Source organism: Equus asinus, chromosome 22 (assembly GCF_041296235.1).
Source record: "Equus asinus isolate D_3611 breed Donkey chromosome 22, EquAss-T2T_v2, whole genome shotgun sequence".
In the NCBI taxonomy this organism is placed as follows: domain Eukaryota; kingdom Metazoa; phylum Chordata; class Mammalia; order Perissodactyla; family Equidae; genus Equus; species Equus asinus.
The window spans coordinates 59,381,588-59,661,604 of NC_091811.1; the positions used below are offsets into that span (position 1 = coordinate 59,381,588).

Sequence of the window (280,017 nt, forward strand, 5' to 3'; positions counted from 1 at the left end):
GGGGTTGGGTTCCCGTCCATCCTGTCTCTCGTCTCTCCTTCCCTTTCTATGCAGTCTCTCTATGCGCAGAAGCTGTCCAGTCAGCCCTCAGTTCTTCAGGAGGAAGGGCTCTATCTGTAGCTGTAGATTGGGTGTGTCCCTGGGAGGAGGTGAGTTTGGAGTCGGCCTACGCCGCCATTTTGGACCTTCTCTAGATGTTTAATTTTCTGTTTCCAGGTGTATAGGAATGTGATGGATTTTTGTATACTGATTTTGTGTTTAGCAGCCTCTTTAAAGTCTTCTTTAATTTATTATGAAATAAAATATAAATACAAAAAACTCCACAAATGTGTAGCTTCCAGAGTTACTGGTAAACACCAAGCAAGTAAAGAAATGGAACTTTACCAGCCATTCCATAATTCCATCCACGTGCCCTGTTGCAATCTGAGCCGTTATTCTCCCCTAAGAGTAACCATTATTCTGACTTTTATACTAATCACCTCCTTACATCTCTCTACGGTGTAAATTTCCAAATATGACTCCCTAGACCCTATAGACTTGCCTGAGACCTAGTCTTAGCCTTCCTCTTTTATTTCACTTTTAAATAGGCAAAAAATTTTAAATAGTTATATCGAGATATAATTTATATGTCATAAAATTCATCCATGATATGTATACAATTTTATGATTTTTATTTGGGTTTATAGTTGTGAACCATTGCAACAATCCAATTTTAGAACATTTCTATCATCCCAAAAAGTTCTCTCATAGCTATTTTCAGTCAGCCCGCACTCTCACCCTCAGCCGGTACCACCATCTACTTTCTTTCTCTATAGATTTGGGTTCTTTTTGGCATTTCTCATATAAATGGAATAATAAAATATGCAGTCTTTCACGTCTGACTTCTTTCATTTCACATAATGTTTTTGAGATTTACCCAAGTTGTAGCGTGTATCAGTAGCTCTTCCCTTTTTAGTGCTGAATAATATTCCATTGTATGGATATACCACATTTTGTTTATCCATTCATCAGTTGATGGACATTTGAATCCTTTCCAGTTTTGGGTTCTTATGAGTAATGCTGCTATGAACTTTCACTTTCAAATCTTTGTGTGGACTTATGTTTTCATTTTTACTGGCTAAATACCTAAGAGGGGAATTATTGGTTTGTATGGTAAGTTTATGTGTAATTTTAAAAGAAATTGTCACTTTCTGAAGTGGTTGTACCATTTTACATTCTCACCAGAAAAGTATGAGGGTTCCAGTTTCTCAATTTCACTGCCAACATTAACTGTTGTATCTTTTTCGTTATAGTGATTCAGGTGGGTATGCAGTGGTGTCTCATTATGGTTTGAATTTGCATTTTCTTAATGACTCAGGATGTTGAGCATCATTTTATGTGTTTATTATCCATTTGTTTATCTTCTTTGGTGAAACATCTATTCAAATTTTTTGACCATTTTAAAATCGAGCTATCTTCTTATAATTGAGTTAGAAGAGTTTTTATATGGTTTGTGTTACAAGTCAACATGCTCTCTCAGGCTTTCTTTTCATTTTCTTAATAGTGACTTTTGAAAGGCAAAAGTTTTCAACTTTTACATAGTCTAATTTGCTAACTTTTTATTGTAGGCATCATGCTTTGGTGTCATATCTAAGAATTCTTTACCTATCCCAAGGCCATGAAGAATTTTTCCTATGCTTTGTCCTAGAAATTTTATATTTCAGCTTTTTCATTTAGATATGTGATCCATTTTGAGTTAATTTTTGAGTGTGGCAAAGATCTAAATTAATCTGCTTGCTATGGATGTTCAGTTGTCCCAACACCATTTGTTGATAAGACTGCCATTTCCTCCATTGAATTGCCTTGGCACCTGTGTCAAAAATCAATGGGCTAAAAATGTAAGGATTTATTTCTGAACTTGGAAATCTGTTTCATTGGTTTATATGCTTAGCTTTACCCTAGTACTATACTCTTTTGATTATTGTGGCTCTATACTAAGTTTTGAAATGAATCGAAGTGAGTCTTCTGGCTTCTTCTTTTCCGAAATTATTTTGGCTATTATGGGCCCTTTGCATTACCATATAAATTTTAGGGTAAGCTTATCAATTTCTACAAAAAATCTTGCTGCGGTTTTGATATGGATTGCATCTAGTAAGAACTGTCTTCTTAAAAATACCGAGTCTTTCAAGAGGGTACAAAGACAAGCCAGAGACTGGAACAAACATTTGCAAAAGACATATCTGATAAAGGACTGTTATCTAAAATATACAAAGAACTCAAAACTCAACAATAAGAAAACAAAACCTGATTAAAAATTGGGGAAAGGCCTGAATAGATACCTCACCTAAGAAGATATACAGATGGCAAATAAGCACATGAAAAGATGCTCCTCATTATATGTTATTAGGGAATTGCAAATTAAAATAACAAGGAAATAACACCACACACCTATTAGAATGGCCCAAATCCAGAACACTAACACCACCAAATGCTGGCAAGGATGTGGAACAATAGGAACTCTTGATACCGAACCTGAAGTGAGTTCGCTCACCTGTTGCGCAGCAAGCCAATCTCTGACAATCTCTGGTGGAACAAGGTAGGAATTTTATTTTTGCACAGCACTGAGCAAGGAGAGAGGGCAGCTAACGCTGAAATCCCAAACTCCCCGAAAATAAAGGAAGGGTTTTTATTTGGGGTTTTAGCTAGGGGAGGGGAAGCATATGGCCTTGCTGGTCAGAGCTTTCCCACCAGCCTGTCTTTGGTCTTGAGACTACTTGCAGAGAGGAGGGAGCCCATGACCTTGCTGGTCAGCAACTTTCCCACCAGCCTGTATCTCTTTGTGGGGAGGAGATAATCCAGGTGCTTGTCCTTGGCGGTGTCTGTCTCCATGGAGGATAGTGGATTCTGGAGCCAGGAAGCCAGAGAGTAAGCAGGGAATGAGTGTTTTGGTTTTAACCCCATATATGCTGGGTTTAATGTGGGGAAACTGATATCAGGGTCGATATCACTCTCATTCATGGCTGGTGGGATGCAAAATGATACAACCACTTTGGAAGACAGTTTGACAGTTTCTTACCTTACACACAGTAATCGTTAAAGCAAGTCAGAGTCAGCTCAATATTTCAAAACTCTGCTTCTTGATGGAACTAATTATGAAATATTTTGGCCATGTTTTTCAATCTACCACACTGAGACTGTAAATTTCCTGTTGGAAAGAATTTTGATTATAGATTCAAATCCTTTAATGGTTATAGGACTATTAAGGTTTTTTTTAATACCTTCTTGAGTCTGTTTTGATAGTTTTCTAGGAACTTCTTTATATCATATGTAGGTATAAATTTATTTCTTAAAGTTGTTCACGGTATTTTTTTAAACCACTTTACGGAGGTATGATGGATGTTTAAAAAACTGTACATTTTTAATGTATACAACTTGATGAGTTTCACAACATCTTTTTAACGTTGGCAGCATCTTTAAGCATGTCCCATTTTTCAGCCCTGTTGTCCCCATTTTTATTAGAATTTGGATTTAATTAGCTCTGACTTATTGATCCTCTCTGTTGAATGTTTATTTTACACTTCACTCTACTCTTTATTCTATCTCTTTGGCTTTCTTTTTGCTGTCTGTTTTCAAACTGGAGATGGATGTTGAGCACATTCATTTTCAACATTTTTTAAAATTAATACATCATTTAAGGCTATGAATATCTTTCTGCATATTATTTTGCTTTCATCACACAGGTTTTTATGCAGTATTATCAGTATTATTCAGTATTATTCAGTTAAAATATTTCCCAATGTCCATTATGATTTCTACTTTGACCCATTAATTATTTAGGAATTACAAAATTTCCAGGCATATAAAGTTTTCTAATTATCTCAACAATGCCAACATAATTACTCATTCGCTTTCCCATATAACACACACATAAAAATCTCAGGATGAAAATACAATATTACCTCTAATCCTATGATTCCTGAAAAGAGTTTAAAGTTTTATTCACAATTCTTAGGATATATCCATCCCACTACAAACATACAGATAAATTATTGTGTTTTAAAGACAGAGTTGTTTCTTCTGTGTGGTTATGCTGACACATGGATAGTTAGGCTAATTTGTTTATAATTTTGGGGGTCAATATCTTGTGGAGGGGGAGGAATTAGTTTTATTTTTATGCAAAATATTTACATAGCCCAAAAACTTATCTATGAAATAAGGAACTAGGCTGTGATAGGCAGAATGATGTCCCTATGCCCACACCCTAATCCCTAGGGCCTGAGAATATGTTGTGTTACTTGGCAAAAGGGACTTTGCAGCAATTAAGGTTACAGACTTTCAAATAGAGAGACTGTGTAGGTGGGCCCAATCTAATCATATCAGCTCTCAAAAGCAGAGAACTTTTTCCAGCTTGGGGCAGAAAAGATGCAGCAGAAAAGAAAATGAGAGAGATTTTTCTGTATCTATTGAAGTGATCATACGGGTTTTCATTTTTTGGGGAATTTTTTTTTTTAAAGATTTTATTTTTTCCTTTTTCTCCCCAAAGCCCCCAGGTACATAGTTGTATATTCTTCGTTGTGGGTCCTTCTAGTTGTGGCATGTGGGACGCTGCCCCAGCGTGGTTTGATGAGCAGTGCCATGTCCGCGCCCAGGATTCGAACCAACGAAACACTGGGCCGCCTGCAGCGGAGCGCACGAACTTAACCACTAGGCACGGGGCCAGCCCCTTTTGGGGAATTTTTAATTTAATTGAATTATTTTACTTTTTCAATTTTTTTATTTTTTCAATTTTTAATTGAATTAAATTTTTTTAAGTGTACAGTTTGTAGTGTTCAGCATATTTACATTGTTGTGCAATGGATCTCCAGAACTTTTTCATCTTGCAAAACTAAAACTGTATAACCATTAACTCCACGTTTCTCCCTTTCCTGATGTTTAATTTTTTTAATATGGTAAATAAAGTTAATTCATTTTCTCAGGTTTTTTCTCTTTGCATTTCTGTGATAATCTATGGTCATAAAGTATTTTTTAATACATTCCTATATTCAGTATCCTAATATTTTAATTTATTTTTACAGCTATTTTCATACTTGAAATTGGTGCATAATTTTTGTTTTTTGTACTGTCCTTTTCTTGTCTTGGTATTAAATTATTTTAGCTTCATAAGAATGCCTCGAGGAGCCTGCCTCTTTTTCTGTTTTCTGAAACAGTTTGCTAAGATAGGGGTAATCTGTTCTTTACAGATTTGGTGGAATTCTAAAACTGCCTGGATCTCAAGTATTGTGGGGATGGCTTCTACTACGGATTTAATTTATTTAATAGTTATACTACTTTTTAGATTTACTATGTCATGAAGTTTCAATAAATTATAATTTTGTAGGCCACTGTTCAGTTGTCAAAGTTTTCAAATGTATTAGCATAAAGTTATTTATGGTATTTTCTTACTTTTAAATACTATTTTTAAATATTGTCCATTTTTAAGTCTGTCTATTTTTGTAGATATATCCCCTTTTTTATTCTGTATATTGACTTTTATCTTTTTTCTTTTTGTTGGTCTGTCTTACCAGAGGTTTGTCTGTTTTATTAGTTTGAGAACCGCCTTTGGTTTTGTCTATTTTCTCTATTGTCTGTTTACTATTTCATTAACATCTTCATTATTTATTATTTCTTTCATTTTCCTTCCTTTATGTTTTTCCATTCTTTTTCTTTCCAAATTTGTATTTAATGTTTTGAATGGCGTTAGATTTATATAGGTCGTATATAGAAATGTTTAAGAAGATGTACAGAGAAAAGTCTGCTTGAAACACCCTGTCCGTCATCAGCCTGTTCCCATCCAGAGACGACAGATAGCCCTTGTTAGCTTCTTCTACATTGTTGCAGAGATTTTTTTAGTGCATATAGAAGCAATATCTGTGAGCTCTTTCCAAATCATTGTATAAAGAGCTTCCTCATTTTTTTTTAAATTGAGGTGAAATTCACATAACGTAAAATTAGCCATTTACAGATGTGCAATTCAGTGGCAGTTAGTACATTCACAATGTTGTGCAACTACCACCTCTGTCAAGTTCTAAACCATTTTCATCACCTGAAAAGGAAACCCCAGACCCATTAAGTAGTCACTTATCATTCTCTCCTTCCCCTAGCCCCTGGCAACCACCTGTGCACTTTCTGTCTCTATAGATTTACCTCTTCTGAATATTTCAAATAAAATGAATCATATGATATGTAATATTTTGTGTCTGTTTTTTTCCTCCACTTAGCATAGTGTTTTCTGGGTTCATCCTTGTTTTAGCATTTATCAGTACTTCATTCTTTTTATGGCTGAATAATATTATACCATATTTTGTTTATCCATTCATCCATTGGTGGACACTTGAGTTGTTTTTACCTTTTGGCTATTGTGCATAGTGGTACTATGAACCTTTGGTTACAAGTATTTTTTTCTTTTTTCTTTTTTGGGTGAGGAAGATTGGCCCCGAGCTAACATCTGTTGCAAATCTTCCTCTTTTTTGCTTGAGGAAGATTGTCGTTGAGCTAACTTCTGTGCCAATCTTCATCTATTTTATGTGGGATGCTGCCACAGTGTGGCATGATGAGCGGTGCTATGTCCATGCCCAGGATCCGAGCCTACGAACCCTGGGTCACTGAAGCTGAGTGTGTGAACTTACCCACTATGCAACCCCACCAGCCCCACAAGTATTTTTTTGAGTATCTATTTTCAATTCATTGGATATATTCCCAGGAGTAGAATTGCTGGGTTATACAGTAATTCTATTTTTAACTTTTTGAAGAACTGCCAAATTATTTCCCATAGTGACTGCAATGTTTTACATTCCTACCAGCAATATATGAGGGTTTCAGTTTCTCCACATTCTTGCCAACACTTATTTTCCACCCTCAGAATGAGTTTTTTTTAAATTGAAGTATAATTGACTGTAACATTGTATAAATTTAAGGTGTACGATGTGTTGATTTGATACATTTATATATTGGAATATGATCACCACCTCTCTCATGTCACATAATTATCATTTCTTTTGTGATGAGAACAATTAGGATCTGGTCTCTTAGCAACTTTGAAGTTTATAGTACAATGTTGTTAACTATATGTTTTTTTATTGCGGTATAATTGACATGCAACATTATATTAGTTCCAGGTGTACAATATAATGATTCGATATTTGTATATGTTGTGAAATGATCACCCCAATAAGTCAAGTTATCACCTGTCACCACACATAGTTACAGAATTTTTTTCATGTGATGAGAACTTTTAAGATTTACTCTCTTAGCAACTTTCAACTATGTAATACAGTATTATTAACTAGAGTCACCATGCGGGACATTACATCCCCCTGACTTATTTATTTTATAACTGGGAGTTTGTGTCTTTTGACTCCCTTCATCCATTTTGCCCACCTCCCACACCCCACCTCTGGCAACTACCAATCTGTTCTCTGTGTCTGTGAGCTTGCTTTTTTGTTTAGATTCCATATGTGAACAGTACAGTATTTGTCTTTCTCTGTCTGACTTATTCCACTTAGCATAATGCCCTCAAGTCCACCCATGTTGTCGCAAATGGCAATATTTTCTTCTTTTTTATGCCTGAATAATATTCCATTATTCATTCCAGTATATATATATATATATATTTTGTATCCATTCACCCATTGATGGACACAGGTTGTTTCCATATCTCGGCTATTGTAGATAATGCTGCAGTGAACATGGGGGTGCATATGTTTTTTTGAGTTCGTGCTTTAATTTTCTTGGGATAAATACCCAGAAGTGGGATTGCTGGATCATATGGTAGTTTTACTTTTAAGTTTTTGAGGAACCTCCACGTTGTTTTCCATAGTGGCCACACCAGTTTACATTCCCACCAACAGTGCACAAGGGTTCCCTTTTGTCCACATCCCGCCAACACTTGTTATTTCTTGCCCTTTTGATAATAGCGATTCTAACAGGTGTGAGGGGATATCTCATTGTGGTTTTGATTTTTCATTTCCTTGACTGTTAGCGATGTTGAACACCTTTTCATGTGCCTGTTGGCCTTCTGTATGTCTTCTTTGGAAAAATATCTATTCAGATCCTCTGCCCACCTTTTTAATTGGATTGTTCGATTTTTGCTGTTGAGTTGTATGAGTTCTTTATATATTTGGGATATTAACCCATTATCAGATATATAGTTTTCAAATATTTTCTCCCATTCAGTAGGTTGCCTTTTCACTTTGTTAATGATTTCCTTTGCCGTGTAGAAGCTTTTTCATTTCATGTAGTCCCACGTGTTTGTTTTTGCTTTTGGCGTCAAATCCAAAAAATCATCACCAAGACTGATGTTAAGAAGCTTACCATCTATGTTTTCTAGTTTGTTGATTTTTTAAAGGACTCTTGTATATATGCTCCTGAGAGATATTGACCTGTAGTTTTTTTTTTTCCAGTACTGTTTCTGTCCTTATTGTGTTTTGGTAGCAAGGTTATGCTAGCCTCAAAAAAATAAGTTCAAAAATATTCTCACTTTTTGTATATTCTGAAGAGTATGTAAGATTGCAATTTTATATTCCTTGAATGTTTGCTAGAATTCACTTGTAAAATTATCTTGGCCTAAGTTTTCTTTGTAGGAAGATTTTAAACTCTGATCCATTTTCTTTAGTAGTTTTAGGAATATTGAAAGTTTTCTATTTCTACTAGGGTCAGTATTAGTAAGTTATATTTTTTAAGGAATTTTTATATTTCATCTGATTTTCAGATTTATTGTCGTAAGGTTGTTCATGATGTCCTTCTATTATCTTTTTAATCTCTGTAGCGTGTGTAATTAGTTTCCTGTTTTCATTCCTCATGGGTTTTTTTTTTTTTTTAAGATTGGCACCTGGGCTAACAACTGTTGCCAATCTTTTTTTTTTTTTCTGCTTTATCTCGCCAAACCGCCCCCGTACACAGTTGTATATCTTAGTTGCAGGTCCTTCTAGTTGTGGGATGTGGGACGCCGCCTCAACGTGGCCTCACGAGCGGTGCCATGTCCACGCCCAGGATCCGAACCCTGGGCCGCCGCAGCGGAGCGCGCGATCTTAACCATTCAGCCACGGAGCCGGCCCCTCCTCATGGGTTATTTTTGCCTCATTCTTTTATTGTTGGTCAGTCTCAAAAGAGGTTGGTTGGCTTTATTAGTCCTTTCAGAGAACCAACTTTTGGCTCTGTTGAGCTTCTGTATTGCATTTGTTTTCTATTTTATTAATTCCCACTCTAATCTTTATTTTCCTTCCTTCTACTTTTTTTTGGGGGGGGGTTAATTTGCTGTTCTTTTTCAGCTTTTTAAAAATTGAGATATAATTGACATATAACATTATATTAGTCTCAAGTGTACAACATAATGATTGATATTCATGTATATTGAGAAATGATCACAATAAGTCTAGTTAACATCCATCACCATACACAGTTACAAATTTTCTTTCCTTGTGATAAGAATATTTAGATCTATTCTCTTAGCAACTTTCAAATGTGCAATACAGTATTATTAACTATATTTACCATACTATACATTACATCCCCAGGACTTATTTATTTTATAACTGTAATCAACTTCTTGAAATGAATGCTTAGCTCATTCATTTTCTTTTTTATAATACATCTCATAAATTTCTCACCAAGTAGTACTTTAGAGATCTCTCACAAGTTTTATGGCTTTTAAAAATTCCTTATATAATTTTTAATTGGATAATACTTTCCTATGACTCAAAACCCAGAAAGTACAAAAAGGTGTACAATGAAAATTCTCCCTCCCGAGCTTATCTCCCATCTGCTCCATTCCCTTCATGCTCTCCCCTCCCCCACCCCACAGGTAACCTCGCTCTTTCTTTTTCGTATGTCCTTCCAGCCTTTTGTTGTGTGTTTACAAGCAGTTAGGACTACAGATTCTTATTTCCCATTCCCTTTATTCACACCCAAATATAGGATATTAAATGTACTGTTCTGCGTCTTGTTGTTATGACCCTTGGAGACTTTTCAACGGCAATGCATAGAGTGCTTCCTCCTTTGTTTTTGTGGTTGCATATTATTTCATTTAGGAATGTTCCATCATTTTGTCACCATGACTGTTCCAATTAAAATTGTTTCCCCCCATGTTTTGTTATTACAATAGATTATTACATTATATGTATATACCTGAGTAAATATATCCACAAAAATACAATTGCTGGGGAAAAGGTATGTTTGTTTAAAGATTGTGTTTTTTTAAAAGTTTTATTATGGAAAATTCGAACCTATATAAAATTTGAAATACTCTAATGACTCCTGTGTATCAGCCAGCTTCAACAATTATGGCCAGACCCATTTCGTTTATCCCCTGCTCACCTCCCTGCACTACCACCAACGCTCACAGACTGTTGTGAAGCAAACCCCAGACGCCACGTCATCTTATCCACATGCTGACTGAAGTAAAGAGTTAGGTAAAGGCTAAATGAAGCAGTTCATTTGATAAAGTGAGGAACTCGAGTCCCAGGAAACAGTCCAACAGAGTATTCTGAGGGACTGCTCTGAGGTCTGCAGATCTGAAGGCAGTTTATATATATATATATACACACACACACACACACACACATATATATATATACATACATACATATATATACATACATACATATATATATATATTTTTTTAAGATTGGCACCTGAGCTAACATCCGTTGCCAATCTTCTTTTATTTTCTTTCTCCCTAAAGCCCCCCAGTACATAGTTGTATATTCTAGTTGCAGGTCCTTCTAGTTGTGCTATATGGGACGCCGCCTCAGCATGGCTTGATGAGCGGTGCCATGTCTGTGCCCAGGATCCGAACCAGTGAAACCCCAGGCCACCAAAGTAGAGATCGTGAACTTAACCACTCAGCCACGGGGCCGGCCCCTAGTTTAAGTATTTTTTAACAAAGCAGTGTCCATGCAGCAAATGGCTTACACATCTAGTAGTCGTATACTTTGAAGAGAACATGAACAAGAGCTTTTTGGTCATACATCAAACAAGGCTTGGAGTGTTGGTGTTATCTATGTGTGAGGAGAGGCGAGGCACAGGGTTGTCACTTTTCCCCTTGATCTCTAAGAAATGTGGCTGGGAAATGTGAAAGCAAGATGCCCTCTATCTTTTCCTGTGGGGGAATCTGTCCAGCTGGCATCTTCGGTCATGAGGTGTGGGGTTGCAAGGTCGTCCTAACACAGGCTAAAGTTGGCCTGCACGGCTGCTCCACAGGACAGCTTGGATTTCTGTCCTGACTTCAGGCCTATGCAGCTCCCTTGCTAGATTCACTTGTTAGACCAGGGAGAGGGGTCCCAAAAGTTTGTTCACACACACATGACATATATTTCCATGTTTATCTCTGAAAGATAACGCTTCTTTTAAAAACATAACCCCGTACCATATCACACTAAAACATTAACAATAATTATTTAGTGTAATCAAATATTCAGCATTTTCAAATTTTCCCGATTATCTTGTAATTTTTTAATGAGAAAATAATGGCTGGCTTGTTTGAATCACAATCCAAATAAGGTCCCTAGATTCCATGAGATTGCCATGGCTCTTGAAACCTCCTTTAATCTGTGGATAGTCCCACCATCATTTTTTTATTTCCTTACAGTTTATTTGTTGAAAAAACTCAACGTTTGCCCCGTTGTTTTCCACAGGCTGCTTTTGCTGGTTGCATCCCCAGGGTGTCTTTTAATGTGTGCCTCAGTCTCCCTGTGTTTTCTGTAAAGTAGTAGTTAGATCTTATCAGATTCGTATTTCTTTTCTTTTGTTGATCCCGCAGATTTTGATATAACAATATTTTTACTATCAACCAATTATAACTGTTTTCTAATTACATTATGATTTCTATTTTGAACCATGGGGTTCACAAACAAATGACAAGAGAGAACATGGATGATCACACAGGATATTTATAGGATCAGGCCTGAGGGCTGTGTCCATCACTTCTCCCGCACGTGGACAAAGTTTAGTCACACAGTCCCATCTAACCCCAGCAGACACCAGGAATGTAGTTTAGCTGTATAATTGGGAGGAGAATGAGATGAGTTTGGTGAACACATGATATGGCCTCTACCAGTGTCTACCCTTTTAGTCACCAAATATACATTTTATTTTTACTTACACATGTATAACACACTCTAGTCTTTACGTCAAGTTGAAAGCAAAATCTCAGAGTGATTTGAAGTCCTCATCCTCAGGTCCAGATGTGGCTCCTCTCTGCCTCCCACTCCCCTCACATCCAATACATGGTGGAGCGGTGCAGAATTGCTGCAGTGACCACTCAAACTCAGAGACGGAAAGAATGGCAGACCTACTGCAGTCAATGGTTGTTAGTGATACTGGCATCCTGCAGGACAGACATAGTGAAGTTTCCTTCTGTGCCGTAGAGGAGTTCTCTGATTAGACCTGGTTCTGTTATTTTAATAAACATTGTTGTCTATTTTCTCCATGGCCCATGGATCCACCTTAGGCATGGGTGGGGGCTTACTGATTTCCTGTCCTCCATGATCACATCTCAAGCGGGCTTTGGAGAATATTCCTTCCTTGGTGCTGTACAAGTTTCGGATCCCACTTCCTATATGTAGAAATTTGGAAGCCTTATGGTGGTTTTACATTTCAGTTGTCGAATACAGTTTGTGGCTTCTTTGCAATACAATGCTTCAAAAACTTAGAGGAGATTTTTGGGAGTGATGGATGTGTTTATAACCTTGATTGTGGTGATGGTTAAATAGGCATATACACATGTTAAAATTCAAATGGCAAACGTTAGATATGTGCAGTTTGTTGTGAGTCAATTATACCTACAAAAGATTGTAAAAACATGCATGCACGCACGCACATGCACACAGACACACACAACAAAGCAAACCTAGCTTCTGGCCTATATACTTTGAGTCAGTTCTATTTTACTGCTACTAACCATATTCAGAGTTCTTTCCTAATAATAGTTCTTGAGTCTCTTCTATTTCTCTGTTTCCCCATTCTCATGCTGCTGTCTCAATTTAAGAGAAGACGTTCTTAGCCTGTTTTTTGCCACAAGGCTGAATATTAGTGAGCCTTTTTGGTCAAGGCCTTCTCAATTTTATTTCCCACTATTTTGAGTCTTGAAGCAATAGAGTTTTTGTGTTTTTTGTTGAGGAAGATTAGCCATGAGCTAACATCTGCCACCAATCCTCCTCTTTTTGCTGAAGAAAACTGGCCCTGAGTTAACATCTGTGCCCATCTTCCTCTACTTTATATGTGAGACGCCTGACACAGCATGCCTTGACAAGTGGTGTGTAGGTCTGCACCCGGGATCCAAACTGGCGAACCCTGGGCCACCGGAGCAGAACATGCAAACTTAACCACTGTGCCACTGGGCCGGCCCCACAATAGCGTTTTCTAACACTTCCAGGCCTTCTGTTTCTGGACATGTGATTCTATTTTATATTTGCTTGCAAAAAAGAAGCCAATTCTCCCTTGAACCTATCTCCTTTTTGTGATGCAGCCACAATTTGCCAGTGCATGCTGCCCAGTTGATCCTTTCCAACCCCTTCCTATAGAACTCAATAGCATACAGTGTGATTTCCAATTATTACAGACATCATTTTACCAAGTCTTTTGTCAGTGCACAACATGATTCCTCACAGAGGCTTTGGTCTCTCAGCTTCACACTTACCCTTTTGGAACATGTTCTCAAATGTCAAGTAGGAATCCTTTCATTACATTTCTCAGACTTCCTAACCATCTGGTCTCCTGTTAGGTTTTGACAACGGTGGAGGGAGCTGCAGTGGGGACAGGGGTAATGGTGGGATCCTGAGTTCCTGTTCAGGCAGCTCGGTTTCAGCAGCAGCAGCAATAACAGCAGTGGCCCAGCGATGGTGGACTCTCAGTAACACCACTTCCCCTTTTACTCCACTGGCCCTAGAGTTAGTAACTTCCTGCATTTACTAATCTTTGAGTAACCTTTTCTTCCATTTCGTGCCACTCCATCCTTTGTGATACTTTTGTAAATGATTATCTGTACCAAACTTCCTTTACTTGAAATACCCAGAATTGTTTCTGTCTTCTTAACAGAACAATGTTTACTGTCTTGTTTACTATTAGAATCCCCCAAAATGAAATACTTAGGCATAAATCTAGCAAAATGTGTCTAATATGTTTGTGAGGAGAACTACAAAACTCTGATGAAAGAAATCAATGAAAAATTAAATAAATGGAGAGATCTTCCATGTTCATGGATAAGAAGACTCGATATTATCAAGATGTCAGTTCTTCCCAACTTTATCTATAGATTCAACACAATCTCAATCAAAATCCCAGCAAGTGATTTTTGTGGATATTGACAAAGTGATTCTAAAGTTTATATGGATAGGCAAAGGATCCAGAATAGCCAACACAATAGTAGAGGAGAACAAAGTTGAAGGATTGACACTACTCAACTTAAAGACTTCCTATAAAGCTACGGTAATCAAAAGTGGTGGTATTGGTGAAAGAATAGACAAAAAGATCAATGGGACAGAATCGAAAGCCCAGAAATAGACTCACACACAAATGTAGTCAGCTGATCTTTGACAAAGGAGCAAAGGCAGTACAGTGGATAAAATATAATCTTATATTTTTTGCCCTCATTATTGAAAGGTATTTTCAATGGCCATAAAATTCCCATTGGAAGTTATTTTATTTCATCACACTGAAGATATCATTTACTGTCTTCTGGCTTCCATTGCTGCCACTGAGCAGTCACTTCTCAGTCTAACTGCTGTTCATTTGAAGGTAATCTGTTTCTCTGGCTGCTTTTAATTTAATTTAATTTTACTGTGGTAAAATTTACATGCAGTGAAATGCACAGGCCTTGTATGTTGCAGATCAATGAGTTTTGACAAATGCATTCACCATGTGACCCATACTCTGGATGCTTTTAAGATCTGCTGTTTTTCTGTAGTGACTCAGTTTCACTGATATGTCTATGTGTAGACTTCTTTTCATCTATTCTGCTTGAAAATTGTTGGGCCTCTTGAATCTGTGGATTTATACCTTTCACTAGTTCTGGAAAACATTCAACCATTATGTTTGCTTCATTCTCTCTTTCTCCTTCCAGAACTCCAATTAGTTAGATTTCTTACTTTGCTCTCCATATGACTTATTTTGTCTTTCATATTCCTCTCTTTGTTGCTGTGTTTCATTCTGGATAATTTCTTCTAATCTATTTTCTAGTTCCTCAATCCTATCTTCAACCAAATCTAAACTTTTTTTGAGATTTTCGAAAGAAAATTGAAATGGAAATTTTCAAATACAGTCAAAAATAGAGTAAAGTAAAATGAATCTCCATGTATTTATCATCTTGCTTCCACTATTATAAAATATGGTCAATTTTGTTTCATCTATACCCCACCACTTCTCCCAGACTCCCACAGAATTATTTAAATGCAGATGCCAGACATTATACTGTTTCATTGGTAAGTACACCAGTATGTATCTCTAAGACATAAGAACTACTTTTTTTAACATAACCATAATTTCATTATTACATCCAGCAAAATTAATAATGCTATCTTAATATCATATAATATCCAGTCAGTGTCCAAATTGCCCTAATTGACTCGTAAAAGTCATTTTATATATAGTTTGATTCAGGATCCAAGCAAGATCTATACATTGCATTCGGCTGATATGTTTCTTAGATCTCTTTTAATCAATAACAGTTCTCCTCCCCCTTTTTTTCTTGCAATATATTTGTTGAAGAAAATGGAGCATTGATCCTGTTTTATTTTTGATTACATTTTGATGGTATTGTTTAACATATTCTCCTCTTTCCTGTATTTCCTGTGAACTGGGCGTTATATTTAGAGTCTGGTTTTTTGGGCAAGAATCTCTCATTGAAAGTACTCTGTACTTCTTATTGTATCCCATCAAGAAGCACATAATGTCTGGTTGTTTCTCTTTTCATAATGTTAAGTTTGATCAGTATATGCACATAGTGTCAGCCTGATTCACCTATAAACTTCTTACCTAATGTATCTGACAGCCACTGATGACTGTTACCTAGATCAATTATTTCATTAGGATTGTAAAATGATGATAGTATGTCATTACTTCTGCACTTATTAGCTGGAATTCTTCTATGAAGGATAATTGCTCCTTAAACTATTTAGTTATTTTACCCCTTCAGTTTTTAATTTAAAACTTTATACTTTTCATTTCTAGAACCTCTATTTTGAATACATTAGATCATCTTTATTGAGTCCTATTTTCTAATATATTTTCAAGTTTCCTTGTTATTTCTTTAAATATGGTAAGCACAATTACTTTGTAACCTATGTCAGATAATTACAATATTTGAAGTCTTTTGGGCTCAGTTTCTGTGTTGTTTCTTCTGGTTTGTATTCATGGTGTCTTATCTCCTTTGTATTTAGTTATTTTTCATTAGGAGCTTCTAACGTTACTTCGAAAATGACTTGTAGGAGCTCTTTGGTGCCTAGGAGGAAGGGACATTTTTCCAGAGTGCATTTGCATTTGTTTCTGCCAAGTGCCTGGGGCATTATACTCCTCAGAACCACTTAAATCTAAATTTACAGCTTGAATTTAAACTACCCAAATGTTGTGAAGTTGGATTGCACATTTCTTTAAGAGCCTACTTGTGATCCCAAATTCCCCTGCTCTGTCTGGCACGGCGACACCCTTCCTTGCAGGTCCCTGGAGCTGGGGAGTTGGGGGCAGGTTCAGTACAGGGAAGATCTTCTCTCAGACTCTCCACCTCAAGTGGGCCTTCTGTCCCTGCCTCTGGGAAAAAAAAAAAAAAAAAGACAACAACAAAGTAAAATTCTGCTAGTTTGGCAAATCCCCTCCAAGGAAATGTGACTGCAGTGTTTTGAATGCCTTTCTAGGTTTCTGACTTCATTTAGATTTTGTCCTGTTAATTCTTGACTGTCTTGTTGGCTTTTAAGAAAGAAGATATTTACATTTTACCCAGCATTTTTAGTTGTTTTTAGTGTGGGAATAATTAACCATATTGAAGAAAAGAGAAGTTTGTTTCTCTTCTCCCACGAAGTGTGATTTTCATTAGAATTAATCTCTTTTTCCCCCTTAACTTTCTACGTACTTATCATTAATATATCCCTAAGCTCTCCTCTGGTTATACAAATCTCTTCTCAATAAGTTCAAATGTATCAGGTATTCTGTCAGTCTTACTTCTTGAAGAAATCACTCCCGAATCCTCTGAACTGCTCTAATCGTGATGAATTGATCTCTAGTCCTGCCCAACCACTCGGAATCTCCCTTCACCATTGCCCTGGGAATTGCTTTTGTTTCTCTTTTGTGCTGGGTCCCTTGTTTCTTGGATTCTACCTTTCTCTTTTTTGACTTACTGATTTGTCTCAGTGTAATAAATCCTTTCCTATCTTTTTGAAAAACAATGCATGGAGTATCAATATTTTGAGACCTTACCTATCAGAAATTGTCTTTATACTGGACTTATAATTGAGTCAGTTTGGCTGAGTGTAGAATTCTAGGTTGGAAATAATTTCCTCTTGAAGTTTGAAGGCATTTCTTTATTGTCTTCTACTTTACAGTGTTGATGAATTGATTAACCTAATGCTGTTCTGATTTTTATCTTTGTATGCGACTTGTTCTTTCTCTCTGGAAGCTTTTGGAATCGTTTCTCTGTGTCCAGTGTTCCGATATTCTATAAAGACGTGTCTTGGTGTGGGCCTGATTTGTTCTGCTGGATACTTAGTGTGCCCTTTCAATTCAGAGACTCAGTTCTACATTTCAGGGGAATACTTTTAAATAACTTCTTTTTTTATTTTTCTTTTTGGCTGGGAAAGATTCCCCTTGAGCTAACATCTGTTGCCAATTTCCCTCTCTTTTTTTTTTTCCTCCCCAAAGCCCCAGTGCATGGTTGTATATCCTACTTGTAGGTCCTTCTAGTTCTTCTCTGTGAGCTGCCGCCACAGCATGGCAACCGGCAGATGGGTGGTGTGGTTCTGTGACCAGGAACTGAACCTGGGCCACCGAAGCAGTGAGAGTGCTGAACTTTTAACCACTGGGCCATCAGGGCTGGCTCTTAAATAATTTCTTTGATTATTTCTTCCTTTCTGATTCTCTGTTCTCTTTCTGGAACTCTCATTATCCAGATGTTTGACCTTCTGGACTGATTCTCTAATTTTTACTAATTTTCACTAATTTTCTCCTAAAGTAGAGCAAATTTGATCAACTTTATCCTTCAGTCTTTTTTTTTTTCAAAGATTGGCACCTGAGCTAACAACTGTTGCCAATCTTTTTCTTTTCTGCTTTTTCTCCCCAAACACCCCTGCCGCACTCCCCCGCCCCCTGCCACAGTATATAGTTGTATATTTTAGTTGTGGGTCCTTCTGGTTGTGGCATGTGGGATGCCTCAGCATGGCCTGATGAGCTGTGCCATGTGTGTGCCCAGGATCTGAACCAGGGAAACCTTGGGCCGCTGAAGCGGAGCACGAGAACTTAATCACTCCACCATGGAGCCAGCCCCCCTTCAGTCTTTCTATTGAGTTTTTATTCCTGCTATCATGGTTTTGATTTCCAAGAGCTCTTTTTGCTTATCTGAATAGTAGTTAGTTTTTAAATAGCTTCCTGTTGCTATTTTATGGATATAATTTATTATCTCTCTGAGGTTATTAATGATAGATTTTTTTGTTGTTTTATTTTTTTTTCTTTCTTGCAATTTCTGTTTCTTCTAAATTGTGTTTTTTTTCTTCTTGCTTGTTTAGTTTCTTTCTTGTGTACTAAAGACTTTCCTTAAATGTCTAATGATCCTTGGCTGTCTGCTTATGTTTAAGAGCGAGGACATTAAAAAGCTGATGGGAAAAACCCTGTGAGGGTTGGGGCATGTAGGCCAAGGGCTTAAGTGTAGGATTCTTTCATCTGTTTCATTAAGAAAACCCTCATGAGAGTATCTTTGGGATTCCTCTTTTGGGCTGATCAGATTCCCCAGAGAAGTTTTTCCAAAGGTGTAATCATGCTCTTGTTTATCTTTGTTTAGGAATCAACTTTTCAGGCTTGCTAAATGAGTCACCGGTCCTCCACTTGCTTTCTAACTTCTCAAACGTTGCTACGGTTGTCTCCTTTCCCTTTCTCTTTGTTCTCTTTACGTGCATCCGCTCCCCACCCCCCAGTCTTTAACAAGAAGCCCTCATTATTTCTCCAGAATAATTTTGTTGGAGGACAACTGCAGGATCCTGTAGAAGGGTTTTGACACAAACTGTCAGATTGCCGTAAAGTTGTATATGTGAAAAGAGGTAATGCTTTTACATAATAATAGTTTGCTTTGCAACAGGTTTTAAGTAACTTTCAGGGGTACTGCATGCACCCCCTATCAGCCTCAATCCTCTGCTTGGTCGGGGCCGGATACAATGCAAGAAACGACTAAAAAAGTGACAGGAGATGCGCATGACAGCTGGACGAAGACAGAGCAAAACCACTGAAAAGGGCCGGGCACGTAGACCGAGCCTCGCTGGGACCTGGAGCGGGTGGGAGGGCGTCTGATCTCGTTGGTGATTGGTTCCTCTCTGGCCAATCACGCGCAGGGAGTGATTTTGCTAATCGTCGTGCTCCACCTCTCCGTGGGCTCTGGAGCCACGTTTACAAATGGGACTAGGGTACGTGAGAGGGACAGGACGTCTAGCCAATGAGACCTTGGGGCGTTGATGGGCGGGGTGAGGCCTCTGCCAGGTTTAGGGCGGAAGGAGTGGTTCTGGATAAGAAGGGGAACGAAAGATGGCGGCGGAAGCGCTGCTGTCCAGTGTGTTGGGGCTGCTGCTCCTGGGGCTCCTGTTACCCGCGAGTCTGACGGGCGGTGTGGGGAGCCTGAACCTGGAGGAGCTGAGCGAGATGCGTTATGGGATCGAGATTCTGCCGTTGCCTGTCATGGGAGGGCAGGTGAGGAGGGTAGAGGGGCCGAGGGTCTGGGACAGAAGGGGAAGGGGAAAAGGCAGAGGACGAAAGGCAGCTGTGGAGGCTGTGGCGGGAGCCCTAGGAGAATCGGGAAGTGTAGGTGGGGGTTTTACGACTACTCCTGAGGATCGCAGACTGAGACCCATTCCCTTGGGGCCAGGGACTGGGAGGGGTGGGGCTTACCTCTGTCAGCTTCAGGTCCCAGTTCCTGATCGGAGCACCCAGACTCCGCCCCCGTGGAGAAGTGGGAGTGCCCTGTCCCTTCACCCGCCAAACACAGCTGGAGGACCTGTGGCTCATTCTGTCTTGACCGGGCTCTTCCCCAGGATCTGAAGAGGGATCTCGTTGTTCTCCCTGATCCCAGCCTCTCTTTGCCTCCCTGCTCCCCGACCCTCCCTTCTTTCCCAGAGCCAAGCTTCGGACGTGGTGATTGTCTCCTCTAAGTACAAACAGCGCTATGAATGTCGCCTGCCAGCTGGAGCGATTCATTTCCAGCGGGAAAGGGAGGAGGAGACACCTGCTTACCAAGGGCCTGGGATCCCGGAGTTGCTGAGTCCCATGAAAGATGCTCCCTGCCTGCTGAAGGTGAAAGGGACCGGGATGGATGGAATGAGGGCTTGGGAGCTAGCTCTCTTTCTGAGAACCAAGGTGCCTGCGAATGAGGAGGGATCCGGAGGACCTGCAGGAGTTAAGAAGGCCATTGGAGGAGTAGACATTGTACAGACAGGAAAGAAGCAAAGAATCCTGCAACCACTGATGACACTTTCCTGAATGCAGAGGAGGGTTAGGATAAAGGATCTCAGAATGAGGGTTAAGCCAAGTTTGAGATGCCTAAAGAGGGTCAGTGTGGGATAGAAGGGGCACTCCCCTAGAGAAACCTTCCTGGTAAAGTCACCGCCTGCCCCTATCACTCTCTGCTCAGCATCCTATTTTATTTTCATGATGGCACTTTTCTTTTCTTTTTTTTTTTTAAGATTGGCACCTGAGCTGTAACATCTGTTGCCAATCTTTTTTTTCCCCTTCTTTTCCCCAAAGCCCCCCAGTACATAGTTGTGTATTCTAGTTGTGAGTGCCTCTGGTTGTGCTATATGGGACACCGCCTCAGCATGGCCTGATGAGCCGTGCCATGTCCATGCCCAGGATCCAAACTGGCAAAACCCTGGGCTGCCAAAGCAGAGTGCACGAACTTAACCACTTGGCCATGGGCCTGGCCCCTATGATGGCACTTTTCATGATCTAAAATCATCTTATTAACTGAATCATGAATTTATTTATTTTTTATTTTAAAGATTTTATTTTTTTCCTTTTTCTCCCCAAAGGCCCCCCTGGTACATGGTTGTATATTCTTCATTGTGGGTCCTTCTAGTTGTGGCATGTGGGATGCTGCCTCAGCGTGGTTTGATGAGCAGTGCCATGTCCGCACCCAGGATTCGAACCAACTAAACACTGGGCCGCCTGCAACAGAGCGCGCAAACTTAACCACTCGGCCACGGGGCCAGCCCCGAATTTATTTATTTTTGATCTGAGTCCCAGCACTGTGTCCACGAGCTCAGAGAATTTATCTTGTTCACAGTCGTATCCCCAGTGACTAGAACAGCACAAGGAACGTTGTAGAAGTTCAATTAATATTTGCATATTCTATGTTTCCCTGGTTTGAGTGCTTCAAGGACACCATGATTTCTTATCTTTATGGAGGGCAAAGAAGGATTTTTAAAAAAAACTTTAAAAAGGGAGGAATGGAAAGACCACAGGTGGAACAGAGTTAGACTGTGGAGGTATCTCTCTGAGTCACAGAAGGAAAACAGTCCTTGCTCCTCACTGAGAATCTGGAGAATTGAATGTGGAAGCAGCGGGAGATGAGAAGTAGATGAGAGGTTCATGTCCTGGAGCCAGGAGAGATTCTGGTTCCAGGAGAGACACCTGCACTCCATCCCTCACTGTCCCTTTTCTGTTGTCAGACCAAGGACTGGTGGACGTATGAATTCTGCTATGGACGCCACATCCAGCAGTACCACATGGAAGGTGACTCGCGCCCACATTTTCCCTAAGCCCTCAGCAATATGTCTTGGAAGGTGACCTGCCTCCCCAGTCCCCTTCCCTCCTGGTCCTCTTCGAAGGGAGTAACTGTCCTTCGCTGTGGTTTCTCTTGCAGATTCAGAGATCAAAGGTGAAGTCCTCTATCTCGGCTACTACCATTCAGCCTTCGACTGGGATGATGAAACAGCTAAGGTGGCCGGAGTGGGGGATTGGGAGAGAAAGGGGTGCTGGCTGCAGTCCAAGAGCCCTGACAAGAATGGGAGGGTCAGGATTAGGTGACATGTTTTGGGGGGGCTCCATGGCCATTTGGATAAAGTGCATTCTCCCTCCTTGCTGTCTTCCTCACGCCCCCTCCCTCCTGCTTGATGTCCTCTCCAGGCCTCCAAGCAGCATCGCCTGAAACGCTACCACAGCCAGACCTATGGCAACGGGTCCAAGTGCGACCTCAATGGGAGGCCCCGGGAGGCCGAGGTTCGGGTGAGTCTTGAGAGAGGGACGTTGACACTCCCTCAGTGACAATTCAGATTCTAAGGGAAGTGGGAGGTTGCATCTTATAGTCAAGCGCGTCTCTCTCAGACCCAACCCCTAAATTTAAGACATATTTCTAGCTGCCAGCTGGACATCACTGCCTGGATATTCAGAAGCACTTCCAGTCAACATTTCCCAAATCCTCCCCTCCAAACCCTCAACCACGTGTACTCTTTTCTCCGTGTTTCTCCTTTCTATCAGCTAAGCTAGAAACCTGTGTGTCATTATTCACTCTTCACTTTGTCCTCCTTTCTTCGTTTAATGACTCTTCAGTGAGGTGGTGCTGGTGTAGGTAGTGGGCTCCACTGTGGGGATACAGTGGTGGGCAGACATGCAGCCGCTGCCCTCATGGAATGCACGGTCTAGAGAGGAAGACAGACGTTAACAAAAGAATCACAGAGATGAGTCTGCGGTTACAGACTGAGGGGTGATGTCAAGGAAAGGAATCTAGTTCTGTTAGAGTAAATAACAGCCCAAACATTCTACTTCTAGATTTCTTTCATGGTTTTCCTCTTCTTTCCTATGCTTGGTACCTTCGTTTCTCCCCTGCATCACTGCCAGCAGCCTCTTAACAATGTTCCTGATCAAGTGGTCCTTAACTGAGTTCAAGCAGGCAGACGCATGGTGGGAAAAGTTCCTCCGCTGATTCTGACTTATATTCACAAACATACACACCTGCAGAGAACCACATGACACAAGAGTTATCTTCCTGTAATACAGATTTGCACATGCAGTTGTGTACTGATAAATGTTGAACACCCAGATCACCAGGGTAGGTCAGAGGGTGGAGAGGGGAGCCCTGGTTTGTACGATTTGCCAATATCCATTCTATAAATACCCGACCATGGCCAAATTCATGCCATTACCATGATTTCAACTGTCTTGCAACATTCCTGAAACTTTCCCAGTTGGTTCTTGTGAACTGGTGAGCTGGCTCTAACACACCACTCTAAGCACTTGTCACTTCTCTGCCCAGTCCTAGAAAACCTTTGATTCTGCCTTGCATAAAGGATAAGATCCAAATACTTCAACTCAGACTAGGGTGGTAGCAGAGGAGGTGGTGGGAAGCACTTAGATTCTGGATATATTTTGAAGGTAGAGCCAATAAGATTTGTTGATGGATTGGAGGTGGGGTGGAGTCAAGTATGACTCCAAGGTTTTTGACTTGAGCAACTGGGAGAATGGAATTGTCATTTACTGAAGTGGGAAGGAATGGGTTTGGAGGAGGAAACTATGTTGGTGGTGGACATATGAAGGCCTGGGTGCCTATGAGACCTCCCAGTGGGAGCTGGCTCTGTGATTCTGGAGTTAAGGGACGAGGTCTGGGCTGGAGTTATCAGTACTCACTGTGTTTCCACCCCATTGGCCTTTATGTCCTTGGAACCAGTGCCTCTCATTGTTCCTTCCACCTAAAGCTGACTTCCCACAGATCTTTGAATGTCTGGCTCTGTCCCCTCACTCTGGTTATACATCCCCGTGACACGTCCATGGGGAGGCCCACCACAGGCACACACACATGTGCACGCACCTTTCTGCCCCGATCCTGCTAAATACCTACCGTGTGTTGTGTTCTTGAAAGCATGTATCATTTCCTGAAATTATCTTATTTTTAGAGTTTATCTCCCTCTGCCTCACCTACTATAAAAGCTCCAGGAAGGCAGGGACAGTGTCTGTCTTATTTTCTGCTGTATTTTCAGTGCCTGGAACAGTGTCTGGCACCAAGTAGCTGCCCAGAAATTATTCATTGAATGAGTGGAATGAATGAGAAGCCAGTTCGAATGTCACTTATTTTACGTGAACTTTCTCGGCTAACCCAGAAAGTTAGTTGCGCTCCTTCAGCATTTCATATGCTTACATCCCTGTCCACATATATCTGTCTCTTAGTCCATTTGGGATGCTATAGCAGAAAACCACAGACTGGGCAGCTGATAAATGACAGGAATTTTTTTCTTACAGTTCTGGAAGCTGGAAGTTGGAGCTCAGGGTACCAGCATGGTTGAGTGAGGGCCCTCTTCCAGGTCACAGACTTCTTGTTGTGTCCTCACATGATGGAAGGGGCAAGGGGGCTCTGTGGGGTCTCTTTTATAAGAGCACTAATCCCATTCATGAGGGCTCTATCCTCATCACATAAACGCCTCCCAGGGGCCCCACCTCCTAATACCATCACCTTGCACATTAGGATTTCAACATATGGATTTTAGGGCGACACAACCATTCAGGCCATAGCAACTCACAAGCACCCACACACATATATTAGAGCACTTACTTCGTCATATTTGAATCATTTCTTTACTTGTTTGTACCGTCAGTAGGCCAAGAACTGAGGGCAAAGACTGCATTTTCCTCGTATCTATTGACGAATGCCCTGTGCCGAGCACTATAATAGAAACCGGGGGTAAAATGGTGAGTGGGAGACCCAGTCCTGCTCTCAGGAGAGAGCTGTTAAATAAACGGCCCCAAGAAGCAGGACAAATACTCTGATGGGTAAAGTACAAGTTACAGGGGAGCACACGATAAATGAACTAACCAGGTCTAGGTAAAGGAGCCCTGTGGGGAAAGTGACCTTTGAACTGACCATTGAAGGAGGAGGAGTTAGCCGGGCAGCTATAGAGGAGTGGGAGAGGCAGGAGGAGGGCACCCCGGGTGGAAGGTACAGTAAGTATAAAAGTCCTGGACGCAGAGACAATGGCCAACCCCAGGAATTGGTGGCTATTCACAGTGACTGGACAGAATTGTGGGAAGGGAGTGGGAGGCGAGGCTGGGCAGTTGTTAGGGGACGAGTCACAGGTCATGAAGCTCTGTCGCTATGTTGAGGAGTGTGGACAATCTGAGAAACTAGGGGGAACCAATGAAATATCTAAGCAGAATGATGACATATTCAATTTTGGTCTTGAAGCCTCACTCTGGCTCAAGTATAGCAAACGATTGGGAGACCAATTAGAATGTGGTTGCAGTAATCCAGGGGAGAAACAAGGTGGTCCAGGGATGAAGAAATGTGAATTTCTGGAGAGATTTAGGTGGCAAAATCAATAGAGTAAGCTTCCCAGGTTTTTGGCTTGAGCAACCAGATAGATGGTGGTTCCTGTTACTGAGAAAGGTATAGTGGGAAGAGGAGTGGGTTTGGTGAAGGAAATGATGATTTGGGGTTTTAAATTTGATGATTTTAGTGGCTGCAGACATCCAAGTAGAGATATCTGAGGAGACTGTTGGATGTGTGGGTCTGGAGCTTCCGAGAGGTCTGAATTGAACCCAGAGTGCTGGGAGTGATAACTGAAGCCACGGTATGAATGAAATCCCCCCAAAGAAACATTATTTAATGAGAAAAGTGGGACAGAACTTTGAGGAAGCATCACTGAAAGCATGGACAGAAGGGGGCTTTGCCAGAAAGAAGGGGCCAGAAAGGAGACTAGGGTGACGTGGAACCCAGGAAGGATATGTCTCAAGAGGGACCGGTCCCTGGTATTGGCTGCATCTGAACCTTCAGGGAAGAGGAGAATTAAAAACTACTTGTGGGTGATCATGGGAATTATTATTTTAATCAAAGCAAAGCAAAGCATGGAAATAAAAATTCAGACGGTAGGCAGGGGAACCAGAGGAACATTTGTTAAAGTCCTGTACTGCCCGTCACCCCTGGCCAGTCCTTTGGTCGGACTTAATGACAGAGGCCATTGGCGATCTTTGCTAGAGCAGTTTCAGGAGGTGGTGAGGAACGTGGTGGAGAGGCAGAAGTCTGGAGATGAAGGGGAGGGAAAAGGCCAGCACTGGAGACAGGGGCTGTGGGGTTGGGAGGATGGTACCTTGGTGGTGTTTTGTGTTTTAAAGTGGGAGGGTGTTTAAATGCTGTTGGGTGGGCCTAGGGGAAAGAAGGAGAGGTTGAGGGCGGGGGAAAGAACGAGAAGAGAATGTGGGCAGGGCTGGGAGACAGAACCTGGGGAGGGCGGTTGTCCCGAGGAGCAGGGCTTTTGGGGGATAACTAGAATGAAAGGGGGGTGTATTCGCTAGGGAGTCTGGAGGTGTTAGTGACAGAAAGTTGAGGGCATACTTGTCTAGCTGCTTCTCATTTTTATATCCTGACGGACCACTCAAGTTCATTGTCTGTGTGACTGAGGAAATCCTGCTCCAGGGCGGGCATGGCGCATTTCCCTCTGCCCGATGCCTCCTTGTAGGAGCAGCGTCCACAGTGTTTGATAAGAGTGTGGTTTTCGTGGGTTTGGGAACAATTGATTAGCCATCTGGAGTTAAATGAATTTGTATCCTTATCTCAATTCTTATGTTAATTAGGATTTCAAAGAGATCTAAGATTTTTTCCTTTAAAATGTATAATTGTGAAACATTTCAGACATACAGAAAATAATGTCATGGAGATGCAGAAATCCACCGCCAAGTTAAACAGATGTTAACATTTTGCCATATTTGCTTCAGATCTGTTTTTTTATAAAAGGAATAAAATGCTAATGATATACTTAAAGCCCACTCTCTCATTTCTTCCCTTCCCCTCCTCTCCGGAAATAATCACAACCATCTCCATGCTTGCTTTGTACTTTTATTACTGACACATATATCATAGACAATATATATATATATTTTTTGCATTTTAAAAGTATACATCAGTGGTATTAACTTGCTTCTTCACTAGTCAATGTTTTTGCCCTTCTGTGGCATGACACAGAGACCTAGGTCAATGATTTTAGTGGCTGCATTGTGTTTCATTGTTTACTTACCTGTTCCTCTATTGAGAAGCAGTAGGGTTTCAACTCTAATGCTCTTTTTTTAACTGAGGTATAATTGACATATAACATTATGTGTGTTTCAGGTGTACAACCTAATCATTCAATATTTATATATATTGTGAAATGATCACAATAAGTCTAGGTAACATCCATCACCATACATAGTTACAAACATTTTTTCTTCTAATGAGAATTTTTAAGATCTGCTCTCTTGGCAACTTTCAATAGCCAATGCAGTGTAATTAACGGTCGTCGCCATGCTGTCCTCTGAACTCTGATGCTCTTACACACAATGCTGCAGTGAGGGCTCGCTGGGAATGTGTGCGAGTTTCTCCAGGGAAATACTTAGATGTGGAATCACTGGATTACCAGGAATGTATGTTTTATGGGTGAATTTGGTGTATTGCCCATTTTTTCAATGTCTTTTTTTCAACGTATAGGAATTCTTCATTTATTTTTATTATTTTTAAGTTCTGGTAAAATATACATAACATAAAAGTTACAATTTTTAAGTGTACAGTTCAGGCATTAAGCACCTTAACAATGTTCTATAACCATTACCACTATCTAGTTCCAGAACTTTTTCATCATCCCAAACAGAAACTCTGTACCCATTAAGCAATAACTCCCCATTTCCCCCCTCCTCCCGGCCTCTGTTGTACTTTGTGTCTCTGTGAATTTGACTATTCTAGGCACCTCATATAAGTGGAATCATACAATATCTGTCCTTCTGTGTCTGGCTTATTTCACTTAGCATAATGTTTTCAAAGTTGATCCATGTTGTAGCATGTGTCAGAATTTTATTCCTTTTTATGGCCTGTTCCTTTTATGGAATATTTAATAATCTTCCATTTATGCATATACCACATTTTGTTGATCTGTTCATCTGCTGATGGATGGACACTCTGGTGTTTCCCCCTTTTGGCTGTGGTGAATAACGCTTCAGGGAACATTGGTGTACAAGGATCTGTTTGAGGCCCTCTTTTGGATTCTTTTGGGTATATACCTAGGAGTGGAATATACCTTATGGTAATTCTCTGTGTAGCTTTCTGAGGAACTGCCGAACTGTTTTCCACAGCAGCTGCACTGTTCCATTCCCACCAGCAATGCACAAGGATTCCAGTTTCTCCACACACTCTGCAAGACTTGTGATTTTCCTTTTTTTTTTTTTTTTTAATAATAACCATCCTAGTGGGTGTGAAGTGGTATCTCATTGTGGTTTTGATTTGTATTTCCCTAATCACTGATGATGTGGAGCACCTTTTCCTTTGCTTATTGGCCATTTGTATGTCTTTTTTTGGAAAAATGTCTATTCAAATCCTGTGCCAATTTTCGAATTGGGTCATTTGTTTTCTGTTATTGTTGAGTCATAGGAGTCCTTTATATCTTCTGGATAGTATTCACTTATCAGATGTATGATTTGCAAGTATTTTCTCCCATTCCGTGGTTTACTTCTTCACTCTCTTAGTAGTGTTCTTTGATGCACAAAAATTTTTAATTCTGATGAAGTCTTATTTATCTACTTTTTTCTTTTATTGCCTGTGCTTTTGGTGTCATACTTAAGAAATCATTGCCTATTCCAAGGTTGTGAAGATTTTCACCTATGTTTTCCTCTAAGAGTTTTATATTTTTAGCTCTTAAATTTAGGTCTTTGATCCAATTTGAATTGATTTTGTTTATGATGTATGCTAACTTCATTCTTTTGTATGTAAATATCCAGTTTTCTAGCACCACTTGTTGAAAATACTATCTTTTCCCCTTTCAATGGTCTTGGTACCCTTATTGAAAATCAGCTGACCAAATATGCGAGCGTTTATTTTTGAGCTCTCTATTCTATTCCATTGTATATATGTCTATCTTTATGCCAGTACCACTTAGTTTTGATTACTGTAGCTTTGTGGTAAATGTTGAAATTAGGAAGTGTGAGTTCTCCAACTTTGTTCTTTTTTTGATTGTTCTAGCTATTTGAGGTCCCTTGAGATTGCATATGAATTTTAAGGTGGGTTTTTCTATAGCTGTAAAATATGCCATTGGGATTTTAATAGGGATTGCGGTGAATACGTAGATCACTTTGCATAGTAGTGCCGTCTTAACAACATGAGGGATGCCTTTCCATTGATTTATTTCTCCTATAATTTCTTCCAGTGTACAATTTCTTTCTTGTAGTTTTCAGTGTACAAGTCTTTCACCTCCTTGGATAAATTTATCCTAAGTATTTACTTTTTGATGCCATTGTAAATGAAGTTTTAAAAATATTTCCTTTTTGGATTGTTCATTGCAAGTGTATAGAAATACAACTGATATTTGCATGTTGCTTGTATATCTTGCAACTTTGCTGAATTAATTATTAGCTCTAACAGTTTTTTTGTGTGGGTTCCTTTGATTTTCTGTGTGTAATAGCACATCACCTGTGAACAGAGATAATTGTACTTCTTCATTTCCAACTTGGATACCCTTTATTTCTTTTTCTTGCCTAATTGCTCGGATTAGAACTTCCAGTACTGTGTTAAATAGAAGTAACAAAAGTGGGCATCCTTATCTCGTTCCTAATATTAGGGGAAAAGCTTTCAGTCTTTCACCATTGAGTATGAAATTAACTCTGGGGTTTTCATATATGGCCTTTATCCCGTTGTGGACATTTTCTCCTATTCCTACTTCATCAAGTGATTTTATCATGAAAGGGTATTGAAATTTGTCAAATGCTTTTTCTGCATCAATTGAGATGATCATGTGGCTTTTTTTCTTCATTCCATTAATGTGGTATATTACATTGATTGATTTTTTTTTTTTATGTTGAGCCATCCTTGTATTCCAGGAATAAATCTTACATAAATCATTATGTGCTTTTAATCTTTTAATATGCTGCTGAATTTGGTTTGCTTGTATTTTGTTGAGAATTTTGCATCTGTATTCACAAGGGATGTTGGTCTGTAATTTTCTTTTCTTGTAATATCTTTGTCTGGCTTTGGTTTCAGGGTAATGCTTGCCTTATAGAGTGAGTTAGGAAGGCATTCTTTATATGTTCCTGAGTTAATTCCTTAGTCACCTATGTTCTCTCTGTTAGCCGTTTTCTTTTGTTTATAGTGTCTCAAATGTACTTTTAATTAAAAAAAATTTTCAATTCCAATATGATTAAAATTTTCAATCTTTTTCTTTTTTTTAAAAAAAAGATTGGCACCTGAGCTAACAACTGTTGCCATCTTCTTTTCCTTTTTTTTTTTCTTCTTCTTCCCGAAGCCCACCAGTACATAGCTGTATATTGTAGTTGTAGGTCCTTCTTGTTGTGCTACATGGGACCCCGCCTCAGCATGGCCTGATGAGCAGTGCCATGTCCACACCCAGGATTGGAACGGGTGAAACCTTGGGCCGCTGAAGGGAAGCGCGCGAACTTAACCACTCTGCCTCGGGGCAGCCCCAATCTTTTTCTTTATAGTTTGTACTTTTTGTATCTTTCATTAAATCATTTCTTATTCACCTATGTTTTAGAAGTTTTCTTCTCATATTTCAGGCTTTGATTCAATGAAAACTTAGTTTAATGTATGGTGTAAGCTTGAAACCTAAATATGCCTATTCTCCATCTGGATTACCAGTTGTCCCCACATCATTTATTGTGTAGTCCGTACTTTCCTCCCTAATTTGTAGTGCCACCTTGGTCATTGATCAACTTCCCTAATCTATGTGCATTTCTTCTTGGCTTCTCTTCTTTCAACAATATGTCTATTCCTGTGCCAACACCACATTGTTTTAATTGCTATAGCTTTTTAGTAAGTCTTGGGATCTGATAGGATGCATTTTCCTTTGTTCTTCAAAACTGGGCTATCGGACAAATTCTGTGAAAAACTCTTTTGGAGATTTTAATCGGAATTATGTTGAATTTTAGATTAACTTGTAAAGAATTGATATTTTATGATATTGAGTCTTTATCCACTATGAATGTATTTACTTATGTTTACTTATTATCTTGTACTTTAGTAGGATTTTAGTTTTCTGACTGAAGCACTTGTACAGCTCACATGATATTGGTCCAGGACACTTTGTAGTTTTTGTTTGTGTCTTGTGTGAGTATGCAAACGTTTCAAGCATGAAGGTACCTTATAGTTTTTGATGCTATTGTAAATGGCATCTTTTAAAAGTTACATTTTCTGATTGATTGTTGCTGGCATATGGTCACCTTATTGATTTTGTATATTGATCTCGTATCCAGCAACTTTGCTGAACTCTCTCAATGTGTAATAGTTTGCAGATTCTCACAGATTTTCTATGTGAATAATCTTATCTGCAAAAGGGACAATTTTGGTTTCTTCCTTGCTAATCCTTATACGTTTCATTTTTCTTATACCTCCAGTGCAATAGAAGTGGTGATGGTGGGCATCCTTGACTTGTTCCTGACTTTAGAGGGAGTGCTCCTGAAGTTACACTGTTAACATGATGGTTTCCTGTGGGCACTTTGTAGACACCTTTTATCAGGTGAATAAAGATCCATTCTGCTCCTAGTTTGCTGAATATTTTCATCACGGTTAGGCATGGAATTTTAACACATGCTTTTTCTGTGTTGATTGAGATGGTCGTATGGTTTTTCATCTTTGTTTTTTAATATAGTAAATTAAATTAATCCATTTTGTAAGGCTTTTTACCCTTGCATGTCTGGGATAATCCATGGTCATGAAGTATCCCTTTTTTTTTTTTCCCTGCTTTTTCTCCCCAAATCCCCCCAGGACATAGTTGTATATTTTAGTTGTGGGTCCTTCTAGTTGTGGCACGTGGGACGCCACCTCAGCGTGGCTTGATGAGTGGTGCCGTGTCCTCGCCCAGGATCCGAACCAGCGAAGCCCTGGGCCGCCGCAGCAGAGCACGTGAACTTAACCACTTGGCCCTGGGGACAGCCCCTGAAGTATTCTTAATATATTGATATATTCAGTCTCCTAATATTTTGATTTTTACAGCTATTTTCTTAAGTGTATTGGTCCATAACTTTCTTTTCTTGTTTTATCGCTATCTTGTTTTGGTATCAAGTTATATTAGCTTCATAAAACGCCTTGAGAAGCTTCTCTCTTTTTCTGTTCTCTGGAACTGTTTGCTAAGGTAGGAACTAATCTGTTCTTTAAAGGTTTGGAAGAACTCTGTAAAACTGCCTCATCCCCACAATACTATTACCATCCCCACTATTATAGTGTATTGTGGGGATGATTTTTACTACTGATTTAATTTATTTAACTATTATAAGATTTTTTTAGGCTTACTGTGTCATGAAGCATTAATAAATTATAATTTCATAGGCCATTATTTAGTCGTCTAAATTATTCAAATGTATTAGCATGAAATTATGGTGTTTTCTTACTTTTTCATAATCTCTTTTTGTAGATATATCCTCTTTCTAATTCCTAATACTGACTTTGACTTTTCTCTTTCTGCTGATCTGTCTTGCCAGAGATTTGTCTTTTTTGTTAGTTCAAGAGCCACCCTTTGACTTTGTTTATCCTCTCTATTGTCTGTTTACTCTTTCATTAACCTCTTGATTATCTTATCTTTATTATTTCCTTCCTTCTCCTTTCTTTGTATTTATTTTGTTCTCTTTCTAACTTCTTGGATTTTTTTTACACTTAAAAAATTCTATATTTAATTTTTTGAATAGGTATTACCTTCTCATAGCTGAAATATAAAAATTCTTAAAAAAGTATACAGAGAAAAGTCTTAACACAGCTTTCCCCTCATCAACGTGTTCCCATCCCCATAAGTAAGGTAATCATTGTTAGGTTCTTTTTATACACTCACAGATCTTTTTTAATGCAGAGATTTTTTTAATGCAGATACAAGCATATATCTTTGAGCTCTTCTAAAATCAATATATAAAAAGCTTTCTCATTCTTTTTTATAGTTGCTGTTATTTTCTTATACACCTGTACCAAATAGTTCCCTCTTGATGGACATTTAGGTTGTTTTAACTCTTCTTTTAACACAAAAGTGCAGCATGAGTAATCTTGTACCTGCACAGTATATATAGATTAAACTCCTGGAAGTCGACTTGTGTAGTTTTTATATGTCCTGCCAGATTACCCTGCTTAGGTAAATTACTCTCCTTCCAGCAATGTCTGAGCATGCCGCGTTCCCTACAGCTGTGCCAGCCTGGTGTATTTTTACATTTTTGGATTTTGGCCAATTATCAGATGGGCGTCAGGTAAAGAATGATTTCTCAATATGCTTTTAACTTACATTTCTCTTAGGAAAAGATATGTAATCTTACTCATAATTAAGAGCCTTTTGTCTCCCTTTTCTCATTTTCTCTTTTCTTTCAGTCATCCAAATTCTTTGCTCATTTTCCTAATGGGTTGTTGATCTTTTTCTTTTCAATTTATAAGAGCTCTTCATATATTAGAGAGACTATCCCTCTGTCTGTGATAGGAGTTGTAACTATTCTTCTAACTTCCTGTGTGGGGTGCTTCCCTCACTGTCTCCTTCCTGATCCATGTCACCCCTGAGGACCATGTTGATTGCATCCCTCAAGTTTCCATGAGATGTTTCCATTTTCATTGTGATTTGGGCTTTGATTCAGAACTTACTTAGAATTACGCTTATTATATTTTTAAGCAAATGTGTTTTATTTTTATTGTTTTTATATGACTGCTATTGATTTCTGATTTTATGCCATTGTGTCAATGGTTCTTTTGGTGATTGTTGAGACTTTCTTTGTAGTGAACTTTAAAAAATGGTCTGTATCTGCTTGAAAACGTATGTTTTCTCTAATTATTCATTTCAAGACTCTAATCGTGTTGGTCAAATTTTCTACTAACTTTTTGTCCAGGTGGCCAACCAGTTATTGAAAGGGGTGTGTTAAACTTTTCACTGTGATGGTTGATTTGGCAAGTTTGTTAATTTTTCCTTCATATATTTTGAGGCTGTTAGGTACATATAAATTCAGAATTGTGATATCTTTATGGTAAATTATTCCTCTTATGCCTTAATATTGAGACCATTTCTTCCTAATCACACTTAAAAAATTTTTGTGACACACATCACAATACATGAAACTGTATAAAACATATGTGTATTGTGTAAGGACTAAAAAGGAAATACAGTCTAATGACCTCAGGTTCTGGATGGACACTGACAGTACCTTGAAAGCCCCTCCGTGCCCCTGTACACCACGTGCTTCTCTGTCCCTTCACCACAGAGGTGACTACTCTCCTGACTTTAGGAGGATAAGTCCTGAGCTTTTCTTTAGAGTTTTACCATCTGTGTATGCATCTCATTTAATTTAGCCTTTTTCTGAACTTGATACAAATGGCATCGTATTGGATGAAAGCATCCTGAGTATGTATACGGAAGTCTCCTGGGACTTGTTTCTCTTGGTCAGTGTTATGTTTGTGAGATTCATCCGTGTCGCTGGCTGTAGCTGCAGTGCTCTCACTTACCTGCGTCCATAGCTCGTTATCCTTTGTATAGTTCAGCATCCTCTATCCATCTAAATTACTTTTCAAGGACATTTGGATCGTTTCTATTTTTCTATTACCGAAAACTGCTGCTATGAACACCATTCTTGTATGTACCTCCTAATATGATGTGCAAGAATTTCTTTAGGGAGAATTCCACCCAGGAGTACCATTGCTGGGTCATAGCATATGAAGGCGAACCCATGTCCACTTTATTTGGCAATGCAGAATATTTCCCAAAGTTTTTGTTGCCATTTACATTCTTATTGTAATGTATGAGTTCCCAATATTTGATATTATCAATTTTTACTAGCTTATTGGGTGTGTAATGGTATCTCATGATGAATTTAATGTGCATTTCACTGATTCCTAATGATTGATCTTTTCAAGTATTCATGGATTACTATGAAATGGATTTAAACTAATGTCCTTAATTGATATGCTAATATTAAGCCAAACTTTCATTTGAAAATGAAATGATTTATTGATTTTCTAATGTTAAGCCAAGTTTGCATTCCTGAGAGGAACCCAGTTTGGTCATATGTATTATCCTTGACTCTCCCTCTTTTATAGCTTGCTGGATTCAGTTTGCTACTTTTTTTTGTTAAGATTTTATTTTTTCCTTTTTCTCCCCAAAGCCCCCTGGTACATAGTTGTATATTCTTAGTTGTGGGTCCTTCTAGTTGTGGCATGTGGGACGCTGCCTCAGCGTGGTTTTGATGAGCAGTGCCATGTCCACGCCCAGGATTCGAACCGACGAAACACTGGGCCGCCTGCAGCGGACTGTGCGAACTTAACGACTCAGCCACGGGGCCAGCCCCTAGTTTGCTACTTTTTAAAAGGACTCTTTTTTTTTTCTTGCTTTTTCTCCCCCAATCCCCCCAGTACATAGTTGTACATTTTAGTTGTGGGTCCTTCTAGTTGTGGCATGTGGGACGCCGCCTCAGCATGGCCTGATGAGCAGCGCCATGTCCACGCCCAGGAACTGAACCAGTGAAACCCCGGGGCCGCCGAAGCGGAGCACGAGAACTTAACCACTCAGCCACGAGGCAGTCCCCTAAAAGGACTCTTGTATATGTCTCCTGAGAGATATTGACCTATAATTTTTCCTTCTGGTACTGTCCTTATCATGTTTTGGTAACAAGGTTATGCTAACCCCCAAAAGTAAGTTCAAAAATGTTCTCACTTTTTCTATACTCTGATGAATGTATAAAATTGCAGTTTTTTATTCCTTGAGTGTTTGCTAGAATTTACCTGTAAAATCGTCTTAGTCTGTTTTCTTTGTGGGAAGATTTTAAACTACTGATTCATTTTCTTTAGTAATTTTAGGAACATTCACAGTTTTCTGTTTCTAGTTGGGTCAGTTTTAGTAAGTTATTTTTTTAAGAATTTGTCTAGGTCATGTGATTTTTCAGATCATAAAGTTGTTCATGATACCCTTCTATTATCTTTTTAATCTCTGTAGCATCTGTAATTAGGTTCCTGTTTTCATTCCTCATGGGTTATTTTTGCCTCACTCTTTTCTTGTTGGCCAATCTCACGAGAGGTTGGTTGATGTTATTAGTCTTTTCAAAGGACCCACTTTTGGCTCTGTTGAGCTTCTCTATTCTATTTGTTTTCTGTTTTATTAATTTGAACTGTAATCTTTATTTTCCTTCCTTCTCCTTTTTTTGGGTTTATTTTGCTGTTCTTTCTTCAACTTCTTGAAATGAATGCATGACTCATTCTTTTTTAGCTTTTCTTCTTTTATAATCCATCTCTTGTAAAGTTCTCTCCAAGTACTACTTTAGATATTTCTCACAAGTTTTTTATGGCTACTCTAAATTTTTTTATCTAATTTTAAATGGATAATACTTTCCCATGATTCAAAACCCAGAAAGTATAGAAAGGTGTACAATGAAAATTCTCCCTCCCACACTTATCTGCCATCTGCTCAGTGCCTGTGGTGCCGTCCCCTCCCCCATCCCGTAGGTAACCTTGCTCTGAGATTTTCGTGTGTCTTTCCAGCCTTTCTTTGTGCGTTTACAAGCAATTAGGACTGGAGATGCTTATTTCCTGTTCTCTTTTTTTACATACCATATACAGTATATTAGACATATGTTCTGCACCTCGTTTTTATAGTTTTCAACAGTAATTCTTAGAGATCTTTTGATGGCGCTACATCTAGAGCTTTATTCTTTGCTTTTACATCTGCAGAATATTCCATCGTATGAATGTTCCGTCATTTTGTCACCATTACTGTACTGATTAAAATAGTTTTATCCCCGAATTTTTTGTTATTACAGAAGATTATCACATTATACATATGTACATGTGTAAATCTATCTTAAAAGTATAATTCCTGGACTCAAGTTCTGTATATTGAAGGACCATCTTTTTAAAAGTTTTATTATGGAAAATTTAAAACCTATGATATCAGAGATAATTGTCCTATAACCCCTTTTGTTTCATCTGTCTTCAACAGATGTGGCCAGTCCCATGTCATCTGTCCCCTGCCCACCTTCTTGCACTGCACCCTCCACTCCCAGATTATTTGGAAGCAAATTACAGACATCATATCATTTCGTCCATAAATATTTCTATATTTATTTATCCCTAAAACATTAGAGCTCTTTTTAAAACATAACCACAATAGCATGTCACACTAAAAAATTAACAGTAATTCCTAATATCATCAAATATTCAATATTTTCAAGTTGCCCTGATTGTCTTTTATATCTCATAATTATACAGGTTGTTTTATGGTTGTGCCATTTAATTTGAGTCCTTTTCAATTTGTTGAGACTTGTTTATGGCCCAGCATATGTCGGTTTCTGTGAATGTTTCTTTGTGCTTGAAAATAACGTACACTCTATGGTTAGGGACAGTGGTTCTGTATGTCTTTTAGGTCGTGATTGTTAATTGTGCTGCTTAAATTTTTTGTGTCCTTACTGATTTGTCTCCTGCTATAATTATGGATTTGTCTCTTATTCCTTATTATTCTTTCAATTTATTCATTATTATTCTCTCAGTTGTTGCTTTATATATCTTGGGGCTATGTATTAATTTATTCAACAAATGTTTAATAAGTGCGTCTATGTGCCAGGCACTGTCCTAGTTGCTGGGGATATTTCAGTGAACAAAACAGACAAAAATTCCTACTCCACTTGGGAGAGACAGACAATAAGGAAGATAAAGAATGACATACAATTTAAATCGTTATCTTCCTCATCAATTGAACGTTTTAACATTATGAATTGACCTTTATCTTAGTAGTTTTTTTACTTAAAGTTTCATTGAGTTGTTTACTGTATTTTGCCATTCTTTTGCTTTTATCCTTTCTATATTCTTATGTTTTAAGTGTGTTCTTCAAACAGCATATAGTTATATTTTTAAAAATTTTAACCTTTTATTCTATACGTACATGTTTGGATTTTACGTACATGTTTGGATTTATGTCTAACATTTTATTTTATGCTTTCTTGTGTTCCACCTGTTCTGTTTCCTTTCTCTCCTTTCTTGCTTTTATTTTGTTCCATTTTGCATTAATCACACCACCTTTTCTCTCATCTGAGTAGAAAGTTAGGCATTCTGTTTCTTTCTTTTACTTGTTTAAAATAACAGCTTTATCAAGATATAATTCACATGCCATGCAATTCAGGGTGCAATTCAGTGGTTTTGGTATATTCACAGAGTTGTGCAGCCATCACCACGATTAATTTTAGGACCCTGTCATCACCGTGGAAGTCCCTGCCCTTTAGCAGTTACTCCATCCCACCCCCCTCGACCCCGCCCTCCACTCTAGACAACCTCTCATCTTTCTGTCCCTATAGAGCTGCCTATTCTAGACATTTCCTGGAAATGGAATCATACAGTGTGTGACCTTTTGTGTCTGGCTTCCTTCACTTACCGTGTTTTCAAGGACCATCCGTGTGTAGCATGTACCACTACTTCGTTACATTTTATTGCCAAACAGTATTCCACGTTCCACTCATCTGTTCATCAGTTGGTGAACATTTGCGTTGTTTGCACTTTTTGGCTGTTATGAACAATGCTGCTTTTAACATTTGTGAACAAGTTTTTGTGTGGACATGTCTTCATTTCTCTTGATATGTACCAAGGAGTAGAATTGCTGGATCATATGGTAATTCCATGTTTAACCTTTTGAGGAACTGCCAGACTTTTACCAACGGAGTAGCACCACCTTACACTCCTACCAGTAGTATATGAAAATTTCAATTTCTCCACATCCTCATCAATGCTTGTTTTTATCTTTTTGACTATAGCCTTCCTGGTAAATGTGAAGTGGCATCTAGTTGTGGTTTTGATTTGCATTTCCCTCAAGATTAATGATGTGCAGCATCTTTTCATGTGCCTATTAGCAATTTGTCTATCTTCTTTGGAGAAATGAGTATTCAGATCTTTTGCCCATTTAAAAATTGTGTTATTTGTCTTTTTATTTATTTATTTTTTTTAAAGATTTTATTTTTTCCTTTTTCTCTCCAAAGCCCCCCGGTACGTAGTTGTATATTCTTCGTTGTGGGTCCTTCTAGTTGTGGCATGTGGGACGCTGCCTCAGCGTGGTCTGATGAGCAGTGCCATGTCTGCGCCCAGGATTCAAACCAACGAAACACTGGGCCGCCGGCAGCGGAGTGCGCGAACTTAACCACTCGGCCACAGGGCCAGCCCCCTCTTTTTATTATTGAGTTGTAAAATTTCTTTATGTATTCTGGACATAAGTCCCTTATCAGATATATGATTTGCAAATATCTTCTCTCATTCTATGGGTTGTCGTTTCACATTCTTGATGGTATCCTTTGCAGCACAAAAGCTTTGAATTTTGATGAATTCCAATTTATTTTTTTTCTTTTGTTACTCGTGCTTTTGATGTCATATCTAATACACTGTTGCCTCATCTAAGGCCATGAAGACTTACCCCTATGTTTCCTTCTAAGAGTTTTATAGTTTTACATTTAGGTCTTTGATCCATTTGGAGTTAATTTTTGTATATGGTAGGAGGTAGGAGTCTAGCTTCATTCTTTTGCATGTAGATATCCACTTGACCCAGCATCATTTGTTGAAAAGACTATTCCCATTGAATTATCTTGATAACCTTGTTGAAAATCAAGTGATGATAAAAATGAAGATTAATTTCTGGGCTCTCAATACTATTTCATTGGTCTATATATCTATCCTTATGTCGGTATCAAACTGTCTTGATTATTGTAGCTTTGGTAGCAAGTTTTGAAATCTGAAAGTGTAAATCCTCCAATTTTGTTCTTTTTCTTTTGAGGAATATTAGCCCTGAGCTAACATCTGCTGCCAATCCTCCTCTTTTTGCTGAGGAAGACTGGCCTTGAGCTAACAACAGTGCCCATCTTCCTCCACTTTGTATGTGGGACACCTACCACAGCATGGCTTGCCGAGTGGTGCCATGTCCGCACCCGGGATCTGAACCGGCGAACCCCAGGCCGCCGAAGCAGTTAACCACTTAACCACTGTGCCATTGGGCTGGCCCCTGTTATTCTTTTTCAGTGTTGTTTGTCTATTTGGAGTCCCTTAAATTTTCATATGAATTTTAGGATCAGTTTGTTAATTTCTGCAAAGAAGGCAGCTGGAATTCTGATGGGGATTGCATTGAATCTAAAGATCAATTTGGGGAGTATTGCTATCTTAACAATATTAAGTCCTGTAATCTATGAACTTGGATGTCTTTCCGTTTATTTAAGTCTTTAATTTCTTTCAGCACTGTTTTGTAGTTTCCAGAGTATGTTTTATACTTATTTTGCTACATTTATTCCCAATTATTTTATTCTTTTTGATGCTATTGCGAATTGAATTATTTTCTTAATTTTATTTTTGGATTGCTCATTGCAAGTGGACAGAAATACAATTGATTCTTGTATCCTGCAATCTTATTGAACTCATTATTAGTTCTAATAGTTTTTTTTTTTTTTAGTGGATTCCTCAGGATTTTCTATATATAAGATCAGGTCATCTTGTAAACAAAGATAGTTTTACTTTTTCTAATATAGATGCCTTTTATTTCATTTTCTTGCCTAATTACCCTTGTCAGAACCTCCAGTAATATGTTGAAAAGAAGTGGCATGAGCAGACCTCCTTGTCTTTTTTCTGATCTTAGGGGGAAACCATTAAATTTTTCACCATTAGGTATAATGTTAACTGTGGATTTTTCATAAATGCCTTTTATTAGGTTGATGAAGTTCCCCTCTATTTTGATCATGAAGAGTTGCTGAATTTTGTCAAACGCTTTTTCTGCATCCATTGACATGATCATTTGTCTTTTGTCCTTTATTCTATTGATAGGATGTATTAGCTATATGAATTGATTTTTTTATGTTAACCCAACCTTCTACTCCTGGAATAAATCCCACTTGGTCATGGTGCGTAATCCTTTTTATATGTTGCTGAATTCACTTAACTAGCAGTATTTGGGGATTTGGGGCTCCATATTCATGAGAGATTTTGGCTTGTGGTTTCCTTTTCTTGTGATATCTTTGTCTGGATTTGGTATAAGGGTAATACTGGCCTCATAAAATTAGTTGAAAGTGTTCCTTCCTCTTGTATTTTTTGGAAGAGTTTGAGAAGGATTGGTATTTATTATTTTTTAAATGTTTGGTAGAATTCACCAGTAGACCTGTCTGGCCCAGGCTTTTCTATGTAGGTAGTTTTTTTTATTATAATTCAATCACTTTCCTTGTTATAAGTCTATTCAGATTGTCTATTTCTTCTTGAGTCACTTTTGGTAGTTTGTGTCTTTCTAGAAATTTGTCCATTTCATCTAAGTTATCTGATTTGTTGGAATTTAGGTGTTCATAGTATTCCTTTATGATCCTTTCTATTTCTGTAAGGTTGGTAGTAATGTCCCCTCTTTCATTCCCAATTGTACTAATTTGAGTCTTCTCTTTTTCTCTTGGTCAGTCAGCTAAAGTTTTGCCATTTTTATTGATCTTTTAAAAAATCAACTTTTAGTTACATTGGTTTTCTCTATTGCTTTTCTATTCTCTATATGATTGATTTTTGTTCTAATCTATATTATTTACTTCCCTTTGCTTGCTTTGGGTTTAGTTTGCTTTTATTTTTCTAGTTTCTTAAAGGGGAAGGTTAGGTTATTGATTTGAGATCTTTCTTCTTTTTTAATATTGTCTTTCACAGGTAAAAATTTTCCTCTAAGCACTATTTTAGCTGCATCCCATAAGTTTTGATATGTTGTGTCTTTATTGTCATTCATTTCAAAGTATTTTCTAATTTTCTTGTGATTTCTTCTTTGGTTACTTAGGAATGTTTTGTTTAATTTCCACATATTTGTGAATTTCCCAAATGTTTTTATATTATTGAACCCTAATGTCATTCAGTTATGGTCAGAGAACATACTTTGTATGATTTAAATTGTTAGTTCTTTGAACACATTTGTAATGATTAAAGTGTTTTTCTATGAAATCTGACATCTCTGCCCTCTTACAGGCATTTTCTGTTGCCTGCTTTTTTTCCTGTGTATGGATCACACTTAACTGTTTCTTTGCATATCTCATGATATTTTTTTTTAAACTGGACATTTTAGGTAATATATGGTAGCAATTCTGGATACTAACTCCTGCTCTCCACCACAAAGCTTGTTTTTGTTGTTTCCCTGTTTATCTCTTGAGTGACTTGTCTGGCCTATTTTAGTGAAGTCTATTTCCCCTGCATTGTGAAGCCTCAGATGTCACTCCTCTGAGGATGCTGTCTTGGGCATGCACACACTCACCCTCCATGGCAGTGTTTTCAGCAGGGCTCTCTTGGACTGTCTCTTTTCCTGATCACTTAAGCTATTTGCCTCTGCTGGTATCACACCCAGCTGTTAGGCTCAACTAATTGCCAGCTGATTGCTCTATGGTTTTTGACATGTGGGGCATAAGTTGCTCCATAGTTAAATCTAATTAAATTTGGGCCCCTTTATAGGTTTTGGTTTTTTTTCCTTTTCTGCTTTTTCTCCCCAAATCCCCCCAGTACATAGTTGTATATCTTAGTTGTGGGTCCTTCTAGTTGTGGCATGTGGGACACCACCTCAACATGGCCTGACAAGCAGTGCAATGTCCATGCCCAGGATCCGAACCAGCAAAACCCCGGGCTGCTGAAGCGGAGCGCACAAACTTAACCACTCGGCCACGGGGCCGGCCCCATCTTCTTTTTTTTTTTTCTTTAGGGGTTGTTTTTGATGCAAATATTTTAGGTTTGTTCTGCCCTCAGGAGAGCTCTTAAATGCTGTCTCTTTCCTTGGTTCTTTCTGTTAAACTGGCTGGCCTGTGGTTTAGGTTGTTGTTCTAATGGAGCTACCAGCCTCTTTTCTAGCTTAATCTCCATTTTTTTTAGAGTTCTCTTAGGCTTGAACTTCCCATACTCTGTTTCACATAAAGTCTGTTCTTTTGGAGCGAGCTTTGGAGCTCTCCGTTCTTATGGACTGCCTCTCCCCCTGGGCAGAATCCCTAAGCCCCTGCTCTGGAGCTGGTGTCAGGGACAGTGATCTGGGTCTCTCAGAGTGACACTCTTGTTTAAGGAGCAGGGAGCTGGGCAGGGCTGATAGGCTCTGGTCCTCTCAGTTTGCATCTCTGTTCTGAAGCCCCCACCCTGTTAGTAATGTGGGGTGAGGGCGATCAGGGCTCCAATATTCTTATCCTGCTGTACCTGAGGTATAGCCTCTGCCCTGTGAGAGGGGCTGGGTGGAGGAAGGGAGTCCTCAGTCTCCTGACCACATTCACTAAGAATTTAGTCTCTGCAGCTTGGAACTGGGGAGCGCTGAGAAATATTGGTGGCCTGCCCCTCCTGGTGAAATACCGTGTATCTTGACTGGATGCTGAAGGCATAGGAAACCCCACTTTTTCTTTAGCCACACTCACTTGGAGTGGAGCATCTGTCTAAGTGAGCTGTGGGGTGGTAGTTGGGGGCATAAACTTTCACTGTTCAAGATTTAGTAGATTTTCTTGAATAGATGTTTCTTAATTTGCTGTATGTCCTTAGGAAAATTTCCAGAAATTTTAAATGTTTGTGTTTTAAAAAAACTTTCCCTATGGAATTTCACAGGGAGCGGGTCTGCAGAACTCCTCATGCCGCCATTCCAGAAGTGGGACCTCTCTCTCTTTTACTTTTAATAATTACTTCAGAAATTGCAGGGGTGCATACTTATTTATCAAAGGCTAACATTAATTGATGTCTTCACTCTCTCTCTGAATAATACAAGGACCTTAGATCTACTTGAAATTTTTTTATTGTATGCACACACAAAGAAAAAAATATATATATTTCAAGTAAGATAAGTGTGTGTGTGTATATATATATATATATATATCTCAAATATGTCTTAGTCTATACCTCCTGTATTTATGTAAAGCAAGAATGTGAAACAGAAATGGACTGGTTACCTACAGTTAAGCTGCCTGGGCTCAATTCCTGTTTTTACCACTTACCAGCTGGTTACCCTGAACGAGCCCCTTAATTGCATGAAACCTGAGTTTCTGGAGCCACAGAGTTGAGATACTAATACCTCCTTCACTGGCTGTTCGTGATAATTAAATGAGCTACTGTATGTCAAGTGCCATATGCACAATGTATGCACAGTGTCTGACACACGATGAGTGCTTAGCAGAAGGCAGCTGCTCCCAAGAACTAAAGGTAATCATTGGTGGTAATTACCATTTATTTGTCCTCTCTGTCCTGGCAGTTCCTCTGTGACGAGGGTGCTGGTATTTCTGGGGACTACATTGATCGTGTGGATGAGCCCTTGTCCTGCTCTTATGTGTTGACCATTCGGACTCCTCGGCTCTGCCCCCACCCTCTCCTGCGGCCCCCACCCAGCGCTGCTCCCCAGGCCATTCTCTGTCACCCAGCCCTGCAGCCTGAGGAGTACATGGCCTACATTCAGAGGCAAGCTGGTGAGTAATTAAAAGAGCAAGGGGAGGAAGGAGAGACGTGGGGAGGGACAGCAGAAGGCAGAGCGTGAAGAGCCCGGAGGGATGTGCCCCTCTCCTGCCTGCACACTGTTTTTCAGTAGACTCAAAGCAGTATGGAGAGAAAATCATGGAGGAGCTGCCAGACCCGGACCCACAAATGTGGAGGGAGACCAAGCCGGGGATGGTGCCCCCAAAGAGAGCAGGTAGGAGCTTGTTTTACCTGTTCCATGAAACTTGTCTCCATTTCTTCCCTTCCCCAGCCTGTTGTCCTGTACCAACTGTCGGGGGTGGTGTGAAAAAGTACTATGGGCCCAAACCCCTTAGTAAGAGAGGAGGCGCAGGTACCCCATTCTGTTTGCTCCCTTCTGTTTCTCCCCTCCTTTCAGATTCCTCCCTGTTCTCTGTATCCCAGGTGCAGGCCCAACCAAGGATGACAGTAAGGAATCAGATTTCTGGAAGATCCTTCACGAGCCAGAGGACCAGGCCCCGGGAGGGGAGGAGGCACAGGCTGAGGTGAGAGCCAGCTTCCTAGCCGTTTCTCTGATGAGGCTGAACCTGGGCTTTGGGATAGAGGGCCACTCGAGCTGAGGTCATTGTGAGAGGACCTACATCTATCTAGGGCTGCAAGGAGACACCCAGAACCATTGCCTTAAGAGTATGGGAGGGGCGCCGGCCCTGTGGCCAAATGGTTAAGTTTGTGCACTCCGCTTTGGCAGCCTAGGGTTTCGCCGGTTCAGATCCTGGGCACGGACATGGCACCACTCATTAAGCCATGCTGAGGCGGCATCCCACGTACCACAACTAGAAGGACCCACAACTAGAATATACAACTATGCACTGGGGGGCTTTGGGGAGAAGAAGAAGAAGAAAAAAAAAGAAGATTGGCAACAGATGTTAGCTCAGGTGCCAATCTTTAAAAAAACAAGCATATGGGAGGCATAAACAAGCTTGCATCCTTGACTCTGCCCTTTTCTCCTCCTCAGGAGCAGGAACCAAGCCTTGAGGCAGCAGACCCAGCTCCAGGCTCTCCTGATGGTGAGTGAACTCCCCACGGCTCCTTTACTGATGGCATGTATTTTCAGGTTGGCACGGTGGGGGCTGGGGGGCTGGGGTTGACCTGAACACTGGGAGGGAGGGAGGTTGGGCAGCCAGTCCAGCAGTGAACTCACTTCTACAGGAATTGGTACTCTTTGTAGACAACAGTTCTATTTTGGGGTGGCAGCAGAACACAGTGGTTCCACCACTTGCTGACTCGGTCATCTTGGACGATTTCACTTGCCCTCAGTTTCCTCGCCTGTAACATGTGGGTAATGACCCCTACCTTGGAGGGCTGTTGTGAGATTAAGTGAGAAGGAATCTGGAGTTCACAGCAGAATGCCTGGAACTGAGTAGAGATCACAAGTGGTTTCTATTTGTGGAAGCGGGAGGACAGGATCCAGGGAAGAGGGGCCCTTGGCCCCAGAATCTCCTCTGTGGTCCTGAAAATGGGAGTGATCGCCAGAAGGGCTCGGCAGCGCCTGAAAGAGCAGGGCACGCAGCAGTGCGTTAGCATCCTCCTCTCTCTCACCTGGGAGTGCGCCTTAGCACAGTGCTCCCTGGGGGGGCATGTTGGCCCCAATTGTTCTTGCCAGACAGGTAGCTCCCGGGGGCAGGGACCATGTCCTTCCCTGGTCTCCTCGACCTCTCTCCTTAGGAAGTCAAAGTAGAATTTAGGAGACAATGGCTCCATTCCTATTCTTTCACCTCAGATTTTCAGAACAATGTGCAGGTCAAAGTCATTCGGAGTCCTGCGGACCTGATTCGATTGATAGAGGAGCTGAAAGGTGGAACAAAAAAGGTATGGGTCCTACTCCAGGGAGGGCTGGAACCACCATGTGGAGAGCCACCCTGAGCCGGGCCCAGCAGAGCCGGTGCCCTTCCTTTACTTCTCCTGAGTCTCTCCCACATCCAGCCGCTGTTTGTCTGCCCCCAGCCACGTGTCTCTGCTGACACCCCCACTATCTACCTCTTTCTCTTGGCCCCCATCCACCCAGGGGAAGCCAAACGCAGGCCAGGAGCAGCCTGCAGATGATGCTGCAGAAGTCCCTCAGAGGGAACCGGAGGTGAAGGAAAAGGGTGACAGAGAACATCAGAATGAGGTGGAAGAAGAGGAAGAGGATGACGAGGATGAAGACGAAGATGAGGATGAACGGCAGTTACTGGGAGAATTTGAGAAGGAACTGGAAGGGATCCTGCTCCCGTCAGACCGAGAGCGGCTCCGTTCCGAGGTGAAGGCTGGCATGGAGCGGGAGCTGGAGAACATCATCCAGGAGGTGAGCACAGCTCTCAGCCCTCAGGCTTCTGCAGCGGCCTGCTCCTGCGGGGCAAGACAGGCCGAGGGGCTGCGAGAGGGCAAAGGGCAACACCTAGCACAGCTGGGGCACAGGATGGGGCACTCTGAAGTGGCAGCTGTTGACTGAGTTAAAAGGGGGGACGGTGGGGAAGGGGGATCAGAGAGAGGGGTGACACTTAGATACAACTCTCCTGTAAGCGTGGACCACTGGCCTTCCCTCCCCAGACCCCTGACTGTCCACCCCCCCTTGGGCATTCCAGACGGAGAAGGAGCTGGACCCAGACGGGCTGAAGAAGGAGTCAGAGCGTGATCGGGCAATGCTGGCCCTGACGTCCACTCTCAACAAACTCATCAAAAGACTGGAGGAAAAACAGAGCCCGGAGCTGGTGAAGAGGCACAGGAAAAGGAGGGTTGTCCCCAGAAAGCCTCCCCCCACACCCCAACCAGCAGGTGAGAGTGTCAGACGGGAGGGAGTGGCCCAGGCCTTTGTCTCCAGCCCTCAGCTGGCGGATCCTGTTCTTTCCCTTCCGAGAGAGCGCTCACTCTCTTCCTTCTTTCCGGAACACTGTTCTCTCTCCTGCCTTCTTCCGGCTGCCTCCATCCCTTTGCCTGGTTACCTCCTATTCATCCTTTTGGGAAGCAGCTTTTAAAGGATGTCTGTCTTGCTCCTGGATGCCCAGCACATAGGGGGTGGTCAGTAGATAGTAACTGAGTGACTGTGAGCCTGTGTGCTGAAGACCACATGTCTGTGGAGGATGCAGCCTGTCAACAGTTAGGACTCGCACCGGGCGAGGACCCGGCTGGCCAAGTGTGCATAGGCAGCCCAGTGGCTCCTAAGCCAATTGCGGGGACAGATGAAGTTATCCCTTCTTCTTGCACCTCCCCGTGTCCCCGTTCCACAGGGTCCTGTGGGAGTGGAGATCAGACATTCCAAATGGAATGTGCCAATTTCAAACCTTCTATCCCACTATCTCGATACACATTGAAATGTCTCTCGAGTACCAACGTGTGGAGTGCCAAACCACAGTTTTCCAACCTGCTTCTTAAAATGAACTTCTCTGTAGGCCCAGGTGGCCTGATCTTTGCTTCAGAGAACACAGTCATTTTCCTGTAGGTGCTGGGCAGAATTGTTGGGTCGAGAGGGAACAAGGGAGGCTGCAGTTGGTGGAGGGAGCTTTACAGGCTGGAATTGGGAGGGGGCGCTAATTTATTTTGAGCCCTGGTTCAGATACGAGTTTGAGGTGGAATAACTGCCCGTTATTCCAGTTGATGGCTTAGGGAGAGGTGACCATCACAGCCCCTAACCCTGGAGTCACGGCTCCACTTTGTGTCTCCCTGTGTGTCTCCCCCTCTAAGAGGAGGATCCTGAGCACAGAGTCCGGGTCCGGGTCACCAAGCTCCGTCACGGAGGCCCCAATCAGGATCTGACTGTCCTCGAGATGAAACGGGAAAACCCGCAGCTGAAACAAATCGAGGGGCTGGTGAAAGAGCTGCTGGAGAGGGAGGGACTCACGGCGGAAGGTGGGCCCTGGAGGGCGGGGCTGGCTTAAGAGCTGTTGGAAGGGCTTGCTTCCTGAAGTGGAGGGGCTGGGGACCTGGGGGGCAGAGGACCTGCACTGAGGCGCCCACCCTGCCTTTCCTCTCACTGCCCATCCCACTCCTTTCCAGGGAAAATTGAGATCAAAATTGTCCGACCAGGGAATGAAGGGTCTGAGGACGATGCACGCTGGCTGACTGATGAGGACACGAAAAACCTCAAGGAGATTTTCTTCAATATCTTGGTGAGAGGTGCCCTACCCCCAAATCCTCCACCTCCAGCCCCCCACTCCCACTGCAACACACTGTGCTGTTGAGAGGGGGGTTTAGAGTCACCCAGGCACGTGCCAGCCTGGCCACTTTCGGAGCTTCAGTTTCCTCATCTGTGAGATGAGGCTGGTGGTCCTGGCCGCCGGGTGACCGGCACCAGCAGGAGCCCGGGAAGAAGCGTGAAGTGTGTGTTGTGCCGGGCCCGCCCTCCCCACGGCAGTGCTGGATCCTCGCGCGCTCACCCCGCCCACCCTCTCCACCCCCAGGTGCAGGGAGCCGAAGAGGCGCAGAAGGAGCGGCAGCGGCAGAAAGAGCTGGAGAGCAATTACCGCCGGGTGTGGGGCTCTCCGGGTGGGGAGGGCACCGGGGACCTGGACGAGTTTGACTTCTGAGACCACCACACCCTCCGCTGGCCAAGGAGTCCAGAGTCTTCCTTGACTGGCCCTGCCTCCTCCCTACCCCGCCACCCCAGCCCCGTCTTGAAGGCAAAACAGCAGAGTAGAGCCAGCTGTGGACTTTGGGGCCCCACCTCAGGGTGTGAGGGGCCTGGGGTGGGGGCCCCACCTCGGGGTGTGAGGGGCTGGGGTGCGTGCTGCCCTCGTGCCCCCTCCCTTCCCTCCACCTGTCACAGCCCCTGCCCCCCTCCCCCCCCTTTTGCTGTCCGGGCTTCTCCCCCACCTCTCTCTCCTTTCCTCCCTGGCTTCCCTTGTTACCGGCCCCTAACTTGCTGGTTCCTCTCCCCTCCCCCCCCCCGGAGAGTTGGTGATATCTTTTGACTGGAGGAAAGCAGAGAGAGCAAGGAGAGGGGCAGGCCAGCAGGCCCCCACACCTGCCCTACTGCTGCCCCTAGTCACCTTACCCCTCCCTTGGTCTGGCCTGGGGTTCCCTGCTCCTCTCCCTTCCCACACTGTTCCCTGCAGTCTGCCTCCGAGTGGAGGCACCTTCCCCTCTGTTGCTGAGGAAGTGGGAGAAAGTTGCCCACCACCTCTGACACAATCCCAGTGGCCAGGGTGGCCTGCAGACCCACCCACCAGGTTTTTGAACAATCAGGTTTCTAAATAAAGAACTGGACCATCAATCTTTTTTTTTCTTTTAGAGGGTAGGTGAGGTGGCTGCTGAAGTAGGGCTGAGGCTTGAGGTTCTCATCTGGGTGGAGGGCACACTGATGTGTTCTGTGCTCCCACCTCCCAGGTGGTCTCATGGGGGTGGGTGTACAGGAAGAGCCAAGGACAGAGGAACAAGCCCACTGGCCTGGCCAGGACGGAGACACTTGCAGAACTGTGGTCCCTCCTTTTCCTCCTCTGTCCATTTATCTTCCTTCTCTTCTTGCCTTTTACATCCTGAAAGCTGATGTGCACACCATGGAATTACCCCACCTGGGGGTCCTCCTTCTGCTGACCTCTGGCCTCTCTCCCTACAGCCTGTGGCCCACACCCCCTCCCCACCTGGACATCCCACTTCACCATTGCCTAGAAAAGCCCTCTACCCGTGGCCAGGCCCGCACGCCAGCTTCCTAGTATGCCAAGGGTAGGTGCGCCTGGGTGGGTGTCGCCATCTCTTCGTCATGCCTAATGCAGACATGGGTCCTTCCCCTCCCCTCTTCCTTCTCTTGCTCCCCATCTCTGTGGTGTACAGCTTTTCTGTGGAAGACTTTCCACTGTCTCGTGGATAGATGGAGGGCAACTCCCACGTCTCCAAGAGTGGAGAGTGAGGCATTCCATTGAGGAAGGAAGCTGTGTGAGATGACCTTCTCCTTGCCGAGTGCAGACCAGTGCCTACTGTGCATGTTCTGCTTAGATTGTCTGATTTAGAAACGTAAATGGGTAGCCTTGTAAAACCCTGCTTCCCCAGATCATCAGTGTATCTTAAGGGGAGGGAGGCTTCACCTGTGCAAGGTCTGAGACACTGCCTCAAGTGCAGCTGTAGCCAGAACGCTGGGTTCAAATCCTCGCCCTCCATTGACTATCAGTAGGGCCGAAAATAACTTTTCACATGCTGTGTCCTCATAGGTAAATTGTGGATAATTGTGCTGGCCTCGTAGCGTGGGTATGAGGATTGAAGGAGATAGTGTGTGTCATGCTCTTAGCACAGTCCCTGGCCCACAGTAAGTGCTCAGTGACTTATAATAAACCAGCTCCTGAGTTCTGAAGAAACTAGATGGTACCTGGAGGCAAGAGTCTTGGAAGGAATCCCCAGAGCTGCTCAGAAGCTACAGTAGAATCTGTTAGGATGCGAGGGTGGGGAGGGAAGCTGGGGCAGGAGGGTTACCTTTGATTTGATGGGAGTGGAGTCTTATCATCAGAAAACTGAGTTCTGGAAATCTCGCTAGATTTAATCATTTTGTACTTTCAATAGTAAAGTCCTTTTCATTTTCCTTTGGCTTTTGGTAAAACTCCAAAGGAGAAGGTTGGTCTGCCCAGCTGTGCTGAGGCAAACAGGAGGAGGAGAGCAGGGTGTGTGGCAGATGGCAACCAGGAGAGGGTGGGGAGGGGGATGGCGGAGGGCAGCAGGAATCCAGGTGAGATAATCCAGGCGAGCTGTGAAGGTGGCATGGACAGGAAGGGGCAGCAGCACCCCTTCCGCACCCCAGGGAGTCCCCTTCCAGAGTCCTATTCTGCCGCAACCTGGAGGGCTTGCTTGATGTTGTGTCACCCCATCTCCCACAGGGCCAAAGACGCAGCCCATGAAACGAAGAATCTAGTGGGTTACTCAGGGTGGGGAGTTGCTGTGGGGTTGTGACCCCTTGACCACCTCTCACTGGCTGGCGGTTCCCTGTAGTCAGGTCATCCTCTCCAGAGTCCTTGCTTCCTCCTCGTACTCTCTCACGCTCGAGCTTCCGGGAAAGGGACTGAGCTTTTGCCACCAAGAAGGAAAGTGGAGATGGAGTGGGGAGTCCAGGGTCTGGGAGCTGAAAGGGGGAATGGCCAGGGCTTCCAGTTGAGTCTCTGCAACTTCCCCGCTTCCTCTCGCTTTGCCTCCCCAGACCACACACCTGCATCTGCACCTCGCACTTCCCCTGCACCCCTGAATCCACCTTTCCTGGGTCCTGCTACTGTGCTGCATGGTCGCCCAGCCTAGGACCCTGCAGAACCAGGGCCTCCATGTGAATGGGACCTGGGGCCATTGCTGCATCCACACCTTGTTAGCTTGGTGGCATATCTGCAGCTGAACATCTGTTGTGAGGCTGAGAACTAGAAACAACTCTACCGGAAGATGCTGGGCCAGTGACTGGTTCGTCAAAGTGGCTGACAACATGTGGATGGCTGTGCCCAGCCTGCATTGGCTGCTGGCCCAACAGCACCCCACCTGGCCCCTCTACCAGGTCACACGAGGACTGGCAGGACTGGCTACACGCTGAGCCACAAGGTGCTGCAGCTCTTGGAGGTGGCGCTGGCCTCAGCGGCCCTGTAGATGACAGGGCAGTGGACAATGTCTGCATTAGCTGGGCATAGAGTTCATGAGCACCAGGGACCTCTGTGGCCAAGAGATCTTCCACCTCTTCCCTCCCTGCCAGGAGAGGGGCCCCTCCTATAAGCTCTACTTCTGGTACCAGGTGCTCTAGGTGAGCAGGCTGGCCTGGGGCAGTCCTCCACAGCCGCGGCTGGAGCCCTTTCTAGGTGCCCTGTGAACAGACATCGTTCAGATTACAAATAAACAGATGCCACGGAGGTAACCTGCCCAAGGCCACTTAGCTATGAAGTGGAGCGCCGGGTTTTAAAATGAGATCTGATTCCAAAATTCCTGCTCTTAACCAAAGCTACCCCATCTTCTCCTCCCTGCAAGTGGCCCCCTCCCCTGTCCTCTCCTCTAAGTTCCATACCCCAACTCCTTCCCAGAACAGGAGGCATCATGGGAGTCAGTGACCTCTGCTCCCTGGGTCCCCATTGTTGCTCTGACACCTGCCTGTCTCCTTCCACTGCATGAACCCGGAACTGTTGCACAGCATGGAGTACCTGACCTACCACCTCCATGCCCTTGGACACCGCCCTGCTACCAGCCCCACCAGCAGGAGGAACCCCTTCTGGCCCTCTCCCACCTCCAGTTCCCCACCCTGACCAAGGCCTTTCCCTGACCCGCCTCTTGAAGAACAGACCAGCAGCTCACCCCCTAGACAAAATCACTTCCTCTTTAATTGCTGCTGAAGATTCACATGACCTGCCTCGGAGGAGAAGAGGGGGGCATTCTCCCCTGCCTCCGCCCCTCTCCCCTCCCCAATTACCTGGTCCTTTGCAAAATATTTTAGCTGGAAAAAAAAAAAAAAAAAGACCGGAAACCACTGACACTGATGGCCCAAGGGCTGGATTGATTGAGGGGAGCAGGGCTGGGCCAGGTAAGTCCACCCCACCCCACCCCCCCTTCCGGGGATGGAGCAGGGGGCCTGGAAACCCTCCCAGCCACCTCACGTCCTCTTAGCCCTGGCTGGGAGGGATGGTGGGGTTGAGGGATGGCGCTGGAGCTGCTCCAGGGGGAGGGAGGGGCTGGACAGGAAGAATAGTGAGGAGGGGTCCCGTTGTAGGGGTGCCCCTACCCCAGATCACCATGGGCGCTGCACAGTCACAGGTACGCAGTCACGGTCACAGACACTCACAACCCGAGAGCACCCCCACCCCACCCCACCCTCCGCCCACCCTTGGCTTCCCTTCCCCTGAAACGCCCTCCCCAAGCCCTGCCCGCCCCTGTCCCCTTGGTGGGGAACAAAGCAATAAATTACAAGGCCCCTCCCCAGTCCCCTTAGCCCGCTCCTGTTCCATCCCTTCTCCCTCCCAAGATAGTAGTGAGGAGGGACTCAGGTTCTTGGCTCCCCCGGCCCTTTAGCTTCCATCCATGGGTGGGTGTGGGGGGACGTCCTGATTTCCACTCCTCATGGTCCCTTTCACGGAAAGGGTTGGGGAACCCCCTACCCCCTTGGGCAGCAGGGGTCCTGCCCCTCGCTGCCCTTCCCGCTTCACTGGGCAGTGAGATTAGCTTGGAAGGGGTGGGGTCCCCCGTATTGGCCCCAAGTCACAGGGCTAGCCCTCCCACGTATTAACCCCTCCCTCTGGCGTGGCGTCGCCCCAGGAGCCAGCCTGGGTATGTGCTCTGGCCGTGGGATTGTCAAGCACAGGCAGGACTGGGTCTTTCCCCCGCCCCTAGGGGGCGCAAGCGGGCACATCCAAGCGCCCAGGAGCAAGTGCCGCCGCGGGGCGTCCCGTTAGCAAACAGCAAACACCGAGCGAGCGGGTAGACCCAGAGCAATCCGAGTGTGGAAACAGTGGAGAGGGGGCGTGTTGAGCTGGGGTCTCCATGCCTCGTTGGGGAGAGGGAGGTGAGTTTGTGTCTTCCGGGAGGCGTGGGGGCTGTGCCCTCGTGGGGGGACGAAGTGCTCCCGTGGGGCGGGGTGCAGATGGAGAGGTGAGTGGGTGCATCTGTCCAGCGGTCCACCCGGTGTGCCGTGCCCGGCCCGTATGGGAGTGGGGGTGTCTCTCCCGCTGGGCAACTATACCAGCGCGACGGGGGCATCGGCGCGGCCCACGCTGGCGGCGCTGCTCCGGCGGCGGGGGCTGGGCGTGGCGGTGATGCTGGGGGTGGTGGCCGCGCTGGGGGTCGTGGCCGTGCTGCCGCCCTCACCCGGGCAGCCGTGCTGGAGGAGGATGTCGGCGCACAGCTGGCTTCCAGCCTGGCGGGCGTAGAAGAGCGCGGTGCGTCCCTGCGCGTCGCGGGCGGACACGTCGGCGCCGTACTGGAGTGTGGAAACGCCGCGTTACCGCGCGCCCAGGTGCCGGCCGGCCCCCCGATGTCCAGGCCCACCGCCAGGGGCCCTTTGGGGATGTCTGGCTCCCCCGCGCCTGGCCAATTCCGAGACAGAGCCCTCCAAGACGCCTTTACCATCCCCACTCACGTACCCACAACAGCAGTTGCGTGATGACAACGTGGGCGAGCTCGGCCGCCAGGTGGAGAGGGGAGCGAAGCTGCGGGTCCTCCACGCTGGCGTCAAGCGGCCCGTGCTGCGCATGGGCCAGAAGCAGGAGAACGGCAGACACATCCTGGGCCTGCACCGCGGCCCACAGCTGGCGGCCCAGCGGCTCCTCGGGAGCGCCCAGAGGCGCCAGGAACAGCAGCTGCTCGTACTTGGCGCGGATCCAGGACTCACGCTCCTCTCTGCAAGACCACGGATCAACGGGAAGGGCTCCAGGGAACCCCCACCCAAGACCTTTGCCCCCTACCCAGGGGACCCCTCGAGAGCTGCACACCCTAAGTCCCCCCTCTTCCCTACACGTACCGCGAGGAGTCCCGCGTGGGTTTGGCGCGGCCCCGCGTGTCGCTCTCCCACACGCGGTTGGCCATGTCGTTGCCAATGGCCGTCAGCACCAGGGTCAGCTCCCGCGGCCAGTCGTCCAAGTCCAGCGAGCGAACGCGGGACAGGTGTGTGCCCAGGTTCCGGTGAATGCCAGAACACTCGATGCAGATGAGTGCGCCTAGGTTCAAGCTGGCCCACGTGGGGTCTGGGGACGGAGTGCAGAGGTCGGCTCCTGACCGAGCAGTACCCCAGCATTCGCCAACTCTAGCGAACCACGCTCCCTCCCAGGCCCCTCCACTGCCCCCTTGCGCTCACTGGGGGCCCCGCAGTCCACGCAGATAGAGTTCCCCTTGGCATTCCGGATCGCCTGGATGGCCACGGCTTCGCTTTGGCTGTCTGTGCGTAGCTGCAAAAAGGGTTGGGGTTAGCATTGGCTCTCCCTGGGAGCGCTTCTCCAGACCCCTCGAACATCCATTTCTGCTCTCCCCACAACTCTCTGATCCATTACCTTGACCTTGCTGCTTTCACAGCATTGCAGACTGGCTAGGATCTGACTCTCGATGGCCTGGACCCAGGCGTCTCGCTCCTCAAAGCTGGCTGCCTCAAAGTGCCACGTCTGACCCGTGCTGGACACGATCAGGAACTCGAAGTTTTCCTCTGGGTGGGGGATGGGATGGGATGGGGTCATGAGGGACAGAGTTCAAACAGGGGCCACCTTCCCCAAACCCTTCCTCCCTGATATCCATCGCGAGCCCCTGGGAGTGGGGCAGAGGGGTTGGGGAAGCAGAGGGTAGGGGAGAGCAGGAAGCCCGAGCACATGCAGGGGAAGGCAGGGGCACCCCCACCCTTCTGCACCCCAGCTGAGCGCCCCTCCCGGCTCCCCGCTTGTTACCTGCTTTATAAATATTTCTTAAACTACCAAAGGATTTTAGTTTCCACATTTTGCGCTTGGCTGGTTTCCCGAAGCGAAGGAGATAGAGATAGAATGGAAAGCAGAACAGAGAAAGAGACCAAGAAAGGAGGAGAAAAAGAGAGGCAGATGGAGAGATGCAGAGAGATAGTGACAGAGAATGCCAGAGACAAAGCAGGACAGACAGATGGGGAGAGAAAGCAGAACTAAAGTCAGTGGCCCCGGAGCAGAGTAGAGCGGAAGCCAAGAGCCATGAGAGTAGGCAGATCCGGAACCTGGGTCTGAACACCCGGCAGAGAGCAGGGGCAGTGGGGACAGGTTGTCATGACCAGTGAGGAGTCGGGTCTCTGGGAGGGGAAGGGATGGTCAGGATTGGAGTGAACATGGAGAAAGGGTCAGGAGATGGGTAACAGGCCTGGGAGGAGGGGGCCCTGGGGTTCAGGAGGAGTCTCGGGGGCCTGGAGGGGCCACTGGTGGCAGGAATGGGGGTCTCTGTGGTCAAGGGCTGTGGGGAAGCTTGGCAGTCACAGGAAGTTCTTGGGAACAGGGGCTGAGTGGTCACAGAGTCCAAGAGCTGAGGAGTCAATGGGGGGCACTAAGGTCAGGGGCTGAGTCACTGGGGGTCATGGGGGCTTCTGGGTGCAGGGGCTGGGATGATAAGAGGAGTTGAAGGCAGGAACAGGAAGCTACAGACTTATGGGGGTCATTGAGAACGGGGGCTGATGGCCACTGGGGTAAAAGGCATCAGCTGGGGAACAGGAGGAAGGATGGGGCCGAGGGGTCTCCATCTGCTCTTCTCTAGGTTATGTGCAAAGTAGTAATGACAGTCCAGGACTCAGCCAGGCGCTCTCCCTCCTCCTGCAGGAGCTAGGCCAGGGCTCTGAGTGGGGGTGAGGGTCCAGGGTGGGAGTGGAACTGCCCACTGGGGCCTCACCTTCAGCCTGCCCAGCTGAGCCTTCGGTCTTGGATGGTGTTGTCAATTTTTTCCTCCTCTGCTTCTTCACCATGGGAGAAGGAGGGGGTTCCCGACTCAGGGGGCTCAGGTCTCCAGATGGGGTACAGTCTGAGGGAGGGGGACACAGCTGCCTCAGCTGCCCCCTCTGCAGATTTCCTGACTTCTCCATAGCCTGTCCCCTCCCCTGAACTAGGTTTAGCATTTTAGGGTCCCCCTCCTCAGCTGTCGCTCTCCGGGAGGTCCCCCTTGGTCATTCCTGGGGAGGAGGGCAGATGAGTGGTTTAGAGTCAGACCTGCACTTAGATCCTGACTCTGCCACTTACTGGCCTTGAGAACTTGAGCAAGTCACTTAATCTTCTGAGCCTCAGTTTCTTCATCCCTACAATGGGGATAATAATCTTGACCTCACAAGGTTGTTGTGAGGATCTCTTGTTACAATGTTACTTGCTATTTTTAAAATGTATATATATTTCCAAACATTCCAAACCCTGATGGCTGACTACGTGCTGGACAATGCTGCTCTCAGTTTGTCTAAGCCTCAAAGCAACCCTGTAAGGTAGAAACTACTATCTCTACTCTGCAGCTGAAGAGACTGAAGCATGGAGAGGTTAAGTACCTTGCTCAAGTGGCAAGCCAGGATTCAAGTTCAGGCAGTGTAGCTCTAGAACCCACTTGTCTTAACCATTATGATAAACACAGTATGACAGAGCTTGGTGTCTGCCCCCCCGTAGGTGCTCACTGTGTCCACTCATACATTGATTCCAGCCTCCAAGCTTCCACGCCAATTTTATTTCCCACCCGCATCCCATTTGGTTCTGGAACACAGTGGGTGGAGGGTGGGTCCCCACTGACCAGTGCTGAGGGCTCGGGCCAAATTCCGGTCTGGCTTCAGCAGGTGCTTGGATGTCTGGTCTGGTGGTGGCTGCAGGGAACTAGGGCTGGGACTCGGGCTTGGGGTGGGAGTGGTGGCTTCTGTCGGAAGGGGAAGAAGATAAAACCTCAGTGAGCCACTCAGTCTCTGGGCCCCATTCCTTATGTGGTCCCTCTTCATCACCCCCCTTCCTGCTTGTCCTGTCCCAGACCCAACTTCCCTATTACCCCTCCTCTACCCCCAGTCCTGGTCCCCCTCCTGCCCTTTTGTCATGAGCCCCACTCACCAGGGCCTTCACCCATCTGGACAGTGCTCATGTCCTTGACCAGCCCGTTGATGCTGGCTGAGGGGCCAAAAGCAGAGATGGCCCGCGGGGGCCGCTTGCCAGGGACTTTGACTGTTGTTCGTAGCAAGTCCATCTCCTTGCCATGGGTACTGTGGATGTAATCCTGGAGGGGTATAGGGATTGAGGGTGTAGGGAAGGTTGGAGTCCTCGGTGGTGCTGGGAAGGAGCCAATAGTATGGGCTAGAGGGGGACAGGTGGGGGGACTCTGGGAGCTGACTGGATGGGAGGAGCTTCTAGGGATGAGCCTGGCAGACCTGGCCCCACATTGTCTCCTCCGGAAAGCACTCCCTGAATGGCAGGCCAGGTGGAGGTCCTTCCTCCACACTTTTCCACTAGCCTGCAAGTTCCTGGGGAACTATATTTACCTTTCCATCCCGGGCTTGGGCACATGGGAGCTGCCTAACACATGCTTGCTAAACTTAAGAGGGAAGGACTGGGGCTTCCCAGAAACAATGTTGGTGTCTCACAGAGACACGGACTGATACAGCTGGAAGGGCATCCAAGGCCGGCCAGTGTGACCAGCCAGTCTCTGTCACTCACGTTAATGCTGGGGTGGTAGAGTAGGAAGCCATTACTGGACAGGGTCACATATTTCTTCTTCCATTCTTTGTTCAAGGAGTTGCCGCTTCGCTTTAGTAGGAAGCTCTGGAGTATGGAAGGAGACATTTGGGAGAAAGGCCAGTTAAGACCAGCTACCCCCAGCTGCCCCCAGCCCCTGAATCACCCACCTGTTTGATGGGGATGGCTCGCCCACTCCCTGTTGTCTCTCCCCGACTGTCCAAGCTCCGCTTCTCAGAGTCACTGCCCCGACGATTCTGGAGTGGTTATTGGCATCAGTAAGAGGATGGTTAGAGGGATACAGTGATGAAGGACAGGGAAGACAGATGAAGAAGGGCACAAGAGGGGTCTAGGGACCAGGGAAGGTAGGCAGGCAACAGGGGACAGGGGGACGGGGGAGGGGGTCAGCGTGTCCAGTACCGCAAACAGGCTGGTCCTGCGCTTGGCTGCCCGGTGCAGGGAGCCTGGGGTGCTCAATCCAGCCACTGTGGCCGCCTCAGCTCGGAGCTCCCGGTGACCAACATTGGGTGAGGACGGGAGGGAAGAAGAGTAGTCGCTGGTGTGGCCCCCGTTACTAGCCTGGAGGTGGATGCAGGAGTCAGCAGAACAGCCAAGATGCCCCAACCCACCAAACTAGAGTTACAGCTAGTTCTGAGGAGTTCCAGACGTTCCTTGACCGCATCACCATTTATTTGTATTGTCATTAATAATAAAACCCCTCACTAGCATCGTCATAGTGCTTTAGATTTTGCAAAGGTTGACTTCACAGGTAGGATGCCATACAATTCTCCTGACAACCTCAGGAGGTTTAGGTGAACTTGCTCAAGGACACTGCAAATGATGTTTCAAACCGGCTGATTTCCAGTCCAATGCACTTTCTACAAATGGTGTCACTGCCTTTTCCATCTACAGCCCCCTGCCCCCCAACCTCCTTGGGTACCCTGTTCCTGTCCTTGGACCACCAGCCCCTCTTCTGATTCTTACCAGCCCCTCTGTGCACCCTGAAACCCCAACTCACCTGCCCAGCTACGGGAGTGGAAGCAGCTGAGTGGCTCGGGGAGCTGGGCAGGGACTTGCAGGCAGCCAGAAGCTGTTGCTGTTTGCGCAAGGTCACCACCTTCTGGGCCACTGAGGCGAGGGGAGCAGAAGGGGGCATGAGCCAGGCAGATACCCAAGACCAACTTTCAGTGCCCAGCTTTGAGAAATCCCCAGGAGATAACGTAGGCCCCAACTTCCTTGTCACTGTGGCCGTCGTGCCACCTGTAGCCTTGCCAGCTCCTCCTGCCCAGAAAGACCTCGTGGCTCTGAAGAAACCTTCTCTGACCTCCCTGATCCCTCCTCCCTCCCACACAGGCTGATTTCCTGTCACTCACAGAGAGAGACCTGGCTGTGCGACCTCTACGAATATCCTAGGTCTCTAGCTCCCTGTTTCGCATATTTGCCAGGGGGCACCACACTCACCCTCCTGGAAGACCCGGTCCACGTTGAGCCCATAGGTGGCACAAGTCTCGTAGTAGCTGCAGCGCTTCATGTCGGCGCACAGAGCTCTGGCTCGAGCATCGCCCACGACCCGAGGAGAGGACGCACTGATCCTGTCTGAGGGGACAGGGAGAGGCAGGACTGCACGAAGGCCCTTCCTCACTTTCCTGCTTTCCTTTCCCTTGGGCTCCAGTCCCAGTCCCTGTTCCCACTAGGGACAGGGTGTGAGAGAACATCCCTCCTGTGACCAGGGAGTGGGAGTGGATCAGCCTTATTTGAGTACTGGGCCCAGTTCACAGGCCCAGCTGCAGTACGAGTAGGCAGGGTGAGCTCTGTATCTGTGTCTTCAACGAATACTCCAGAGGGGAGTGGAGCTTCCTGACAAGGTCTGAAACGGCTGAGACTCACGAGGGACAGTCGCCCTGCCATCCAAATTGGATGAACCCTGAACTGAGTGGGAGGACACATGGCATTTGAACTAGGAAAAGGTTTCGTGTCCTCGGGTCACAGGTGGACTGCTCTCTCTGCAAGGAGGAATGTGGAGGCAAGTGACAGGTGGAAGCAGGCCAGACGGAAAGGCCTGCCAGCCCAAACCATGCGGGCCTGTAGAAGCTTCCCCCAGCCCTGCTGGAGAGTCTGAGAGCCTTTGACCACTGCTTGGAGAACTAAAAGGTTTTCTGCCCTCTGGTCTCTCCATCATCCCCTTCGTGTCTTCTCTTTGGCTTTAGATAAGTTCCTTTAAAAGGCATCAGCCTGACCCAGCTGTAGCAAGGGGAAGATGGAAAAGGCTTTCTCTCCACACTAGGACCTGAGATTTTCTGCCTGTCCCACAGTGGTGACATCGGGAAATGGCGGTGTGAGAACACAAGGTAGGTGACGTCTCGGGAGAGGAACGGAGACTGCTACTATAGCTGTCCCTTCCTCCCTAGAGAATCCCCTTTCTCTGCTCAGGTCTTGGGAAGTTTGTTTTTGGTTTAAAGAGTTCCTTATTTGGAGACCAGGCTTCTTCCAGAGGGTTCCTGGAATCCAAGTGGCCATTTCCACACCTCACCAAGCTCTCCCCTTTGTTGGGAGATACCCCAACGGCCATCTCAGGGACTCCCTAAAAGCAGTGCTTGCCCAGCCCCTCCTTACCTTGTGTCCCCACCAGTGCCAGCGCCAGGCCTCCTCGTCCCTCCCCCCGGAGGGAGCTCAGCTGCCCGTGGAGACGGCTCACGGCCTGGAAACTGTTCTCATCCTCCAGGCTGAAGACCAAGATCACAGCATCTGCCCAGCCTGAGAACTTGCGGGGGGTGAGGGAGAGAGGGGAGGGTCAGACAAGTCCACTTCTCTGGATGTCATCCAGGGAGACCTGGGAAACCGGAGCGCTCTCCCTCAGCCAGCGCTGACCCCAGCCAGCCTGCCCGCCCCATCACCTCACCCCTCACCTTGGCATCAGGTGCCCCAGCTTCTTCTCGGATCAACACCAGATGAGTCTGTCCATCCACCAACATCTCTTTCTTGTGCTGCTCACCTGTCCAGAAGAGTTCAAGTGGGAGGTCAGAAGTCACACGTCACCAAACCTCCCCATGCTCCTTATACTTTAGCTATCATGGCCTCATCCTTCCCTCTGGTCTCCGCACCTGCCTAGTCATTGATCACATTGTCTAGTCATTGAGCTTCCATCCCTGCCCCAATCCTTAGCTTACTATGGCTCCTAAGACTCACTCTCTGTCTTCTCCAGCACCTGGTATGAACCGGTCAGGAATCGGTGTATAAGCGATGACTTCCCACTCCTGGCATCACCCAGCACACCCTGAGGACAAGGTTATGAGGCAGAGATTGTGAGAGTTACGAGGAGGCAGGATGCTTGGGTCTGGACACTCCAGAGAACTCAAAGGTACTAGCAGTGTTAAATCATTCAGTGACAGTCCTACAGGGCCAGGATGACAGTCGGTCAGGAGAGAGCATTTGGGAGGATCAGGCCATGAGTGTGATCCTCCATAAGAAATGATCCTGAGCTCAAAATGTCTGTAAGAAATGATCCCAAGCTCAAAGTGGACCACAAGCTGAAGAATGTCAGCAACTCAGTACCAGTTTTTCTTTGTCTAGGAAAGAAAAACTTTGGGAAAGAAAAACAAAACTTTCTTTGTTTTTAGTTGTTTAGGAAACATACTAGATATGTGTGGGGGGTGGTGGGGGGGAATGTCACAGCCACTAGTTGGAGAATTTTACCCACTTTTATGCAATAGAACATGAGGGCTAAAGAGGAAATGCCATAATGAGGAGAAGCCTGGAAGAGGACTATGGACAAACAGGAAAAAGGAGACTAGAGAAGAAAAAGTTGTGAGGACGTATCAAGCTCCAGGTCAGTGCTATGAAGGTAGAATCTCAGGAGAACTGGAAAACAATTCCCCATTCTCACAGAGAGAGGGAAAGGAAGAGGGGATGGGGAGAGACTTGAGAGTACAGTGGGTGGGAAGTCAGCCTTGGTACAGGCAAGGGGACTGGTTTACCTACCAGGCGCAGTTCAGGAATGGAGCGGCTCAAAGTCCATTCCTGGCTATTGATCACAGCCTCTGTAACAGGAGAGGAATGGTAAGAGGGGACACTCCAGGCCCAGGAGGACTCCCAACCCTGGGCTACCCCTCCATCTTTTGCAGCTTCTCTTAAGCCCCAGGACCCTGGGCTGGAGAGCTGTGCGCAAAGGCACAGGTTTGAGAGTGGTCCCCAATCCTCCCATCCTAGTCCTTTCCCCACAGCTGTTGCTGCCGCTCAGTGGTTGCTTAGCAACAGAGCCAGCAAGACAAAAATACTTCAGTTGGCATCTCCCTTAAAGCACATCCCCAAACGTAGGTTCCTTCCCCAAACCTGGGGACCAGGGCTCTGACTGTGGCAGGTTCTTCCCTCTGGAAGAGAATAGAAGAGGGTGTCCTCCCCATTCACCCAACTGATTCCCAGGGCAGACCTCCAGAGAAGGGGCTGGGACATAGAAGAGAGTGGGTCTTCCTCAGTCTCCATTTCACAGGAGAGAATCAGAGGTGAGGGATACCTCTCCCCTTTTTCAAGGTCAGCAGCATGGTGGCCCTGACCCTTCCCCACAGCCCAAGGAAAGGAGCTTGGATTTTCCTCTGCCTCCCTCTCTCATCCCCTGCCCACAAGCACCCCCCCAAAAGAACTGTGGGGAAGGGCTCCATTCCCTAGCCGAGAGAAGCCACAGGCCTGGGGTGGGGTGGGGTAGGGAGACGGATGCTCCTTCCGCCCAGCCCGCCGGTCCAGCCCCCGCGCCTGACAGTGGCCGGACGTTCCCGGGGCGCCGCAGCTGCGGCGGGAACTCCGGGATCCGGAGCCATCTGCTCCCACCCGCTCCAGAGCCAAACCCCGGGGGCCGCCCCCGCTCCCAGACCCGCCTCCCCTCCGGGGAGTGTGAACCGAACCCAGGGTCCCTCGCCTCTCTCTTTCAGAAACGAATAAATAAATAAAGACACCCCCGGAACAAACCACTACCTTCTCCGTACTCCCTCTCAAGTCTCGGGGGTAAGAATTGCCTTTGCGGCACTTCCACTCCCCTGAATCACTCCTCGTCAGCCCCCCGGGAGTTTCAACGCTGCTCTGGGGCCAGGGTAGGCAGTGGGGGAAGCGAGGCTTCCTACCGCCCCCTTTCACTTCACATTCAGGTATCCAGCACGTTCCAGCCCCCGCGCACTCCAGTACTGCCCCATCCGCCGTCACTGCGTGGAGAGGAACAGAGTCCCTCCCTGCTGCCCCGCTAGCCTGCGTTCAGCCCAGAGGAAGACCCATCCCTGGCAAGGAGCTGCCTGCAAGGTCACTCTCGCCCATCTGCCCCCAGTGCTCAGGAGAAACTGAGGCTTCCTCACCCCCTTCACTTTCAGTGTCCCTCCGGGCAAGGCGAAGCCCTATTTCCACTCTCCCAGAGTCCAGCTGAGGCTGGAAGTGGGGTCTGGGGCTTCTTTGAGAGCAATTTCCTACAGTCACTCTGGCCAAGGGCATGAGTTTCCCAGAAAGCTCTGAGGCTTTCTGAGTCCCTCTGAAATCGAGTCATCACTCATGTCGCACAGCATAGCCACTCAGCCCCCTTCAGGACCTCTTATTCTTTGCCCCAGTCCATGGCAGAGGAGTGAGCCCGGTTCATTGGTCCACCCAGGACAGCGGCTTTCCCAGTTCAATCCTGCTGCCCGCTCCCCCACCCCTCGTCGGGCGACTGTTCCAGGTGCCCGCCCCTCCCTGTTCTCAGGCTCTGGTCCTACTCACTAGGGGAGGCGCGGAGCTCTGCGCCCAGCAGCTCCCTGGACCCGCTGCCAGAAGACAGGCCCGGGGGTCCGGGAGGGGGCCCGGAGCCAGGAGGCCCCCCTGTGCTCTTGGTGAAGATGCCGCTGATAAACTTGAGCATCTTGCGATCTCGAGTGGATGCTCGGCCCCCCTCCCGGCCCCGTTTCAGCCCCGGAGCTGGAGGCTCCAGAGTGATTGGAGGTGCAGGCCCAGTGGGCTGCGCGGAGGCGGCGGTGACAGCAGCGGCTGGAGCCGGGGTTGCTGGGACGGTTAGCGGAGGAGGAGAGCCGGCAGGCGGTCCCGGGTGCAAGTCACTGTTGTCCAAGGTCTTACTCTTGCCTTTCCGAGGGGACAGCTTCCCTCGGGCTCCGGGCCCAGCCCCGACCCCACCAGAGGTCGTGGCTGCCGCTCCTCCTCCTCCTCCTCCTCCTCCTCCGGCGGCGGCGGCGGCGGCAGAAGCTCCAGTCCCAGCGCTGCTCTTTGACCCCTTGACCCTGGGCTTGCCCTCGCTTTCGGGCCATGACAGGCGGCTCCCCGCGCCCTTGCCCCCGCCGGCTTTGGCGCCGCTCGTGGTCACGGTCTTGCAAGGCTTGGGAGCCGGCGGAGGAGGCGCCACCTTGAGCCTCCGGCTGCCGGTGCCAGGGTGCGGGGAGGACGAGCCGGGGACGCCGCCGCCCGCCCGGCCTTCGGGTTCCGGGCCCCCCCAACTCGGGCTGCTGAGCAGGGGGCGCCGGGAGGAGGGGGGGCCGACCCCGGGTTTGGGGTCGGGGCTCAGTCCCCCGGAGAGCGGAGGCCCAGGAGGGGCGGCCCAGAGGGAGAGGCGGCGGCCGGGAGCGGGGGAGACGGGGCGGGCCGGACTGGCCGGAGCGGGGGCCAGGGCGGGGGGCTCGGCGCCCCCGGCGCCCGCGCTGCTCGTGCTGATCCACAGCGCATCCTGCCGGTGGAAGAGACGCTCGTGCCGCTTCTTGCCTGGCTCCTCCGCGCCTCGGGGGCTGCCAGGATCCCCGGTCTCGGCACCTCTGGTCCCCGGGGCGCCGGCTGCGGCCGCAGAAGGAGAAGGCGGCGGCGGAGGCACCGACTCGAGCTTGACCAGGGTCAGCGAGATGAGGTAGGTCGTTGTCCGGCGCTGAAGCGCGCCCGCGCCCCGGCTCATGGGGCCCCGAGACCCCCGAGCTGGGGAGGGGAGGGGACTCCCCCGGACTGCCTCAGGGGGGCCCGGCCATGGGGCCGCCCTGCTCGCTGCCCCCAGCCCCCGGACCCCGCTGAGCCCCCGGCCCGGCTCCGCTGTCGCCGCCGCCTCCGCCGCCGCCGCTTGCGCCCCCCTCCCATCACACGGGGCGCCCCCTCCCCATGCTCCCCGCCCTGCGCCCCCACCCCGCTGGAGCCCCGGGACCTTGGTGCTGCTCCAGGGAGGCGCGCCGGACCGTGCACCCCGGCCTGGGTGGGGGTGTTGAGATGGGCAGGGGAGGGCGGGGAGGACAGTAGTGGGGGCAAATAGGGGAGAGGGAGGAAAAGGGGGCAGAAAAGAGGGACCAGAGGCTGGGGAGAAGAAGAACCGGTGCGGGGGAGGCAGGGGCGGGGAATAGGGACTCCAGGGACAGGGACCGCGGACGGGGGTAGGAGAGGGGGTCTTTAGGAGGCTGGGAAGCTAATGGGGCTGGTCGTGCGGGGGATTCTCAGGGGCGCGGGGAGGATGCTGGGGATGGAGATACAGGCGCCGGCGGGGGAGGAAGGAGCGAAGCCAGAGAGGGTGGGAACCCACGGGTCTGGGGTCTGGGATCTGGGAAGGGAGGGGCGTGAGATCCGGGCGCAGGGTCCGGGGGGCTCGCCGGGGCTCGGCTGGGTCCGGATGCGCGCTGTGTCCGGGCGCTCCCCTCACATTGAGGAGGAGGCGGCCCCCGTCCCCCCACCCTATCTCCCCCCCACCTTCTCTTCACCAGCAAGGCTGTCTGCGAAGGCGGCGCAAAATCCAGGACTGGATTTCCCTCCCAAATCCTGGGCTGGATTTCTTGGAACTTGGACTCACCTACTCCACCAATCTAGCCCCCTCCCGTAGCAAATCACAGTTAGGGAGCGCGACTATTGGGTGTGGCATTTAGGGACAAGGGTAAAAAGAAGTCTATAGGTGGGCAGTCCGCGGCTAAAAGGAAGCAAATTCGGGGTCACTGCCAATTCTGGGGAAGTTGAACTGGGAAAGTGGGGAGCCCTGAGATCCCGGTGCCAGGACCCCTTGTCTCTCCCAGGTACTTGCACGCGTTCCTTTCCCCATGATCCATCCTCCTCGCCCACCTCCACCCCCACACGCAATACACTGATGGGGCTGCGACTTGAACCCAACTGTCCCAAAGTGAACTTGCAAAGTGTTCCCTGGGGATGCGGACAAACGCGGAACTTAGCAGGGTACAAGGAGGGGGGTGCCTCTGGTGCGGAGAGATCTGGAAGCTCAAGGAACCCAGGCCGAAAAGTGAGTCCAAAGCTCCAGCTCGAGGTGGAAGGAGAAGGAATATGTCTACAGATTGACACCCCCCCAACCAAAATGCATCCGGTCTCCATAGCAACCGTAGCTCCAAGTGTGCCTCAGAAACAGCGGGGAGAAGCAGAGAGGAGGGATCGGTGTGTATGGTGGGTGGGGGACCCGCCAGGGGATTTTGCGTTAATGGAAGCACCACCCTCGCACCTGGTTACCCACATGTGGGGTATTTAGCGCCCCAGAATATAAGGAGCCCCTCAGCTGAGGCAGCGGGATCCGGCCTCTTTTGGGTTCCCATTCAGTCTCCTGAGGTTTTCGGGGTGGGGCTCTTTTAGAAGGTTAAAGAGGAGACAGAGAGAATGGAAAACCTCTGCTCTGTATCCGCCCCCCTTCCCCCCCTAGGGACCCTGGAGTTCAAGGCTCACTGTCCTCCAGCTCGCGGGGATGGAAGGGTTAGGCCGATGGGGAACAGAGGCTGAGACCCAGCGAGGGTTGGCGGGGGGTGGGGGTGGGGTTGGGGGAGGCCTCCCCGCAGCCTTGGAGACCCTCCCCGGGACTCGGGGAGTCTCAGCGTTCCCCTAATTTGGCGTCCCACCCTCCTGACGCAGCCGAGACTATAATAAGTGCTGTCGTGGGCGGCTCTTGGAGGCAGGAACTGGCGGCGTGCTCGGCCTGGTAGTGGGGGGGGGGCGGGGGGGGGGGCGGTAGCAGGATGCTGAGTGCCCTTTATTCTCCCTGAGACCTGTACCCAATCCCTCCGCTGTGCCTTCCCGAGGTCCGCAGCTTCTCCCTCCCTCGCCCCCTCCTTGCAGAGCCAGGATGACTCCATCTCCAGGACAGCAGACCCTTCTGTTGTCTTTTCTGAAAGAGGGTGAAGGAGATTTGCTGATTCTGGCTTAATTTTCCTTCCCACCTTTGGTGGCCTCAGTTTTCCTTTATGTTCAATGGGGACAGAATCCTGACTCTTAGGGAAGGAGTGGAACAAATCACTAATGCAGAGTGGAGTCTTCTCAGAGGTTTCAGCCTCCACCCCTCGTTCCCTTCTTCTCCAGAGCCAGCAGAGCTCCTCTACCTGGCCGGAACCTCTTTCCTCCCCACCCACAGTTTTTCTTCCTACGGGGGCGGAGCTTGGAGTTCCTCCCCGAGGAGGCCCCATGGGGCCACTCCCCCTAGGTCTGCCTTTCCAACCAAGGCTGCAGGGAAGGTGTCAGCTGTAATTCTTGGCAAAGGAGGTGAGAGGGGCACTAGCCTCAGAAGGGCAGTGGGGAGGGAATCAGACTGTCCCCTTAGGAACCTGAACCTAACTGTTCCTTCCCGACGTTCTGCTCTGGTGGCCTCTGCCATCAGGAAGGTCTGGCAGGAGGTATCCTTGATGGAAAGAATGGTCTCTTGACCTCCCCCCACCCCAGGTAGGCAGTTAAGGATGGAGAGGCTGGCAGAGACCAGGATATATGGTGGAGGATGTGCTTCTCCCAGACACCTTTCGTGAGCAAAGTAGCCCACCTTTCTTAGCTCCCTGCCACCTCAGAGGTGAATGAGATGAGAGCGGGCCGGAGAGGACCTCCAGTTCCACCAGTTCCTTAGCGGTGGGGCCTTGTGAAGGGAGAGAAGCTGTTTCTGCCAGGGCCCCACCACAGGACTGAAGGCAGGGGTGGGCAGGAGGATGTGGCGGATGGTGTTGCCATGGCAGCACTTCCTCCCTGTGTTGTCATCACTTGCTCTAATGGCACTGAGGAGGTAAAGCGGAAGGTGTGTGTGGGGGAAGACAGGAACAGGAGCACGGGGAAGAGAGGGGACCAAGAAGAATCCTGGGGACTTCTCTGCACTTCGGCTGTGCAGAGCGTGCTGTGTGAGGGTTAGTGTGTGCCTGGGGGCCTGAGAGTCTCCACGTGGTATAGTTCACTGTGTGTGTGTTTCTCTACAGCTGGAGAACAAGAGGTCACTGATCCTTTGTGGGTCCTGGGAATGAACACATTATCCCGTCCCAGAACCTCCTGTCCCAGACTGCTTCCTGTCAAGGACTCCCCAGGCAGGGTCCAAGACGACCATGGGTCTGTCACGGCCTGTCTTCCCCACGCTCACCCACTTCTCCATTGCCAAGAAGGTCACCTCAGCAGTGACCTGTATTTTGATCCCCTGGGAGGATGAGAATTGGGGAAAGAGGAAGAATGACACCTCCTATGTCTTTTTCCATCCTTTCCAAATGTATTCTTCCCCCTGAGTCCCAGCTCCATCTTGGGGACTAGGAAGTGGCTGATTGGGAAGTGATGTATGACCCAGCAAACCCATCTATACCCCTGCTGGTCCCCGATACACCCAAGTTGGGAGCTAACCCTTCTCTTACCTCGTACACTGTCCAATGAGGCTTGGATGCTATCCCGAAGTTCAGGGTCGCCCACCCTCTCTGCCAGCTTCCTGAGGCGGCTAAAAGCCTGCTTGGCCACCTCGTGTCGTCTGACTTCTGCTCTCACTGCAGCTACAGCCAACTGCCTCTGGGCATGCATGTTGCCCAGACCTGTCTTGCCAGGCTAATAGCACCCTCTGGCCCCAAAGCCCATGGCCTTGCAGCCCCCAAGCCCCAGAAGGCCCCCTCTGCTGAGCCCCAGGACTCTCCGCCCCTGCCCGCCCTTCCGTCTGTCGGCCTCACTTCCTGACTGGTGAGTTTCAAACCCACAGCCTGGGACAGCACTGCCTCTGCAGCTCCCACCCCCTCTAGTGTTGGCCCGTCAGCTCTGCCAGCCAGCCCCTGCATGGTTCCACAGCCAGGTGGATGGAGAGACCTTAACAAGCACCCTAGGGCTTCCTGTTGGAAGTGGCTAATTAAGATGGGTGTTGGTGCAGGGAGAACGTGGCAAGCCAGGTCCCAGGTGTCATCCCAAATTCCTGGTAACCTACAGGTTTGTGTTCAGTCTCAAACTCTCACAGGGGTCTGTACACACTTGGTCTGTCACTCTTATGGCCCTGCTGGATTCCAGTTCACAGTTGTACTCAGCACCCACTCTATACATCCGAAGAGCTTGCGTGCTTACATCTTACAATGTAACCCTCCTCAGCCAGCTACCCCACCGCAGCCCTCTCCTGTTTCAAAGGTCCCAGTGGTTATGGAGAGAACAAGCGATGGAGGAGGACAGTAACCCTAACCAGACAAAACCGCCGTGCCATGTTCAGTTATTTTCACAAAATAATTAACTTGTTTATAACACTTTTAATAGTTTACAACATACTTTCATATATATCATCTTCATGACAGGCCCGAGGGATAGGATTATTACCTCTATTCTGCAGAAAAGGAAACTGAAGCTCAGAGAGGCCAGTAAGAGGGGACAGGAAGATAAGGATCTAGGTCTTCTGATTACAGTTCAGATGCTCTTTCACCACATCACCCAACCATGATGCCTGCAACCAGTTAGTCTTACCCCTAATACCATTGTCTTGCCCTTGATGCAGGACCTGAAAGAGAAGAGGGTGGATGAGGCATTGAGGGCAGAATGAAGACTCAGGGGGCTGAGGGGGGCAAGGTGGACAGTTTGATCTAAAGGCTTTGTTTCAGGACTCAGTCCTTCCTGGCCCTGCCAAATGTCTCTGCTCCTGCATATCTTCTTGGTGTTAATTTATGAAGGATGGGGATTATAATGATGTGAATATTTGTGTAGTTGGAGATAAGCGAATAGGGGTTGGGATTACCCCCTGGAAGCTGTAAAGTAGCCTGAACAATAATAACCAGCATGGAGTGTTTACTGTGTGCCAGGTACTGTTTCAAAAATTCTACAATATTTACTCATTCAATTCTCACAACGACCCACAGGCAGGTGTATGGTTATTTACCTCCATTTCACAGATGAGGAGACAGGCACAGAGAGCTTAAGTAACTGGCCAAAGGACAAACAGTACGTGAGCAGGAAAGTTGGAGCCCATGCAGTCTGACTCCAACAGTAAGACCACACTGCTCACGCAGTCGTAGGATCTAAGCAGACACGACTTTAAATCATTCGGTGGAGTCGAAGGGGGTTTTTCATTTGTGTTCCTACTGGACTGCTTCTTTCTCTTGGGGGAAGGAGGGATTATGCCTTTTCCCATCCCCACGAAAAGGGCGGTGTGTCAAAGCACGGATGCAATAATAAACATATATAGATCCACCACTACGACCGCCCTCAGAGTGAAAACGTGGAGACTCCTCCTCCCCTCATATTTATTCATATCCCAGATCCCTCCCTTTGTCATTTTTTTCAAGCCCTGGATCAGGCACGTGCTCTGAAGACGCCGAGCACACCCATGTCTGCACCTGTGGCTTCCTCACACACAGGAATGCGGCAGCCCGAGGCTGCTTTTTTCTTTAAATTTCTAGCATATTCACACACCCTTAGGAGGCAATATAGCAGAGAACATGAGCACAAGTGGATACACTTGCAAACGTGAGGATTTGCTAGGTGTTGCTGTGCCCAACCCAGGGCCTCTGTGGTCTGGCTAAATGGCTCAATATTTTGTTCTTCTGGGTGTTCTCGAGCGTGACGCAATAACAACAAACAATGGCATCATCGTGAGGTCACTGCAGGACAAGGGGAAGGGGCGGGGAAGGGCGCTCCCTCAAGGGGAGGAGTCCTTTCGCCCTGCGCTCGAAGCAGCACCTTCTCGCTCTTCACCGGAGTTTCCGCAGAGCCTCCGCCCGCGGACCAGCCCTCTTCCAGCTCCGCTTTCAATCCGGGGTTTTGAAGTTTAGGCAGTGGTCCCTATGAGAATTTCTGGAAGCCCTGCCCCCAGTTTTAAGTTTCATCCAATAGAGAACTTAAAGGAGGGACCGGCAGGCGGGTCAGTGACGCCATGCAGATTGATTGGCACTCAGGCCCTCGACGTCCTGGATTAGCCCCGAGTTTCGCCAATCCAGAGGCAGGGGTGGGACGGTGCAGGCGCAGAGGACTGGGTTTGGCTGGACTCGATTTAAAGAGACAGAAGCCGTCCGGGTCTAAGAAGACGGTCCCTAAGACCCTCCCCCCAAGTCCTTGGGACCACTTGGGTCCCGAAAGCTGGGGAGATGGTTTGCGGTGGCTTTGCCTGTTCCAAGAATGCGCTGTGCGCGCTCAACGTGGTCTACATGGTGAGGTTTTGGAGGTGGGGGAAGCTCAGAGCGGAAAGGCCAGCGGGAAGAATCTCTAGGGGACTTCCGGTGGGGAGAAGGGTGTTCTGGGGGTTCCGGGAAGATTCCCGGGAACTTCCGGCGAAGAGGGAATTCTTGGGGACTTCCGTGGGAAGAGGGGAGACTTCCGGTGATCAGAGGATTTGTCTGGGGGTGGGGAGGATGAACTGATGGCCGAGGGCATAAAGGCCCGTCCCTCCCTCCTGTGAACATCAGTTTCTCCCCAAATAGAGGGATGTGCTGGTAGAAGCTAAAAGTTCCATTTTTATATTCATAGAGTCTACTATCCCTGCTACCCCTCACCCCCATCCCAGCCACTCTGACCTACATGGCAGGAGTGCCCAGGGGTGCTTCTGGTCCAGATAGGACCTCCTCTTGCTCATTCACACACAGCTCAGTTCTCCTGTTTTGTCGAAGCCCCCCTGTATGGTCTTTGGCCGTGCTGCACCCTGGAATTCTTTGAGACGTATCCTGCTCTGTTTCCTGTAGCTGGTAGGCTTGTTGCTCATTGGAGTGGCTGCTTGGGGTAAGGGCCTGGGTCTGGTATCCAGCATCCACATCATCGGAGGAGTCATTGCTGTGGGAGTCTTCCTTCTCCTCATCGCGGTGGCTGGACTGGTGGGTGCTGTCAACCACCACCAAGTACTCCTGTTCTTTGTATCCTGACCTGAAGGGAGGGGGGCACCAGGGCTCTTGGGAGGGCCGAGGCCACTAGGAAGAAGCTAGGAGGGTAACAGACCTCGGGGATCTTGGGGCCATGGCTCCTTGCCCTGCCCTCTACCATGCTCTATGAAACAAGAATGATGATTTTGTTTTCACCTGGCATGGTTGTATAAGTTCTATGAATAGGTTAGATCAGATGGTTATAGGTAGAACATAAAGGAATCTAGGACTTTTTCCCCATAACTCTTCCTCTCAGTACATGATCATCCTTGGTCTGGTGTTCGTCTTCCAGTTTGGAATCTCTTGCTCATGTCTGGCTATTAACCGAAGCAAACAGGTAAGGGGATGTTTTCAAGTATTTGCGTTGTTTTGTTTCTCTTTAATCTCTAACTCCCTCTCCATCTGGGCCCAAAGATTATTCTTAGGTCCACTACTTCCAGACTCAAGCCATTTGCTTCCTCTGGGATGTCTGCCTCATTTTCCATGAGGATGATGTAGAACCTTAAGTAAATATTATTGTATCTGTGTAACTGTGATACACCTTGCTTCTCAGGGACTTGCCCCTTTTGCTGAAATAGGGAAATGAAGGCACTTGGACTGAGATCAGGCTGTAGAGGGATTCTTAAGGCTGGCAGCGTCAAATAATTTCCCTCTGCCTATATCCTCCAGACAGATGTCATCAATGCTTCCTGGTGGGTCATGAGCAACAAGACTCGGGATGAACTGGAAAGAAGTTTTGATTGTTGTGGCTTGTTCAACCTTACAACCCTGTATCAACAAGATTATGCTTTCTGCACTGCAGTGAGTTGGCGAGGGCGTGGGGAGAACTGGGAAAGGATAATGCCCAAATGGCTGATTTAAGAGTCTGAATGTCACTGCTTCTCTCTAGCAGTGCTCTTGTACTGGGGCTGTGTGCTGGCGGGGGCAGTGGGAGCGGGGGGTTGTGCAGAGTTGCGGGGATGGATACAGAGGCTAAAGGATTAGCCACGTGGGACTTGTTTGTAGGATACTGACCAGGAACTAGTAAATAATTTCTAGAGCTATTCGCCATGGTATTGGGATGGAGCAGCCTACCAATTCTGCAACCTCCAAACACACACGTCTGTTTCACCCTCAGATCTGCAAGAGCCGGAGCCCCACATGCCAGATGTGTGGAGAAAAGTTTCTTAAGCATTCAGATGAGGCCCTGAAAATCCTGGGGGGTGTTGGACTCTTCTTTAGCTTTACAGAGGTAACATTCTCCAGTTCCCTCATTTACACCCTTCTCTACATCTGTAAGTCTTAGCCCCAGAGATTCAGAATTGGTGCTTCCCTCTTACCATTTGTTTCTACAGATCCTTGGTGTTTGGCTAGCGATGAGATTTCGGAATCAGAAGGATCCTCGAGCCAACCCCAGTGCCTTTCTATGAGACTTTGGAGCCTTCTGACTTCTCTCCTGCTCTCTGCTCTCCCTAAGCTTTTTCTTCCTCCCTTACGGAAGACCTAGGGTCTGTAGCCCTTTTTGTTTGAGAAAAAGGCAAGGCCCTTTGCCATGTCCCCTCAAGATGACTGAATAGCTAGGCTTTGTGCCATGACATGTTTTAGTGAGAGCAAGATTATAAAGAACAAAGAGAAACTTCCTCCCTCTGTCCCTCAGGGGACATGGGAAGCTCCCGGGAAGTACATGAGATGCATGGGGGTTGGAGTCATTCCTGGCTCTGTCTCCCCTCTTCTCCCTTTCACATCCTGGCTCCAAAGGTAAATTGGGGACAGAGCCCAGGAGAAAGTCACCAAGAACTCTTCCTTGTAATAAGCAGGACCCAGTTTGGGGGAGTTCAGTGAATATAAAAATAAAAGCCATTTAAACTCCATATTCAAAGAAGCAACTTAAGTGCCTTTTCTTCTCTGTTGCCAGTCAAGGGGCTCCCCTGACCATGGAGGCCCTGGGACCTGAGGAGAAGCTTTAAAATTCTGCAAGGAAGTTCCACTTCCAAATGGTTTTTCCAAATCCCCAAACGGCAAAGCCAATCAGAGAAAGAAACATTTAAAAAAAAAAAAAGGAGCATATTTCTTTGTTTTGTTTGTTTTTCCTGTATAAAAAAGGATCCCAATATCAAGGTAGGGAAGGGGAGAACGAGGGACAGACCCCTCGGAGTAAGGAGATGGGGGCAGGAGGAGGGTAAGCCTCAAAGGAGGGTGGGAGGGGAATGTCATTAAGGCAGCAAAATATTGTGTGTAAAAAGTCGGGAGGAGTCTCCACAGAGATGAAGGCAGGAGGGCCTTCTGCGGAGGGCTCTCCACTCAAGTGTTCCAAGAAGGGTACTGACAGCTTCTCTTGTCTTGGCTCTGTTGCAGCCACTCCATTGCTCACTCTGGGTTACCTTCCGGCTTTTGTAGATAAGAGTGCTGCAGGGCTCGGAAGGCAGAGATTCGCTTGTGTGGGTTAAAAGTCAGCATCTCCTGAAAGGAGAGGCAAAGGTCAGAAAACCCATGAAGGCCAGACTGCTGCTCACCCCCAAGAGTCCCCAGGCTGTGTTCTACATCCCTCTTTGTGGATGGCCACTCACAGCAACAATGAAAACTAACCCATCCACCAACCAAGTCTCAGTAACCACAGTGGTTTGGGTCCCTTTTATTCTGCTCCGTTTTGCCCCCAATCTCATCTGGTGCCCTTGCCCAAGCCCAGTACCAGAAGCAGCTGTGCTCCAGACTCCTCCATCTCAGGCACCACCGACTGCACGGGGCGGGGCCCTCTGGGGGGAAAGGCTCCTCGGGGTAGAGACACATCTCGCGGCCAGTCTTCCTCTGGGGGTAGCCCGATCAGGCTATGGAGAAACAGGAGAACTCTGGTCAGAGGCGTCCTTCTCCAGTCCCCATCTCCAGGCGCACCGCCAGTTGCCATCCGGGGCTCAGCAAAAAGAGAAGGACTCAGAATGGAAAACTCCTTTCCCCCTTGCCGGTCACTTACTCAAAGATTTTGCCTAACTGGTCAGCTTCAGAGTTTCCACAGAAGAGAGGCCTGAGGTGGAGAAGAGAAAACAAGGTAGCACTCATTTTCAAAGACATAGTGGTAGACTGATTACTGCTTAATGGCTCAAAACAAAGGCCGTGGAGAATAAAAGGATCTGAAACTCCTAATTCTAGGACATTCAGAGCTTCTGGTTATGGTCAAGGGGGTCAGTAGTACTTAAGTGAAGGAACGGGCAGAGTATGGATATGGTTTATGAATAAGAGATCTGGGAAATTCAAGATAGTTCAGGATACTCAGGTCCCATACTTTCGACGAAACATCTCTGCGAAAATACAGCCCACACTCCACATGTCCACAGGTGTTGCATACGTAGATTGCAGGAGAACTTCCGGAGCACGGTACCAGAGTGTAACAACCTAATGGGAATAAGAAGAGCAGGGGAGGGCCCTACGGGTTACACAAAGCACATGCCCTCTCAACCGCTATGGGCAATCGCGCTCCTGCCCCCAACCACAACCCCTTTTGGCTACCATCCTTCTACTGACCACAGGTGTAAGTGCCATCTGGTAGCTGTAGATTCTGGCCAGGCCAAAGTCAGCCAGCTTGACTGTCCCACCACTTGTCACCAGAATGTTCTCTGGCTTCAGGTCTCGGTGAACGATGCAGTTGGCATGAAGGAAATCTAGGCCTCTTAGGAACTGGCGCATCAGATCCTGGTTTGGAAGGGGGAGGTACAGAGGAACTGGAAACTAGCACCAAACCTGAAATCACAACAGGTTCTGCTACAAAGGTCCCAATCCACCTCTGAGTGTCTGCCCACCCCTCTCACCTTGATGGTCTCCACTGGCAAGCCAGGCGGGGGTGCCTTGTCCAGATACGTCCTTAGGTCTTGGTCCACATGCTCAAATACCAGGGTCACTTTGGTCTCCCGGTCAGTTCGGGCAGTGGCACAGACGTCCATCAGCCTGACCAGAAGAAATGGTCACTCACTGATCACTCCTCTTTGAGCCAACATGGCCTCCCCTATTGCCTCAGGGTTCCCACTTCTCCCCTGACCACCACTCCTCATCTGCGGGCTGTCTTTCTCCTTTTCCACCCCCTCCCAACCCTCTGCCGTCTTTCTCACCGGACAACATTGGGATGCTCAAAAGCCTCCAGCCGCCTCAGCAAGGCCACCTCACGAACTGTGCTGATGGGAAGGCCCCCTCCAGCGCCTCCTCCATTGGGGACTCTCACGCTCTTAAGGGCCACAAAGTGGCCACTGTGGGGATCACGGGCCTTGTACACCGTCCCATAGGCGCCGACACCAATCTCAGCCACTGGCTCATACCGAGGGGTAGCCATTCTCAGATCAGAGGAGACCCTAGAATCACAGAGACTGCTACCACCGAAATTCCCTTCCAGAGTTCGGATGGAACGAGCCTGCAGCAACAAAGTGACTCACACAAAAGACATCACAAAGACAACACCGCCAGCATCTCGTCCCTTCCCGAATCTTCCCTGCGGCCGGCCCCTCAGGTAACACAATGACTCTAACCCCAACTCCTCCAGCCACGTGAGGCCCTAGAAGAAAAAATGCCTTTTCCTTTGGGACCATCGCGCCCCGAACAGGGGAGACCCTACACGACACACCCACTGCATCGAAGATCCTACACCCCAGTACCGAAAATTACACCTCCCTACGACCACAAAGGACCCCATTGCCCCTGCCCCACTTCCCGCCCTCGAGCGACCCTCCCCGTACCCAGCCCGCGCGGGCAGCCGTGGACGGCGAGAAGGCTCCATTCCCGCGAAGGGGCTGCACTCACCTCCCCCGTGCAGGAGCGGCGGGGTCGGCCCGTTATCGGGGCCCCGGAGCCGGTTCCCGCGGCGCCATACACTCGGGATCGGTCCGGGCAGCTGGGCGCTCCGGGCCCGACCACAGACGCAGGCCGCGGGCTAGAGCGGCCCCCCGGCCCCCACCCTCACCATGTGACCAGCTGCCAAAGAGGCGCGCGGAAACTGGGGGGGCGGGGCGGCCGCCGGACGTTCAGGGCACGTGACCAGCCGCTCATGCGCAGAGGGGCCGCCAGGAGCGGCTTTGACCGGGAAGGGGGCGGGGCGAGGAAGGGGGCGGAGGGGCGAGGGCAGCCACGTGACCTGTTGCTATCCCACGTGACCGCTTGACATTGCTCTGAGGAGCAGAGGTGTGGTTACGCGGCACAGCACGTGACTGGCTGCCTTAACCCCGGCTGGGAGTAGAGGGAAGACGAGAGAGGGTGGAGTCCAAGGCGGTGCCATGGCAACCCGGGCCACCCAGATCCCAGCTCTGGGCTGCGGGCCGAGTCGGAGCGCATCTCCAGCCTCGCTGCGCGTCTCTCAGTCTTGCTATATGGCGGGGTGGGCGCGGTCGGGGGACGGGAGGTGGTGCTGTCGCCTTTCTGCTCCACCGCCGTCGGAAAACATATTCTTGTTTGTGTCTTTGTTTCACTCATTCATTCAACAGATTTTTACTGAGTGTTGCTTCCTGTGTGTGGGGGGGCGTTTTTGTTTGGGTTTTTTTTTGGTGTTTCAGTCACTAGCCCTGTAAAGTAGTGATAAGGCTATCTGTAAAGATGTAGCCAACATCATATAAAATAGGAAATAGACAATGCCCATCTGAGGGCAAAACTAGAATTCAAGGATTGATGGGAGGCAGGTTTAATACAGTAATCCGACAGGAAGAGTGGCAATGCCTTCCCCTCTTCCCTTCTCCCACCCTTCGCTGGGAGTGTTAAGGCAGAGACCACTTGCCTTCTGGTAGAGGAGTTATGGAGAGGAGGAGATAGGAATACTGGACCTTTAAGGTTCTTTCCATCACTAAGCTGTGTGTGTGTGTGTGCGTGTGGATGTTATTATATACATCACATGTAGACGGCTAGATACAGGAGTAAGCATGTGCAAGGAAGTTACCACCACTACCACTCCAGACCACTGTATTGAATGAGAATGACTTGTGCCCTTCTGCAAACCTTGTGACCCCTTATTTGGGGTCATCGTGCTTCCCTTTTTCCCCCCAGTGTAAGCTCTCTTAGCCCTTGTCCCTGGACAGAACACAGACTTTTCGCAAATGACCTCTGCTCAGACACCCAAGTAGACAACAGACAGGTTTCTCTGGCTTCTCTTGTCTTGCTCCAACTTCATCTCCCAGCCATTTCGAGGGAAGGGAGGAAGGGAGGGAAGGGATCAGTGTCTGATTTGTGAGAAACTGTCTAAGACGTCAAACCATTTTATCACTCTGCCACTCCTTCCACCCTGACTTCTATTCTCTGTAAGCATGTGGCCTAGGAGGTAAGAGTTCAGGCCTGAGACTAATACAAACCATGCTCCAGGGCAAAATGGAAGACAGGTTAGTGCAAATTCCCCCTCTTTGCATTCTGATAGTTGTAGCTGTGGGCCCTTGCTGGCAAAGGGCAGCTGGGACACTAGTAAGAGAAGCCTTCAGGTCTGAACTGGCTAAGGAGTTTGTGAGGGGAATGTTTCATTGTCTCTCTTGCTAGGACTGGTTGCTTTGTAAACGTTCTGGAAGGATGTGTCTCTGAGTGTGTCAAACTTCCTTCCTGCACCAGCAGGGTCCACTTCAGCCTCACTTTCCACATAAGCCCACTACAACTCACTGTCTTTGGAATAGGAATCGTCCTTTATGTTGCCTTGGGTTCCAGCCCCTTTTTCTGATTCATTCATTCATCCATCTAAAACATTTGAATGCTTCACAAGAGCATTACTCACCTTATTCACTTTGTATTGAGGAATCTTAGTTTGGGAGTCTGTCCCTAGTCCTATACCCTCCCTTCTCCTGTTAATTACTCTTTTACTAATTAATTTTTTCCCAATGTGTTTAACCCAATGGGCTCCCCTGGAATCCCTTTTCCCTCTGCGTTGGAAAGGAGAGGACAGGAAGGATGTAAGAGTAAGGCAGAAATAATGTGATGAGGCGGTAGAACTGATCTCAGGGTCAAGGCCCCCATAAAAGCAAAGAGCTAAGCATGTGTGTGTGTGTGTTGTTCACTTCAGCAGAGCGGTGGTGGGGCAGGAGAGTATCAAGAAAGACACTCTCACCCCTTTAGCCCTCCTGTCTCCCTTGCTCACTCACCTTCTTCACACATTACAATTACTTCTGTTCTCATACAATCCAATTCCATCCCTTACACACTCATCTCTTTTCCACAGTCCCTCACCGTGCACACTTTTCAGTCTTTTGTGTAAAAGTGTTTATTGTTGAGTCCACCTCTGGCTCACCTCCCTCACACCTCCGACCCTTGCATAGCTCTTTCTTTGCACACTCCCGTTTTGCACAAGCCTCTCCCTCCTTGGTGCACCTGCGTCTTTGACCACTCACCTTCCATCTTCACCCGCTCACCGCCCCCCCCCCCCCCCATTCACACACCTATTCTCCTACCCGTGTGCACACTCCCCTTTCCTGGCCACTCCCCTCCCTCTGCCCTCCCCCGGGCTGGCACACTTGCCCCCGCCTCTGGGGACACCTGCTCGTGCGGGGCAGGGCGGGGATGCGCAGCCGCGGCCACTTCTCCTCCTCTCCCCCTCCCCGCCCCGCCCCTCCCTCCATCCCTCACCGGCTCCCCGGCTCCCGCCCCGCCCGCCCCGCCCGCCCGCCGCTCCGGGGGGGTCTCCGCCGCCGCCGCCGCCGGAAGGAGCCGCCATTTGCCACCGCCGAGCACACGGGCCGAGCCGAGCCGAGCCGGAGCCGGGAGCCGGAGCGGGGCTGGGGCCGGGCGGACGGCGATGGGGGGCGGCCCCGCCGCAGGAGGACCCGGGCGCGTAACCTCCGGGGCACGGCCCGCTCCGGACCCGGACCCGCGGGGCGCGGCACCCTGAGCCCCCCTCCCCGCCCCCTGCCCTGGCCATGGCTGCCCGCCCCGCCGCCCCCGGGCCGCCAGCCCTCGCGGCCCCGCAAGCCCCCGAGCCCCGGCGGCGGCAGCAGTGAACGCGCTCGCAGGCCCGGAAGACCCCGGCCGGGCTCGGCTCTCGGCGCGCGCCCCCTTCCCGGCCTTGTCCTCTCCCTTCCCCCCGCCGCCCGACAGCCCCCCTTGCACGCCGCCCCCCGCCCCCCGGCGCCCGGACGATGCTCAAGTCCCGGCTCCGCATGTTCCTGAACGAGCTGAAGCTGCTGGTGCTGACGGGCGGGGGGCGGCCCCGGGCCGAGCCGCAGCCCCGGGGGGGCGGGGGAGGCGGCTGCGGCTGGGCGCCCTTCGCCGGCTGCTCGACCTGGGACGGCGACGGCGACGAAGAGGAGTACTACGGCTCGGAGCCGCGGACCCGGGGCCTGGCCGGAGACAAGGAGCCGCGGGCCGGACCCCCGCCACCACCCGCGCCGCCGCCGCCGCCGCCCCCGGGCGCGCTGGACGCCCTGTCGCTCAGCAGCAGCCTGGACAGCGGGCTCCGAACCCCCCAGTGCCGAATCTGCTTCCAGGGCCCGGAGCAGGTCAGGCCCTGGCCCCCGGCCGGGCGGGAGGGATGGGAGCGCGCACCTGGGGCGCCCGGGGAGACCGCGGGCAGGGGGCGGGGCCTGAGGAGGCTGGGCGGCACCCAGGACCCGGAGTGGGACTAGGGTGAGGTTGGAGGGCTGGCTGGAGACTCCCGGAGCGCATGTTTGGGGCGGAGGAGGGTCAGGGGTCCTCAGAAGGGGTAGGGCTTTCTCCTTGGAGGGCTCAGAACCCCTCTCACCCAGTAACGGGGACATCCTTTCTCCCCCACGTCTCCAACCCCAGGGTCTCCGTCGGCTGAGGGGCCTATTGTCTCGGAGGTGGGCCGAGAGGAGAGTGCTTCTGTTCCCACCTTGAAGGGCGGGGCCCAGCCGGCGCCCTTGCCTCTCAGTGTTTCTCTCCGTGGGGCACTTTTCTTCCCTGCCCATTCCGCAACTTTCCATCTCATTCCAAAGAGTATTCTTTGTTTAAATGTTATGGACGAAGTTGTGCCGGGGTAGTGCCGGGGGTGTCTCTATGTCCTGAGAAATTATTCCTTGATTAAAGGGGAACACCCTCCACTCCCACCCCCACGATTTCTCCCTCTTTTTGATATTTGGAAACTAAGGCTGGTAACCCACCCCAGTCTGCACCTCATCTGTGAAGTACTTTACAGTGATGGGGTGGGGGAGGCATGGCTCCCAGCCCTCCAGATCCTAAGGGGTAGGCTTCCATTTGGGAAGCCTTAAAGAGCACCCTCCCGAAATTCTAGGAAAACAGAAGACCCCGTCCCGCATCCCTTTCCATCCTCCTCTATTTGGTCAGGGAAGTTTACTTGAGCTCCAACTTTTATCCTATTTGCAGCAGCCTTAGCCTCTTGCCTTGTTTTGGGTGAAAGGCCTGAGTTTTTTTTTAAGGTGGGAGAATGACTTCCCTGGAGAGGAGGTTTCCCTCTCCGGCAGCGGAGAGGAGTGGGGTCCGGTGGTGATAGCTGACAGGGACTCCCCGCACTCTTCCTCCAGGGGGAGCTCCTGAGCCCCTGCCGCTGCGACGGCTCCGTGCGCTGCACGCACCAGCCCTGCCTCATCCGCTGGATCAGCGAGAGGGGCTCCTGGAGCTGTGAGCTCTGTTACTTCAAGTACCAGGTCCTGGCGATCAGCACCAAGAACCCACTGCAGGTGAGGTGCAAGGAGAGGACTCTCCGACCGGGGCAAGGGCCTTTCAGCAATCAGAATCAGGGACCCTCCAGGGAGGCTATTGTTCATCCATTTCGTTTTTCCTCAAAGTCACCCCTCCCCACCATTACCACAATGGCCTGTCTATAAATCCTCCCTTCCTTCATTTATTCACAAAGACATTTATTGGATGCCACCTGTATTCCAGGCACTGTTCTAGGCACTGGGACGACGAAAAAGGAAAAGATGATGATGATGATGGCAAACGTGTTTTCTGTATGTCAGGCTCTTAGTGTGTATTAACTCTTTCAATCGTCACAATAATCCTATTAGTTATGTACCATTATTAGTCCCATTTTAAAGATGAGGACATTGGTGCACAAAGAGATTTAAAAACTTGCCCAAGGTTACTCAGCCAGTAAGTGACAGAGTTAGGATTTGGAATTCAAACCCAGGTGGTCTGGCTTCAGAGCACTTGCCTGGCTTTGCCTTTCTAAAATAAGACAGACAAATGGTCTCAAGCAACGTGAGAAGTGCCACATACTAACTTTGATCAGGGCACAGAGGAGACAGATGTTAACCCTGCCTGAAAGGTTTCAAGAAGGCTCCTGGAGCTTCTTCCTCTTCAGGGCCACCCATCACCTCACCCTCCATCTCTTTCTGTGACTTTGTGGAGCCCTTTCTCCCACACAGTGGCAGGCCATCTCCCTGACGGTCATCGAGAAGGTGCAGATTGCTGCCATAGTGCTAGGCTCTCTCTTCCTCGTCGCCAGCATCTCCTGGCTCATCTGGTCCTCACTCAGTCCTTCAGCCAAGTGGCAACGGCAGGATCTGCTCTTTCAGATCTGCTACGGCATGTACGGCTTCATGGATGTCGTCTGCATAGGTGAGGGCACCTCTCTCCCCCTTACCTTTTCAGCATCAACTCACATGCTTAACTTTCCCTGCCCATTCCCTTAGCTTCATGGCCACATTTTGTACCATTGGGAGCCTTAAGGACTATCTTGGTCCCTCTCCCATGCCTGCTTCTCCAGGCCCTTTGCAACTCTATCTCCTCACTCTGGAGAAATGCTTGCTTAAGTACCTCTGGCCTGGGTCTGGGCAGCAGTTGACCCTGGATTTCTCATTCCTCTTGCTCAGGCCTCATCGTCCACGAAGGCTCCTCTGTCTACCGTATCTTCAAGCGCTGGCAGGCAGTGAACCAGCAGTGGAAGGTCCTGAATTATGACAAGACCAAGGACATAGGAGGAGATGCAGGGGGAGGGTCGGCAGGGAAGCCGGGCCCCAGGACCTCACGGACGGGCCCCCCCTCTGGGGCCACCAGCCGCCCCCCGGCTGCCCAGCGCATGCGGACGCTCTTGCCCCAGCGCTGTGGTTATACAATCCTGCACCTCCTTGGACAGCTGCGGCCGCCAGATGCCCGTTCCAGTTCCCAGTCTGGCCGTGAGGTTGTCATGAGGGTCACCACGGTCTGAACTGGACTCCAGGAGTGGGGATCTTGAGTCAATGCATCGGCCAGAGATGAGCTATCGTGGCTGCTGGAGGTACCACCTGGACAAGGTTGTTTGGGGCACACTGCCCTCATCACTGAGGATCTCTGTGGGCAGCCTCAAGCTGGAGACATTGTTTGGCCTCTACTCCCCACTGGGTAGAGACACCTGGATGACATTCCAGTCCCCACTGACAGCTCCTCACACTCATCCTGGGGCAGCCAGTGGGCAGGTGGGGAGAGCAGCTCTTCTTCCCTAGAGAACCGTCCTTACCTCAGCTCCTAGGGCCTCCAGCCCCCCAGCTCCACCACGGTGACTTGGTGAAGGGGGACCAATGCCAGAAGAAAGGGGCTGTAGACCCCACATTCCCCACCCCCATGGCCACAGGGCAGCTGGCAATAAGACTAGTATACATTGACCTCCCGTTCCCTGCATGAGGGCGGGGGACCTTCCCCCTGCTCCACCCCCCATTGCATGGGGGGAGGGCATAAAGAATCATTTATATGCACGTGGAGACTCCTTTCTCATCTGGGGCTTTTCTGGAGGGTTGGGAGGTGTGGGGAGGTTTCTCTGCAGAAGTTGCAAATCCCAAATGCAGCAGTGGGTTCTGAGTTGGAGGTGTAACTCCCACTCGCTGGTGAATAATTCACATCGGCTGCTAGGTGGCAGTGCTCAGAGGTATCTAAGGGGTGGACCTGCCACCTGCGAGTTGTGTGATTTTTAAAAAACCTCTCTGCCCTGGTTTTCCTGTCTACCTCATAGGGTTGGAATAAGGATAAATGAGGGACAGGTTGAATGCCATTGCAAAGAAAATCAGTGATGGCATAAAAAGATTTCTAGATTAGTTGATGGTCCATTTATTTCAAATAGTAGCTGGTTAACAAATTCTAAAATGTGTTTTTCATCTGGAGTTGCACAGAGCCTTGGAAATTTTTGTGTTGAGTGTCATAATAGATATGGAAATTTGGGGAGAAATAGACATTGCAGATGTGAAGGATGGTGGTTATCTGCAAGAATGAGAGCTCTTCCAACCCCCGAACACTGGGGGCTAGGGGAATGCTGGAGCTATCCTTCTTGCTTTGGGGATTGTGTGGGTGCTCTTGGTCCTTCCTAGGTAATGTGCTCACCTAGAGAAATGGTGTGAAGTGAATTTGGACTCATTTAGAGTGAAATGAACAGAATCCGCCAATGTTATGAGTCTCCAACCCCAGTGTAAACCACTTCTATGGCAGTTCAGGGTCACAGGTCTGATCCTGGTGTGCCCCAGCTAGTGGCCTTAACTGGAAGGTATTGTGCTTAAGGCAGCAGCATAGTTATTTACAGAGAAAAGGTTTGGGAAGGACTGGTTAAAATGTGGGTCAGCCTGAAGCCTGGTCCCTTTCTCCTGAGGCCTTGGGGCTGTGTATTATATGAATGATGGTGTCTTTTAAGTGAACTATTCATCAGCAATTAAAATAATTACTTCATACATTGCTAAAGTCAGATCCAGAGGGCTTTCCTATTATTGGTCCTTCTCTCAGGGAAGGTTCTGCTCTGCCTTCTCGCTGGAGATGCTTTGGGGAAAATGCTGCTCTACTAAAAGTCGTGTATCCTTGGCCCAGGAAATGGTCATCCCCTACTCTCTCAAAAAGGGGTCTTGGCTGCTGTCCATGGTGCTGGCATCCAGATGCCTGGGAGAGTAGGACCCAAAGCTGGATTCAGGTTTGAGTCACCTGGAAGTATTGAAGTGTATCACTCCCAACCTCTGAGGGGATCAAAGTGGAGAGGGGATGGAGGCTGAGGCACCCCCCCCCCCATTTTTCTAATTGCTTGGGAAAGCCCCCTAGTTGTTTCCCCAGAGAGATAACCCTTTACATTCCCCACCTGAAAAGACAGAAGGGCTAGACTTACTGATTTGCTATTCACAGAATAGCTGGTGGGGACCAGAAGGGAGGCAGCAAATCAGAGTAACTACTACTACCTATTCTGTCAGATAGTGTTCAGGTAGGTATGACACAGGTGAGGTTTCCTGTGCCAAGCCTGGGCTGTCCCCCATGATGGCCCCACATGGAAGCTTAGACATACCCAAGAATGTAGACACACTCGCACACAAACACACTGTCTCCATTTCTACTCTGGGTCCTAAAACCAGGCCAAGTGAGACAGTACCTTCCCTTCCCTTTCAGCACCAGTGGAGGTCTTGGTATGGGGCTTGGGGCCAGCAATCAGTATGGTCCCTTCTCCTTCCCTTTTACCAACTTAAAGAGATTCTTGCCCAGGAAAGGGGTCTTTGGAACTGCTGCCCTCCTCAGTCCTACTTGCCCATTGAGGAGTGTGGGTGTGCAGAATCCTCATCACTGATTCCAGGGGAAAGGGTCTGAAAGGAAGCTGGGTTTTATTCTTCCTCGAAGCTCAGATCTACAAAAAGTCAGGTCACAGGTTCAAGCTGAGCCTGGTGACAAGGAAGTGGGGGTGGAGACTGAGAATACAGCAGAGAAGGAGTGAGAGACCACACAAATCTTGGTCTCTGCACAGGGCCTCAGGTATACCCTGCCCCTCTAGATCTGTCATAAATAGATCCCCCCAGAAGGCTGGTGGCTAACGGAGTTTCTGTGCTTGGGGAGCCACGTCTAGGGCAGAGGGCTGAGGTGGTGGGGTGGAGGAGGAAGTGTGAAGTGAAATCTCCATCTACATCCAGCTCATTGGGATGGAGGGGTGCAGTTCCTGAGGCAGGGGGGCAAGTCTGGACATGGGAGGGTAATCTAGGCTACAGAGAGAGCTGCGGGGAGTGTGCTGAGAGATTTATTTGTATGGAAGATGAGTTAATCTGTATACATCACAAGGGGAGAACTGAGGCCAGCCTCTGGGGGGCCAGAGAGTGCTGACTCAGGGAAACTGGGGCTCCCTCTGCCCACCCTCCTCCTGCATTGGTGCCCCAGGGCTCTGGCCACCCCCACACTTGGCTTGCAGCCTGTCTGTCAAACTTCACTTCTCTGCCTATATCCCTGTCTTTCTCTGAAGGAAATTACCTTCGAGCAACTTTTTCAGAGATGGCAGAGTGGCCATTCTAGGATGCCCTGCCGTCCTGGCAGTCCAGGTTCCCAAAGCACTTCTTTTTTTTTTTTTTTTTAAAGATTTTATTTTTCTCCCCAAAGCCCCCCGGTACATAGTTGTATATTTCGTTGTGGGTCCTTCTAGTTGTGGCATGTGGGATGCTGCCTCAGCGTGGTCTGATGAGCAGTGCCATGTCCGCGCCCAGGATTCGAACCAACGAAACACTGGGCCGCCTGCAGCGGAGCGCGCGAACTTAACCACTCGGCCACGGGGCCAGCCCCCCCAAAGCACTTCTACCAAGGAGTCAGCCACTTCTGGCCATCTCTGCAAATCCCTAGCTCCCGACCCATTTTTACAGCCTCGCTCTTGCAGTTACTTTTCACCACCACCCCCTTAATCTCTTCCAGGGAGCCAGACTTGGCTGTTCCCACTACAGACAGAAACATGTCTGGGTTTGTGATGCAAACTGCTCTCTCAGGTGTCTAGACCTCCCATTGTTACGGGTGTCACTCCCAGGACTTGAGAAACCAAGGTGTGGGTTTTGAGTGAGGGTCTTGCCTCTAGGACTTGTAGGAAGGGGGAGGGGGAGATAAGTAAGTCATAAGTCAAGGATGGAACATTTGATTCTTTTACTTCAAAACTATGAACATTAAAAAATTTCAATATATAAAAGGAAGGTTTGGACAGGAACAGGCCCAAATATGTCTCTGCCTGGGAACTAAGTGGTGGGGCAAGCCACCCCAATAGTGACCAGAGAGCCAAAGAGAGTTTAAAAAACTCTTAAACCAGGCAAAGGCAGACTCACCTTCCTAGTGGCAAGAGGAGGAAGGAGAGGGACAGACAGAGCCTGGTAAGCTGCTCATCCCTTCTGCCACCTGGTCCAGATTCAATCTGAGAATCTGTATGGTGTCAGTTAGTCAGGGATAGGCTCTGGTGGGGGATATAAAGGCCGAATAAAAGAGCTCTCAAAGAGCTCACATGCAAGGAGAGACGACCAACCAGGTACAGACCAGATGCTCAATTACTTAGCTCATGCCATGACAAATGCTTAGCCAGCAGCATCAGGGAATACTGTGGAACCCCCAAAAGGGCAGTGGCTGAATTCTTCCTCAGGCCACCCAGCATTATTAGGCAAAATCTGAGTTGGCCCTTGAAGGATGCATATGATATGAAACGAAAAGAGCTGAGCGGGCAGAGGGCCCATGGTTTTCTGGGGGCCTGGTGTGTCAGGACAAGTGCATACTTCGCCCCTTGGTCAGGGCTGCCTCAAGTACCTTGCTATGGTCATTTGAACCAGTTTGGTCAGATAGACAGGCCTCAGGGGGAATACGCATCTCTTGGTCTTGTGCCTAATAAACACCTATGATGAGAGGAAGGGTGATGATGACAGCCTCCTTCCATGGGACTATCTGTCCACAAACTGTAGGTTGATGCTCCTCTCGGGTACCAGGACAGTCCGGGTCATGGGTCTGATTGGAGTAGCACCTGGCTCAGGCTGCACCTCAAAGTGGATCAAGATCTGGAAAGGGAGAAAGAAGGTTCTCACTATGGGAGGGGTCTGCAATGGTAGGCTTGATTGGTAAAGGGCATTCTGAGTGTTAGGAGAGCCAAGGTTGGAATCCACCTGTGGCCTGTAGAGGACTTCTGGCTAATGAGGGGGAGAGATTATGGTGGGGAAAAAGATAGTCCAAATACCCTTGCTCACCCTCCAGGCCTGTAATGGGATTGCCATATTCCAGAGGATTAGGTCTACCAAGTCTTCCAAGTCACACACCTTCCCATGCTGTCCCAAGACCTCATGGCTTTACAGGGTTAGGGTCTCTCCCATCTGGGGAAGGTATGTCTAGATCACTTACCTGGGCCAAAGCCATTTGCAGCTCAAGCTCTGCCAGGCGTCTCCCCATACAGCTGCGCTTGCCAAAGCCAAAAGGGAGAGATGCAAACGCATGGGGCGCTGGACCCTCCCCCAACCAGCGAGCTGGACGAAAAGAATTTGGCTCTGGAAACTGAGCAGGGTCCCTTGATGTGGCATAATGACACAGTGTGACCAGCGTCTGATGGAGGAGGAACACAAACTTGTCAGTTTGGGTCCACAGATGCAGGGAGGGACACAGAGAAGAGGATATATGGACTGGGGCAAAGGCAGGCTCTGGTTGGTGATGGGTAAGTTTTCTGGGGCTACTTTTGGAATGAGTCCCCCACTGCCCCATTGCATCCTTGAGAGAGGCATTCACGCCAAAGGGAGGGTTTGAAGGGCTTATGGGGAGTGTTTGAGAACAGGACCAGGCCCAAGATAGTAAGGGATGGCTTAGAAAAAGGGGCCCATAGGCTCTACTCACATTTTTTGGGATAATATAGTCACCCACATGAATGTCTCTGTCTGGGACACGGGAATTTCCAGGTACCACGGGGTACAGTCTGGGTTGCAGGGCACAAGAGGGAAACAGCAAGGTGAGGCTGGGGCCTGTAGCCTCTCTCTCATCCCCTCCTCCACCACTTCCAAACCCATTCTTGGCCAGGAGGAGAATGGCATTTTCTTCTACTCCCTCTCCCTGCTCCCTTCCACTATAGGCTTCCCCAGTCCTTCCCTGGCATTTTCCCCAGCTCCTCCTCTCCTGCTGCCTCACCTCAGCACTTCCTTGACCACGGCCTTAAGCAGGGGCAGCCGGGACAGAGCAGTGGCTGAATGGTGGCCATTGGAGCCAGGGCCCAGGGCAGCTGTGATCTCGGAGTGCAGGGCCGTCTGGACTTCAGGGTGCCGAGAGAGTTCATACAGAGCCCAAGAGAGCGTGTTGGACACCTGAGGGGACAGGTGAGAACATCGGAGGTGTTGAGAGTGAGGACCCGGTATAGGGGGCAGAATATGAGGCAGTCTGGAGCCCAGCAGGCGCTAAGCCAAGCTAGTGGAGAGGGCCATAGTGGATCCCCTGCAGCAGCAAAATGGCCCTTAAGACCGGGGAGGCTAAGGTCTAGAAGCGGGGCTCGCAACTTAAAGGGAGAACCTCACCGTGTCCACTCCAGCCAGTAGCAGCTCCGTCACATTCCCCAGGATGGACGAGGCTGACAACTCTTCCCGGAACAGGAAGTAGGTAAGGTGCGCCCCAGATCCCATGTCCTCCTCAGGCTTTCCCGGGCTCCTCCCGGCGACCTCGGCCTCGCGCCGCTCCACGTGCTGCTGGGCTGCACCCGGAGAAGGTAGAGGGATGCCTCACTACTCCCGAACAGCTTTACGTTCTCCATCTCCATTTCGTTTCTGTGCCTTACCAAATGCGAACATCTGGTCCCAGTCTCGGCAGAGGCGGCCCCAGGGTCCGGGCACGAGGCGATGCAGCCAGTTGGGCATCGCCATGGTCAGCAGCGTGGACACAAACACGGAACCCACCGCGCGGATGAAGGTCTCAGTGTCTGGGGGCACTTCGGCCTCCAGGCAGCCCAGGCGCGAACCCAGCAGCACAGCGGCTATGCCTGGCCGGGAGGGGGCGCTGTCAGGGCACCGGGAGACCCCGGCCGGGTGCCTCCTACGCCTGCCCCTAACCGTGTGGGGACTCACCTTCTAGTCCAAACTTGTAAAACTCCCCTGCCACGTCCCGAACCAGAGCAGGCGGCCCAGCGCCCCGTCCCCGCTGGCGCCGCAGTCGTCTCACGAGGTCACGGACCACGTCGTCCAGGGTCCCGGCGTAGCGGGCGGCCGCTTGAGGCCGGAGGAGGAGCGGGGCCAGCAGGCTGCGGAGCCTCTGCCATTCTTCGCCTTCCCTGCGGAGTTGCGGAGACGGGGCGCATCAGGGCGGATGGGCGTGCGTGGCGGCGGCCGGACTCGGCTGCCAGCCTTGGAGAAGGGTTGTGTTTGGCTGGGGTGGCCAGGAGAGGGATTGAGTTTGCTTCCCTGGGGTACAGAAACATGCTCCTGTCCGCGCCCGCTTTCCATTCCCCTTCCTCCTTACTCATTTCCTGCCCCGGAGGGGCCTGGGTTCCTGGGTAACCTGAATCACAGAATCTAGATCCTGGTACCTTAAGCCGCTTCCACCGGTTCCCAGAATTCTGGCCTCAAAAGGGAAGGAGATGGGCGGGGGGCGAGGGTGGGGCTCTACCTGAACTTGAGCGAAACAGACTAGAATGGGAACCTCGATTTGCCAGAAGGTTGGGGGAAACGGCCAACCTCCCTCCACACCCCCAGACAGACTCCCCGGACCAGCCGGACCCCTGGGCTTTGGAGCCAGAGAGGACTCACGCGGTGAGTAGTCCACAAGCCCGCTGGCTGCAGCGACGGTGCTCAGCCCAGGAGGAGAAGCTGCAGCGCTCGGGCCGGGGACCCTCCTGTCGTAGGAGCTGCTCGATGAGCGTAGGGGCCGCCAGGTACACCGTGCGCACCGTCCCGAAGCTGGCCAACCACACTGGCCCGAAGCGCGCGGCTCCCTGCACCTGGAAGAACGGGCGCAGCGGTCACTTGGAGACCCGGACCAGGGACCCCTAGCTTGGCCCGTGCCAACACCAAGGGCTTTAGCTGGGTTTTGGAAGGAGGAGCTTCTGCTCCTTCGCGCGCTCCCAAGCTAGTGTATGACCTGCTGCTGCAAATCCCTCCTCCTTCTCTTTCCCTTGCTCCCCATCCCTAGAAAGTTTGAATGTGATGGGCAAAACGGAGGAACTTTGCGCAAAGCAGACATTCAGGACCTCTTTTTGGTCACCTGAGCCGAGCCGAGGTGGAGAAATCCCTAAAGGTTCCTCACGTGGTCTGTGCATCTCAGGGCCAACACCCACCAAAGGAACAGGAGCGCGTGTAGCTTTAAGCCGAACGCGCGAGGAAGGTACTGTGCGTTTCCACCTCCCTCGCACTTGTCCTGGACCTACCCGGCCTCCAGACTTCTGCACAGCGAGAAGGCGCCTTTTGAGCGCACTCCTCTGCTGGGTGTCGGGATGGACTCCGCGCCAGTAGAGCCACCGACCCCGGTCCCAACTTATTGTTTCCATAATTCATGGGCATCCGTTCTCATTGGCCCTCCCTCCTACGTTCTCTACTAGCCTGTCCTTTCTGGCGTTTTCAAAGCCAGTTTCCCCAGCAAGCAGTCCCGGGAACAGTGTCCCCCTCTACCTGCAGCTCGTGTAGCCGCGACAGCCCCCCCTTGCAGAAAAGTTCGGCAAGGAAGCCGGGTGTGGAGGGGCCTGGGATGTCCGCCAAGCTCCGGGGCGCTGAGTCGGAGCCTCTGGAACCCAGTGAGGTGCCCAGCTCGGGAGCACAGCGGAGGCGATGGAACACTCTGGAGGCGAGCTTGAGGGTCTGGGTCATGGTCTGGTTCAGAGAACCCGCGAAAGAGAGCGCTTCTCCCGAGCATCTTGCCTGCTTGCTCGAGCCCCTATTTAACCCTTGGGCGAGATAGTGGCGACGCCCCCTCTCCAAGCTCCTCAGCCAATCCCCTCTCCTGAGTGGTCCGTGCAGGGGATTAGCACCCAGGAACCGTAGGCGGGGCTGGGGCTGCCTCGTGGCTCCCTTGGGTCTCATGATGCAATGACCCTCTTGGGAGGGGAGGCTTGAAGCAGTTCCTCCTCCTGGGCTGGTGCCCTAGTCCGGCAGCCTAACAGCCTCATCCTGGGAAAGGCTATTTAGTGAGGCCTAGGTGACCAAGATGCAGCCAGTCCCTGGTATTCTCACCACTTCCCCAGGGATCCAGGCCCCCTGGGCCCATCCTCAGGAATTCCCCATCTCAGCTCCTACGGGAAGAGGCGCAAATGTAGCTGTCCCCAGATTCTTGGCTGCACCTTCTCTGTATGTGAGCATGATGTTCCTTCACCGCCACATCTCCCCTCCCCCTGGACCTGGCAGACGGTGGTGGGTTACTTGGTTAAAAAGGCTCCAGAAGCCTTCTTCTTTGTTCCGTGGGGGGGTGGGGTGGGGGTCTTTCAGGTCAACAAGCCCTGTCCTTCCAGCCAGGGAATTCTGGGCTTGAGGAGTAGAGAAAGAACCTTTTGCAAACTGGAAAAGCTCAGAGATTTCTCTGGGCTCCTGGACAGAGCAAGGGCTGAGTGAGTGTTCTGAATCTCCAGCTGACCCAGTCCCCTTCGGTGGGCTTTCTAGTTAGCAGCCCCTTTCTACTTTTAGCTTCAGAATCCTCCACAGTTTAGCTCTCTGCTCCTCACTCCCCCACTCCCCACCCCACCCCCATCAGGCTCTGTGCCAGTCAGTCAGCTCTGAAGTTCTGGAACCGAAGGTCAACATGAAAAAGGAGAGGGTCTCCGCCCCCACACGCTCCCAGGGACTCTCCAGAGACAGCAACAAAAAAAAAAAAGGAGCAGATTCCCCAGGTCAAGTCTCAGCAGGGAGAGGATGGGAGGATGGGAGAAGGCACGTGATACACACCCTAGCCTTTCCTGAGAAAACAGCACGAGCACGTGCATACGTACGCACACATGCCGTCCCCAGGACTGCAAAGGGAACACACGCGGACAGGTGATTTGAGCCTAGCAGGCAGTTTAGAGAGATCGTGGAGAATTGCATTCCTCACTCCAGCTGAGGACAGATCCCAGGAGAAGGGAGTGCTAGGGAAGAGCAAGACCCTGTACCCTTCCAAACATCCCTTCTGGTCCAAGGCCTTTTGACCTTCCCAACCAGCTTCTTTTGCTTTCTGCTGGCAGCGGGGGCAAGAAGGTGAGAGGAGTCAGGGGTAGTTGTGAACACCAGAATTCTGCCCTGGGCAGCTCCCCAACTTCTTGGAGAGATGCTGCCTCTCAGCTCCAGCCATCTCAGCTGGGAAAGTCCAGAGGGCCTGATCTTCTTTCCAGTCCCTGGAAGATGCGGTCCAGCTAAGGCATGGTATGCAGTTGGGGACCAGGACGGGTGAGACTGGGGGTCACTGCTTGGAGGGTGAGATCCTGTATTCTTCGGAAGATGGCTGGGAAATTCTTTCCTCCATTGCGTAGCACTTTCTTTCCTTCTTCGGTTGAGGTGCCCAGATGTCCCACAATGGGGTCTTCACTCTGGGAAAAGGAATGGTCCAATAAGTCCTTGCCTACCTTTCAGACTGCCCCTGGCCCCGAGACTCCCATCCCATCCACCTGGCACTGAACTGGATTCTAAGAATACAGAACCACTCTGGAAAGGGCCTGAATCTTCCCTATTTCCCTCAGACCCCCAACTTACCAGCTCCTCCAGAGGCACACGCTCAAACAGGGGATGTCCTTCAAAATGGGTACACATCCAGTTGTGCAGCTCCAGCACATCTGTTATGGTGTACACCAGCCCCTGCACAGGCAAAATCACACGAGACAGGGGGCTGCATGGAACTGAGCCACGAGATGATGGGAGTGATGGTGTGAGCCCTAAATGCACCCCTACTAAATTCTTAGTGGAAGGTCCCTGAATAGGCCACTCACCCCATTGTCCCTCCCACTCCCGACTCACCCCAACTCTCAGCACGTAGGCATATTCTGCAAGCAGTGTCGGACTGATGATTCGCCACTTGTGCTTCGTCCGCTTGAAATGTGGGTCAGGGAAGAGGAAGAACATCTTTGTCAGCTGTGAGACAGACATGCACCGACAGGGTTGTGAGAGCCTGGCCTCCACGCCCCACCTGCCTACCAGTTTGACCCACTAGGTCCCCTCCCAACCTGGCCCTTGCGGAAGAAGTTAGGAAGGTGTTTCATGGCATTGCTACGGAGACAGGCGATGTTCTGGAAGCCACCTCCAGGAGCTGCTCGTAGGGCCCGAATCCGGTCTTGTACGTAGTCTGAGACTTTCACTCGGATCTCCAGACCCAGAATCAGCGTGTCTGGGAACAGCGGTGACAGTTCCACTGGACACAGAAATAGGAATGGAATCACGAACTTCATATTTGCAGGAAGCGCAAAGGGCTCAACACAGGAAAGGAAGCCCCAGCCTGCAACTACCACAATCAGGAATGGCAAGTGTGGGCAGAGAGACCCCGATGGATGGTTCCGTCCTGGAGAAGAGGGCTTGGGGAGATCCGAAAACTGTTACCAAGACTGGAAGTGGGAGGGCCTGAGAATACATGTGTATTTGCAAGTGCTTTAAAGTTTTCACACATTGTCTCATTTAATCCTCATAACACTCAGTGTAAATTGTGAAGATGAGGAAACCGAGGGTCAGAAATACCCAAGGTCATAGAACTAAGAAGAGGTAGAACTCCAACTTGAACCAAGGTTTTCTGCCACCAAGTACCATGCTCTTCCTCTCTGTCATGCTGTTACCTCCATGGGAAGATGTAGAAATAGAGAAGTGGGCCGGCATGCTAGGCCAGGACAGTACAGACAATACAAGAGGGACTCCCAAACAGAGAGTGGAGCAATGAGTTATGGAGAGGAAGGGGGGAGGGGTGTGGTGGAATCCTGAGAAAGACAGTTCAGGATCACTAGCCACAGTGACTAATCTCTGTTGCTTGTGCTGACCAGCTCACTGACCCAGCACCTCGCAGGTGAAATGGCTCATGTCGGGACTGGGGCCAGGGGTGGGGCCTGACAGGACAACCCAAGTTCCAAGAGGCATTTGAGGCAGCCCCTCCCTACTCTAGGGCAAAGGCCACAGACGGAGAGTAGACGGAGGGTGGGGACTCTTCACACCGATGTCATAGCACCAGTGTCTGGTCCAAAGGGGAAAGGCCAACTATGGTCCCCACTAAACCTGCTGAGATCGCAAAAACTAGGTGTTACCTCTCCTTGCCCCAGAGAGAGAGCGGGAGTGTTACCTAACAGGCCACCATAGCCACAGCCTATGTCTGCAAACTCCACTTGGGCCTGAACTCTCTTTTCGTTCTCATCCTTTGGGTCATCGTGGCTCTGATTCTGAGTCGGTGGGGTGAAGAACTCTGGGTATAGCTCAGACCAGTCCATCTCCTCTGGCTTCACAGGGCTAGGGAGAGAAGACATGAGAAGGTTGGTCATACCATTGCAAAAGTGGTACTGCGTGTGTGGGGGTGGATGAGTATGGGTGGGAGGTAGTTGGGAGGAGGGTTTCTCGAAAATTCGGTTAACAGTGGGCCCTGTGGCCTCTCGGAGACACAATGGAAACCACCGTTAACCCCCAGTGTGAATCATAGGCCCATCGTGAGGCCCATGATTGCTGACCTGCCCATCTCCATTTCTAGGAGTTAATGTGACTCTGGCCAGGCAGCTTTCCTTTCTGGGGCACAAGTTCCCCTTTCCTCAGAGACTGGCTGCCTAAGGCACGGGGACCTTACTTTGTCTATGTTCTCTGTGGGAAGGGGATGGAATAAGGTGTGGACGGGATTGTGCATACGTTTCTCTTTTTGTTAAATCCAACTAACGAAACCAAAAGATGGAAACGACATTCTGCCTCCATCCCTCTAGTCTTAGTAACAATTTCTTTCTTTTCCCAGACTTGCACAGCCACCCAGACTTCAGCGGGACAGCCACACCCACGCCCAACCCGCCAACTCCGCCCTCCACCAAAACTCCTCGATCCACCCCTAAGCTGACGTCACCCTGCTGATCCTCCCGGGTCTATCTCAAACCCTCCCAACCGGACCAGCGCAATCGCTCTCCCGGGCCGCTCCGGGCTGTTCTAACTCCGCCCTTCTACCCCTTCCAAGGCTCCCCTCCCCTGCCCCGCTCACTTACTAGCGCAACGTATGATCCGCCATGGGGTTGGAGTGAGCGCGTTGCCGATAGTAGCGCTTCTGGGGCTGCGGGGCCTCGACTCCCGCCATGATCCCCAGCGCGGGGTTTCTCCACCGAGCCCACGTGGAGACCTAGGCCCGGGCGCACGACAATGACGCATCAGACACGTTGCGAGCAGACCCCACCCCTTAAAGAGCCAAGAGTGAATTGGGCCGGGCTGGGCTGGGAGGATGGGGAGGAACCGAGGGGGCCAGCGCAGGGGGACGCCTCCACCCAGCTCGTCTTTAACCGGGCCGGCAAGGCCAGACTCGGCGCCCAGCCTCTTTCGTTAGCTTGCTTCTGCCTTGTCTGGGTTACCTTCCTGGCTGCAGGCACCTGTGCACCTTGCAGGTGAGAGGGGTCTGGGACCCCGCTTCCTAATTCTACAAGTAATCCTCGCTCCTCTCCCCTCTGCCCGATCTCCGACCGGTCCGCCGGGTCTGACCCGCGTGGTCTGGGGTGAGTCCCGTCGGGTGTGTGCTGGGCACCGGAGCGGGAGGGGGAGCTCCTCATTCCACCTCCAGGAAGTCAAACTGGAGGAAGGAGGGCAAACTCGGGGAGGCGGGGCTCGGTGCCACTGGAAAGCTGAGACGGCCGCGGCCCCCAACCCCCACCCGGCTACAGATCCCGATCCCAGCGCTGGCCACGGTGTCCAGATGGCGGACCCCCGCCCAGATCCTGAATCAGAGCCCGAATCCGTGTTCCCGCGGGAGGTCGGGCTCTTCGCCGACTCTTACTCGGAGAAGAGCCGGTTCTGTTTCTGTGGACACGTCCTGAGCATCACGCAGAACTTCGGGTCCCGCCTGGGGGTGGCAGCGCGCGTGTGGGACGCGGTGAGGAGTGGGTGGCTCTGGCCCAGGGGCCGCGGGACGTCCAGACCCCGGACTCTCCCTCTCCCATATGGAGCCATCCCCGCGACAGTCTTTTTTTCTCTTTTTTCTCCCATAGGCTCTGAGCTTGTGTAACTATTTCGAAAGTCAAAATGTGGATTTCCGAGGCAAGAAAGTGATCGAACTGGGCGCGGGGACGGGCATCGTGGGGATCTTGGCGGCGCTGCAGGGTGCGTGAGCTTTGCGGCGGGAGGGGCCGGGGGGTATGAAGACGTGGAGAAATTGTCACTTTCTGGATTCTTGGGAGAGAGGAATGGTTAGGCACCAGCCCAATCCCTTCTTTTTAAACATTCTTTGTGTGCGTGTCTGCCTGCTTCTGTGTGCCAGACAGCGCTGATTGGCTGTCAGACCGCCCAAAGTGGTAGATTTGGGGGCAAGAAATAAAAATTGGGCAGGCCTTAGTAGGAATTTGTTTTCTACTTTTTTGCTCTTTGTGATTTCATGGCCAGCACTGTCATTTAAAATCTCCTTTGCTTTGGACGTGGTCTTCTGTCAAAGTGCATGCATAGGGCCACCCTGTAGGGGGAGCAGCCTGCGGGTATGAAACCTCTTCAGTGCTTTATAACTGTATTTCGAATATATTTTAGATTTTTAAGATTTTGGTTGCGTGGGGAAAACAACTGTATGAGTTTCTGAGGGTTGGGTGTGTTTTGTGGGAAGTAGGGTAGGAATTAGGCCCCGCAGACTTGGGGAAGGAAAGGTAAGGAAAATTTTGCTGCATTTTTGTCGAGAACCAGAAACTACAAAAGAAACATTTCTTAATTTATTGGGCAGGCAAAACCTCACACCGAAAACACTCATTTAAAAACACTTATGATGTCATCTCCTTAGAAATGAACAGGTCCTCCTTCATAGGGACACAACCAGGTCACACTCAGGGAAGTCTTATGTTCATTCAACCTACACGTATTTGGAGTCCCCAGTGTGCCAAGAATCATGCCAGGTCCTGGGATACGACCATGATTGAGACAGATGTCCTCTCCCCGGGGAGCTTACGGTCTAGTGGGGAAGAGAAGGAGGCGGGTCCAGCACGAGAACTGTCTCGAGGTCCGCGCAGAGCCGGTGCATGTGCTCTAGCCATGTCTCCCTTGCTTCCCGGGAACCCATCGAGGAGAGGCTCCGCTAGGCGAGAAGGAGGTGAACAGGGGGGACACAGCAGGCTCCGAAAGGAGGAGGGAGTGTCAACAGCAGTTTCCCATGAAGGATGGATGAGAGGCGGGCAGTTATGTTAAAATGAGAGAAAAGGGGTGTAATATGGCCGGGAACACCTGCTTTCACTGGCTTCCAGATTGGCTCCTCCTCCTTCGCCCCGTATTCAGCTGCCAAGCCAGAAATCTGGGTGTCATCTTGTCCCTTGCCCTCTCCCCTCACAATCAGCCAGTCCTGTGGGTCATAGGCCCTTAATGCATACCCAATTGTCTCTTCCTCTTCCCGCCATCTTAGTTGAGGCCACTGCCATCTCCTCCCTGGATTTTCACAAGCATCTTCAAGCTTTCCCATGGGTAAGTTTGGCGTGCCCAAACTAGATCTTTTGATCCCCCACCAAACCTTTATTCCCTCAGGTTTCCCCATCTCAGTGAATCAAACCACCATCCCTTTGGTGGGAAACCTCGATATCACCTTTGACCTGTCCCTTTTTCTCACCCCTATGTCCGTGATTCCAGTCCTATTGATTTTATCTCCTAAAAATCTTTTGAATCTTCTCCCGTTTTTCCATCGACACTGACGACTTCCCAGTCCATGCACCACTGTCACTTGCCTGGACTACTACATTTGGTCAAACTGGTCTTCCTCTTTGACTCCCTGCCTGCCTGGGCCTCTGCCTCCTCCACCCAGCCGGCAGAGGGATCCTCTCAAAGTGCCGCTGTAATCCTCCCACGCCCATCTTTCAGTGGCTTCTTGTTACTTTCAGGATAGAACCAACCCCTTTGGCATGGCCTCCAAGTCCTGCCTCCCTCTCTAGCCTCCCTCTGTGCCCCCCCTCCTCCCCCTGCACTCTTTGTGCTACCTATTGCCCTTCTGTCTGTTCCTTAAGCCTATCTTGATGTTCCTTTCCTTGGAGCCTTCACACAGGCTGTACTCTCATGTCTGAAATCCTTGTGCCCTCTGGTTGGTGCATATGCATCCTTGAGTGCTTAGCCCCAACATCACTTACCCGGGAAGGCCTCCTTGACACTCCTACCCCCAGGCTAGCTTAGGCCCTCCTGGTATATACACAACTGTGCTAACTGATTTCATTTTAACTTTGTGTCACTACCTCAGGTGTGTCCTTATGTGCTGCCCAGCTAGCCTATTTCCATCCCCTCCTCCACTCATTCTTCACTCTCCTAAACATCTGTGTCTTACCTTCTTGCCCTTCAAACCTCCAAATGCTGCCTCCCCTATCTTCACCCTCAGCCGAAGACTTTGTTTCCTGTCTCTTGTGACTGTGTCTGTTTTCTCATAGAAAACATCCACATGTTCCCGTCACAATGTCTACTCACCTAACTATGCCTTCTCTCCTGTTACCATGGACATGCCATGACCTAGCTAAGGTCACGCCCTCCATTTGTCGTGAGACCTCCACCCTTCTCACCTACTCAGAGACATTGTTCGAGGAACACCCCCACACCAAATCTCTCTTGCATTATTACTTTTTTCTTCTCTCTGGATTATTCCACATATATATATATATATATATATATATATATATATATAGTGTATATATAATAAATGTGTAAATATAAATATGCCGTAATTTCTCCTATCTCAGAAGAAACTCTTGATCTACATATTCCCCTGGTTACCACCCCATTTCTCTGCTCTGCTTTACGAGAAAACTCCTCAAGAGTTAATACTCACTGTCTGTAGGTCCTCTTTGCTATTCTTTCCTCAGCCCATTCCGGACTCCCCCCACCCGCCATGGCCCCTCCACTCCATTGCTCTAGTCAAGGTTGTGGGCTTCATCTACAGCTCCATGTTGTTGAGTTCAGGCATCAGTCATGAGCCCACCTTACTTGACTCTGCAGCCTGTGACACTCCCTCCTCCTGGACACACTTCCATTGGTTTCCAGGGCACCACCCTTCTGGTTTCTGCCCAGCTCACTGGCGCTCTGTTCCGTGTTCCTTTGTTGGTTCCTTTTCATCTTCACAGCTGAACATTTGAGGGCCCCAGGGCTCAGGGGCAGGCCTTTCACCTCTCCTCTTTTCTGTCTGTACTCACTCCTAAGCAATCTCATCACTTCTCAGCTTTGAATACGCTTTCTATGCTGGGAAACCTGGAACTCTCCCATTTCTACCTCCTCACTTGTCTGTCTGGCCTCCTGCCTACTCCATATCTTCATGTGGTTGTCTGATGGACAGCTCACACTTAATGTGTCCAGAAACAAACTCATGAGCTTCCTGTCCAATCCTGGTCCTCCTGCAACCTTCTGGTTTTTTTTGGTGAGGAAGATTGGCCCTGAGCTAACATCTGTTGCCAATCTTCTCTTTTTGCTTGAGGAAGATTGTCACTGAGCTAACATCTGTGCCAACCTTCTTCTATTTATATGTGGGACGCCTCCACAGCGTGGCTTGACAAGCAGTGTGTAGGTCTGTGCCTGGGATCTGAACCTGTGAACCCTGGGCTGCCGAAGCGGAGCATGTGAACTTAACCACTACACCACTGGGCCAGCCCCCTGCAGCCTTCTTCATCTAAATGAATGGCAATGCAGTGTTCTAGTTGGTCAGGCCAAACAGCTTGGAGCCATCCTCAACTTCTCTCTTTCTCTAATAGTTCATATCCCATCTGTCAGCAAAACCTATTGACTCTACTTTCAAAATTATTCAGGATCTGACCACTTCTTAGACATTGCTACTGCCCTGGTTCAAACCACCATCATCTGTCACCTGGGTCACTGCAGCCGCCTCCTAACTGGTCTCCTTGCTTCTGACCTTGCCTCTCTGCAGTCTTTTCTCATCACAGCGGCCAGAGTGATCCTTTTAAAGCATAAGTCAGTTTATGCCATTCTTCCACTTAAAATTCTCTAATGGCTTCCCTTCTCAGACTGAAAGCCAAATTTCTCCAGTCTCCTTACAAGGCCCTTACAAGGTGAGGATCTGGCCCCTACTAATCCCCCTCACTTCCTCTGCTCCAGCCACTGGCCTTCCTGCTGTTCCTCAGACCTGCCAGGCACACTCCTGCCTCAGGATCTTTGCACCTGCTAGTCCCTCATTTGGTACATTTTAGCCTGAGAGATCCATGTGGTTTGCTCTCTCACTTCCTTCAGGTCTTTGTCCAAACACCATCTGCTCAGTGAAATTTTCCCTAACCACCCAGTTTATGTTTTATTTATTTATTTTCTTGCCAAGGAAGATTTGCACTGAGCTAACCTCTGTGCCCATCTTCCTCTATTTTGTTTGTGGGACGTCGTCACAGCATGGCTGACGAGGGGTGTAGGTCCACGCCTGGGATCCGAACCCACGAATCTAGGCTGCCAAAGTGGAGCACGCCAAACTTAACCACTAGGCCACGGGGCTGGCCCAACACCCAGTTTAAAATTACATTGCCTGCCCCGTCCCTCGAGCAGTTCTTATCCTCCTTGCCTGCTTAATGCCTCACCACAGCACTTAGTACCATCTGATGTACTGTGAATTTTGTTTATTTTCTTTTGTGCTTCATTGTCTGTTTCCTGCCACTAGACTGTCAGCTCCATGAGCAGAGAGGTTCTTGTCTGACTGGCCCACTGCTGTATTCCCAGCACCTGGCATGTAGGCACATAATAAATATGAATGAATGAATGAATTCTTAGTACTTCCTGTGTCTATGATGGTCATTGTGATTATGATTAAATCGTTTTGCAGTACCTAGTGTGTCTCTACCTCTATAATAAACCTCAAGGAGGGCCGAGGTTTTGTCTTGCTCACCACTATGCTCCCAGAACTTGGTAGGTACTCAGTACATGTGTTTATTGCATGAATGAAGCTTTCTGAAGTGCTAATCTGATCATCTTCACCATCTGCTTCTACCCTGAAAACCCATTGCTCCCACGATCAAGCCTGGATCTCCTTAGCATGTCATAACCGTCTTCCTCTTTACTCTCATGTCTTTACACTTTTCTACTCCCTTCAATCCTTCCACATCCTCTAAGATCCAGCTTTCCTGAATATACCATGCTCTCACCTCCAGGCCTTTGTACTCTGTTCTCTACTTGGAAAGCTCCACCTGACTAACTCCTACTTGTCCTTTAAGGCTGAGCTGAGGTCATGTCTCCTGGGAACCTTTCCAGACCCGTGAAGGCTGGTTTGTGTCAGTAGGGGATAGGGGCACAGCCCGCCTCCAGCTTAGTCCTGCCCAGGCTTCTGCTGACATGTGATTGTTGTGTGTTGGGCAGAGGGGTTGAAGATTAGCTCAGAGAGAATGTTGATGTTGTAAAATGTAGAGTAAGGAGAACAGTGGTGGGTGACATGGAGGTTAGAGCAACCAAAAGCCAAAGTGTGGACTTTGGGCTGTCAAGACATTGTCCTCTAGGCCCTGAGGTCTCTGGAGCTGAGACTCCTTGGTTGGTCCCTCTGACTTGCATTTCTCCTCCTTCCTCTCTCTCAGGGGGGGATGTTACCATCACTGACCTGCCCCTGGCCCTAGAGCAGATCCAGGCCAACGTCCAGGCCAATGTGCCGGCTGGAGGCCGGGCCCAGGTCCGCGCCTTGTCCTGGGGGATTGACCAGCATGTCTTCCCTGGAGACTATGACCTGGTGCTGGGGGCTGATATCGTGTACCTGGAGCCCACCTTCCCACTGCTGCTGGGCACCCTCCAACACCTGTGCGGGCCCCATGGCACCATCTATCTGGCCTCCAAGATGAGAGAGGAGCACGGGACAGAGAGCTTCTTTCAGCACCTCCTGCCCCAGCATTTCCAACTGGAGCTGGCCCAGCGGGATGAGGATGTGAATGTCAACATCTATAGGGCCAGACACAGGGGACCGAGACCTGCTTGACGTCACCCTTCTGCTCCTCTGAGCCCCTTGTCCTAATGAAGGAACTGCCATATCTTCCAAGCCATAAACAGGATCAAAAGTGTGGATTTCCCTTGCCTCCTACCCTCTCTGTTCCCCCAGATATTCACAGGGAGATGCCTGCTTGCCAGGAATCCTGGAGCCCTGACAGCACTGGGGTAGAGTGCAAAGGAAGTTCGCAGCTCCTGTTCTCAGAGGAGGAAGACAGGAGGGTATCCAGGATCTTTAGGGGGAGGGGAGGTAAAGGGATGTGAGAGCAGTGGCTGCTCACTGTCGCTGATCCCTTCCAGTCCTGCGGTTGTCTTTTTATACAGAATGGATTTTTTTTTTCTTTGCCAGATTCTAATGGAATTTTTTTTAAGGGAAAGAAATAAGCATTAAAAATCTCTTCTGCATCCGAAGAACCCAGGCTTTTGCCGGGGGGCTGGGAAGAAGCAGTCTCAGACCACCCATTCTTGCTTCTAGACATAGAGTCCGGTGGGCCCATGGCTTTAACTGGGTGCAGTCTTCCTAGCCCTGAAGTGGGCGCTGGCAGCAGAGCGGTCCTTTGGACTGTGGCTTCTCCACCCTCTTCAGAGCTGGAGCCCTGATCACCAAGTACTAGGTTCTCCTCCTCTTTGTTTTTCTTTAGGTTTCCAACCCCTGTCAGTCTTTCCTTCCTAGTGTGTTTTGCCCTCTCCTCTTTTCCCTTCCCACTGTGGTTCCTGTGGTCGGGGCTCTCTTTACTTACTCCTTGGGCCACATATCACCTCCTCTGGCCTCCTGGCCTCCATTCTCTCCCTTCAAACCACTTTGCAAACTCTTGTGGTCTTCCAAAATCAGCTCTGATTAGCTTCTGCTGTGTACAGAAGCAAGCAGCAGATCCTCTGCTTGGTCTCAGTCTCTCCCATGTGACCCAAATTACCCTCTATTTCATTGCTGGTGTCCTACATGCATTGCAACCTCTGGCCAAATTACAGAAGGTCTGCCCTCTGCTCCCTAAATCCACACCAAGATCCCCTGATGACTTCTTTCTTTTTCATGCTTCCCTGCCTGGAAGGGCTATTTCTCCCTGTCAAAATCTTCATTACTCTCAGCCTCTTTTCCTGAAAAAAGCTTTTCCTGAGCCTTCCTCCCCTGAGATGCTTTAACTGTTTGTTCATCTTATGGGACTTACCCCTTCTTGTGTGTCATTTGTCGACTCCCTATTTTCTCACCATTAGATTACCCTGGAGGGTATGGCTGTGGTTCACTCCTCTCTCAGGCCCTGAAGCCTAGCAGTTCCTGGCACACAGTGGATGGTCAACAGATGTTTTGCTCATTCAACAAATATTTACTGGGTTTGTTGAAGGGACTCCACTCCTACCTCCCCAGCCGTCCTTGGCCAAATTTCTGAACCCGCCCACCTACCTACAAGTTTGTCATGAGTCATAAATGGATAATAAATATGAAAGCCCATTGGAAATAAAGAAACATAAAGTGTTATCATGTGTCTTGTACTGTTATTTTGTGACATCTTCATCGCATGGTTGGCGTTATTTTACCTGTGGGGCTAATTCCTTGTGAAACAGTCTCAATAAGCCAAGTGGCGGAGGCGAGTGTGCCCTTCCGGCCAGCAGATGGCGCCACCCTGGTCTGGTGCCTTCCGGGGGAGAGGTTTGGCCCCGCCGCCACGCCGTCGGCCTTTGACGTCACCGGGGCGCCGCCCGGACGGCGGGAGTGTACGGCGGCCACTGGCATGTCGCTGCTGCGAGCTCTTCGCCTCTGCCTGGTCGCGCGGCCCCGGCGCTGCCCGCGGAGGGGGCTTGGCCCCGGCAGCGACCTGCCTTTCTCGCAGGTCTCTCAGGCGTCTGTGATGCACCTTCCCCTTCCTCCAACCCCCATTCGACTCCATCCCTCCCCTCCCCCGCCCTCATTGCCTCTGCGAGGTCCAGCCCTGGTGCGCAGCCTTTCCCCCACCCCCGGGGCCCCCGAGTCTCCTAATGTTGCCCACCTGCGCACGTGCTCTCTACCCGCCCCCCGGCCCGGCTGCTCGCTGCTGCCCGCTTCTCACCCTGTTTTTCCTGTCTCCTCCAGGCGGGGCCTCTTTTGCTTCAGTCGCCCGAGCCATGGCATTCATTTCATGCCGGGCGCTGGCTGTCTTCCTCGGCCTCCAGCAAGGAGCTCCTCATGAAGCTGCGGCGAAAAACGGGCTACGCCTTTGTAAACTGCAAGAAAGCTCTGGAGGCTTGTGGCGGGGATCTCAAAAAGGTGTGAGGGAGGAGGAGGGACAGGGTGGGTCCTAGGGTCTGATCTCAGTCTCTTAGGGAGGTCGCGCTGCGGAGCATAGGAGTCAGACCTGCTGCCCAGTGACCCATAACGGCAGAGCCCTGGATAGGACTGTGACTTAACTGACAATCTCTCCCTTTGAGTCTGTCTTATTTGGAAGCAATTGACTCAGGATCCCAGGGATAACAAACCCTATTCCGTGCAAGACTGCTTTGCTGTTTCCTGCTGCTTGGAGCTGAAAGGGCTTGTGTGAGCTTTGAGTCAGATCGACCAGGACTCAAATCATGATGTCTTCACACTAACCCTATGACCTTGGATATCTGACTTAATCTTTCAGAATTGCGTTGTTCTTGTGTATATAATGAAAATACTACTATCTGCCCCCTAGGGTTGTTGTGAAGATTAGACTTACCCAGAGCACCAGGCACAATGCTTGGTGTTTGGCATTAGGTGGTAGGCCGTCTGTAAATGATAGATTACTTTAGTTCTGTTATAGGATTGAGGGGAAGCAGAAAGAATTAGGGAACTTGAACATATTTTAGAGCCCCATTCAGTTCTAAATTCTGTGGCTTTGTCATCTGCCTTTTTTCTTTTCAATTTGTAGGCAGAGAGCTGGCTCCATAAGCAGGCCCAGAAGGAGGGCTGGAGCAAAGCCGCCAAGCTCCATGGGAGAAAGACTAAAGAAGGGCTGATTGGGCTGCTGCAGGAAGGAAACACGACAGTGCTAGTAGAGGTGAGTTGTCTGAATTCCAGATACCAGAAGTAGCTGTCCCTTGGGTGTAAGGCTTTGTGGTAGAGCCTTTGCACTTCTCTCTCTCTCTCTCTCTCTTTTTTTTTTCCCTTGAGGAAGATTAGCTCTGAGCTAACTACTGCCAATCCTTCTCTTTTTTTTTGCTGAGGAAGACTGGCCCTGAGCTAACATCCATGCCTGTCTTCCTCTACTTTATACGTGGGATGCCTACCACCGCATGGTTTGCCAAGTGGTGCCATGTCTGCACCCAGGGTCTGAACCGATGAACCATGGGCCGCTGAGAAGTGGAACGTGCAAACTTAACCACTGCGCCACCGGGCTGGCCCAGGCTTTGCACTCTTAAAGAAGAGGCATTTGGGGCCAGCCCAGTGGTGTAGAGGGTAAGTTCATGCGAGGGCCTGGGATTTGCGGTTAGATCCTGGGTGGTGAGGACCTATACAGCGCTCATCAGGCCATGCTGTGGTAGGTGTACCACTTAAAGAATAGAGGAAGATGGTCATGGATGTTAGCTCAGGGCCAGTCTTCCTCAGTAAAAAGAAGAAGATTGATGGCGGATGTTAGCTCAGGCCTGACCTTCCTCAAAAAAAAAAAAGAGGAAGTGGTGTTTGAAAACCACAGGAGGCAGTTGGAATTAAACCCATGAGACCAGTGATTAGCTGTGGATTCATTTAAGTATACAAATGGACAGATGTGTTGGTGAGAAAAGGCCGAGCAGTCTAGAATATTACTCCTGAATATGAGTCTAGTGTAGCCTTACACCTTGTCACTGATAGTTCCCTGGAACAGTCAAATTTTAAAGCCAGGAATTATATTAATTAGTTGATAGATAGCTAGCAGGTATTTTAGAAGTGGTTTAGGGGCCACAACTGGTAAAGAATTGGATGTGGATTCGGTTAGAGTGAGAGGAGATAAACAGGCTGACAGCAGAAGTGGTTTGGAGTTGGAGGAGGCTGGAGGATGAGGTGATTCTGACATGCAGCCACAGGCGAGTGGTGAACTGGCAGTGAGTTCTTTGGAGACATCGTGGAACCATCTTCTGAATGCGCAGGTCATTGCCAACTCACTGGCAGAACACGAATCGCTTCATTCAGTTTCTGGCCTCAGGCGAGGAGAAGAACCGCGGCTTTAAAATTCTAGAGTCATTTATTTCTGTTTTGTTGAGTCTGCAACTTGTTCTGTCCACGCCTTGGTTTATTCTCTAACTTTCAGGCACTTTTGGAAACTATCAGTAAACAGCTTATACAGCAACATCAATTTGTTCCCACAGGTAAACTGTGAGACAGATTTTGTTTCCAGAAATTTGAAATTTCAGCAGTTGGTCCAGCAAGTAGCCCTTGGAACCATGTTGCATTGTCAGAGCCTAAGGGATCAACTCTCCTCGTACAGTAAAGTGAGTTTTGGGGTTGTCTCCAACAGGCTGGCTTGGGACCCCCCGCCCATCTTTGCTGTTCCCTTTTTCAGAGATTCCCATGTCTCTTTCCCTTACTTCATCTCTCTACTTAAATGGTATCTCTTTGCAGAGGGGGGCCCTTCCTCCTGTTGCTCTGTCCTCTTACTTTGTTTCATTTAAAAGTGTTTGTTATAATCCTTATGTATTACGTTTTTCTGTGTTTATGTATGGTCTGTCTTGCCTGATAGAATGTAAGCTTCATGAGGCAGGGACTTGGTCTTTTCACTGCTGTGTCTCTGCTGGAAGAGGAGTGGGCCTAGCATTGTGTTGGGACTCCTTAAGTCTGTGTTGAATGAATGGATGCCAGTGGGGTAGAGGCTGTCCAGTCAGGGGAAGCTTTATATTCAGTAATCTAGAATGGCCCGAGAAAAGGACTTTTAAATAAACATTCTGGAGAAGACCCAATTTAGGAGAATAAGCATGTTCTTGTCCATAGCAGGATCAAGGACAGAATTGTCAGTCTGCCTTTGATTCATTCTTATTGTGCGGACGGAAGTACTACTCACAACAATTTTTTGTGTTTTTCTCCTCCTATTTATCCTTCTCTTGAGATCTCATGGTAAATGTCAATTATCACTAGCATTGAATACTCATATTATATGGAAAACCGTGTTGAGATTATCTTTTAGAATTGTGTTCAGTAGATGAGTCCCTTGAACTAGAAATTCTAATCTTGATGTTGCCCGTAACTCTGAGCTATTACTTTGCTGTGCCTCTGTTGCATTATCTGTAACAAGGGACTTTGGTCCCTTTTAGCTTTATTTTTTTTCCTCTTTGGTCTTTAGTTTAATGTTTTAACTTTCATTTTGAAAAAAATTCAATCTCATAGGGAAGTTGCCAGTATTCTATAGTAAACTATAGTGTATTTTATCTAGATTCACCATTTGTTAATGTTTTGCCCCATTTGCTTCACCACTTTTTGTGTGTCTATTATCATCATCACTGTTGGTTTTATCCTTTTGCAAGTATGTTGCAGGCATCAGGACCCTGTCTCCCTCCAGCCTGTATCTCCTAAAGACAAAGACATCCTCTGCAGTCACAGGATGGTGATCACATTCAGGAGTTGTAACATTGATACAGTATTTTTATTTGTGTAATATACAAGATAGGTTCATATTTTGCCAAGTAGGAGGGAGTTTTTCTTCCAGAATCCAGATCCAGAATCCAATCCGGTATCATGTGTTGCAGTTTGTTGTCTTGTCTGTTTAGTCTCCTTTCTTTGTTCCTCAGCCTTTCTTTGTTTTTCATTTGTTTGGCATTTTTGGAGAGTACAGGACAGTTTTGCAGAATGTCCTTCAATTTGACTTTGTCTGATTTTTCTTCATAATTAAACTCAAATATGTATTTTTCTAGGAATATTAAATAATCATCCTGTATTTTTCTCAGAACATCACATCAGACAGCACATGATGACTATTGGTCCCATTATTATTATTATTTTTTAAGGTTTTTTTGTTTTTCCTTTTTCTCCCGGAACACCCTGGTACATAGTTGTGTATTTTTAGTTGTGGGTCCTTCTAGTTGTGGCATGTGGGATGCCGCGTCAGCATGGCTTGACGAGTGGTGCCGTGTCTGCACCCAGGATCTGAACTGGTGAAACCCTGGGCCGCTGAAGCAGAGTGTGCGAACTTAACCACTTGGCCCCGGGACCGGCCCCGGTCCCGTTATTTTTTATTTATTAATTTTTTCTTCAGGATTGGCCCTGAGCTGACATCTGTTGCCAATCTTTTTTTTCCATTTCTTCTCCCCAAAACTCCCTAGTACGTAGTTGTATATTCTAGTTGTAGGTCCTTGTCGTTCTGCTGTGCGGGACACCACCTCAGCATGGCTTGATGAGCAGTGCTAGGTCCGCACCCAGGATCCAAACCAGTGAAACCCCGGGCCGCTGAAGCAGAGTGCATGAACTTAACTACTCAGCCGTAGGGCTGACCCCTGTTAGTCCCATTATTGATGATGTTAATTTTGCTCTCTTGGTTAAGGTAGTCTCTTCCAGGTTTCTCCACCATAAGGTTACCATATTCCTCTTTGTAATTAACAAGTAATCTGTATGGGAGATACTTAGAGACTGTGTAAACATCCATTCCCCAAAAAACTTTTGCCTAAAAGTTTTAGCATCCATTCATGTTCTAGTCAGAATCAGGTATTACTATGATAGTTGCATAATAGTTATTTTTCTAACTCCTGTAATTGCTTTTACATGTATTGGTTTTGTTAGTTGGCATTCTACTGTAAGAAAGACACTTCTCTTCTTCTCCCTTTATTTAGTGATTTACTTAGTACCAACATTGACCCATGGATTCTTATTTTATACAGTAGGTTACAATTCGTTATATAATCCGTTATTCATTTTGAGGCTCAAATTAGCCCCGGATTTGGCCACTGCAAGCTGAGCCAGTGCAGGCTGGCTCCATTGTCCTTTTGATATATCAACATTATTTTCTGAATATTTCCTTACTGTTTGGTGTAACAAGATATTCTGGGCTTATATCATACTTCCCTTGCCCCAGCCATGGAATTGGCCACTTCTCTGATGAGTCCTGACCCTTTTTAGTGGGGGAATGGTTTTCAGAAACCAAGATCCGGGCATTAGGTATGCTTATTTCTACTGAGATGTCATAGCTGCTCTGCTCTTTCGGCAGACAGAGCAGGGAAGAGAGTGTGTGTGTGTGTGTGTGTGTGTGAGTGAGTGAGTGTGAGTGTTCTAAGCCTGCACCTCAGGGTTCTTCCTTTTGTTCCTCCATTCTGTGTTTGTATCTTCCTGCTGTCGTGGTGGGTACACTGGCTCCTAGCAACTTCAGTATGTTTACTTATTTACTCAGTGTTACAATGCACACTAAATTGTGTCAGTCACTGTACCCAACCGCTGGAAATAACAGATCCACTGAAGAGTTCAAGATTTCTTTGATGTTCTTTTTGTCTTTACATTACAGTTACGTGGTCAAAGGACTGTATTGAGAGTTACTTGGATTAGTTTTTATCCCCGTCTGTGAGGTTTTGTTATTCATTGGAAATACAGTCAGAGTCTTATGTTTCTGTTTAGTCAGTTTCTGATTTCACCCCAAATCCTTGTTAATGTATTTTTGATACGTAAAACATGAACAAGGTTCTGAAAGTTAAACTATAAGACACACACACACACACTCGGAGAAGTCTTGCTCCCTCTTCTCTCTTCTGCCCCATTCTTGTCCACTCCTGTAGATAACCAACTTCATTGGTTTCTGGTTATCCTTTATGTCTTTTTGCAAAAATAAGCGTATTTATACAAATACTTTTTTCTTACACAAATGGTTGTATAATATGTATATACTGTTTTAATTTGCTTTTATTCACTTAATAATATATCCTGGAAATACTCCATAGCAGCTCTTACAGATCTTTTTTCTTTTTTTCCAGCTGTGCGGGATTCCCTTGTGTGGCTGTGCCACGGTCTCCTCCTATGTTTGGGCGTTTAGGCTGTTTGTATTTTACAGTTAGAAATAATTCTTTAGTCAATAACTTTGTGCATGTGTACTTTCATATTGTTGCAAGTGTATTGTCAGGGTAAATTCCTAGAATTAGGATCACAGGGTCAAAGGATAAAAGTAAATGTAGTTTTGTTAGCTGTTGTCCAATTCTCCTCCGTTGGATTTGTACCGTTTTGCATTCCTGCCAACAATCTGCAAACCTGTTAGCTTTAACATTTTATGATTGTTTGAAAATATTAGTCCTCATTTTTAGGAAACTGCATTCTGAGGAGTGAGGCCAGAGGATGGGATTGGGATGGAATTGGGGGTGGTGTGGTGGTAGGATAAAATATTTATAAAAATGGAACTGTTATCAATTTTTAACATTCTTGGCTTAATGAAAACATCATCTATTTATACTTAGTTGTCTTAAATCATTTTCTGAGAAATAGGCTGTTTTTGCCGAGTCGCTTGATAATTTGAGTAGTACAGAACTGATGCATGATTGTTTTCTTTGTGCACTTAGGGTTTCTTGAATTCCTCTGAGCTCTCTGAACTTCCAGCTGGCCCTGAGACGGAAGGCTTTCTCAAGGATCAGCTGGCCTTAGCAATCGGTGAGTATTTGTAAGCATTCTGGAAACTGGAAATTAGGAACTGGATCTCCTTGTATCTCTGATGTTCCTCAAATCTAGATCAAGAATTGCCAGCCCATGTGCCTGCAAGGGTCAGATAAGATGAATGTGAGAAGTGAGTTATGTGTTAGATCTTGGTGAGCAGCAGGCACCCTGAAAAGCTCACAGTCTGCTGAAGGTAAACCATTACCAAGCTCTAGCCAGTTGTTACCTTGGGGGAAATGGGGTCCCAGTGTCATCAGAATTTTTAAATTCCTGTAAAATAATTTAGATTTGTATGCAAAAATCTCCGTTTTTAGCTGTTTGCACTAATTAAAATTATTTTCAACACTCTGCAGGCATCACTAACAAACAAAGCACATCTTTAGGCAAAGATGGCCTTTTGACTTCCAGTTGATTGCATCACTATACACCATGGGGGAGATAGTACATTACGTTCTTTATAAAGGGATCCAGGGATATTTTGGGGCATCTTGTTTAGGAAACTGAACTCTCTTTTAAAAAACTCTGATCCTGAATTTGTGAAGGTACGTTCTTTGCGAGCCCACTGGTTCCAGGAACCCTATCTGGATTACTGCGCCAGGACTAGTGGGGATTTTGCCTTCTTCCTGCGTGTCCTTGATGGAGGGAGGGAAGTAGGGCTGGGGTTGGACTTGCTGGGAACTTAATGCTCATCTGACGTTTCCAGTCAAAGCATCAATTCTGTTTTTATCAGATCATCTTGAAGTATGTATTGTGTCTCAGTGAGTCATGACTGAGAAACCAGGCAGACAGCTGTATTTGGGACTTATTAAGAAATTCTGGAAGAACTGGGTGTTTGAGCCTTGTCACTTTCTGGGAACTAACTATTGGGTAGATGCTTGGAGCTGTTAAACCCTTTGGTTTTTGGAGACCCCCTTTTATGATTAGCTGGCACTGTGGCTGATGCAGGAGTATTTACCCAGATTCCTTTGTTTATTTTCCCACCCCTCCTACCTTTTGGCTTATTTGGACGTTTCTTAGAGGGGATAGCATCCTGAGAGAAAGGGAAAACTGGAATCCGTTTTTGCTTCTTATAAACAACTCTGAAAATGTTAACTTTTTATTTTTGATGAAAGGAAGTTGAAACTGTCAGATGACAGGGGGTTTTGGGTTTTCTGGGGCTTTTAGTTGTGGACTTTTTCCTCATACAATGGATGATCAGGAGTTGTCTGTGTCAGTTTTGGTGGAATTTGAGAGGGATGGTAATTTGGGGGGAAAAGAAAATAATTGCTTTAGAGTCAGATTTGAGGGTGTTTTTTGTTGTTGTTGTTGGTTTTTTTTGAGGAAGATTAGCCCTGAGCTAACTGCTGCCAATCCTCCTCTTTTTGCTGAGGAAGACTGGCCCTGAGCTAACATCTGTGCCCATCTTCCTCTACTTTATATATGGCACGCCTACCACAGCCTGGCTTTTGCCAAGTGTTGCCATGTCCACACCTGGGTTCCGAACCAGCAAACCCCGGGCCACCGAAGTGGAACGTGCGAACGTAACTGCTGCCCTACCGGGCCAGCCCCAGATTTGAGTTTTAATTCCAGCTCTGCCATGTATTAGCTCTGTAACCTTGGGCGGGTTCCTTAGCTCTCTAAGCCTCAGCTCAGTGCAGTGATGAGAGCCAGCATTTGAGTGCTCACAACATGCCAGATACTATAAGTGCTTTTACGTGTATCTTGTTTTTTTCTCCCAATCACTCTGCTTTCAGGTTAAGTGGTATCATCTCCATTTTACAGGTGAGGAAACCAAGGCTTTGATAAATTAGTCAATGGGGTTATGTCATTAAGTCACTTGCCTGAGGTCGTGTAACCAGTAAGAGGCAGAACGGAGACCTGAGTCCAGTGTGACAGCATAGCCTGTGTTGTTAAATACCAGCTGTGGCACACTGTTGGTGCTCCATAAAGGTATTCTCCATCCCTCACCCCCACACCTTGTCCTCTTTAAACTGAAAGTAGTCTCTCCATCTTACAGCAGATCCACGGTGTCGGTGCAGAGGACTGGCTCTCACACTTGGCCACCTCTGTGCATATTTTGGTACTACCACAGGCATCATATTCTGGAAGCATGTTTTCTGTTTTTGTTTTTTTATAGGGAAACTGGGAGAAAACATGAGTCTTAAACGAGCTGCATGGGTGAAGGTGCCAGCTGGGTTCTTTGTTGGCTCTTATGTCCATGGAGCGATGCACAGTCCCTCACTCCACAACCTGGTGCTGGGGAAGTACGGGGCGCTGGTCGTCTGCGAGACGTCGGAGCAGAGGGCAGACCTGGAGGACCTTGGCCGCCGCCTTGGGCAGCATGTGGTGGGCATGGCCCCGCTCTCTGTTGGCTCCCTGGATGATGAGCCTGGGGGAGAGGCGGAAACCAAGATGCTGTCCCAGCCATATTTGCTGGATCCTTCCATCACATTGGGACAGTATGTGGAGCCCCACGGGGTGTCTGTGGTAGACTTTGTGCGGTTTGAATGTGGAGAAGGCGAAGAGGCAGCAGAAGCTGAATAGGTTCCAGAGACTTTTGTCCCATCAGGAAATGTTTATTCTTAGTTCTGCACACTAATTCAAAAAGGAGTTATTTCCTAAGCCTCTTAAAACCCAGAATTTGTTTTTCATTTGAGTTTATAATGAAATTTTAAACTTAAAGGGTAAAATTATTAAATAAATGTTATATAATAAAGAGAGCTGAATCTTTTCCTTGTTTGTGTAATGCTGGGTTTAGCTTTTTTGTGTCTTGCTTGTGACAAGTTTTAGAAAACAACTGGTGGGCCTAACTGAGGTGACTGACAGTGTCCAGGAGAACAGGTGCCAGCAGCGTGCTGCTTTGCTATTGAGCGTGCGTTTGTCACAGTGACCATCAGATGTCTGTCTCATTCCGTCTTACTCCTTCTCTGACACAGAATTCTCCTGTTCTGCTTCCGCTTTGCGATGCTTTGGACTACAGCTGCTATCCTGGAACTTCCCCAGTTACATTACTTGTGCCACATGGATTCCTTTGGAATTATTGACTCAACCTTAGAGTTGTCTGGAAAATGTGGTTCATTTGTTGATGTCTAGCGTGCTTTGAAGGCCCTCTGCAGTGCAGTATGCACTAGTTCTGGCCTCATTACTGAAATTAATAACAGATGGCCCTATTTCTCTTTTGGATAATGGGGTGTGGATGGTTGGGGACTGAGGTTTCCTGGACAGCCGTAAGGCAGATTTTGGCATTCTTGTGCCAGAAACAGGAATTACAGTGTCCAGTTATGCAGAGAGCTCACTGCACAGCGCCTCTTTACTTCCCCAGTGCTGACACATTCCTCCCAACATAACACAAAATAATTACCATAACGGAAGCCCAAAGCACTGAAACGAACTCCTCTCGTTTGCTCATACAGGTATCTGTATTTGAAAAGTTAAAAACCTCTGGCACATACAGATGTGGGCATTTGGATTTTGACTTTAGGGTACATATATGAATAACTTCAATGATGTGTGAGTTAAATAGGTTTTGGGAATACCGATCTTAAAATCTAAAACAACTTAGGTCTTTGCCCCAATATTAAACACTTTAAACTTTTTTTTGTTCTCTTAGTTTTGACTTCTCAAGATTCATGCAGTTTTAGTGTTTTTTGCTGAGGCTTTAGCCAGAAGGCCTCAAAGATCAAGAAGTAGGTGGTTAACATTTTAGGTGTATAACAACTAAGGAAGGCAGGGATGAGAAAATGGAGAACATGCTGTGGTTTGCAGACCATACTGTATCTAAATTAAGTAGCTAGATGTTAGGCAAAAACTGGTAGATAAATTCTTTCCTTATATTGGCACTATCTGCTCTCGTCTGTGGTCTTTCAATAGGCATATGCTTTCTTATCTTAGAAAAGCCCCTTTTCTTTCTTCATTTGGAGCTGTTTCCAGCCAGGCAGAGCAGCAAATTGCCCTCTTGTGATGCCAAACACAGAAACAAAGTCCTGTTCAGAGAGGTAGTTCTAGGAGAGAAAACAAAGTTTCTAGTTAGAAGGAAGCCATGGCACCCGTCAATGCCAACAGTGGTGGGAAGAGTGGAGCCAAGAGAGAGTTCTAGGTGGGTCCTAGAATGGGGAAGTAGGGTGAGTTTTTCAGAAAGTAAAGTAGACTTAAATTATTCATTGTAGGGTTCTTCAGGTTGTGGAGTCCCATCTTGGCCTGTGGAAGGACTGACGAGATTCACTTTTCTCACGGTCCCACCTGGCACCAGTTTCTTGCCAGAAGGACAAGAAATGAGTTATATATTGTGAATGAATTCTAGACATTAGCTTTTGGCTGAATGGAGAACTGAATCAAGTGACGGTCTTCCTTGCTTTAAGCCCTTATCTGCTGTTTTTATCCAGGCATGTTCAAATGCAAGATCAGGTGGATCTTGTTGAGAGCATAAAATTCTAACATTTAATTGTTGATGCTTAATGAATATTTTCTATCCAAGTGAAATTATTATGATATGGCCTCTGTTTTCAAGAAAGTTGTAGTCCAGAAACTTAAGAGTTGGTTAGATAAAACACTGTGGAGAATCCAGAGATCCTTCCCAAATCAAATCCTTCAAGGGGAAAACTCATTCATTCATTCAATATGAATATGTTAATTCATTCAGCCAAAACTTAAGGAGTGCCTACTATCTGCCAGGCACTGTTTAAGGTGCTGAAAAGCTGAGAATATCGTGGTGAACAAGACAAGACAGACAAGGTCCTTGCTCTTAAGGATATCACTAGAGGGGGAGATAGGCAATGAACAGCATAAAGGGCCTGGAGGGGCTGAGGGAGACAGTGTCAGGTATGGTGGTCAAGGGAGGCCTTCCTTGGGAGGTGACATTGAAGCTGAGACCTCAGTAATGAGAAGGAGCTGGCTCTGATGATCTAGAAGGAGAGTGATTTTTCAGGCAGGAGCAATAGCAAGTGTAAGGCTCAAAGGCTGTAGTGAGCGTATTTGAGGACAGAAGAGCAGCCACTGGCTACAGGGTGGTGAGTGAAGAGGATAGTGGTAGGTGAGATGGAATCAGAGAGGTGGGCAGGGCAGATTGTGGAGGGCCTTGGAGCCCTGGGAAGGACTTTGGACTGCTTTCTACGTGCAGTGGAAAGCCAGTCGAGGGGTTTTAGATGGAACAGTGTCCTTTGTTTTAAAAGCCCGTTGGCTGTTATGTGGGGAACAGACTGTAGGGACAGGGGTATAGTCCATGATGGCTGGACCAGACTGGCAGCAGAGAGATGGAGAGGAGTGGACAGAGACTAGCAGATGGATTGATGTGGGAGGTGAGAAAAAAGAATCAAGAGGGAGCCCTAGGTTTTTGACTTGAGCTACCGGGTGGCTCAAATGTCTGTGGACTGCTTGCAATGAGCCAGAACTGTCCTAGGCTATCTACGGAGACGATGCTTTACTCAAGGAGAGCTCCACTGATGTCAGACACAGTTCCTTCAGCCACTCACCTCCTTTTTGGCAGGGTTCACATCCTCAGGCAGCTCCTGATTCTGATTTTTCAACAGAACTTCTATAGGGTAATATTTTGGCTCAGAATTCAGGGAGAAGGTTGCGTTCCTCATGTCCTAGGTAAGATAAGGTAAGAATGTAGACGCAGGGTAAAGGCCTGCAATCTGCACATTTGAAGTTCTCTGTGTATGATATTTAACATTTTGGTTTATACCACTTCACCCTTTGTAATCATCTTTTAGGACAGTGGTCCACAAACCTGGCTGCATGTCCGAATCATCTGGGAATCTAAAATATTCATATTCTGGGGTCTTTCTTGGGAAAGCTGATTCAGCTATATGGTAAATCCCATATAGCTAGTTTGGCATAAATGCTGTGCTTAAATCTCCTTTAAATCTTGTGAGCACATCTCTTCTCTGGGCACTTTTACTTAGGATCTACATTTCCAGCCTTTAAATGACTTCAAATTGAAGTCCTATTTTTGTTAAATACATTTTAGAGATGCTACATCGCCATTTGCTTTGGAATCCTGAGTTTGCAGAGCACGAAGGCAAGGCTGCCGCGTGGTTGGACACCCGGTGCCATGCACGTGTCCTTACGTTAAAGAGCTGTTGGACGCTCTCAGCCGCTAAAATCATGGTAACGGCCTGAGTCTCTGTGGATCCACTGTCAGAAACTGATAAACGGATCATTTGGGTTGTTATTTCTGAAAAATACTGCCAGTCAATTTAGTCTGCCCTGAATGACAGAGTTGAATAATAAAACTAGTTTTTGTTATTATTTTTTAAACAGCAAGTCTCTTCTAAATTCTGGAAGGCAGTAAAATAAGGAACTTGGCTCTAAAACCTGCTTTTCTATTGATTAGAGCAATCTTTATATCAAAGTAGACCCCTAGAGTGATCTGAGAAGGACGTGAGGGGTTTCGCCCATGTGGCGCCTGTAACATTTGCTGTTTCCCTCTGACTCTGGCTGCCCATGTGACCTGCTTCTCCAAGAGCAAAGCGAGCTCACAGCAGTGATTCTCGTGATGGCAGCGGCGTCTCCCAGCTCTTCCTTTAACTGTTCATATGATTTCCCTGCCTGGAGAGAAGAGATGGAAGACACAGGATGAGGTGCTGCTCATAGGGGAGGGGCATCTCAAGCAGTGTCTGTACTTTTGGGAAAAGCAAAAAAGCCAGAGAAGACATTTCATGGATAAACAAAAATGAAAGTTCCCCCCTTCAGGGTCCATGCAGGGTTGGAAGGTACTACAACATGACCTGCATTCGTTGCTGGCGTCCCCTCAATCCTCCATATGAGATATAAGACAGAGCAGTTGATAGGAGTCAGAAGACCTGGCTTCTTCATACTGGTTAATTGTGGCTTTAGACAAATAACTTCTCCTCTAAGCTTCCTCATCTATAACACGGGACACAGTGTCTGCCCTAGCTGTCAGGATGGTTGTACAGCTCAAAAAGATCGTATGTGTGGGTATACTTCATACACTGTTTATTACTTCCACACACTGCCTATTCCTGGGACAAGCTGTGAGTTCTCTAACTGGACTCAGTGCTGTCGTGGGTGGGAAAGAAAGAAAAGTAAACAGCAGGAGAGGGAGTCAGATACAGATTTACTCGGCCCGAGGGTACCCCACCTTCCCACCATGCTGTTAATGCTGAGCCCCCTGGCAGGACAAATGTCTTCCCATTCTCCCTGTTCTTACCCTCCAAATGTGAGAGTCCCAGGCCAAGAACCAGCCTGTGAAGATGGGAGGCTCGAAGCCCTGTTTAATGATCAGGATTGGCGTGTCGGCGTCTCGGCCGCTGGGGTGAGTGCTCAGGTACTCCTGGGCTGTGGCAAGGGCTCTCTCCTTCTCTGTGGCGTTGGCCTCAGCCCCAATCCACAAGAACACCTGTTGGGGTAGGGATTGCATATGTGTTAACGTGCCCATACCAAGGACTAAGTGCCAGATCTTATGCGCTGCCCTCAGCAATTCACAGCCTCAGCAGAGAAAGGATTTCCCAGAATCAGCTTGATTTGTGATTTTAATTGCCACATCTATGTCCCAAATCTCCATCTCGAGTCCTGAGCTCTCCCTCTGAACTTCAGCTTCCTGAATCCAGCTTCTCGCAAAACACCCGCTCTTGGTTGTCTCCAAACACCTCAAATAGAACACCCCCAAAAGTAGCTCTTCCTCTCTAAACTTGTATCTGTGTCTCCATTATTGGCGAGTGGCACCCACCCAGTCACCTAGGGCAGTAACCTGGGAGTCATCCTAGACATCCCCATGTCTACTGGGTCACAAGGCTGGCCACCTTACCTCCTATGCATCTGTCAAATCTGACACCAGCGCTTCACCCCTCCTCCACTGCTCCTGTGCGGACCCGCAGCAGCTCTCGCTATGACAATAGTCTCCTGACTGCCCTCCCAGTGTACACTTTTCATTTTTCTCACGCCCATCCCTCCATCCCTCCTCTCCTACAGTTGCTGGAGTGATCTGTCTAAAGCGCAGTCTGATCATGTCACTCACCTGCCTAAATTTCAGTAGTTTTCAAGGATAAATTTCAAACCTCTTGACATGGTAGGTCAGGCGCATGCCTACTTCTTCAACTTCATCTCTAGCTCCTTGGCTCTCCTTACGCAATAATGCTATGTCTTGCAGTGCCCCGTGTCCTATAATATTTCATGCCTCACTTTCACATTAGTGCTGTCTCCTTTGCCCGGAGTGCCCCCTTTACCTGAGTAATGCCTACCCCTCCTTTGAGATTCAGCCTGGGAACCATCTCCTCCAGGAGGTCTTCTCTGAGCCCCTAAACTGTGTTGAGTGCCCCTAATTTGTGCTCCCATGGCACCTTGTATATACCTCCATCATGATAAAATGATGTTTCTATGTCCAGTGCCTACGTCGGCCTGTAAACTCTGACTGCAGGCCCTTCACCTTGGTGACAACACACCTAGCAGTGACTAGCATGGAGGAGGAGGAGGTGCCGAGTGTATATGCTGAGCCAAACTGAAGAAAATGGGGTGTGGAGGAGGTTGCCTTGAAGATAGCCCTTCCACACCCCTTTGTTCCCTATCAGGCCCATGTCTCTGGGTGTGGAGCCTGCTGCTATCCATCCTGAGAGAAAGAGGTGTATGGTGAGAGGAGGGCCTGGTTTTCCCAAAGCAAGGTGGGAAAATTCCCAGGATGGTGCGTTTTAAACAACATTATTTTCTCTCCAACCCTAGTGAAAAGCAGGCTCTTCCTTTGGTCACAACTGACGAACACCTGATTGACTAGAGATGGTCCAGAGCTACCCCGGCGTTATTCTGGGGTGGAGGTACTACACAAAAAATAGCCTAGACTATGGGGATCTTTGTCATTTGTTCCAAGCTCCCTGGCTATGTCTTACCTGGTCCCAGGTATCCAGGAGCATCACATCACCGGGGTTCAGGTCATCCTGGGTGAAGTCTGTGATCTCAGTGACAATGAACTGGCCAGTCTTATTGGAGCATTCAAAGAGACGGGACTGGACATCTAGGATTTCCTGCTGTAGTCTGCAATAGAGTTCATTTAGAGGAACTGAGCTGCTTAGAAATCCTGTGCAGTTCACAGGCGTGGGAGGCAGGGGGCGCCCGGAGGAGGGGATGCTGTGATCCCGTACCTTTTGTCATTGGCATAGGGAGTTTTCCCTCCCAGCAGGTCCCAGAACTCAGCAGGCTCCTGGCCCTCGGCCACAGTGTTCTCAGTGCCGTCACAGAGAAGCCCAGCCAGCTCCTTCGCCACCGCCCGCTCGTCCCCACTCGACCCCTGAGAGTGGGTGAGGAGAGCACAGATGTTAGTCACACACGGGCACAGTGATGTGGGAAAGAAAGCTTCTGAGACTAATAGCTCAGTGTAGCCGGGATCAGCTACCAAGCCACAGTACCTCAGGACGAGCAGATGCATAAGTTTGTTCTAGTGCTGGGAAGTGGGGGAGACACGGTGTGGTGGCAAAGGACAGGACTAGACTCTGAAACCCACAGCGGATGCTGACAAGAGTCACCTTTGTTTTGGCTTCAGTTGGAATTTTAGCACCTACTGTTGATTTTTTTTTTAAGAAGAAAAACTTAAATTCATTTTTAAAATTACGTAAAGGATAATTCATTCTTTTTGTCACACAGTTCTATGAGTCTTGACAAATGCATGGAATCATGTCACCACCACCACAACAAAGATATAGAATAGTTGCCTCAACCCACCGACAGATTCCCCTGGGCTGCCCCTTTGTGGTTAAGCCCTCCCGAGTCCCTAACCTTTGGCAACCACTGGTCTGTTCTCCATCACGATAGTTTTGCCTTTTCCAGAATGTCATAAGTGGCATCATACACTCTGTAGCCTTTGAGTCTGCCTTCTGTCACATAGCATAATGCATTTGAGATTCACCCTTGTTGTTGTGAGTGTCTGTTCCTTTGTGTTGCTGAGTAGTATTCCACTGTATGGATGTACCACTGTTTCTCCTTTCTCCAGTTGAGTTGCTTCCAGCTTTTGGAGATTGTGAATAAAGGTGCTATAAACATTCGTGTACAGGTTTTTGTGTGAAGATAGTTTTTTATTTCACTTGAGTAAATACCCAGGGGTGGGACTGCTGGATCATATGGTAAGTGTATGTTTTATAAGAAACTGTCAAATTGTTTTCCAAAGGTCATATTTGCATTCCCACCAGCAATGTGTGAAAGTTCCTGTTGCTCTGCATCCTTGTCTACACTTGATATTATCAATTTTTTTTAAGCCATTCTAATAGGTGTGTAGTGGTACCTCATTGTGGTTTTCATTTGCATTTCCCTAATGATTAATGATGTTGAGCATCTTTTCCTGTTCCATTCTCTTTTGTAAAACAATTTTAGTTTTAGTGCTTTTTAATGCAGATGCAATCTGAATTGACAAAGATCACATTTTTAGTGTTTTTGTTCAGATATGATTTACAATCTGCCAAACTGGTGTGGAAAGATCAGCTTATCCTGCCTCTGTCCATGCAGAAGCATATAGAGTGTCTCCTGGGTTTGAGCGGTGCTGTCGGTGAATTTCTAATTGGAGGCCTAATTGTGGGGAATGCTGGCAGTCCTTTTGTAGAGCCTTTGGAGGAAGGCTCCTCTTTTTGAGGACTGCTCCAGCCTGCTCTCCAGTTCCTTTGCCTTTGCTGAGGGGGGCAGGCACAGGGCTGGCTCCCCGGGGCTGGTGTGACCACTGGGCCCAGACATCCTACCTTGCCAAACCACAGGTAGTGCTCTGCCTGGGTCCGCAGCAGAAAGACATCATTGGAGTTTAGGGAGGAGGTGAAGGCTGGAACCTCCACTGCTTTGGCGTTAGATTTGTCATTTCCTTGAATCTGGAAGAGCCTCACTGGAGGATCAGGTTCGGCATTTCCCTTCCTGGAAGTCCCGCCCTAGAGGGAAGGAGGAAAGCAGAGTGTGGTTCTAAGGAGCACCATGTGAGCAGAGACTGGGCTAGCCCTCGTGGAGAACGTGGATGTATTTGATACCATCTTTGCCCCTGAAGAGCTTCTAGGCTAGCTGGGAGAGGTTGGGGTGAGCTGGGGTTACAGTACCAATAATATTCTCTTTCATTCTGAGACCTTTATTATATGCCACGCTCTATTACCTACATCATTTCATTGATCCTCTTTTTTTAAATTTTAAAAACTTTTCCTTTTTCTCCCAAAGCCCCCTGATACACAGTTGTATATTTTTAGTTGTGGGTCCTTCTAGTTGTGGCATCTGGGACGCCGCCTCAACATGGCTTGATGAGCAATGCCATGTCCGTGCCCAGGATCCGAACCGGTGAAACCCTGGGCAGCCAAAGCAGAACACGCAAACTTAACCACTTGGCCATGGGCCGGCCCCCTCACTGATCCTCTTGATAACTCTGTGAAGCAGGTGTTATCATCCCACGGTACAGATGGGGAGACTGAGGCTTAGAAACCTGGCTCATAAGTGATAAGACTAGGACTTAACCACAGGCTTGTGTGCTATCAAGCATGCGACATTACACATTCCTGGCAGTGCTTCAGCCAGGGCTTCATGGAAGATGTGGGACTTGAATTTGAAGGGGCACACTTGGGGGGGAGGGTGGATGGGGCCTGTTAAGGCACACGTGAGGTCTAGTGAGGAGACCCACCTGACTGAGTGGCGTGTGTAGGTTACGGAGCCCAGAGTAACTAACGCACCTGCACAGGTAACGTGGGTCAGCTTAGGAAAGACCTTGAACATTATTCAGGCAGTGGGGTTCACTTGAGTGTCTTAAAGAGACTGACCACCTTCTTGTCTATGTCTACCCTGAGCCCTGCTCCCTGCCCCTCCTCTCCTCTCCCGTAGCCCCCCGCGCACTTGTTGGTTCTGAGCGTTCCTGCTCATGGTGTGACTTTATCTGAGGGTTCTCACCTCAAAGATAACCAGCTTCCCTTTGAAGATGGCCATGAAGTGGCGGGGCTCCTTCCCCATGGCAACCCGGACCTGCACAGGGGCCCCATCAAACTGCTGGTCCAGCTCCACCGCCTGGTATGCCGAGGCTGCCAGCTCATCCTGTGAGGCGTGGCGGCCCTGCGGTGGTGAGAGGGGAGAGATAGGCCCCTGCTGCCCCCAACCCCACTCAGTGGCCAGAGGAGGCATCAAGCCCCAAAGCTGAGAGCCTACCCCAGGCCTACCTGCCAGATGTACAAGATGTAGTGTGGCTTCCCGCTCACCTCATACGTATAGAGAACCAGGTAGCAGTCTCCCCCATAAAAGAAGCCATACCACTGATGCTCCACGGGGACCAGCTCCAGGTTTTCAATTCTCCAGACCTGGCCATAGAAGGAGACACGATAACCCAGGGATGGGGGTCGTGTTTGAAGAGACAACTACCTGAAGGGAACCGGGCCGTGCTTAACAGTAAATCCAGACGGATAAGGCACTACTATCTACTCAAAGTGCCCCTCCCCCGCCGGCTCTTCCTTCCGGATGGTGAGGGCTTGGCACATTTGCATGATTTGAATCCCGAGAACTGGATCGTCCCTGGTCAGGTGCATCCCCATCACAGCCCAGACATGATTTGAATGTATCTGCCAGGCGAGTTGTTGATAGCACACGGAGTATCTGCCTTTCACTTCCCTGAGGAATTGTGGGAAACCTCTGCAGACTCGACACCTCATAGAGAATACTCCCGAGGTGCCGGAGGTGAAAAGGAAAGCAAAGCAGACAGAGAACCACCCGCCGCCTCCTCTCCAGCAGAGCAGCCAGGAGGGCGAGTGCTGCCTGCCCACCTGCCCTGGGGTGCAGTCATTGGGCTTACCTCAACTTTGCCGTTGCCATCGTCCACCATTCTTTCCTGGGCAGCGACCTCTGGTTTGGCGTGCAGCAAAGTCACATCAAATTTATCCTGGAAAACTTTAGCTGCAGAGAAGGGGTTGGGAGAAACCCCGTGAGTGAAGAGCGTCCATGCCTGCCCTTCTAGAGAGTCCCAGCAGTGAGAAGACTATCTGGGGTCAATCTTACCGATTTTACCAACGCTGAACGTTTTCCCCAGGCCAACGGTCTGTTCCTTCACTGACCACTTCTGGAACAGCTGCTTGAACATGGCTGACTCGGCGCCATCGTTGACGGTCTCCACATTGGTGCTGCTGGGATAGCCCTTCATCTTGATGAAGTTCTGCAGACACCCCCACCCCCGAAAGGCAGGTCAGTCGGAGTGCGCTGGGTTCTTTGCTTGGCTGGTGGATTCACCCCTTTGAAGCCAGTTGGTAGGATTGCTCCCTTCTGGGATTGAGTCAAATTCTAACTCACTTCTGTCTAGGGACCAGGTTACCTGCCTCAAGGAAAGGACTGAGTGGGATATTTTGGCATCTTTTCATTGGCCTGTTAGGATTGTTACTAATTGTTTTTGCAAGATCATCTAGACGGTTCTTTCAGCGCTCACGTACTCTACTGACTGTCTCATGTTCTTTCGCCCGTTGACTGCTCTGTAAGTGCATCCTGCTTGGTTCATCTGCATGTGTCTGCACGAAACCATAAGCTCCCTGAGGACAGGGCCATTAACCTTGATATGTGATGTCCCCTGCAATAGGAACAGCCACCTTTTATTGAGCAGGTGCGTGTGCCAGGTACTGTTCTGAGTGCTTTACAAATACTATTTAATCCTCACAACAACCCCAGGAGATGGTATTAAGCCTGGATTCGAATCCCAGCTTGTTTGTCTGACTTTGACGTCCATGTGTGTAACTGCGGTGTTAGATGCTCAAGTGCCTACTGTGGCTCTCTGAGCACATCAGAAGTGGTACAGAACTTTCTGGACAATACTGCACAGGTGTAGCTCCTACCAGGGCTTTAGACATGGCCGTCTGTTTCTCAACCTTTGTGGCTCCTCTTCCTTTCCACACGTAGATCTTGGTTCCACTTTGGTCCAGGATGTAGCAGTCCTGCCGCAGTCGGGGTAAAAGTGGTTACTGCTGCTCGAGGCCAGAAGGAGGCCTTTCCCCAGGGTCCGCCTCTCAAGTCTGGCCCCCAACCCCAAGCCAGGCCCACTCAAGCTCTACTTACATCATGGTTCAGTAAGTCCTGGACCAGAGGCCTCGTGGCTACCTCTGTGACTGCCAGCTGCCCAGCTGAGTCTGAGACACTGGAGAAGGGGAGAGGTGGGCCTGAGCATTCTCTTCTACAAAGCATGCTGTGGCTGATTTGAAATGTTCCTGGCTTTGTTTTAGTGTGGAGGCTCTGGGTGGAGTTGACCTTCTTAGGACAGGTGTGGCTTGCACGCAGATGGGAATGTGAGGGACTCTGCTCTCTAGATGAGACTTTTGTGCGTCTCTCCCAGACATTATCCCGCCCACATCCCTGGGCAGGTATAGACCCGAGTAAAGGCAGAGACTTCCCAAGAGACCGGGAAGAGTGGCCCCAAGAAAAGACAGTAGCTGCTTCCTTGAGTGGGGAGCACCAAGCTCCTTCTACAAAGACTAAAAAGACTTAAAAAAGACTAAAAGAAAGCTGGATGCCTGCACCCCAAATGAGGAGCCAAGCAGAAGTGCTTGGTTTTCTAGGGGACACCCTCTCCCTTCCAACCAGCAGCCAGATTTAGCTACTTACTGATACAACATGATATTTGATTTCTGCTGCTGATCTATGATCTCATCGGGGACCGCAGGCTTGATAACGGAGCGTCGGCCGAGGGTGTCCTGAAGGACCTGCATCAGCTCCGGGCTTGCCGCCTCCTTGTCTCCCTCGATCACTCCTATTTCAGCACGGCCCCCTCGCTCCCTGTCCCGAATATCCTTTGCCAGGAGCATAGCCTGTCAAAGAAGCCCAAGGAAGCTTTTAGCTCATCTGGGCCCCTGTTCCGCCTGACGGCTTCGGGAGGAGCAGCCTGGATCCCAGACATAGGAGTTATTCTGATGCTCAGGAGCCAGGGCAGAGTCTCAGACTGACACACTTGGCCGGTCTCTAAAACAGATTCTACTCAAAAGCAGGGGTCCGGCTTGAATCTCAGAGAAGAGTCAGCGAGGAAGGAAGAAGGGAAATGCCCCTGAGAGAGTGCACATCCCTGACCAGGCCTGAGGGAGAGGCGGGAGCACCAGGACTGGAAAGAGCCACACCTTCAGGCGCTCCCCACTGTTGCTCTCGGGGCCGTTCCACTGGATGATGACCTTCCCAAGGTCCAGCAAGAAGACATCACCTCGGTTAAAACTGTCCCAGCTCATTTCCACCTGCCGATGAGAGAGGCAGACATTGTTCAGGAGGAATTCTTAGGCGCCAGCTGGAGAGGGCCTGGCCCAGGACAGACTGGGCAGGACTTACCTCGGTGGCCCTAATGTGCCTCTTCCCCTTCACGTGTAGCAGCCGCTTCACGTCGTAGGTGTTGGTCTCCACGTGCTTCATCCCAGAGGCCACACCCCCCTTCTTGTAGCTAAGGGAACAGCCACTCAGTTATTTATTGAACACCTGCTGTGTGCTAGAATCTGGGGGGACAGCTGTGAATTACACAGAACCAGCCTCAGCCTAGGTGGGTGATGACAGTAAATAAGCCACCTGAATATAGATGGTATCTAACTGCTGCCACAGAAGCAGACTTGGTGACAGACTTTCTGACAGAACGTCAGGGCAGTCTTAAGATATGAAGAGGAATAGGAACCGACAACCAGAGGACTGGCGCTCTAGACAGAGGGGATGGGCAGGACAAGTCCCCACAGCACGGAAGAGCCGCTTGTGTTCTAGGAGCTGTCTGGATGTCAGTGCGTGACGGGGAGAGGGGCACAGTCGGGCAGCAGCAGAAGCCTTAACGACCCCAGGGCCTTAAGACCAACCGACTCCAGGAATCAGCTCTCCTGCACACCGTCCCCCCCCCCCCACCCGCCACGCTCACCCCAACCCAGCCTCCATCCCAGGCGTCCCGCAGACAGGCGCCCTGGAGCAGAGGCAGCGGCTTTGTCTTCGGGTTCACTGGTACTCAGTGTGGTGCCTTGTGCCCAGCAGGTCCTCAGTCAGTGGGGACTGCTGACCTGCAAGAAGCTGGCCTTGGACCAGCCTCAGAATTCTCGAGCTCATGGGAATTCCTCTTTTTGTTTTCAATCTCAAGTTCACAGTTTTGAGGTAATTTAGTTCCTTCGTTCATGGAACATTATCCCCATTGGCCGTTACAAGACCCCTTTCTTGTTTTAAGTGATTATGTATTCCCTGTTGTCTGCACACCCTACTGCCATTCTTCTCCCTAGTAGGCATCCATTCTAACAGTTTAACATCGATCTTTTTATTTCCATTCCAAAGTGTCCTATCATTTTGTGTGCATGTGTTTTTTTAAAACAGAATTGGCATTCTGGGGCCGGCCCCGTGGCCCAGTGGTTAAGTTCGCGTGCTCCGCTGCGGTGGCCCAGGGTTTCGCCGGTTCGAGTCCTGGGCACAGTCATGGCACCGCTCATCAAGCCGTGCCGAGGCGGCGTCCCAGATGCCACAACTAGAAGGACCCACAACTAAGAATGCACAACAATGTACAGGGGGCTTTGGGGAGAAAAAGGAAAAATAAAATCTTTAAAAAAAAAAGAATTGGCATTCTGTTATGTATTTCAAGTCTGTTTCTTACTGTGTTCACTAAGCACCGTGTTTGAAGATCTGTCCACATGTTAGGTGTGCATCTAACCTGTCGCCTCCAGCTGTGGCATAGTACTCCTTGGAGTTGGAGTATTTTTCCTGTCCAGTCTCCCAGTCATGGTCACTGTACATCGCCTGCAGCTTCCCACCCCCACTAACGATATTGCTGTGAATGTTCTGGTTCACGTGCCCTCATAGACCTGGGTACGTAAGAAGTCCTCTGAGTTATACACCCAGGAGTGGGATTTCCCTCAGTGGCCACTGACTTCTTCCTGCCATGCCAGTCCTCCCTGCCACCCGCAGGACACAGGGCTCCTGTTCCCCATAGCCTCGACAACACCTGGCACCACTTGCTCTCGAATCTGTGCCATTCTAATAGGCAAAGTGGGAGCTCTGCTTTGATTTGCATTTCTCTTATTACTTTCTTCACATACTTCTGGCCCTTTGGGTTTCCTCTTTAGTAAACTGCCACCGTTTATGTCCTTGCCCGGTGCATAACTACTCACATGATGCCCTGCTTGAAGTAGCCACGGAAGGTGTCGGACTCATGGTACTGGACCTCTCGGTGCTGCACGGGGCCGCCCCCCAGGTAGTCATCCAGCTGTGTAGTATAGATGGCCGCGCAGCTCTGCTCATCCTGGGAGGAGTCCTTCCCGATCCAGAAGTGGATGTCCTGGGAGAGGAGACTGCCCACTCTCCGGGTCTGGGAGGCAGCCGGAGAGATCCTGTCAGGGGCCAGCTCACCCCTCTTTGCTGCTGGCCCCTCTGGCACGGGAAGGAGGCAGCATAAAGTGGCTTGTGTCCTGTCCTTGGCAGACTCAGGGCCTCCCTCCCTCCCTGCGGTGGCCCATGTACACACCTGCTATGTGGTTCAAGCTCTGGCAGCCCAAATTCCTCCCTAGATCTGGGGCAAGTTGGCAACTTATTGTTCTCAAAATGACTGGGGACTGGTGGGGATCTGCCCACATTGGTCCGCAGCCTCACCCTGCCGCTGCTCTGCTGGCCTCACACAGCTGGCACAGTACCGGTCTGTCCATCTGCACCGCTCCTAGGATACTGTTTCCTCAACGAGAACAAGCACTTGGAGGCCAGAGACGGCCTTGTATTTATCTGGCCCTCCCTGACACCACGTCAGTCCGGGTGAATCTGGGGTCTGGGCCCAGGAGAGAGAGTGCTGCCTGTGGGCTGCTCGCTGCCGCAGAGGTTCAGCCTGAGGGCCCCACCCCCACCCTCTGATGCAAAATGAAAAACCCTGGCCTAAGAACGGCCTTTGCTAGTCAAACTGGAGGCCTGTTCTCTCTGACATTAAGGAATAATCAAGGCGGTACCAGGGCCTGATGAGCATCATCATCAGACCTCTCAGTGGAGCTCAAGAGCTGATTCCCAGGGGAGAAGCTTGTGGGAAAGGGGTGGCGGGGGGGCTGGCGCTCACCGAGAGGATGACGTAGCAGTCCCCCTCATAGAAGTTGCCATGGGCATTCAGGGGCACCAGCGCCAGCTCCATTTTCTGGAAGAACAAGGGGTGTGTAGAGGCTGCATTCCCTCCTCCCCTCCCCACCAGCCCCGCCCTCCTCCAACAAGCCTCCTTCTCCTCTCCATCATTTGGCACAGGCACCCGGGGAGATGTCCCCACCCATCTCACAGGGTGTGGCAGCCAGCCACAGGATTAGCGTGGCCACCCCTCTGGCCTCTGCAGAGCTCCACCGGCATGGCCCCGGGTCTGAATCTGGGTTCCTGTCTTCACCCCATCCTCCTCCCCACGGCCTCTTGGCTTGTCTTGCTGCACCACCTCCAGCCCTTCGCAGGGACGCTATCAAGTAAAACCCTGCCGCTGAACAGCTGCATCCGTGCCCCCAACACCAATGCCCCTGCTGACCACCCAGTACTGGCCCAGGTCTGAAAGCAGAACGCTGGGATTCTGTGGGGCTGTGGGGGGGTAAGAGCCGGTGGTGTACAAGGCTCCGTGACGAGTGTCCTGTATTTGGAGTCTGGGCCAGGGCCCTGATCTGTCACCTGTATGTATGCCTTGTCCTAGCAGAGACATTCATATGGCCTCAGATATGAAGTTTCATCACTATCTCCAAGTGAGCAAAACTGGCTGTCATACTTGCATGTATTCTATGTAAAATGTGTGTTAAATATACCACGATTTTTGAAACTCTTTTAGTACCTATTACTTTTGAAATTGACTGGGAAAGGGCTCTGGGTGCTCACAGCAGGGAGGTGGGGTGAGGAGAGGGGTCTCACACTGGCAGGCGGAGCTCCCAGGCCTGGGCAGTTCCCAGCTGCAGATTGCTGAAGCTGGGAGTCAGGCAGAGGGGCTCCAGCCCCAGCAGAGGGAATGAGCTGTGCCCAAATCTGCACAGTATCCACCCAAACCTCCCCTACCGCTTTGCAGGAGCCAGAGCCCTGAGGAAGACAAATTCCATTCTTCCGACAGAAGCAGCCAGGAGGCTCGGGGCTCCTGGGTGGGCCTGGGCGCTGCCCATCTCTCCAGGGCACTTAGTGGAAGTGCAGACTCACTGAGCAGATGGCTGGATAAAGGACAAGCTTATTTTTGCTTAGAGCCCTGCACTCCAGGGCTAGGAGCATTTCCTCCACCTGCCACCCACCTGCTTTGAACCCCCAGGAGGGGTCAAGGATAGGAACACATGCACTTTGATGTTGCCTCTCACTGTTCCGGAACCCCAGGCAGCAGACTAGGCTGGCAGGAGGGCTGTCACCCCAGCCGACTGGGCAACAGACTCCGCCCCCCAGATCCAGTGGTGAGGAGGGTGTGCCTCCAGCCCAGCTCACCTCTATTCTCCAGGTGATGATCCCAGGGTCGTTGCCCACAGCCCTGAAGGCGCTGCTCAGAGACATGGTGCTTGTCTTCCAGGAACTGAAACATCACAGAGCCAGCTAGGGTGATGCCTCTCGGAGCAGGCATCCGTCCAGCTTTTCTCCTAAGTCACTTCCCAATCTCTTGTCAGCCATCCTGCCACGTCCTTGTGGTGCATCCCTGCACTATTTCAGCAATGGGGGAAATGACTTGTTCAAGTTCACATCATAAGCCTGGATGGCCCAGGGATCTCCAGGGAAGTTCTGCTTCCCACTTGCCACTTGCCTTGTTAAGAGCTCTGGTAACAGCCACGGTTATCTACTGAAGGGGTGGTAAACATGTTAGGTCCTCCATTGATCCACTTTCTCAGTTAATTCTCATAAGCTGAGTATATTTTGTTTATCAGATGTCATAGGAAAATTGAGGTTCAGAGAGGTTAAATAATTTGCCCAAGGTCACGCACTAGAATGAAATCCATACCTGATCCTAAAGCCTGGGCTTTTAGTCACTTTGATGTGCCACTACCCTTCCTAAACTCATTTAAATTCAGCGACAAATGGAGAGCAAAGCTTATGTGGGAATAAATATTTCCAAATGGGGTTGGAAACTTCTCCCACTCGCTTTCCCTTTGACTCTTCCCAGATCCCCTGCGCGCCAGGTCCGCTCCACAGGCAACTCTTGGACTTTCTCTTTGGGCTTTTACTTTCCAGATTTTTTAAAGTAAACTATCCTAAAACTCAAGTTATCAGTCCTGCTTTTGTCACATGACTAATATATTCCCTATGCCTCACAGAAGAAAAGGGAAAGTACACGGCAGGGCCAGGCTGGGTACCGGTAGGGGAAGGTGGCATGGCCTGGTCTGCCTGTGGGCAGATGCCCTCCTCGCCCCCCCCAACTCCCACAGACCCCAAGAAGCCAGCTGAGCCGTGGCGCCCACAAGGCAGGGTGGGGAGAGGGAGGGAAGAAGCGGTGAAGAGAAGTCCATGCGGGTTTCTATTCAAGGCGTGTCTAGGGTTATCAAGCACCTACACCCGTCCATGGTCACCCAGGGGCTTTATAGAACTGCAATGCCTGCTTGGTTCTTGCTCTCAAGGAGCTTGCAATCTGACGATCATACGCCTAACTGATGGAAGCTCCTAAGAGGCAAAGGAAAAAGGAAGGGCTTGACGGATTTACATATGATAAAAACCCACCCAGAAAGGACTGGACGGAGAGTTGCTATTTGGAAGCATGTTGCACTCATTCAGAGGAGCCTGTCTGTCACTTTTTCCTTGAGCCTCCCTGGAAGAAGCCAGGGTCGGCAAATATGGGCCATTATCTAGTACGGCCTTTGGCAAAAACACAAGAAACAAGCTGCCTTTGTCTCCTGCTGTCGCAGGACTACAGCAGAGCGATGGCGCGGAGCAGCCGATGTTTGGGGATTTCATTGGATAACTTGCGCGGCCTCACCCTGTGCTGCTAAGAACTGCCGGGAAATATTTATTCAGGTTTTCTTCAGACCCTAGATTTCAGTCACTAAAGGCAAATGCCGTGACCCAACTAAGGGAAGGGGACAAGGGCCAATAAATTCCTTTCTTGGACACAGAGCAGTGTCCACCCAGTAAAAGCCACGCCGACTGGCAGTCTCAGGGCGAAAGCAGGCCCGTTTCCCAGCAGGACCTCTCCAGGCAGGAAAAGGCTCCCTGGGCCAGGCTTCCCCAAATGCAGGAGAGGACATGCTCAAAGAAGGGACTTCCTGCCATACCGGAACCCCCAGAAAATGTGCTTCCATCCATGACATCAAAGTCCCCAAGCTCAGTCTCTCCCCCTCTCCTCCCCAAGTCCTACTATTAATTCAGCACCCTTTGAGGTGACTGCAGAAACTCCTGGGGAATCCCCAGGTTCAAAGCCAGTGTTCCCTAATTCTTACCGAGATACCCTTAGGAAGAGACCCCCAAGCAGAGGAAGCTGGTTTTAACTTCTGTCTTGTCCCACACCGTCTTTCTGAGATAGGTGAAAGGGGTCTTCTCCATCTTTCCCAGCTTTTGAAGATGTGCCCTTTTCTGTTCAGTGGTCTCTAAAAACGCCCTTGACTTCTCAGCAGCAAGTTGGCAAAACTAGTCACAACTCTTAGTTCAACCCTTTAAAAGCTTCATCTAAGACGACAAAACTGGGAAATTTCAACCTCCTCTCCCTTCCCTTTCTTTCTTGTTTGGCAGAGTAGCACTCAAAAACCAAACCAGCCTTACCTTGTCTCCTCTCCCACTGGTCTTCCCACTGCGCTGGTGAGGAAGCAGCGGTGGGATGGAAGAGCCACCCCAAAGTGGGAGGCTCCAGGTCCTGCAGCCTCGGCTTAGCAATGGCTGCACAGACACTGTCTTATATTTGCTTGTGTTTGCATCTTAACCACATTTTCCTTGTCCTGGCCAATCACAGCCAACCCAGCCCTGGGCTTCACTTATTCAAATCAGAGGGAAAGCTTTATCTGTTCCTATTCAAAACAGCATAAACAAGAGGTGCAGACTTTTAAAGGCTTCTTTTAACTCCAGCTCCACGCCCCGATCTAATTGATTTTTGAAAAGTGTACAGCCCATCAATAATGCAGGAAAGAGAATGGGAGGATATGAAATTTGTCATATTGTAGAGATGAATGCATTTATGCTGATGACAGGAGGCAGGGGCTGGAGCCACCCACTGAGTGCCTGGTACATCCAGGCTGGCGAGCCCTTCCTGAGAAGCTTCTGGGCACTTTTTAGAGGGAGGGAAGTCTAAGAGAGAGGCCAGCAGTGTGTTACTAGACCAGTTTTGCTCCCTGGGGTCATACGTCAGTGCAGTCAGTATCTGAGTGCCTACTATGTGCCAAGAACCACGCTGGGCTCTGTGCTCTGGGCTCCTGGTTTGGGAGAATCAGGACAGGCACAGAGAATAAACACTCCAAGGCCCTTGGGGTTTCAGGTTCATCCCCAAATGTCAATAGGACAACAAGCATATGCTTATTAAGCACCTGGATGGCAATGGAGTTGGGTCCAAACAGAAGCCAGGGAAGAGTTAACATAGCCAGACTTCTGTGACCTTGTGCAGAAGCCCGGTGCTGAGTCCACAGCCGGCCTCCCAGCCGGAGGCTCCGGCCTGCCCAGCCTGGGTGCTCCAGCCTCATCACGACAGATGGGTTGCGCAGGACGAAGGGTGTGCCCAGTAAGGGCCCAAATGAACAGCAGGGCCAGGAGGCAGTTCCCATTCCTGGAATGGGGTTTTTTAAACCCATTTTTATTAATTAATTGTAAGTAATACAAATATTCCAAAAATATAACAGACACTTAATGGCGTCCTACATTTCAAGTTTTTGAATACAACAAATTTATCAAACCATGAATCTGTAAGCAAGGTAGTCAGAACCCCACAGCCCAGTCACAGTGGGAAGCAGATCCCGCCCTCCAAATGGCATCATGAAGGGAAAGTGGCACGACTTGAACTGTCCCCCGGGGTAACTACCAGCAAAGCAGCTCTTGGCCCAGAGGGGCAGGCCTGCGGGCCAGGCCTCTGCAGTCCCTTCTCTGCTTAACGCAAAGATTTACTGGTGTTTAAAAAAAGAAAAAGACAACAAAACGAAACCCCCATGTTACAAAAAGCCACTGAGGGAAGTGGTAAGTAAGCCCCTGAAGACCTGAAAGGGACAGGCCTTCCACAGACACGTGGCCTGGCTGGGACGTGGGAGGGGGACAGCCTTGCAGGGGGCGGCCCTACCGAGAGGCCTCAGGACAAGGTGGGGCAGCAGAATAAAATGGGATTCATTTCCCAGGGAATGACTGCTTTTGGACTTCCCATGCTTTTAGCACAAAGAAGCTTCTGGGCCACTGCTAACAGAGATGAGTTTCTACACTCACAAAATGGTCAAAATCTTTGGGAGGCAGGAGGGAACTCAACAGAAGGTCCCAGGTTAACTGAAGGCAAATTGACTCAACTTCTCTACAGTAAGGGACCCGTGGGCCTAGCGAGCGTCCCCTCTACAATGTGCAGAGTGGAAAACTCTTACCCGACCCTCTCCAAACTGGTCCTGTGTCCAAAGCTCCCCCTATGAGAGGGACACGAACATCAGGCTTTTGATTTAGAAGCCCAATCAGAGAGACACACTGTGTCTCTGAAGAGGCACCTTAAAGAACTGAACCTGGCAGGCGGGCAGATTCCTGGCATGGCTTGAACTGGGGCTGAGCAGGCCCGGGGGTCTACTGCCTCTGGAAGACCAGCCTCAACTGGGAAGGGCTGGTGGGACGCCCTAGGACAGATCCTGGGATGAACTGGCTCCCACCCCACCCTGCCTCCCTCCACAACGAGTCTGGCTGATCCCTCCAGAGAGCAAGTTTCGCAATCATCCCTTGCTCCTAACACACTGAAACTGGAAACCACGAGCAAACCATGACTTCAGCTGGCTCTGGTCCACATGGACGGACTCTGTGTTTAGATTTATTTGGCTGACTGGCTTCTCCGGGGAAAGGAGGAGAGGGGAAGTGGGAATATGGCATTTCTGTTGAGGAACTGCAGGTGGGCAGGGCAGGCTTCATGCAGACACAGCAGGGCCACTCGCACCCGAGCTATCCTGGGCTCTGGTCCCAAGTGGCTTGGAGCATTTGGACAAGCCTAACAGGAAAGGGGGTGGCACAGGCTCCTCCTTCACCTGGAAAAACATGACCCAAAGGAGCACAGGAAGGGTCCTGGGCCTGGATCACCTGTGAGCCTTATTGCTTATTTAGTCAGAAAAGCTTGGCCGGGCCTAGATGGCAGATTTGGCACAGGGGCTAACCCTCAGAGCCGGGCTTAGGGAGAGGCCCCTCCTGCAGTATCAGGATAGAAGCCTAGGCCAGCTCCCATTTTCCTTCAGGACATGTTGTTCCTGGCAGGCACTGAGCCCTCTTCCCCCACCTGCAGCAGGACCCTGCGGGCACCAGGAAATGATGCTGTGGGAAAAGACGACGTGGGCCCTGGGGAATCTGTTCCACTTCTGTGACACCAAAGGGAAAGACCAGGCCTTACAACCTTGGGACAAGGAGTGGAGGCGGCATCACAACGCCAGAGAAAGGTGCTCGTCAGCCAGCTACCACTCAGAACACCAAGCTGCTGCTCCACCCCCTGGTTTTCTCAAAACTGTGGAAACGGGAAAGGATAATATGGACGAGTCCTGAGTGGGAGGTGTCCTCACACCTGAAGCAATTTCCAAATGCTTTGTGACACCTGCCTCTAGAGAAAACGGAGACAGGCATTGGGAAGTCCCTCCTAGCCCAGAGGAAGGAGGCCAGAGAAGAGAGAACCCCAGCCAGCCCCGGGGAGGCCATGGTTAAGGCAGTGATGCTGAGGTGGGGCTCCCTTTTGGGGGGCCCTTGTGCTCCCAATGACAGCAGCACTTCCTCTTTTGTTTTCCATCCTGGGGAAACTTCGTTTTGTGACTATTTTTTAAAGTATTACTACTGAGAAACTTCGAAAGAGCCGCGCAAAGCACAGGTGGGGGGAGGTCCACCTGCGACCCGAGCCAGGAGGCTGGCCAACTAATGGTGAGAACACCCCTCCCCTCAGCCCAGGAAAAGCAGGGGTGCCTCTGAGGCCCTGGAGAGAAAAAGCGACAGGCGGGAAGGACGGGGACTGGAGCAGATACTGCTCGGCACAGGCCAGGCCCTGGGGGAGGACACAAAGGAGAGAGCCCTGCCCAAGAACACCAGGGCAGGCCCCAGTGCCCCTCCCAGACTCTGGAACAGAAGTCCTTGCACCAGCACCAGCACCAGCACCAGCAGAGAATCCCTGAAGAGCAGACTTACGGACACAGTCCGAGCGCAGCTCATCTGCAAGCCAAGGCGACACACGCATTTGGGGTTTTCCTCGTCCCTGTACCCCGAGAACCTCCCACATTCACCTCAGGCCCAGGACTGCAGCTTTGTCAGAAACAAAACAGGCCCAACACTCCACGTTTAGAAAGAGAATTTTAAAACAGTCAAAAGAACGGAAATCAGTTATCTGTCCTCTCCCAGGCCAGGGAGAAGACGTCCTTCCCCGCAGGCTCGACTACGACTGGTGCTGAGGAGGCAGGCCCAGCGCCCAGGCCTCAGGGAGACCCGGAGAGGGCTCAGCCAGGCACGCTGCTGGAGGCAAGCGCAGCCCTTGGGCCACAGGACTTAATGGCCTCTGGGGCTACTGGTTCTGGCAACAAGCTTTCATCTTCCAGAAATGTCGTCTGTCTGCAGCAGGTGGCTGGAGAAAGGTTTCAGAAAAGTGTGTGCCTGGGGCACCCGAAGGCAGCCTCTGACCCTGCCTCTCCCCCTGGTATAGGCCGGACAACACTGAAGAAAGGCCGTGGGTTTGACAATGGAGCCTTCAATGGTCTTCATTCCACAGAGCTCGGGTGCTCTCAGGATGACTGGACAGGAGATGAACCAACTCGGGGAGAGTCTCGATCTTTCGGGTTCTCCCTTATCCTGAAACACTTACATCCCGGGGCCCCAGTTCAAGGCAAGACAAACACACACACACACACACACACACACACACACACACACACACACATAATCTTGGGAACCCAACTCAGGGCTGCTCTGGGTACGGCTGGCCTGGTGTTTGCCCACTTGGCATCTAACCTGTCCTAAGGCTCTCTCCAATCACTTCTATTTCCAGGCCCCACTGGGTGAGATGCTCCAGCTTCCGCTCTGTCTGTCAGGCTGATCATAAAGGCACGGTGTAGGAAAGTCCCCTACTGGGATGGCCGTGGCTTGGAAGCAGGGGAGGCTAAGGGGCCCGCAGCTGCCCGAGGCTGGTGTAGACATCCTCTGCTCCGCTCAACTCCTCAAAGATTGGGATCAGGTTTAGCAGCTCAGTGTCTGCCATGTCATCAAACCAAGACTGCACGGGCACCTGGGGCAGAGAGAAGGTGGCATCAATCTCCCGACCATCAATTCTTCCCTCCCTTGCCCCAGAGCCCCTGGAAGCTGGCTGGGTCCACCTGGGGGGTGTGCTCCTCTGGTAAAGCCCTCGGTTCCACCACCCACTCCCTCTCCCACGCGGGGCAGGGACTCCCCAGCCCTGCAGCGCGGGCGTGTCTGGACCACTCACTGCATTCTCTGGGTGGAAGATGTAAGAAGCTGGCGAGTTGTCCAGAATGAGGGTTTTCCTCAGGTCCCTTCCCAGGCGGCTGAGGTCCTTGACGTAGCAGCCCTGGTGGAACACACAGGACTCACGGAACAGGCGGGCCCGGAACACCCCACACCTGTCCAGCAGATCGGTCACAGGGTCGGCATACTGGGAGAAGAGAAGGGGTTTTTGTTTGGAAGCAGTGCTGGTTCCCCGTGGCATCCTGCGGACCAGCAAGGAGTCGCTGGACCACCCCTGTGGCTGCCAAACCTGCTCCCAGTTCTTTGCTCCCCTTCCCGCCAGGTACCTTGGCCAGGCTGGCAGTGAAGAGAACACATTCAAAGAGTTCCCCCATTCGTCTCAGGAACTCATCCACGTAAGGCCTCTTGAGCACGTACACCTGAGGGAAAGCACAGGCTGGTTGGAGGCATCCCTGGGCGGGGGAGTGTGGCGGCGCTGGTCACGGTCACCACACACACAAAGAGCAGCAAGTATGTTCAGACCTCACTCTGTCCAGATGCCCGCACCCCAGCCTCTGGGACCATCTGGCTGGAGGCCTCCCCACAGACCAGGGCACTAGCATCACCTCCTCACTAGGCTTCTGTGGGCTTAGTGATCCCAACGTTGACCCAGCTCAGGAAGAAACGTATACACCCATGTCTCAGGAGCCATCTGCTTCCGGCGGCGAACCATCAGCTGCCTCCAGAAACAAGTAATCAAGAATAGGCCTCACAGATGGAAACAGCCTATCCTGGATTACTTGAATCCAGCCACAGCCTCTATGGGGGCTTCCTGTCCTTGGCTCTGGCAGGACAGTCTGTCCAGGTCACCAGCAGGCAAGGTTGCCGACACTTCCTAAAACCTCATGCCCTCACACAGCTTCTGAAATGCACCAGGAGGAGCAACTTTTCCCTCAATGACTGAGCCCAGACACCCTGCAGTGTCTTGCTCTAGTGCCCCCCACCCATTCTGTGCTTGTTCCTGCCAGCCGGCCCTAACACTCCTGTCCACCTTTCGCAGTCTCGCACAATTGGGCCTAAGAGGTTTGTCGGCTGCATGTCCCTCACGGGTCTGCAGCCTGTCACTCCCCTGCCTCCAGGCCCTCCCGCTCATCCAGCCCACACAGGTGCTAACAGAACCACTCCTTCAGGGCTCTTTTTACGTCACTCCCTGCTCAGCGAGCCTGTGCCTGCTTGACTCTCCCTCTAGGGAGTGGCCTGAACTGGCCACCAGTCACCAGACCCCCTGGCTCTGCAGCAGGGACCCTCTGCCCTAGGCAGCCACAACTTGGCTCCCTTTCAATTTGCCAGTTCTTCAACCAGCTCCTCCCTCTTGCTGGCTATTCACCAAGCTTGGCATCTCCTCGCTACTGTGCTGAACACTCGCCTTCCACAGGCAGCCCCCACCTGAGTCTCATCCCTTTTTCATCATTCACGCCTCTTCTCATTAACCAGGAGTTCACACCTCCTATTCGTCTGTTTGGAAGTATGCCTTCGTCTTTTCCCTGTGGGTTTTGCAGATCCCTATACCTCAGCCAGACGGGAGAGGGCTGCTGGGCAGAGGCCGGGCAGTCCGAGGGCCAAGCCTGGCTCTGAGCAGGGGCTGGCGCTGGGCCTGGTGGGGCCCTCAGTTGGGGGTGGTGCTGGTAAGACAGCTTCTACGGACACGGGAGAGTGAGAACACTGGTGGAAGCCTCGAAGCTCTTCCCTGCAGGGAGCTCCTGTCTGACCAGGCCATGCAGTCAAGCATCAGGGCCACCAGGGCACTGCTCCCGATGGTCCTAGAGTCTCGGGCCTGCTGGCAGCCTTCTGGGCAAGTGTTCTGAGTAAATGGAGTTTCATGAGCCACACCACGTGACCCTGAACCCTGGACGGAGCAGGCTATGCAGGGCCAGAGCCTGACCCTACTGAGATTCAAGTGCCCTTTGACAGGTACGGACCGAGCATTTCCCGGGGCAGAATCCAGTGGAGGGGCCCAAGCGGAAGAGGGTCGGGAAAGCTTCCCAAAGGAGATGCCTGGGCTGAAGAGGAAGAATTTCACCAGCTAGACAGAGTAGGGGCACAGGGATGAGAAAAAACAGCTAGTACCGGCTTCCTTGCCTACAACAGGGAGAGACACCAACTATTCAGGATTAGAGAAAGTGTAATAAACCACGTAACAGTGCATGCCACACGGCGGGGTGATCAGTCAGTGATAGCTGTTATCATTATTAAATAACACTATTTAATTTAAATAGCTTGGCTGCAGAGAGAAAAAAGGTGACAGCTAAAGGGAGATAAGGGCCAATTTTTTTTTAAGATGAGAAAGCCTTGAGTGTGAAAGGTCACAATAAAAAAGGAGAGACTGGGGGCCGGCCCAGTGGTGTAGTGATTAAGTTTGTGCACTCGGCTTTGGTTGCCTGGGGTTCGAGGGGGCACGGACCTACACACCGCTCATCAAGCCACGCTCTGGCAGCCTCCCAAATACAAAATAGAGGAAGACTGCGCAGATGTTAGCTCAGCGACAATCTTCCTCACCAAAAAAACCCTGAAGGTACAGGAAAGGGATCACTGGTGGAACACCAGCCCTGAGGAGGGCGCAGGAGCCGGGCGGCCAGGCAGGTAGCTCACCTGGTGGGTGGTCCCCTCAATCTCGACAGGCACTATGAAGTCTGCATTGTTGATTGGCTGGAAGGCAGGAAAGTTAATGAGGTTAGCACAGCTGGAAGGAGACAAGCACCCTGCCTGCCCGCCGCACCCCAGTCCCTGCCACAGCCACTGCAAAGGCCCCTGGGAGGCAAGGCGGGAACAGGTCTGAGTGACTCCAGGAAGCTCCTCCTACCATCCACCCCGCAAAGCGGTTCTGGTTGCACTACAGAGAGTGATGCCCCTCCTGGCTTTCCCTACTTACCACCAACCCCAAATTCTACCTGAGCTGAGAGTTTCAGGGCCTTCAGAGTTAACAAACATCCTGACACAGTGGAGAGGCACAGAGTCCAAGGCTCAACCCCGTGAGGTGTGCCCAGTACACAGCCCTGGTGGCTCCCCGTGCTGTATGCCTGGGGCGGCTGATGCAGCCTGTGGGCAGTGACTGGGGGGAGTGGGGGGTTCCTACTCAACATTCTTCAGTGTGGCCTCCGGATATGTGGTGCCAGCATGGCCCAAATGCCAGAAGCCCAGCCCTCCTCCTTCTGATCGCTTTTCTATCGTCAACTTTAGGTCACCTCACAGCACCTGTCACCAGGCTCACAAGACAGCCCACGACAGGTGTGGGAAGGGCTCCAGACGTCCAGTTACCTTAAAGGAGCTATGCACAAGGGTCTCATCCAGGTCAATGACCACGCAGATCCTTCCTTGATCTTCCTCTGTCACCTCTGGGAGCAGGCAGGTCCCCGGGATCTAAAACCAGAGGCAGGCTGCTGAGATCTGCCACCAAGAAAGCCCCAACAATCCCCCAGCGGAACTCTGGGAAGACCTGGGCTTGTCGAGGAGACGAGAGCTCAGGCTGCAACCCAGAGAGGCTCCGCTTGAAGGCCAAGAGGTCGAGAAAGAAGAGACTGTGCTGGCTCCTCGGCCTCGCCTCCCTTGGGGCCTATGAAGTGCTCTGGACATGGAGATGGAAGCCAGTGCTGCTGTGGGATGGACACGGGCTGTCCCCCAAAATCTGATGCCCTGCACAGAATGGGCCCTTGCAAATATCTGGAACAAATGGCTTCTGAGGGCAGGGAGGTGGCCAGCCAGGCCCCGAGAAGGGTGGGCATCACCCCACAGGGTTAGCAGGGATCACAGGGTATAGGCCTCTGAGCACGCACTCCATCAGTCACATACCTGATAAAACTGGTATTGGAGACACTGGAGCAGATCCGACTGTGGGAGAGAAGGAGGCGGTGAGCGCCACGTGGCCAGCACCTTCCCTGACCTGTCTAAAGCCCACTGCTTCTGCCTCAGGCTTGGAGGGTAATTTTCTCCCTGAGACCCCTGCCCCCTGGAAGGTCCTGACATGACAAAAGTGGCTTAAGGGCCAGGTAGGAAAGGGGAAAGGCCAAAGCTTCCTGTCCACATTAGGCCTGAGGAAGGACGGAGAAGACAGGGTCCCCGTTCTTGCTGCCACCACCTCTCAGCTGGACGAGATGCAGGGCCGCAGAGGCAGAACCAAAATCTACTCCTCCCTGCGGTGGCTGAACCTCTCAGTCCTGGACCTCGGGCTGCTCCTTGAGAATGGGTGCTCTCTTTGCCCTCTTTAGGGGGAGAGATGCGGGCCCTGAGCCCGTACCAAACATCAGGTAAGCCAGTATGAACCCACTTTCGGGTCCCGAAATGTGAGGCCAGGTGGAACGCAGAGATCGGAAAGGCTTCCCCCGCCTTTTGCTAATAATAAAAACGTTGTTATGGTTGTAAAAAGCAGTAAGCGTTCTTATGGAAGCCCTGAAGAAAAATTAATATCCTAGCACTTACAAAAAAAAAAAAAATGTTTTCGGGGCTGGCCCTGTGGTATAGTGGTTAAGTTTGCGCACTCTGCTTCGGTGATCTGGGCTTCACAGGTTCGATGCCTGGAGTGGACCTAGCACCACGGTCAAGCCATGCTGTGTTGGCTCCCACATAACCTAGAGGAAGACTGGCAACAGATGTTAGCTCAGCAACAATCTTCCTCACAAAAAAAAGAACAAAGAAAAAAATGTTGTTTTTGCATTTTTAAATAAAAAAAATGCATTTTAGTTTATTTCCTTCAAGTTTGTTTTAGTAGTCTTTTTTTGCATTATATATAATTTCACATTCTGCTTTTTGACTTAATGTTGCAACTCAATACTTTTCCATGTTGTTGTGAACTCTTTGTAAAAATGAATCGCTCAGTAATGCTGTCATGTTGTACTTTATTCCCCTATTGGATGCTGAAGTGATTTTTGATTGATGGACATGTCTTTAGCCTGGTTTTCAGAGAGAGGAAGGATAGCCAGACCCTGGTATTTCAGAAAGTACCAACGGCATTGGGGGCAGTAGGATTTTTGGTTTGGGCTGTCCCCACCCTTGAAACGCCAGACATATCTTCTGGTCATTGTGAGGATCAAAGACACCCATGCGTTTCCAAATGTCTCCCACAGGCACAGGTAAGAGCTGGAAGAGGCTGTCAGGAGTGTGGTAGAATTTCAATCCCTCGGTTCCCTGAAAGTCAAGGAGCCCGGAAGGTAGCTTTGCATAGTAAGCAACAACGACAAACACAGGCCTTCCAGCCGGAGAGCTCTGAGTGGGAACTCCGACACTACCCATTATTAACCATGAACTCTTCGGGGCCAGGTAACCTTTCTGGGTCTCAGTTTCCAGGTCTAACTGGGCATCCTGGCAATCTCCTTGCAGGGCTGCTACATGGATCACAGGAGACAATATATGCAAAGTGCCTTGCACACTTCCCGGAACCTGGAAGGATCAGGACTGCAGGGGTCCCCAGAAACCACAGGGACATGCAGATGGCCCACCGTGCAAATGGGAAGCAAAGGAAAGAAAATGGCCCACCACGGGAAGGGCAAAGGAAGGGGCTCCTCTGAGCCAGAGGCCTCTGAGAGCTCAGGCAAGGCGTCCCGCCACCTGCCGTGGCTACGGGGCCCTCACTCGTGCCCTCCTGGCAGACATCACACCACCCGACCCAGCTACCTTGGCAATGGTGTTGGCTTCCTCCTTGTACGTGGAGAGCTCAGTGGAGGGGCTTGACTGGCCAACATGCTGGGCGCGAAAACAGCAGAAAAGGGCCTTGAAGATGTTACGTCCACGAGGCTTCTTAGGAGAGGACTTGGAGACCAGGCCTAGAGTGGAGGGATTGATGAGGCATTAGCCACAGGGTGTCTCTGTTCACAGGTACCCCGTACCCATATCCCTCTAGTCTGTAAGCTCCACCAGGGCACCCAGCACGAGCTTGGCGAACCACCAAATACAGTCAACAGGGAAGCGTACATGTTTATTCCAACACCTTCTCTCTAAAGCAGACACAGCAGGAATGCCTGCACTGCGTGGGAAATGAACTGCAAAGGGTGTGCTCTCGGTTCCACAGTGGGGGAGGGGGCACAGGGGACATGACACGCTCAAAGATGGACCAGGTACAAACTCAGGGGTCCTGCCGCTCAGGAAGCAACACCCTGAAGGGACCCCCAAAATTAACTCACAAAAACAAAAATCCTCCCTAACACCAGTTCCCCAAAGACGACCCATCCTGGACAGGAGAGTCACCTGGATGCCTTCAAGCAGGTGGAGCTCCAGCTCTGCTCAGCGGCAGCAGAACTGAGCCAGACAAAAACCAGACTAGAAAACAGAACACCTGCAGCCCCCAGGAGGAAGCCGTACTCTCGGTTCACACCCTTGTCTCCTTCCCACACTCCAAGCACTTTCCTTAATACTCCCTCCCCTCAGAGATGGAGCTGGAGATGATCGTAAACCACATGCAGAGCAACCCCTCAGGACACACATCCAGCGTGGGCTCTAGGCTGCCGTCCGTGTGTCTAGACCACAGCTGCTCAGTCCTGCCTTGACGATTCAAGCTTCAGAAACACAGGGACCTGGCAAGGCAGCCCCAGAAAGGCCAAGCTGACACAAAAACACTACGGTCATTACAGGGTCAACCAGAAGGGGACTTCAGAATCTCTTGTTCAAGTTCCTTTTGCTTTTAGATGAACTGTTCCAGCAACTGTTGAGCAAGAGGAAGACGACCAAGTGGGAACTGTGGCCAGGAGGTGGCGCCACACACCCACTACCAGAATGGTCCTCAGCCACAGGTCTCCTCTCCCCAGGCCTGGGCGGGGCCGACCCAAGGGTTAAAGGCGACCTATCCCACTTTAATAAACGCTGGAAGTGCCCCTGTCTCTGTGGGGGAAGGAAGGCAAACAGAACGTGGCATGAGGACAACTTTCCCTGTGTTGTTTCCGTTAAGAAGGGAAGGGACAGGCAATGTGATGGGGGCCACCCAGCCTCAGTCCTCACAGCACCACCCACCCAGGTGGCCTTTGCAGAACTGGTGATGGGAGAGCCATTTAACACCCAGTTACCGGGCTGCCTGTGTACCCCTGGAGAGGAGGAGAGAAAACCAAACTATTCCCCAGGACCAAGGGTGAGGAAATGGCCGCTGAGGCCCCAGGACAACCGACGCAGCTCTGACTCAGAGCGTTCGAGGGCTGCCTGCACATGCAGGCCAGGTGCCCCGGGCGGCAGGTCTAGAGCTCTCTCTCCCTCCCCTCCCTGAGTTAGCCCAGATCCCTTGACACTGCTATGACCATTAGGAACCTTCTAGAAAATGGCCAGATCTCCCCAGCAATTAGCCTAAAAACCTAGATTTCACTCTCAAGCTCTTGGTCCCAGTGGAAGGACCAAGATTTCCAGGGACTGGGGATTTTGTCATGAAGAAAGAGGCTGCACTGGGGACCTCCCCCAAGGCCCCTGTATCAAGGAGACAAAGTTTAGAGCAGAGCCCAGCACGTACAGACGGCAGGATGAGGCGTTCCTTGGACTTTTTCCTACTCTTAAAAATCTAGGCAGAAACTGGAGGGAAAGGCCAGCTTCTCCACCTGCCTGCATGGCTCACATCCAATTCCAAGCCCAGGGACTCAAGCAGACGCTGACACAAAGCTCCAAGACCAAGGCTGAACCATTGCTTTCCCTTTGGTTTATGGTTTCTTCACGCAGAACCACAATCAGAGGCTTAACCCGGGCACCAAGCCTTTCTTAAAAGGCCACACAGCCCAAGCCTTTCCTGAAGAGAGGCCATCAAGAATGCACTCAGCATCTTAGTGACAGACGCTGCGAAGGCTGAGTAATCCTGAGAGGCAGGGAGGTGAAAGGGGCAGCTGGCTGGGGCCACGAGGAGGCCTTGCTGGTGCCCACTGCGGGAGGCCCGACAGGCAGAGGAGCTTCAGCCTTAGACAGGGGCTGGGGGGGGTGGGGGCGGGGTCTCCTCAGCCTGGTTTGGACTCTGCAGGGGATGAAGGTCTCTCAAAAACACAATGTGACCAGGCAGTCCCAGGGCCTCAGAGACCACAAATGCCTTGACCTCGGGGGCAGGCACTCAGAGCACAGCACAGAGCTGTGGCGCCTGGGGAGGGCACCACAGACCCCCAACAGCAAGGTCAGTACCCCAGACGTCCTCAATACCCCCTCCCCTGTTGGGGCCCCACTTCCCTCAGTCTTTCTCCAGGCTTTTCGTCCTGATCTTTACAGACACTGCCCCTGAGAACCCATCAGGGCCTCTCCAGCACCCCCCCAACATGGCTGCCTCTGACGGGGCCTCAGCCGGCCACATCCACCAGCTTCCGGCCTTCCTCGGAGCAGGTGCTCAGTAACTTTGGCTGGCTGAGTGAATGACTCCGGGGCCTCCAGGGCCTCTGTCACTTCCAGAGCCAGGACCTGTGGAAGCCTTCACTGGTTTGCAATAGCCCAGAAGACAGAGAAACAGAGAAGACTCCTTTATGTGAGGAGAAGGCGGGCTCTGAAGGAGCTGAGCACCTGAGGCAAGCCACTCAGTCTTTCTGGGCCTCGGTCATGTTTACTGAGCACCGATGACCTGTGTTAAGACTCAACATCATCACTTCATTTAACCCTCACTACAAACTCATTTGTAGATATGAATTCCCCATTTTACAGAAGGGAAAGTGAAGCACAGAGAGATTAAGTGAGCTGCTTGAGGGTTATGCAGGGAGTCTGACAGCAGAGCCAGGATTTGGACCCAGATCTGCCTGAACCCAGAGCCAGGGGTCTTAATCACTGCCCCCTAAGGGCTCCAGCAGCTCGGGGGCATCGTGTGCATCCACCCCTGCAAGAACTGGGAGGTTGTGGGCACCCGCAAGGTCTCTTAGAATGTCTCCCTACTCCTCTCTAGGCTGGGCCGGTAAAGGATCAGTTTGGGGTCAGGCGCCTCTTCTCTGCTGTCCTCGTGGGCAGGCCATGAAGGGGGCAAGGAGTAAACAGTCCAAGGCTCTGGAACTCCCCTCCAGGGCTCCCTGCACCCCCACCCCAGCCCTGCACCCGCTCTGACCGGCATCTATCTCTGGATGATCAACAGGACAATGGGGGAGGGGGAGGAGCTGGAGTAGGAGCTTTGATCCAAGACCTGCTTTGTTCAGTGGGTTTAAGGGTGAGGGGGAACACACACCAGAGTGGGATGCGAAACTGGTGTCAGAGAGCCTTTCAGGGGGCTCCTTTCAGCCAGCACGCAGCATTGTGTCCCTGACAGCCAGGTGAAAGCCACTCCCACCCCTCCATTTGTGATGGGGAGGGACGCTGGCCCCCCCTCCCCAGGACAGTAACACTGGGCACAGGAGGATTTCCTGGCCCATGGGGATTTCAAGGCAAACAGCTTCCCCAATGAAGGAGGGCAGGATTCTAGAGGATGCCATGTGACCCCGTAACTGGTCACCCTTCTTCCTTCATCCTCTGTAGGCTACCTGCTTTGTGGACACCCGGCCCTCCCCTGCTGCCCAGCTGCTGACGTGCACCCGCTCTCCCTGCTCTAAACAGCTGGTGTGGGGCTGGATGTCAAGAGGACTAGCACAGATCTAATGGGGGAGCTCGGGCTTAAGAAGAAAGTGTGCAGGTGGCTGGGAGAAGGGAAGCTGGGTCACCCCTCCAGCTCCCCACTTCCTACTGAGGCAGGGTGGGAAGGTGGGGGGACATGGGAGGTATTCCTCCCTCTCTGAGGCTCACCTGGGCTGAGGCCAGGTTCTGCCAGCTACTGACTCAGCCACACACCCTCTTTGGGCCTTAGTTTCCTCATCCATTAACTGGGAGAACAGCAAAACCTCACTCCTGACTGAAAGGATAAACAGACTTACTGTTTTCACAGAGATGCACTGTGATGCACTGTGCAAACTAAAGCTGAATGCTGTGCTTGTCTGAGTTAATCATCTAAGGGGAGACGACCACGACGTGGCAACACTGTGGGCCTTGTTCCAGGAGGCCAGCAACAGATCAGGAGCCCTCCCACCTCCAGCATGTGGTTGAAGCCCAAGAAAAGAAGAGAAAGGAAGGTTCCAGAGGAACTCTGATCGTGAGTGGTTCCAAAAGGTCAGAACAATCCACTACAAAAGTGGTTTTCCAGTTTGTAAACTCCCGGGATGGTATTCTGCAAATGAGAGGAAAGCAGGTGAGGCTGTTCCGTTCAAGATCAACGATGCCCTCTCCTGTTGTGTCCACCACCACTGCCCCCTAGAAGCACCAGGTGGGGACACTATTTGCCTCTGCCTCTTAAGAAGCATGTGCAGGTACATGCATATGCACACACGCGCGCACACACAGAGATGAAGGCTGGCTTTGCCAGGACAACACTATTTTTAACCTTCCTCTGAAGGTCAGGTTCAGATATCACCGTTGCCAACAACACAGCTTCGTGTCCCAGCAAAGGAACTCCTCATAAATCGCCTGGGGCTCGGCAGAAGGCAAGCTCTCAGGCTACTGCATTTTAACAAGCCCATTCATGTAGAAGGATGCTTCCTTGGTTCATCCCTCAGAAGCACTCCCTTCTCCACCATCGCCCATCCCCCGCAAAGCTCTAGTCCGGCTATCACTATAAAATGGCCTCTCTGAGGGGCCTCCCTCCCCTTAGCTATTGGAGGAAGGAGAGTGTTTGGAGCACTTCCGGCCCTTCTTGGCCAGCCGCCTGGGCCCTGCAGCCAAGACACATCTGATTGGGGCTCCCCAAGGAGAGGAGTCCTCCCAAGTCCTCAGCAAGGGGCATCTGTGCCTTGGCTAAGGACAGGCCCTAAAGTGCCAGGTGGACGGAAGGGCTCTTGGACCAGCAGGTGAGTAGGCAGGGGAACAAGAGGGTGAGAAATGCCTAGACCTCCCCCACACAGAAAAGGCTAGAAACAATGTGGAGGGGGTTCCCGTTTCCACAATGCCCAACTGCCAACACCGTTCTCTTTGGGTGACAACGCGGGCAGGGCCTCACCCAGCTCAGTGCTAGTTCCCAAGTTCCAAAGAGCACTTGTGATTCTGGTGGTACGGACTGCTAAAAGTAGCTTTAGCTATGCTGTTTGGCTCACACCAGCATGTTTTACGCTGGTGCCCTCCCTGTGGCCAGCATCTGGGCCATCCTCCCTGCGCAGACGTCTCCATTAGTTCCCTCTCCCTGGGCAGGAGGGCTCCCTGCAGCTCTCTCTCTTCTGCCTAAGAAAAGACTTCTTTCAGTCCTGGGTCCTTAATGCCATCTGTGGGGTAGGGCCACAGGTCACTCACTACCTTGCCTCTACCTTTTCCCTGCCCCCTCCTGCAATCTGGTCACTGATCTCAATTTAGGACCTCAAGTTTGGGGACATTCCCTTAAGAAGGACTCAGTTCTGGGGCAGGGGATTCCTGGCAACTTCCAAAACATGATCAAGATACTCTATCAATTTCAGAAACTGCCTTTAAAAGAGTTATTGTCAAAGCACCCTCCTGGGCAGCTCTAACACGCTTTAAAAACATGCTGGAGTGGGGTGGGGTTCCCAGGAGAAGGGTCAGCAGCACGCTCAGCCCCCGCCCCACGCCAGAGGGCTCTGGGTGGATGTCAGGAAGTGATCTGATGGCCCTCCCAGCAGCAGGCACAGACCTGAGGTACCATCTCCAGCAGGAGCCTCGCCCCCTGCAGCGCCAGCTAGGGCAGCGATGTCATTGCAGGGGACCAGAAACCATACTTGCCCCCCCTGAGTCTCCCTCTCCCGCTGAGGAGGTGCTGAGCAGGCCCCCGTGCAGGCTGGGAGGCTAAGAGAAACCTGCCAAGCAGGACACAAACACCCTCCTGGGGGCTGTTTCAGCCCCTGCACGGGCTCTCTGCCCTATTCCTGGAATGCTGGGACTTGGTGGAAGACCATGAAGAATCCAGGGTCTCCTTGCCCTCCAGCTATGAAAGCCAGTTTTAGGTGACATTTGTGTGAGAGTGAGACGGAGCAAGAGGAGCGAAGGGCACAGGACAAAGCCGAGGACCCTCAACTGTCTCTCCTCTGACCAGCAAACAGAGTGGTTGCACAGGTGCCAGAGACTGGGGTTCGATCCTGGCTCTGCCCAGTATCAGGTATGTGGCCTTGGGCCTGTTTCTGCATTTGTAAAGTGGGACGGCTAACGTTACCTATTTCATAGAGCTACGAGAATGACAAGCAGCTCAGGGTGTGTCCTGGCCCTGGTGGACGCTCAGTAAGTGTCAGCTGCTAGTCATCAAGGACATACCACTCCCATAGCCTTATCTCAGTCTCCATCTCACATTGTTCACATCGAAGGAGACCAGAGATTTCATCCAGAGGTCACACAGAGGTAGTGGCAGGGCCAACATGGGAAATGGTTTTTTCCGGGACTCCACAAAAACCAATCACAGTCTCACACATACACACTCACACTCACACTCGTTGAGGCTGGCCAACCAGTTCCTTCCTTCCTTCCTTCCTCTCGTGGCTGGCCTCTGCAGAAGGACTGGAAGGAGTCTGCCAAGGAAGGACTGCCAAGGAGTCTGTCCCAACTCCTGGGTCAACTCACCTGCTCCTCCACACCCCTGAGCTTCACCTGGCACCAGCCAACCAGTATAGGCATGTCCACCTGAGACAGCACTCAGCTAGAAGTCGGGAAAGCCAGCTCTTGCCCCACTTCAACCTCTCAAAAAGCTTTGTGGTCTTGACTAAAGTACAACCTCTCTGGGGTTCAGTGTACTTGCAGGTCAATTGGGAAAGGTCTACACTGCATGGTCCCCTATAAGGTGGCTTCAGATCACCTGAAGTGTGAACTCAAAGGCACTCTAAAAAGTGGAATGCACAATGCACAAAGGAGTCAGTGCGGGCCACGGCTAAGGCGTGACTCTGGAGCCCGTGTTCCCTTGCACAGGGTGCTCTGGCTCTCTCAGCAGAGGTGGGCCCACCTGTCAAGTGGGGATAATTCCTATCTCACAAGGTCATTGTGAAGATTCAGTGAAACACTAGATACGAAATGCTAGGAACAGCACCTGGCCCACAGTAAGCGCTCTGGAAATTCTGCCGGGATCACTACTCTGTCCATTTACCCTCAGAACACTTTAGGACTCCCCTTTAGGAGCCAGAGCATCTTTAACAAACAGCAACACTGGATCCCTCCAGGGGACTCTTCCTGCTTGGGGCTAAACAGGCAGTTGGGGCCACTGCTGTGCTCGCCTGGCTCTTCTCCAGGGACACCTGTCAGAATCACAGGGAGCATTTGGAACACACGCAGGCCCGGCCCACCTGCTCATGCTCTGATTCAGTAGGACTCAGGTGGGGTCTGTATTTTTAGTAAGTGTCACAGGAGATTCTGATTTGTGTCCCTGGCTGAAAACCAACGTCTAAAGATGGCCAGTGGTCCCTGACCAACCCTTCCAGGACCTCAGGGGGATTCAGCCAGAGTCCCTGCGGCCCCTCCCCCACCACAGCTCGGTGGCTCAGAGTCTGCAGGTCTCTGTGGCCTTGTGCCCCAGCGTCTGCTTCTCTTTTCTGGGGCACTTGCTCTAGTCTATCATCCAGTCAAAAGACCCAAGCCTGCCATCTCTCTCCGCAGGCACCTCTCCTCTGAAGGCGGGGCCCTAGCCCCTTTCTGCTACAACAACAGGAGGGCTGGGACCCACGGCCCTCAGCCTGGGCGCCTGCGCAGGCCCGCATCCTGAGCTTGGGCCTTCCCGTGACTCTGCCTGGCTCACTGGGGCTGAGGCCACATTTGTTCCCTGAGAACAGCGCGGGTGGGAAAGAGCAAATTCTACAGGATGCAAGAGCTATTCATACATCAAGAGATAAAAGAAGGTAGAGAATAAAAAGAGACTAAGAGCAAAGCCTGATTTGCGGGGAGGACTAGGAGGACCTGGAAGGGAAAGGGAATGTCAGAAGGTCCGCTCAGAGATCAGGTTCAAGGCTGACCCCCAGAATAGCTGACGAATAAAACAGGACACATGCACCTCCTGCCCAGAGGGAGGCTGCGTGCTGGCTGGAGGCCCCTTCTGTAATAACAGCCCTGGGGCAGGCCCTCAGACCCGAAGGCTGGGCACTTTGCCGGATGAAGAAACGCTGTGCTCGCTGGCCCCTGGGCCAGGGAGGCGTCCAGTTCCAAGTCAACTTCGCCACTTTGATTTCTACTAGCGCCCTCGTAGATCTGCATGTTAATGAGCTCATCTGCATTCTAGTTGGGAACTATCCCTCCTTTTCAGAAGGGGGAGGGAGTCACGTCAGGGCCACACCCAAGCCCACGTCCCCAAGTCAAGCAAGTAAGTTCTGTGCTTCCCAAGCCGGCCGGCCGGCCTGAGACAGGATGGAAAGGGTTTGATGTCGCTTCTGTGCTTTCCCAGTGTTGCACCCCAAAACCACAGCAGCAAACACAGAACTTACGAACAACGATTTCTCTTTGAAACCCAGTTTTTCTTTCTCTCCTCGTTACTAGAATTCCCTAAAAGAAATCTGAATGTCACTGGGTTCAGTAACTCTCAAAGCAAATGCAGCCTAAGAGAATGCAGCACACAGTTGTCTCCAGTCTTCACCACATCCATTTCTGAGGCGAGCAACTGCTCTGAAGGTCTAGAATTCAGAGACTCTTCACAGGAGGTGCAGGCTCCCCGGCCGCCCGCCGCCCCACAGGCCCAGGTGCCAGGCAGGATGGCAAAAGCCCCAAGGCACATGCTACCCAAATTAGTGCAGCTAAAGCCCCATCCCAAGTCACACACACAAAGAAGAGGGCCGTGCAGCAAGGCCGTGCGCAAGCCTCAGAGATTGATCCTTCCAGAAGGCCCAAGCTCCCACATCAGTGTCCCCTCTGACCCCCGGCCACCTGTCTTTAACAATAAAACCCACATGACCATGTGCTGTTCGCACTGTGTCCTTGGGGGAGCGGAGGAGGAAGAGAGGAGTGGTCTCGCTGTGTAAAAAAGAAGGCCGTTAACCTTTATCAATTACCTACTAAGTCCTGCGCAGTAGATAAGTGTAGACATCAATATTCCCATTTTACAGATAAGTCACTCAGAACACTACCGTGATTTGTCAAGTCTCAATGTGAAGGGGAAGCAGGGATTTGCACCCAGGCCTGAAGCAACCAATTTTGCTCCTGGAACAATTCCTTAAAGTAACAATGAACACTTTGCTGCCCCTGCCTCCCTACCCAGCCCAAGAATCAACCTTCCCAAAAATGAGAATAAAAGACAAGACTCCAAATTACCCAAAAGAGAGCAAAAGGAAAGTTGAGGAGGAAGAGGAAGGAATACATATTTGCATATAAATATGTATATATTTACATATTGTCTTTCTCTCCCATACTTAGTTACCCGAACACTTCATTAACTAATTCTCCATAGACAGGCTGGGAGCATCATTCACCTCAGCTAGAAGAGTGACTTCAACAGTACTTAGAATTTTAACAACGTCCATGATCATAAGGGATTTGGAAGGTCCCACAGAGAGGATGAAAGGGGACCTCTCTACCACCCAGTTTCTTTAAGACCCCCGTAGTTATGAAGAGACACAGGAAACAGGAACACCACCACCTCTGCCATCTCCAGAGGAGTTTTTCACAGCAATTCCCAAGTCCTGCTCAGCGGAAAACTCTGCACGTCAAACGCCACAGCAGAAGTGCAAACTCCCAGCCCCAGGAGATGAGGCATTCAAGAACTTTGTTGCTGAGCTAGCAGCAATCCCTTGGCGTCCTTGCGGAGGGAGCAAACACAAGCCTAAGTCACGACACAGGCCCCTACCCTACTCCAAGTTGGGGGAAAAACTCTCAAGGGGACACAGGGGCGAGCCTCAGACGCCACAAAGAGGCCACAACCAGGACCGGGCCAGGAGGGGAGAACAGCCAGTGGCGCAGGAGCAGCCAGCTATAGGCACGCCCCCTGGACCCACATGAGCCAGCTAAGGAAGAAAGCCCCATGAGACTCCAGCCAAGCCTTTCAACTGGAGGGCCTAGCTACAACTATAGTGAAAGGCGTTTGGGCTTTTTCATGAGACAATGAGACAGAAGTTCTCCCTCATGGGGAGAAAGCAAGAGCTGGAAAGACTTGCTATCATCCTAACTCTTAGGGATGGTCAGCTACCAGAATGTGCTCAGTTCCACTTGTGAGATAACCACCCAGGGCCTCCTCCCCCTCTCCCGGGAAGGAAGGGGCATCAGGTCACCCAGGAAACAAAAAAGGTCTTGATTCCCCCAAAGGGTCCCTGGGTTGCTTGGAGCTCTGGAAGAGGCTGTCTCCACTTCCTCATTTCCTGCTGGGAGCTTCAGGGTGTACCTGCTTCCTGGGCTTTCCCCCACCAACACCAAAGCCCACGGCACAACCTCCCAGCACTGGGGCAACACCCTCGCAGGGGGCTGCAAGAACTGGCCACCCTCTGGCCAAACTGGTATTAACTTTTCCTTTTTACTCTTGATATTACACAGAACCCTGTCCCTGCTGTACCAGGAAGCCATTTCACCCATCTGTCTGGGAAGATGATCCAATTTGGGTCCTTTTATCAACGACGCTTTCAGCAACTTTGTTCTCCTTCCCTACTGTAATTACTTTTGAATCATCAACGCACCCAGCCAGCCTTAAAGCTCCGAGAACAGAATGCTAAAGGAGGAGAAAACCCTGCAACGGCAAACAACTTCACTCAAAAACCACCCGAGCTAGGAGCAATTTGTTTTTTTCTAGAAATTTACTTATTAATAAACTGCCACTCACTCCTCCTTTTTCCAAAAGGAGGCAGGACCTAGAGCTGGGATGCTGTGGAGACAGGGCAGGCAAGGAACTCCTAAAGGAACTAATTAAAACATCTGTTCCTCACTCTCACTTTTTTTTTTTAAGATGTAGGATTTGTTTTAAAGATGCAGGAACGTTGGCCTGCTGGTTGCTGGGTGCCCAAGCAGCCCAGGAAGAAACTATGTCTCCTCTGGAATGCAATCAAATTACATGGGGAAAGACAGACCCACAGCTGCTGGCTTGAGAATTCAGATCCTCCAGGGGTAAGTTTAAAGGACAAACCACACAAAAAAAGAAAATGAAAGACGTAACTCCAAGAAGATCCAACCAACATCAGCAACTAAACACTGTCAGGAAGCCAGCTGCGTTGCTTTCTGCTGTCATCTATTCTGTTCCCCACCCTTCGCCCCGCTGGATGAAACTTCCAGCTCTGATTTGTAAGATGCCCCTTTGGCAGACCAGCTCTCCTTCACTCCTCGGGAGGTCCCTTCACCCAGAAGGCACCCTCCTGAGCCCCTACAGGAGGAGAGGACCTGAAAGGGAAAGCACAGCGTTGTGCTCCCTTCTCAAACACTGCCCCCTCTGGAATCCTCCCATACCCAAATTTCTTCACCTCCCGCTAGCTCTCGGTCCTTCCTTGGGATGAGGATGGGCAGAGAGTGGGGAGTCAGGAGCGAAGTTATCAAAACAGAAAGCCTCTCCCTTCAGCCCTCAGCACAGTTAAGCAGCCAGCAGAGGGGCGACGCTGCAGCCTGGGTCACTGCCTGGGTAGTGAGGCAACCAGGAGAGCAGAGAGTCAGGGGTCTTCTGGGGGTCTGGGGTCTGAGCAGGCAAGGCTCTACCCGACCTCAGGGCAGACTTATTGAAAGAACTGCCAGAGATGCTGAAAGCATACTCTGCCCCCCACCCCCACGGGAATCAGAGAAAGGCTACCACCACCAGCCCAGCTTCTTTGCCCCTAGGCAAGTTGGGGGAGCTCCTTGGGACCGTGAACCCCAGGAATAAGTGACCTGCTGATTAATGTTGCCAAAGAGGGGGAGGTGGGGCGACACGGAGGCCCCGCAGCTGGGCCCCCATCAGGCTTTAGGCCTCACCAAGTTGAACGGCAGCACTGGTCCTTCACGCCCCGTCCTGGGGGTCGAGGGAAGGGCCAGAGCGTTCTGAATCTGGCCCGGAGAGCGTGCTCTCCCGGCTCGGCCCACTGGCCCCAGTCCGGGAAGTTCTGCAGAAAAAACGACACTAGTCTCACTCCCCGCAGAAATTCTTTCCGCTATTTTAGACACATTCCTCATTCCTCCAGGCCCGAAGGGGACTGTGGGGGAGGGGGAGTCTCGGGGCCTCCATCGGGAGCAAACTCCGCGCGCGTCCCCCCGCGGGCCCCGCCTCGGCCGCCCCACGCACGTCCCCAAGCCCCCCCGAGAGAGCCCGCGACCCCTCGGCCTCCACCCGAGCCGCTGCCCACGGAGAACTCGCACTTTTTCGCTGCGCGATTCAGAAACACGCCGGGTCTGCTGCCATCCGGCGAATTATGTAACCAGGGACACGGCTCCCGGGCCAAACAGACGCGCTGTGTGCGCCGCGGGCCGCGCCGGGGCCGGGGGCTCCGGCCCGCCGGAGGTCGTGCCGTCTGCTCGGCGAGAGCGGCGGGGGCAGCTCTCCCGGCGGGAGCCCCGCGCCGCCAGAGGGCCGGGCCCGGGCCCAGCGCTGGGTCGCCCGCTCCGCGCCGCCAGGGCTCGGCCCCTCCCCCACCGCGGCCGCCCCCGCCTCTGGGCGGTGAACTTGGTCCCAAGTCCCGCTGGACGCAGTCACTGCCCGCTGCCTGAGCGACCGCGGGCTGGGGGGGGCCCTGGGAAGTGCTGGACTCCAGTCCTGGCTCCATTCCAGCTCGGGACCCCTCTGTCCCCTTCCCAAACCCTCCCCGCGGTCCTGGGGCAGCAGCACGCTGCGGTGCGGGAAGGCGACGACCCCACCCCCAACTTTGGAGGAGGCGAACGCGGGTGGACTCCGCTCTGAACGCTATCCCTCCGCCTCTCTGCCCGGGGGGAGGGAGTGCAGGACTGGGTGACAGCTGCGCGGATGACGCCCCTCCCCCTCGGGCGCCGAGAGCAAGGGCCCCGCGCAGCCCCCACGGGGGTCTGAGTGCGGACCGGGACGCGGGGGCGGATGGACTAGGCGGTCCGGTCGGAATCGCCCGCTCTGAGTCCCGGGAGGTCAGGGGCCGGGACTCTGGTTCGGGGCTCTGCTAGCCCCCTCCCCGCTCGGGGGCGACGCAAAGTTTTGGGAAGTTGCTGCCCCTACCTTGCTTGGTGAGCACCAGGGCGTCTTCCCTCCGCGCCTGGGTGATGATGGAGCCGTGTTCCATCTAACAATCCCGCGGGCCCGGGCTGGCTGGGCGGGAGGACCGGCGGGCGCGCAGGCTGGGCTGGGCTGGGCTGGGGGGCCTGGGCGGGGGCCCGCTCCGGCTCCGGCTCCGGCTCCCGAGACTCGGACTCCCACAGCTGTTCACATCCCTGCTCTCGTTCCTTCCCTGGGCCGGGAAGGGAGGCGGCCAGTACGGAGAGCGGGCGGCCCGGGCAGCGGCTCCCCCGGGTGCCCCCGGCCCCGATCCCCCGGCGGCAGCTCCGGGCTCCTCAGTTTGGGTCCAACATGGAGAATCCGGAGCGAAAACAAGAGGAGGAAATGGGACACGGGGCGGTTTCCAGGCTCCCCCCTCCCCTCCGTACTCCAGATAAACAACCCGCGGCTGCAGCGCCCACCCCCGCGCGCCTCGCGGCTCTGGATCCGGCCTCTCCACGGTCCGCCGGCGCCTCCCGCTCCGGAGCACGGTCCTAGGCCCCGGGCCCCGCCACCTGTGAGCGGCCTGGGCTGCAGAACATCCGGAGCTTTGCTATTTTGTTACAGAAAAAGCGAATCCCCGAGGGGGGTGGGGTGGCGGGCGGGCAGGCTGGCGGGGGAGACTTGAAACCGCTCCGGCGCTCCGATTGGCCCTCTCGGAAAAAGGGGGCGTGGTCCCTTCTTACTATGCGGTGCGAGGACCCAACAACATTCCAGTCGCCACGGCCACGCCCCCAGGCCACTCCCCCTCTCCCGGCTGCGGCCTCCCAGTCTCCTCGGCCACACCCCCTTCCCAACTACTTAAAAGGACACTCCGACGCTCACGTTTCCCTACGGTGCTGGGGTTCCTGTCTGTGCAGTTCTGCTTGGTAAGGTGGACTGGTTCGGCCCTTCGGGTAACCCGGGCAAGCCGCGAAGCCTAACCCAGGTCGGGCCAGGATGGGAGGGTTCAGGGCAGGTTTCTTACTTCCTCCTTGGCCCTCGAATGTAGACCCACTGTTTCACATACACGAGGACAACCATCGAATCCCGAAAGGGATGTGTGTGTAAGTGGACGCAGGACTCCAGAGTATCAGAGCTGGAACTGACCTCAGGGCTGTCTGACTTCCCCCCTCCACCAAATGAGACAGGAAGTGCGGGACTTTGCTCAGAACCACTCACTTATTCTCATCCAGGGCTTACCCCCTTCTCCCCTTCCTCCGACCCCAGTCCTGCCCGCTTCGTCACCCCATAGTCCCAGCTCAGCTTAGATGGATAGAGGTCTCTAAGGGAAGAGCTTCAGCTCTGTGGACTTTTGCTGCCCTCCCTCCTTGCTCTTAGGCCCCGGGCACCCTCCGCTGACTATGGCTCCTGGATTCTCATGAGTCTCCTGCTCAAGACTGTAGGTGAAGCATGTACATTTGTTCCCAAGCAGCTCCAGAAAGGCAAGTTTCAGCTCAGTATCAGGTCCTTTCCAGTCAGCTACATCTGTCCACAGGTGACATGGCTGCCTTGGGAGGGAGGGAGCTGTTCCTGTCAAGACTGGCAAGAGTGATGCAGAGAGAGATGACACTGGGTGACTTCTGAGCTACTTCCAACGCTCATAGTCTGTGATTCTATGGAACTCACTTGGCCCAGGAAGGGGCTTCCAGAAAGGTCAGGACTTCTCTAAACCCGGGGGGGTGGGGGCAGCTGATGCCCTTCCTGCTGCAGTTCCCAATGACCAACATGCATGAGGTCTCACTGGGAGGTCGGAGAAGTAGGTCATCTCCTAACTGGACAGGTTATCAAACACCTGCTCCCCACGGTCCCTCCCCATGATTACAGGTGAGGTTGTGATGTGTGTGCCTGTGTGCCTTAACAGTGCTCGTGCCTGCCTGCTCCTTCTGTTCCTACACATAGAGATACGAAACCTTTTTATATAACAGCATTTTAATGGAAATACTGTTTTTCCAAAATGGAAGTAGCTGTTACAGAGTATGTGAATGATGCTTATGTAACTTTAAACACTGCGTTTGGGTAGATCCCAATTCATTAACGAAGGGGAAAGGGAGGAGTTCTCACATATTTACCTCCCATCATTATCAAAGGATCGTTAAAACCCTAGGATTCTGAAGGTAAATCTTCAGTAGTCAGGTTGCTAGGGGGCCTTTGGGGGCCCTGCCCCCACCCTCTTGCAAGGTAGTTCAGTTGCAGTGGGAGGAGGACAGGCAGGATCTGAGGACCAAGTATGGAGGGGGACCTGCTGCAGGCAGCTCTGTCGTTTTGGGCAGGAACCTTCACCCCTCCACGCTCCCATCTCCTCATCCATGGAGATGTCCCTCCCCCACTATGGTTGAAAAAGTACTTTCACATACCTCATCTGCCTCATTTGGTCTCTTACCTCTTTGAGGTTGACAGAGCAGATGTGCCCATTTTCTTGATGAGGAACCAGGGTCTGGAAAGGCTAACTGGCTCACCTAAGGTCTCACGGCTTGTTAAGAAGAGGGGGCAGGACTGGAAGTTTCTTTAGAGTTTAAGACTAGAACTCTTGACACTTTCCCATAGTTCCTTTCCTATCTATAGGATGGAGGAGATACTAGAAGCTAGTCACTGTCTTTTCTTGCTAAGAACTCTGACTGCATCACCCCTAGGGAGCCCTCCCAGATACCCACTCTCACATCAGGGCTTTACAGCGTCCTGCGTACTCTCTCAGAGCGCTTGGCATCATGGCTTGCAACTGTTTGCTTATTGGCTTCCTGATCAGAAGATGGATTGAGACCAGGAACTGTATTATTTATACTGGGGCTCTGTGCCCAGCATAGTGCCTGACACAGAGCAGGCAGCCTTTATGTGTTTGCTGTCAGAGTCTTGACTCTGTGTCTTAACCAATGTCCTTTTGTCCAGGGGTTCAGTGACCCACAGCCAGAGACACATTTTATGTTGTGAGATAACAAAAGTTTCAGGGGACAATACTTATCCTTGCTCTGTGCAGGCACTCTGGTATTTCCTTTCTATTGTGTTTATTGTATTCTATTTCATTTTTTAAAAGTGCTGGCCATGACCCTTTAAATTGATTTCATGACACACCACTGGTTCGTGACCTATGGTGGGAACAACACTGCTTTTATCTCCTGTGGGTACCTTCTGTGTGAAGGGCTCTAGCTGTCCCTGGAAGATGCAACGGAGATGGCCCTCAAGTACCTCTTGCTCTGAGGTCAAAGAAAGGTTTATGTAGAAGAAAACAGACCCTTTCAAGACCAGAGGTACAAGGGTGCAGATAGAACCCGGGGCGGAGGGGTTGGGTGCAGGAGCGTTTCTGAGAGGCCTGGTGAGGACCCTTCTGCCTCCAGAGACTACAAAGGCAGTGGCAGCTTTGCTGGAGCTGGAGCTGGAACCCCAAAACCCCAAAATGCCACGGGCTTCTCACTGCTCTGTCCCCAGATTACAGGTCTCCACCCAGAAAATTCTCTGGGGTCTTGGGGGGCCTCTTTCCTATGGTTAAGAGGGTGGAGGAGGTGGGAGGGAAGTGGACATTCTAACTTCAGCCTAAAATAGCCTCAAGGTAAGTAACCTCCTGCCTCCAGGCCCTGGGCCTTTCGCCTTCTGTGTAACTTGGGGTAGGCCGATTAATTAGGTTCAAGGATGACAGCTGAAGCCAGGACTCTCTAGGCCTAACAACTCTCCCAAGAGAAAGCTTAGGGACTCTGTCTGGTCACCTACCTGCTCCATCCCTTTACCTCAATTAGAAGGCCCCCCCCCCCGGCCCCCCCCCCCCCCCCCCCCCCCCCCCCCCGCCCAAGCATAAGCAGGTGGGGAGGCGAGGGGAGGCTCAACAGAGTGGCTGTCCATCTGTCTGTCTCCCATGGCTGCTTGACTTGGACTGGGTATCCCTGAGCCGAGGTTTGGGAAAGGGAAACAGAGCTGGAGGAGCTTCCTCGGTGGGCGGTGCATGCTTGCTCCAGAACCCTGCCCCTTGCCACAGACAAGAAACGTGGAGTTGGGCCAAGGAGACCTTTCATGACCCTCTGATGTCACCAAAATGTTCCACTTAAGAGCACTTTTTATTTTTGTGACAGACAGAGAACACATGCACTTTCTTGGTTTCTCTGACTGCTCCTGCGGCCTCTCAGTTCCGTTCTGTATGGTCACTGGGAAGGCGGGAGCCTGGCATCTGGGATCCGGAGCCGTGCCCTCCTGTCACAAGGCTTGTGTGCTCCTGTCCTGGCTGCTCAGAGCTGTGTCCTGGGGGTGAGGTGGGGTGGGTTGAGGGAAGCAGACCCAGTGACAGTGACTGAACAGCCGTGGGGGTGCTAGATGCTGGGGGCTGGGGAGGCAGGAGGAGCTGGACGTAGTGAGATGGTGTCTGTAGTGTAGCTGGGGAGAGGCTGAAGCTGGCCCTCCAGCTTTGGGATGCTGCATTCTGCGAGGCATGGGCAGGCATCGTCCCAACCCTGCCACTTCGTTACTTAGCCTCGTAATTAAATTTCCTCATATGAAAATGAGGATAACGGTAGTCCTACTTTGTCAGTTATTGTGAGGATTAAATGAGGTGGGTGAAGTGTTCAGTGCCTGAAACACTGTAAGTGCTCAAATAATAGTACTGTCACCACCGTCAGCCTTTCCTCTAGACCTGCTCCTTCTGCGACCATCATCTGCCCAGTTCCCCAAGCCAGAAACCCGAGGTCACCCAGGACTCACCCCACCCGCTCAGACCCACTCCAACGCACCCTGGAGACTGTGGCTCCTCCTCTCACAAGTCTTTCCAGGCCTTTTCATGCTTTCCAGTCTCACTGCTGCGATCTCAGGGGAGGCTGGCAACGGGCTCCCAATAACCTCTTGCCTTCTCTAGGTCCAAGTCCAAATCCATCCCCCACTCTCCTAGAAGATGCAACTCTGACCCTGTCTCTGTGGAATGATTCAGCAGTCCCCAAGACTTTCAGGACCAGCTCGGATACCTGGCTCTGGCTCCTGTGGGTTCCCCCAGCCATCTCCTATGTCTTCCCCACACTCGCCCCTGCTTCTGTCCACAGGAATGGAGCACCTGTGATTCCTGGACACCTGTGCCTTCATACCTTTGCACAGGCCTGGATCTCTGCCTGGATGCCCTTTTCCCTCCGCTGTGTAACGATGCCTCATCCTTTAAAAAACAATTCCAGTGTCACCTCGTCCTCAAATCCTCCCAGGTCCCAGTCTGACTTAGATACTTCTCTGTGTTCTCATTCTGGTTTACCTGACTGTTCCCCCTCATCCAGTCTAAGCTCCTTGAGGGCGGGCACTCCTTTTTTCCTCCTCATCCCTGCTGCCCCTCACAGAGCCTGGCACACAGTAGGCTCTGCTGGAAGCCAGTCCCAGTGGGCACCTTCCTCCCCTGGGGCACTGCTGATCTCCTGGGCCACTGACCAGGGAGGCTGGCAGGCAGGATGCCAGCCTCCTAGGTACTTTCTCTACCACGAAGGACCAGGGAGTGCCACACTAGGAGCTGAGCCCGGGAGCCTCACGGCCACCACAGGCACTGGAGCCTGGGTGGGAGTCCTGTCATATCTGACTGGGGTTTTCCAAAAGCTCAAACAGGACCGAAGCCGACTGAGGCTTGGTGAAACCTACAGATACACCCCGCCCAGGCATTCAGAAAGGGCGCGTGGGGCCGACGCACCCGCGGTAGGACAGACCCTCGATCCTCCCAACCGGTGGTGGTGTGCGAGAGTGTGAGGAGGACAAATGGAAGTATTTGGGGCGGGAGGTGGCAAGCCCGACCGGGATTCCTGCCTCCCTGGGTCCCGGTTCCTCGGGAGCACAGCTTCCCCCTCCCCCCACCTAGTCCTGGGTGGCCACGTGACCTGCGCCCCCAGCAGCCGCTAATTCCTGGCTCTGGTGGCCCTTCTCCTAAATAGGGAAGCGACAGGAGCAGATCGAGTTACTCGGCCTGTATTTACAGGTTCCCTGGACGAAGCCAAACCTCCTCCTTCCCTCGCTCCCCTCGCTGGCGCGATGGGGAAAGGAAAGAAGGGGCCCCTCTTGCGCCCCACCCCCACCCCTTCAGTCGTCCCAACCCTGGGTGCAGCCCCTCTTTCCTGGCCTCCCTCTGCCGCCCCGCCAGCCCCTCTGGGGGCACAGCTTAGGTCGCCGCATTCCAAACCCTGGGCGGCCCTTTGAGTTCACGTGGTGCGGTGGGGGTGGGGCGGCAGGACGCCCCTGACCCACGCTGGCGACATAGACTAGGCTTTCCAGGGGTGCAGATTCTGGTCCCTTCTCCCCAGACCTCGGGGAGGCCAGATTCGTTTGGGCCTCCAGGGCTCCGGGAGTGATGCACGGCGGGTTTTCCCTCCAGTGCTTACTGTGTGTCTGGCCTCTGCGGAGTACTCAGGCTTTGGACCTCGGGGCCTCCCTGCACCCCAGGCAGGAGCAGCGTCCCTGTCCCATTGGGAAACAGTGGCCAGGAGTCACCAAGGCATGCCAGCTCGGAGGGCTAGAATCTCAGCTCTTTCTCTGCAAAACGAACAGGGAGGTGAGAAGACTGGGGCGAGCCAGTCACTCAGTTTAGGCCAAGATCTATCCTTGTTAGGCAGGCCAAAGTCAAGAGCTAACGGTGCCCCCTCTATTTAGCCTGGGTCCCAGACCTCTAAGAGCTGTACTTTGGGCCTGGGGACCAGGAAACTAAGGGGATTGATTCCCTTCTGGGCTGAGCAGACAGATAAGTCCCTCAGGGGCTCACTCCATGCTAGTGTGAACTCAGACAGTTAGAGAAAACCCTGCTGGGGCTGACCCTGGTCACAGTAAGGGGTCTTGGCTTCTTTATGGGATTGAAGTGGGAGTGAGTAGAGTGGAAGGTGAGGCACTGGCCACAGCCAACTTGCCTGAGAAGTGTGACCTTGTAGGACAGAGAGAGAGAGTAGACTGTAGAATGGAGATGGCAGAAGGGAGGCATATTTTGGATGGAGGGGGAAGTCTGCCTTTTTGGGGAATCATTAATTAATTCATTTGAATATTTACTGAGCCCTTACTAAATGTGAGTGGTGTATTCAGCCATTTGCATGATCCTTGACTGTCTTACCATGCACCAGGCCCTTCTTGGGCCAAGAGTGACTAGGACAGGGTTCCTGCCCTCATAGAGCTGACAGTGTAGTGAGGGGCATTCCAGGTACAGTGTGTAGGAGGGACAGTGGGGAAGCACGGTGTGTGAAAGCAGAGAGGAGGCCCCTTCGGCCCAGTTTAGATTGGGGAGGAGGATGGCTATGGAGGAAGTGTTGTCTAAGCTGAGCCCTGAAGTATAAACTCTTGTTGATCAGTTGGGGCGAGAGTGGAATAGGCAACAAGAGCCTTGCAGGTGGAGGGCACAGTGCATGCAAAGTCCCAGAGGCACGTTCTGGAAACTGACAATTCAGTGGGGCTGGCATACAGCCACCCGGTTGATGGCTGATGGAACAGGAGGAGATGCAGAGATTGCATCTGGGAGAGGAAGGAGGCTGAGCTGATGAATAATGCCCACCCGGGAGGGGATGAGGGTGGGGAGACCCCTGCTCCTTTGAGTCCACACAGGGCCCTGCAGGCATGTGTAGTGGAGGATGTGACACCTCCTTTGATGGTTGCTTTATAAAATTAATATTTATTTTTATCAAGATAATACATACACATAGCTTAAAAATCAAAGTTCTAAAGGGCTTATAACAAAAACAGAAATCCTCTTGGCCTTTCTCCCAATCTTCCTCCTACTCCCCAGGGGCGACCACTTTCAACTCTTTTAGCTGTTTCTGCTGGTATTTCCTTTCTTATTTCGAAATAATATATGCACTGCCATTCTGGATTCATCTACTGAATTTGTTGACTTCTTGTTCTGGTAGATGAGGATGTTGATTCTCTTACTCGCCTTCCCCCACCCCCATTATGTTTATATCATAATTGATGGTTAAATCCATGTTCAGTGATTTCATTATTGACTTTGAAAATATTGTTTACTTTTGAGGCAAGTATTCTGGTTACATTTCCTTTTCTAATATGACTTTTTTTGTATGCTCTGTCTGTATTTCCTTTCTTGTACAACTTTTTTGTTTTTTCTGGATTTAATTGCCTCCTTTTTTGTTTGCTTGGTTTTCTTTGATTCTCCAGCTCCGTCTTCCCACACTCTTCAACAGTTCTGTAAAACGCCTTCTCAGTACAATTTGCATATGGCCAAACTTGCCTTAGAATCTTATGGTTCTGTTTTGTTTTTTCTGGGAGACCTCTGTCCTGATGCGCTCCATCCTTCCGCTTCTCTCTGGATGTGTTGCTCTCCAGGCCTGTGGCACACTGTCACTCTCGACTTCCCCTTGCCGGTAGTTTAGAATTCCCTTTGCTTTTTCCTCTTTCCAGGACCCAGTGTCTTCCTCATTCTCGGTTTACTTCCTTGTTTGCACAAAGCACATCCTCTAGTAGCTTCCTGAGAAAGAATGCCTGGTGGTAACATTTCAGAGACGTTTTCGTACCTAAAATGGCTTTATTCCGCCCCACTCTTGATTAATAGTTTTGGCTGGGTATAGAATTTTAGGTTGAAAATAATTTTCCTTCAGAACTTTGAAGACATTGCTGCTCTATCTTCCAGCTTCTAATTTTGTAGTTGAGAGTCTCATGCTATTTTGATCCCTGAGACTTTGAATTCATCTCCCCCTACCCCCACCACCTCCACTTTTAGGATTTTCTCTTTTATCCATGATATATCGAAGTGCCATAATATACTGGCATAGGTCATTTTTCTAGGCACTTGATAGGTATTTTTAGTTAATTGTGGTTTTCAAAGTGTGCTCCCCAGACCAGCATCATCAGCATTACCTGTGAGAAAATGTTAGAAATGCAAATTCTGAGCCCCATCACATATCCACTGAATCAGAAACTCTGGACATAGGTCCCGGGAACCTGTTTTGACAAGACCTCCAGGTATTCTGATGCATGCTAAAGTTTAAGAACCTTCGTTCTAACCATTTCTGTCTTTTAGTTCTGAGAATTTCTTTATTACAGCTTTGAAATTTTTGCAACTCCTATTCTTTGGAATACTGGACCTCTTGGATTGATCTTCTGATTTTCTTATTTCTCTCTTACTGGCCATCTCTTTCTTCTGTTTTCCTGGGAGATTAACTCGATGTTATACCCCAATCTATTTTTGTTTTTAGAAAAATGTTTCAAGAGGGCTTTCACGTTCCCTGTTTTCTTTGCTTCTCTTTTCACAGTGATTTCATGTTCTTGCTCTCTGGATGCGTGCAGTATCGTCTCTCTCTGAGGATATTAATGTGAAATGTTCTTCTCCCTGTATTGTCTGTTTCCTCTGACTCCATGTTTTCTGTTGTCTTGATTCGGATCATCTTGGACACTTTCCTTGGACGTCTGGTGTCCCTTGGCTGCCTGTTCATATTTGGGGAGGAGGCACTAGAGAGCCCGTTGGGAGCTCTCAGGGTGGCTCATCTAGGCCAGTTAGGTGGCTGGCTGGCTCTTTCGTTGGGGAGCCCCAGTTGTCAGTATCAGTGGTACAGTTTGGTTCTTCCAGAACAGGATCCTCTGGTCTAGTCTCCTGCTCCAAGGTTATAAGTCCAGCTCCCCAGAGTCCTAGAGCTGGTGCAGTGTGGGAGATGGGGAGAGGTGTGTGGCAAGCAGGCTGAGTAACACAATTCAGAAAGCCGATTTCTACTCAGTTTTTGATCCCACTCCTTCTTCTTCACCTTGTCCTCTGCAAAGTCCAGAATCTCTCTGCTTCAATATCTCCAGAATCGATGTTCCTGTTTCCTGCATGAGTGGGAAAGGGGACACAATCAGTTACTCGATTGTGCTGGGTATGGCTGAGTTTCCCGATTGCTAATTGCTCTTTAACCAGATCTTCAAACAAGCCCCCAGTTGTCAGACCCCTGCCTTCTGGTTTACTTGCTACTTCTAATTCCTGAGCTTTTCTGGGGTTCAGCGGGAAGAATCAGCTTGCTAGTTGTGGGTATATGCCTGTGGATGCTTTTAGCCTGCCTTTCCTGGGGTCTGCAGGATCATTTCCACTCTCCCATCCACTTTCTGTTTTCTTTTTTTTTTAATATAATATTTTTTCAGTTATTTTGTTGAGATCATAATGCTTTATAACATTGTGTAATTTCAGGTGTACATTATTATTTATCAGTTTCTATATAGACTGCATTGTGCTCACCACCAATAGTCTAATTTTTATCCATCACCATACATATATGCCCCTTTACCCCTTTCGTCCACCCCCAAACCCCTGTCCTCTCTGGTAACCACTAATCTATACTCTTTAACCATGTGTTTTTCTTCCACATATGAGTGAAATCATATGATGTTTGTCTTTCTCTGTCTGGCTTATTTCACTTAACATAATATCCTCAAGGTCCATCCATGTTGTTGCAAATGGGATGATTTTGTATTTTTTATAGCTGCATAGTATTCCACTGTATACATATATCACATTGTCTTTATCCATTCATCACTTGATGGGCACTTGGGTTGCTTCCAAGTCTTGGCTATTGTGAATAATGCTGCAATGAGCATACTGGTGCATAAGTCTCTTTGAATTGTTGATTTCATGTTCTTTGGATAAATACTCAGTAGTGGGATAGCTGGGTCATATGGTATTTCTATTTTTAATTTTTTGAGAAATGTCCATACTGTTTTCCATAGTGGCTGCACTGGTTTGCATTCCCACCTGCAGTGTATGAGGGTTCCCTTATCTCCACATCCTCTCCAACATTTGTTATTTTTTTGTCTTAGTAATTATAGCCATTCTGACAGGTGAAAGATGATAACTCATTGTAGTTTTGATTTGCATTTCCCTAATAATTAGTGCTGTTGAACATCTTTTCATGAGCCTGTTGACCATCTGTATATCTTCTTTGGAAAAATGTCTGTTCATGTCCTCTCCCCATCTTTTGATTGGGTTGTTTGTCTTTTTGTTGTTGAGTTGTATGAGCTCTTTATATATTTGCAAAATTAACCCCTGTCAGAGTTGTCTTTTCATTTTGTTCATGGTTTCTTTTGCCTTGCAGAAGCTTTTTAGTCTGATGTAGTCCCATTTGTTGATCTTTTCTTTTGTTTCCCTTGCCTGAGTAGACATGGTACTTGAAAAGATGCTGCTAAGACTAACGTCAGAAAGTGTATTACTTATATTTTATACTTGGAGTTTTATGGTTTCGGGTCTTACATTCAAGTCTCTAATCCATTTTGAGTTGATTTTTGTGCATGGTGTAAGGTAATGGTCTACTTTCATTCTTTTGCATGTGGCTGTCCAGTTTTCCCAACACCATTTATTTATTTATTTATTTAAAAATTTTTTTTTTTAAAGATTGGCACCTGAGCTAACAACTGTTGCCAATCTTTTTTTTTTCTTTCTTTCTGCTTTTTCTCCCTAAATCCCCTCAATACATAGTTGTATATTTTAGTTGTGGGTCCTTCCAGTTGTGGCACGTGGGATGCCACCTTAACGTGGCCCGACAAGTGATGCCATGTTCGTGCCCAGGATCCGAACCAGCGAAACCCTGGGACCCGTAGTGGAGCGTGCGAACTTAAGCACTCGGCCATGGGGCTGGCCCCCATTTATTGAAGAGACTGTCTTTTCTCCATTGTATGTTCTTGGCTCCTTTGTCAAAGATTAGCTATCTGTAGATGTATGGTTTTATTTCTGGGCTCTCAGTTCTGCTCCATCAATCTGTGTGTCTGTTTTTGTACAGTACCATGCTGTTGTGATTACTGTAGCTTTGTAGTGTGTTTTGAAGTCAGAGATTGGGATGCCTCCAGGTTTGTTCTTTTTTCTCAGGATTGCTTTGGCCACTTTCTGTTTTCATAGGGTATGGTTCAGGATTCTAGAGGTCTCCTAGTTGAAGGTGGAGTTTGGATTTCTGTTTCTTATTCCCCTTGTTGTTCGAGGGGTGATTTTTGAGAGAAAAGGGGGACAGAAGGGCTTTACTCCACCATCTTGTGATCAGAAGTCTGAGATGTCGTCTTGAGGTGGACAGAAGTGATGTCTGTGGCAGACATTCTTACGCCTGCTGACAAGGGGGGAGTGGGTTATCTGTAGGAGGAAGGGAAGCAAGGGAAGGAGAGGAGCTTCAGGATCTTCAAAGAGCTGAGGGGACTTGATGGGGAGCCCCAAGGATGACAAGGATGCCTGGGCCCCAGTGAGGCCGAGCTGAGGTGAGACAGTGAGAATCAGTGGTGAGACACTGGGAACGGGGTTGAGGGGGTAGTGGACAGTGGGGAGTAACACCCAGCTTGGAGGATTGAGGGTGAGAGGGGTGGGGGGCATTCTAGAACCAGAGGGGCCAGGCAGGAAGTGGCTGGCTATGGGGCAGGCCATCCTTCACAAAGCAGAAGAGGATAAGACAATATTGACAACCACTAATCAGATATTGATTGTGTTCCAAGGACTGGACCAAGTTCTTCAAAGCAGGTACAGTGGGCGTGGGGAGCTGAGAGGAGGAAGGAAAGGAGTTTGAGGTCTGAGCCTCAGATTTGGGGGTGGGGCAGATCTGAGTGATGATGGAGTCTGGGGTCCAGAGGTGGGAGAGCTGCTCAAGTACAGAACCACAAAGCAGCATGTCCCTGAGGAGGGTGAGAGATGAGGTGGGGACAGCATAGCTACGTAGTTGTTCCAGTTTTCTGAAGGAAAGGAGGTGCGTGGGAGAGGCCCATCATCTAGAAGGATGGCCTGTTAGATATGGAGGGAGGAAGGAGTTTTAGAAAGGGAGGGTGGTCACTTCAGTCCACTTCAACATGAACATCCATGTGACCCGCCTTCCCAGGTTACATAGCCTGGGGGTATAATCACTGTAAAGGCACCTGAAATATATGGCCTCTGGCTCTAAGCCCTAACCACTCAGCTCTCCAAAACCCACAGACTTCTGGGGTCCTAGGGCTATTTCACATCTGCTTCTGTATGGCCATTCTATTCTATCTTATGGATGTGTGCTGCCGTCACTCCTCCCAGCTGTGTATGCTGCTCCTGTCATTCCTCAGCCAGAATTCTGTGGTTATGGGCCACAGGAACAAACTGGCTAACTTAAGCAGAAAAACAATTTATTGGAAGGTTATTGGGCAACTCATAGATTCAATAGCCACTCCATACATTTTTTCTGTGCTGGTAAGCCTCAATATTGTTTCCCAAGTTACCTGCCCTGTACCCAGGAAAAGAGACCCCCACCTCAGCCACCGGAGATGAATGTTGATAAGTCTGAGTAGTCAATCAGGGTGCTTCCTGCCTCCTTGCCAATGATTGGTGTAGGCATAGGCATGTGATGCAACCTTGGCCAATGAGACGGAAGGAGGAGCCCATAGGCAGGGCTCTCCACAGAATTACAGAGAAGCTGCCTGGAGCCTTGACTTTATAAAAGGTGGAGTTAGTCCTCTCTGCCTCTGAAAAATGATGTACTAGCTCCTTGCGTAAGCCACTTTTAGTTGGTCTTCTGTTGCTTTCAACCAGAAGGTCCTGATGCATAAATACCAGGTATCTTTCCCACATAGTTGGTGGGGTGAAGGAGGGGAAAATACGCTGATGGCGAAAGGGTAGGGTTAATAAGTTTTCAAAATAAAGAAGCCTGATGTATTTTGGAGACACAAGAATTACCTATTAGATAAGAATTGACTGAAAATGTTAGCAAGAAGGGAAATAACACAGGGAGAACGAGGCCACCACTCCTTAAGCAGACACTTCCTATATGCAGGGGCTGGGGTACAGTGATGAGCAGAAGGCAGGATCCCTGCTCTCATGGATCTTTCAGTCTGGGTGAGTGGAGGGACAGTGAGAATATACATAACAAAAACGGGATAAGATAATGGAAGGTAATTTTAGGGGGGCTTTTTTTTTTTTTTTTGAGGAAGATTAGCCCTGAGCTAACATCTGCTGCCAATCCTCCTCTTTTTGCTGAGGAAGCCTGGCCCTGAGCTAACATCTGTGCCCATCTTCCTCTACTTTATATGTGGGACACCTACCACTGCACGGTGTGCCAAGTGGTGCCATGTCTGCACCAGGGATCCGAACCAGTGCCTGGGCCGCCAGAGCAGAACATGCACACTTAACCGCTGTGCCACTGGGCTGGACCCCAAGGGGGAGGGTGGTTAATTTTGATAGAGGGTGGTGAAGAAAGTCTTCTTTGAAGAGGAGACCCAAAGGGTGGGAACAAGCCAGCCACGTGAAGAACCATAGGGAGGTTCCAGAAGATGTCTCAGGGCAGCAGTTGGCTCTGTTCTGGCTGGGAGTCCAATGCCCATTCCAGAAAGGGAGAGAGACGGCAGCAAAGCTTGCCTTGGAGGCTCATGCAGGCCAAGACTGACAGCGTAGCCGGAGACATATTTTCCCAGGCCTGGCATGGACATCACCTACCGCGTGGCGGGACAGGCTGGGACCTAGGTGTCAGTGACTTTCTAGAGGCTGGAAAAGTTTGAGTGGAGTATTTGGAGGGAGAGCCTATGGGTTGAAGGGAAGACACTTGGAGCCAGCAGATGACCCTCTGGTCTCTCGGCACCCAGCTGCCTCCTGTCTCCCCTTGCTCATCTTGTCTGGAGTTCCAAGCTGCTCCCCTGTTTTTTTATTTATTTAAAGGTTTTGTTTTTTCCTTTTCCTCCGCAAATCCCCCCAGTACATAGTTGTATATTCTTAGTTGTGGTCCCTTCTAGTTGTGGCATGTGGGACGCCGCTTCAGCATGGCTTGATGAGCGGTGCTATGTCTGTGCCCAGGATCTGAACCGGTGAAACTCTGGGCCTCCGCAGCGGAGCCCGGGAACTTAACCACTCGGCCACGGGGCCGGCCCCTGCTCCCCTGTTTGAACACGTCTTATTCAGTTTGGGCTGCTATAACAGAATACCATAGACTAGGTGGCTTACAAACAATAGAAATTTATTTTTCACTGTTGTGGAAGCTGGGAAGTCCAAGGTCAAGGTGCTGGCAGGTTCGAGGTACCTGGTGAGGCCCTCTTCCTGGTTCACAGATGGCTGTCTTCTAGCTGTATCCTCACATGGCGGAAGGGTCAAGGGAGCTCTCTGGCATCTCTTTTACAAGGACGCTAATCCCATTCGTGAGGACTCCACCCTCACGACCTCATCACCTCCCAATGGCCCCCCCTCCCAATGCCATCGCACTGGGAGTTAGAATCTCAACATACGAATTTGGGAGGAACGCACACATTCAGTCCATTACAAACAGCTCAGCCAATCAATAAGCACTGCCAGTGTGTTTACTTTTTGTGTAGCTTCTGCTGGGTGTTTGTGTGGGTGGATACCACAACGGAGAGATGAGACCTGGCCTCTAGAAGGCTAGCTGGTCAAGGATTCAGAAACACTGCATCTGAAACAATTAGGAAATAATTTATCAGCGGAAAGTCAAGGACATACAATAGGATTTTATACCACTGGTGGCCATCACAAGCCTCTCGCTGTCTCCTGCATTGGTCACAACCTCCCACCCCAGCACCAACAGTCCTCCTTTTCCTTGCCCACTACTCCGTTCTCCCCCCCGAGTTAAGGGTGGTCTACTTCTTACTGAGCTCCCCAGATCCCTTTGGGGGTGATTCATCCAGCTGGAAGCTGACACATGACTTCTGCTCATCCTGTGCCACCTCCCTCCAGTCTTCTGGGGATGTGAAGGAGGAGGAGGGAGGGACGAGTCAGCTGGCCTGAGATTCTTTTGCCCAGAGGTGACAGTGCCACAGTGGGGCTCTTCGAGGGCCTGCTCAGCAAAAGGTCCTGGTTTTGGGGATCCTGTAGCTGAACTAAGGAGAAAGACATTGAATGCTGACCTTGTTGGTCTGTTGAAGAGGTGGACTACTGGCATTTTTCTTATATCATCTCATTAAATCCACTCAACAATCCTACAAGGTGGGGACTGTAATTATCCCGATTTACAGGTGAGGAAACTACAGCACACAGAGAGGAAGTCACGTGTCGTAGTCAAACGACTAGGAAGTAGTGCTGCCCAGATCTGAACCCAAGCAGCCTGACCGTGGCATCCCCATTTGACACCACTGTACGCACTGCAAAGTGGCTCCTTCTGGGGATTTCCCTTCTCCTTGCTGCAACATTAAGAGCTGAGCTAGAGGCCATTCTGCACAAGGACCAGTTCCCCTCTGCCCTGTGTGAGGAGAGGGAGTTGGGATCCAAGAGAAGAGGAATTCCAGAAGGGACACTGCCATTTTGCTGTTTTTCCTTAGTGTGACCCGGGCAGGGAGCGCAAGTTTTTGATTTGCCAAGTGTCTCCCTGTTCTGCTAGTTAACACCAGAGTCAGCCCTTAGCCAGAGCCCGGCCTATAGCTGGACTCCATCACCCTGTGGCACAGGGACCAGTCCTCTGTGAGAGCGGAAGAGGACAAAGCAAGCACTGAGCAGGGTGGAGCTTCCCTGACGAGGTTCCCTTGCCTCGGCTATAAAAAGCTCCCCCAAAGACCTACCCCCCTCATGGCGAGGCAAGGGCAGCAGAGTGTGCTGCATGAGGAAGAGTCAGGCTGAACCAGCTCCTCTTTGCCTCCCTGGATCCCCTTCCAAAATGCTGTCAGCACTGCCAGTTGGAAAATATTTTTCTCCCTCTCTTTGTCTTCTTTCTTATTAAAAAAAAAAAAAAAAAGCCATCTGGTGTCAAATTCACTCCTGGCACGTTATAAAGGGTAGCACTAAAAATGTCCCTGAAAACTAAAAGCAAAACCACGGCAGTGCACTCGGGATTCAATCTCAGCATCCCAGACTGGCAGAGATGCTAGGGGCCTCAGAGATCAGCCCTCGTGGTACCTAGGAGGAAACTGAGGCCGGGAGAGATTAGATCACTCTTTCGAAAGTGTTTATTGAGCGCCTGCTGTGTTCACGGCACCCTTCAGGCGTGGGAGATTAATCGTGAACAGAGAAGACACAAACTCCTGCCTTCCTGGAGTGCGCAGCGGGAGATTCCTGCCGGCGTCCTTGGGCCTGTCGCCGCCCTTCCCAAGCGGCCCGGGCGCGGGGGCCTGGGTTTGGCCATCCTGGCCCCACACTGCGCCACCGGGCGCGCGCTTGTCACCTCCAGGCTGCGGCCGGCCTGGGGCCTGGGGCGGCGCCGCGTCCTGCGCGCGCGGAGACCCTGGTGACTTTGGGGCGAAGTTTGCCGGCGTCGCCGTCACCGCCCGCCGCTTCCTCCGCCGCCGCTGTGGCTCCACATTCCTCAGGGTTGAGCAACAACTTTCCCTCCGAGGGCGGCGGGGCCCGGGCCAGGCGGGCCGCTCGCTGGGGCCCCTCGCGGGGCGCGGCCGGGTCGCCAGCGTGGGCCTCCTCCGGGGGCGCGGCCGGGTCTCGGGTGCCTCCGGCGGCGCCCCGGCCAGGCCCTCCCTCGGGGTCGAGGCTGGAGCGGGTGGGGCGCGGCGGGGACAGGCGGGCGGCCCCGGGACTGCCTAAGGCCGCGGCGGGGACGTGGGCTGCCCCTGGCCTCGGTCATCGGGCGGGTCCACGCTGCCGGCCCAGCCCGGCGCCCTGCAAAGGGGGCGCGCGCAAAGTTTGCTTCGATTTTTTGCTCCAATTCGGAGGATTCTTTGACAACGGAAAGAGGAGGGTTTGCAGTAACTACAGAAGAGAGGTCCTAACCCAGTTCTTGGTCTGAATCTAAATATTTACAGGCGTCCTCTGAATACAAGCACTTTCATCCTTTCAGTACACGCTCATGCCTACTGAACATCGGCGTGTCTCTGGTTTCTTCCTAGTGCTTTGCTCCTTTTACAAACGAGAAACCGAAAAGGAATTCGCCCGACTCAGAGCCCTCTCTGGAGCCACCTCAGGTCTCTGACCCTCTCAGGTCCGGCTGAGCCCTTCCTGGACCCTGATGTGACCGTGAGAGACACCCACCCCGCCGTTCAGTCCTGGGAGCTGAGCGCGGAGCCTGTAGGGCGAGCGGGTTGGATAAGCAGAGCAAGCTCTAGACCCGCTGAAAGATAACCCCCAGGCGGAGGGATTTGGTTATTTTGTTCACTGGTGTACCTCTGGCTCTTCTTGAAACAGTGCTTGGCACAGAGTAGATGCACCATCCACGTTGGTTGAGTTGATGAACGGATATGGCAAATGTCTTCAGATCCTAAGTGAGAGTTACACTCGTATCCTCTCTTCTTGCTCCTTTACTTTCTGTTTAAACTTAGGCTTTCTCTTCCTGCCTCTTGAATCTTGAGCTTGTGTTTTAAAGTCTTTTTTTTGGTTTTGTTTTATTTTAATATATTTGGAATAATTTTAGACTTACAGAAAAGTAGCAAAGATAGCATAGAAATTTTCCTTATACCCTTCAACCAGCTTCCCCCGCAGTTAACATCTTACCTAACCATGGCACTTTTGTCAAAATGAAGAAATTAAAGTTAACGCAATACTTAACCGAACTACAGACTTCATGTTTTTCCACTCACGTCTTTTTTCTGTTCCAAGATCCAATCCGGGACATCACATCGCATTAAGAGCTTGGAGCCTTTTTTTTTTTCCTTTTTTTTTTGAGGAAGGTTAGCCCTGAACTAACTACTGCCAATCCTCCCCTTTTTGCTGAGGAAGACTGGCCCTGAGCTAACATCTGTGCCCATCCTTCTCCACTCTATACGTGGGACGTGTACCACGGCATGGCATGCCAAACAGTGCCATGTCTGCACCTGGGATCTGAACCGGCAAACCCCGGGCCACCAAGAAGCGGAACGTGGGAACCTAAACGCTGTGCCACCAGGCTGGCCCGAGCTTGGAGCCTTTTAATATGTAATCCAGATCTCATTGTGTAGAGTCTCTCTCCTTGGCAGGGAGGCAGGAGGTAGAGTCCCAGGCACTGGACTGAGCTCCCTGTCATGGGCCTAGGAAACCCCTTGAGCTCTGCATTTCCTGAGAATGCTATTGAGGGATTCCTTCTGGGTTGGCCTGCTGGCTCTGGTAGCATCTGGTACAAATCCAGACCCCATGGTCTACACTGCGTCTGCCCTCCCTGCCGGCTTCACCCCACCATTCACACACCTGAAAGAGGATGGACATGCTCCCAGGTGATCTGATCCTGGTCTGCATTTCCTTTGGGACCCGACTCCTCTCTGTGTCCCTCGTCACCTGGCTTCCATTCCTCATCTTTATGAGGGGCAAACCCCCGTTGACCCCCTCCTTTTCCTCTCTGCTCCTTTTTCTCCGTCCTGGAATCATCTCCCAGTTTGAAACCCTCAGGGAAGCGAATTCGGTTTTGGGCTGTGTTACTTGGTCACAGCTCACCATTGAGCTGGCCTTGGACTTGGAGATGAGTGAAGTCAGGGACAATCCATTTACTCAGTCAGCCAGGATTTTATTGAGCATGGCCGGGTCACAAAGACGAGTGTTTCTGATCCCTGCTCTCCAGGATCTGACCGTCTGGAATAAGAGACAAGGAATGCAAACAGATAATTGCATACACTGGGGGACGTGGCCTCGTGGAGATAACGTGTGTAAACAGCTGTGTGGCAGCACGGAGGGGCAGAACCCAGCTGCCGTGCCTGTGGAGGAGCATAGGACGGCTTCTTGGATGAGGTCATGCTTGAGCTGGGTCTTGACAGATGGATAGGAAGTGGTAGGTGCCCAGGATGCCGGTAGGGAGAGGAGAAAAGAAGGGCATTCCCAGTAGAATTGATATTAGGTGTGAAAGTGCAGGGGCGGCTGAGAGCAGGGCATTTTCTGGGACTTAGGAGTAACCCAGTGTGGCTGGAGTGTGAGGGTATCTAGGAGAGGGCGGGAGAGAGACAAGCTGGACAGGTGGAACAGTCGCTCGGCTCTTAGGTGCTGTGGTGAGGAGTCTGAACTCTGTTCAGCGGGCAGTGAGGGCTATGAGCCAGCCTCTTTCTGAGAATGGTCACTCGGGCAGCCCTAGGGGCCTAGGCTGATGGTTGGGGGCACCTGGTGGGCGGCTGCTCTGAGAAACCAGGCAAGGAGCAGCAGGTTGTGAACCAGGGCGGTGGGGTTGGGGCAGAGAGACTTAGGAGGCAGGGCTTAGTGACTGGGTGGTGGAGGGTCGGGGGTGAGGTTACAGGAGTTAAGGATGACTTCAGAGTTCTGGCTTGCAGGATGAAGAGAAGAGAGACTGAGGGGAAGCAGAATGAGCTAGAGTTGTCCCCTCCACACACACATGGGCCTCGTGAGTGGGGGTGGGCTGGGGTCTTGCACAGTGAGCTGGCTGGGCCTCTGCTTCACTGCCCACAGGAGGACTGTCCTTGGGCAGGGAGGCAGTCGCCGGACAGTCCGACAGGTTATAGCTGCGGGAGATCTGACGTGGGAGACGTTGGTGGGAGAGTGGAGAGTAGAGTGGGGGCGTGGGGAGGAGGGGAGCTGGAGGAGATGGGGTGGGGGATGGAGAATAGGACCAGTTTGGTTCAGGGAGCTGAAGAGAAGGTTGCCAGGTCATTCTGGATGCAGAGGCCAGAGAAGGGTCAGTGTCCTCCTCTAATCTGGGAACCGACTCGATGGGGACAAGGAAGACCACAGGCCCTGAGAGAATACTCAGAGCTGAGGAGGCAGGCAGGTACAGTGTCCCCCTGTCTTGGGGCATTTCAGCACCTGCTGGAATTCTGGAAGTGGCTGGAGTCTCGCCTGAAGGCTGCTACCTCTGTTTTGTTGTGGGAGGGGCAGAGGTACCTAAAAACATATAGACAGACAGTTAAGTACCTAGGAAGGGAGCTGTGGCAGATTTCTAGTAACTATTTCTGCAGAAAGCCTGATTCTTAGCTGAACACTGTCAAGAACTGTGAAGGTCTGAGATTTTATCCTTTTTACAAGCTAAGAAATTAGCCCGTGTCATAGCTGCTGGCAGCAGCTGAGACTCCCGGGTCAGAGACGAAGGACAGTTTATTACTCACAGCAATAGCAGTAGAAGAGTATCAGCCCCAGTTCCCACAGGGCTTCACAAAGAGGGCCAGGTGATGGCGGAACACACAGTGGGTTGCATTTCAGGAGAGGAACCTGAACCTTTTATGAGATTTGCCCTTTGCTCTGGAGGAAGGCACTATGTACCTTCCATGGATGTTCACTACATCCTGGAAATGATAATCTGGAACAAAGGACAGTCAGTGCTTCACTTGCAAGATGTGCAGAAATGGAATAGAAGCATGGAGACTTGTCTGCCAGCAAACACATGGCCCTGTGTACAAGCAGCACATTTTCCAGCCTCTCTTGCAGCTCAGTGTAACCATCTAACTAAGTCATGTTCTCTGAAATGTAAACTTTTGCGTGGCAGCTTCTGGGAAGTTGCAAAAAATGGCTGGCATGAGCCCCAGGCCACTTCTTCCCATCTTCTTTTTTCCTGATGGCCAGAATTTGAACATAATGTTGGAGTGTGAACAGCCATATTGGGCCAGGAGTGGCGTGCAAAGACTAAGGATGGCAGAGCCACAGGGTACAAAGGGCCTAGGTCTCTGATGGGGGTGGAACTGACAAACTAGGTCTGTTCTTATTATCTTTGGACTTCTTTACGTGAGAGGGAAAGAAACTTTCTTGTTCTGATGGTCTTTTGGGTATACTGGATTCTAACTGATATAGGGCTAGCACAGAGGAGGACAATGGAGGGTGAAATCTGTCAGCAGAGAGAAGGGTCGGGGCACTTCTCCCCCTTCCCCCCGCCTCAGCCTCAGCCGTGACAGGGGGAGGGGACAGAGAGTCACTTCTGGCTTATTCACCACCCACTGGTGATGCCCCATTCACAAGGGGGCCCGGGCTGGCCATGCGACCCAGCAGCGTCCATTTGAAGGCAGCGAGAAACAAGCTGGCTCCATTCACAAACCCTGTCCTCCTTTGAAAACCAATCACCGTGTGAAGCGTGACTGGGTGGTGGCCAGGGCTGGCCCATCTGTCACGCCCTTTCAGAGAGCCAGGCGACGGCAGCCGGCCTGGGCCGAGCCAGCCCCCTCTCCCTTTGTACCCTGGAGACACGCACCGTAAGGAGATCACAGTGGTTGCTGAATTATTCAGCGCTGCCCTGAGTGTCAGTTTTATTATAAATGTGCAGCTTGCTCCAGGCTCCACACTTCCAAACCCCCCCACCCCGGCAGCCATCTCCCTCCAGAGTTTTCACTGGCTGCCCTGTGCCTGTGATTTCAGACTCCTCAGGCTTGACGGCCTAATTTGCCTTCGACTGGTTCCTACCTGCCACCAGGCACGAAGGCCTCAGTGCCCTTTACCCACGGCTTCTTCAGGGTCATTCTTTGCTGACGACTGTCCTCATCGCCACCCCACCGGTCCTGCCTCTTCCCTCTCTCCTCCTGGCTTCACTGCCCAAGTTGGTGACTTCAGACTCTCCCAAGTACCCGCCTGTCGGCAACGTGGTAATGACAGGATCCTCCACTGCTGTGGGCCTCTGTGTCATCGGTGTCCTTTTGAGGCTTTCCGCCCACTGAGTCTCCCCTCCCGTCCTCGTGTGCTGGCCCCAGCTCGTCCTCTCCCCTTCCCCACAAGTCCCAGCTTCCCAGTTCTCTCTGGAGCTGGTCTGGAGAAACCCCCAGCTGGTGATGAGGCAGAGATGGTAATGCACATTTAAGAGTAATGAAATGCAGTGATATTTCAGGCCTGACAGACCTATTTCTGGCAGCCTCCGAATTCAAGTGTGAGCCTTTGTACTGCAGCTGCTACTAGGAGCCTTCAGAGTTTTTCTAAAGATGTGGATAAAGCTTCCAGGGTTTCAGCTCAGATCACTGTGGCTATTTATCCTGCTGCTGCCTTTCATTGTACCTTTTTATTTGAAATTTTAGAGGTTTTAGATGAAGGAAACGCGGCAGCAAGTGCAAAGCATACAAAATATCCTGGTGGGGGAGAAGGTCCCGGTTTTTCTCTCCAATTGTCTGTGGCAGCTCTGGGGGAGGGGGGGGGGACGAGCTGCTCACAGGCTTCTCGAGCTGGGGGAGCGTTGCCCCCGTCTCCCCTCTGAGTGGGCTCCTCCTGGATTCTTGCCCCGCTGCAGCAGGGAGTGGGGCCTCCCGAGAGAGCTCCAGGAGGCAGTCCGTGCCACCGAGATTCATGGGGTAGGGCGTGGGCTGGCCCTCTCTCACTGCCTCCCTGCTGTGAGCCCAGTATATGCCGTTTCTCTGTTGGGGAATGTGGCAGAGAGGAGTACATCCTCTCTGGGCCAACAGTGAGAGCTCACTCTCCAGTGCTCCAGCAAGGAAAGCCAGCCTGCTGGTTCCTATCTCTGCGCCCAGCTCCGTCCCACCACGGCCACCAGGAAGGCTGGAGCCATCCACTAGGAGAGGCCACGTAGGATGGTGGCGCAAAGAATGGGCTCAGCTGTCAGATGAACCTGGGGATGAATCCTGGCTCCGCTCACCAACTGCAGTGCCCAGGGCAAGCCGCTTACCCTTTCTGGACCTAAGTTCTCCCCTCGGTAAAATGGGGGTAATGATGCCTCTGTTGTTGAGGTCCTTGTGATGTATGTAAGATACCTGGCACATAGGAAGTCGCAATATCTGTCATTAATACTGAAGTTGTCCCAGGAGTCACAGTAGCGAGGCTTTCTTCCTGGCACTGGCACTTGTCGAGCCCTTTCCCCACCCTGGGGCAGAGGGAAGAGAAGGGGCGTTGGGGACAGACAGAACCGGGTTCCAACCCCTTCATTTTGGGCTTTGTGAACTTGGGCAAGTTGTTTAACCTCCCTGAGTCCCGATTTCCTCTTTTGTCAAAACAGTGATAACGAGTGCTCACCTCTAAGGGTGGTGGGCAGGATCCAATGAGATAATCTTTACAGAGACCCTGCACAGTGCCTGGCCTGTGTTTAGTAGGTGCTGTGTAATTAACAGCCCCCTTCCCTTCCCTTCTCCTCTCTCTGCCTATGTTCCAAGAACGGAAGGTTTCGATCCGGCCACCAGCTCACAGGAAATGCAGGAGGCACAAGCCTGTCAAATGACAGCAGGGGGATTTCACCTACAAAATCCAGAATTTGGGAAATTCTCTAGGGCAAATGACCCAGAATCCTCAACTAGTAAATGACAAGAGAGAGAAAGAGGGGGAACCACATGGAACATGTGGACTTTGTTTGTATCCTGATTCAAACAAACCGACTGGGAAAAAATGAGACCATGAGGGAAATTTTGCTATTGGCTGGATATTTGATAATGTTAAGCAATTATTGTTAATTTTTGTGATAATGGTATTGTAGTTATGTTTAAAAAGAGTCTATCTTTTAGGACATGTGCTGAAGAAATTATAGATTAAATGATATGGTAATTGGGATTTACTTTAAAATGATATTGTGGATTGAAGGGATGGGGGGTGTAGATAAAGCAAAATCGGCCATGTGTGGATAACAATTGAAGCTGGGCGATGGTATATGGGGGTTTGTTAAACTATTTTCTCTACTCTTGTGTATATTTGAATATTTTCATTAAAAAAAAGGCAGCGCTTCTCTCTAGATGGGAAGTGTCTCTCCCATCTGTCTGTTCCTCTGCATCCTCCCGGCCCCTCCCTAGTCTCAGTTCCTCCTTGTCGCTTGCCTGGACTGTTACATCAGCCTCCTATGGCCTCCCAGCCTTTGGTCTCTCTCCCTTCCAACCTCTTTCCCATTTTGCTGCTGCCAGTTCTCTTCCTAAAACCAAAGCAGATCATGTTAGTTACCTGTTTAAAAATCTTTTGGTAGCTCCCTATTGTCAATAATGTGTTAGAGTACAAAATCTTTATTATGGTATTCAAAGCCCTTCACAGTCAGTTCAGTTCTGATCCCAGCCCAAGCCTCGCCCCCATGAAGCCTGGCTTTGGTCCACCAGCCAGGGGTCAGGCCTCTGTGACTTCTCTTATATAGCCCTCTCTTTGGCAGGTCCTCTTCCCTCGCCCCTAACTTCATGTAGTCAAGACTAAAATATTTTTCAAAACTCAGTTCAAATGTCATTCTTCCTTCATGCTTTCTGGAAGTCTTTACACCAAACATCTCTGTCTCTCTGCCTTCTGGCATATGGTAGGATCTCACTTCCTGGCTCTCTGAGTTTCGATGGGGCCACATGACTAGTTTTAGCCAATGGGTTGTAAGTGGAAGTCATACATTTCAGTTCTGGGCCAAGAATTCAATTGCTAATTCAAAACCCTCCCGAGCTCTCGCTCACTCTTGCTCAGCAATATCCAGACGTCGGCTGCTCCATCAGGCTGGGTTCTGGCGTGAGCATGATGCTGTGCAGTAGAACCTGCTGTCCCGGGTGTGGGCCTGAGGGGTTGTTCGTTTCTTCAGCATAACGTGGTCTATGCTGACTGATCATACTTCCCTCCCTGACTTAGAACCTACAGTGCTGTTCTCTGTACTTTTGCGTCGTAGTCCTGTGCATGTAATGTGTCTAGATGATACAGTTCTTCGGGTCAGGAATTCTATTTTATGGTCTTTGCATTCTGGCCCCCAGGTCTCAGCACGGTGCCCTGCAGAGCAGAGGTACGCACTGAATGCCCAGCAGTCCATAGCTGTGGTTGGTGCAGGTTGGAAGTGTGTGCAAGGGTTAAGATATGCCATCATTGTGAGGAGCCCCTGCTCTCATTAGTCATGGGAATCCTGGTGGTTTGGAGAGGGAGGCGGGATCTGGCTTGATCTCCTCAATGGATGGTATGTCCAGCCCCAGGGAATGGATCATGACTCGTCTAAGCCAATCATAATAATCCCCTTCCCCTGTGGTTATGATTAGTTTAGACATGGGCACACGAACCAGTTCTGGACAATGAGATGCCGGGGAAAGTCTCGTTTCCTCTCTGAAAGACAGAGAGATGAGAAATGCAGCTAGTCTGTTCCCATTCGGATTTCCCTGAAAGCAGAGCCTGAGAGAAGATTGGAATGCTAATGGCTTATGTGGGACAGGATCCCAGGGAGAGGGGAGAGGGAGTAGTGAGAAGGGAGGGAGAAGGGAGAATGAAGCAGGAGAGGAAGACACGCCAATAAAGGGTGTACTTCTGAGCTTGTTCCACTGGGGATCAGTCCTGCTGGGGACCTCTGAGGCATATCAGAATTGTTCCTCCAAATGATGCGAGGCCGGGGCAGTTATCCAATATTTTTCATTGGTTGCCAGTTGCCCCTCATTTTACTGGAACTAGATGTTCACCGTGACTTCCTGGTGACCAGAATCCAATGGGCACGTTTCAGTGCAATTCCTTCCCTGCCATGCCTGTCCTCTGCTTCCTGCTCCTGAACTCTCTTCTGTCCTGGTTCCTAGGGCAGGTCTCCTCCAGTGCTTCTCTGGCCTCTCTGGCCATGTCTGCTTGGTTTCCTTTTCCCACTCTGTATGTATCTCCTGGGTTCTGTTCTGGTCTTCCTCACTTCTCCTCGCTCTCATTGGGCAACCCAATTCATGAAATGGTTTCAACCATTGCTGTTTCATGGCAGCTCCCAAGTCTACACGCCCAGCTCTCTTTCCTGAGTTCTTCAGGCGTATATCCAGCCATCCATCCAACAAATATTTATTGAGCAGTTTGAATATGCCAAGAGTTGGGATAAAGCAGTAAACAAGAACTCACCTTCAGGAGAGCTAGACAATATGGAGCTGGCGGCCAGACTCCAAGTCAAAACAGAAGTAAACCAGATCATTCTAGATAATGGGAAGTGTTATGCTGACAATAAAACAAGTCAGTGTGATAGAGCTTGTGTGTGTGTGCGTGCGTGCACTATTTTAGAATGACTGCTTTGAGGGCGTGGCATTTGACCAGAGATCATGTAGTGGCATCTGTCATTTGTTGCTGTGCAAGTGCAAAGGTCATAGGGAACTTATCAGTGTGTTTGAAGGTGAGGAGGAAGGCCAGTGTGGCTGGAGCAACGTAGCGCAAGGTTGCGTGGTGAGAGATAAGGTCAGAAAAATAGCCGGGGCCAGCTTGGGAGGGCCACGTGATGCCTAAGTACACTTTTGTACCCATTTGACAACAATTAGTGTAGACGGAGAAGAGAAGAGATGAGAAACTTCACATAAAAGGTATTCGTAAAAAGTATTTTGGAAAGAGTAGAACACACAAAAGCATAAACTCCGGCCACAACCGTCTGGGTGTCCACCATCTGGCTTCAACACCATCAGCTTCGTTTTACAAAGGAAACTGAAAGTGGTAGCTAGGAATGCAGGAGGAAAACCAGGGAAGTATTGTGTCCATGAAGCACGTCAAAGAGAGAGGTCAGCAGTGACAAATAAAGGCAAAAAGGTTCTGTAGGTTGAGCACAGGTCGCATCCCTGTGGGCCCACAGGCCCCTCACAGTAAACATGGCTGTTGAGGTGCTGACAGTTTCCCTTCAACCGCTTCTCCTCTTGTTTCCTCTGTCAAAACGTCTTCAGGGGCTCCAGTATGGGATGAAAGCAGGGCCTGAGACCTGGCCGTGGGCTCAGGGAGTTCGTGTGGGATTCCATCCTGGGCAGCAGGAGTGGAGGGGCTGGGAGAGTGAGGCAGGGAAGGAGAAGTTGCAGAGCGCCTGCCTGAGCTGTGGGCGGCTGGGGTGTGATGTGGGGGGGCCCTGAGGAACTGGGTAGAAAGTGTCTCAAATTGTCTCCCAGAAGAAGAGGAGGCTAGAGCATCTGTTCAATGGCCTCTCATGCCCCGATTCTGGAAGGTTGTGCTGGGGACATTAACCTCCCTGTACTTTGGGCTGGCCTGCATGCTGGCTGAGGGAGATCCCAGGCTTTTCCAGAGGCAGAAAGCCAGCGACATGGTGGCCACGGAGGAGGGACGCTGCCAACGTGTGCGGGACCCTCTGCTGCAGCTGCAGCCGACTCCGAGGCGAGCTGAGGGCGCGTAGTACGGACGCTAAAGGTGTCTGCCGCAGCCCCGCCGCCTTCGCGGTGGAGTCTAAGCCCTTTCCCGTGACGGCGGCATCTGTCTGCTACCCAGGCCTGAAACCGGGAGTCGTCCCACCTGCTTCCCTCATCCCTCTTACCCTTGTTTGTCTCCGCAGCCACCCCTTAGTTCAGGTGGTCATTTCTTGAGGACCATGGTGATGACCTCCCTATCTTTTAGTGAGTGCCAGTGATACCAAACAGATGATATACTATGAGAAGTTCGAGGTGCTGTAAGCACAAGGGAGTACGTAGGGGTATCTAACCCCGAACCAGGGGCTCAGGGAAAGTTTTCAGGAAGAAGTGACATCTAAGCTGAAATCTGAGGCTTGAATAGGAACTAGCCGGGCAAAGAGGTGGGACGAAAGAGTTTCAGACAGAGGGAAAAGCAAGTGTGAAAGGTCAGGAAGAGCATGGCGAATTTAAGACACTGAAGAAAGGTCAGTTCGTTTCAAGAGTGAAGGAGGAAGAGAAAGGAGAGAGATTGGAGACAAAGGGGCCAGATCACAGGGGATCCTGCAAACTTATTAACAAGTGTTGACTTTCTTCTAAAGGAAATGGGAAGCCTGAAGGAGGAGAGTGATGGCGTTGACTCTGAGTTTCAGTAAGATCACTTTGGCCGAGGTCGGGGAAAAAAAATTAGCGGATCACCCGGGATTAGAGGAGAGGAGAGCAGCTGGGCGAAGGCCGCTGCTGACCAGGCAGGAGGGGATGACGTGCTGGACCTGGGCAGCGGCAGTTGGGGTGGAGAGAGATGGATGAATTGAAGAGATGTTTAGAGGTAGACTCTGAAGGATGTGGAAGTGGGGAGTGAGAGCGAGGGAGAAGCCCGTGAGGAGGCCTAGGTTTCTGGCGTGGCAAAGGATGGGTTCTGTTATGCTGCAGGAACAGGCAATCTCCACATCTTGATGGCTTACTACAACAATGGTTTACTTCTCATTCTTGCTGTGTATCTATCACAGATTGTGAGGAGAGTTTCTTGTCATCAAGAACAAGTGTGACAGAGGCTGCGTCTCGGTACCTGCTTCCTTAATCACTTGAGGCGGGGAAAAGAGTTGTGGCAAATCCTTTAAAATGAACACTCGGTGCTCTTTAGCCAAATCAAGTCTCACGGCCTCACCTCATTTCGAGGGGGCAGGGAAGTGCAGTCCTACCATGTGACTGGCGGGGGTTTGGGCATGTTAAGTGAACAGCGCTGATGACTACCACAGATAGAGAATGAGAATGCCGTTCACTGAGACGGGAAAATGGGTAGGACCAGGTCTGGGATCTTGCACCCCTCCAATACATCCTCCACCCTGTGGCCGGAATCCTTGTTCTGATACAAAAGTCTCATGTAATTCCTCTGTGCAACTTCTCTTTAGAACCCCCCGTGTTTCCCACCTGATAACTTCTTAAATGCTAGTGTGGCTGGGGGCCTTTCACGGCTTGGGCTTGCCCGCCTGTCCAGCTCCACCTGCTGGCTTCCCCTCCATCCCACCCACTCCCTCCTCCTTTGTTCTCCAGCAGGACTTGGAGTGCCCAGAACCTGCCAGACTTTCTTAGCCTCCAGGCATTCATGCATGCTTTTTTCTCTGCCTGGAATGCCCTCCTTCATCCTTTGCCGCCTTATCTACCTGGAAAGCTTCTACTCCTTCGAGAAGCCTTTCTAAATTTCTCTAGGCAGACTTCGGAGCACCTTCTTTTATTCCCCTGGTTAACGTCACTCCATTTCTGTTGCAGTCCTAACCTAATTTATTAACACGATGTAGGTGTCTGTTTCCCTTTCCATGTGGCTATAAACTTTTTGTTGGTTTTCTACCTGGCAGCCATTCTCTACCTCCTGCCACAGTACACGGTTTCCCCTTCGAGGATTTCACCCATTCTCAGCCATGGGGTTTTGGGGGATGGGCTCTTATCCCCAGCTATCCCTAAGCTAATCAGCATGTTGGCCACAGTGGCTGGTTCAGGGATGGGCATTTGACGCATTTCAAATGAATGAGAGATTAAGAGTCTCAGGACTGGGAAAGCAGTTACTAGTATGAGGATGTGAGTCTGGAACTGCTGTAGCCACTTTATGACTATAGTGGGTGAACCTGGAGCTGCTGGAAGGCCACTGTGTGAAACATGATGATGAAGCCACCATGAAAGGCTGAGTGGGAGAGGGGGGAAACTGAGTCCTTGGTGACATTGTTTGAACTCGTGGATCAAGCTTTGCTCCAAGCCAGCTCTTTCTCTGAACTTTAAAGTGAGGTGAGCCAATAAATTCTCTGTGTTGTTTAAGCCAGTTGAGTCAGAATTTTGTCTATTCCAATTGAAAGGGTCCTAACTAGTACAGAAATTAGCACCAAGAGGTGAAGTTTCAAGAGGCAGGCCCGAAAAATGGAATTGATTCAACTAAGGAGGTAAGATGAAGGGCAGTAAGAACCTCTACATCTTTTTTTTTTTTCCTAAAGATTAGCACCTGAGCTAACATTTGTTGCCAATCTTTTTTTTTTTTCCTCCTTCTCCCCAAAGCCCCCCAGTACATGGTTGTATATTCTAGTTGTAGGTCCTTCTGGTTGTGCTGTGTGGGACACCACCTCAGCATGGCCTGATGAGTGGTGCCATGTCCACACCCAGGATCCAAACCAGCAAAACCCTGGGCCTCTGAAGCAGAGTGCACGAACTTAACCACTCAGCCACGAGCCAGCCCCAGAACCTCTACATCTTGGGGTGAGAAACTGGCAATCTAATACAGCTAGTTACACAGTTTCTTATCGTATCTTGGGATGCAGGTCATGTGCCTCCTGTGGCTGCAGCCGTACATTGCTTGGTAGAGAAATTTAGACTATTGGGTTGGGTCAGCTCTTTCCTGTTGCTATTAGTAAGATACTATAAAGAGGTGAGCTTATGTTCAAACTAGCCACCCAAAAACAGAGAAGAAAGAAAATACAGCTTTGCTAAGAGAAGTCCTTTCTGCCTATGGTAAAAAAATGGCTGAGATTCTGGAAACCGGCAGGACTGGAAAACCCTAAATGCTTTGCCCCAAGGAATGTTAGCATAAGCAGAAGTGTAGATGGGGGAATGCATTGCACAAGATAAGACTGGGATATGGATTGAACCTGCTCCCTAGCCCTTTCCTGAGCACCTCCTGGTTTTGACTCCCTCCAAGACAGAGGGAACCGAACCATCAATCCCATTAGAGATGTAAGTGGGATATAGTCTACAGGCAAGGACCAGACTTGGGTGCCTCCCTAATTGTTCTAAGGTATAGTTCAAGATTAAACATGAGGTTGGGTGTCTGGAAGAACGCTAAGGCCTGTTGCTTGGGGAAAGACATACCCATACCAGACTGGGACCCAAAGACTAGTCTCAGCAAGATCTCTCGTTTTATATACTAGCTCGTAGAATCCATCAGAAGCAAACAGGCTGGAAGCCTACCAAAGGAGTTATAGTGCCCAAGAAACTCTAAGCCCAGATGACAACAGTCAGAGACTTTTCAACTCCCAACGTAATTCTCAGGTCCCCAAATGCAGTGAATGAAACTTCATAGGGATAAAACAGCAATTCTTACACTTTTATGTACATAAAATGTTTATTGAAAGTATAGATTCCGGGCTGGCCCAGTGGCGTAGTGGTTAAGTTCACGCACTCTGCTTTGGAGGCCCAGGGTTCGTAGGTTCAGATGCCAGGTGTGGACCTAGCACTGCTCATCAAGCCATGCTGTGGTGGCACCCTACATACAAAATAGTGGAAGGGTGGCACAGATGTCAGCTCAGCAACAATCTTCCTCAAGCAAAAAGAGGAAGTTTGGCAACAGATGTTAGCGCAGGGCCAATCTTCCTCACACACACACAAAAAGTATATATTCTTGGGCTTCATCCCCAAAGAATATGATTCTTTCTGTTTGGGATTGGGCTCAGGAATCTGCATTATTAGTAAATATCCCTGATGGTTCACATGCAGGTGACAAGGGAAGCCTACTTTGGGAGACATTGCCTTTAGGGAAATTATTAAATTCCTCAAGGACAGGCAGCAGGACTTTGTCCTCACAGTACCTCACCCGGTGTAAGGCACAGAGTGGGAGCTTGGCAGAGACTTGTCTACTAGACCTGAAAAGCACAGGTTTCCGGAACCGAGGTGGATTTTGGAAGTATGCAGACTGTGATTCCAGAGACTGATCTGCCCTGAGCCCCTGCCCCCTGCTCCTTGACTCTGCTTGATCCTGCTTTTCACCTGCTGGGGCAGCCTTGTCCAGACGCTGAACTGGCCAGGAATATGCCTGGGGTCCTCTGTCAGTGGCCCTTGTACAGGCAGAGAGTTCTGGACACATCTGTGGGGGTGAAAAGAGAGTGATTACTAGGTTTATCCATGTTTATTCTCTTCCCTCCACCACACCTCAGGACAGGGAGTGTTCTAAGAGTCTGGGTGAAGCACTTTTCTGGCACCTTGGGTGACTCATGTGTCTCAGTTCCACACACCCTCCATCAAAGGCTGTGGAATTGTCAAGGTCAGGATATATAAAACCACATTCTTGGGAGTGCTCTGGACACTGCCAGCTCAGCTCAGGAAGAGGGAAGAGCCCAGAGGACAGCTGTCTGAGTTAGTGCCCACTGTTTATGGCAAGTCTAACAGCACGTACCAGTTATGAGTATGGCTATATTGTTGTTTAGTTCTAGTTGGTGGTGGCCAGGAGACCATAGATTGATCTTTATTTATTCTCCTAAACAGTTAGCTCAGCACTTACTGTATGCTAGACACCAGAAAGCCTGGAAAGATGTGTAGAAACAATGCTACCCTAAATGAGCTCACAGACTAGGAAGCAACAGAGCGGCCCTGCAGAGAGATTCATGAACAATAATCACACCCACAGGGAGGGTATTATAAGCTCTCTCAGGAAGGACATCCAACTTGGAATGGTGGAGGTGATGGTGGGGAGTAGGGAAATCTTCTGGGAGCAAAGTCCTAGGCTGAATATATAAACTTAGGGAGAAGTCACCCAGGCCAAGTTCTGTTTTTGGCCAGGATGGAATAACAAAGATGGAATTTACCCTCCCACGTGAAGCAATGAAAAAGTTATACAAGATATATGAAGCGATGGTTTTGAACATCAGACAGCACAGGACAGTGATCCTTGAGAGAGGGAAAACAAATAAGATGAGTCCTGTGATTGCTCCAGGCTACTGCCTTGAGAGAGTTTCCAGGAGGAACCCAGATAGAGTCCAACAGTCTCTGTGAGTTGATGAGATGGACCAGGAGTCCATGGAGGCCAAAGCAGCTGGAGTTTTCAGGGCAGAGCACCAGAGAGAAGCAAGATATAGAGAGAGGAAGGAGGAAAAAGAAGTAAAGAGAGAGAGAGATCCAGAAATCTGCAGAGCGTCCCTTTGAGTCTTTAGCTGAGTACTGGTCAGCATGTGTGTGAGGAAACTACCTGAGTCCATGGAAACCACCCAAAAGAGGCATAGGAAACAATCCCTGGAGCTCACACAGCTAAAGAATAGTTTACGGTCCCCCTGCCAGAGTGGAAAACCTCATCCATCACAAGGCATCAGATAGAGTACTCAGAAGTTATCTCAGCAGTGTGGCAAAATAGCTACAGAATAATGGCTATTCTGGTCCCAACTAACAAAATTTAAAAGCAAGCCTCCAAAGAATCAAACTGTTTCCAAGTAACTTCACTGTGTCCCAGAACAAAGCTCAAGAGTATTTATAGGAATAAAAAAGTTGAGCACCCAACAAGGTAAAATTCACAATGTCTGCCATCCAGTCCAAAATTACCAGGCATGCAAATAATCAGGAAAACATGACCCATAACAAGGAGAAGAACTCAATCAATAGAAGCAGACCCAGAAAGGACACAGATGTTAGAACAAAAACATTAGTATACAAAGACATTAAAGCAATTATATGCTCAAGAAAGTAAAAGAAAGATTAAGCATGTTAAGTAAATGCATGGAAGATATAAAAAAAAATCCAAATAACACTTCTGGGGATGAAAAAATATAATGTGAAATGAAAAATACACTGGATGGGATTAACATCAGATTAGACACTGAGGAAGAAGAAATGAGTGAACTTGAAGATTTAGTGATAACGACTATCCAAAATGAAACACAGAGAAAAATACTGAGAAAAGAAAAAGGGAACAGAGCATCAGTGAGCTGTGAGCAAACTTTTGGGGGCCTAATATATGTGTAAGTGCAGTCCCAGAAAAAGGGGGAGGGCAGAAAATATATTTGAAGTAATGGCCAAATATATTCCAAATTTGATGGAAACTATCAGCCCACAGATCCAAGAAGCTCAATGAACTCATAGCACAAGACACTGAAGAACTACACCAAGATACATCATAATCAAATTGCTTGAAACCAGTGCTAAACAGAATATCGTAAAAGCAGCCAGAGAAAAAGAGACACTTTATGTAGAAAGGAACAAAGATAAAAGTGACAGCAGATTTCTTATTGAAAACAAGGAAGCCAGAAGATGGAACAACATCTTGAAAGTAACGAAAGAAAAAACTGTCACCCTAGAATTCTATACCCAACAAAAATATCTTTCAAAAACTAAGGTGAAATGAAAACATTTTCAGACAAAGTGTGAAAGAATTCATTACCAGCAGACTTTTACTATAAGAAATGTTGACAGAAGTCCTTCAAGTGGAAGGAAAACTATACTAGATAGAAGTCTGGGTCTGTACAAGGCAATTAAGAGCACTAGAAATGAAGTGTTCCATCTAATAAATGAAGAAGGAATGATATAATTAGAATATCACAATTTTGAAACCCCTAATGAATTAATGGACCTAGGCAATGATCAACAATGGCTGACAATGTGACAGAAAAAGAAACAAACATCATATACGTTGATGGGGGCACACTTCACCGCCTATGTGAAGTAATCTTGTCAAAAAACGGAAGCAATAAAAGATAATAATAATCGAACCTGAATCTGGCCTCTGGATCTAACTACTAACTTACAGCATATATGACAGACAGACAAACATGTTAAATGACACCACTGTCTTTTGATTTAAAAAAATCCAGACTTGGGAAATTCTGTAGATAAATAACCAGATTTTTTTTTCATTAAAAATATTGCAAGGAAAGAGAAAGAGAGAATGGAGAGATTGACACGTCCGTGGAGGGGGAGCTGCAAACCGTAGGAGCCGTGAGAGACAAACCAATCAATCGCAACATGTGGGTCTTGTTTGGATTCTTAATTCAAACTAACAATGGAAAAAATGAAAAGACGTGCAGGGAAATGTGAACATTGACAGGTGTACTAAAGAATTGTCGGGGAGAATAAAGTTACTGTGGCCAAGAGAGGAGGAAGATCGGGGTGGGGTGGGGTGGGGTGGGACAGCACGGAAGGGAGCCCTCTTCGAGGGGGTGGGGGCTTGGCAGTTACGGGAGGAAAGGCTCCTGCTGCAGAAGTGTCCTCTTACTTTTCCCTCTGGGCTACGGCTGGCTGTGGGGCTCCGGTTCTGAGGAAGGAAAATGCAGAACGTTGACATGGAGACTATTTCTGATGACCTCCTCTGGCCTCCCTGGTGCAGGGGCCACCTGGGGGATGAAGTCTCGTTCAGGGCTTTCAAGGCCACTCTCAGCAACAGGGGACAAGGACCTGGTGGCTTGGGTGAGACAGAGGTTTGAGCACTTTAACTTCATCCCAGCTCTGCCCTGGGGGTAGAAGACCAGGAAGGAGGAGAGACCGAGCCTGAAGAAGAGGAAGGAGAGAGCAAGGAGAGCCGAAGAGAAGAGGGGAGGAGGAAGAGAACTAAGCTCAGGCGCTTAAAGGACCCGTTGACTGTGGCCTCTGACCCTGAGGTAGAAGGCTCCCCCTGCCCCCGTGCCCCCTGCAGGTCAGTTCAGAGGCGAAGCTGCATGTCGGGAGGGTTAAAGGGGAGGATCTGGCCATGGAGATGAGGGTGTTTGCTCAGGGTCAACAAGCAAGCCGAGTTGATGAAATGGTGCAGGACAGCCAGGGGCCCTGACCTTGCTTTATCTGTGACCACTCAGGGCCAGAATGTACGTCAGGGCGCCTTGTCCTCTGGTTTCTTGCTGCACCCAGTGCCCAGTGAGAAGTCACGAGCAGCTTATTAGCTAACATAACCGAGTGTTCGCCATGCCAGGCTCTAGGCTAGCACTGTACGTGCTGGCTCATTTCATTTTCTCAAGAACCGTTTGAGGAAGGTACTGTTGTTAAACCCATCTAACAGAGGAAGTAACTGAGCCCAGAGAGGTTAAGTAATTTACTTAAGGTCACACAGATACTCAGTAGCCTAGCTGTAACTGAACCCAGAAAAAGTCTATTTCCACAGCTTGTGTTCTTCACAACTACCCCCAACAGCAGTGGTGACCTGGGTCCAGCTGAGACCTCTGCCCACTCCCCAGACAGAGGTTTGCAAAGGCTCCTCCTTTCCCCCCAGAGCAGCTGAGGCCCAGGGCTGGAGCTGAGGCTTCCCAGAGCTCTGGAAGAGACCTTGGAGCCCCCCTGGAAAAGCCACCCTGAGCACGCAAGGCTGTCGGGGGCCCCAGGGCTGGGGAAGGGTTTGCCAAAAACAACAGTGTGCCTGCCCTGCCCTCAGCTGTTCTCAGCTGCGCAGAGTGCAGCCTGGACTCGAGGCTGTGGGTCCACGACTCTTATCAGCTGAGGGAGGGAGACGGGGAGTAGGAGACAGAGAGGGAGCCCGAGAGGGAGACAGAGAGAGAGAGAGATGGAGGGAGACAGAGAGAACTCCCATCGTGAGCATTCTAGTCCCAGTATGCCGTGACAGAGCCATGGGGAGGGGTGTCTGAGGCCGAACTCGGCAGGAGCGTGTGCATGCATGCGTGTGTGTGTGTGTGTGTGTGTGTGTGTGTGTGTGTGAAGCCCAGCCCAGCTCTCTGTGGGCCGCTGGGTCCCCTCCCCAGGTTCTGGCAGAACACCCTTGAACAACTTAGCCTGAAATAGCATAAGAACTTCTTTCCCATTTTTTCCAGGCTTTTGGATGAAATTATATTTTACAAATGACTCATTATTATATTTATAGCTTCTCTCCAAATGATTCAAATCGTGGTTTGTCGCCTCCCTGTCTCTCAGTCCCCCCAGCTCGACAGGAAGAACCGCTGCTGACTGCCCGGCCAGGTGTGGCTGCCTGAGGGGAGGGCTGGCACCTGAGCCTGACAGGCCCTGGCTCTGGGTCCTGGGTGCCCGGGCCTCCAGCGTGTCGTTGGGGCAGCGGGGTCTCCAGCCTATCGCCGGTGCAGCAGCTGCTCTGGAGGGAGCACCTGCGTGTGTGTGTGTGTGTGTGTGTGTGTGTGTGTGTGTGTGGAGGGAGCACGGAGAGGGGCGGCACAGGGAGGCCTGTTCTGAGGAGGCTGTGACAGAGGGCGCCTTTGTGAGGGCCCGGAGGGGACAATCCCCCCATCGCCCACCCGGCCTCTGTGAGTGGAGGGCGACTGGTGGAGGAGGTGGCACTCGGACATTGCAGGCTGTGTGGACGTCTGGCTCGTGACTCTTCTCCCTTCTTGTGAGGAACCACACGGTTCCTTCAGGCACGTGGGGTCTGGAGCTGCCGCCCTCTGGGGAGCTCCCAGCCCTGCCCCCGAGCTCCCCGGCAGGTGTGGTCAGGTGAGCGGGACAGCCGCTTGCTCCTGAACAGGCCGCTGTGGAGGGGAAGCCAGCATGAGGCCCCATCTGTGGGAGCAGTTTCTTGTTCCAGGTGCCCACGGGATCAAAGTCCCCTTGGTCAGCCTTGCCTGCGTACTAAGCAAAGTTAGAAGCCCACAGAATGGGAAAGAAGGACATTTGGGAACTCCTAGTGACATTCTCAGAGCCTCACAACAACCCTCTTCCCCTTGGGGTCCTTGGGCCTTGGGTGTGGTGCCCTGCAGACGCGTCTGGCTGGCTGTGGCGTGGGCTCTGGGGCTGCAGCGTGCACAGGCACCGGGAGGCCCAGAGGAGGGAAGGGAGACAGGCCACCCGAAGGGAGCCGGCTTCTTGGGAAATCTCTGCATGCCCCTTCCTGTGCCCTGAGGGGAGATTCGGCTCCTGTATGTCACCGATTCTGCAGCCCAGCAGAGGTGGGTGGCTGAGCCAGAGGCTGCGCCTGATGAGGCTGAGAGCCTGAAGCTGTCCGTGGTCCAAGCCTGGGGAGCCTGGGGCCTTGGTTGTGTCCCCGGATCGCCTGCCCGGGTCCCTTCGGGTCTGCTTCCATTTCCCTTCTTGGCACTGCCTGAGTGAGTGGGAAGGGGCCTCGGGAGGAGGCGGTGTGGGAATGGGTGTGGATGAGCATAACGTAATTATTGGTGAAATCAGTATGAAGCTTTAACCAGATGACTTCCATCTGGGCTGAGCTGGTCTGGTGAGGGCTGTGGGACGGTCCGAGGTGTGGCTGGGGCCGGAGACTTGGAGTCCTGGGACCTCTCCCTTTCAGCTGTTCCATGGAGGTGGGGAGGGGCTGTTGACATGTCTCCCCTCAAAGGGAAGGGAGGCTGAGAAGAAGGACCAGAAAGGGTCGTAGTGAGGTAGTGTGGCCAAAGGGAGGAGGGGAAGAGCCAGGTGGACTTACCTGGGCCATGAGTGACCTGAACTTCCTTCCTAGGCCAGAGGGAAAGAGGGATTGTCACTGGAGAGAAGTGCTGCCTCCGATGTCCTGGGGAGCCAGAGCTGGGGCTGGCCGCCTTCTCACAGCGGCGGAACCGGCTGCTGGTCAGACTGAGGGGCAGCCAACACAGCCAACTGAAGCCACCTTTGGACCACCTTCATTTTGGGGTTTGTGGTTTTGTAGCCACCCTGTGTGTGCTGGCACCTTTTCACCAGTCTTTCCACAGTCGTGTCAGTGTGGTAGAGTGCTTTGAACGTTACTGGACGGTGCCATTTTGGAATTTGTGCTCACAGGATACAACTCTTCTCTCTGGCCCCTCCCATCCTTCCTTCCCCAACTATGTGCCTGCTTGGAACCCCATCACCAAGGCAGTGGGATGCGCATCCTGTGGGCAAAGCTGTATCCTGGCTCTGAGTAAAAGCTAATCACTGAGAAAATAAGTGTCTCAGTGAAATGGGGTTTTCGTGGCAGAGACCAGACTGTGAAGGTCATTGCTTCACCCCACCTTGGATGGGGATGATGACTGAAGATAAAAATATTATTTTTAGGTTGTATTTACTGAGCTATTTGCTGTCTACCTCCTTATTTTCAGGTAGCAAGTCCTTCCTATGTTTGCGATGTTTTTAGTTTGACAGAGTGAAATAAGACATGACACCAGCTTGCACACACTTCTCAAAGTGTGTTCACATCCATTATCTCACTCAAGGCTGGCTATTATCTTCTCCTTTTTCTTTAAAAGGATATCGAGATAGAGAGATTAAATAACTTGCCCAAGAGTGCACAGCTAGTTAAGCACTGAAGTAGGTTCAGAACCAAGGTCTGAAGCCTCCTGATCCAGTGGCAACTCCTCTGTGGTTCTCCTTTCCATCAATTTGAAAAGGGAGCATATGCCAACAGCAATATGGGCACAGTCGGCAGAGAGATGGCTGACCACCGAGTCTGAGAGCAGGCGAGGATGCTCTTCTTAGCTTGGGGACTCTGTGACAGGTGTTCACAGAGCCGCTGGGGCTCAAGGTGGCAGAGGAAAAAGCCCCCATTTGTTGAATTAACTGCAAGTCTGTCTTGGGGTCAGTGAATGTTGCTGACATTATTTTTTCATTGTGGTAAAATATACACAACATAAAATTTACTGTTTTAACCATTTTTAAGTGTACAGTTCCATGGCATTGAGTACATCCCCATTCTTGTGCAACCATTATCACCCATCTTCAAAAACCTTTTCATCTGTCCACACTGAAACTCGGTACCCAATAAACGCAAACTCCCCATTCTCCCCTCTCCCAGCCCCTGGAAACCACCGGTCCACATTCTGTGTCTAGGAATCTGACTACTCTTGGTGCTTCTTTAAGTGGAATCATACAGAATTTGTCCTTTTGTCTGTCTTATGCTGACATGTTTAATCAGATCATCATTTTCAACTACAACAGGGATGCTGATTAGCAGTTCTCCATGCTCATAGAGGAGTAAAATAAATAAATAACAGGAGCAATTTGGGGTGGATTTCTTGACTGTCAGGGTACCAGATGTAGGGGGGTGGGGTGTAAGGGGATGAGAGGAAGAAAGTGTCACATAGAAACAAAATTCTGTGCCTTATCATTCCAGGGGTGGGGGCATCCCTCTGTTTGGAGGATTATGCTGTGATGAAACTGATGGAGAAGGCGTGCTGGTGAACACTGGAAGCCTCTGGGTATGCTGAAGGCAGGACAGATTGTTCTGCAAGAGAAATTCACGGGAACTTGGAGTTTGGATAGAAGGGTCTTGGGGAGAAGAGAGAGAGGCTGGAGAAGATAAGATAAGGTGGGATTTAGGAAATAGTGGGAAATTTCCGAGGTGGGGAACGGCTAATGAATTTTTAGGAGCGTAACGTCTATTACTATTAGGAGATTCTAATGGGCTCACTGTGTTTCTCCTCCCTTCCCCCAAATTTGCCTGAAGGTCTGCTGCTGTGCCCATTAGCCTTGTGTGAGCCGGAGGGGGGACTGTGGGGACAGAGCGGAGCCAAGGGTGGGGGTCTGGGAGAGGACTGCAGCCTCAGGAGGTGAGGTACAGATGGAGGTGGGAGGTGGAAAAGCAGGAAATCAGAGCTGGAGGTCCCCAGAGGAAGCAGAAGCCTGCTGGGAATCCTGGGCACAGAGATGGTGGTGGGGGCAAGAGGTGAAAGGGACTGTGAGATTGGGGGGCCAAAATGATGGGGTCTCCACAGTTGGTGGAATGGGGCTCGAGTCATCTTGAATATTAGGGGCAGGCATTCCAGGTAGACAGCCTGGAGGAAGGAGTGGATGTGGATCTCCTCTTCTTGGAGACCAAGTGGCAAAATCTAGACAGGGCACAGCCTGGTTAACTTGGGATGCAGAGGCTCTCCGAGGTTCCCTCAGTTCAGCTCACTGCCTTCAGGATTTCCATATTCACAAGGAAGAGTACTGTGGAGATGGAGACGGAGCTAGAACCAAAGCCAAGCCCAGAACATGTCTTGAGCTTTCAAAACAACATTCTCTTTAAAATTGTCTGAAAGCAGAGATCTGGGGCTGTGACTGACTCTGAGGGAGAGAGAGGCTTTTTGGACCCCCAGACATAGCAGGAGCCCAATGAGAAGGCCCACCTGCTCCTGCCCAGACACCCCGGAGGAGCCTGGCATGGAAAGTGAGCTTCGTGTTGCTGGGAACGCTTGGAGAGTCCCTGACCAGGTCCCCGGCTGAGTGTGGGCTGGGGATGGAGCCCTGCCCGGAATTGCTGATACATCCTGAGATCTCGGGACCAGCCTGCATGGTGGCCGTGAGGCCGACCGAGGACATTTCCCTCTGGCCCTCTCCAGCCTTGGCCTAGAGAACCAAGGCTCAGGGCTTGTCTGGCTGGACCCCATTTTTTTTTTTTTTTAGGAAGATTAGCCCTGAGCTAACTGCTGCCAATCCTCCTCTTTTTGCTGAGGAAGCCTGGCCCTGAGCTAACATCCATGCCCATCTTCCTCTACTTTATATGTGGGACGCCTGCCACAGCATGGCTTGCCAAGTGGTGTCCGAAATCCTGGGACCTGCATCCTCCGTCACAAAATGCCGGTGCCATGTCTGCACCTGGGATCCGAACTGGCGAACCCTGGGCCACCAAAGCAGAACGTGTACACTTAACTGCTGCACCACCGGGCCGGCCCCGTGGACCCCATTTTTGTCCCAGCTGAGTATCCCTTTGTCAGTTGGGTCCTGGGGAAAAGGGCCTGGCTTGACTCACACTCGAGGAGGTTTGCCAAATGTGTTAGTTGCCACGAACAGCTTATAAACTTGAGGGGTTCAGGATGCCGCGGGGCCTGAGCTGGCCTGAGGATGTGCTGTTTAGAAGTTCTAGAAGTTCCCTGCCAGTTGGGAGGGAGGAATGTCCCTGCAGAATCCGAGCCTAGCCTGTCCTGGGGCCAGGCCAGCTTTCCCTCTGGCGGGCCCCTCTGCTCGGGGGAGCTGTGTGTTCCCTTCTACTCAGCAGCTTGGGCAAGACCAGAGGCCCTTTCAGGGAGAGGAGGGGGAGGGAAACAGCCCTGAAAACCCTGCAGGGAAAGCCTCATTCTCAGCTTCAGCTGCAGACCCCGGCCTGCCCGGCCACAGCACCAATGCATTTTCTGCTCCGTTATGAGAATGTGGCGCTTTCTAAAAGGTGGTTTGGCAGAACTAGAGAGCCTCAGAGCTTTGGAGCTAGGAGGATCCTCAAGACCAGCAAGGACAGCCCCCTCATTTTGCTAGAAGGCTAATGTGAAACAGAATGGAATTTGGCAGGGGCCAGGGTGCCTTTTTTCTTCTGAAGGCTGTTTCCTGAAAGAGACAGTGTCCGAGATGGGCCGATTTCATTCACTCATTGCACTCCTTGGTGCATTTTTAAAAACCCTCAGAGGTCCAGATCTGGTTTCTTTGAAAGTAACGGAGTTTGCGGCTTCCAGAGTGTTTTTAGTTTGGAGCCATAATTTGCTTGTTCATTTAAAGTGTTTGTTCACCACAGGCCTATTGCTGGGTCCCCCTTTGCACAGTATCAGGCTGTGCTTATGAATGGCCAAGGGAAGCCAGAAGCAGAACACAGGAGAAGACCGGAACAAGGCAGGGGCTGCTGTGGTCTCAGGGGGTCGGAGGTGGAGGCTGACGGGCCTGTGGTTAAGGGTGGACGGCTGAGCACCCTCAGTGCAGAGCCTTACAGAAGAGACCTTGCAGGGGCAGCTGTGTGGGGCTGTGGGGCTCAGGCCCCCTGTGGAAGTGGACGAGACCCCTCAGGAAGATGGCAGCCGGATTCACCAGGGAGGGCTCTAAGATGGGCAGGCCCTGGCACGGGACGCTTAGGAAAGAGGCGACCTGGATGGGGGCAGCCAGGCATATCAGGAAGCCAGCAAAGAAAGGGAGAAAGCCAGTGGCACAGAGGGAAGTGGGGCCTGAGATAAATTATAAACTTTGGGAGGGGCCCAGGAGGCTGCCAACTTTGATCTCATCTTCTGGACAGGCCTTTGGGTTACTGCTTAGACCCACCACCCAACCACCAGAGAGTTACCGCCTTCTGAGAGGGGAGGTCCTGGCAGACACGTGAGGCCGATGCAGCAGCAGGTGGGGGCAGCACATGCTGGATGTGGGCCGGGATGCTGGTGGAGGAGAGGAAGGTCTCCTGTCCTGGGAGGCAGAGTCGGGGAGCAGAAAGTTAGGGCTCTGGGCAGGGGCCCCTCAGACCCCCGTGCCCAGCTCTGGGCCAGGCACACATAAGGAGCTCACTAATTAACTGAATGAAGCTGGTATCTGTCTGAAAGCATGGAGTGCTCTTCTGTTGAATCCCTATGTTAACTTATATTTTTATTCTTCAGGATAAGAATAGTTGATTCAAGATCAGAGTAGTTGACACTACTTGCCTAACTTCAGCTTCCCCCTTCAGGAAGGATCTTCTTACTGTTGGTGTGACAGAGGGCATTGAGGCACTGTTCTGGGAGCAACCTCAGCATAAAGACCCTCCATCTGGGGGGAGCGAGGACCGGAGGAGGGCCAGAATGACCTCTCCGGGCCCCACTGGCTCTGTGGGATGCAGAGGGTGGACTTCAAGCTCTGCTGGCCATGGTGCAGGTCACAGGAGACCATGTGTTAGCAACTTGTTCCCCGCATCATGGTTTTCCTGCCTGTGACTGGGCTTATGTCTCGGCGTCCCCAGCAGAAGACCAATGGAGGAAAATAAATGGAAATATAACCTCCTCTATGACAAGGTTTAACCCCTGGAACTGGTCACTCTGAGAGGCCATGGGCTTCCTTCCTTGGGCAATTTCAGAGCCCATCATTGGGGCTCGTGGGGATGACATGGGCACTGAGAAACCTTACATCTCCTCCCAGCTCTTCTCCCTGAGAAAGGCCCCAACTTCTCCTGGGCTTGGTTTTGGAAGTGATTGCTAATCCTCTCCCGCTGGAAGCACTTCCTGGAAGGGCTTGGTGTATTCCTCCAGAGCGGTGGGGGTGGTGGTGGCTGAGATGACCTCCTCGGGTCTTGCTGGCTCTACAGTTTCTGCATCTGGGAGGACCTGAGCATATCCTGCCCTCAGAAGCTGTCAGAGTTACCTCTGCGGGGGCCTCGGCTCCTCTAGCTGCCACCCTCCCTCTAAAAGCTCCGTGCTGGTTCTTAGGGCCTCCGGACCATGTATTTATTTTCTTTGGCTCTGTCTGAAAATGCCACATCGTTTTTTTTCTCAAAGCTAGGTCCTCTGGGCTAAAAGCCGCTTCTCAGCTCTAGAAATGGCTGATTTTCAGCATGCCCTTTTCCTACCAAATTATTTCTTAAATTGCTCTCCCCCTGCTGGGTGTTCTGGGACACAGAAGCCAGTCTATGGGGGCCCCTGGCTTTTCTTTCTCCCTGAGAAGTTGGGGGAAAGCCTCAGTTTCTCCATTGCACACTTTCCCCCCCGAAGAGGGCAGGCCGACCCGATCCGGGGGCGGGGATGCTCGGCAGCCCGCGCTGGCAGCGGCGACCCTGGGTTTTGTGCGACCCACTCCGGGGGCAGCGGACCGCGGGGGAGGGCACCCCCCCACCCTCCTAAATGTAGCCCACCCGAGTCTGTTGGGGAAGCACACTCTGCTGCGCTCCGAGGCCTTCGGCCGCCCTTCCTGGCGCCTGGGGCCGCAAGAACTAGGCGCAGCCCCCGCCAGCCCCGCTTTGTGAATGGAAGCTCCGGGCGCCCCCGCCCCTCCCCGCCGGCCGGGCCCCTCTGGGATGGGCTGGAGGCGACGCGGGGAGGGGGCCGGGGAGGAGGGAGCGTTCCTGCAAATCACATGATTTTCCCGCTTATATAAATCACAGCTTGTTTTTCTCAACCGGCTGCAGACTTAAAGGTGCAGTGTCTTCTTTCTCTCCCCAGGGCAGGGGTGCCCCTGGGTGCTTCTGATGGCCCCTGAGCTGGGCTGGAGGTGGCTTCACCAATGAGGGTGTTAGTGTTCAGGGAGCCCTCCTCTCCCTCCTGCCTGTATATTTCCTTTTAGCTGGAGACCAGGGAACGACATGGAAATAGGTGACCAAATGAGCAGGCAGAGCCGGACTGGAGATGTCCAGCAGCGACCTCCCTGGAGACCAGCGACCCTGAGAACGCTGATGTCCTGGACGCCTGTGAGGGACCTTGAGCTGAAGGGTTAGGATGGAATTGGCCGGAGGGAGATCTGTGGCCAAAATCAGGCTTCCAAGGCTGATGCTTGTTATTCTGACCAGCCGTGGCTATTTGTTTGAGGACAAAATATGTGGGAAGAAAAAGGAAATCGGCACATGTATTAAGCACCTACTGTCTGCGTTTTAGGCACTGTAGGGAGAAACCAAGACCTGTTAGACAATCTTCCCCTGCAAGGGATTTATAGTGTTTGGGGTGATGAGATGCAGACTGGGGAGAGATCAAACAACACTAGTCCATGCCAACGCCCATTCCAGGCTACATAGAAGAGTCACAAGGCAGTGCTTAATTCCCGCCCGATGCACAGTGCAGATAATGAGGCCTGCCGCCTTTGCAGGGCCTGCTGGGAGGCCTGACTGAGAAGTGGCCGGAGGGAGGAGGGGACAGCCCGCTGGGGGAACTAGGGGCCACAAGCAGGGAGGGGTGCTGTGCAGTGAGCAGTCCTTTTCCTTAAAGGAGAAGCTGGAGAGTGGAGTAGGGGCGTGTGAAGATGCAGGCGCCCTGAGTGCCCGGCTGTGTGGACCTGATCTGAGGTAGGCAGGGTGTGTGGTGTGAAAGTGCCGGGCAGGGCCATGAGTGGGCACCAGGCAGCATGAACTGGAGGTGGAGGGTGACCAGCCCGAGGCAGTCGCTGAACCCAGGCGGACATAAGGCTCACAGTGCTAAGAGAAAGCAGAAATGAGAAGTGAGAGGTATGAGATAGACTGAAGAAAGACTTGAGATAATTGAGTGACTGTGTGTATGGGGAAGGGAAGAAATGACGAGCAGCGACGGCAATTTTGAGCTTTGGACCTGGAGAACAGGGCTCCCCCCAGTGGAGGGGTGGATGAGTGGCAGGTGAGGACCTCTGAGAGAGTTTGTAAGGAATGTGGGGGTAACTGGGACCTGTCCAGGGGCCTGGAAATCAGGACAGAGGATCCACACAGAGGAAATAACCCAAGGGATGAAAAAGAGACCTCAGACCTTCAGGGAGGTAAGAGCCAGGGGGCCAGCCCCCTGGCCTGGTGGTTAAGTTTCTGTGCTCCACCTCAGTGGCCAGGGGTTGTTGGGTTCAGCTCCCTGGCATGGACCTACACACTGTTCATCAAGCCATGCTGTGGTGGCATCCTACATACAAAATAGAGGAAGACTGGCACAGATGTTAGCTCAGGGCCAATCTACCTCACCAAAAAAAAAAAAAAAAAATAGAGAAAAAGGAAATGGGGCTGGGGACTCCCCAGTATAGGCTGTGGAGGGAATATGCACCCTAGAAGTAGCCAAGTGGACCAAGTGGTGGCTCTGCTGGTGGCTAAGTCGTTCATTCTCTCTGAACCTTGGTTTTCTGATCTGCAAGGTGGGATAATAACACCTCCATCATATTCTGTGCAGCTTCAAGGACGCATATGAAGCATCTCGCAGGCTGCACAGTGCTTGGCACACAGCAAGTGCTTAATATAAGCGTAGTCATCCCCAGCTTTCCCCTCTGCTCCATCTCTGTTAAGTGGCAGGCACTTGAGCACAGTTTCTCCCTTTTAAAATTATAACTGAGCTGTTGTTCCTTTTCTTCTTACTCCCCCTTCTCCTCTTCATCTCTTTCTTCTCCTCCTTCTAGAAGAAACACATGGTCTTGTTTGCATGACTAATTATTTGAACCGGACATAGCCTCCATTATACAGGAAGGAAATAATAAATTTGTTTCCCAAGCGCCTGTAGCTGAGATGGCTGTGACCTCATTGGATGCTTCCAGCAGCCCTGCGAGGAGGAGGGCAGGCGTTAGCAGGCCACTTTTTCCCCTCTACAGCTGAAGAAATAGAAGAATGGTTGTAAAAAGTCTTACTATTGTGTTTGAGAACTACACATCTATCAGGACCCTCTAGTTCAAAGATTTCCAAACTTATTTTTAGCACTTTATGTTTGGAAATACATTTTATTTGATTCCTTGGTAGTCAAATAAAAGAGATGCAGGCAGCAGAGTTCTGGCTTCAGTGGAGTGGGGAGGTTCCGAGTCTCAGTGGCTCAGCTGCTCCCACTCCCAGCCCCCAGGCAGGCTGGGAAATGGGCTTTGCTTCTGGGGTGACCCAGCACCCAGAGCCTCTCTCTCTACACTCTGCTTCTTTCTCTCCCTTTTCAGCCACAACTTCCTGACTTCGAAGGCCAGGCTGGAGCCCAAGAAGGCTTTGCAGCCCCCTGGGTGTGCTCATTGTGTGAGCCAAGTGTTGTCTCTGGCGATGATGCCGACAGCCCGGCTCTCCTCGTGTTTCCGCTGCTGCGTGGAATGTGAACCAGCTGAGCCGGACCAGCGCCGCCCCAGGGCAGGAGGCCAGGTGTGCTGTCTCTGGACGACAGGCATGAGGAACAGCGACGCCTGATGTCACCAGGGCCTGGGAACCACCCTGCCTGGGGGATGCTGGCCCTCTCTGCTAATGTGCTTGGGTCCTTATTTCCTCTTTGAATGTGTTTCTTGAAAAACAAACTCTTTGAGGTGAAAAAAGTTTATGGTTTTTAGAACAATGGTTTGAAATAGAGCAAATACTGGTAACAGGCTCTGCAGATAATTCTATAAAGCTGTGAAAGAGCCACGAATAGTTTACTCTAATCACCCTGTACAAAGCAGCCACCTTCAGGATTCATTTCTTCAAGTGGTGTCAATTCAATTAATCATAAAAAAATGATTAAAAGAATTTCATACAACTTTGCTTTTAAAATAAAATCTTGGTAAACCAGCATTCCAATCTCATGCTGTTATTTATTTTTTCCACTGATTTATCTATTTATTTACTTGCATTATAAAGGTAATACTAATGGTAAAAACAGAAATGCAAATCATTCTGCCGGGTATAAAATGAAAAGTAGAAATCCCCTCTTATAAGTTGTTCTCGTTTCCCTGAGATGATCAAAGTTAATGGTTTCTTGTGACGCAGAAATTTTGTTATATATGTGTGTGTGTATCTACATCTAATCCAATATTTTTCCACAAATGGTCTAGTCCTATGATTTTTTTCCCACTTAAATATAGATCTTGACATACAGGTCTATCTCATTCTTTTTAATGATTGTCTAGCTCTGGTGTTTCACTGAGTATTCTATATAATATTCCCATGTTTAGGTTGTTTCCAGTTTTTTCTCTTATAAACTGCTACAGTAAGCATCTTTGTACATATTGTTGCATATTTGTGCATATGTTAATACATCCGTAAAATAAATTCCTGGTAGTGGAATTAGGTGAAAGAACATGGACAGACATTTCAAAAAATTTTATTCTGTGCTACTTAAGACATGCAGAATAAAAACAGCTTAAAAAACAATATTGTCAACACAGGTAAATGCTCCTTTGCACCACCCTGATTGCCGTCTCTCCCATTCCACCTGGAGGATGCCAGGATCCTGAATTTGGTACATATTTATGGTTCCCCTGCAATGCTTTGAATGTTTTCACATTTTATATAAATTGTGCTTTGCCGTATGTATTCTTCTGAGACTTGCATCTTTTCTTCAATATTATATTTCTGAGATTCTTCCATGTTGATACCATTTTTGAGCTAATTTCTTTTCAGTACTGAAAAACTCAAATTATATGAATATACCACAGCTTACGTATCCATTTCCTGGTTAAGGGACGTTAAATTTGTACCAGGCTTTTTCTGTTGCAAGCAATGCTGCTTTGAACATTCTTGTGTGTATCTCTCGGTTGTACACGTGTCGGGGTTTCTCTAGGGTATTTCCCTGGGAGGGAACGGCTGGTTCATAGACTTTGGGGATCCTCAGTGACGTTAGAAATCGTTCTCCCAGGTGGCCTTACACCTTTACCTGCAGTCAGTTACTCCACATCCTCGCCAACATTTGGTACTGTCCCACCTTTTAATTTTTGCACATTTGATTGATGTGAAATGCTTCTTGTGGTTTTCATTTTCATTCCTCTGATTACTAGTGAGGGGGGCATCTTTTCATGTATTTTGTGGCCAGGCATGTTTCCTCTTATGCAAATTGCTTTTGCGCATTTTTTCTGTTGGAGTGTTGTCTTTTTCTTATTGATTTATAAATTTCACTATATGTTGTGCTTACTGGTCTGTTATGGGTTAAATAATATCTTTTCCCAATCTGTTGATTATCTTTTCACTTTTTAAATGGGTGGCTTTTGATGAACAGAAGTTGATTTAATGTAGTTGAGTTCTGTACTTAAATTTTCGATATTGTTCATCTCCCAGCGTATACTTCTGTCGACAATGTGTAGAGTAGATGCTTCTCCACACTCCTGACAACACTGGGCATTATCTGTTTTAATTTTTGTTAATCTGATAGGTGAAAAATGATGTCTGTCTCATTATTTTGATTTGTCCTAATCATGGGTAAGCTTGAGCATATTTTCACAGGGTTACTGGCTTTTTGCATTCTTTTTCTGTTTTTATTCTTCGTTTTTCTTTTGGGTAGTTTGCTTTTTCTTAATTGGTTTTCCTGGTTGATTTGTCAAGGTGTCTGAATGTTAAAGAAACCTGCCTCTGTTCTGCCACGTGTGTGCTGGACGCACTGTGCATACCCCTCGCCTGCAGCCCAGTGACGAGGGGATTAGGAAACCTGAGCCTCCGGAACACAGTCCCTTTCTTTGGCTGTTGAACACTTGGCCATACTGAACAATAAAGTAAAACGCTGTAATTGGAGCCTTTGTGGAGGCGGCAGGGGAACTAGCATGGTTCTGTGTGAGCAGGGGCAACGAGGCAGAGAGACTGTGCGCCCTGTGGGCGTCCGTCTGAGGTTGGAGCGGATATGAAAATGGAGACTGGAGAGAAAGTCTGGGTTGGGGACTTGGTGTTGTGGCCCGTATTCTTATTCCTTAAGTTGACTGTTACTAATGCTTGGAAGAGTGAGTCTGAGGTGGCTTGGGTGGTGTGGCTGCTCTTGGCTGGTGGTGAGAGGAGGTGAACTGAATAGTTCCAAGGGGCCAGTATGTGCCGGGCACACAGCCCTGAGGAGGCGTTATTAGGGGGGAAATGGAAGCTCAAGGAAGCTACTCCTTCCAGGTCACACAGCTGTACGTGGCCAAGCTGGGCCTCAGCTCGGGACCACCTCAGTCCTCAGTGCAGCTCTCTGCGGTATATTAATGGTTCCACCACGATGAGGCTCAATTAGGGGTGGATTTGGCTTTGATAAAGAGATTTGTCAGGAGAACCTCTAACAAGAGAGTAAAATTAGGACATTTTAAATAGATTGCCATTTCAACAGTGAAATTTCACATTTCTATGTTTTAATGTTAGTAATCGGCTTCAGCATTCCTTGCAGGAGAACAGAGGTAAATGAACAGTAATTATAATTGGACTCTATTGAAAGAGAGCAACAGTCTTATTAGTCCTGTTCACTCCTAAAAGAATGATCAACATAGAAACCAGCTCCAATTCCATTTTTTTCCCCTCTTGCATTTGGTAGAATTTGGATGACACTGAGCTTTCTCTTCACTCACTTTTTCATCCAGTGGCTGTTTGCTGAATGCACACTCTGTGCCATTTTGCTAAGGGCCGAGACAGTGGTGCACAGAGCAGACTCACATCCCGCCCTCATGCAGCCTGCAGTCTAGTGGAGAGGCCAATCAGTAAACAAGTAAACAAACAAATGCCATACCTAGCGACTGTCAAAAGTGCCAGGAAAGACACAGACAGGTGCGGTGACAGAGGATACTATGGGGGCCGACTGTAGATGTGGGGAGTCAGGAAATGTCACATACATTTTGTGGGTGATTGGGTATTAACATCTATTTTTTGGTTAAAAATACCTTCTACAATCAGCCTCCTTAGAAACAGTTTTCTTTTAACACAGGAGAAAGAGCACCAGTCTCTGATGATGAAAAGCAGGACATGGAATTATTTCTTCTGGGGGCTGCAAAATTAATACAATGACACGGCTCACTGGACAGACTCTCCTGCTCAGCTCCCATGAAGGAAGGTCCCAGGACCCCTCGTGCATTCTTTTCATACCATCTGGGTGTGGATCGTGACTTTTAACGGGAATTTCTCCTTTGAGGTAAGTACCACCACCCATTGTTCACGGGGGGGACCTGAAAGCGTTTAAGGAGAATATAAATTCCAGGGCTCTGTCCAGAGCTAACATGAAAGCTCTCTCCTGAGTTGATGAAGCAGCTTCCTCCAGGCAGGTCTGGAGGATTTCCTCTCCTTCCCCCCCTAAACCAGGGGCAGCAGGACATGGCTTAAATGTGTTTTTGGTCCAGAAAACTTCTCTCCTAACGAGAGTTTCTTCAGTTCACAAACACTCTCATTTCGGTTGTTTGAGCCACGAGGAGGGTGCCAGGCTTTCCAGAATGGAATTTGATGATCACGGTTAGGATCCACCACCCACCTCCCAGGACACTTTGGGGATTTTTAATTAGCGTGTTTTGCTTTTAGTTATGTATGTTATTTTCTTAACCCAAGGGCCATTAACACACCTAAGAAAATTAACGGTAATTCTTTGGACTCACCTAAATCCTCAGTCCACATTCAAATTTCTGGCTCTTTTATTTGGCCTTGAAGACAGCCTCTCTTTCTAACCAATTTTTCAAAAGTTCTCAGTCTAGCTCCTCTTCCTTCCCGCATTTCTTGTTCCTAAGCGAAGTAACAGATAGCGCTAGACAATTTCCAGGTGTTTGGTCACCTGTGGGAGAGATTTCACTTTTCAGGAAGAGAGAATAAAGGAAAACGGATTCGGAAGTGCACCTGATCTAAATTAAACGTTTGCCTCCCTTAAACTGGGGTTTGGGGTCCCTCTGGTGGCCAGAGGGTTTTAACACAAATCGGATCTTCCTGTTGTCCTCTTGTGGCAAGAGGCGGTATGACACCCTAGGAATCCTTTCCCTGCCTTGTTTGCGATCACAGAAATAAAGATAGAGATCAGGAAGGAAGTGAGCTAATAGTTAACGTTTATTTAACACCATAAAGCAGATGAGGCTCCGAGACGAGCCAGGAGCGTATCGACAGGTGCATGGCGTCTGCAGTTGCTGCCTACTCCCTGCAGGGTATTTAAGAAAACCCTCAATATGAAAATCCAAATGTACAAGTTTGTGTGGAGTGGGGTGTAGATATCTGGCATATTCTCATCTATTATGTTTTCGTCTTTATCCTATGCCCGAATCACAGAATTCTGGAACTTGGAAAGATCTTAGAAATTTGTCAACAAAATTTTATTGACTTTTACTAAGTGCTGTTGGGGACCTAAGGTGAATTAGATACAGGTAAGTCCTGTCCTCGAGGATTAACAGTGCAGAGGAAAAAGGCCAACAAACAAGTAAATTCCAGGTCATGTGACAGAGTGTGCATTCTGGGAGGACAGAGACGCAGAACGGCCGCCTCTACCCAGAGGTCAGTGAAGGCTTGAAAGAGAGGAAGCAGCAGCTGCTCTGTGTCTTGCAGAATAGGGAGTATTCCAGCAGGCTGGGTGAGGGTGGAGAGAGGAGAGGGAGGCCCCAGCAGTTGGAAGGCACACACAGGGAGGCTGGACATTGCACTGGGTGTCCAGCACTGCAAATATGGCTGTGGCATATGGTGTGAGGTGCATAGTAGATGCTCCGTAAATCCTTGCTGGATGAATGATGATGATGATGGTGGGAGTGGTAAGAGAGGAGTCTGAAGAGGTTATGTGGAGGGAGGGTCATAACCCTAAGGAATTTGAACATTATGCTGGAAGAGGTGAGGGAGGGTGGGGTGGAGGGCCATTGAAGCATTTCAGCAGCAGAATTACAGGATCAGATTTATGTTCTAAAAATAATTTGGGTAGGGGCTGGCCCAGCAGCGTAGCAGTTCAGTTTGCAGCTCCACTTAGGTGGCCCCAGGGTTTGCAGGTTTGTATCTCAGGCGCAGACATACACAGCATTCATCAAGCCATGCTGTGGCAGCGTCCCACAAATAAAATAGAAGAAGATGGGCATAGATGTTAGCTCAGGGCTAATCTTCTCAAGCAAAAAGAGGAAGATTGGCAACAGATGTTAGCTTGGGGCTGCTATTCCTCACTAAAAAAAAAAAGAATAATAATAATTTGGGTAGCAGTGAGAAGGAGGCAGAGAACTAATTAACAGGCTACTCTAATAATTCAGTGAAAGATGATAAAGGCCTAAGACAGTGCAAATGGGAACACTAAGGTAGAAATGGATTTAAATACTGTCTGTCTATCTATTATTATTATTATTTTGAGGAAGATTAGCCCTGAGCTAACATCTGTTGCCAATCCTCCTCTTTTTGCTGAGGAAGCCTGGCCCTGAGCTAACATCCATGCACATCTTCCTCTACTTTATATGTGGGACGCCTACCACAGCATGGCTTGCCAAGCGGTGCCATGTCCGCACCCGGGATGTGAACCGGTGAACCCTGGGCCACTGAAGCAGAACGTGCGCACTTAACCGCTGCACCACCGGGCCGGCCCCCTATCTGTTATCTTTATTTTTTATTTTTTCTAGTTTTCTTGAAATATGATTGACATATAACTCTGTATTGGTTTGAGGTGTACGACATAACGATTTGATATATGTGTATATTGAGAAGCGGTTACCACAGTAAGTTTAATGAACAGCCGTCACCTCGCATAGTTACAATTTTTTTCCTTGAGATGAGAACTTTTTAAGATCTGCTCTCTTAGCAACTTTCACGTGAACCATACAGTCTTGTTACCTGGGGTCCCCGTGCTGTCCATGACTCCCCGGAACTTATTGACCTTGTAACCGGAAGTTTGTACCTTTTGGCCACCATCTATAGTGATGAAGACAGTCATTCCCTATACGTTTTTACTTTAGATTATTTTTCTAAAAACAAGGATGCTGCGAGGAACTGTGTAGGGAGCCTTCCTTGACAAAGGAGACAGGAGTTTCCCTCTGTAATGCAGCTTCCCTCCCTGGTTGTCTACAAACTTCACAACGGGCAGACCCTCTGTGTTCTCCCGGAGACTGTTGCTGAGCTGGGCTGAAGGTCTGGCACGAGACGTGAGTCTCCTTGAAGGGAGAGGCGTGAATGGTAGTCCCCAGATAAGACGAAGTGAACGGGGTGGACTGCTGATGGTAAGAAGAACAGAGGACGTGGGTGAGCCCAAGGATGTCATAAGCCTTGGACAGAGCTTAATTGCCATTCACAGAAATTCAGTAACAAATTTTCTACGTGATTTAATACATCTTGCAAATCTTTTTTTTTGCTTTAAGACCAGTAGGGTAGGGTCATTGCTTATCAGTCTTTAGCACTTAGAGTGACTTTTTTCATTAGATCCCTTCCAGACAGTAAGGTAGAACTTTATTTTTTTTTGAAGAGGAGGAAAGGTAAAGAGCTGGAGGTCAGAGCCCGGACCGAGAAGCAGGAGGAGTGGGTGAGGCTGGGACCCAAGTACACCGAGTCTGTAGGTGGGGGGCTTGGAGGGTACTTCACTCATTAGCAACTAAAGAAGACTGAGGGAGCTGTCGAGGACGTTGCCTCCGCACTTTTTGCTGAGGGACACCTTACGCAGCGCAGCCTCACCTTCTCTGTGCTTGGAATGGAGCAAGTAGCACAAATGTGGGTGGAAAGGTGTGGTAGGTATGGCCCCTCAAAGATGTCATGCCTTAATTCTTAGATTCTGTGATTATGTTAAATTATGCATTAAAAGAGACTTTGCAGAGCGAATTAAGGTTATAAACCTTAAAATAGGGAGATTATCTTGGATTATCCAGATGGGCCTAATGTAATCACTTTGTGATCACATGAGCCTTTAAAAGCAGAAGGGAAAGGCAGGGAAATGAGTCCCAGAGAGGAGGCTGAAAAGAGGCAGGAGAGACTTGAAGCATGATAAGGACTCAAACGCTGGCTTTGAAGATGGAAGAAGGGGGCCAGGAGCCAAGGAATACGGGCAGCCTCTAGAAGCTGGGAGCAGCACTCAGATGACACCTGGCAAGGAAATGGGGACCTCAGTCCTACAACCACGAGGAACTGAATTCTGCCAACAACCTGAACGAGCAAAGAAACAGATTGTCCCCTGGGACCTCCAAAAAGGAATGCAGCCCTGCCCACACCTTGGTTTTTGCCTGGTGAGACTGTGCCAGACTTCTGACCTACCAAACCATAAGATAATCAATTAGTTTTGTCACTAAATTTCTGGTAATTTGTTATTGCAGCAATAGAAAACTAGTACAGAAGGTAAGGTACTACTTAATTTCTATGTTAGTGGTCCTTCAGTTTTCGAGGGCCGTAGACCCCTTTGAGAACCTGACGAAAGTTACAGATCTTCTATCTGGAAGAATTCATACACACACACTGAACACGGTTTCAAGAGGTTCAGGAACCCACCAAAGCACATCTCATAGACTCGGGTGGCAAACCTGTGCAGATGGCCATGTTCAGAGGAGATGAGCAGAGTAACAGGAGCTTCCAAGTGACTGCCTGTTGTCTCCCACCCCAGCTGGCGCAGCGCCCAGGAGAGCACGTAGCTGGGTTGCAGTGAATTAATCCAGTTGTAATGAAATGAATTTCCTGGATACTGAAGCTGAGAGGCAACCATCTCAGCCTGATCTTTTTCGGATCTGCTCCTTGGGATGAGGACACACCGTTGAGTATGATGCTCAGTCTTCATCAGATAGCTACTGCTACCTACTGATTTGAGGATCTCTCCAAAAAATTAAAATGTAAAAATTGCTAAGAGTTGAGTATTGATTTTATTCTCCGGAGAGTATGCACAGGAAAACACTCCATAGATATTATTCTTTTTTTTCCTCCCCAAATCCCCCAGTACATAGTTGTATATTTTTTAGTTGTGGGTCCTTCCAGTTGTGGCATGTGGGACGCCGCCTCAGCATGGCCTGACAAGTGGTGCCATGTCCGTGCCCAGGATTCGAACTGGTGAAACTCTGGGCCGCCAAAGTGGAGTGCATGAACTTAACCACTTGGCCATGGGGCTGGCCCAATGTTCTTCTTTAGTAAATTAAATTTACTAAAAGTTAGTGACAGCACTGTTTGGGAGGTTACTGATGTTATATAGACTTCCTATTTGTTTAGAACAGCGCCGTCCAGGAGAAACAGAATGTGAGCCACCCAGGTAATTCTAATCGCCACAGTAAAACAAGTCAAAAGAAAAGATGAGATTAATTAATAATATATTTTATTAAATCTATCTAAAATGTTATCATTTCAACATGTAATCAATATAAAAATATTAATGCGCTATATTTCGTTCTGTTTTTTCAAACTAAGTCGCCAAAATCCGGTGTGTAGTTTACACTTACAGCAATCTCAATGTGCACTAGCCACATTTCAAGTGCTTAGTAGCCACGCGTGGCTAGTGGTGACCACATTAGACAGTACAGGTTTAGAGAATAATGAACCATTGAAATAGAATTTTTGAGGCATAAACATCATTAAATAACACACACATATAAATACAAATATACATAGGTATGAAAAGAGGCTCAGAGGCTGGAGTACTTATTATGTAGAGGAATGATCGTCACTTGCTGCTCCCTTTGATCACGTGCACAGTGACACCATTGGCAGTAATGTGTAAAGGAAGAAAAAAATAGAAAAATCGAAAGATTATTTTTCAGCAGATTTTAATCTGGTTGACCTAGAGAAATCTTATGTGACCTTCTCTGTACATAATAGGCCTTTAATATACATCTGTTTATTTTAATTTTTGCCATTAAAAATGAAATTTTATTATTGGAAAAGACCTTTAAATCATTTACTTTTTAAAGTGAAGAAGCACAGATTAGAAGATGGAAATAAAATAAAGAATTAAGACACCTTTCTGGCCTTCCTTGTGTGGGGCTTTTGTGTAGGAAGCTGAAGTTCTTTCTCTCCTCTTTCCATTACCGTTCCCAATACCAGTTATTATTTATCAGGCTACTAATGTGTCAGACACCAAAACCATCATTTTAATCCTACAACAACTCTACAAAGTAGATCTTATTATCCACATTTACAGATGAGGAAACTGAGACCTTGAGGGGCTACTGCAGTGTGTCCAAGGTCATAAAGCTCATTAATGTGGAGCAGAGAGCCAAACCTGCCCTTTTTTAGTCCAAAGCTGTGCTGTTTCCAATATGCAGCCTCTGTCAGGCCAGGGAAGGAGAGGACCATGATGGGCTTGGTGAGGTACTCATGGATGATTGGTGATGTATTCGTGGATGATTAATGGAGTACTAATGGATGATTGATGGAGTACTAACGGATGCTTGGTGAAGTGCGAGTAGATGTTTGGCAAAGTACTAGTGGATGAAAGACGGAGTATTAAAGGTTGATTGATGAAATACTAGTGAATGATTGGTGAAGTACTTGTGGATGACTGGTGAAGTACTCCTGGAGGATTGGTGATGTACTCGTGGATGATTGATGGAGTACTAATGGATGATTGATGGAGTACTAATGGATGATTGGTGAAGTGCGAGTGGATGTTTGGCAAGGTACTAGTGGATGAAAGATAGAGTACTCGTGGATGATTGGTGAAGTAGCCAAGGGAAGGAGGGGAGGGGTAAGAGAGAAAGAGCAAAGCAAAGACAGTAGAGATGTGGCGTAAGTGACGAAAGGCAGTCAGATGAAGTGTTGGAGTTAGTAGGGTGGTTTCCTCCACCCTCCAGATGTTGATGGCTTGGAGGCCTTTCCTTGACAGACAGTGGGGCAAGTGGGCTCTAAGGCGGTGGAAGAGGAAGACATTGGCGAGTCGCTTGACTCCTTTAGAGAGGAGCTGTGCCTGTGACTGCTTACACAGCCTTTGCCCCTTGACAGATGTGCTTTCTCCTGCCTGGGATTCTGAGGATGGTGAGGACAAAGTGAGGCTTAAAGGGATGTGCCTTCTATTCACTGCATTCACTCAACATCCTTGAGCTTTTTGGGATTTCATTGTGAAATTAATCAGACTAAGAAACATCTGATGTCTGGTGTCTTCTCCTTGCATATAACTCTTGATGACATTTAGTTTCAAACCCATAGCTTTAGCATTTCCTTGTTTCTTTGTGCCAGAGTTTCCAAAAGTGGAAAATTATTTTCTTACAGGATGAAAATATGTGAATGAAACCAAGATACAGTTTGCAGGGAAGATTAACACAACACCAAGGCTCTGAGACGATGACAATGGCAGGGGTGTGTAGGTATAAATTTGAGTGGTTATCCTCAGGGCATGATATTTCTTCCGTAGGCTGCTGCTGGGTGGCAGCCAGACTGACTACAAGTTTTGGGCAGGAACCATCCCTTTTTCCAGGTTCTCAACCTCAACCACATTGTTCCAAAGCATAGCTGCCAAGAAAAAAAAAAGAAAAATCCAAATAGAAAATCCACATAATGAAAACCATGGACGCAAGGGGTGTTTATAGTTCTATAGACTTGCACGTAAAATTATTTTGGGAAAAGCATCAATTTTAGGATATATAAGATGGGCATGAATGATGATTATGGCTGTTGTATTTTTTTAAAAAAGGAGCATCACCAGTGATTTAAAAAAACACTGTGAATTCTGTTGGCTAAGGCTGTGGAAAAAAAGGCATTCTCATCGGTTCCTGGGATGAATGCAAAATGGTATAATCCCTGGAGAAGGGAATTTGGCAATATCTGAGAAAACTACATGTGAATTTACCCTTTGACCCAATTCTGCAGGACTTTATCATGAAGAAACATCTCCAACAATATAAGATTACACATGCATATGGTTATATATTGCAGTATATTTGTAATTGCAAAATGTTGGAGATAACCTAAATATGGACACACAGGAGACAGGTTGAATACACATAATAGAAGAGTACTAGCAGCTTTTATGGAGTGATTTTCAGGATTTACTGCTCAGTGAAAAAAGCAAAGAGCAAAAGAGAATACATAGTATGCTACTTTTGGGTAAGAAGTAAGGGGAAATAATATATGTGTAGCTATTCAGTTTTCACAAAAAGGTACATAGGAAGAATAAACCGGAAACTAGTGAAATTTACCTACAGGGGGAGGGTGGGAACAGAATGGAAGGGCTACGGGGAGAGAATGACTCTTCTCTGGGCCAGCATTTGTGTATGGTTTGACTTTTGGAACCATGTTAATGTTTTACATATTTATAAAGTAATTCAACAAGTTTGGAGAAGAAACTCTAAAACTGAATACAAACAGAAACAAGGAAACTCAACTATACATCAAATGGATAATCATATAGAATAAAAAAAAGAACTTACCCAAGTAATGTTTGAACATAGTACCTTGACTAAATTTCTCAGTCTAAACACAAGAAGAACTGCAAAGAAATCTTGAACTCTGCTTAAGGGGTTTATTGCTTCCCGGAACAGGGGTAGCAATTCTGAAACTATTTTGTGTACATTGTAGCATTGGCAAATAAGTAACCATTCTGACATTGTTGGGAGCCAGAGTGCTCACTTTTGGAGAGGGGAGGCACAGATCCGGAATGCAGGAAGGGAAGGAGAACCCTGTGGGGCTGGATTGGTAAACACTCATGCTTTTTTCTTTCTTTCTTTCTTTTTAAAAAGTATTTCCTAGTTCTGTTTGCTGCAAGAGTGAGTACCCGTGAAGAGATCTGTTTCCCAAATCTTGGTTTCTAAAAATCATTCCCTTCTAAAAGGACCCAGGGCTGCTGCTTTTTTTTTTTTTTTTTTTTTTTTGAGGAAGATTAGCCCTGAGCTAACTATTGCCAATCCTCCCCTCTTTGCTAAGGAAGACCGGCCCTGAGCTAACATCCACGCCCATCTTCCTCCACTTTACACGTGGGACGCCTACCACAGATTGGCTTTTGCCAAGCGGTGCCATGTCCGCACCCAGGATCCAGGCCAGTGAACCCCAGGCCACGGAGAAGCGGAACGTGCGCACTTATCCGCTGCGCCACCGGCCGGCCGAACCCAGGGCTTCTTGAAGTGTTGACTGTTTCTATGGCTAGGGCAGGGGAAACAACACGGGCCTGGGACGCTTGCTATGCCAGGAAGAAGAGAAGCCAGCAGATGGGCTTCCCCAGGCCAAACCTGGGATAATTTGAGCACCAAAGTGAGTAGTGTTGTTAATGGATTGTACCCCGTTGAATAAAGAAGAATCCACGAGTTCATACTGACACTGACGACAAACAAGCACGAGCATGGCAGAGAGGGCTGGGAGAAGGATGGTTCTTTACAGTGGAACGCCCAGTAACAAATGTAGAAGGGATTATAAGAGTTAGAAAATCACCATTTATGCAATTACCATAGTAATAACTTATTTAGGGAAGCATCATCAGTGGATGCTGAAAGTTTGTTCTAGAAAATTTATTGGGGAACAGGGTATTTACATAGTCTCAAAGTATGTTCCCACAGTTATTTATTAAATGCAAAGAGAAAAACAGAGGACAAATCTAGCGGAAACTCCTTAACCAAGTGGTCAAGGTCAACAGCATCATCACAAATGATACAAACTGACCTAAGGTGTCTCCTGATGTGATGGACTAAATTGCTTAGGTAGTGTTTCCGTCAAAAACGTATAATCCTAATTGACTCATGAGGAAGCCATGGGAACAAAACAACGGGCCTGCACTCTTCAAAAATGTCGCTGTCATGAAAGACAAAACAAGGCTGAGGAACCGTTCCAGATTAAAAGAGATTAAAGAGACATGATAAGTACATGAAATATATGATTCTGGGTTGGGGAAAAAAGATTTTTATAAAGCAGAATACTGGAAAAATTAGTGAAATTTGAGTACGGACTGTATAGTAGATAATAACATTGTCTAAATGCTAAATTTCCTGATTTTGATAATTGCTTTGTGTTCAGGTAAGAGAATGCCATTATTCTCAGGAGACACATGCAGAGGTACTTGGAAGAGAGGGTCATAATCTCTGAAACTAAGTCTCAAATGGTTCAGTAAAAACACAATAAAACAAAAACCTGTCGATTTCCATATGGACTATAATATCTTCCTGAAACTAGGAAATATACTTTAGAAATTTCTATGGAGTTTTTAGGCCTGATTCCACATTTTCCCATCAAATGGCTTTTCTTTAGCTCCTTCTTTAGTTTGTTATAGGGGTTGCTAGAAAGGTAAAGGGTAGTATATTGCATCTACTATGCTTTTTAGGCTAAAGGTGATGCGGTCCATGTCTTTAAGGAAGTGGGATATTTTCCAAGGTGCTGACTTTTCCAAACTGCTATAGTCAGACTCATTTGATTTCAAGAAATAGACACTCGAGCTAAAGGTGATAATTGTAACAAAGGGGAGACATTTCCTGGCATGCTACAAATAGGAAACACACTGGAATTAAGTCTCAGAGACTAGAGCTGAAGAGTGGCTGCAGACTTCCGCAGAAATGTGTGGGCCTTCACTCCATGCTTGGCCTCAGTGTGATTAAGTGACACCACACTCTTTCCTGTGTCCAGGTGGCCAGCCTAGGGGTCAAGTGAGGAATGCGCTTTTATCAGTCGTGAGGCCCTTCCTGAAGGTAATAGAAAACCCAATCAGAGTTGTTTAAACATTTATTGTCTTGTATCACAATAGTCTGGAGCCAGGGTGTGTCCTCAGTGACCTCGTCAGGGACCCAGCCTCCTTCCATCTTTCTGTTCTGTCATCCTCAGCATGTTGGCTTTTCCTCTGAGGTTGGCTTCTTTCATGATTCCAAGCTGGCTGCCACAACTTCAGGGGTTGACAACACCGGGAGACAGAAAATGAACTGTGCTTATCACGTGCTCCTTTTTGAGAGCAGGAAAAGCTTTCCCAGAAAGCCTCTACTAGACTTCCCCCCGGCACCTCACTGGCAGACTGGCAAGGGAAAGGGCAATTGTCATGATTGACTTAGACAAATCACGATTCACGCTCATAGGTTGAGGAGGGGGTACTCAGCTGTCATAATGCATTTGGACACAGACACCTAAACACATTTTTACATTAGAATAGAAGAAAGGAGAAGAGCTACTGATGGTGGATACAGTGCCACACCCCCCGGCCCAATCAGTGATGGTGATGGTAGATAGTTCTATGGTCCAGTAAATAGTCCTTTAGGGAAAGAAAATCTGTGCACAAAACAAGTTCCATTAGAAGAAGAGGTGAGCTGCCAGGCAATTATGGCAGCTCTAATATATTAATATTTGCCATATCTATTAACTAGTGATGAAAGTAATTATCTGATGGGTACATTATTTTATTTATTTCAAAATAACTTTTTATTAAATGGTACAAATATCTAATCCTTGTGAAAAATTTAAACCGTAGGCTAAGAAAATAATTGCCGCTGTAAAGAAGAATGAGGAGTCTCTTTATTTACTACAGTGGAGTGTCTTCAGGTCTACTGGTAGGTTAAAAAAGCAAGGAGGAATTTGAAGTTAAGAAAACAATTCCCTTTACAGTAACATCAAAAAGAATAAAATACTGAGGAATAAATTTAACAAAAGAAGTACAAAGCTCATACTCTGAAAACTACAAAATACTGTTAAAAGAAACTAAAGAAGACATAAATAAACGGGAAGACATCCAGTATTCATGGATCGGAAGACTCAGTATTGCTGAAATGGCAAAACTTCCCCAGTTGACCTGCGAATACAACGTAATCTCCATCAAAATCCCAGGTGGCTTTTTTCCAGAAATTGACAATTCATATGGAAATGCAAGGGATCGAGAATAGCTAAACAATCTTGAAAAAGAAGAAAGTTGGAAGACTCACATTTCCTGAGTTCAAACTTACTACAAATTCACAGTAATTGAGACAGTGGGGTACTGGCATAAGGATAGACATATAGATCAATGGAATAAATTGAGAGTCCAGAAATAAATTATTACATTTATGGTCAACTGATTTTCTACAAGGGTGCCAACACAATTAAATTGAGCAAAGAATAGAATAATCTTCTCAACAAGTGGTACTAGGACCACTGAATATTCATATGCAAAAGAATGAAGTTGGAACTCTACCTCATCCCAGACACAGAAATTAACTCACAACTATGAATCACAGACCTAAATGTTAAGAATTAAAACTATAAAACACTTAGAATAAAACATCAGAGTAAATGTTTATGACCTTGGGCTAGGCAAGGCCTTCTTAGACACAATGCTGAAAGCACAGCAACAAAAGAACAAGTAGATAAATAAGACTTCATAAAAAAAAACAAACCCAAACTTCTGTGCTTCGGACACTGTGAAGAAAATGAAGACAACAGAACGGGAGAGGATATTTGCAAGTCGTGTGTTGGTAAAGGACTTGTATCCAGAATACATAAAGAACTCATAACAGCAATAGAAAGACAAATAACCCAACTGATAAACAGATGAAGGATTTGAGCAGACATTTCTCCAAAGAAGATAAATAAATGGCCAATAAGCACATGAAAAGATGCTCCACATCATTAGCAATAGGAAAATGAAAATTAAAATTATAATGAGATCTCATTTCACTCACACCAAGACGGCTATAAACAAAAAGCTGGACAATAACAAGTGGTGGCAAGAATGTGGAATCCATATTGCTGTGGGAACGTAAAACGGTGCAGCTGCTTTGGAAAACAGTTTGGCAGTTCCTCTGAATGTTAAACATGGAGTTAGCATGTGACTCAGCAATTCCACCCAAGTAAAATGAAAACATACGTCTACACAATAATTTGTACACAAATGTTCACAGCAACATTATTCATAATAGCCGAAAAGTGGAAAAACCCAAATGTTCATCAACTGATGAATGGATACATAACATGTGGTATACCCACATAATGGAATAAATTCATCAATAAAAAGGAATGAAGTACCAGTACGCACACAACATGGATGAACCTGGAAAATGTTACGGTACACAGAAAAGGCCAGCTGCAAGAGACCACATGTTGTATGTTTGATTTATATGAAATAGTCAGAATAGGCAAATCTCTAGAGACAGACAGTGGATCAGTGGTTGCTTAGCGCTAGGGAGGATGGGGGACTGAAAAGGGTGACTAAGGCATGCAGGGTGTCTTTTTGGGGTAACTAAAATGTTCTAAAATTGTGATGATGGTTGCATAACTTTGTGAATACACTAAAAACCATTAAATTGTACACTTTAAATGAGTGAATTGAGTGCATAGTATGATACCATTTATTTTAAAAGGAAGAATGAAAATATGTATTATATATAAATATATATAATTGCACATATATTTACAAAATGGAAGGAGAAACAATAAAAATGATGGGTATTTATATGGCAAGGGAGGGATCAGCACAGACACGACAGGCGAAGAAGCTAGATTTTTCTCTAATAGCCCTCTTTTATAGACCTGACTTCAGAACCATTTAAATATTATATATAGTTAAAAAACAAAGTTAAATTTGAAAATGCAATCCCTAAAAGTTGAAATCAAAATTAAACAAATTAACCCAACTAAGTGTTGAGTTAGTGGCACAGCCACCCATGAGGAACCTTTCCAAGTGACTTAAAACCACAGTGATCGCCTGCACACTCCTACCCGAATGTCGCCTAATAACAGAAAGAGGTACAAAATGCCCTCCCCCTCCAAACGACCACAAAATACCCAAAACGGTTTTCAGTAATTGTATTGTGGTGGTAGTGCCAAGACTGTTACTCTGAGCCTGTTGTTTGTACGTGGTGGGATAAAGCAAATGAGCCATTATGGTGGGTTTTAGGCATGGGGAAGGGAGATACAGATGTCAGACTGATGGGGGTACTCGAGTTTGAATTGGACACATCAATATAAACTCATGTTGTGTTATATCTTTAAAACAACACATTTCCTAGCTCTGCCCACTGCAAAGGTCTAGAAACAACGAACCTCCCAGCAGCAATAAACACCCTTACCAGACTGTGGCCTCAAAAATACCATTTATCACTAAAAAGAACCAGGGTCCCTTGGAGTAATGGCTGATTCCATGTCTGGGGTAGGAAACATTGAAGATCAGTCTGGAACATCCTGTCATTAAGAAGGCAAGGAAGCTATCAAAGACTTAGAGGGTTGTGTTAAAGAACTGAGGAGCTACAAGGGGCCGGCTGGGTGGCGCAGTGGTTAAGTGCACACGTTCCACTTCGGCGGTCCTGGGTTCACCGTTTCGGATCCTGGGTGGCGACATGGCACTGCTTGGCAAGCCATGCTGTGGTAGGCGTCTCACATATAAAGTAGAGGAAGATGGGCACAGATGTTAGCTCAGGGCCAGTCTTCCTCAGCAAAAAGAGGAGGATTGGAAGCAGATGTTAGCTCAGGGCTGATCTTCCTAAAAAAAAGAAAAGAACTGAGGAGCTAATCTGAAGAGATCCCCACTGGCTAAAGATTGGATACTTTGAGCATCAGTAAGGATGATAACTGAAATGGATTAAACACATCAAATATATTTAAATTCATGAGTTTATAATGATACTAAAAAAAACCTTTCATTGGCAATCTTTGATGGACGTGAGAGAACCAACACGTTATTTTGAAAATTGGTAAAAAAGAGAAAGGATTAAGCATTAATCCTGTCTTTCCTGTTGTATTTCAGGGAAATCAAATAGATGTTGGAAGAAAGTTCCTCTTCATAGAAGCATTTCAGCAAATAAATGATAGAATTACAATAACACCATTTTGGAAACCCTAACAAACTAATGTCTCTAAGTAATGATAATCAATAGCTGCTAATAGCACAAAAAGAGAGACAACCAGAAATTAACCAGATTGCCAGCATTCCATGTTGGAGAGGATGTGGAGCACCTGGAATTCACATACATGGTTGCTGGAAATGTCAAATGCTACAACCACTTTGAAGAACTGTTTGACAATCTCTTTCTTTTGAAGTTAAACAATCATTTCCATGTCTAAATATTTACCCAGAAGAAATGAAAATGCCCACAAGATGATGTGAACAAGAATGTTCATAGCAGCCTTATTCATAATAGCCCCAAACTGGAAACTACCCTAATATCCACAGAGAGGAGAATGAACAAATTATGGTATATCCATATATGGAACACCACTCAGCAATAAAAAAGGATGAACTGGTGTACTAATACATGCAACACAGATAAATTGAAAAATTATGTTAATTTAAGGAAAGTACACACAAAAGAGTACACACTGTATGATTCCATTTATATGAAGTCAAAGAATAGGCAAAACTCTCCATAGTGAGGGGAGTGAGAAGGTGGTTGACTCCGTAGGTGGAGTGGAACTGACTAAAGACGCATGAGAGGACTTTCTGGGGTGATAGAAATATTCTACATCTTGTTTTGGGAGAACGCTACATGGCTCTACACAATTGTTGAAACTATTTGAACTGAACTGTTGAGATTTGTGCATTTCGGGGCCAGCCCCAGTGGCGTAGTGGTTAAGTTTGTGTCCTTTGCTTTGGGGGACTGGGTTTCGTGGGTTCAGATCCTGGGCACAGACCTACACATGGATCATCAAGCCACACTGTTGCAGCATCCCGCATACAAAATAGAGGAAGGCTGGCACAGATGTGAGCTCAGGGACAAAAAAAAAAAAAGGAAAAAAGATTTTACTTTATCTTAATTATAACCCCATTAAAAAGAAAGACAACAGGATTTTATGTGCCTCCTGACGGGTGTATACAACACTCATCTATAAAATAGTCTTGCCCAAAACATTGTACCCGAATCATCTGATCAAACTTCTAGATCTAAGTATCAATTTATAGGAAATAGAGGAAACAAAGAAACTTGTTTAGGGGGCTGGCCCTGTGGCTGAGTGGTTAGGTTCCTGCGCTCTGCTTCTGTGGCCCAGGGTTTCGCCGGTTCAGATCCAGGGTGCGGACATGGCACTGCTCACCAGGCCATGCTGAGGCGGCATCCCACATGCCACAATCAGAAGGACCCACAACTAAAAATACACGACTATGTACTGGGGGGCGTTGGAGAGAAAAAGGAAAAATAAAATCTTAAAAAAAACAAAACAAAACAAAAGAAACTTGTTTAATGATATCTTGGGGATGTGATCAGCAAAACCCGGACTGTGGGGAACTTTATGGCAGTACTGTCCTTAGACCCAGGCAAGGGGCCCTGCTCTGACCCTCTGCTAGCTGTGCCCTCCAGATGGGCTGAGAAGTCCATGGGACCAAGGGGACAAGCCCACCTAGAGTTGACGCCTCCCCTTCCAGACCATGCTCTGGCTCCGTAGAACCTGAACTTCCCAGTCTATACGCCCCACGCCTACTTTCAGAGCCTGCATGGGCCTGGTCTTTGGTTCATCCTTCCAAGGCGGGACTGTGCCTCCAGCGGTACCTGTTTGCACAGGGTGTAGATTGAACTTGGACTTGTGGGCTGGGGTGTCCTTGAGAAGGGTATGGAGCCAGAGGTGGGAAGAGAATGGGACGGCCTGTGGGCCAAGTGCCAGCTCCCCGGTGAAGCACAATCCAGTGAGGAATTCTAAGAAGTCTGAGAATTCTAAATTCTAACTTGGCTTTCCAGGTCGTTAAGAGGGTTTATTTGTCAAGGCAGGAGTGTAGAATGTACAGAACTGTTAGCTGGAGCTGAGGCATTTAAATAGTTAGATATATGGTATTTGGGGCTCCATTTGCACTATGGTCCCAGGTCTGTAAATATTAGGGTCAGGCCTACTCTCAAAACTCCTCTTTAGCTCAAACAACACAGTTACTTCCCCAAATAAATTGCAGGGGGGAAAAAAGAGGGAGAGAGAGAGAGAGAATCTATACATTAGGAAATACACAGACGAATGGTAATGTATGGACCTTGATCTAACTACAAAACAATGTATAAGACAAAAATGTGAACACTGATCAGATATAATTGATTTTATGAAGGAATTGTTAGAAGTTTTTTAGGTATGATGATATTGAGATTATGTTTTAAAAGCATCCTTATCTTTTAGAGGTACACAAACTATCTACAGATAAGCTGTCTTAGATTTGCCTCAAAAACTGGGGTGGGACCATAGATGAAACAAGACTGGGCATGCATTGTAGCTGAGTGGGGTACACAGTAGTTCATACCATTTTCTCACTTTTTCACAAGCTTGAAACTCATCTGAAATCCCACCAGAGATTTCCATTACTAACATTTTGTTAAACATTACTTCTATGTGTACTTACACGTAATTTATATAAACAGGATCACATTTCTCACGATGTTTTGTAACAAGCTATTTTTTGCTCAAAATTACATTTAGTCTCTTATTTATAAGCCTTTAAGTTGTTTCCAATTTTTAACAACTACTGTAATGAACATTGTTGCACATGCGTCTTTTCTGATTTGTCTGATTATCACCTTTGGACACATTCCTAGAAGCATCACTGTTGATTCAAAGGTTTGCATCTTTCACATTTTGATACATGTTGCCACACTGCACTTGGAACGGCCTAACTGATTTATACTCTGACAGTACCCTATCTCCTATCTCTGCCAACACCAACCTTTGTAGTTTTGCTAATCCAATGAAAACATATCTCATTGTTGCCATTATTTGTATTTCTTCACTAACAAGAACAAAAGTATTTCCACATGCTCAGCCATTTGTAGTGTGTGTGTGCTATTTGCTTGTTCATGTTCCTCGCCAGGTTTGTCTGTTAGGGTGTTGGACCTTTTTAGTGAGATGTTAGAGCTCTTTGTATAGTAAGGACATACAGCTTTTGTGATATATGTTGCAAATATGTTCTCGGGTTCCTGCTTCAACATCAATTACAGGGGTGTGTGTGTGTGTTGGGGGGGGCAGGTTGTGTTTGTTTGTTTTTTTCTCCTTGTGATAATTTTTAAGCCAGCCCTGGTGGTCTTGTGGTTAAGATCTGGCGCTCTCACCGCCGAGGCCCTGGTCACTGCCCAGTCAGGGGACCACACCACCTGACTGTCGGTTGTCATGCTGTGGTGGCTGCTTGTTGCTGTGATGCTGAAAGCTATGCCATCGGGATTTCAAATACCAGCGGGTCACCCATGGTGGACAGGTTTCAGTAGAGTTTCCAGACTAAGACAGACTAGGAAGAAGGCCCTGGCCACTCGCTTCTGAAAAAAACTGGCCATGAAAACCCTATGAATAGCAGCAGAGCATTGTCTGATGTAACACCAGAAGGTGAGAGGATGGCGCAGAAAGACCGGGCAGGGTTCCGCTCTGCTGTCCACAGGGTCACTAGGAGTCAGAATTAACTCGATGGCACTAAAAAAAAAAAAAAAATGTAATTTTTAATTTTATGTAGTTTAGCCTAAATTTTAATAGTTTTAAGCTTTGAAGTCATGTTCACCACAAGACTATGAAACTATTCACTCCAATATTCATTTATTCTTATAGCTTATCTTTTATTATAATGTTGTTGTAAAAATGTAAACATCATACATGACATAAAATTGAATATTTCTTGTACTTTTAAACCCAAAGATAAACACAACACTTTATAGATATTTTACATATGGTAGATACTTTATATATTATATACATATATAATACATACATACTTTTTGCTTCTTTAAAACTTCACACATCTTGGGCATCCTCTTTTTCAATATCCATACATCTACCTCATTCTTTTTAACAGCTGCATGGTAATGAATTGTATAGATGAGTTTTCTCAGTCTTTTTTCCATTATCGTCCCCCTAAGAAGCCTTTCTAGACATTCTTTTCTTAATCATCCTCCCCATGAAATTTCAATACTACATACAAACTATGTATCTGTTTGTGTACTTATGCATATTTGTCCTTTATACATAAAAATAAGTTTTTTTCTGTCCCCCCAAGAACCAATTTTCACCTCCTTGGTTATGAAATTGCCCCTTTGAGAACGCATGGTACCAACACTCCATACTTCAGTTACTCCACATGCGTATATTCCATATTTCAATGTTACATTATCCATATTTATCTTTTTTTTTTTAAAGATTTTATTTTTTCCTTTTTCTCCCCAAAGCCCCCCGGTACATAGTTGTGTATTCTTCGTTGTGGGTCCTTCTAGTTGTGGCATGTGGGACGCTGCCTCAGCGTGGTTTGATGAGCAGTGCCATGTCCGCGCCCAGGATTCGAACTAACGAAACACTGAGCCGCCAGCAGCGGAGCGCGCGAACTTAACCACTCGGCCACGGGGCCAGCCCCCATATTTATCTTTATATGGTATATTTTGTTTCTATAGGATAAATTTCTAAAACTGAAATGCTGTGTCAAAAGATATATTTAAAAATTTAACAGATATTGCTAAAGAGTGTACCAGTTATACACCAACCAATATATATTGAGAATCTGGCTTCGATTTTTATATTTAAGTCATAAATCCATTTGGAATTTATTCTGGAATGATGAAGAAGGTAAAGACCTATCTATTTTTCTCCTTCAAATCTAGCTCATTGTCCTTAAATACTTTATTTACTTAACCTTTTCTTGACTTACCAGATATTAAATATGGCAAATACTCCTACATATACTCACACTTTGAATTCTGTTCCATGACTGCTTATTGCTACTCCATTACCACCCTACGTTTATTATTCTTGCTCTCTATTTTGATATTTACTATCTGATTATACAATTCTTTTTTATGAATTCTCTCCCTATTTTCTTGTATTTTAATGTTTTTTCTCAGTGAATTTTGGAGTAATTTTTCTTAGTTCCAAAACAACAAAAGCTCTTAAAATACCATTGGGATTAAGGTTTGGATTGCACTCAATTTACGGATTAATTTAGTGAGAACTGTAGATTACATTATCGAGTACATCGTAGAGTAACAGATTTAAACAACGCATAGAAGAAACAAATAATGTTGATTTAATGATGTATTAGGATGTTCTGAATAGTAAACGACAAAAACCCAGATAAAACCCAAGATTAGCATAAAAGAGAGTTTACTGGCTCCTTTAACCGGAAAGTCCAGTGGTAAAGCTGGTCTTTAGGCGTGTCTGGATTCCTGGGATCAAGTGCTGTCATCAGGACTTGGGTTCTGTCTTCCAGGTTGGCTTCTTTAGCCTCCATTTTAGACAAGCCTCCACGTGGCAGCAAAGGTGGCCTGTCTGCTCTGTGCTTATACGGTCTATAGCACCTGCAACACCAGGGGGAGAGCATCTTTTTCCTTATAGTGCCCGCAAAAGTACCAAGGATGGTTGTCATCTGCCAGATCTGGATCAAGTGTAGGAGTGGGGCGTTGGGAATCAGCTCCACTTGAACCACACGAGCTACAGTTGGGGAGGGAAGGCTTCCTCAAAGGAAGGGATGTGGAGTAACCAGAAATGCAGGAGTTGTGTACTACACTATGCATTTACTTATAAAACAAGAATTTTAAAGAATTAAGAACAATTAAGAAATATCACTAAGTTGAAGTTCTAATACTATTTTTCAACATATCAAAAGTTACTTTGGGGCCATAAAGGTGAAAAGAAACCAAGTAACCGAGTAGGAAAATATGTTGAGAAAGTAAACAAATATTATCTTTGCTGTTGGATAATATTTGTGAGAATTACAATTCTGATTCTTGACAAATGACTCTTCTCTCCTTTCTTGATCTTATTATTGTTTAAATTCTCCAAAATCTTGCTTCATAAATTTATCCTTTTTCGCAACTCAAACTTCTTCTGTTTTTTCCCCTGCCCCTAAGGAACTCCATCCCTACCTCCCTAAACAAATCAAAAGCCTCTTAATTCTACTGGCCTTTTAAGCTCCTCTCCTCATATTCACTGGTCAATTAAAAGCAATTGGTTAGTTGACAGTCATCAATGATTTCCTTAATCACCAAATCCAATGGCCTTAGAGGCTCCTTCTTGACGGCCTGCTGTCTCTGCAGTATTTGACAGTACAGGCTGACCTTTCTTTCTTGAAACACAGACTCTGAGTTCCTATGACATTCACTCTCCGGATGCTTCTCCTAGCTTTCTAATGACTTCTTCCCTGTTTACTTTGTTGGTTCTTCTTCCTTACCTTCTTGACATGTGGGGGAGTCTCAAAGTTCTGGCTTCAAACTGTTTCTCCATTCACTATCTTGGCAGTGGCAAACACTTCCCTGCTTTCAAAGGAAAGGTATGCACCTTCTGTTGAGCTGCTTCTGCTCACTTCCAAAAGCTGCATGATCCAATCTTAACTATCCATTATCAAGCTTAACTTCTAAAAAAAAATTGTCTCTTCTGAATCCCATGGTGCCTTCTTTTTTTTTTAAAATGCCACTACTTTCAAACTTGGATTAGTTATTTATGTTTAAGACTTGTCTTACCTTCTAGCCTATAAGCTTCTTTAAGAACATTTTCTAATTCAACTCCGCATCTCCTATACCATGGAGCAGCGTCTTGTGTTAGTTCATTTGTTTATTCAACATACATTATGCACCTACTATGACTGTGCTAGGTGCTGGATAAATGGTGAAGAAACATATGTGGTTCGTGCCCTCATAGGATTTATAGTCTCATGAGATCATATATACTGTGATATATGTTTAATAAAACTCCGAGAATGAATCTTACATCTTTTAACTCCTCTTTCATCTTCTCTCCCCAGACTCCTGTCCTACAATTCCTGCACTTTCCCCCTGACAGTCCCACGATTTCTCAAACTCAACAGCTGAATCTGATTCATGTGCTGTGGACACCTATGATTGAGAAGTTTGTCCTGTGTTCAAAAACCTCACAGTCAAGGGCCTTCTCTCTCGAAATCTTCGGTTGATTTTAGTATTTGTATTAAGGTTACCATCTCCTCCTCATTAGCCAGCAGAAATCTTGGTATTCTCTTTGATTTCTTCTTCTTTCTTCATATTTAATTCTTTTCATTCAAACACTGATTCTTGCTTAGGCCTTTTTATCTATAGCAGAGGTTGAAAATTAGTGACCCATGCCTTGTATCTAGCCAGCAGAGATGTTTTGTTTGTTCTGTGTAACATTCTTAAAGATATGGTGTTCTTGTTTCTCTTGAAAACCCAGAAAATCTGGCAACACTGGGTCCTCATTCCTGTAAGAATTGGCTGCAGTTTTAGATGGGACATCTAAACTACCACTCTAATCTCTACCACTCCTTATTTTTCTTACATCAGTCCATTCCTCATTTATGAAACCTTCTTGATCCTCAAATTGGGTGTTTGAGTTTGTCATCTCTGGCCTCTGTGAGCACAGAACATTAGGACTGGAGGAGATACTAAGAGGTCGTCTTGTCTAACAGTCTCCTCCCTCCCCCCCTCCCTCCCCTCTGAGAGATGGAGAAACGGAGCTCCAAAGAACTTACATCACCTGACCAACTTCGTATAGCTAATGTGTAACAGGATGCTGTTATACGCCATTAGACCTCTTCCTCACCTTGGTGGGTAAGTCCCTAATCTACACCCAGTGTCCCCTAAATTCCCCAGCTGAGCCCTCACATAGAATTTTCAGGTTCAAGGTCTCTGTGCTTAAAACTCTTGCTTTATCAGGCCCTGAGCCCTGAGACCTTTATCAGGGAAATTATGCCCTAAATTAGGCCACTTCCCTGTGAGGTTCTTGAAGATTATGATTCTTAAAAATCTGTCCCCAATCTTTCTGGCTTTATTCTCTAGTGCTTACCTGCAAATGTTTCATAATCCCAGATGTTTATGTGTGTTTGTCTGAGAGAGATATCCAAAATGCACCCTATGCTTTCCAACCTTTTTGATTCTGTTTAATGCTATTTTCTCCATTATCCTTCCCCAATATCTGCCTGACGTAATTTTTTCCATCCTTTAAAGTCTACTTGAATGCTATCTCTTCCACAAAGTATAGTAGTTAAGAAGGTGGTTTGTGGGCCAGCCCTGGTGGCCTAGTGGTTAAATTCGGCATGCTTTGCTTTGGTGGCCCAGGCTCGATCCCCAGGTGTGGACCTACACCACTTGTCTGTCAGTGGCCATGCTGTGGTGGTGGCTCACATACAAAAAGAGGAAGACTGGCAACATTAGCTCAGGGTGAATCTTCCTCAGCAAAAAAAAAAAAAAAAAAAAAAGAGGAAGGTGGTTTGCAAGGGACAGACTTGGTTTGAAATTCTGTCTCTGTCCTTTACCAGCCATGTGACCTTGGACAATTTAATCTCCCTAAGCCTCAGTTTCCTCATCTGTAAAAGGGGAATAATATCCTCTCTTACAAACGGATTGACCATGATCCCACTGGTTGAAAGTATTTTCATGTAATGTGGGAATCCCATCTCACTGTTTTGCCTCAAATACAGTCTTGATTTATAGTTATTCATATTAGCTATTCACCATACTAATTATTCAGCTTACTAGTTATTCATCATATATTATAAATATGCTATTATATATTATAGGTATTTTTCACAATAGATGAGGGCAGGGACTTTGTCTTACATGTGTTTATATTTCTCATAGTACTTAATAAGAGTTTGTAATTACTGAGTTAATGAATGAGTCTAACCTGAGATATTCCTAAATTCCATAAAAATAGAATAAATACAATGGTAACAGCTGAATCTCATATTATTCCCTTATGAAGATCCTGGGAGAAATTTTTCTCAGGCTTCTATACCAAAACTATACTTCTCTTAAGCAACTTAAAAAAAATCTCATAGAACATGTGAAACTTATGACTGTTTTCCCTTTGCTTTACTTGCTGGGAACCTCAGAGCCTAATTTGTGGTGGCACCCTTCTAGCAATTACACAGGACCTTTCGGCATGAATTTTTTGGGTGTTAATATACTTCTGCCTTTATTTTGTTCTCCAATTGCCTTTTGCCTCTGTTTTCTCTTCCAATCATTTTCTCCCACTATAGTGTATATCTCTTTCTGAGCACACTCAATCTTTTGTGAGAGAGGTTGGGCATCGATAAAACATATGCATTTATAAAATACGCTTTTAAAAATATTTCTTAAAGCTTGTTAAAGCATCTCATTTCTTTTGATCTGACACTTCACAGAGCCATCATCTACTTCAAGGCTGTCGGGACAGCACTTCCCCAACTTCCTACCCCACTTATAAACTTATTCTCTTCTTTAAAAGAGCAACATTTTATCTGTCCTTACAAAATATATTTATCCTGTAGAGTACAGATAAGCAAAAAGCAGGATAGCTAAAAAACAAACAAAAAAAAAACCCTGCTGTAAGAACCTACATACTGCTGCTTTCATAACTCACTTTTCTCTCTTTACAATGTATTGTACACATCCTTCCTTATCACTAAATAGTCTTCTACATCGTCCTTTTTAATTGTTCAAAGCATCCCACTGATTGTGTATCAAAGTAGTCAAGCAGACTGCAACTCCACATTCCCTTCCTAGAAAATCCGAGGATCCTCTTACTTAAACTAATGAGTGTTATCTGCAACCATGTTATCTATGTCTAAGAAATACGAGTGTAATATATACTTAACCTATCTTTCATTGGTGGACAAGCCGAAATGAACTCCACCCAGCTTAATACATATGTGCAGTTTTGATTACTTTCTTTTGAGAACTTCCTAGAAGTATACTTGCTTAGTCAAAGTATACACACATTTTCAGGATTTTGATACTTAAAATGCTCACTGGAGGGGGAGATGTACCCGTTTCCTTTCCCACCTGCAATGTCTGTTTCGGTGAACCCTTGCCCAGTATGCATATTAGTTCTTTTTAATCTTTCCCAACTTAATAGACATTTAATATGCCATTTATATTTGTTACTAATGTGGCTGAACATCCTATTTATTGTCCATTTGTATATATATATATTTGTTACTATTTTGCCAATTGGTAATAGTTTTTAAATTATTAACATCCATATTCACCTTGACATCCTCTTCCCCAGTTTTGCCTCCTATCTAAGCCAATTTATGTACCTGATCTATGGATCTCATCTCTCCCTATTTCTTTAGGGATTCATTCACTTATCCTCTTTCTAGGCCATATCTATAGCCTCTGACTCCCAGTTTTTTCTCTTGTACTAATAAACATCACTATGTATATTCTCATTAGGAAAAACCCCAGCTTTTTTCTTTCACTTGCCATTCTCCTCTGGCTACTGACCTTTTTTTTCTCCTTTACAGCCAAACTTCTTGAAAGAATTGTCTTCACATGCTGCGTCCACTTCATCTCTGTCTCTTCAACTCACTACAAACAGATTTACATTAAGGTCTTCGATCCCTTCTTTGTTGCCAAGATTTTAATAGCAGAATTATATCATATATAGATATATGTATGATATATGTATGTGTGTACATATATATACACACATGTGAAAAAGGCAGGATACAAAACGGTTTTCCCAAATAAACTCAACTATGTAAATAATATTTATGCAGAGAAAAAAACTGACAGGTAACACATGAAAATTTTAAGTTACTTCTGGGTAGTTGTATGACTTAAGTTCTTCTTTTGAAAACTTTCCACGATTTTAAAAGAATAATTTACTTTGATATTAGAACACACTACAATGTAAACTAGAAATTCTCAACTTACATTTTCTAAAAGGAGGCAGAAAGCTGGAGAAGTGACAGGAGCTACTCTGGGCCACATTTCATCTCGTCGGAATGCTCAAAGACGAACCAGACGGCATGACCCAGATCCCCCGGGCAGGCGCTCCTGCGGGGCACAACTGGATAACCTCCTGACAGGAGAATCTGCTCTTTAAAAGGGCCCTCTTGACCCCTTCGCTCATCCCAAACGACCTCTGAGCATCTCAGCCTCTCCAGCTAACCACTCCAACCCGCGGATAACTGTCAACCGCCTCCGGTTGCCCTGGTAACAGCCAGCGGACGCCCAACCCCGCTTCCGTAACTCTTCCCAGAATGCAGCGCGTCTTATCCCACTCACTTCCGGGTTCGGAGGGCTGACTCCTCCCGGAAGTAAATGCCTGTCTGTCGCCCGGCGGTTCGTAGGGGAATTCCTGGGCTGAGTGTAGTGCATTCCTGCGGAGGCCGGCGGTGGCTGTTCTCTTCTTTCCCAGCAGTCACGATGACTGGAAAGCTCAGGGAAGGCTGTAATCTCACCGAATTTTTGTTGGTCCTCGATAAATGGATTAGACGTTAGTTATTAAAAAGATGAAAGGTGGAAAGCACTTTAAAATTATATGCAACTTCATTTGTTGCTGTGATATATTTAAATAACTTCAAATTACTTCCTATAAAAAAGCGATTATTTTTGCTTCAGAAAATGAAGGCAAATACAAAACAAAAAACTAAAATCCCACTCACCAGAAACAACCAATGTGTACACTTTGGAGCAGTCTTCCAGACCCTTTCTATGCATATAATAAATTAAATGTTAAAATGGAGTCACGTTGTATATGCTGTTTTGTAACTTACAAAAACTTTCATGAACATATTTCATTAAAAGAAGACACTTTAACAACATGGTTGCATGTATTCCCTTGTACCTTTTGTTGAACATTTAAACAGTTTCTATCCTTCTTGCTCTTAATTAGTGCTGCAATGGAGAAATGGAAATCCTTATAAGCTGAATCTTTCTCCATGCTCTCATTTCTTTGTGGTAATTATTTTTCTCTTTTTAACTTAGTTATTTATATTTGCACTTTCCTATCTCTTCCTAATGACTTCCCATTCCACCCCATGTCTTTATACTGTAAGTGGATGAAGTTACACATATGGCATCTGAAGCCTACACAATTTTTTAAAGTTTATTTTTCTGATTACAAAGGTAATACATGCTTATTGTAGAACTTATTAGGAGAGTTTAGAAGAATATAACAAAAATATTCCAATACCTAGACAACTGTTGATCATATTTTGGCATAAATTTATTCCAGCTTTCTCTGTCTGTTGCCTTCAGAATGAATATTGAAAACATATTTGGTAATTTGGAAGGGAAAAAGGGCAGCTATTAATTTGCATTGCTTTACTTATTCATGTAGCTCAATAATATTTCAAATAGTATTTCAAATGTTTATAGGCTATGGTCCATTTCAGTCCCTATCCTCCCTATCTAGCTTTCCCTGAGTATTCCAGACTAATAACACTAACTTGCAATGGTATAGTTTTCCATATATGTATGTTTAGTTCCCTAACTAGATTGAAAGCAGGTTGTGTGATCCTGGATAAATTATTCAGTTTTGCTGAGCCACTTTCCTTATCTGCAAAATAGTGATAATAATACTTATTTTGCAGGATTGCGGTAGGGATTAGAAATAACATATCCAAGGTAAGCTCAATAAAAAGTGGCTTTTTTTTTTAAACTTGTAGCTGTAGCAGTCTGTGTATATAGGAGGTATTCATATTTTTATAACATTTCAAACGAGTGAATAATCCTAGCATCCCCCGCAATTTAGATATTTATTGAGCATCTGTGATACATAAGGCACTCTTCATAATCTTCTAGGCCTCCTGAGTCTATATTATTTAGATATGTTTCTCACATACGTAAACCATATGCTCCTCTTCGACCTCAGCAATTCTCTTATTATTCTGTTACTGCCACCATGCCTGGCCCATCACAGTAGGTGTTGAATAAATGTGTGAGCTGAACTGAGTAATTTAGAGGGAAAAAGGAAACACAAATTAGTTAAAACCTGCCAGGCTGTGATGAAAGCCATAACAGGTACAAAGTTCTTTGTACAACGGGAGATCAGAGAGATTAATTTTGGTTAAGGTATCTGGGGATGACCTGTGGAGGTCCTGTGATCAACACCTAGATCATAAGGACTGAGAAAGGGGCCTTAAAGATGCAAGTATGAGTTAAGGCTTGGAGGTAGAGGTAAACAGGTTGTGTTTTAAAAAGAGAGTTATCAGAGTTATTTTGGGTGGCAAGAGGGTAGGGTGGGCGAATGGGCCCAGAGGCGGCAAAAAAAAGGTAATTCGATCCTGTATTTTGAAGATTTTGATGTAACCAGTCATTATAATTGTAGCTTTCAAACGTTTCTGGAAGACACTGCTTTCAATATTTCTTGGGGCGTCAGGAAAGAGGTGGGCCAGACTGCTGATGGAAAAGGCAGGGAATGGGAGGTTGGCAGAGACCTTCAGAGGGAGAAGGGGACGTAGTGGCCCGTATTGGCCAGGAGGTGAGGATGGAGTGTCTACGAGGAGGCGGGGCTGCGGAACGACGCTTATGCGGAACGGACAACCACGCAGAGGTGCAGCGGCCAAGCCCACAGTATCTCGGGCGCAGCGGGCGACGGCGAGTCTCAGCTCCACCGGCCTGCACCCGGCCCGGAGCAACTGCCCCGCCTCTCTGGCCCCGCCCCGCCCTTTCGCCCCGCCCCGCGCTCTCGCCCCGCCCCTCGCTCTCGCCCCCGCCCCTCGCATCCCCCCCAGCTCAGCGTCCCCTCCGGGCTCGGAGCTCCCTCCGGCCAGACGTCCTCGGCCCCGCCCAGCGCCCCTCGCCCCGCCCAGCGCCCGGCCGGCCCGGGGAGGAGGGCCTGGGCGGTCGATTTGGCGGGAGCGAGGTTCCCCTTCCCTGCGTCAGTCCCGGCCGCCCGAGGCTGGAGGAAGCGGCGGCAGGGTCTGCGGGCTGCATGGCGGGAGCTCGGGGTGAGCGCGGGCCGGGCCCCGCCGCCGGGGAGCCGCAGCCGCAGCCGCAGCAGCCCGACGCGTGCCGAGTCTTCCCCGAGCGGCCGGCCCAGGGGAAGCCCCCGCAGGGCGGGCTCCTCTCCCGCTTCTTCCCCAGCGACCAGAAGTGCCAGCTTATGCTCCTGAAGACGCTGGAGACAAGTAGGAGCCGAGAGCCGGAGGCCGGGGTCGGCGGGGCGCTGTCGGAGCCCGGCCGCCAGGGGGCTCGGGGTCAGCCCGGGGGGCGGTGGCGGGGCCCGGTGCCCGCCGCTCCGCGCAGAGTCTAGGCAGACGCGGCCTCGTGCAGGCGGAGTCGGGGTCTGGGCCTCAGTTTCCCGATCAGGAGGCGCCGAAGCCCCTTTCAGCACCTCTCTTGCTTGTGGAATGGAGGGGAAGCGGGCTAGGAGTGTGCCCTTTTCCAGCACTCTCCCTGGTCTGACAGATCCTCTGATTTCGTATGTAAATTATACAGCAATATGGGGACTCAGAGTCCCGCTGACGCAGAGGTTTAAAGAGCCACGTTCATTAAGGCACACTTACCGCTGGCAGTGCAAAAACAGTTTTGCAAACTACCTTTCCTTGGGAGGGTTCTTAACCTCCATACGTGGATGGGCCGGTGTAGAAACTGCTGAAATGGACAGCGAAATCGTGTGTGTATGCACCTAAATGCGTTTTTCTGGGGAGAGAGTCCATAGCTTCATCGTATTCTCAAAGAGGCCCACGACCCACAAAGGGTTAAGAACCACTGCTGTGGGTGAAATAGGGACACAGTTACCTGCTGACCAATTTCTCTCAGGTCCCAGGACATTGCACTAGAGATTTCTTAACTCCTTTGCACTCACATAGACTTCCTAAGTTCACTTCAGATACATTTAGAAAATCGAAATCTTCAACGGACTTGATCCAAAGCAAGGTTACTCTTTCATAGCTGGCCAGCCACAGTTCACAAGTCGACCAGCCCCAGATTTTCCAACCTTCTTGAGATTACCTGCATATAGGGAGGCAAGGGAGGTGGGAGGAGGAGGGGGCCTCAAGGGAATGATCACATTGTATTTCCTTTGCGAATAAGCATTGCATGCCTCCTAGGTTCTGGTGTGGGGAAATGCAAAGGTGAATAAGGACCCTGCCTTTAAGATATTTCAAAGCGGAAGGCAGTGAAAAGAACATGGGCTGCAGAGTTAGACAGGGGTTCAAATTCAGGTGCCTCTCCTTATTAGGTGTGGAAGAGTGATTGCGCTCTCTGATCCCCTCTATCCTTATCTGCCAAAAAAAAAAGGGGACGGGGAGGGGTAAAAGTGTCTCCTTTAGGGTTGTTGTGAGGGATAGATATTTTGAATGTAAAGTGCCAGCATATCAGGAGCTGAATAAAGGGTAGCTGTTCTTACAGTGGAAGAGAGGCAGTGGAGGAGGCGTTCAGGTAGGATGTGAGGAGGGTGAGGTGCCTTACCAGGCCTCCACCGTCCAAGGGGAGGGCGGCTGGGAGAACGCATTGGTGGTATTAAAGCCTCACCCTGTAGCTTTAACATCCTGTCGCGGGGGCAGGGGTGATGGGAGAAACCAGGCCTCGTGGAGGACCATTGTTTCCTTTTTCTCCAAAGCTTTCTGAGCACTGCAGGTCCTTTTTGAAGTTCTAGACAACTGTGCTTCCTGCTTATTTTTTTTCTTTTTGTTTTTTTTAGTAAGAAGACTATAGATTTTTGAACCTACTTCAACTTTGTAAAACTCTCTTAGTTGCTTTAATAATGCACTTCGTATGGTGCATTACCCGACACCTGATATGCACTGAATAATACTTATGATTGTCTTACGGTTAACACTCTTAAGAGGCGCAGGTTAGGAAAGTGGGAACCTATAACTAACTTTCTCATCCCTCACTACTTTTATTTTATTCACCTGTTCTTGCTTTCAACACTTAAACCCACAAACCCTTGATTTCTTTTCTTTTTCTGTGTTTTTGCGTATATCATAATTTGCCCTGCGTTTTTCTCTCAGACAAGACACCTGTGTGACAAGTTGCTATTAGAGGCATTTGGGATCCTTGTACTTTCCTGTAATCGTCACAGGCTCATAGAGATGCTTAGAGGTGGAAGGGCCCTTAGGAGTGGTCCAGGCCTTTCCCCGCTCATGCAGGGAACCTCTGTGCCATCCTGAGCAGAGAGTTTACAGACCTCTGCTGGAACTGGGTCCCTTCTCCTGGAGGCTACTCGTCTATTGTGTTAACAGCTTTGATTTTTGGAAAAATCCCTTCTTGTACTGGGTTGAAATCTGCCCCATGTAACTTTTACCCTTTGGTCGTTGTTTGGCCCTCTGAACAAATATTGACTGACTCTATTCCCACGTGGCACCCCTTCAAATACTTGAAGCTACTGTGGTCCCAGTTTTCTTTTTCCTTTCCAAATCCGCAAATCTTTTCTTGCTTCTTCCTGAACATAGTCCTGCGCTAGTCTAGTTGCCTTCCCCCGTGGAAGAGCTTCAGTTGGCAGTCCTGTTTAGAGTGTGGTCTCAGAACGGGACACTGTGTTACCAGTGAGGTCTGACCAGGACAGACGACAGTGGGGCTACTGACTCCCTCCTCTAATCTGGATACTGTGCTGCTCTTCATTCTATGCATGTGGCCCCAGATTCCCTCTGTCCTTTGGTATGTGCTTGTATGCAGTGTGTTTGATCCTTTAACTAAAAATGGCCTTTAAAAGCATGTTTGATATTTTCTAAGATGTTGGCAGTACCCATCTTGGTACTTGTATCAGTGTTTCATTTCATTAAAGATTTGCTCTTATGTTAATTTAAGCTTGTCTTTTCATTTCCATTTTTACCAACTTTAAGATAGTATTGCTTCATTAAGACTTGTGTGTTACTTTTTGATAATATGCTGCTATTTGGATAGTTTAATTGGTGGCATTTTTTCCAATTAGCAGACATAATTGAATCAATATCTTTTTAGATCCGTATGTCAAACTTCTTCTTGATGCCATGGAGCATTCGGGTTGGTAAGTAAATCTTTTTGAAGTGCTGCTCTATATCCTGGCTGCTGAAACCAAAAATCCAAAAAGCTGGAACTGCTTCATGCCACAAAGCCTTTTCTGCCTGGTAGTTGGTGGTGGTTGTCTGCATCCTCTCCGGGCAGGCCTTGTCCCCTTCGGACATCTGCTGCCCTAACTCTAAATCTCTGGCCCTACCATTCATCTCAGATATTTAGTAAAGACGATACTCAAAATCTTTTTATAAGTGATTACCAAGCCTGGCTTTTCTACTACACCAGCCTCAGCATTCTCCTTAATGGAGAAGAAATCTCGGCTTGTTATGTAGGAGCCTTGCAGGTGTTGTTTAACTTTGGGAGGATTAGAGGAGGTGACTTCTGAGGTCCCCTTCTTAACCTTCTGGCCCAAGGGTGGGAACTCCAGTTTATTTCCAGTGTGGTCTTCATCAGTGGACCAAATGCTTTATGGAATCATGTCATAGAATTTGAACTAGGATAGATTTTGCAGAGACAATTTCCTTATTTTACAGAGGGGAAAACGGAGTCCTGAGGGAGTTAAGTTGCTTTCCCAGGGTTTTCTCTGTGTTAGTGGTGGAGGTGATTGATGACACGCGTTTCCTGTTCCCCCACGCCACGTGTGCACTGCTTCTGGACATTGTCTCTTTACTCTGTTCTTGCCTTTTAGTGCTGTTAACAGAGAAAGGCACTTTTCTTGTGAAGATTGTAGTGGGAACGTCAGTGGAGGTTTTGACGCTTCGACATCTCAGGTGGGCATTTTTGCCAGATTGTTTGCTTTCCTCCACTTCTCTCTCCTGATGTTTGCTGAGCACCTTCCACATCCTGGGTGTTCTGTTTGTAGACTTTGTGTAGGATTCAAAGAATGAACTAGTCATGGTTCTGACTCTCAGTGGGGAGATAAGACATGAAGATGGACAATGATAAAGTCTGAGGCAGCTTAAACTGTTTTAGGTGGGCGTGGTTCCCATAATGGGACAGTGGTGCAATTGACTAAAAGATGCCAACAGGTTCAGCGAGAAGATATAAAGCCTCCTCAGAGGCAACAAGACAAAGACTGTTGCCCCAGGCAGGGGTGGCAGGAGCAGGGCGGCTGTTGGGAAAGCACAGGGTGTATTTTTTGGCTAGTTTAGCAGCAGGGCAGGAATGCATGGGGAAAAGGAGGGGTAGGACGGAAAGAAGGGTCAGCCCTGCAGTGGGAGGCTCTGTCTGAGTGCTGCCTCGAGGAGTTCACCTTTACTGGTGAGAAGTGCTCTATCTTTGAAAATGTCTGATTAGGCGAGTGAGTTTTCCCATCTGTAAACTGTGGGTGGTGATTGTCTCTGTCTTATAGAATGGTTATGAGAATTAAATGAGAGGCCTCTTGTAAAGTGCTTATTGCAGTAAGTGTAGTAATCATTCAATAAATGTTAGTTTTAGGTCGTTGGAAGGTTTTGACAGCGTCTTGGAGATGGTAGATGGATTATATTATGTGATGAGGGTAGATAAAGGTGTTTTGAGTATCTCCACCTTGAATATATAACCCACATTTAACTACACTTAATTGTTTCCTGGGGAATTTTATATGTATTTTGGTTATTTATGGCTATTTCACAGTAATCATGGGAAAGAGCACTATAGCGGAGGGGTGAAGGGTCTGGGTTTTGGAGTCGAGTAGACTTCGGTTCAAATCCTAGTTCCCCTGCTTATTAGCTGTGGGACTTGGGCAAGTTATTTGCCTTATTCTCAGTTTCCTCATTTGTAAATTGATAATCACAGTACCTATAGCTCTCAGAATGGGTCTTGGTAAGTTCACCCCCCCTGGGGTTAAATTGAGTGGATATTTTGAACCTTCTTGTTACTTCTCAGCAGTGTTGAACACAGTTGGGCACTCTCTTCTTTTATTTTTTTATGTTAAAATTTGTATTGTGATGTATCTTATCCGTCCAGAAGAGTGAAAAACCTTTTTGAACACTTTTGGTCATAATGAGAGAATGAACACCTGTGTAACTGCCACCCAGCTTTGAGAGAGAGAACACTGCCCGGACTTGAGATGCCCATCTCCCATCAATGCCCGCCTTGGATCACATTCCCTCTCCCATCCTTGTTCTGACTTTTGTGGTAACCATTCTCTGCTTTTCCGAATGGGTTTTCCATCTATATATACAGTCCAATAATGTGTTCTTTAGTTTCCTGCTTTTAAGCTTTGAACATGGGATACTTTGTTCTATGTAGTACATACTTTGTAGTTCTGTGAAAACATAGAGTATATGTAATAGTCTTCTGTAACAATTCTTTTGTTCACCATTGTGAGATTCTTCCATGTTGTTGTGTTCATCTTGTTTATTTAGTTTCACTGTTGTATAGTATTCCATGGTGTGTCTGTACTACAGTTTACACTATCTAATATTGGTTGTTTCCAACTTTGTTAATATGAACAATGCTACTGTGAATATTTTTCACCCTTTTTCCTGGTGCGCTTGTGCAAAAGTTACTCCAAGGAGTGAAATCGCTGGGTCACATCATCTGCATACACTTGACTTTTGCAGGTGATGCCACACTTGCTTCCCATGGTTTCCAGAACATGACACTCTCCTGGTTGCTCCTTTGCCAGCTCGCCTTCCTCTGCCAGCCCTTATATGTTGAAGTCCCTTGATCCTCGGTGTTAGATCCCTTCTTTTCTTACTCTATACTCTGCCAAGAGGATCTCATTTATTTTTCTAGGTCAGAGCTCTCTTTTGAACTTCACATCCATATACCCGAGTGCCCACTTGACAGTTACACTTACAGGCACCTCAGAGCTGACATGTCCAAGTCCAAACTGATGATTTATGCCGTCCCTCATCCCCACCCAACCTGGTCTTTTATGCATATCTCAGTGAAAGGTACCACCATCCATCCTATTACCAGAGATTTTGGGGTCACCCTTGATCCTTCTGATTCCCTGCCTGTATTCTATCCATCACCAAATTTTGTCTCGTTTACCTCCTAAAGACCTTTTTCAGCTCCCACCGTCCTAGCTCAGACACCATTATCTCCTGCCTAGAATACTTCATTAGCCTTCAGCTGGTCTCTCTGCAGCCAGTTTTGGTCAACTTCTGCTTATTTTTCCTGCTAGAGTCAAAAGCATAAAAACAAAACAGAAGCGGCCCTCTTGTACTGCTCCCTTCAGTGACTTCCCTTCGTTCTCAGGAGAAAGAGTGATTGACCCCTGTGACCTCCCCAGCCTTATCTCCTGCCCACCGCCTCCAGCCCGGTGCTGCAGCCACGCAGGTCTGCGTCCAGCTGCTCCAGCGTGCTCTTCCTTCAGCGCCCCAGCCTTTGCGTAGATGTTTTCTTTGTCTAGGGTGCTCCCTTCCCCTCTCCTCACATTTAACTCCTCTTCGCCCGTTAGATCCCAATTTAATCATTCCTTCTGCAGCGAAGCCTCTCCCAACCTCCAGACCAGGTCAGGCATTCTCAATGTGTGTCCTCATGACAACCTGGGCTTCCCTTCATGACAACTGTCATTGCATGTGTTTAAACATTTTGGTAACTATTTGGTTAATTTCTATCTCCATTAGTTAATTGTAAATCTACGGATAGGTCTCAATAAATATTAGTTGAATAAATGAATGTTGAATGAATGTATTTAGAATATCTGGCACATATCCCCGTGTCTGGCACATGGTAAGTACACAGTAAATGGTACCTATTGTTATTAGGATCCCTCATGTCTTTATTATTCTTATAGGGTCCTGCTCAGTGTGCCGTTGGCTTTTGCACTTCTTTCTGAAGGTCTTTCTGAGGATTTTTCCTGGCAATTATAGTAGAATGGGACAGTGGTGGTCATTCATTGTTGATTCATTGCTCATTCAGAAACTTGCTAAGAAGCATTTTACTTATATTCTCATTTAATTCTCACAATCCTATGAGGTAGGTACTCTAATACTCTCCTTTTTATAATTGAGGAAACTGAGGCACAGAGAGGGTAAAAAACTTGCCCAAAGTCTCCAAGTTAGTAAGGAGTCGGGCTGGAATTTGAAGCTGTCCGTTTCATTCCAGAGACCACTCTGTTAATAAAATGCTGTGGAGGCCAGGACAGGCTGAGACTGTCAGCCTGGGGAGGACGGCCTGCGAATAAACGTCCTCAAGCTAAGAGCTGCTTAGTCCAGAAAGAGGAGAAGGGAGGAGTTAGTCCCTGGGGAAGGCTTCTGGAGCACGGGTAGTTCCGACCGGGCCTTGACGGATGGGTAGGTGTGGGGTCGATGGAGAAGAGTGGGTGGAGGCCTTCCAAGCAGCTGCGCCCCCTTGTGTGAGAGAGGGATGGAACCTATGAAATAAGAGTCGATGTTAGAAACAACCAAACTTCTCTAATTTGGTGCCTCCTAGATTGTTCTGTGCCAGAATAATATCCGTAATCAGGCCCATATGAGCAGAGTGGTCACTCACGAGCTCATTCATGCATTTGACCATTGTCGTGCTCACGTTGACTGGTTCACCAATGTCAGACATCTGGCCTGCTCAGAGGTGAGTTTATTGTAGGAGTTACTGTTCCCCTCCCCCCACAAACACTCTGTATTTGAACATTTTATTCAAGTATAACTTATTTAAACATATTCCTTTTTTGTTACTGTCTTAGTTCCATGTTAGTCTTGAATTTGTTTTTAACTATTGATTACAACAAGACATTTTAAGTGTCATTTTAGAAGTGTCTTAAATATAACCTTTAAATCCTAATAATAATGATGACTGACTTTAATGATAATAAACTATTTTTCCTATGGAATAAACTATATAACAGAAAAATAATAATCGTTAACGTTTGCCGAGGGCTGTGTGCAAACACTGGTCTGTTTGTGGATTCGTTTTTAGTCCTCACAGCAGTGGCGGGTAGCTGCTGTCATCCCGGGTTGTACATGTGGAAAGTGAGGTGCCTCTTTAGATCCCGTGGTTAGGAAGAAGCAGAGGTGGGATTGCAGCCAGAGCTCTTAACTGGTTTGCTGTGCTGCCTCCTGTGGGTGAGGCTGCTTGCTTGTCCTAGAGTAAAACCTCAAGAATACAACATAGGAGGATGTGCGTTAAGCACTTTGGCTGCTCTCAGAAGTACACGTGTAGGTCTGCTCCTAGAGTGACATATGTATTTTGTGCTTGCATTTCATTAATTGAAGAGTGCCGTGTGCTGAGAAGTTAAAAAAAATTATAAATTTCATGCTTATACTTTGTAACTTAGATTATTTTCTCTTTCCCTTGAAATTAATAAGCAGCCCCACTGCATCTAATTATAACTCATATTATTTGGAGAGTAGACTGAAACCTGAATTTTTAAATAGGTCTGTCTTGGGTCTTATGAGAATTAATGCCTGCTAGCTAAAGTGTGTTAAGTGCCTGAGCTCCTCAGAGAAATGAGGCCATGTTATTGTAGAAGTAACAAGAAATGGGCCATTCTGTTTTTTTTTTTTTTTTCTTTTTGAGGAAGATTAGTCCTGAGCTAACATCTACTGCTAATCCTCCTCTTTTTGCTGAGGAAGACTGGCCCTGAGCTAACATCCATGCCCATCTTCCTCTACTTTATATGTGGGATGCCTACCACAGCATGGCTTGCCAAGCAGTGCCATGTCCGCACCCGGGATCCGAACCAGTGAACCCCGGTCCACCCAAAGCGGAATGTACACACTTAACCACTGCACCAGTGGGCCGGCCCCTGGCCATTCTGTTTGTAATCCATTAGCAAAAATGTGGCTAGGTTGACTGTAGAGTCTATATGGGTAGTTCCAAGACTTTTTCATCTATTAAAGCTGTTTTTTACTTTAAAAATATAGTAAATTAGAAAACGTGTCCTAACTTCAGGCTGTCACGCTCATAGCGTGACCAGTTTGGAATGTTCTTGATTCTTTGTGCTTTGTGCCACTTAGTTTTTTATAGGACACTTGCGGCCCTGGAGGAAGGCGTGAACTTACATGGATTCAAGGGAAGGCCCAGGAGGGTTTCATAGATTTGGGCTGGGGTGGGGGGTTCATATGCTTGAAGTGGCTTAGATACTGATGTATGCAGTTTTTTTTTTTTTTTAAAGATTGGCACCTGAGCTAACAACTGTTGCCAATCTTCATTTTTTTTTTTCCTTCTTTTTTCTCCCCAAATCCCCCCCAGTACATAGTTGTGTATTTTAGTTGTGGGTCGTTCTAGTTGTGGCATGTGGGACGCTGCCTCAGCATGGCCTGATGAGCGGTGCCATGTCGGCGCCCAGGATCTGAACTGGTGAAATCCTGGGCCACCGCAGCGGAGCGTGCGAACTTAACCGCTCGGCCACGGGGTCGGCCCTGATGTATTCAGTTTTAAGCTCACATTGAAACTCAGTTTGCAGATCTTTGGAAGAATGCTTCTTGAAGTGCTTTTGGTCGTTTCTCAAAGTGTTTGTATCTTGTAGAGAGTGTAGACTTTAACTCTGAGGTCCAACTCTCTGAGTTTTTGTTCCAAAAGAGCTTGGTTCTGTCGGGGAGGCTGCAGTGTGACGTTTGGAACGTCCCCTTTGGTGGACGGTTGAGCCCCTGCCAGCGCGTTTGGCATTGTCTAGCATGGCTCATGCATAGCTGCCCTTTTTCTGAACTGAAGAACTTCCTGATTTGGTAGAGTTTAAAAAATTCTTTAGAACAATCTTACAGGTACTCTGTTCTCAGAAAAACATGGTACTTTTATATTCTGTTACAGTTTTTAAAAACCATCTGAAGGTGTGGAGCTGGAGCGCTTACCTTCTCTTCGTTTGCCGTCTGTCTTTGTCTTAGGTTCGAGCTGCCAACCTTAGTGGCGACTGCTCACTCGTCAACGAAATATTCAGGTTGCATTTTGGATTAAAACAACACCATCAGGTAAAAACTAACACATGAAATCACTTACCCTCAAGTGCTGAGTGGAGACAATGAAGGAAGAAATGAGAAGTACATTTAGTATTTGAAATTGGAAAGAACCACTTATATGAAAAGAACACAAAAATGTATACCATTTAAGCCAAATAGATGGACTTTAGTTCTGCTTTATAATTCTAGGCAAGCTGTGTGACTAAGTGAGAATTTTAATAGTGAACAGCACTCTGATCTCGTTCTGGGGTGCTTCTGGATGGGGGTGGATACAGAAAGGAAGTGAAATCACAGCCTGTCTGACATTAGCCTAGCAGTCCTGGACTTGTGTTTTGAAACTACGACAGTATTCTCGAGACAAAAAAGTATCACCTTTCAGAACAGAGACTGCATTGCGGCACAGGTTATGGGTGTGTGTTAGCGCACCTTTAAAGGTTGTGTGATGGGAGAGCTAAGCTGTGTGTTGGCATGGACTTGATTAGGATGAATTGAGCTGAGAGGGGTTGTGTAAACAAAACAAAAAACGAAACTAAAGGCCAGATCACCCTGTTAGAATAGAAAGCTTTTAAGATCCACGATAGATGGAGGTAGGCAGAGGAAGCACAGAACTGGTAGACTGATGATGAGTGAGAGCCATTCTGCCCACAGCCACCAAGGGGCTCTGTGTGCACGCTTGGGAGATGGCCGGTCAGAGATGTCCTATGGGAAGAGCTGGCTGGGCCAGTTTGTGAGGCGCACGGGCATCAGGACAGCAGTTTCAACCAGCTGCAGAAGGGATGGGCTTGGAACAATACGGGAAGCTCCCTTGGTTCTCCAGAGAAGAGAGTCACTCAGCTCTGGGGTGGAGGGTGGACAGTCCCAGGGAACTCCTAGGAGAAACTGTGAACTCAGTGAATGGTACCAGAAGACACGCCTGCTGCCTGGAAAGGTGATTGCTCGGATCTGCTGTTAGGCTTTCAGCCTGTGCCAAGTGAGCTTACACCACTGGCTTGTCTCGTGCCACGTGTCTTCTGTGCCCTCGAATCCCTGCTTCTCAGTAAATCCGGCTCAGCCCGCCTTTGAGTGGGCTGTGCCTTCTGGCTCTGGTGGGAAGGGTGGAAGGAGGGCGCATGTCAGCCCACCCTGAGAAGAGCATTCTCTGGTGACGGCGTGTGGCCCAGGGCCCAGAGGCTTCGAAAGTCTCTCCCTGTCTCACCTTGGGTGGCAGCAGCAGAAAATGAATAGAACTAACAACAGGACGGAAAATGCATGGAAGTAGTGGGAGTTTAGTTGAGGGGGAAGAGTCTTAGAGAATGGAGACCCTGCTTTTGTACAGCATGTACCCAAGAAATATAAACACCACTTCTAATAACTGGAAAATTGCCCAAGTTATTTTTTTTAATTTATTTTATTTTATTTATTTTATTTTTTTCCTTTTTCTCCCCAAAGCCCGCCAGTACATAGTTGTATATTCTTCGTTGTCGGTCCTTCTAGTTGTGGCCTGTGGGATGCTGCCTCAGCGCGGTTTGATGAGCAGTGCCATGTCCGCGCCCAGGATTCGAACCAACGAAACACTGGGCCACCTGCAGTGGAGCGTGTGAACTTAACCACTTGGCCATGGGGCTAGCCCCTGCCCAAGTTATTTTAACAGAAATTTATACATCTTTAAAGAAGTCAATCTGAATTGTGGTCTATACTTGTGTCTCCCAACCCCGTGGGAGACAGATTTTTACCACTGTTTTTTTCCCTGCACGGGAGGAATTTCCTTTCTTTCTGGCATTTGCTGTCACGGCTCCATGAGGTCCTTCCTCTCCTTCTTATTTCTTTGTGCCTGGGGCTTGTTTTTAAAATCAGTGTTTGGTGTGGGTTAGGTTGGGAAGCACTGGCTTATATTCCAGTGTGAGTGGGCATCTCCAGCTTGGGCATGCTGACCAGGCCGAAGTAAACCTGGAACATGTGGACAAAATCAATAATTGTCAAGACACACAGCCTTTAGAGCCAGTGTTTGGTTATTTTTCAGGAAAAGGTTAAAAGCTATTCTTTTGAGTTTTAGTTTGGGTCTGGGGAGAAATTAGTAGATGAAAAGCTCTCCAATAATTGGAATGGCAGATCTTGTGTTTCTTAGAATACTTCAATTAGAGTACTGAGAAATTCTAGTCTATTACTATGTAACATTAGGTAAATTATTTTCTTGGGTAGAGAGCTTTAGTACCCAGGCAAAGAATACTCAAGAAAAAAAGTTGTTTGATTTTGTTTTTTTCCCCTGAAAAATTAAGACACTTTCAAATTTTGTGTGTATATGTGTGTAGTTTTCCTATTGCCTCCAGGAGAGAGTGCCCTTCTCGAAGGAAAAGTTATCTAGGGTTGGTCAACTGGAAGGTTAAGGAAGAGAGATGTAGAAGTGAAGTATATTTTAAATTTATTTAAATTTTATTAAAATTCAGCCAGAACCTTAGTTTAGAACTTTTTTTGTGATTTTGTAAATTGAGAGTTACTGTGGGAGACATTGCCCAGAACTTCAGAGAATGACATCTACTTGTTACTGGAAAAGATGAGAAGAAGATGGAGGAAGTCTTACTTATACCTAAATACCTTTAGACTGAGCTAAACATGCTTCATAATTTAAGAGTTATGTTTCTTCTTTGGAATGACAGAAATTAGTAAAGTGATATGAGAGGAAATTAATTTTTATTTTGGTTCAGACATTTATATAAAATGTTATTATTTCATGATTAAATTTTCATGTAAAATTAAAGCCACATACTTTTCTTTTTCCTTAGACTTGTGTGCGAGACAGAGCCATTCTTTCCATCCTGGCCGTTAGGAATATCAGCAAAGAAGTAGCACGAAAGGCCGTTGATGAAGTTTTTGAATCTTGTTTCAATGACCATGAACCTTTTGGAAGGATCCCACATAACAAGACTTATGCAAGATATGCTCATAGAGACTTTCAAAACCGTGATCGGTATTACTCAAATATATGAAGACAATGACATTTTATATTAGAGAGCTTCAGTGATCATGAAGAAAATGTGGTTCTCAAGTGCACAAACGAATAAAACGTAAATGATCAAGTAAATACGGATAAAACACAGAAGATGCTGGTTCTAGCGTATGATCAGAAAAAGTTACCCTGGCAAAAAATGATACTGCCTTAAACTCCAAGGCAAAAATTATATCTTTACAGCTAACCATTTGGTTCATAAGGCAAATAAATTACATTTTTGTATTTTCTACATTGTACTTGTGTTTTATTATTTGTGTTTTATTTTTTATTAATGTGATTTGTTTTTATTACGTGATTATTTTAAAATTTGATTATGAAACCTGTGAAGTGTGCCCTTGTATGATGTTGATGGGTGACCACTGTTGGTATTTACAATAATTGTAAAGAAAAAATGTACCAATCTCATTCCAAAGTATTTGTTGAGATATCGTCGTGATCCTAACATGCAAAGAATGAAAGTTGGGAATAATTCATTCAATGATCAGTGCTGCCCCTCTCCCTGCTCTTCTTTCAACATTCAAACAGGCAAAATCAACACCTTTTTGTGACAAAAACACTCAGCAAACTAGGAATGGAAGGAAACTCCCTCAACATAAGAAGAGCCATACATGAAAAACACACAGCAGACATCATACTCAGTGGTGAAAGACTGCATACTTTTTCCTCTATGATCAGCAACAAGGCAAAGGCCTGCTTTTGCCAGTTCTATTCAACATATTATTAGAAGTCCTAGCCAGAGCAGCAGGCAAGAAAAAGAAGTAAAAGGCGTCCAAATTGGAAAGGAAGAAATGAAGTTATCTCTGCAGATGATATGATCTTAAGTATAGAAAACCCTCAAGATGCCACAAAAAATTGTTAGAAGTAATAAATGAATTCAGCAAAGTAGCAGGAAACAAGGTCAACACACAAAGATCAGCACTATTTCTATACACTAAAAATGAACACTCCGAAAAGGAGATTAAAAAAGAAATTCTGTTTACAATAGCATCAAAATGAATCAAATACTTAGGGATTAACTTACCCAAGCAGGTGAAAGACTCATACAATGAAAATGTAGAAGTTACTGCTGAAAGATCTTAAAGAAGATATAAATAAATGGAAATACGTTCCATGTTCGTGGACTGGAGGACTCAATGTTGGCAAGGTGCCGATGCTCCCGAGGTGATCCACAGCTTCTCTGCCATCCCCATCAAAATACCAACGGCGCTTTTCACAGAAACAGAAAAGCCCATTTTAAAATTCATATGGAATCTCAAGGGACCCTGAAATAGCCAAAACAATCTGGAAAAAAGAAAAAAAAAAAACCCAAAGTGGGAGGACTTATTGACCAATAGAATAGAATAGGGAGCCCAGAAATAAACCCTCACATACAAAGTCAAGTGATTTTCAACAAGGGTGCCAAGACCATTCAATGGGGAAAAGACAAGTTTTTTGAAAGATGATGCTGAGAAAACTGGATATCCACATGCAAACTAATGAAGTTGGGCCTTTACCCAACACCATATACAAAAAATAACTAAAAATGGATCAAAGACACAGAAAGCAAGAACCATAAAATGTCTTTAATCGGCAAATTAGACTTCATTCAAAATTAAAGAAAAATAAAAAATTGAAAAATATTAAGAAAATGCATAGGCAAACTAAGGACTGGAAGAAATATTAATTTATCTGACAAAGAATTCTTATGCAAAAATGTAAAGACTTTCTTTAACTCAATAGTAAAAAGATGAACAACCCAATTAAAAAATAGGCAACACACTTGAACAGATGCTTTACAAAGGAAGATACATAATTGGTCAATAAACACATGAAAAATGTTTAATATCACTAGTCATCATAGAAATGGAAATTAAGACCACAGTGAGAAAACACTACACACCCACTAGAAAAGCAAACACTTAATGGACTGCTGACAATATTTGTTAGGATATGAAGCAGACAGAACTCTCAGACACTACCGGTAGGAATGTAAAATCATACAATCTCTTTGGAAAAAGATTTGGCAGTTTCATGTAAAGTTAAACATACACCTTTCCTTTGACTCTGCTATTCCCTGCTAGGTATTTTACTTAAAAGAAATAAAGAGAGATCCACAAAAAGACTTGTACAGGAATGTTCATAACAGTCTTATTTATAATACCTAAAAACTGGAAACCACCAAATGTCTACCAACGCGCGAATGAATAAACAGTTGTGATAGATTCATACCATGGAACTCTTCTCAGTGTTAATAAAAAGGAATGAATTACTGATAAACACAATAAGATCAATGAAGTTCGCAGACATTATGCTAATTAAACGAAGCATAAGATACAAAAGAGTACATATTTGATGAAATATGTGAAATATTGATGAGTATGTGAAATTATAGATCAGGCAAAACTAATCTATGCTAAAAAAATATCAGAACATGGTTCTGAGGGGTGGAGGAGAGGACAAAGAATGGACTAGGAAGAGAGAGAAGGAACTTTCTGGGTTGATGGAAGTGTTCTATATCTTCATTCTAATGTGGGTTACAGAGATGTATCCATTGTCAAAGCTGTGCATTAATATTTGAGCCTCTCAATATATATAAAATTTACCTTAAAAATAATTGAATGGTGGGTGGAGAGTAGCTGGCGGTATAGATTAAACAAGATGGCAGAAAGTTGAAATTGTCATAACTGATGGATGGCTACAAGGGTATTCATTATACTATTCTGTTTACTTTGTAAAAGTTTGAAATTTTCCACAAAGTGTTTTTTTAGTTGGGGGAAATGAGTTAAAGACGAATATTCACTGAATTCTAAACAATATAATCTTTTTTTTTTTTTTAACTGAAATCATATGAAAACTGGTATAACCACAGTCCTTGCTTGGCAGAAAATTGAGTGCTAGACAATTAGAAAGCATTGTTTCGTTCATTTCTGACCTTGGGAGAGAGAAGGAAGGGCAGACTGAAGAATGAAACAGGACGATCTTAGTCTGTAGCCATCAGACCATGCTATTTCAACTGTTCAACTTCCCCTTCTCCAGTGGACAGAGGCATCCAGCCAAGATATTACCGAACCTAGTTATTTGTTAATAAAACTCACTTCAGAGCAATGCCCTGAGTGTATACTTAATTAAATGGTAATTTATGTTGATGATAATGTTGCACTTGAATTTTCAAACTTTTTTTCTGAATTTAAAATATTTGAGAAGCAAGAGCCAAGCGTTCTGCTAATAAGCTGCATTTTTCTTGCATTGTTTTCTTTCTTCTTTCTCTTCCCTGCTGATTTCTACTTCTCACTTTTGCAATGTAGTGTTAGAGTCCCCAAGAGCAGGATTTGGTTCTATAGACATCACCAAGTAGAATATCTGGGACTTTATATGGACTATATTCAACAGGTACTAATGCTAAATTAAAAAGAAATAAAAATCACGTGCCATCCTAAATGGCAAGTGGCAGCTCTCTGCGTGCTAAGTGCATCCATGCTCCACACATGCAAGGTGATAAAATAAGAGGAAAACAATCAAACGGGGAAAGAAAAACTCTCCTTACATAACGCTTCTTTTTCTGAAAATTAATGTCACAGAGTCCCTGAGCAAAGGCCAAAGCTATATGCACCCTCCCAACCTGGCTCTGTAGGGTCAAAGCCAGACATGTCTGGAGCAGGCCAGGCAGGCCACTGGAGCGGCCATTTATTGGTAGGAAGCCCTGAGGAGCCTCAAGGTGGGTGGTCTCAGGGCTCACTGAGGGACCCACAGCTTCCCCTCCTTCTCCCAGCCGTGTGTGAGGAGAATCCATCTGAGGGCAAGAATGGACACTGCGTTCATTAATAAATATTTCTCAAGCACTCACTGTCTGTCACATGTGGAGGTGGGCACTGGGGATACTGCAGAGACCAGCACGGATCGGATCTTTGTGGTCGTGGGGAACAGCTGCTCCAAGGAGGAAGAAGGGTGGGGTGATTTGGGGATATAGAACATGGCACCCAACCTAGAGGAAGTGACTTTTAAACTGAGACCTGGAGTATGAGGAGGAGGTAGCAGGTAGCAGGTCAAGGGGGAAAGGGACTTCCGGACAAGAGAGGAGCCCCGTTGTGCGAAGTCTTTGAATGGGGCTGGGGTGTAGGGAGGAGGGCTGTGGAGAGCAACAGTGTCAGACAAACTACCTCGTTCCCAAGGAAACTTGTACCCAGTTCCCAGGGAGAGGAGAAGCTATGGGACCCGAGTGTCAAATCAGGAGGGAAAATTTAGTGGAAAGCATGAAATATTCTGTAAATGTTTTAGAGAAAACTGGAGACATCTGGAAAAATTAAGTTAAATCCCTGACTCTGGAAAATAAATCCTAGAGATATCAAAGATGTTAATGGAAAAGAAATCCAGAAACATATGAGAACATAGGAGGTTTTTTTCCTTAATAATCTTAGAATGGGAAAGCCCAAAGTAACACAAAAATCATGAAACCATAAAAGGTATCGATATACTTAATGGCATTTTTTAAACCTTCAAAAGAATAAAGTTAAATAAAAGACAATATTTTCAACAATGTCTCCTGAAAGACATGATGTTATTCATAATAAACTGATGACTATAAATGTTTTACAGCTCTATAGAAAACAACTCCACAGAAAAAGGAGCAGATGACGTGAACAGCAGATACAAATGGATATCTCTTAAGCGTAGGACTTGTGTGACCTTTCTCACAATAAGAGACGTATGATCGATGATGTGCTGCTTTCACCTGTGAGGTTTACAGGGCTCGGGAATATGATGCGCTGCCGTACATTGTTAGTGAGGGCGTAACCCCTAAGGAGAGTAATTTGACAGGTGTTGTTTAAATACACACGCTCTTGTTATGGAAAAATCTCCATGATATATTCCTAAGTGGAAACATTAGGGCATTGAAGAGGGAAAGGGGGAGAGAGGCGGAATGTATGTGTATCTATACATCTATATACATGAGTATCTATATGTAGATAGATATACACATGTTGTAAGTGAGTGGCTATTCCCGGAAGTAAGTACAACGAGCTATAAATAGAAGTCACCACCGGGGAAGGTGAATTGGGTATTAGAGAGGAAGTGTTCCTATTCACTGTGTACACTTTTGAACCTTTTGAATTTTGCATATGAGCATGTATTATCTAAAAAATTGAATTAAATGCACACTCACTTATTGTTATTCTTCATAATTTTTTCCAACTGTTATGTCAATGTAACCAATGAGTCTTTGTTCGAAGTAAGAGCAAATAGTTGCAATGTTAACCTAGATGTTGTTAAATATGCGATAAATTTATTTTCATCATTTTAGTTTCATTTTTCAGGCTATAGTCCCAAGCACACCTTTTTTTTTTTTTAACCTGTGTCCCATAAAGTTCCCATTTAAATTGGATTCTCTTTCAGGAGTCTTATTGCTGGCACCAGCTATCTGTGATAAGGCGGAGTCCCAAATACCCATTTCCAAATCTACAGTGCATACTAGTTTCACCATAATCTTAAAAGTACTTAGTACAAACCTTGTTTCGTTGTTTTTATTGTGCTGACACACACAGTAAATAAACACAAAATTTACCGTCTTAACCATTTGACGAGTGCAGTCCTGTGGTACTAAGTGCATTCATATTGTTGTGCAGCCGTCACCACCATCCTTCTCCAGAACTATTTTCATCTTGCAATACTGAAACTCTGTACTCATTGAAACAACTCCCGCACCTCTGCTCCCTAACCCCCCAGCAACCAACGTTCTGCTTTCTGTCTCTATGATTATGATTACTCTCAATGTCTCAGAAGTTTGCTGTGAGGATTAAATTAGTTTACCCAGTGTCCTATACCCTGGACTTATATGGTTATTGAGTGTTGAAATGTGGCTAGTGTGACTGAGGAATGGAATTTTAAATTTTATTTATTTTAATTAATTTAAATTTATTAGCTGCAGGTGATCAGTAGCAACCCTATTGAACAGCATGAATCTAGAGCTTGGAAGAAAGGCCAGGCCCGGAGTTCCAGATGGAATTATCACCTTATGGGTGATAGTTGAAGCCATAAGAATAAAAGGGGATAAATAAAATGGGAAGGCAATAGGGCCGAGGATTAGGAACCAGGGAATACTAGCATTTAAGGTTTGGTCAGAGAAAGAAGAGATGGAGAAAATGTGGTCAAAGAGACCAAAAGAAGGAATGGTACGCTATAAGAAAAACAATGTTACACACCATTGACTGATTCATTAAAATGAGAAGGGACAATATCGTTAACCACGCCCGAGTGCTACGCGTAGGTCTCGTAACTTGGAAGGTGGTGGGGTGGGGAGATTGGCTGTTAAGTGGAACTTAACGCCTCTATCTTCTCTGGTGAATACATGCAAAAGACATTCTAAAGGCGTTGGCTTTGAGGTAAAATATGAGTGCTCAAGGAAGAAGTATTTTAATACCAATTCTCATGACTAATTCTGGAGAGATTTTTGAAGACAACACCATATGCACTGCTTTCTACGGCAAATCCCCACAGACCCTTGTTAGAAGGCGTTGGAAGATTATGGCGGCTGTTTCCACATTAAAATGTTAATATATGAGTCAAAATGACGGTTTTCGAACATGAAGGATCAAATAGTTTCATTTAATTGTATTAACCAAATTGATGTTAAACCAGCAGAATTATTTGCAGTGCTTAAGAAGCCATTCTGCTCCACCCAAGCGAGATGAATGGGTCACCTTGGGATTGCCGCTGGAGTTTTTCTTTATGACAACAGATCAGGAACCGAGTCCTTTGTCCTAAAGAGACGCTCTCAGCAAAGGCTCACCAAAACTGTCTTGATTAATTTTTCAAAAGCACATGAGATTTACCGATTACAGTTTCAAGGGTCGATGTGAACAGCTTCACATGGCTGCACAGTCTGCGTTTTGCTGCTTTAAGCTCTAATGGACTAAAATGGTGAAAAAAGGTCTGATGGAAATGAACTAAGAAATAAATTCTAATATGAGCTAAACTTGTATGCTTTAAATTATTGCACATTTGAGATGCTGTATATAAAAATGATCTAATGCAAATTCTCATAACATTTCTGAAAAGGTAGTCAGGGAGCAAGCGTTAACTCCTTTGACCAGCGAGGGATACTGTGACAGAAAAGAGTGGATAACTCAGGGGAGGCAGTAACCCACCGCAGACCCATTCAGATGAGTTTTTCTTTCCCCTTCCCTCCCGTCTTCGCTTCTAAGGCAGTTACCGTTACAGTAATGTGGTCGTGACTCATCTGCATTTTCAGTTCACACAGATGTTATGTAATTCCATATTGAAACAAATGGCCTTTTCTTTTTTGTCCTCTCCTAACAGCTTGCTCCTCAAAGTGTGGTCTTTGGGCCAGAAATTCCTTCATCAACTGAAAACTAGTTAGAAAAGCCTAGATTCTATTGAATTGATCTGCATTGATTCGCAGGCCCATCAAAGGCAAGAAGCACTCCCCGAAGGGACTCGGCCTCGGGACAGTGGGTTGCTGTCCTGACTGCGTATTAATATCGCCTGGGCCGCTTTTAAGCCATAAGGTTACCTGGGATCCCGCCCAACTCAGGGATTCTGATTTAGTTGGTCTGCGGGTGGGGGCTGGGCATCCTTGAACTTGAAAACTTCTCCAGGTGATTCTACTGTGCAGGCTTGAGATGCCCTGCCTTAGGATCATGCTGCATCTAAGTGCCCTTATTTTCAAATTTACCATTCTGAAAGCAAAGCAAAATGAAACATTGTATGTGTTTTATACAATATCTTTGTTGCTGCATAAAAGAAATCTAGGAATTCAGGATTTCTTTCATTCAATCCACCCATTAAATAACTTTTAAGAACAAATGTTTTTAATCTCATGCCTAGCTGACCCAGCTAATTCAGTCTGTTGCTTTAAGCTTTGATGTGTTAAAATCTATTCAGTGTCTCTCAAAATGTGAGGGAAACAATAGAAAATAGAGAAAGAAAGGTTTCACTTTTATTCATTATTACTGTAGGATAAACGCTGTCACCAGAGAAGTCAATTATGAAATTCAGAGCACATGTGGAAATAGGTAAGGACTCCAGATAAAATACAGGAAACCCAGTTCCGTTTGCATTTCTGATAAACTGTGGATACTTTTTTACTCAATAATTTAGTATTTAGTAGGATAAGTATGTCCCATGCAAGTACATGGGACATATTTTTATTTGCTAACTCTGGCAACCCTAAGGAATAAGCCATGTAAAATGAGGAATAAATTATATCTGTAACTAATACAAATTGGAACCCATATGCTATGCTAGCAGGATGCATACACAGATCGCCTTTTGTGGAAATATTTTACAATTGAAAGAGCAACAACATAAACTCCATGATTACAGCTCAGTAGGAAATCTCCAAGTGTTTTTGGCCAAGAGATCCCTTTGAGGTGAGGATTAAAATACAAGCAATAATACTTTTTAAAATTATGTGCATTCTAATTACCATTCTGCTAATAATTTTTAATAATTTAAGTGTAAAAAACTGAACCCAAAGGAAACGTTGCTTATTCTTAAAAGGAGGAAAAAAGGAAAAAAAAAATAAAAAGGGAAAAGAAAAAGCAGTATTGAGCTGTTGGAAAATCTGGCCAGCAGAGGGCGCAAACGTATCACTGATGAATTTTGAGTCACAAAAGGCTCGTTTTTGCAATGCTTTGTGCAACTTAGATCTTATTTAAAAATTTATTTTAGTCACCTTTGCCATGCAGTGTTGCTAAAACAGATTAGGGACTAAATGCAGTTCTAGTGTACTGTTCACCACTTGCATTGACCTAATATATTTCTTTTGCCCAAGATCCTCTGCTAAGAAATGTACTTTAGCTCACATCGGTGATTGGAAGCACAGTGCTTCGGAGGTAGGCTTGAGTGCTTGGGTCTCTGCAAGTGCCTGTGAGTGTGCGAGTGATCACATGACTAAAGAAGAAAGGCGGCGGAGGGTGGAGGTTTATCGAATGAAGGAAGTAAAGATCCCTGTTGGGGTGGGAGGTGGCCGTGGCTGGCCTGGGGTGACTCCTGAAGCAGAGAATAGAGTGTCACATGCCACAATTCTGTCCTCAGATGTACACACCTCAAAGATGTGTGTAGGTCTAGTTAAATTCAGGACAATTTGGCCTTCCCCACAGCACTGCCTATGTGGACGGAGAAGGAGCATTTATCGTAGGCCTGCGTAGTGCTAGGCTTGCTCTTTTATGCATTTGATTTCATTTCAACATCACGACAACCCTGTGAAGCAGACATCATTATTATCTGTTTACAGGTAAAAAATAAACAACTGAGGCCGAGAGAAAGGGCATGTTTCCGTGGACACTATTTTTGCCTACAGTGGGTACTCATTATTTGTCTGAAAGACGCTAGTGCCCTTCAAAGTTTCATAAGTTTTCCTTATTAAACAATTTTGGGAAATGTTACAAACTTTAACCCTCTTTTAGAATTTCATGATGTACGAAAATGTTCTAAAGTTTCTTAAGAAATTCTGTGGCACTGAAACAGACAACTTTGTACAACTCGGGTTTCTCAATCTTAATTGACTAGGAGCCCACCTCCCTTCATTTTTAATAGAACAACAATCAATATCGCAAGATCCGTATCTTTTTTGGGACGTATTTTGAGAAACGTGGGTCTAATGAATAAATATATGGGATATATTTCATGATAGGAATTAAGATGACTCAGTTCATTATTATCATCATTAAAAAACATGTATTCAGCACCTTTGGTTTACAGGGCATTAGGTTAGGATCCAGAGATGTGACACAGACCCTGTTATAGGAGACTTTACAGTTCTGATGAGGAGGCAAAAATGCCTTTAGTTAGAACATAACTTTGATTCCTGTGATCTCATTTCTCCAATTTTTAGATTAGGAAGTTGCTAATGGATAACAGAGTTTCCAATTGTTTCTTAACGCCGCATTCTATTCTGTTCCCCTAGTGAACAATTACCACTTTCCTCCATCAATTTGGTGTGGTTCAGATGTTTGGAGGATGAGAAATTTAAACATTTGATTATGAGTAAATCCTAGCCAGAAGTCATTAAGAATCATACATCTTTGACACACCCTGGGAAAGCAGATGCTCTCCTTTTCATACTCAAGGGCACACACACACACACACACACACACACACACTCAATTTCATCTCATCAGTGCATCCTGTCTTCATGCTGTTTGTTAGATGAACAAAAGCAAATGAAGGATGTGGATGTCTGTATCAGGGGATAAATCAAAAGATTAGGAGTTTAAAGAATAAAAAATTTCAGGTGTTTTTCAGTAATTTTGATGGCTGGCAAGTGCTCGCTAAGCCAGAGATCTCTAGCCTTTCTTCTCCAGAGATGTGCTATTTCACACTATTCTGGCACCTTTTCTCCAAGAATCTTGTAGTACCTTCTCAGGCAATGTAGCCAACTACCAGTAGGGAAAATGAAATTAATTCATAGTTGCATTATTAACAGAGGAGTTGGAAATGAAATATTCAGTTGTGATTAGACATGCAAAGGGAAATGTGAAAATGATGAAAAATAATCCAGATAATTCAATCTTGAGATATATTTTTCTGAGGTATTCAGATGCCTATAACAAGAAAAAAGATTTTCCCCCTTGAATCACGTTATTGAAGCCAGCCCATTACTCCCTCTGTGCGTACCTTTGAAGTAGTGCTCCGCACGGAAGGCTCTGGGCCGACAGCCGTGCTTTTGGAAGAATCATGACTTGCGTCTCCAACTAATCAAGTTCATCTTCTCAGAGAGAACAGACGCAAGGTTTTATCTTTGTTTCTACATGTCTTTGCAGCCTTCTCATCCTATTAAACCACCAGGCCTTATTTATTCAGGTCACAAATAACTGAGCTGTGTAGAAATAATCGAATACTGATGGCAAATTGTGTTTTTCCACATCATGACTATAAATAAGTTACCTGAGACAACTTTTCAGAAGGCAATTTTATTCTAACAGTTTTAACCAAAATTCAATGAAAAGAAGTCATTTTTTCACATAATGCAGTCACGATTAAGAATGATTATTTTCTCCTTACATTGATAACACCTAATCCTTAATCCTCCTTATGAGATTGGCTTTAATATCTCAAAATAATGGACATTTCTGAAAAAGTGTTTGCAATGGACCTACAAACTCACTAGGAATTGCAGAGAATGTCCACGTGGGAATTTTCCATATGAAATTGGAAGTGGCTCATGACATTACTTTGAGTAGTTCCCCAGGGCAACAAGACACATATCTGACAATATAAAGGGGATAATTTGTGTCTTGGTCCAAATTGGCACCATTAGCAGGCTTTCTGCCTTGGTGTCTCTTCATTTCATAAAAAGCACATAGTAGGGTTCTGGAAGAAACAGCCAATTCATCATTTAAACTCTATTTTCCACAGTCAGAAATTGAGAACGCAAAACAGAAGGAGCTGAACCTGAGAGTTATTGGTCATAATCTCTTCCAGCACCGCTAACAGGTCACAGACCTGATGAAAACTCATTATGGCAACTTGGGCAAACTGGGACTCTGTAATCACTGGGTTATAACAAGAGCAAGGGTTTTGACATCTGTAACTCCAGTTGTGGCATAAAACCATCACTAGATTCAGTTAACCAAAAACCTTTCTTCAACAAATATCTGTTGAGCACCTATTATGTACCAGGCATCATTCTGGGCACCAGAATACTGGTGAACATGATGGACGTAGTTCTAGCTCTCTGAGAGCTTACTTTCCAGTGGGAATAAAGACAATAAACAAGTTAACATAGAGTCTATAAAGAAAATAAAAGAGGGCAATGTGACTGAGAGTGAAGGGTGTAGGATGAGAAAAGGCTTCTCTGAGAGTGTTTTTAAAGGAGATGGAGTCACTTATGAGAAGGTGAGGGGGAAGAGCATCCCAAGCATTGGAAACAGCACGTGCAAAGGTCCTGAGGGAGTAGCAAACTTGGCATGTTGAAGGCACTGGCAGGAGCTCTTGTAGCTGGAGCCAGAGAGCAAGGGAGGGAGAATGGAAGATGAGGAAGCAGAGGCAGGCAGGGATCAGGCTGTGTGGGATCTTGTAAGGCCCTGAGGAGGAGTTTGCATTTTATTCAATATGTAGTTACAAGCTGTTGAAGAGTTAAAAAAAATCATTCTAGTTGCTGTGAGGAGAACAGCTGTCGGGGCAAGAGTGGAGGCAGGAAGACAATTTGGGTGATTTCAGGTAAGTCCAGGGCCTTTGGACTGAAGTGGAAATACTGGAAACAAAGAGAAGTGGTCGATTCTAAAATATACTTTGGAGAGAGAAGCAATAGGATATGCTGGTGGATTAGATGTGGCAACTGAGGGAAAGAGTGTTTGTCCTGAGCAATTACTGAGATAGGAAAGGAGAGTTTTAGGGGTTGGAAATTGAGTTTGATTTGAATGCGGTTGGTTTCAGTTGCTTATTGGACATCAAACCACTGATATCAGGGGCTGGCCCCGTGGCCGAGTGGTTAAGTTCGCGCACTCCGCTGCAGGCAGCCCAGTGTTTCGTTGGCTCGAATCCTGAGCGCGGACATGGCACTGCTCATCAAACCAAGCTGAGGCAGTGTCCCACATGCCACAACAAGAAGGACCCACAACGAAGAATATACAACTATGTGCTGGGGGGCTTTGGGGAGAAAAAGGAAAAAAATAAAATCTTTAAAAACAAAAGAACAAACAAAAAAAACACTGATATCAGATAAGTCAGAGCTGAAGATTTAAATTTGGGCATCATTTGCATATAGACGGTATTTGAAGACCAGGGCCAGGACCAGCTGATCTTGGGAGAGAGTAGAGATCCAAGAGAAGACGGTCCGGAAGTGCGTCATAGGTCACAGCAATACAGAGGTTGGGAAGGGCAGGAGGAGCCAGCAAAAGAGATGGAGAAGTAGCCAGCATGGCAGAGCAGAAAGCTGGGAAAGAGTAGTGTCATGGAAACCAGATTAAAAAGAGTTTTAGGGAGGAGGTGTCTACCGCTGCTGAGAGAGAAAGTAAGATGATAACAGAGAAATCATCATTAGATTTGTCTCTTAAAAGTTATGGGTGACCTTGAGAAGAGTGAGGCCCCTGACCAGGATGACAAGGAGGTTGAGACACAATCTTTGTCTTCATAGCACTGACAATGTAGTTATGGAAACAAACCCAGCCCTAGGCAGCACTTCATTTTGCGGCTACACTTATCTTCTCAGGGTACCCATGTTCCTGTGGAAACCCAGAGTTATCCTATGGAATATTATTATCTCTAGATTTAAGGGTCCCTAGAGGTTAGGTGTCTAAACATTCACCTTAGTCCTTCCACGACGAGCAGACAGATGTCAGTGTTTGCACAAACCTTTCTGGGCATGGAAGTGCATCTTGTAGGAGAGTCCATTCTGCGGCTGGCTGGCGTTGGTCTCTGAGAACACGGGGGTTTATCGTGCTAGGACTTTATTAATGTATGTCTATACGTTGTCTATGCATGCTATTTATCGCCCGTGTGTGTGGGGGGGGGGGTAGTGGAAAGAGCATGAGCTTCTGAGTTAGATAAAGGCTCCTAGCTTGGCTCTAGCACCTGGTAACTGTTCAGTCTTAGGTGAGTTATTTTACTTTTTGCGTATCAGTCTCTTGATTTGTAAAATGGGGACAACATTACATATTTCCCGGGGCTGTTATAGGGGTAGAATGAGATGATCTGTGCATAACGCTCATCGTGTGTCTGGTAAATGGCAGGTGTGTGGGCGATGTTCATGACCCTCCCCTCCCTTAGCTCTTGGGGAGACCAGCTCTTGGCTTGGCTGGGGGCTTCCTCTGAGAAGCTTCTCTTGACTGTCTCCTCCCTCCCGCCCACACTCAGTCAAGTTTTCTTCCCCGTTTTTGATTTGAGTGTACCTTTATCATTCCACTTAGCACAGAGCATTGTGTTTGGTTACTTCATTTCTCCCCATCTGGACTGTAAACCCTCAGAGGTGGGAAGTGTTTCGTTTTTAGGGAAGTAAAATACCATAGTGGTTAAGGGCGGGGCTTGAGGCCAAATTGCTGAGATTTGAATTATAGCTCCATCGGGGTCAACTCAATGATTTGGGCAATTTACTTCATGTCTCTGTGCCTTGATTCTTTATTTGAGGCCTAGATATAATCCTAGTACTGACATACTTGGGTGAGGATTAAATGAAACAGTTCTGTTAAAGTTCTTGAGACTGTGCCTAGCACATAGCGCTCCATAAATGTTTGCTATTTTGGGCATGGTCTTTGAAGCCCTGCGGTGCCTGGTCTGGGGATGGGTCCCCTACAGGAGCTAGTGTGTCGAATGACTGAACGAAGTGACCAAAGAGAGCATGGATCACTCCCCAGATGGGTAAGTATATCACAGATAATAACACTATTTAGATGATCTTTTAAAAAATAAAATCTCAGGGGGCCGGCCTGATGGCGCAGTGGTTAAGTTTGCGTGTTCGACGGCCCGGGGTTCGCCGGTTCGGATCCCGGGTGCAGACATGGCACCACTTGGCAAGCCATGCTGTGGTAGGCAGCCCACATATAAAGTAGAGGAAGATGGGCACGGATGTTAGCTCAGGGCCAGTCTTCCTCAGCAAAAAGAGGAGGATTGGCAGCAGTTTAGCTCACAGCTAATCTTCCTCCCCCCAAAAAAAATCTCAGAAGTTACACCTAAAAACATTCTTATTATAAAAAATTTAAATAATATAGAATTATTTCAAGTAAGAAGAAAAAGTGCCCGTTCATACTCCTTCTCCTCCCCGGTTCCTCACCTCCCCATCTTATTTTCTGCATTTACAGTTTACTTTTGGTGGTTCAGCTGTGTGCCCTCATGCCCACAGGCTGGAAAACAAAATCTACTGCCCTTTCACCACAAATGTCAGAGCTTAATTAAGCAACTAGGATAATTAGAAATTAACTCTAATTTAACTTAGAAACTTATTACTAACCTTCGCTTTAAAAATAATTGCTTTATGCCTGAATTGAAACTTTCGCCTCCTTTTTAAGATGATAGATGCGCAGAGGCTGCCCTTGAAGGAGTGTTTGGAGACCGTGACAAGAGGCGCCTTGTTCAAAAATTCTCTCCTGCTACTCTGTCCTGTGCTATTTTCTTATGAGAGGGGAACGTCTGTGAGTTAGGATGCTATTGCCAGGAAGGCCCTGTGAAGTTGCAGCAGGTGGGGTTCCTGGACAAGGCAGCCCACAGGGAGGGGGGGCCCTGAGCATCCTGGAGGCTGTATCCACTTGGAGTTTGACCCTCGGCTCATCCTGCTCAAGGAGTCGGAGACCCAGCTCTAACTGGGAAGCTGCACCTGTTTTGGTTCCTGCTCCTTGCTTTTGTCACGCTCTGGTTGTTCGGCAGAAATTCCTCTCTTCAGCTTCCTTTCGTGTTTTGAAGAAACAGTAGGAGGAGCTCTTCGGATGGGCTGAGGTGATAGCATAGCCATTCTCTAATAATAAGTTTTTATTTCTAAGGCACTGTGCATAGACCTAGAGGCATTTTACTGTTGTAGGTTTAAAAAAAAAACTCTTTTGAAAAATAAATAGAAAGGGACACATGAATTTTTATCAAATCATCGATCTAAGAACAAAGCCCATGGTAACAGAATGTTGCCCCATATTTTCTCATAATGCTTTATTACTAACATTTTCTTATTATCCTGAAAACTAGTTACTTCTCTTCTGATTTTATGATGATATAAAATTATTGGTTGGAACATTATTATAGCTGTTTCCGATTTGAAGATTTATTTTGGGACTAAAGTCACACCTTTTGAGAAAACATGATTGTACATTCATAGGTGTTGCTGATTTCCTAACTAAATCTTTTAATTTTTATAATACTTTAATAGTTTTATTTGCATAAACATTCAAATCGTCAATACATCAAAGCTTAGTGCTTAAGAGTCGCTGTATTTAAGACAATACATTTTGTATTGACAATTCAGGGATCTCATCTAGTTGATCATAATAAATGGTGAAACCTCACTGGTTGAAATCCGGGTAGATGCTGTAGTAACGATTCTCTCTCTTCTGCGGCCAGTATTTTACATGGAAGTTAGCAGCTATTAAACTCCACCCCTATAAGCACCCCTATCTTTTCAAATGGTTATAATGTTTTGATAAAATAAACAGCAGTTCTTGCAAAGAAGTATAACTGGAAAAGAAGTTCATCCATTCAGTTATGAATCAACGAACAAACATTTGTTAAGAACTGGGCACCACACTAAATGCTGGTGAGATACAAAGTCACAGCTGTCTGAGCTTGGGTTCACCCCAGAAGCAGAACTTGACAAGGGCTTTCTGGTAAGGAGTTTTGCTTTAGGAAATAAACAGGAGTGGGAAATGGAAATAATGAAATAGGGAAGGAAGCGAAGTGTTATGGAGCTGGCTTACCACTGTGGGCAGCTAAGGGTCAGTCCCACTGGGGACCCTCTGAGAAGCTGTGTAGGATGCCCCTCAGAATTTCCCACTTGAGATGTGGAAGTGGGCCATATTCAATCTCTTGAATAAGGATTGTTTTTGGGGGTGTTAACTCCCTCCGCTTCCAAGTTTGTGTAGGAATCAGAGTGCTTGAGTGACTCTTGAGGTCCCCCAGAAGAGGAAGAGAACCCCCGGTGGACAGCAAGAGATACCGATGCAGCTGAGAGAATGCACTGTCAGTTTTCATCTGCTGGCTGCCATGCCCAAGGCTCGACTAAAAAGTGGTCCAAGACAATGTGAGATAAGGAAGAAAAGGAGTCTGACCAAAAACCCCACGGGCTCATAGACCTATTGTCTAGTGGTAGACTCAGACAGTAGGCAACTACAAAGAATATTATGTGATAAGAGATAAGAAGAAAGAGAGAGTTTATAAGCTAGAATTGTATTGGGCTACATATACCAGAAACTCAACAGTAGTGGTTTAACCCAATGGAAGTTCATTTTTCTCATATAACAACAAGTCCAGAGGAAGGCAGTCCAGGGCTGGTGGAAATGCTCAGGGAAGTCATGCAGTACCAGCTCCATCCACCTTCCTGCTCTTCCATCCTTAGTGTCTGGCTTTCATCCTCATAGACTCAAGATGGTTATCCTACACCTGGGCGCTCTGACCATGTTCCAGGCAGGAAGACAGGGAAAGGGTAAATGGGAAGGATGTGTGCCAGCTAAGTCCATTTGTTTTTATTAGGAAAACCATAGCCTTCTGTAGCCCATAGCCCCGTCTGGTAGAATTCTACTCACATATCATTGACCGAGTAGGTCATAGGATCACTCCTGGTCCAAGGGAGTCTGGGGTGATGAGTAATTTTAACTGGACACATTGTACACTGAACAGAATTGGAGTTCTGTTAGTAAGGAGAAGGGAGAAAGGATATTGAGTAGGCGACTTACAGTTTCTGCCTCAGAAGTCCAGAGTGCCACAGGAGCATGAAGGAGGGACCCCAAACTTGGACTGGAGTGGGGAGAGGGTGGTCAAATAAGGTCCTCGAAGATGAATCTTGAGCTGGGTCTTGAAAGATGAGTTAGAATCAGCCAAGTAAAGAATATGGGAGCCTGTGTTGGTGTCCGGTGGCAGGGGGCAGGGAAGGTGGAGAGGGGAAGGACAGCCTAGACATTATGTAGAAGAACATGGAATATGAAAGATTATAAGCACTTAAGAAGAATTTCGGAGAGAGACAACGTGGCTAGAGAATTGAGTGCAAATGGGTAGTGGTGAGGTACAATTCTGAAAGTTGTTCTAGGACCAGACTAGACTACAAAGGGACTTGTAGGCCATAATAAGGAATTTGGATTTTATTTAATTTTATTTATTTATTTTTTCTTAAAGATTGGCACCTGAACTAACATCTGTTGCCAATCTTTTTTTTTCTTTCTTTCTTTCTTCTTCTTCTCCCCCAAACCCCCCAATACATAGCTGTATATTCTACTTGTAGGTCCTTCTAGTTGTGGCATGTGGGACACTGCCTCAGTATGGCTTGATGAGCGGTGCCATGTCTGTGCCCAGGATCCAAACCAGTGAAACCCTGGGCCGCCAAAGCAGAGCATATGAACTTAATCACTTGGCTACGGGACCAGCCCCAGGAATTTGGATTTTACCTGGAAGGTTATGGGAAGTTGCATTTTAAGCAGGCGGGTAGTGTGATAAAATTTGTATTCAAAAAAAAGTTAATCTGGGGGCTGGCCCCGTGGCCGAGTGGTTAAGTTCGCGCGCTCCGCTGCAGGCGGCCCAGTGTTTCGTTGGTTCGAATCCTGGGCGCGGACATGGCACTGCTCATCAAACCACGCTGAGGCAGCGTCCCACATGCCACAACTAGAAGGACCCGCAACAAAGAATATACAACTATGTACCAGGGGGTTTTGGGGAGAAAAAGGAAAAAAAATAAAATCTTTAAAAAAAAAAGTTAATCTGAAAAATTTTTGGAGAATGGATTGGAGGACACAAGACTGGCAATAATCAAATGCTGGCCATAATCTAAGGAAAAAATGGTGTGGACTTGAACTAACAAGGCTGGAGAGAAGGGGACAGCTTCAAGAAATATTTTGGAGACAGAACTGGTAGGACTTGGTGGACAACTGGGTGATGCGACTTCTCTAACCCAGCAACAGAGGAGGAGGAGTAGATTTCAAGAGTAAGATGATGAATGGAGGTGCTGAGGTGGAGGCTCCTATGGGACAGTCAAGAGGTGAAGTCCGGGAGGTAGTGAGAATGTTGTGATTGGCACCTTTGCAAGAGGTTTGAACTGGAATCATAGATTGGAGGTCATTGGCATATAGGAGGCAATTGAAGCCTTGGGCATGGGTGAGGTCCTTGAAATGAAGTGAGTATAAGAAAGAAGAGCGTGGAGGGCAGCACCCTAGGGCACACTAACACTTAGAAGATGCATGGAAGAAGATGAGCACATAAAGGAGACAGAATAGGACAGTGAGAGAGATACAAGTAACTTCAGGAGAGAGCGATGCACTGGAAACCAAGGAGGAGAGAGATTCGGCATATGGTGTGGTGGTAAACAATATGAGCTTCAGAGTCAGACAGATTTCATTTCCATTCCAAGTTCTACTCATTACTAATTGTGCAATCCAAATCAAATTTACTTGGCCTCTCTATGCCTCAGTCTGTTTCCTCATTTTGAAAATGGGGATCATAATAGTACCTCCCTCGGCATTGTTTTGAGGATTAAATGAGATTAAATAAAAAGTGCTCAGGACTGTGCCTGGCAGAGAAACTTCTCAAAGAATGGTAGCTATCATATTAAGATGATATTAGAAGTGTCTTCTGAAGGGTGTCAGGATATTAAGATAGGTCAGAAGAATGATGTTGAAAAACTATTGGGAAACATCCATTGGACTATGATTTAAAGGGGTCATTGGAGACCTTGGTGAGCTTCAGCGGCATGGTGGAGGCAGAAGCCAGAATGGGCGGGGAGGGGACTTGAGGGTGTAAATGGATCATGAAGAGGTAGATGATGATGGGTATATGGGAGTTTATTATACCATTCCTCTACTTTTCTAGATGTTTGAAAATTTCATAACAAACAGATTTTTAAAAAGGCCTAAATAAAGACCACTACTTGTAAAAAGTATTTTACTTTTCCTCCAAAATATTCAGCACATGATAGAAATAGCAGAAGCCCTTGGTGAGTAGGAGGACTCAGGCTTTGCCTGATGGAGAGGAGTGGGCCATAGCCCAAGCAGGATGATTTCCAGAGTTATCATGTTGCCAAAGGGAAACTCAAGCCTTCGTATGTATTAATCAAACTCAGAGGACTATGTATGTATTAACCTCCACACCAGCGTGGGCTTTGGACTCAGACTTCTATGTTCAAATCCTGGCTCCACCACTTGAAAACTGTGAGATCTTGGGTGACTATTTAACCACTCTGTGCCCCAGTTTTATAAATTTATAAAGGAAGATAATAGCTGCTACCTCACATGATTGTTGTGGGATATTCCTGAGCTAATACATACAAGGTGCTTAAAACAGTGTTGGGAGCATCTTAAATGCTCAAAAATGTATTTTTTTCTATATATAGTTCTATATTTCTATCTAACTTAACATTTTTTCCACTTAAAAAAATCTTGTGTTGAGTAATTTTTTTCCCCTAAGAAGATTCAGAAGTTGCATTATCTTCTTTTGCTAATAACCTTCTCAGGACTGTGGCAAGCATAACAGTGATGTGTATCATGATGAACAGATACACTTCACTTAGCTGAGACAACTGACACTATGTCAGTCAGGATAGGCCACACCATGCTGCAGTAACATATTAGCCCCTAGATCTCAGTGGCCTCACCCATAAAGCTTTATTTCTTGCTCAAGTTGCCCATCCAGTTTGAGTGGGCAGGTGGTGGGGCATGGAGTGTGGGGTAGGGTGGTGGTGGAGCTCTGCCCCACATAGTCACTCAGGGACCAGCCTGACAGCAGCCCCATTGTCTGGAATGTCTCTGTCCCAGCAGGGCAAGAGAGAGACTAGAGAGAGCCTGAAGAATTGGATAGGGTCTTGTCACTGCCTCAGCCTACAAGTGACATAAGTCAATTTTCACATTTTATTGGCCAGAACCAGTCACCTGGCCCCTTCTAATGGCAAGAGGGCTGCAATGTTCAGTAAAAAAAAATCTGTAACTCGATGAGGGTAGGCAATGTCTATCAAAGCACATAAACTTTTAGGCTGCTGGGGATGCTACTCATAGGTGGAGTGGGTGATGTAGGGGATCATGGGTTTCATTCTCAGGGATGAGAGAAGTCACTGAGACTTCTGGGTAATAGTTAAGTGTATCTGGATGTGTACCCTTGGATAATGAGGTATACTAGAGTTAAAACTAAATTTCACCATCTAGGGGAGCCCAGAGCCTCACAGAAATGGTTGAGAATGGACTGTGCATACCAAATAGACTTGTCAGATCATACAGCAGCAGAAAATCAGGACCACCCAATCTTCAATCATGGACCACAGAAAGAGTTCTGAGTCCAAATCCAGGGCACTGAGCATCATTTTTTTTTGATTAGTAACTTGTCCTTTACCATAACATTTGGCTTCAGTTGGCAAACAATAATTCTGAGCAATAATAAATCAATTGGAGTCAGCTGTCCAGTAGTTTAGATTATAAGATTTAAATGCAAGCAAATGCTAATTTATTCATTTATGCCTGTCTAACTGCTAAGACATGAAAATATACCCTTTCTTGTAAATAGAAAATAGCAACCAAAGTGCCCTTGGAAAGAAGTAGGTCCTCTCCTCCCAAGAGGTAACTTTAAAATAGGACTTGAATTGGCTTTGAATATTTACCTAAAAGATTTTTAAGAGAAAAAACTTTACGGTAAAAAATATTATTAAAAAATTAAGAATGAAGGAATTCTGATCAGGGTAGATTGTGTTAGCAGAAAGCATTTGGATAATTTCATTATGTAATTGAGCAGAGAATTCTAGTTTTGTGGGATCTTCAGAAGCAATGTCCATTTAAGCAGAATTCCCTGTTCTTCTTTGATGACATAAATCCTTTATTTTTGCTATTAGAGAACGATGGTAAAGACTGTGCCTTGCTGAGTAGGAATTCCTACCTCTGAGAGGATATCTTACCTGGCCAAACTCCTCAGCGGGCCAATAAATGATGATAACACATTCATCCAATTTTTTCTTCTAAATTACCTAGAGGCTGAGAAACTAGGGGTCTCAAGAGAGGGTATCAAGGTGGTCATAGACCATTTACTGCTGAAATGACTATAAACCCAATTCCTCTCTTTCCTCATTTTTAAACATGTGAATTTGGAGACAGTCTGTTCTAGATGAAAATCTGAAGCTGATCTCATGCAAAAATGAACTGTCACCCCAGCTGACTGCATTTTATGTTTTTACCTAGACTTTCGTTTTCCATGTGGCTGGCAGAAAGAATAAATTTAATTGAGGCTCGTTGTTTGTGCATTATCCATTTCAGTATTGTTGTAGACCTAAAAATGTAACCTCAACAACTGCTTAGGCTACAGATACCTGGCCCAGGAGGGTAGACCTTGGGTGCAATCCAGCAGAAATTTTGGACATTCAAGAGAGAAGATTAAGGTTCTGATCTGATGGGCAGGAATGACCCCAGAGGTGAGGAAAGTTTGAAGTGTGGATGGATTTTATAGGTGGCCAGTTCATTCGTGGATTATTTCTAGTTCTAGTGACTTTTGCCTCCCTTGTAACTGAGGTCTACAATGAAATCTCTGAAAATGAGGACTCCAGTAGGTCATGATATATCTGCTCATATTCCATTCCAAAGTGAATCATTTGGCCATTCCCAAAGTACACTCCACCCGGAAAGATGGTGGAGGAGGGAGGGAGTATTTCTGAGCAATAATCTAAACTAGTGCTGAAGGCCACAAATGAGGCAAACAGAAGATGCACCTCCACCCTCTCTGCAGAGCAGAAGCTAGTAGAGGCACGTCTTGGGGGAGGGGGCAGGAATGGAGAAAGCCTTTTAGGATCTCCGTGTATTCTAGCTGCTCTGTTGAGCTGGGTCTCCACAATACATTTTGCAGTCATAAACATCACTTGGGGCACCAAAAATTTTTAGTTCATGTAATATATATGAATATGTTAAGGCTACATTTATGTAGATAAATGTCATTTATTGAGCCCCAACCATGTGCCAAGCATTGGGCTAAGTGGTTTTCATGCTTATTTGAAAGGTTTACAAACATTTTCTGTTAAGGGCTAGATGGTAAATATTTTAGGCTTTGTAGCCCATAAGGTCTCTGTGCAACTACTCATCTCTGCTGTTGTAGTGTGACAGCCACCACAGACAAAGCAAAAATGAATGGATGTAGCTGTGTTCCATATTACTTTGTTTATGGACTCTGAAATTTGAATTTTACCTAATTTTCACATCATGAAATATTATTACTCTTTTGATTTTTAAAAAACCATTAAAACATATAAAATCCACTCTTGAATGATGTCAGCAACATGGCAGAGTGAGCTGTTCTCTTTATCTCTGCCCTTTTGAACTACAACTAATTGGATATTCATTGATCAATATAGGATACCCACACAGCAGATCAGGATGCCTGAGAAACCCATGCAGATATACATCTGAAGGTGGATGGACTAGCTCCCCATGAAGTGGTGGAGATAGGTGAGCATGCCCTTACCCTTCCCTGGAAGCCCTGTGCATGTGCTTGAACACTTTCCCAGCTGGTGTGAGTGCTTATAGTACTGTTGTGGCCCCCAAAATTGGAATATGTCTTGGTGCGGCTGTGGGAAGGGGCAGTGGCTGTCCTGGGTCCACATGCAAGTGCTTTCCCAGCTGGTGGGAGAGCCCACCTTGCTGCTTCAGTCCCAATGAGTGGCCCAGGCTAGGACCCTCTGAAGAAGCCCCACTCACCAAACACAGCAGCTGGCATGACCGTAAGATGAGGTGGCTGCAGATCTACATGTACAAGAATACTTCCACAGCTGGTGCCAGCACCCATAGTACTGCTGTGGCCCCACAAGTGGGGATGTGCCTTGGCATGGCAGCAGCCCTGAGCCTGCGTGTGAATGCTTTCTTGGCCAGTAGGAGCACCCACTGTAACCGCACAACTTCCAGCAGATGAGGTAGGATCAGAAACACAGCTTCCGCTTCCCTCCCAGATTCCCCATTAGGAATCTGTGACCTGATACTACCACAAATGTGCTGGCAAAAGGTTAGTTCATCAAACACCATGAGAAACTACAGCAACAATTCAGAGCAGGAGAATGACAAGTCTCCAGAAACCAACCCTGAAGTCACAGAAATTTACAATCTAAATGACAGAGAATTCAAAATAGCTGTCATAAAACAACTCTACGAGTTACAAGAAAACTCAGAAATACAGTTCAATGAGCTCTGGAATGAAATAATGAGAAGAAGGAATACTTCATCAAAGCAATTGAGACTATAAAAAAACCCAAGCAGAAATTCTGGGTATGAAGACCATAATTAATGAGACAAAAAATCTAGAATCCTTAAAAAATAGAACTGACATTATGGAGGAAAGAATTAGTGATTTAGAGGATAGAAATATAGAAATGCTTCAGGTGGAGGAGAGAGAACTAAGATTTAAAAAAATGAAAGAATTCTTTGAGAAATATCCAACTCAATTAGGAAAAGCAGCATAAGGATTATAGATATTCCAGAGGGAGAAGGGAGGGAGAAAGGGGGAGAGAGCTTGTTCAAAGAAATAATAGCTGAGAACTTCCCAAATCTGGGGAAAGAATTGGACTTACTAATACATGAAGCCAATAGAAATCCTAATTATATCAATGCTAAAAGACCTTCTCTAAGGCATGTAATAGTAAAACTGGCAAAAGTCAATGACAAAGAAAATATATTAAGGGCAGCAAGGCAGAAGAAAATAACCTGTAAAGCAATGCCTATCAAGATTTCAGCAAATTTCTTGGCAGAAACCTTACAGGCTAGGAGAGAATGGAATGATATACTCAAAATACTGAAAGACAAACACTTTCAGCCAAGAGTACTCTATTGAGTGAAACTATCCTTCAGATACAATGGAGAAATAAAAACTTTCCCAGATAAACAAAAGCTGAGGGAGGTCATTGCCACTAGAACTCCTCTGTGAGAAATGATTAAGGATGCCCTCATATGTGAAACAAAAAAGCAAAGGTCTACAAAGCTTTGAGCAAGGAGATAAATAGACAAAATCAGAGAACTGCAGCTCTCTTTCAGAACAGAGTAGTAAATTCTTAATTATAACTTAAAAGATAAAGGGAAGGAAAGCATCAAAAATAACTATAAACACAACTTAGTCACAAACTCACAACACAAAACAGAATAATTTGTGACAACAGTAACTCAGAAGGGGAATGGGAAAGGGAAGGAAGCTGCTTAGGCTAATGGAGATAAGAGGCTATCAGAAAATGGGCTATCTCATCTATGAGACCTTTTATACAAACCTCATGGTAACCACTAAACAAAAAATCAGAGCAGAGCCACAATTCATAAAAAAAGAGAAAACTGAGAAAACCTCCATAGAAAACCATCAAAATGAAATGGCAGTCAGAAATCCAAAGGAAGAGAAACAATGGAAATATACAAAAACTGGAAAATAAGAGATAAAATGGCAATATTAAGCCCTCATATATCAAGAATCCCTCTAAATGTAAATGGATTTAATTCTCCAATCAAAGGACACAGAGTAGCTGGATAGATTAGAAAATAAGACCCAACAATATGCTGCCTCAGGGAAATGTATCTCAGCTCTAAAGACAAACACAGGCTCAGAGGGAAGGGATGGAAGAGGATACTGCAAGAAAATGGCACACAAAAGAAAGCAAGTGTTGCCATACTTATATCAGACAAAGCAGACTTCAACATAAAAAAGGCAATGAGAGACAAAGAGGGGCAGTATATAATGATAAAAGAGGCTTTCCGCTAAGAGGACACAACATTTATAAATATATATTCACCTAACACAGGAGCACCAAAGTATATAAAGCAGCTAGTAATAGACCTAAAGGGAGAAGTTAATAACAACAGAATAATAGCAGGGGACCTCAACACCCCACTTACACCAGTGGATAGATCATCTAGACAGAAAACCAACAAGGAAATAGTGCATTTAAATGAAACACTTGAGCAGATGGACTTAATAGATATATATAGAACATTCCATCCCAAAACACCAGTATACATGTTCTTCTCAAGTGCTCATGGAACATTTTCAAAGATAGACCATAGGCTTGCAAACAAGGCAAGCCTCAATACATTTAAGAAGATTGAAATCATATCAAGCATCTTTTCTGACCGCATTGCTATGAATCTGGAAATCAACTACAAGAAAAAACCTGGGAAGGTCATGAATATGTGGAGACTAAACAACATGCTACTGAACAATCATTGGATCAATGAATAAATCAAAGGACAAATCAAAAAATACCTGGAGACAAATGAAAATGAAAGTACAACATACCAACTCTTGTGGGATGCAGCAAAAGTCGTTATAGTAGGGAAATTCATAGCAATACGGGTCTACCTCAACAAACAAGAAAAATGCCAAATAAGTAATCTTAAACTATACATAACAGAACTAGAAAAAGAAGAACAAATGAAGCCCAAGGTCAGCAGAAGGAGGGAAATAAAAAAAAATGAAGCAGGAACAAATGAAATAGAGACTAAAAAAATAGTAGAAAGGATCAGTGAAACTAAAAGCTGGTTGTTTGAGAAGATAAACAAAATTGACAAACCCTTAGCCAGACTCACTAGGAAAAAAAGAGAGAAGTCTCAAATAAACAAAATTAGAAATGAAAGAGGAGAAATTACAACAGATACCACAGAAATACAAAGGATTATAAGAGAATACTATGAAAAACTATATGCCCAGAAATTGGATAACCTAGAGACAATGGATAAATTCATAGACTCATACAACCTCCCCAAACGGAATCAAGAAGAAATAGAGAGTCTGAATAGACCAATCATAAGTAAAGAGAGTGAAACAGTAATCAAAAACCTCCCAAGAAACAAAATTTGAGGACCAGATGGCTTCTCTGGAGAATTCTACCAAACATTCAAAGAAGATTCAATACCCATCCTTCTCAAACTATCCCAAAAGATTGAAGAAGACACAATATTTCCTAACTCATTCTATGAGGCCACCATTACCCTCATACCAAAACCAAGCAAGGATGGCACAAAGAAGGAAAATTATAGGCCAATATCACTGGTGAATGTAGATGCAAAAATCCTCAACAAAATATTGGCAAACCAAATACAGCAATACATTAGAAGGCTGATATACCATGATCAAGTGGGATTTATACCAGGGACGCAGGGATGGTTCAACAGCTGCAAATCAATCAATGTGATACATCACATTAACAAAATCAGGAATAAAAATTACATGTTCCTCTCAATATGTAGAGAAGGCATTTAGCAAGATCCAACTTCCACTTATGATAAAAACTCTCAATAAAATGTGTATAGAAGGAAAGTACCTCAACATAATAAAGGCCATATATGACTATCCCACAGCTAACATCATACTTAACAGTGACGCATCCCTCTGAGAACAGGAATAAGACGGGGTGCCCACTATTGTCACTCCTATTCAACATAGTACTGGAGGTTTTTGCCAGAGAAATTAGGCAAGAAAAAGAAATAAAAGGAATCTAAATTGGAAAGGAAGAAATGAGACTGTTGGTGTTTGCAGATAACATGATTCTGTATATAGAAAACCCTAAAGAATTCATCAGAAAACTATTAGAAATAATCAACAACTACAGCAAAGTTGCAGGGTACAAAATCAACATACAAAAATCAGTTGAATTTCTATACACTAAAAATGAACTAGCAGAAATAGAAGTCAAGAATATAATCCCATTTACAACCGCAACAAAAAGAATAAAATACCTAGGAATAAATTTAACCAAAGAGGAGCAAGACCTATACACTGAACACTATAAGACATTATCAAAGAAATTGAAGAAGATATAAAGAAATGGAAAGATATTCCATGCTTATGGATTGGGAGCATAAACATAGTCAAAATGTTCACATTACCTAAAGCAATCTAAAGATTCAATGCAATCCCAATCAGAATCCCAATGACATTCTTCATGGAAATAGAACAAAGAATCCTAAAAGTTATATGGAACAACAAAAGACCTGGAGTAGCCAGAGCAATACTGAGAAAAAAGAACAAAGCTGGAGGCATCACACTCCCTGACTTCAAAATATACTCCAAAGCTATAGTAATCAAAACAGCATGGTACTGGCACAAAAACAGACACACAGATTGGTGGAACAGAACTGAAAGCCCAGAAATAAAACCACACATCTATGGTCAGTTAATCTTTGACAAAGGAGCCAAGAACATACAATGGAGAAAGGAAAGTCTCTTCAATAAATAGTTTTGGGAAAATTGGACAGCTGCATGCAAAAGAATAAAAGTAGACCATTAGCTTATATCATACATAAAAATTAACTCAAAATGGATTAAAGACTTGAATGTAAGACCTGAAACCGTAAAACTCCTAGATGAAAATATAGGCAGTACACTCTTTGACTTTGGTATTAGCAGCATCTTTTTGAATACGATGTCTACTCAGGCAAGGGAGACAAAAGAAAAAATTAACAAATGGGACTAAATTAGACTAAACAGCTTCTGCACAGCAACGGAAACCATGAACAAAAAGAAAAGACAACCTACCAACTGGGAGAAAATATTTGCAAATGATATATCTGACAAGGGGTTAATTTCCAAAATATATCAAGAACTAACACAACTCAACAACAAAAAAACCAACAACCTGTTCAAAAAATGGGCAGAGTATATGAACAGACATTTCTCCAAAGAAGATATACAAATGGCCAACAGACACATGAAAAGGTGTTCAACATCACTCATTATTAGGGAAATGCAAATCAAAACTACAATGAGACACCACTTCATGTCGTCAGAATGGCTATAACAACAAAGCAAGAAATAGCATGTGTTGGAGAGGATGTGGAGAAAAGGGAACCCTCATACACTGCTGGTGGGAATGCAAACTGGTGCAGCTACTATGGAAAACAGTATGAATATTTCTCAAAAAATTAAAAGCAGAAATACCATGTGATCCAGCTATTCCACTACTGGGTATTAATCCAAAGAACATGAAATCAACAATTCAAAGAGATCTATGCAACTCTGTGTTCATCGCAGCATCATTCACTATAGCCAAGATGTGGAAGCAACCCAATTGCCCATCAACTGATGAAGGGATAAAGAAGATATGGTACATATATACAATGGAATACTATTCAGCCATAAAGAGACAAAATCGTGCCATTTGTGACAACATGGATAGGCCTTGAGGATATTATGCTAAGCAAAATAAGTCAGAGAAAGACAAACACCATATGATGTCACTCGTATGTAGAAGATAAACATATAGACAAGGAGAACAGATTAGTAGTTACCAGAGAGGAAGGGTGTGGGGGGAGAGTGAAAAGGGTAAAGGGGCACCTTTGCATGGTGACAGATGAAAACTAGACTATTGGTGGCGAACACGATCCTCTCTATACAGAAACTGAAATATGAATTATCATATGATATCATGATATATGATATGATATGATATATCAATATAAATATGAAATATGAATTACATTAGTACACCTGAAATTTACACAATGTTATAAGCCTCAATATGATCTAATAAAATAATAAAAAATTTTGAAACTTCTAATTTGAATAATAGGCAAGAAAAAATTTCAGAATGCATCCATTGCATATGACCAAGGCATTAAGACCAAAAGGGCTATGCACACGGACTGAAGAATCTCATGTGCTAATGGACAACATAGCTGCTGTTTGTATGTTTAAAAAAATCTAAATTGCCCAGATTGGCTGTGTCTAATTGCATATCACAATATCAGTGGGTAATTAATTATGCTTTCTATGAAAAAAATTTGTTCCAAAGTCAAAATGTCATCTTGCTGTCAAATAATCCCACAGATTTCTACACACAGAGGTAGAGAAATTGTGCTGTGACTGAGAAGATGTGAGATGAATCCTGCTCATTACCCAAGAAAGGACTGTGTTGTAATTATCCACCTATCACAATAGCTTCACAATGCCATCTCCTGCTTACCTGCTGCCACACACACAACTCATCAACATCAGCATGGTATCCTTTGTACAGCTAACCTCTGAGCAAAGTGAGATCATTACTTCATTACGACAGATTCTTTAACAACACAACAACTTGCATCGAGGATTAATATTTCTCTTTCCTTCCTTTATGGTTAAATTGGTAATTAGTCTAACACCTGGGTTCCATTATCTTCTTGTTTGTCTGATCTTGTGTTGAGAATTCAATTGGCTTAGAGGAAACTTCAGAACTCTCCTGCTGAGGAAAAGCTGCGTTCCTCTCTGGCCACATCTACTTTAAAAAGTAGAAAAAACATCTGGCATCAGGTCTGGTCTGAATTTGAAAAACACTGGTGATGTGAAACGAACCAAAGGAACGTATGGTGTGGAGGGTCCATTGCAGTTTTGGAAATTGAGATTAAAGTAGATGAAAGCAATTTGTTTATGGTGATGAGAAACTTGAGTCTGAGTTCATTCTGGGGTTTCTAACTGAAGTGCACAGACCTCAAGCTTCAGCTGCATTTTCACTGGCATTTAGTGTAGCATCTCATGCCATTCGGTAAACGGTCATCAACAGCCGCATTCTTTGTAAAGAAGTGGTTCATTTTCCTATAAGTAGTTATTTGAACTTTCTCAGTTGAGAATGGAACTATTATAGCAAGACACTTTTAAGAGGAAAGAGAATTTCACTTTAAAAAACCATCTCTCATCATAAAGAATAACAAAAGTCAGAGAGAGGCAGCAAGGGGAGAGTGAACGTTTCTGAGAATCTCTATTAACTTTTGGTGTCTGTGCCCGTTACTATTTTTTTCCCAGCAACTCTGGAATATTGTTTAGAAATTCTCTGGTAATTAGTGGAACATTTTGCAAGCTTTATTTTGTGCTTTTGTGGCTGTCTTTGGAATGAAAGTTTGAATTAACTTGGTTTACAGTTTTCACCATGGGCACTTGAATGAAATCACTAATAGAGATCAGAGCAGTGAAATTCACAGATCCGGGCCATCTTTTAAAGGAGGTGCTTACTCTGGGGCAAGTACAGTAATAGCTTCTCCAGACCGTCTTTTTAAACCCTGCAAAGTGAGTGTTATTCTCCCAGTTAAAGATGAGGAAACCGGAGCTCACAGAGATTAAGGGAGCTGCTTAAGGCCACACAGCCAGAAAGTGACGGAGTCGGAATTTAAAACCAGGTCTGCCTGATGGAGAGCTGATGCTCCTTCCATCATGAGATATCTTACTGGGCCATTCATTTATAATACGTCCAAGTGGAAGAGGACAACAACTGTGTGCTTATCTTAGAAAGAAAAAAAAAAAAGCAAATACTAAGAGGCAAGAATTTATAACAAAATTACCTTATTGACATCACATTGGTTTATAACGTTGCATAAATTTCAGGTGTATGTCATTGTATTTTGGCTTCTGTATAGACTGCATTGTGTTCACCACCAAAAGTCTAGTTTCCATCTGTCACCATACATATGTACCCTTTTACCCCTTTGCCCTCCCCCTACCCAAAAATTTGAAGTGAGCAAAACCAATTGAATTTATGATTATGTAGAACAGTGTGCACCCAGACCGACACAGGGCGTTATTTAACAAGGGGACTCTTCA

General features: G+C 47.5%; 12 protein-coding genes and 2 long non-coding RNA genes across 39 annotated transcripts; 6 read left to right on the top strand and 8 right to left on the bottom strand.

Moving 5' to 3' along the window:
• Positions 1–19,527: 19,527 nt before the first annotated feature.
• On the top strand, positions 19,528–49,766 carry OS9 (OS9 endoplasmic reticulum lectin). 4 transcript variants are annotated; one of them, XM_014844027.3, is made up of 15 exons: positions 19,528–19,887; positions 20,311–20,487; positions 21,861–21,924; positions 22,055–22,131; positions 22,318–22,416; positions 44,322–44,532; positions 44,649–44,753; positions 44,963–45,063; positions 45,534–45,585; positions 46,299–46,387; positions 46,584–46,862; positions 47,143–47,332; positions 48,239–48,403; positions 48,551–48,663; positions 48,955–49,766. In XM_014844027.3, the coding sequence occupies exons 1-15, from the start codon at positions 19,726–19,728 to the stop codon at positions 49,078–49,080; spliced, it is 2,010 nt and encodes a 669-aa protein (XP_014699513.1). In that variant the 5' UTR covers positions 19,528–19,725; the 3' UTR covers positions 49,081–49,766. The 4 variants fall into 4 exon arrangements, with proteins under 4 accessions (XP_014699513.1, XP_014699516.1, XP_014699514.1 ...); XM_014844028.3 differs by having other exon boundaries at positions 19,660–19,887; positions 44,652–44,753; XM_014844030.3 differs by lacking the exon at positions 48,239–48,403 and having other exon boundaries at positions 19,652–19,887; positions 44,652–44,753.
• A 3,027-nt stretch (positions 49,767–52,793) lies between these two features.
• Positions 52,794–69,482, bottom strand: AGAP2 (ArfGAP with GTPase domain, ankyrin repeat and PH domain 2). Of its 4 annotated transcripts, none has more exons than XM_070494511.1 (19): positions 69,168–69,482; positions 62,584–62,642; positions 61,792–61,879; positions 61,512–61,597; positions 61,219–61,366; positions 60,067–60,201; positions 59,624–59,733; positions 59,026–59,184; positions 58,776–58,862; positions 58,588–58,692; positions 57,988–58,150; positions 57,683–57,802; positions 56,810–56,938; positions 55,858–55,917; positions 55,474–55,622; positions 55,281–55,371; positions 54,948–55,170; positions 54,571–54,826; positions 52,794–54,407 (listed from the first exon to the last, which is right to left on the bottom strand). In XM_070494511.1, the coding sequence occupies exons 1-19, from the start codon at positions 69,325–69,327 to the stop codon at positions 54,165–54,167; spliced, it is 2,571 nt and encodes an 856-aa protein (XP_070350612.1). In that variant the 5' UTR covers positions 69,328–69,482; the 3' UTR covers positions 52,794–54,164. The 4 variants fall into 4 exon arrangements, with proteins under 4 accessions (XP_070350612.1, XP_044611439.2, XP_070350613.1 ...); XM_044755504.2 differs by lacking the exon at positions 69,168–69,482 and adding an exon at positions 64,336–65,645; XM_070494512.1 differs by lacking the exon at positions 55,858–55,917.
• TSPAN31 (tetraspanin 31) lies at positions 65,328–74,467 on the top strand. Of its 9 annotated transcripts, none has more exons than XM_070494515.1 (6): positions 65,328–65,461; positions 72,444–72,611; positions 72,874–72,954; positions 73,287–73,418; positions 73,735–73,848; positions 73,952–74,467. In XM_070494515.1, exons 3-6 carry the CDS (start codon positions 72,877–72,879, stop codon positions 74,024–74,026), a joined length of 399 nt encoding a protein of 132 aa, XP_070350616.1. In that variant the 5' UTR covers positions 65,328–65,461; positions 72,444–72,611; positions 72,874–72,876; the 3' UTR covers positions 74,027–74,467. The 9 variants fall into 9 exon arrangements, with proteins under 9 accessions (XP_070350616.1, XP_070350617.1, XP_014699522.1 ...); XM_070494516.1 differs by having other exon boundaries at positions 72,444–72,572; XM_014844036.3 differs by lacking the exon at positions 65,328–65,461 and adding an exon at positions 71,412–71,915.
• Positions 74,468–74,653: 186 nt separating this feature from the next.
• On the bottom strand, positions 74,654–77,623 carry CDK4 (cyclin dependent kinase 4). Of its 2 annotated transcripts, none has more exons than XM_014844035.3 (8): positions 77,376–77,623; positions 76,694–76,930; positions 76,397–76,532; positions 76,113–76,280; positions 75,874–75,983; positions 75,565–75,615; positions 75,286–75,421; positions 74,654–75,056 (listed from the first exon to the last, which is right to left on the bottom strand). In XM_014844035.3, exons 2-8 carry the CDS (start codon positions 76,909–76,911, stop codon positions 74,964–74,966), a joined length of 912 nt encoding a protein of 303 aa, XP_014699521.1. In that variant the 5' UTR covers positions 76,912–76,930; positions 77,376–77,623; the 3' UTR covers positions 74,654–74,963. The 2 variants fall into 2 exon arrangements, with proteins under 2 accessions (XP_014699521.1, XP_070350615.1); XM_070494514.1 differs by having other exon boundaries at positions 76,694–77,130; positions 77,376–77,578.
• Positions 77,624–80,519: 2,896 nt separating this feature from the next.
• Positions 80,520–85,148, top strand: MARCHF9 (membrane associated ring-CH-type finger 9). The gene is made up of 4 exons (XM_044755500.2): positions 80,520–81,028; positions 82,031–82,186; positions 82,877–83,069; positions 83,324–85,148. Exons 1-4 carry the CDS (start codon positions 80,669–80,671, stop codon positions 83,656–83,658), a joined length of 1,044 nt encoding a protein of 347 aa, XP_044611435.1. The 5' UTR covers positions 80,520–80,668; the 3' UTR covers positions 83,659–85,148.
• A 1,634-nt stretch (positions 85,149–86,782) lies between these two features.
• On the bottom strand, positions 86,783–92,452 carry CYP27B1 (cytochrome P450 family 27 subfamily B member 1). The gene is made up of 9 exons (XM_014844040.3): positions 91,793–92,452; positions 90,935–91,125; positions 90,257–90,459; positions 89,971–90,171; positions 89,714–89,886; positions 89,334–89,506; positions 89,046–89,124; positions 88,563–88,760; positions 86,783–88,225 (listed from the first exon to the last, which is right to left on the bottom strand). The coding sequence occupies exons 1-9, from the start codon at positions 92,198–92,200 to the stop codon at positions 88,112–88,114; spliced, it is 1,740 nt and encodes a 579-aa protein (XP_014699526.3). The 5' UTR covers positions 92,201–92,452; the 3' UTR covers positions 86,783–88,111.
• A 694-nt stretch (positions 92,453–93,146) lies between these two features.
• On the bottom strand, positions 93,147–96,888 carry METTL1 (methyltransferase 1, tRNA methylguanosine). Of its 2 annotated transcripts, none has more exons than XM_070494859.1 (7): positions 96,646–96,888; positions 96,289–96,419; positions 95,397–95,560; positions 94,303–94,487; positions 94,097–94,168; positions 93,836–93,937; positions 93,147–93,672 (listed from the first exon to the last, which is right to left on the bottom strand). In XM_070494859.1, exons 1-7 carry the CDS (start codon positions 96,838–96,840, stop codon positions 93,499–93,501), a joined length of 1,023 nt encoding a protein of 340 aa, XP_070350960.1. In that variant the 5' UTR covers positions 96,841–96,888; the 3' UTR covers positions 93,147–93,498. The 2 variants fall into 2 exon arrangements, with proteins under 2 accessions (XP_070350960.1, XP_014699527.2); XM_014844041.3 differs by having other exon boundaries at positions 94,097–94,210; positions 96,646–96,875.
• A 95-nt stretch (positions 96,889–96,983) lies between these two features.
• EEF1AKMT3 (EEF1A lysine methyltransferase 3) lies at positions 96,984–104,654 on the top strand. 2 transcript variants are annotated; one of them, XM_070494860.1, is made up of 5 exons: positions 96,984–97,160; positions 97,276–97,385; positions 98,315–98,354; positions 98,661–98,719; positions 101,614–101,932. In XM_070494860.1, exons 1-5 carry the CDS (start codon positions 96,984–96,986, stop codon positions 101,786–101,788), a joined length of 561 nt encoding a protein of 186 aa, XP_070350961.1. In that variant the 3' UTR covers positions 101,789–101,932. The 2 variants fall into 2 exon arrangements, with proteins under 2 accessions (XP_070350961.1, XP_014699528.1); XM_014844042.3 differs by lacking the exons at positions 98,315–98,354; positions 98,661–98,719; positions 101,614–101,932 and adding an exon at positions 102,781–104,654 and having other exon boundaries at positions 97,276–97,387.
• Positions 104,655–104,843: 189 nt separating this feature from the next.
• TSFM (Ts translation elongation factor, mitochondrial) lies at positions 104,844–114,386 on the top strand. Of its 2 annotated transcripts, XM_014844045.3 has the most exons (6): positions 104,844–105,006; positions 105,246–105,419; positions 106,042–106,170; positions 107,456–107,578; positions 111,608–111,695; positions 113,815–114,386. In XM_014844045.3, the coding sequence occupies exons 1-6, from the start codon at positions 104,908–104,910 to the stop codon at positions 114,219–114,221; spliced, it is 1,020 nt and encodes a 339-aa protein (XP_014699531.1). In that variant the 5' UTR covers positions 104,844–104,907; the 3' UTR covers positions 114,222–114,386. The 2 variants fall into 2 exon arrangements, with proteins under 2 accessions (XP_014699531.1, XP_070350959.1); XM_070494858.1 differs by lacking the exon at positions 107,456–107,578 and having other exon boundaries at positions 104,847–105,006.
• A 694-nt stretch (positions 114,387–115,080) lies between these two features.
• AVIL (advillin) lies at positions 115,081–133,347 on the bottom strand. The gene is made up of 20 exons (XM_044755496.2): positions 133,245–133,347; positions 130,992–131,076; positions 129,628–129,702; positions 128,702–128,898; positions 126,909–127,017; positions 126,707–126,817; positions 126,201–126,403; positions 125,658–125,736; positions 125,438–125,536; positions 124,617–124,770; positions 124,414–124,514; positions 123,788–123,925; positions 123,525–123,683; positions 122,351–122,530; positions 120,770–120,915; positions 120,518–120,662; positions 118,849–119,037; positions 118,158–118,226; positions 117,146–117,262; positions 115,081–115,678 (listed from the first exon to the last, which is right to left on the bottom strand). The coding sequence occupies exons 2-20, from the start codon at positions 131,055–131,057 to the stop codon at positions 115,565–115,567; spliced, it is 2,451 nt and encodes an 816-aa protein (XP_044611431.2). The 5' UTR covers positions 131,058–131,076; positions 133,245–133,347; the 3' UTR covers positions 115,081–115,564.
• Positions 133,348–134,226: 879 nt separating this feature from the next.
• On the bottom strand, positions 134,227–157,597 carry CTDSP2 (CTD small phosphatase 2). Of its 2 annotated transcripts, XM_014844047.3 has the most exons (8): positions 157,027–157,597; positions 143,727–143,875; positions 141,909–141,947; positions 141,378–141,479; positions 140,712–140,768; positions 138,410–138,502; positions 138,085–138,270; positions 134,227–137,886 (listed from the first exon to the last, which is right to left on the bottom strand). In XM_014844047.3, exons 1-8 carry the CDS (start codon positions 157,088–157,090, stop codon positions 137,761–137,763), a joined length of 816 nt encoding a protein of 271 aa, XP_014699533.1. In that variant the 5' UTR covers positions 157,091–157,597; the 3' UTR covers positions 134,227–137,760. The 2 variants fall into 2 exon arrangements, with proteins under 2 accessions (XP_014699533.1, XP_014699534.1); XM_014844048.3 differs by lacking the exon at positions 141,909–141,947 and having other exon boundaries at positions 157,027–157,419.
• A 30,657-nt stretch (positions 157,598–188,254) lies between these two features.
• LOC139041567 (uncharacterized) lies at positions 188,255–192,304 on the bottom strand. Its single transcript, XR_011496971.1, has 3 exons — positions 192,119–192,304; positions 188,911–189,007; positions 188,255–188,410 (listed from the first exon to the last, which is right to left on the bottom strand). It is a non-coding gene; the product is annotated as an uncharacterized lncRNA (long non-coding RNA).
• A 32,212-nt stretch (positions 192,305–224,516) lies between these two features.
• Positions 224,517–233,435, bottom strand: LOC106833028 (uncharacterized). Of its 3 annotated transcripts, XR_011496973.1 has the most exons (4): positions 233,077–233,435; positions 232,645–232,728; positions 227,559–227,748; positions 224,517–225,883 (listed from the first exon to the last, which is right to left on the bottom strand). It is a non-coding gene; the product is annotated as an uncharacterized lncRNA (long non-coding RNA). The 3 variants fall into 3 exon arrangements; XR_001398540.3 differs by lacking the exon at positions 227,559–227,748; XR_011496972.1 differs by lacking the exon at positions 224,517–225,883 and having other exon boundaries at positions 225,964–227,748; positions 233,077–233,429.
• Positions 233,436–235,888: 2,453 nt separating this feature from the next.
• ATP23 (ATP23 metallopeptidase and ATP synthase assembly factor homolog) lies at positions 235,889–249,141 on the top strand. Of its 5 annotated transcripts, none has more exons than XM_014844050.3 (6): positions 235,889–236,279; positions 239,059–239,104; positions 239,780–239,861; positions 243,460–243,597; positions 245,850–245,933; positions 248,681–249,141. In XM_014844050.3, the coding sequence occupies exons 1-6, from the start codon at positions 236,084–236,086 to the stop codon at positions 248,882–248,884; spliced, it is 750 nt and encodes a 249-aa protein (XP_014699536.1). In that variant the 5' UTR covers positions 235,889–236,083; the 3' UTR covers positions 248,885–249,141. The 5 variants fall into 5 exon arrangements, with proteins under 5 accessions (XP_014699536.1, XP_044612015.1, XP_044612018.1 ...); XM_044756081.2 differs by lacking the exon at positions 235,889–236,279 and adding an exon at positions 242,822–243,003 and having other exon boundaries at positions 239,058–239,104; XM_044756080.2 differs by lacking the exon at positions 243,460–243,597 and having other exon boundaries at positions 235,939–236,279.
• The last annotated feature ends 30,876 nt before the right edge of the window (positions 249,142–280,017 follow it).

Coding starts and splice junctions, on each gene's coding strand:
- AGAP2 (XM_044755504.2), bottom strand. CDS start 65,506: ATGAGCCGGGGCGCGGGCGCGCTTCAGCGCCGGACAACGACCTACCTC. Junction 59,185..59,623: donor CCACTCCCGTAGCTGGGCAG/GTGAGTTGGGGT, acceptor ATCCACCTCCAG/GCTAGTAACGGGGGCCACAC. Junction 58,863..59,025: donor GCAGGACCAGCCTGTTTGCG/GTACTGGACACG, acceptor TAACCACTCCAG/AATCGTCGGGGCAGTGACTC.
- CDK4 (XM_014844035.3), bottom strand. CDS start 76,911: ATGGCTACCCCTCGGTATGAGCCAGTGGCTGAGATTGGTGTCGGCGCC. Junction 76,281..76,396: donor TGCCAGTGGAGACCATCAAG/GTGAGAGGGGTG, acceptor CTTCCAAACCAG/GATCTGATGCGCCAGTTCCT. Junction 75,616..75,873: donor GCAGAGATGTTTCGTCGAAA/GTATGGGACCTG, acceptor TCTCCACCTCAG/GCCTCTCTTCTGTGGAAACT.
- MARCHF9 (XM_044755500.2), top strand. CDS start 80,669: ATGCTCAAGTCCCGGCTCCGCATGTTCCTGAACGAGCTGAAGCTGCTG. Junction 82,187..82,876: donor GCACCAAGAACCCACTGCAG/GTGAGGTGCAAG, acceptor TCTCCCACACAG/TGGCAGGCCATCTCCCTGAC. Junction 83,070..83,323: donor CATGGATGTCGTCTGCATAG/GTGAGGGCACCT, acceptor CCTCTTGCTCAG/GCCTCATCGTCCACGAAGGC.
- CTDSP2 (XM_014844047.3), bottom strand. CDS start 157,090: ATGGAACACGGCTCCATCATCACCCAGGCGCGGAGGGAAGACGCCCTG. Junction 143,876..157,026: donor CCTGGTGCTCACCAAGCAAG/GTAGGGGCAGCA, acceptor CCTCCACTCTAG/GCCTGGTCTCCAAGTCCTCT. Junction 138,503..140,711: donor TTGAGGGGACCACCCACCAG/GTGAGCTACCTG, acceptor GCTTTCCCTCAG/GTGTACGTGCTCAAGAGGCC.
- METTL1 (XM_014844041.3), bottom strand. CDS start 96,840: ATGAGGAGCTCCCCCTCCCGCTCCGGTGCCCAGCACACACCCGACGGG. Junction 96,420..96,645: donor AGGTGCCTGCAGCCAGGAAG/GTAACCCAGACA, acceptor GCCCGGGCCTAG/GTCTCCACGTGGGCTCGGTG. Junction 94,488..95,396: donor TGGCTATGGTGGCCTGTTAG/GTAACACTCCCG, acceptor TTCTGTGTCCAG/TGGAACTGTCACCGCTGTTC.
- OS9 (XM_014844027.3), top strand. CDS start 19,726: ATGGCGGCGGAAGCGCTGCTGTCCAGTGTGTTGGGGCTGCTGCTCCTG. Junction 47,333..48,238: donor CCCCACACCCCAACCAGCAG/GTGAGAGTGTCA, acceptor TCCCCCTCTAAG/AGGAGGATCCTGAGCACAGA. Junction 48,404..48,550: donor GGAGGGACTCACGGCGGAAG/GTGGGCCCTGGA, acceptor ACTCCTTTCCAG/GGAAAATTGAGATCAAAATT.
- EEF1AKMT3 (XM_014844042.3), top strand. CDS start 96,984: ATGGCGGACCCCCGCCCAGATCCTGAATCAGAGCCCGAATCCGTGTTC. Junction 97,161..97,275: donor CAGCGCGCGTGTGGGACGCG/GTGAGGAGTGGG, acceptor TTTCTCCCATAG/GCTCTGAGCTTGTGTAACTA. Junction 97,388..102,780: donor GATCTTGGCGGCGCTGCAGG/GTGCGTGAGCTT, acceptor CCTCTCTCTCAG/GGGGGGATGTTACCATCACT.
- AVIL (XM_044755496.2), bottom strand. CDS start 131,057: ATGTCTCTGAGCAGCGCCTTCAGGGCTGTGGGCAACGACCCTGGGATC. Junction 126,818..126,908: donor GGCACATTAGGGCCACCGAG/GTAAGTCCTGCC, acceptor TCTCATCGGCAG/GTGGAAATGAGCTGGGACAG. Junction 125,537..125,657: donor AGGACTTACTGAACCATGAT/GTAAGTAGAGCT, acceptor CGACTGCGGCAG/GACTGCTACATCCTGGACCA.
- ATP23 (XM_014844050.3), top strand. CDS start 236,084: ATGGCGGGAGCTCGGGGTGAGCGCGGGCCGGGCCCCGCCGCCGGGGAG. Junction 236,280..239,058: donor CCTGAAGACGCTGGAGACAA/GTAGGAGCCGAG, acceptor ATATCTTTTTAG/ATCCGTATGTCAAACTTCTT. Junction 239,105..239,779: donor GCCATGGAGCATTCGGGTTG/GTAAGTAAATCT, acceptor CTTGCCTTTTAG/TGCTGTTAACAGAGAAAGGC.
- TSPAN31 (XM_014844036.3), top strand. CDS start 71,853: ATGGTTTGCGGTGGCTTTGCCTGTTCCAAGAATGCGCTGTGCGCGCTC. Junction 72,955..73,286: donor CTATTAACCGAAGCAAACAG/GTAAGGGGATGT, acceptor TATATCCTCCAG/ACAGATGTCATCAATGCTTC. Junction 73,419..73,734: donor ATTATGCTTTCTGCACTGCA/GTGAGTTGGCGA, acceptor TTTCACCCTCAG/ATCTGCAAGAGCCGGAGCCC.
- TSFM (XM_014844045.3), top strand. CDS start 104,908: ATGTCGCTGCTGCGAGCTCTTCGCCTCTGCCTGGTCGCGCGGCCCCGG. Junction 105,420..106,041: donor GTGGCGGGGATCTCAAAAAG/GTGTGAGGGAGG, acceptor TTCAATTTGTAG/GCAGAGAGCTGGCTCCATAA. Junction 111,696..113,814: donor TCAGCTGGCCTTAGCAATCG/GTGAGTATTTGT, acceptor GTTTTTTTATAG/GGAAACTGGGAGAAAACATG.
- CYP27B1 (XM_014844040.3), bottom strand. CDS start 92,200: ATGAGACCCAAGGGAGCCACGAGGCAGCCCCAGCCCCGCCTACGGTTC. Junction 88,761..89,045: donor ACTATATTATCCCAAAAAAT/GTGAGTAGAGCC, acceptor CTCCTCCATCAG/ACGCTGGTCACACTGTGTCA. Junction 88,226..88,562: donor TGCAAATGGCTTTGGCCCAG/GTAAGTGATCTA, acceptor CTCCCTTTCCAG/ATCTTGATCCACTTTGAGGT.